Source organism: Rhopilema esculentum, chromosome 7, assembly GCF_057945365.1.
Source record: "Rhopilema esculentum isolate cy_ngs chromosome 7, ASM5794536v1, whole genome shotgun sequence".
NCBI lineage: Eukaryota > Metazoa > Cnidaria > Scyphozoa > Rhizostomeae > Rhizostomatidae > Rhopilema > Rhopilema esculentum.
The window spans coordinates 6,206,859-6,458,968 of NC_142821.1; the positions used below are offsets into that span (position 1 = coordinate 6,206,859).

The window sequence follows — 252,110 nt, forward strand, 5'->3', positions numbered from 1 at the left end:
CAGGTTTCTTTTTGAGAATTAATGGAAAACAATTATCGAACTAAAACGGCCGTTTTAATGTACCCAATCAGGGCGAACTTGGGCCAAGTCAGTCAGCTTTATTTCACTCCTCTTTGTGGCAAAACAAATTGAAACCTGAGCGATTTATGCAAAGATTCTTACACATGTCCTCATGCATGATATGTGCCTAAAATTGCTAAATAAGCAGCTAAAATATGCTCGTTCCTTTAAGAAAATAATTATGAAAAGAAGAGTACCGAAAACATCCTACGCAAAATGGCAAACACATCCTTCTTCGTTTCAGGTGATTCATTTTCTTTTCCAGTTATTTGTTTATCGATCGAGTAATAGAACGCAAAATGTTTTCTTACCTTTAAAAAAGGGCGTATACACATAATTTCGTGCTTTTTTAGTCGCAGCTCAGCCCCAATCTTCCATTTTTTTTCGCAATGGTTGAAGCGATGTAAATGTCACATTTCCAGGTACATACTCAATCAGGGCGACGCAACCCTAGTTTCCACGAAGGTTGATTTGGCGCCAAGCGCAATCTAAAGCATTTGTCAAATAGTAAGCAAATATGAAGCAAAGAGAAGTTGAAGCAAATTTATTCTCAAGGTGATCAGTTTTTTTTATCAACCCTCAACTAACTTATGCGGTCCCTTTTTTCAATCAAAATAAACAGCAGTCAAGGGTAACTTCAGAACTTTGCAAATACAAGTAAGATTAACAAGTAAATAAGATGGAGCAGGAACAGAATATCACATTACAACTACCACGATTCTCCCCTTCAAATCAAACATCTAATACTACACTCTTTCTTTTAAAAACCTGATGCTCAATGGCTATATGGCCGGGGCTCAATGGTCGGTTGTTTTTATCATTATTCTTTTCCAACATGAATTTTTCAACATCTAGATACCATATATTGTTTCCAAGGCCATTGGCAGTCTCACAGTTGACTTCCTGGTTAAGTCTGCTCTTGTCATGAAGGAACTTTGTTTTCCAAAAAACACATTGATTTTTCTTCTGATTTTTTATCTTCGGCTGGGCCTGTTGTTATGATGTTCTTATTTCTGGGCAAATCAAGCCTCGGTGTTCTTATAAAGAAGAAGTACTCCGAGCAAATTGATAAATGACTTTTAATATATTGATATATTGTTGATAGTTCTGTAGACCTTTCTTTTGCAATTTCCGTAAAAAGACTTCAGTTCTTTTTATCATCAATTTTGAAGACACTGCCTTTAAGGCAAGACTTAGTCGAAGTTTAAATCTTATTTCCATTGTTGGAAAGGAGAAGCTCGCCTTTAAGGAAATACTTAATCGAAGTTGAAATCTTGTTTGATCCTTGTTTGACCATCAGCATAGCAATATTACATTTCCATTGTTGGAAAGGAGAAACTCGCGAACAGAATACACTCTACGAAGCAAGTGTCTAGAGAAACTGGAGCTCACAAGACCGATGATTGAAAGGAATATGATAAAAGAGTATAAAATACCATAATCAGCCCGGGCCTATCTTGCACTGCTTGAGGAAGATTTTAAAAGTTTTGGCTTGGAGCCAGATGCACACTTTGCCTCCACCACTACTAAGAGTCTTAAATTGAAACCAATGTCACTTGGACATGTTTCAAAACTGATCATAAGAATCTGGATTTTTGGACTAGAACTCTGAAAGTTCTAATTACTCTTGGGAGAGCGATAAGTTCAACTATTGATAGAGCTCGTCCTTAAGAAATCCCTTTTATGCAAAGTATTCTCAATTACATGTTTCTCGTAGTATTCTTTTAGTGTCATTAATCTTAAGTTTGTACTAGATGTTGCTTTAGATTAATGTTTTGCATGTTTGAATTGTGTTAACAGGATTCGAAATCAAATGAACTGAACTGACTTGGGAAAAAGTTATATTGAAAATATGACATAAAATAAGCTTATTTTAGTTACGCTTACAAAGAAAAGGAACAGGGACAACGGGGTTATAGAAAGTTGAAGACTCCACTGGGTATATACTCAAACAAGCAGAATCACAGAACTACGATCTTCTTCGTAAGAAATCGTACATTACAAAAATTAGAAAACCTGGAAAATTCCCAAGCACATATGTATGTAAACAAACTAGCTTTGTGAGCATTGGAAACTAATAGCTAAGCGGGGGATTAAAATAAAAGGAAAGGGTTAGGAAAATGTTGTAAAAACTAAGTGGAGGATGAGCTTTTGATTTCAAGAGACCCTTTATAATAGGAATTCATATTGAAATTTTTTGCTGTGTTAATTTCAACTATGTGTTAATTCGGAGGCTCTCTTTGAACAAATACAACGAAATCGCCATTTCTTGAATCAGAACTTCAGTTGTGATAACTTCAGTCCTAAATTTCTCACAAATTTGAACGGAGAGAGACTTGGAATAAAACACCATTTGTCATTAGATCATCAAAATATAAGTATATTAATAAATATCATAGAGCGTACGTATCTACAGAAGTTAGTTAATCATATAGATGCAAACATGAGTACTTACAATTGATAAAAATAGTGTAATTTGCTCAAATATTTTCTAAAACAGATATTTAAGAACATTCCAAAAGATTTCTAGCAAAATAACAACGCTTTATGAATAAAATATGTGTCCTCCAGGAAAAAAATCCAGGAAATATTTTTTTGCAACTAATGAATTTAAGGCACCTACAATCTCGCGCCCTCAAAATCAAAATAACAGTCACAAAAAAGAGATAAATTCGAACAGAACAAAATTTAAAATTCATCTGGAAAGGTCTCAACGTAAAAGGATAGTGGTTCTTTATCTCGGATATATTTCATATCCACTCCCTCGAAATAAAAGGGGAAATGTAGGGATATTAAACGGGAAACTATCACAGAGTGATGTCTGTTGCCAGTATGACTGAATCTTGCTGAAGCAACCGTCTGTATCCCCTTTGATTGCAACTGAGGCAGTAATCTCGATGTCGAATACGGCGATTTGTCAGTAGAGCAGACTAACATAAGGAACAGGAAGAGCTTAAAATATGCTAGGAGCAGTTGATTGAAAGGTAAAAGACTTATGACTTCAGCCAGGGATGACTCTCGACCGCAGACTTACTTCGCTCACCGTAATCATATAAAAGTTCTTCGCCAGATTCGATATCTCTCTTTGCAACCAATATCAACCTTGGTTCGTCTTTAATAGGAAATATTCTCGTACAAACATTGTTTTCTGTTTTACTGTGATTGAGGAGTCGGCCAAGGCGTCCTGATTCTTTCGTTGCATCGATGCTGAAAAAACAATTGGGGTTTAGTTTATGAGCTTATTATGTGTAACGGGTAACACAAGCTGTCTAACGGTGAACAGTGTTATTGGCAATAGAGCCAAGTAGAAACCAAAATAATTTCCTTCCAAGACACATACCTCTGAACCAACTTACTAGTGTTGCAAGCGTTCTCACTAAAGCTACCTTGCTTACAGCACACAGAACTTTTGAATAATTATTCCAAAAGTAAACAGATAAGAGTTATCAAAGTTTTGATCAAAATGCTTTAGACAAATACAATTTTAGGATGAATCGGCACAAACTTAGGTATGTGTCAGTTACTTCGATATGCAACCGACACGGAACAGGGACTCAGAGAAAATTAAAATACTACATTGTGTTTATATTTGAAAGTGTCTAGAAGACGGAAAGTGCAATATATGGCAAGTAATGCTCGAAAGAAGCTTGTTAGAATTGCACATCCTTTAAATTGTCAAACAACAAACAATGAAATAGGACTGGATTTAATCTTATCACAATTAACTATATAACAGTAACAAGTAACGTACCAGTACTTCTTGTTTTGGTATTCAAAGAAATAGCTGTAGCATCCCAATTCTGGGTTCAACGAATACTCAGCCTCACGTTGCAGTCCAGCCTCGCAATCAATCAATTCGCCTGCATACTCACAAATGAGCTCTCCTCTCTTGAATGCATTCACGGCAAATACCCCTCGACCTTTTTCAGGTAGAACTCGAACCTAGGGACAAAAAGAATCTTTATGTGAATATTTTCTTCTTTGCTAAGGAAATGAAGACTTTTGCGGATTTCAAATACCGCACACACTCTTTGAAATAAGTCAGATTTCGATTTCAAAAAATTACAATTCTAGCCTCGACTGCAATGCTGAATATGTATTTAATTAAAGACATTTTTTGCACAGAAAACAGAACAAATTTTGAACCGATATCAGCATTAAACCATGTATTGTGATGAATGACAATTGAAATGTTAAACTTATTGTCAATGTTTTTTGCATCAGATAATTTTTTACCTATGTTCTGTCTTCTACAAACTCTAATAGCTAAAAATTTTACATTTCACTAGGGTGCTTAAGCTTCAATGAAAATTTTAATCATATTACCAGGTGTTATACAGATCGGTGCTTATCCAAAACTATTGCTAGAAGTTAATATCATTGTGACAAAAAAAGAAAAGATTGTATGACACTGGACAGGAATGCTAATAAAAACTTTGATTCACAGCTAACCTCCAAGCCACTTTCATCTTCATCAAGCAGTTTTTGCGCTATGGCTTTCTCCTTTTCAACCTGATAAAACAAATACAAGAAACAGAATTATCAACAATGCAGTAAAACACAAAATTTAAAAATTAATCTAGTAGTCAAAATATAGGGGTACATAAAAGAGACAGGTAATAAACTTCTTGGGAAATTCGATTTTCATTCACAAAACTGAACTGTGTAATACACTATATATATATCAGGACACTTATATGCATTTGAAGACTATGCTAAAACAGGTCAGAATGTGGCCTTCGTAGTTGCAGGGCATGAAAACCAACCTGATCAAGAAACTGGGCAATTGTACGAAATTATTCATGCATAAAGTTCTGCAGGATTTTTTGCTAGAATATATAAACTCTTTTACAAGAAACACCTTTGTTTCTTTATGTTCATCAGAGGGGAAAACACAAAGACTGGTGCCTTGAGCAGGTTAAAATGATTTTTTTTGCCCTTGAGAATGTTTTAGAAATTCTTGTTTGGGAAAAACCTTACAGTGTTTCACCTCATTTAAGAATCCTTGTTACAAAATTTGCAGAATTCTTGTAAATTCTTTCAAGGTGATTTTTACTGATCAAAATAAAATTTCTCTCCTCTGGGTTTTTATTTGGTGGTGATTAAAAGTGACTAGTGGCCTAACTTGATAGCTGAAAAATTTTTATGTTGTCTTATTTTGAGTGATGCCCCCATTTTAAAGGTTCAAATAAAAAACAACTGTTAATACAAAAAAGAATCCTCTTGAACCCCCCCCCCCCTGTCTTCCTTACTAATCCACCACTTGGTGGAAGTAGGCATTTATGGCACAAAATATAAAATAAAGAATGTGCTTGCAGGATGTCAATTGTCTGTCTGTTTCAGGAAATTTTGGTACGTTTCTGGAAATTAATGCAATTTTTTTGGAAAAAAGATTTTCAGATTGAAGTTTAATTGAAGTTTAAAGATTGAAGCAATATGGTATGTGAAGAAATGTACCTTCAATGTAGACTTGCTTCTTCTGTTGCTACGTCTGACTTGAAAATGTGATGTTAATACACTTTGCTTCAAGCCATCATTATGCTCACTTCAAAAAAAGAAAAAGATAAATTTTCCACGTTAACTGTAAATACTCCAGCTAACAAAGTTACTGATCTATAAAACTGTTTGCATTATGCAACATAAAGAAATGTATGTAAAGCAGGGAAAGAAAATGCAAAAACTATTTTTTATGCAACAGTAAGAAAAGATGCCTTTCCTCCAGATTCTCTATTTTTAAAACATATTTGAAGAATTGAATTTGATCTCCAAATATGAACAACATGTTGAGATTATGCATTCATCTGGAGAACAATCTCATAATTATGGACTTTTGAAGGTCAATTCAAAATTATCATTTACATATATAACAACATGTGATTGAAATGCTAACCACTTTGTACAGTAAATAACACTTAAACATAAGAATACAAGTATATCTTAAGGGATAAATATGCAATTCTTGAAGACACGTTTATTAACTTTATAACACATAAGATGTTAGTCAAGAACAAAGATCGTCTATAGGTAACCAAAACTTTGGACCCTAAGACAGGGTTGGCACTTTCTTGCATACCTGTTTCCTTTCTTTGTTACTTTTTTGTCTTTAATTGCTTGGGTAGCTGGTTCAGCTTTTTTCTTTCTTGCTGTACTACCTTTTTTCTTTTCCATTTTGGGTGCCTTGGTGGACCTCTCTTCCAAAATTGATATTTCATCGTCTGGCTCTTTGACTGGAGGCTGTTTTTCTTCTGTAGATCTTCTAATTGTTATTATAAGTCTCTTGTTATTGTTTGTTTCTTTGAGATAACAGACCAAAGTCCCAGTAGAACCCAGTGGTGTTGCTACTTTGTTGTTAACTTTTTCCTACAAAGGTAAGATTAAGGTTTCAAGGGCTGATAAAAAACATGCATGCTGAGAAAAGATTAGGACCTCAGAGTTAGTTGCTGATAATGAAAAGACAAGCTAGTAAAATGATTTCATATTGATGTCATTACATGTTTTGTGCATTCTGGATACTGAAGTATAAATGTTAGTCAACAGTGAATTTAAATTTAATTGTATTACAACGATAGTAGAACAGAGACCAATTTGTCATTTTTAGTTTATTTCATTTTGTATTTTGTATATACACTCCCCTCACAAAAGTATTGCACCACCTTGTACTGTGGCACTTTTTGTCAATATTTTTACAATACAAAACATTTGAATGCATGAATTGGGTAAAATAGGCATATTTTATAGCAAATCTTGCTGGTGCCATAGAATACCTAGTTAGAAATATGAATTTTACACAAAAACATTATTGTTTGAAAAATGTAGACCACGCCTAAGGGAGAAAATTTGTCAAATGAGATGCGAGTCCATATAAAACTTTTACAGGAAAGCGGTCTTTAGTTTTTGAAAAATTGTTGACCATCAATAAATCAAAAAAGGTTTCTCGAGAGTGCTTCAGTAGTAATGAACTGAGAAGTGGGTGAACAAAAAAAATTGATGTTAGAGTGGTAGCAATTTGTCGTTTTATCTCACTATGTTTACACCAAGGGACAGTAAGAGACATGAAACTTGATGCTGAGAAATGTTTTGCAGCAAAAATTCTTTTGAACAAAACATAATGAGTGTCTTACACAAATATAAATTAAATTAAAATTCACCTGAGTAAAAGGAAACCATTTTTACAATAAGAATTCAAGTTTTTCCGTGGCTTTGTTCAAGTCCAAATTTGTACATCATTGAAAATGGTTGGCTTCGTATGAAAAACATTACGAGCCATGATTTAAATGGTTCTTGAAGAAGCAAAGAATCGTTAATTAAAAGAATTCTTCAGATTTGGAATGAGATTCCACAATAATACATTGCTCAATTATATGCAACCAATTCAAGAAGGCACAAAGCGGTCTCAAAAGTTCATAGCTCCTGTCAAAATATTAAAATTTGAAACTGTTAAAAGACGCTTTGAAACTATTATTTTTAAAAAAAATGCTCTAAAAAGATTGAAGTTTTGATTAGGGGTTGTTTCACTTCCGACACACTCCCATTTGCCACTTAAAAACAATCAACAATAGCTTTTGATAATTGTTGCGCCATTTTCCCTTCTTTGAGATATGTCAGAAAATCTTTTTTGAAGTGAATGACTCCTTAGACCAAGGGTCGGCAACCCGCGGGCCATATGCAGCCCGCAAGGTACTTTTGTGTGGCCCGGAAGGCCCTTCTTAACCTGTAAATAACTTGGCTTAATGCACGAATGTCAGCTCGGATTCAGTGATCCTAGATTCTTGTCTAGATTAGCATTCCTCGTTAACATTACTAGTCACTCGAACAAGCTGAACAAGAAGCTTCAAGGCCATGGTCAAATTGTGAATGTCATGTATCAGCATGTTGTCACGTTCCTGCTTATGCAACATCTTTGTAAAACTCAGCTGATTCAATGGAACTTGGATCACTTTCCATCTTCAAATGGAGTTGATCTAGCTGCAGGGTACCAGTGAATTGAAACATAAATACAAGGAAACTCATATAATCCAGTTTTATATGGAGTATCTCCATGGTGGATGATGGTTCATATCCAGGTCTGGTGCAGCATGCCAAGAAGATGCGTTACATGTATGAAAGTACTTATCTTTGCGAAAGTCTCTTCTCAAAGATGAATTAGGCGAAGAGTCGACTGCGATCTCGAATGACTATCAACATAAACATTCGGCTGTCTGTCAACATAAACAATTCTGCCAAATGTTGAGAAGTTGGCCAAGGACATGCAGCGCCAAGTTGCGCATTAGCTTCTTGTAGCATAACATACTGAACAGTGAACATGTACTTTACATCTATCTTTGTATTTACAAACTGCTTCCACGTTACAGTACATTTACCGATAAATACAATTTTATTGATAAGATTAGCAGTTAGGTAGAATTGGTATATAATAGAATTTAGAATTATACTGTATTTTGAGTTGCGGCCCTGATATGCATGTCAGAAATCAACTTTGGCCCCCTGTTTTATAAAGGTTGCCGACCCCTGCCTTAGACCAACATACTAGAAACACACCCAGCTGTCTTTATTCTGTATACAAGTTTGAAAAAAGCCACATCAATAAAATAAAACGAAGGATAATAAAGGCACTTAATTTCGCCCTTACATCTGTACATCAATGCAACAATGCATAAAATTCAACTTTGTCTCCCTAATTCTTCCTGGTTCATTTAATCTTAAATGAAATTGACCTATAAATCAAATATGTGCCTAACCTTCCTCATAGTACCCATTTTCTTCACAAACAAATAGAATGCTTTTGACCCAAGAAGAAACCCCTGATGTGAAGCTCCAAGTGATAAGACAAAAGTCTCTTGACAGAGGTCTCATCATCACATACTTTGGCCCTTAAACCTACAGGATCGTTCTGTAATTTTCCTAGTTTTTAGATACATCATTTGACTCTAACTTACATCAGATGAGCTGTTACAAATAACACAAACTGATATTCAAAGAGCTCAAATAAAATAAGAACCTGAGCTTGAAAGATTATGATAACTGGTCGAACAAAATAAATAAACCCTCAAGCAGGGCCTCAATTTATGTGGCCTTTTCTGAAATATTCGATTCGAGGCGATAAATCGTGCACATGCTATAAATAATGTTTTATAATGGCAAAACTTGCATTGGTGAATGACAAATAAACTATTGTTTGTATTCCACCAGCTTTCTTTGCAGTATTAAACAACACAACAGGTTTACAAAACAGTTATCGTTCGGCGCACTTTTTGTAGCCGCTTTCAGCAAACTGTCGTAACTGTTAGCGGTGGTCCTGCTTCATACAATTTATTTTGAAACAGAATTAAATAAAGAGCTTTATCTTACCATTATCAAACGCTGCACTGCAGAAACATTAGGCTATAAAGTTAGGTTTCCTTATTTGTCCGGGACAGCTATCACTAGCAGTATCTTTCATCCGTGTACCTTGTTGTCAGAATTTTGAATTTGCGCCTGGGGCCCAGTCTTTTTCTTCTCCTCTGTTTTGTTTCAAGACGAGGTTTTTGGTAATGGCGGCATTTTTCGTTTAAGGGGTTCTTTCAAAATAGCATCAGTTCTTGATTAATGAAGAAAAATATGATTTAAACATGCAGTTGCCAAGGGTTTAAAATGAAAATCCGATTTTTCCTTTGCATCTAAGCAATGATCAGACGAAAAAACTGAGTGAGGTTGGCAAAATACGACATCGACATTTCCCGAGCAGTCCATCCATCACTTGAACGGATTGGAAAACATCAATGATGGCGGAGAAAGACGTTATTCAAAGGTTCAGAAAGTTGCATATGAGTGATGATGCTAATGATCAGTTTCGGATGAATGCAAACAGCCTTCTAGATCAACTCATATCGCTTGCACACGTATCCTGTGCTGCTGATAACCCACAACGACGAGAGGGATCTCAGCATATGACAGAAGAGGTTATTTTCACTTTGCTTTTGATTTAAAGTTGAGTAAGTTATCATTAACAGTCATCAAAAGCGTGCAAACATGGAGCTTGTATGGTCACCTAGTCCAACTTTTACAATGAAATGCAAAACTATTTCTGTACTTCGATCAATGGTTCATCCTCTGCTTCATCCTCTTGGAAACTGGCCATGATTTTAAAAGACATTTTGCATTTGCATGGCTTGAGCCTTGTGACTGCCCAGATTGTTCACACATATTTCAGTTTTACCCTTTGCCTTCAGAACAGTTATGAGAAAAAAACAGTTTGTGTTGTTCTGTTCTCATGACTGTTCAGGCAAATCTCAGCTGACAACCAGCAGATGCACATTAATTTGCAATTTTGACCATAAATCAAAATGGTAATTTTCAATATTAGGGTTATTCTCCCCAGTGTGAAACAGGCTTATCAGATAAAAAATTTTAGGCTCACTATAAAAAAGGCCAGAAATTTTTGTTGAATAACCAAAATATTGTACTTGCATGCTTTTAAATGCAATGGTAAAATGGCTGCTTACGTAATTTGTCAACTTCTTTGGCTATGCAAGTAACAAAATTAAAAGCTTTTTCAGGAATCAGGTGATTGAACTGAAAATGATTCTTTTGTATATCAATACTTCTCATAGGTTTCTTGAAAAATTGATAGTTGATATTTGAAATTGATTTTACATCCTTTTACCATTTACAAATTTATACTAAATCTTTAGTAAATCTTCAATTGTTTTTTTCCAAACAATGGCAGAAGCAAGATTTCACTGAAAGACTGACAAATCAAGTCTTGAATTTTCTTCCTTTGTTTTTTCTCTTATCAGTCTTTTTTCTTTATATGTTCTGATGATTTGTAAATTTGGCAGGACTTCCTCTCCTTCATTACATATGGATGCAGGATCTTAAAAGAAAAACACCTGTTGCTGAAAAGCAAGTTTGCAGATGCAATGTATCTTATTCTTGTCAAGCAACAAGTAAGTTTCATGTTCAGATTTTGCTCTTTCAAAATCCTCTTTTATTTGCATTATATTTTTACAATTAAGAATATCTTAAGGAGATTTCAAGATTTCCAGAATGTGAAAACACTAAAATATGTTTGGTATTTTGATGTACATGAAGTACCAGATAATGTTTTATGGATGTACTTCAAACAAAATCATATTATCAGAAGGGATCTTGTTGTTCTCAATTAATAAAATATTGCAAACACACAACCTTTAAATACCTTATTATCTAATTTTTATGCAATCAAAGGTAATTGATGTTGTTAGTTTAAATGCAAAGAAGTGGCTATTGAAGATGCATGAGTGATATGTATTGATGGAGAAACGCAACATTTCTATTCAATAAATTCTTCAATTCGATTTTTAGAGGACATTATCTCCAGAAGTTCTCCCCATTGTGTTACGATTTATCTTATCAAGTCTCATGGAATCACCAGCTTCACTGAAAATAAACTTCTTGCAAGCACTGGGGGCAGTGGTATATCAGAATGGGCCATATATTGACTTGGTAAGCTAGTATATTTATTTTGTTGTTGGTCTCATCATACCTTATGTTGATAAGGTTAACTAGGTGTTCGCCAGAGGAATTCACCCAGTAGTCTGAATGAAAGTCTAACAGAACAAGATAATGCCATTCGATTACCAATACCAATACCATTGGAATTTTTCCATGTATGCATACATTCTGATTATATTTACCAGCCTGTCTTGTTCAAAGAGTTGGTATCCAAGACCTAATGGCAGAAGTATTGTTGCAAAATGAATTCAAACAGGACACAATGAAGTGTCTAAATTCGTAGCTTTCACTGTTTTCTTTTTTAAGGAACTACTGGAAGAATTGCTGAATCCATCACACTTTATTTGGTCACTGCTAAAACCTTCAAATGGTGATTTCATCAGTCAGATTGAATGCATACAGTGTTTGGGTAATCTATGTGCAAAGTGAGTACCTTTAATATAGCATAACTTCTTTACTCTCAACTATTGCTAATATAAGTTTGAAATTTGCTCCAATGAATAAGAAAAATAAGGCTTCTGATTATTGCTTTCAGATCATCCTCTGGTTCATACATAGACAAATCATTCTTTAAAGTCTGCTACCAGAATATCATGGATTATTTAAGAGCCTTACTGAATATTGAAGATATGGAAAATCTTGAGTTACATAAGGTGTGTATGAAGTTACTTTGAAACCTTATTGAAAGTGATTAAAGTCCTTCATACCTTATTGCTAGGGGTCTTAAGACTGTACAATCAGGGGCAGATTCAAGCCACAAGGATTGGGGGGGGCTGTCAGATAATAATTATATTTCGGTACCACACACTTAAGGTCACTGGAAAATGATAGAAACACCCTTTTTCAAAATTATATTAAATTATATAACTCTAAGATAAAAAAGATAGAAAGATCAATAAAAAGGAAAATCTTGGTAATATTTGATTACTACTGACCACCAATGATTTTTACCTAATGGAAGCAAAATTTTTCTGAAGGACACAGAAATATTGGAAAGTTTCACACCCCTACACCCCCACCCCTGCTGTATCTGTTCCTTTGTACAATATAAAAATAGAATTGAATTTCTATATCATTTTCATGTCCCTATGTTACATTATTTCCCTTGAACCTAAACTTTACTTAACATGAGATGATATAAGATTAAAAATGTTTCATGTTGAAGTAAAGGTATCAGCTGCTACGTTTCTAGCCACTATAAGCCAATTTTTCCAAAAACCAACTCCTGAAAGACATGGGATATCATCTTAAATTCCTTTTAAGACCCAGCTCTGTCAGAAATAGCAAATATTGTTATACTTTTCCCCGTTGGAGTTTCATCTCATTTTCAATAATAGTGTCTTTTTTATTTGTTATCTAACAATGTCTTTTTAGGACCATTTTCCTAAAAATTCTGCTATTTTTTCAGCTTATTGCCAAGACATTGAAGGTTCTACAACAAGCTGTAACAACAATTGTTCCTCAAGATGGAATAGTGGAACCAGAGTTTGCAATTGCACTTTTAAGGGTTCTGAAATTTTTTCAAAACACCAATATAATAGTTTTGATTTTATGTAATTTTTATCATGTCATTGAAAGCAATAGTCTTATTGATACTATCTCTTATAATCGAATCAGCTGGTTGGATACAAGGGGAAGAAGTATCAGAGTTTTGTCTAAAGATTTATATAACAATTTTCTCAAAAATATAACCCCAAGTGTTTTTGTATAAAGTTCAAGAATGCTACCCCCTCCCTTCCTGCTTGTCTTTTGATTCTTTGCAGTGCTGCTGTTTTTACAAGTACTGCAGAAAAAGATGCCAAAACTTCATGTTTTCGGTATTTAGGCCTACTTAGGTTGATAAATTTGCTTTTACTTGTTGATCTTGTCAAATTTCGATGCCATGGAATTTGAATTTGAATAGCTAACCTCCAAAAGTGACTTTTCAAACATTAACTAATTTAGTCATGTTTATCCAGCCCCATGTATCATATTCACTAATTGAGCTTTGTTCTACCCTAGGTATACCTGGTTTACGGATTACCTGCATCTCAAAGTATCATCGCCCATCTTGTCAAGAACCTCCCTTCTGCTAGAACAGGTTTGATACCACAAGTCGTCATTTGGTTCATGAACCTGCTACTGCAGCCAAATTACAACTTCTTGTTTTTTCTCGTGATAAAGATGACACTAGAGTTGCCTAATGCAATATGCACATAGAATACTAATAAATATTGTGCTAGACCTTATTTTGCAGCAAAAAAGTGAACTTGTAGCAAGCAACAACTATGTCACATTAAATGAGCAAAGGTTTTCAAACTGTCGTTGCATTGATAAGACCTTCTTTCTGGGTTATTCCGAATAATCATTATGTAAATACCATCTGCTTTCAATACAAGTGACACATAAAATGTGTTTGAGCTTTTTAATTGTTTTCTTTCTGTCCTCTCCTTTCCTTATAATTATCTTAAGAAACCGTCTTCTCTTCCGGTATCTAGCACCAGCGTTTGACAGTGGAGTGTTGACCAAGAAAACTAAATGTCCTGTTGCAAAGCAAGTTCTGAAGAAGAAGCGAAAGGGGAAAAGGTCTAGCAGCAGACGGCATGTGAATTCCCAAGAAGATGAAGAATCGGTTGAAAACACTGTATCAGATCTTCAGTCCACTGCAATGAAGGACGACAACATTCTTAATTTTACACAAGAGGGGTATACAGTTTCTAGTCAGTCAAGTTCGGAATCTGACTTTTCTGACCCAGAAACTGGTTTTAGAAGCAGTGTAAGGTAGGTATCAAACGAACCAATACGTAATGCTTGAAAAACGAACCAATAAGGTGATGAGTATTTTTGAGTGACCAAATCTTCCTAAACAACATCCAGTAAAGCCTTCACGGGTAACTCTTATCAAAAAATTAAATTTTCATAGTAGAATCTACTGCATTCAATGTGAAAATACATGAAACAGAATTTGCGGTGCTCGAAAATCCAAACTAATTAATTAATGACAATAAAGTAAATGTTTATTAAAGAACCATATATTTGATTAACCTATATGGAAGCTTTTGCATGGAGGTATCGAGTATGAAATGCTTTTGTTTTTAAAGACTGATATAGAAATTTATGATCAAAGCCGTATTATTTCTTTGGATTTGTCGATCTTCATTTTAGGAGAACTTGCTGTCGGATAAGACAAAATGCAGCAAAATGTATTCAAGATATTCTCAAGGTAAACCAATGGAATTTTTAAAATATTTTTTAGCGAAAATAGTGAAAAGAAAATTGTGTGCTTTTAGGTATTCTTGGCCCTGTTTTTGGCTTCACAACTGAAGCTGTTCAAGTAGTAAGGGAAGAAAGATTTGAAAGTCTTTAGTGCATTTAGCAATATGTGCAAGTTTAAGAAATATAACGATTTGTACATTTCGTTATCGGAAGTTGCTTTTGCATAACATTTGGTTTGCAACGAAATTATCATAAACTGTAGCTTACTAGCTTGGTTGTTCCCCTTTCATGAAAAAAACTTCTTTGACTATTTAAAGATTTCAGACATTAACTTTTCCAATTTCAGGTATCAGATCGACGTGCTAAACTCTCCTCTTGGCTACTGCTTGTTCCAGAAGCTCCTTCCCATCTCGAACCTTCTTTGATGTCAAGTTTTATTAACGATCCCACTGCCAAGGTTTGTTCTATCTCAAAGAGGTCATTCATTTACATATGAGAGCATGATGGCCATTATGTTGCTTATTCTTGGAAGTGGAATGTTTGTTCTCATGCACTGGTAAAGCGTTTTTCTGGAAATTAGTTACTTCAAAATGCATTTTCTTCTTGTTTTATAATGGTCTTCCTTGATTCGTGCTATCACTGCAACATTCGAAAAAACCTAACAAAAGTTCTTTCCAAAGTCCGTTTATTTTCCAAATAAAATGACACCGTATCTAGGAGGACAGCTGTAGGACAATTTGGGATGAATGTCTTCAAAGCTCTAGTTCTTGAAGGAACCTTTGAAGGTAATAGGTTAAAACATGGTGCTTATTGCAATTTGTTTTCTTTTGATAGGTCCGACTTTCTGCGCTATCCACGCTCATTGAGCTTATCAATGATTCCAAGCAATATCTCGAAGCTGCTGTTGACAGGTGAGGTGTCACGTGGTTATGAAATCGTTTCTTGCCTAGCCAGTATTTGAAATAATAGCCTTTTCATTACTTCGGTAAGTTTCATGGCCCTCCGTCTCTTTCCCGGTCTTCTCTACATAAGGTCATTTAGTGTAAATATATAAATATATATATATATGTAATCATCTTGTTTCTTTTCCGTGATCTGTCTGTTAAAATTGAATTTCAGGACCCAAAGTCTGCAGACAATCGCACGCTCATTCGTTCCATTTTCGGTGAAATTAAATCAGTCATTGGTGCTTTTACATGAAGCATTTCTTGAGCATCTGAATGGCAGAAAGTCTGATTTTGCCAAGGAAAAGGCGCTGCAAGTAATTTTTGTTCACATTTGTAGTAATTTGTGTCAATGATAATTTCTCAGTTTGTATGGCAGAAGTAAGCAAATCGGTAGAGAATAATCTGAAGGAATATGGTATGCGCATTCATTCTCGTAATAGTGCTTTCTCTGACCCCGAATAATTTGCTAATGCCATTCAACCAGCTCCTTTTCATGTATGACAATTATTAATTAACAGATTAAATATGAAAATTTGCTAACTTCGCCTTTTTTATATATGAATATTTGCTAAAATTTGACAACTTATTACGGTATGATTCATACGATGTTGAAAATTCATGCGAGAAATTGGGAATTAAAGAAGGGAATAGAAAAAATTATGCAGTATTTTTTGGTATTAATACTTTGATATATTTTTCACCAGTGCTTGTCGATTTTGGTATTGAATACTCCCTATGAAAAGATAGGAGCAGAAAACCTACACAAGATCATTGCATTAATCCCACGATTTCTTTATGTATCTGGTGAGTTTATTTTGTGCCTGATTTTTGGCTGTTCACTTGCTCCTCTGTTTGGTTGTAACAATTGTGACATTCAAAACATCACTGGAAAACACTATTTATGTGCAGAAAATGCAAGAAAAGCTCTCGAAGTTTTGGCTTTTGACTGACTAATGAGTCGAAGCTTTGGCTTTTACGAATTTATAAGTTTTATTTTAACTGCAGCCTGCAGTTGCAATAAAACTGATAAATTCGTAAAAGTGCAGGCACAGAAGTTCCGAGTTATATTTACATCGTATTGAGGAACGGCGCTTTGCTGGATCATGCTATTTTGCATATGCCTCAGAAAATTACTGCCAGATAACTGTTGATCCAATTGACATTTAATTTTATGGCATCCTCCTTTTTAGTGCAGACTTCTTTTTATCTTCTTTAAGGTAGATATTCAATTTTGAATTCTACAAACTTATTGAATTGTACTTTTTGACGACTCGGGTTTTGCTGTAGCCGTCCGTCCGATCAATCAGACGAATAACTTGGTCTTGACCTTGCTAACGGTACCCTTCGGTTCCTTTTCTTCTTCATAATATCAATTATTTTTACTTATAGACCTCAATGTCACTATATCTACACTTACTTGCTTTGCTGCCAGTCTGTCTGTTAAGCCAGATGATGCGGCAATCAAAACGTTAATGCTGAATACCCCAAAGACAATACAAAAAATGCTACCAGAAATTGGGAGTCGTGACGTCACTTTCAGATCTTGGCTCGTTAAGTATTGTTACATTGAGCTTGAGCGTGTCGACAGAGATGGCTCAACGACAGGTTCGTTTTACTCAACTTTCTTCGCTTACTTACTTAACTTAACTTACTTAACGTTCTGAAGAGTACTGATCAGCATTTAAGAACTAAGTCATCTGCTATGCTTTTCATGGACAGTCTTTGTAAATAAACGTGATAATACAATGTGCTTTCTGAGCTATTTTCTTAGCCAGTGCGTTTGTATGATGTGCTTGTAACAGAAGAAAAGACAGTCCGATATATTTGCAGGGTCGCTGTGATGGCAGGTCAGCACCTTTAGACTAAAAGCTCCATGCAAAACGATCAGCAGTTGGTAAAGCTGCAACCTTACTTGCAGTTTTCTCTTTTCAATGATGTCTCTCATCTTTAATATTATGCCTTGGTTCTTGTATCCTATATCTGTAGATACATTTCGGTTTCAAATAAAGCAATGGGGATTGATACATAATTCAACGAATTCCACTTGTTATTTTGCAGACTCAACAAATCAAGAACGAATCAAAAATCAATGTCTACAGTTACTGAAAATTGTGGTCCAGTTCTATCCTTGTCTTGTCTCAAAGTATGAACTTTCCTTCAATGGCTTAAATCAGAAATTTTATGAAAACCTCCTCACGTGTACGCTACAATTCGTAACTTCTCAAAACAGGTTAACTATATTAAAGAATTTCTGACCTTCGAGGGCCAAGCTCGAATCCATAGATTTTAAATGTTTAAATTGTTTTGGTTCTTGTGTATAGTTTAACTCTTCAACAGTGGAACTTTTTGCGTTTGCCTGTCTATGATCTTCCTTGTTCTTTTTCTGCAGCTCAGAGCGTAAGGTGTTGCTCTTTTTGATTTGTAAAAGATACGTCAAAATGATGGAGTGCACGCTGTCTGTTCATGCTATCAAGGTATTAATCAAGCAATAATTACTTATGTTACGTGTTGCCTAATCTACCATTCGAGGATGCTGTGAGGTCTAACCTGCTAGCTAAAGTAAACAATACTTATCGGTCTAGTGCAATTGCAAAACTACTCATTTGTAGGTGTTTTAAAAATGTTTCTGTTTATAACCAGGTGCTTACTTTTGGTGACATAATCATTTTTGCTTTCAGTTATTGGAAGAATTTGGAAAAAGCCTCTCCAAATTAAGAGCGGATGTTAACAGCAATCTAGAAGAGGTAAAAAAAACTTTTTATAGCTTTTAGCACGTTTTCTGATCTTTATGGTGTATTTGTCTTAATTTGAAAACGAAAAGGAATTAAGAAAATTACAGAAGCAATACACCCACTCTTGATTTGAAAGCTAAGCTATTCTTTCATTTTCTTCAGCAAATTCTATTCTGGAAAGAGGTTTTTGATGGTCCATTGATTGGACTCTTTCAGTCAGCAACGCCTGTATCGAAAATCTTATCAGCTGCTTGTGATGTTCTTTCAACGATCAGTGACGATGTTTTTCTTGAATTACACGTATGTCCTTTTGACCACTTTTAGCATTTTGCCCTTACAACTTTATCTTTTACACTACCACTCAAATAACAGTCTTCATTGTGCTTGGACGCAATGTCCTCTGGTTCGACAAATGGAATTTCACCCCCTTGAAGCGTCGCACTTAATAACCGTTTGACTTTGGTCGTTTAATTAATAACTGTAAATGTATAATTGTCCAATACGAATGTCTCTTATAGATGAGGTATCAAATCATGGTAAAAACTCTTTTACTTGGTGCAGCCGATGATAACGACAATCAAATAAAGGTAAGTTTAGAAGAAGATCAGACTTAAAATCCTTACAAATAGTCTTGGAATACTAACTTCAGTTGTCAAAGGCAAATTCAGCCTTCTTCCTCTCGCCCTTGGAACGAGGTCGGTTTACTATAAAACGACGCAGCCTGAAACGTCCAATCTTCAAGATGCATATTCAGAGGGCTAAGGTGTATGCATAACATTCAAAGTGCGAAGAAGGGTAGAAGATAAGGATGAGATTGACTCAATGCTGTAGTGATCGCTCGGTTTTTTATTCTTTTTTTCTGTTCTAGTCTGCTGCCATCAGGGCACTCGGTATACTCGTCACATACAGCTTTGTAAAAGAGGTAAGTAAGGGGTTGTTTTTAACAAACATCTTTCATCGTGTCTTTATTTTCAATTAGTAACTGTATAAAACCTTGCCAAAGCGAGTCGATTTATACTGGCTTTACCGTTAAACACGTTTTTATTTTCCATGAAGAGCTTTTAAAACAAAAAGGCCAATTTTAAGAGCACGTAGACTAATCTTAATTATACCGACAGAAATGAACACTGCAAATGGCTGTCCACCGGACCCTTGCTGCGCCGGATCATAGCATGGGCTATAATCGACGACGAACACTCCAAAATATTAGAAATGATTTAGAAAATGAAAATTTGAAATTAAATTAAACCTTTAAGAATCAATCTTTACTTTGTACAAGCACCATGTGCTGAGGTGAAATATTACTGTATATTATTCTTTGTATTCTTCTACCACTATATTGATTCTAAACCGCCGATTTATTGTTTGTCTTATCATTAAGCATCTCATTTTTGACTTTTTTATGATGTTTGTCTCTTTGTATCTCAGGATCACTCCTTTGTTGTTGATGTTGGTGAAGTAATATTCAGGCAACTCAAGTCCCCCTCTTTGAATGTCAGAATCAAAGCTGGATGGTCGTTTGGGAATTTGACAAATTCGCTCATAACTAACTGGTACTTTTATTACATAAAATCTGTATTTGTACTAGCTCTTGAAATTGCTTAATTCTCGTTTTCTCCTTCCATTGGATTGTAATAAACCTATGAATAACAACAAAGGTATCACCGAAAAGAATAAAATTCCTTTTTTTTAAATTATAGGAAAGATGACGCTAGTTGACATTACGATTTCATGGAGTTGCTTTTTAATGATTTGTCAGATACATTTTTATCTATTTAAACTTTGTACTGTATATCGATGATATAGTTTATGCCCTTTGCTGCTTAACACAGATATTCTTTTTGTCTCTCGCTTTTGTATTGAAAATTGTTGTATGATTTCGTTACCTCGCTTTTTAAACTCCACTGCACCTTTTCGACGGTCAATTTTTTGCTATAAACACGATCAAGAAATCCCCATTTATTATACAGCTTCTTGTATTAACTTCCTCGATACAAACTGTGATTAGGATTTGAACACATGTAAGATTTGACACGAAGGCAATATTGATTGATTTCTCTCGTTAGGTCTTCGACTGAAAGCAATTTGGAATTCTCCAGCTTATTCATTTTAGAACTTCTTGAAGCTTGCAAGAAATCAGCATCAGACCATGACAAGGTAAACTTGGTATTTTAGAAGGTGGATCTGCTATATCTATAATTTGCAATACATTAAAAGATGATCCTCTAGACAAGGAGCGCAATAGGAGATAAAATTCAGGAAAAAGAGATAAATTTTCCGGCAAATATGGTGTTCTAGAGGGATGTGGAGGCTATAGTCGGCTAGCTACCCCCTCCTTCTGTCACTGCTCTCGTACTCCAAACAAATGGTATCTGTATGAGGTGCCTAAAAACATCAAGCATAATTTGTGGCACACTATGTCTTACATTCATTAAGTTTCAATGTTCAACTAGTATTAATCTTTCCTGAAAACTTACATCTGGTTTTCAACAAAGGTGACAATCCTTAAAGTTTTTGTGCTTATAAAATTCATATGTGCTTATAAAAGAGTGACGTTTTTATCAAAGTAATTACAGATATGGTTTCTGCTTGATTTGCTGCTTTCCATTGTATCAAAACCTTATTGCTTCTCCACTTAGATCAAACCAAATGGAGTAAGAGCAATTGGAAATGTGCTTAAGTGGCTCCCGGCAAAAGTTTTTGGTGAGCGATCTTCTCCAGTGTCTAATGATATCAATTTTCGCTTCAGTTATATTTATTTTGAATACGATTCTTACCAACACAAATGTTTATTTTTTAGAGCAACCCAACGTTAAGAAGCTTGTCGAAGAAGTGATTGCAACGTTGATCCAAAATATAGTGTCCGGTCCAATGAAGGTGAAATTTTTTTGGGTTTTATTGAGCAGTGTCCAGTCTAGCTTTGTAGGTTCTGATACCCTTGATAAAATCTTAAATCAGTCTGCTATAAGTATGCCAGGTTGTTCAAACGTCGATACTAGCAATTCTTTTAAAGGAACGCTCGAAGAGCATAGGCGTCAAATCTTGATTGGCTGCGAAAGGAATCGCCAAAGCGGGAATCCTCATCGATTTGAACCAATCAAATTGCGAAAAATGAAAAATTTTAGAATTTTTCTTTTCTCGCAATTTGATTGGTTCATACGATGGGGAATCCTGCTTTGGCGATTCCTTTCGCAGCCAATCAAGATTTGACACCTATGCTCGCTCGAAGTATCAGCAAATTTTTAGTCCTTCAAATGAGGCGTAATTTTCCCGAACAGAACTTGTTTGCTGATACATCAGAACTAGCATGTCTGTTGACATTTATTATTATTCGAATAGTGGTACATATTTTGCAACTAATATTTATGATAGAAATTGCAAAAACATTATAATCTATATATAAACAGGCTTATATATTGAACTATACAATAAATAAGAACTCTTGAAAATGATGTGTTTCTGCAAATTCAAGAGGCTGTTTTATCAATCTTTCAGCTTAGCAGGCAAGACCTCAGAATTTACGACGGCATGACACTTTAAATCATTTTGTTTTCAATGAAATTTCTTCCGGTTTTTAGCTATACAGCTACCACTTGGCTCTGATGCATCAAATCTATCAATCAATGTAACATATCATAATAAAGAGGATATAGCTTGTTCAATACATCAAATAGACATATCAGAAATACTTCCCAGTGTCCATCATAAAGTAATTTAATTACCAATCTTATTTTTCTAATTGCTTGCCATTGTGAGCAGTTGTATTATACCAATAATTTCGTGTTCTCTGTAGGGCCGATGGAATGCTTGTTATGCATGCAGTAACATGTTCCAGGGTAGTTCATTGCCATTTGACCAAGTGCCTTGGATGGTGAGATTATTCGTTTGTATTTCTGCTTATCTAAATAGCCCATCCCTTATCGACAGAACACATACAATAGTTCATAAGAGGATTTCTGATAATTTTTGTAACTCAAACTCATTTTCGTACATTCTATTCTTTTGAGGAAACATTTTTATAATCTACCGGGGTTTAATGGTTATTGACAAACAGTTTTGGCATCAATATCGATAGTTTGTAGACTACACAGTATTCAGCTTTTTCGACGAATTCTTCTTTTGTTTTGAAGGGCTATTTGCCTATCATGACCACAATGCTACGTTCTATCAAGTATTTACAGCCAAAGATCTATCAACATTCCACCGTGTTTCTGTTAGTACAGAGTTACAACTTAGATTACAGCAAAATCAATCAGTTACCCGCCCAACAATCTTTAGCTATCTACAGGGCTGCAAAAAGGATCAAGGAAAATGTTTAAAAGGAGATTTTAGGAGAGTAATCAAATAAATCACCACGAGAAGTTTAATTTAGACTATATCTTGAGCTATGACAGCAAGGGATAATGCACGTTTGAAAAAACTATTGAATCAAGTAAAAAAATATTGGTAAATACTTTGTGTCCGATTTTCGCAAACCTATTTGATATAATATTTTGTCTGGGAAAAAGCTTCTCTCATTTCATAGGTTTCCATAAAGAAAATATTTTTTTGCCGCCACATTAATCTTCCTTGAATATTAGAAAAATTCATTGATTTTTGCAACAACCGTAGTGAGTTAATCATGAAATAAACCTTGTCAATTTTTCCCAAATAAGGAGGAGATATTAAAAGCTTTGGGATCAGCAATGAAAGACTGCAAAAATTTCAAGGTAAATCTATAATAACAAATATATTTAAAATATAAATATAGAAATTTTCAGTTGATTTTCATTTTCTGGTTTTGCTAACTCATTTCTATTTGCTAGCATATTATAAGTATAAATTTAATTTCAATATTTGATTTCGCCTTTACAGATTTACTTTACATACAAAGAACCTTAGGTGTTTAACCTTCGATTCTGTGGCCAAAACTTAGTCAACTTTATTTGCCTTTGAACAAGTATATGTTACCATGGCTGCAGAATCATCTCTCATCATATTGAGCACAGTATTAATGGGTTGTTTAGTTTTTGTTTAAAGTTCTTTGATAAGTTATTGAAGCTTTCAAAGCTCGGTACACATGTACATATTTTCACGCTGATGGCACACATAGTTAGCAAAATATGAGAGTATCGATTTCACCAACAGAAGAATTTTCCCATGAAAATGAACGTGGCTAGCTTTAATCACCTTTTTTCATTTTAAAATGTCAACAATTATGACATTAGATCTGTATAAATGTTTACATGCTTGTTCCCTTGGTCAACAAACTAGGAAGTCGACATACTTTTTAAGTAGAAGCTTTAAGTTTTTCATATATTATTCCATGTTTCTGATTTTGAAATTTAGTATCTGGTTACTCATATCTATTTCCTGAAAAGACTAGCCTTATACGATTTATCAACCTCGGTTTCAAATTAGCCATGTTTTCTTTCCATCGACTCTGTCATTAAGCTTTCATTTTTGTGGCAATTTCACTCCTCGTATTTTCCATCATAAATCTTTTTCGGCAGTTCAGACCAATCTGATATTATATATCTCATTTGGCTATGTTTATGCTTGTTTTTCATTTCTACCCAACTAATGCCATTAATAAATGAATATATTGATTCTTGCATTAGGTTCGCATAAGTGCTGCCATTGCTCTGAGCACTCCAGACATGAGATCAATCTATGGCGATGAACAACACTTTGTCAACATTTGGGTTTATTCTATCGATGCATTAATATCTTCAGAAAATTTGTCAGATTTCACTGAATTTAAGTTCAAGAAACATCTGCAAAACAAGGTAGGCTCTCGACTGATTAGTAAACTTTTGATTTAAAAACATTTTTATAAACTCTACTGATTTTGAAGATGGACTTTGTTGCTAAAAAACTATGCAATTTAATAGTACTTGAGATTTTATCCTTTTCTTACAACATCAAACCAAGTATATATCAGAAAGCAAAACCCAAAAATCTAGCTATTAAAGACATGCCAAACGAGTGCCAAATATGTTGATCTTTTCTTCGATTTACGTCAATTATGTATTCCATTCTCAGACTGATATGTGTTGCATATAAACTGAACTTATATCAGAAACCTTTTGGGGTCTTTATTGAAGTGGAATCATTTGGATCTCGTCCCATGAATGTTAAATGTAAAGTCAAATTAGACTAAAGATGGATGTTTGTTTCTTAGTAGCCCATGGACATAGAAATCATACCATAAACTACGCCAACAGGAATCCATAAAACAGCTTCCAGACTGTAAATAAAGTTCAGTTCAGAGAAGAACTATAATCGTCACCAATTACAAAATTACCAGTTCTCAATTTTAAATTTTTCTAGATTTGCCGCCTAATCTGCCATTTGCTGAGTCTAGCAAGTTCCTCTGACCTGGACAAAATGCAACCAACAATTGATGACAATGTCTCCCTGTTAAATGAACATTTGTGGAGTTTTTTCGATGGATTATCAAAAGAAGAGGTTGGTTTCCATTAATCGTTGTTTAATTCATTATAGGCTTTGTGCTATCATTATTCTGTTCAGCTTGTATTTGTTGGTTTGTACAGCTTGTAGGGATTTAGTAGCTAAAGGATTATATTGAATGGACGCTCGAATACGTTGTTTGGCAGTTAGGGGACGTTGTAGGAAGTTATTCAATATGGGAAATGTTAACACGGTGACATTGCAACATCTGACGGTATTGATAGACCTAAGCATAATCAGTTGCATTTCAATTAGACTGAGAATTGTAACAGAACGCTAAATGCTAAAAGTATTTTAATAAGACTATGATAGAGCACTTTTTGAAAATAGTTTTAGTAAATGATTTTTAGTTATATCATCCCTCATAGGCATATGTGACAGAGTTGAAGATCTTGCAGATATTTTAAGTCCATCGCGTGCATTTTCTCTAAAGAAAGGGAGAATGGGGGTCTTTACGATGAAGCACCCCCTAAAATTTTGTAACCCTCATAACAGAACAAAACAGATTAAGGGAGATCCAAAAGAGACATCTACCATTTCAACTGCAGGACTAATTTGACACTGTGTTTTTATAGCTTTAACTAAAGATAGATAGACGATAGAAACGAAATTTTTGCTGTCAATTTTCTCTATATGTGCTAACAGGAAAATGAAGAAAAGGAAGAAGAAAGTTGCATTTCAAAAGAAGGTAGGCAGCAAGTATAGTGTTTTTTACTTATGATAACTGGAAATTATTGCTGCAAATCCCTGGGGGGGGGGGGGGGGGCGGATACCTTAACATGTTTGAAGGTACGGAGACATGCCATTATTTAGGGGTACCTTTTTTCTGAAAAGTGCGGAATTATCGGTATCAGTTTTTGAAATTTGTGCGGAACTATAGGTACCATTTGAAGAAACTAGCAGAATTATGGGTATCATTTTGGGGAAATGCTGCAAAATTATTAGGAGGGAGATTTAGCATCAACAAAATGATTGTCCAGTTAAAGACAAAAGTTTGAAGTATGTGTAATATTGAGATTTTGGGGCATAGGACATGCAAAATTTGGTTGATGATTTTTTATGTGCTTTAAAAATGTCATTTGCTCTACATTGTATTCGCAAGGACGTTTCAACATATTGTATTTGCCAGAATTTTTTAACATGTTTTCGGGACACTCGTGTGGTCTTTGAATCCCTTACTGTGTTATTCTCAAAGTTTTAAATTAGGTACATCCTTAGAAACATGTAAGGCTTACAGTGCGGCCAAGAAGAAACTAAGCTCCAACAATATATATCAGCAAAAATTGACTAGGAAGTTTTTTATTTGCAGCTATTTTGAAAATGCAATGCACATACATCTCTTTGATAAGCCATTGAAAAAATGCTGCTTTTTCTCTGTAGGAATCGACGTCAAAGCTTTAATACAGAATCTGTCAAAGTTGCAAAAAATTTCCCCAACGTTCGGAAATCTTGAAAAAATTCTGGCAAAAATATCAGCGATCTGACAAAGTTAAACAGATTTTTGAATGATGCACCATGAAGATTCCCAACTTTGATTTGGTGCCATTGGCCATTTAGAAACGAAGTAAGCAGCTTCGTTGATGACATTTTAGAGGACGCTGATCAGTTAATCTTAATTAATTCTTATACAGCCCAAGCTCTATTATTGTTATTTTTTATGTCATATTGGAGAAATGTTATAAATCCCAAAGAGGCTCTTTCAGCGCCGTTTTATGTTCAATTATATTTCAGTATATTTCAGATAAGATGTAGAAAGATTTTATTATCAAAAAAGCTTTAAATTTAAAGCGTATTTCTTTGGGAAATCCCCTTGTTGCGAGTTTGGAAAGATCTGAGAGAAATTGGAGAAAAACTGTTTGGAATCGGATGCCCACAACTTTAAATTGACACGTTAAAAATATACAGGCTACTAATGAGAAACCATTTAGCAAATTGTTTAATTATGCAATTGTGTCAATTGTGGCTCAAGTCTGCGACCTTTACTGCTTAACTGTTAATATGAAGTATTACTTCTGAAATATCAATAGTAATGCAGTTAAGTATCACAGTTATGAAATGCAGCAGTTGGGATATATTCTTTTAAAAATGGCTTTGAAAAAAGCAAACATTAGGCAAGCGGCACTGATTGGTCGACCGCAACGATCATGTGCTCACGTTTCTGATTGGCCTATTTCGCTCCACAACTGGGTATTTATATTTCCTAGCGTAGAGTTTTCGATCTACGTTCTAACTGTGAAGAGTGTCAGACGAAATGCTTTAGTACGACTCAAATGTTTGGTTTTTTCAAAGCCATTTTCAAGTTTTGCACCACCAAAAGATTGTTTTTATATTTAATTTTCGTTTTTCTTCTCCTGTTCTTTTCGTTCTTAATTCTGTTCTAAGTTTGTTGTAAAGAGCCGAAAGTCATTGCGAAATATGAGATAATTCATAAATTTGACACTCACATGGCTAATTAACCTGTCTTCGCTTGCAGTTTCAATGCTGCTAGAAATGGATGTGCTTAGCATACAATCCTGTTGACTCAATGAATTTTGCCCATGCTTTCATTTTACCGTCTTGTTATTCTCATTTTGAATCAAACAGTGTATTTGTAATCTCAACAAATGGCTGTACACAAGTGCATTGTCCTAGATAAATATAGAGAAGGTCCTCAATCAATAGTGGGCTATCCTTCACACTGAAACCCGCTTGATTCAATGCAAACACGCGTACCAGTGCTTTGTATTTTTGCTTACATTTCAAATCGCAAAAACGAGTGTTTGATCAAGTGGCCCTTTTCAAAATCATTTGCGCATGCAAACATTCTTTTATTAGAAGCGCCAGTAAAAACCCATCTCAACTTGCCTCTCTTTTTAAACGCTCTTGCTTCAGAGCTTCAGAATGAATTTCGGAACAAAAATTGAGAGTTAGTGATAACAAATTATGTGGTTTAAATACTGAATGGCCAGTTAGCGTACTAAACTTTTATTTGATATTGTTTTGCGTATATTGGAGATATTGGCAGTCGAACAACGCCGCATTTTTGCCACTCTTTGGGGCTGAAAGGGCTAAATTTTGAGTCAGGCTTTGTGATTTGAAGCAGCTGGTAATGACAATGCAGACCTAGGAAGGACTCACTACCTTCTTGCTACGACAGTACCATCTAAAAACGTCTGTCAACGCAGATGCAACATTTTGAAGTGACTCTTTCAAAGTCCCACTATGCTCTTCATCAAAAACAAAAGCTAATTACTAAAAAAAAATTAGGAATGGTCTTTTCAGACAAGCAACGTCTACAAAAAGTGTCCGGAACGCCAAAGGACTGACCCTCCCTACTTTCCTTCTTCTTCAGTCCTTGCCTAGCTTATTGAAACACCTACATATGATATGTTGCTAAATTTCAACATTTTATGGTTGGTGGCCAAACCCTGTGGTTAGTTGCGTTGATGGTCGGATATATTCGAATCCTGAGTTTTACAACCTTTATGCTGAAATTTAGCGGTATCCAGCTATTATTGACAAGGAATGTAGACCCCTTATATCATTTTATTCTCCCCTAAAAAAGATGTTTCTAAAATTAAAGATAGATTTATAAAGAAAGAAAACTTTTTGGCCTTTGAATAAAATGACCTACGCCATGACCTAAGGAGAGAAAAGACAAAAATAAGTATTAAACAGAGCTCAATTAAATGCTACCAATACACGCGAAAGGACATACCTCTGTTTATCATTAAGCTCTTCTGATTTTCGTGTTTTCTTGCAATATTTTGCCCACTTTCTTCTTATAAAGCAGCCTTGTGGTATTCTAGTTCAAAGCTGGTCCAAAGTGTCCTCAAAGCCCTGAAAAAATATAGCCTGATAAAAGTGCAAAATTGAACATGAAAATGTGAATACTCTTTAACCGTTAGCAGTATTTTTTTTAGCTGCAAATCTGCAAAAACAATGTTAAAAAATATTTAAATCTATTAAAGAGCTTAAAAATAAGTTGGATTACGAATTGAGAAATAAGAATTTCCAGACATGCATAACTTAAAAAAAATTTCAAGAAGGTAACATATAAAAAGTATTTACGTATTTTTGAGCAAAGATTATATTGACAAAGAAGCCGGAATATATTAAGTGGCATAATAGCAGACACCTCAGTACAAATTGAGGTGGAATCAGGGGATACCTGTTGCGAAATCAACCCCAATCTTGAAAATTCTGACAATTTTGCATGCTATGTTCCACTAATTATAAAGGCCTTCCATCACCTGAACTACCTCGGCGTCTTTGTAAGCCTTTCTGCCGTAAACGATCTATTTAAAAGGTAAATCGTTCGCTACAACTTGTAATCGGCCCTTAAATCTTTCCTTTTCTTTACGGGTGGGCTATTCAGTAGCTGAGTTGATAAAAGTACCGAAATAACATAAAGATATTAATTATTCGCTTTGAGTTGACCATACGGCAACTTTGATGGAAATCTTTGAATTTAGAGCCATTGAGCATTATATATTTGAAACCAATTTCAAATTACACGAGTAAAGATATTCATACACCAATCCCTTTCAAATTTCTTTGAACCACATAACTTGTAAATGCAAAAAGCGTATTTAATCTAATTAGACCTCAAAAGCCTGGGCTGTCCATCCAGACTCTGTGAAAGGTTTTAGAGAACTTAAACGTATTTTAAAGAAACTCAGTAGAGATAAGGTCATTACATGGTGTAAACGAATTCTTTTAGCCAATGATTTCCCTATTTATTGTGGTCTTGTATTTAATGATTGTTGGTCAGCTTTGTTTGAGAAAGCGAGTTTTAGATGCTAAATCTCAGAGCCATCCATAGGATATTGTGCGAACAATGACGAATTTACCTAACAGATTTCTAGTTTGCACAGTCAGACGCTGGACAATACAATTGAATATGAGAGTCACCTTGATTGAGGAGAAAGTTAGGTACTTGGTCCTGACTGTTATCAAAATTTAGATCGTATTGTGTCCTTGTGAAGGAACCAGAAGTACTGGCGTTAAAAAAGTAGACCGAACACACACCGATGTGCGAACAACGTAATGGTAACACCAGGAAAGGCGTCATTAGCAGAAATTGTAGTAGCTATAGCAAAATACGAAACGGAAGGTAAGGAATGCGTTTAACTATCCTTGTAATTAGTAGAAAAATCATGTCTAAGAGCGATGAATGCAAACCAGGAGCAAGACTGGTTCTTTGGAGCTTAATTGCGGTTTTGGTACGTGAACAAAATTATTACAAGCTAATCTTACAAGCAAAACTACGTTCACGAACTTATTAGTGTCAAACAGACTTAGGCCCACAGTTATTTGCTTTAGGGCTTCTTAAACTTCAGAGCAACATGAACCTTCTTGACAGAACTTGTCGAAAATCATCGAGCACAGAATTATTCATTAAGGAAAGTTTTAACAAAGTGTAGATCGGGATTAAGATACACTTAAAATAACACGAACGTCGACCGCAATAGCACGAAGTAAGTTTAAGATTATGAAATTACTCCAATCTTTTGATTCCCTTGGTTTTTTTTAATTGTAAGTCCTTCAATGAAACAGGTGGTAACTGATTCTAGAATTCCGCCTTGCATCTTATGTTATTAATTTTTAAACTATTTAGATTCGATCTTTTCATATCCAAGTTGCGAAATCGATTGCAAAGAATCGATTGCACCATATCATTAAACTAATTCTTGCTAGGTAAATCAGATATGATTTTCCTGACCTCTCGTCTTCCCCGTTTACAATCGTGCTAATATCAATAAAAATTTTCACATTGCATTAGAAACTAAGATACATTTGTTTCTTCATTCATGGATAAAAAGTTAAATGAAAAGTTTGTTTTGTTCTTAAAGGTATCTCAAAATTGCTGAAATTGTGAGATTCTTTACAAGCTGTTGATTGAAGGTTGTTTCGAAAAAGAATCGTCGGGGAATCCGCAGAATGCTGAAGTACTTCTTCGAATCACCGGAAATCGCAGCGATCTTTGCAACAAAAGATTCGAATAGTGAGAAAGTAGATACGGGCAAGTGCGTCGGCTGCTCAAGGTTACGGGTTGGCAAACAAACGAGAAAACGCGATCCAGCCGCGAAGAAGACGATACGGAAAACGCGCGCATATCAACAATCGAATGCGATCATGTTCTCAGCACGCAAAGCAAGGGTGGAAGATGCCCAGAAGATCGCTTCGTTTAATGAAGAAAATGTCTATTATGATTACGATGATGAAACAGGGACTGTCATAGCCAAAAAGCACTCGACAGTGATGCCTTTGAGCGTGGAACGAAATTCATTTAGGAACTTGAAGGATCCTCCTGATCAATCGAAGCACGATGTTGACATAGATGCAGAGACGTCTTTACGTGAAATCAGCGAAGATTTTGGTGAAGCTAAAACTATCGAAAGCTATTGTCCCTCTGATTCAGCATATGATACAAACCACGATGAGTATACGGATTCGTTGGAACGGCTAACTATTAAAACTGACGCTGAAAAACTGCAAGGTTCAGAGCACAGAAAAGATAGGTCGGCTAAGAGTAAAACTTCAAAAAGCGAGTCGCCTTACAAGCGTTGCAGGAGTAATAAAGTTTGTGGACGAAATTGTGAACTTTGTCGTGGATTAAATAACAAAATACTTAATGGCGATCATGAGCAAATAAATGAAGAGATGTGGGATTGTGAAAGGCAAGAAATAAACAAGGAATCTCGCAAACAATTAAAATGCAAAGTAAATAACGTTGCAAACAGTGTTTCCAAGCATGGTTTATTTACGTCAAAAAGTCGAAGTGAAAATTATCTTACAGAGCAAAACACCAAAAATAACGAAAAAGTTAATGGCATTGAAAGGGATGTAAATGGAAGTGAAGTTGAGGGGGGTTTTCACGAGTCAATGAGGCAAAAATATATAGATTTAGACAAAAGACTGAAAGATCAAGAAAAGCAAAATCAAGGGAGTGTTTCTCCTAATCCTAGATCAACGACAAAGCAAGATCACCCAATAGATGACTATTATGGGGTTGATGAAGCCATCTCTCCAAGGGCCCACGTTCCATTTGCAGAACGGAATGTAGAACTGTCAGAACATATGGTTGAGGTGTATGACGAAGGGTCCTGGTATAATCACTTGAGTTATCCTACGGTAAACTTAGAATACACTGAGCAAACAGGATATTATGATGCATTTTCAAGTGGACCACATTTGTTGATGTTGTACGATTTCAAAGCGGAGCATGAAGATGATCTCAGCGTTTGCAAAGGTGATGTAGTTCTGTTGCTAGACAACCGCGATAGGGACTGGGTTTGGGTCATGACGCAGATGGATGAAGAGGGCTATGTCCCTAGAAGTTTGACGTCACCATTCCATGACTGTGAAGGTAAGGGGTTTATTTGTGTAATTAAAAGTAATCAGTGATAGCAAAATTTCGTGTCATTTGCCTGTCTCATAGGCCTGTTTTTCGGAAAAATTCAGCAAAATATAATGAAAAGCTATATCTGCTAAAAAGCTATAGAAATTTGGAGATCAAGAGCAGAAATATGAAACCTGAATCAAGTATTCCCTATTTGCAATTCAGCAGGTTAATTCTCTAGTGCGAATATTAAACAACAAGCAATAATCATTATTTCCCAGCTGTTATTTCACTATTAAAACTCTCGCATATTTCTACTTCAGGAAGGTTTATTTAAGGCTTTTAATGAGAAAAATGTTTCATTGCTAACTTCACAGTCAATGCTGTCACAAGTAGGTTTACTTCATCTCTATGGTCTACTTCTATTTGTATTTCGTCCCAAGAAAACATTTATTGAAAAACAAATATTGATCTTCCTGAGCAAGTATTAGGCTTCAAATAACACAGGATCACTTTGTGATGTCAGAATGCCAGCAAAATAAGATTAGCTTTCAATGGCAAGTTTGGAGCGATAAATCTACAATGAAGAAAGAACAATGCTCTCCCTTCTGTTGAAAAAGGCAGTTCGTCAATAGGGTGAAATGCGTAGGCCTAGCCTGGATCAAGGCAGTCTTTGCGATTTAAAGCTTTTGAAAGTGTTAGAAATATACGAATATTTCTTAAAGTATATTCTGCTAACGCGATTAATAGATTTGGGTTTACCAGCCAAAGAGTAATTGATGGTATTTGAGAAGTTCTTAGATTAAAAATTATGGAATTTTATTAATCTTATCGGTTGGTATTTTGAAATAATATTTCTTCTCAATAAGGCAATCCAAAGCGTCACAAGCCGGAACAAACAAGGGGAAGAACAACGATTTATTGCTTGGGCATGATCCTTGCTACTCGTATATTGACCGTAATATTTTCCTTAAGATTTAAGAATGCATCGCTTGTTTAGTATCGCTGATTAAGTGCAAAACTTGAAATGAAGATCCTTACAATTTCAAAAAACCTGCCCTAGGGAAAAGAGGGTGGACACTAACCCGTTTTACACCCCCTTTAGCAGCAAAATATGCAATCTTAATCCGTTCAAGTATAGATAACCATTTCCCTTGTCATTCAATATTCAATCACTAAAATATGAATAGAAATAATCCAAGTTGGTCAGATAGGAAGCAAAATCAAACAGGTAAATCCGTTCAAGATGTATTCGTTGATATTCATAATCACATTGATCTGTACATGTCACGTTTCCAAATGTAACCTCCCACAATTCAAACAAATCAAATGAAACCAGAAAGAGAGTAAAACGCATCATCATGACAAACCCACTGACCAACTCCAAGACATAGAGAATCTGCAAAACAACATCTGATGCATGCTGAAATCATGTCCAGTGTCGTTAAGCCAGTTTTCATTTGGATAATAAGCATTTTGTCGTGAATTTTAATTCATTGCATCTTATTATGAATTATCATAAGTCGACTATTGCAATCCAATCATCTCTATTTACGGGCTAACTTGTATCTTGCTTGTATCCTCATAGGAGCTGAATCTATAGAAACTTTTACTTAAAATATTTGAATATTTAACCATTTACCACTTCCAACAAGCCACTGCGATCGTTCTTTTCATTCATTATCTTCCAACCTGTATTTTCTTGCTACTCTTTTACGTGTAACCAATTTTAAATGATTATTATCATTCAAACACGCCATTGATGGAAAAGTCTCTTCGAAATGGTCGAATAGACAGAGCATAACCAAGTTGGTACTCTAAGGCGGATAAATTATGCAAAATGAGCTCTCTCTCTCTCTCTCTCTCTCTCTCTCTCTCTCTCTCTCTCTCTCTCTCTCTCTCTCTCTCTCTCTCTCTCTCTCTTTCTCAACTTTCCCAAGGTAATTAATAACCGTAGAAAAAATAGCGAAGGATAGAAGGATAGACACTGAATGCTCAACAGAATATTTTTCCATTCGAAATTATTGTTGGCCTTTGATTTGATTGCTGCTTGTCCGCTAACTCGTATTGAATTTGTGTATCAGATAATGTTAGGATAATTGGCAACGTCTTCGTATTGCCATCTGTACGAATATATGCAGAATTGAATAAAGTGGCAGAGTCTTTGATGCCATTTTTGATGGCAAGGATTTCTTATCCTTTTTAAAAAAAAATTCAAAACTACAAACTTTTGTAGAAACCTAATATCTGAGTGAAGATAAAAGCAAAAATATCAGGAAACTTTATTTCATTAGATGATTTCTAAAAAAGAAGACAAAATTGATCAATTGTCCCAAAAATCCTTAATAAAAATTTGGGTTTTGTTATTTCTAGAATGCAGACAAGAAGAAATTCGCCAACAGCAATTAGCCTTGCTTTCAAGGAATTCATCCAATCACAGCACTCCCAGATCATCAAGAACTGGATCACGATCAAGTGCAACAAACCTTGAGTTGAATTTGGTAAGTCCAAGATCGGATCAAATTAGTCCAAGATTGGATCAGAGAAATCCGAGCACGGATCGAAGACATCAAGTATCAAACGCAACAAGCCCAAGGTCAAATTCATCTAATCCCTGGCTTGACCAGATAAGTCCTGTGGTGGAATTGGCGTCAATGAACCTAGATCAAGACCGTAGAAGCATATCTGACGATCAACGTAGCTCAAATACGAGTAGTCCAATTTTACAACGGATCAATACCGCAGCCAGTAGAAATTCTTCTAATTTCAATCGAAAGCTAAGGACATCTAACCGAGCCAATGTTCACTCAAGCTCCAGTAGTTCTATATCTGATGAGCAGGCTCTCTTGTTTGATGGCAAGGTTGTAACACTGAATTCCATAAGTCAAAGTCGGGGCCAGGCTCAGGAATCTGAAATTTCACACGATGTTCTTACTGAAAATTACACAGTAGGAAACGCGATTTTAGGAGAATTTCATGAAACTAATAATAAACCACACAAATCTAGTAGAGACTCCTGTCAGGTAAATACGAGATTGAAAAACGCAAATCATATATTCAGTGAAACTAATACTAAAGACTGTGAAACCAGAGCAGGGCTTAGCCCTTTGAGTCTTGGCTCGCCAAAATTGCAACACAAATTCAGTCAGACATTTCCAAAGGCCAATAAGCCAAATTACAGGTACGACAGAACAATCCAAGAAGTATCAGAAACGTTTTCGCCAGACGGCATATCACACGAGGCAGGGAGAGCACCTAATTCAGCAAGACTCAATTCTGGTAACACGCCTTCTTCATTTTTATCTTCTAACAATTACGAGTTCCAAGGAAGTTTGGTGACTTCGAAAAAAAATGGAAAAATACCATACTGCAGAGACAATTCGCTGTCTTGGGTTTCCGATACAGAGGATACCGAGCTTGGTGCAAACAAAGCTTGGCGAACAAGTTTTAGCGAGTCTGCGGAACTATACGACGAGAACATCCCAGATGGAAGCATTAGATTGATCGCTTTATCGAGTTTTGAAGCAAAAGAGAAAGGCCAATTGTCGGTCACGGCAGGGGATGTGATATATGTGGACATAAAGATTCAGAATATTCCACAATGGTTATGGGCTTACTCGCCTAAATCAAAAAGTTTTGGTTTCATACCGGAAAATATAGTTGACCAACTAAAATCAAGCAGTGTTTGAAGTGGCTGGATGCAAGAAAGAATAAAAAACTTTACAATTTCATTAAATATTGTTCTTGCTATCACTAAGCTTGAAAGAGCGTCAAAAATCACATTCAATTCCTGATTTATAAATAAACTTTACCTAAAATATTGAAAATCATTATTTTTACAGTATTTCTTATTCAACCTTCTGACAGACAAACATTTTTATCAATGGCCATACTTTTGGGTCAATCTTTTTGTCCCAAATCAAGTTACCGAGTCATACTCTAGTATGGTTTTCATGAATAAAACTTGGTAAGACATTTTTTAAAAACACTAATAAAGAATTTTATATGTTTGAAGATGAGCTAATAAAACAACTTTCTAGCTTTCTGTTTGAAAATTCTGATAATTAAACCCAAGTTTCTCGCAATATTCTGTTTTTGTTCGGTAATGTTGCGTCTCACAGAGTATTCATCTCTATGCTCTCCTAGAATTCGATCAACAAGACACCAGTGTTAAGGCTTATATAGTGTGGACACGGCTTCGGCACTAAATTATGTTGTTGTGTTCAGGAAGATCCATAGGTTGAAGTTGTTTTGTTGTTTCTTCCTAAAGCTGGCATTTCTATTTATGCGAAAACTCCTTAGGCCTACCGTTTAACACGTCCATTTAATCAACATGAATTGAAATGCTATGGTGCACGAGTACGACACCGGGAACTTCCATGATTTATATCCGATATAGGTAACCGCAAAAAGTTATGTAGTGGTAATGAGGTAGAGTCTATAACTGTGGAAATTAAAATTGGTGTGCCACAAGGCTCATGTCTTGGCCGCCTGCGATTTTTGGTCTATATCAATGATCTCCCACTAGATACTTAACTTCCCATAGATTAACAATGCACTTACGACGCTATTTTTGCTACCAATTACTCCATACCACTTGACTGAATAAAGTTTTAAACAATGACCATGAATAATTAGAGAATTAGCTGAAAAGGAAGAAACTTTACTTGAATGTTACGAAAACACATTCAACCTTTTTCACTTCAAAGCTCATCAAATCAATGTTCGACAACAATTAAACTAGAGATGCCTAGACAATTTTGTCGATCAACCAGGCTTGTAAAATGTAATGATGATGGTGACACTCAGAGTCGCAAAGATTTCAAAAATTCAAAATGCTTGATATTGTATCAAAGCATCTTGGAATACATATAGAAAATACTCTTGATTGGAAAGAACATATCAAAACAAATTCTGCAAAAGTTTCAGTGCTGCTCAATTTTTTAAATAAACAATACTCTTCATGAATAGTTATTGCAGATATACGTCCAAGAAGAGGTGTATTAATGCAATTTTGATTTTCGTTCAGTTTGTCTTTATATCAATAACGTAACGTAGGTATGATGAGATAACATATTCTTTTTCTAGCTTATCGTTAGTATTCTGATAAATTAGCAAAAACTGAAAAACAATTTAGAAAAAAGGAAACATCTTTAACTTAATGTTATGCTCCATGCTGTCAAAAATCAAGAACTGCAGTAAGGATGGCACCAAGTTACAGAAACTAAACAAAGCATTTTAGAATAGTCTCTGATTTGGATGTCTGGTGGGTCTCGTTTTTATCCCATCCCATTTGGAATTTTTCCAGGCATTGCCATGGGCCCTTGATAGGATCTGTTCCAAATTGGATCAGTCAGCTAGGCATGACATTTGGGTATGGCTAGCAGTTCCATTTGGAACAGCTCTAGCAGGTTCTGTTGAAACGTGATGCATCACCGTACCAACTTTGGGACTCATTCATTTGGAACAGGTCACATGTAAATCCATCCTTAAAGATTGTCACATGACTGAGCAGCTCAGCTGATAGAGCATCAACATAGAAGGCTTAAAATGTTCACTAGATTAGGGGCGGATCCAGCATCGGACTGAGTTCCAGGCCAAGGCTAGGGTCTTTCAGATAATGCATTGATAATTGTGCATTAGACAACATTTTTATCCATATTTATGCATTTTGGTACCAGGGGGAGGGGTAGGTACTATCCACTCACTAAATCTAGATTATATATTTCTTTCCAACAAAAACCAGCGCCTCTGTGAAAAATTCTGCAACCCTATCCCTTTTTGTAAATACCCTCTTGTTTGTCTTGGATGCCACAGCAAAGTTTTCCCTTTTTGTTTTGCTCACAATTTGTTGTTTTGCCTACGTAGAAACCAGCCTACTTTTCAAAATACAGTGTTTTTTCTGAACATTGATCTCCCTTGCCATCAACGACTGCAATTTAAAATAAAGGTAGCTAATGCTCCTGGAAAGTTAACGATACAAGTACTGCTTGGTTTTATCTTAAATAGTCTGCTAGAATGCTGCGAGGGTCGTGAAAATAAGACATCTGCAGTCACCATTTCCAATTAAAAGTTTTGCAGTTCCACAACAGATCAGAAACAATAGGAAGCCATTCAACTACTGGCTATTTTACAGCTCTCTTACAAATATGGTAACATTTCTGAGTTCCAGATGCTGTTTTGACTGAGTTCCATCAGTGTTCCAAATAAAAATTTCATTGTTTCAATTCATTCACTTCCGAGGCCCCAAACGTTTATTGCTGTTGTCTTCCACAGCGTCTGGATAATCGTTTCAAAATCACAACAGAGAATAAGGAAGGAAAAGCGCAAACAAGTTACAACAAACTAGCAATTTTAAGATTTTGAAGAGACTGCGATAAAACTTATAATTTCTAGGTTTCACTTTTTTAGTCTAAATATTACTTATTTCAGGCAACACTATTTTTAGCTAAATGTTGGAAAACTGACTGAGTTCTGTGCACCAAGTAACTTACTCTGGATCCACCTCTGGAGATTTAAGGGATTTATCAAGACCCTGCAGGTATTCCACACTTCTGCAAGCACACGCTGTTGCTAGATTTATCAAAACAGGCTTCTTGGTTAAACATACTGTTAATGTTTGATGTAAGGTTGATGCTGGCAAGTTGAGGCTGGCACATAAATCTAGATGGCTGCTATAGATGGAGAGATGAAACAGTGATAACACTTGAAGCCTGGCTTGATAAAATATATGTTTGAAAAACTACAATAAATTGAATTAATGAACTATATTTCAGATGCACTAAAGAAAGTTGGGTATAAAATTGAATTTCAACCTGAAATTCAGAGTATAATCCTACTGACCCTTCACTTCTTTCAGAATTTCCTGGTAAATGATGGTCCTATCTGTTTTTGGACAATAATGTTTAGCAATCTCATGGGTGAAATTTGAAAGAAATTCAAAGTTGAGAAGATTGCTGTTACCATTTGTGATCACATATGCAAAAGCATCTATGTGCTGCTGGTTGAAATTTGAATCTGTAAGGGCAACTTGTATCTTTTTTCTATCATAGAGCACCCCTTCATCTTCAAGATCATCAAGATCAGCCAGTGTGTGATCACATACTTCATATACCTCACCAAGTATATGCTAGAACGGAAAAGAATATCTGGTGAAAAAATAATTCAGATCATACCAGCTACATTCAGATTTAAAACAAATAGGTTGAGTACCTTTAGTCTGAAACTGTGAAAGTTACTTGCACGGTACCTGTTTTGACCTGTCTCAAAACAACAGACCACTGGCTTTGTCATCTCAAGAGTAATTTAGACAAAAAACATATATAATTTTATTATCAGGACCTTTTTCCACATATTTTTGTAACAAATTATTTACACTGGACTTCCCTATGAAAAAATATGGTAATTTTTGCCAAGATCTGAATTCAAATACAAAGTTCTATAATTTTACTCGAGCGTACATATCCTGTTTTTCTTTAAAATCAATAAAAACTTGATTTTTAATAAATGTGATGAAGGTTGTAGATAGTAGCTCGCCAATAACAACACTGTATATTATTATACAGGTCTTCAGTAAAAACAAAACATAATACAGCCAGTGGCAGACCCAAAGGGGGAATGTGGGGACTAGTCCTCCCCCCATTTTTTCAGAAAGCTGGTCCTTGAGATTCTTGCAAACCTGAGAAAACTTTTGGGGGGGGGGTATGTATGTTATCTAGATCTTCACATTTAAATGACATTTCTTGGGAGAAAAGAGGTGTTACCTCCGGAAGAAAATGCTTCAAACATGGTCCCCGACACACCTTTGTCCCCCCTCACTTATCCCAGTCTAGAGCCGCAACTGAATACAGCCAGCAGGGTAAAACAAACGATAAAGCTGAAAAACAAAGAGAAGTGTTAATCAATTGAACATGAGTGATTATTTCTCAATACGATGAAGGAGGCGAAAAATTATGTAGCTGGGAAATTTGCAGTTATGTTTGGAAGATTGAGAAAATCAAACGACGTTCCAATCAGTAACTGACAGAGATCTTAAGTTGATTTTGTACCCTCACCTTTCCCCTCCCGGCATAATCCAAAAGAAATGGGATGCCAGCTTGCGTTGCAGTTACCAATGGGTATTTCTCCACCGTTTCGGCGTTACTTATAAACTTGACGATCTGGGATTTACTCAGTTTCGATAAAAGCTTATGATTTGGAAAGCCCTGCTTCAGAGTACCGTAGACGAAAACTCGTGTCAGCTCAGCCATGGCTGTGATTTTGATTTGATTTGTTTTTGATGTCGTTGTTGTTGTTGAACAGTCCAGGGATCAAGGGGCGCATGGGCGCAGGGGGACACTCCGACAGGCAAATTCAAAGTTCAACTTGAAATTCAAATATTTCATTTCACAGCCATTCGTTACATGTGATTTAGCATCGTAAAATATAAAGCTACATTTTTTATAAGAACCAGTCAATTAAGTTCAGATTGGCTATTCTTAATTTTTTTCGAAAATCTGTGCCTGGATTGTTCTTAATTTGGTCTTAAATTAAAAGGGTGGTGTTAACAGCCCTATTGCACTCTAGGGAGGGGTTCAGGCCTCATTTGCCAAAAAAGTGAGTGAAACAACCTTTATTCGTGTTTGAATATTCACCGAAAAAAACACCGAAATATTGCTAAAATCCTTGTTTTGAGATGAAACGTTGTTAAAAATTGTGCCAATTTGTTTCCCCTTTTTTACTTGGTTCACATTAGAGAAATGAATTATAAACGTGGCGAAAAAGGCATCAAATTGTTTATGCGTCGATTGGACACTTTCTTTTCTCTTTTGAAAATGATCTTATGCGTTTGCAAAGAATCTGTTAAACTTAATTCTGGATCGGGCTTTTTATGAATGTTAAAAAACTGCGAGTTGATTGCGCAAACTTTCACCATAAACCACAGGCTCGTAGCCAAGGGGTGGCAATGCCACCCTGAAGCAAGAGAATACCAGTTGTTTGTCACCCTGAGAATTTTGTCTCCAATTTTTTAATGGGGTTTTTCGTCATTTTCATTAGATTGCCATGGCAATTTGCAACAGGTTTGGGGTGTTTGCCACCCCTGCTCCACAGGCCTGGCTAGGGGCTTGATAATCACCAAGCAAAACCTAGCCAGGAATAGCACAATGTGTAAACCAGGAATTTCTGAAATTTGACAAATGAGATTGCGTCTGTTTATAGGGTACAATGAGGAGTGCAGGAGAATATTTTAATTTTCAACTAATGCAGTTTTCCACATGCAAATGGGATTTAGACAATCAAAGATGTTTCTTGATCTGTATTTGTTTGGGATGCTGACTTGCGACACCTGAAGTGTTGAGGCTATTGTATTGTACATATTACAACAGAAGAGTTGATCAAACACATTTTACCGTCGTATTTTTCCTCTCATGTTTTACCGTCATATTCTTCCTCTCATGTTACCGTCGATTTACACCTGGATATAATTTTCTGCTTATTTTTGGTAATTATCCAACGATTGCACTCTGAAAAGCATCAGACGAACAGTACTTTGGTAGTGCTTTGCTTTATTAATTCTGGCCATCTTTAAACATTGCAACATTAAGATTACTTAAACCTTTTCATAATTCTTTCTTAATTTCTTTCTTTGCATAAAATGTTAGTATTGCATCATTGAAAAGGATTGTTAATCAGTGCTGTTGGAACGAAATTCATATTGGGGGGCTGCCCATTGAATTCCTTTTCATTCAATACACTGCTATAAAGGAAACATACTACAATTTAAAAATTATTGGGGGGTCCAGCCCCCCCAGCTCTGATGGGCCTGTTAATTATACCATCTTTCTTGCTTTGTTGTACAATTTTTATTGATAAAGGCATTTACAAGATGCTAAAGGTTTTTAATGAGTTTCATTTCTTTCTTTTGCAAATCTATGAGTTACAATAGAAATATATTTTAGAACGTTATTTTTGGTGGGAGCTCACTTTCAGCATTGCGCATTTTTTGGGTATAAAAAATCAAGATCACTTTCAGATTGCGCTAACACTTGGATTACGCCGAACTTTGTGGCAGGTACCTTATCATCAGAAATGATTTTTTCCATCCCATCTTTTAAACAATAATTTCTGAGCAGCTTATAAAAATGATCTATTTCTATGTCACAACAACTCTGCTAATGCAACAATAATAAGAATAAAGCATTTCAATTTCATTCAAGTCAATGAAAAAACCTTAACTTATTTCTAAAAATGTTTACTTCAACAGTTTTAGCTTCAAAGTCTTCTCCATCTATGTGGTACCATGTTACATCATTCATTGAAGGGCAAAGTTTTAACTGATCTGTCTGGATCGTCTTACAATTCTTAGACTCGATAATATTATAGTCATTTTTAATCCATTTTATACCATCAGCTATGAAGTCAGCTCTTGATAAATTATTGTCCCAAATTTGCATTTTGATTGATGGTTCTTTGGTTGCATTATTGATCTGCAATTGCAGACCAGTCATTGTTTGCAAGGGACTATCAATAAAGTTTCCATTTTCTTGAACTGAAGTACCATCCTTTTCACTTATAGAGCTTCTTTGGGTATACGCATTGAGGCTTTCATCCACTTTACTTCTTTCTCCTTCACTTTGTGCAGCTATGTAGACCTGATTTAATCCTGAAGTATTATCATTACTTGTAGTAAGTGATGCAATATAATTGCTAGGCCAGTTTTTAACAGTTCTTAAGATAAATGCCATTTGTTTTTTCCACGGTCCAGCCCACCAATGTTTCTTTGCATCTATCTTCACTTTAACTTCTTGAAAAACCCCCCAACATAAGCCTGATAAGGCATATGTAGGTCGGGCACCTTGTGTTGATATTTCCATTACATCAACCAACTTTGTTTCTCCTTTAATAACAGCCATGGTTGCATTTCCAAGAATTCTTGCATTCTGTGGTCCATTATTGTGAAAACTCTTGAAGAAACCATTTGTTTTTCCCAATGGAATTACCCCCAGTGGGATTTTTGATATTGTTTCCTCGTTTTGCAGGCGAACAAGTCCAGTGACTACCTATAAACATGAATATGTTAATCTATATATGTTTATGTATTCATCTTATATATATTTTTAGGAGGTACAAAATTTGAAAATGGCTTTGAAAAAGCAAACATTTTACAGCACACTGAAAGCTTTTTCGCATGACACTCCTCAGAGTATAAAACGTCAGGAAGAGGTTCCGAAAGAACAACATCTCATATCATAGACAAAGACAAAATGATAGGCCTATTAAAAATTAACAATTTGCAAACATGAATTCGAGATCATATTGGATGTTCAAATGAACAATAACTAAATGGCACAAAAAGAAATTTAAACATTTATATTCATCAATATTTTCTTAACGACAGAAAAAAGCTTATAAAGAATATATATATATAAATATTACCTCCATTAGAGTACCATCTCCCCCAGCCACAATAATGCCATCTATTGTCGGGTCTATGTATCCCATAATACTTTTTGCATGTCCTTCATAATCAGTTTTTATAAGTGTTACATCGATTGCAGCTAAATGCAATATTGGTGCAACATTTCGCTCGTACAACTTCACAGCGTCACCATTACTTGCTTGTGGGTTTAAGAATACGAGCATACGTCGTGGTTTTTGAAGTGCCTCTATGGGCTCCTCTCCAATCTTTCTTGCTTCAGCACAAATCTCCCGCCGAACAAGATACTCCCTAAAACGTCCACATGCGTAATAAGATCCATAAAGTGAAACACACCCAGCAAATATGGATTTTTTCCAGTGCTTCCTGACGGTGTAAAACATGGGTTTAGCCGCCATCTTCAAATTTTGAGCAGCAAACGTGAAAACATGGTTGATCACGAGGCAGGCACAAAAGGGCTGCTCTCAGAAGCTAAAAATGGTGTCAGATCCGTGAAAGCAGAGACCACTAACCACAGAAATTGTTTAAACAGGTTTGACTAAGCCACCAAGCAAAGAAAAGGTAAAGCCTGTTTTTGTTAACTTGTTTAATTTTATCGTGTTTTGATATCAGATTTTATTTGAAGAACATTATGTGAATACTAATGTGCAAGAGGGATGTAGAATATAAAATTAGCCTATACGAAAAAGCTGAAGAACTTCGAATCCGGACCGTATACGGCAGTTTCCAATGAGGTTTCAGATGTGCAATAGCAATATTTCAGAGTTGCAAATATGGACTTTGGTATTATCATAATGTGCACTCCAGCTATGCACATTAGTATTCACAACCATAGCCTATTCCAAGGGAAAATAGCTGCCGGGGCAAATCTTACTCCCTTCATGAAAGTATCTGTTCAGTTTCGAATTTAGTTGCGAATCCGTTGATAGATAAATTTGTTTACAAATTTCTAGATACATTTGTTTACAAATTTCAAAGGTAGTTTTCATGAAAATGTTTTTATCAATTTCCTCAATTTTTCTTGAAGCGTTTTTGGCCTTTAATTCATTTATTCGTCGAAAAAATAATGTTATCTAATGTATATGTAATCAAATTCTGTGAGGGTTTTTCCTAAAGATGGTAGTGTCTGAAACAAACGAGTTGACTTCTGAGCAATGTCTAGAAAAGTTTTTTATCAAAATGATGGAAAAAACTAATATTAAAATACTAGTATCATTGGGTGCACAAAGACTCCTGCTTTCAACTTATGCAAAAAAATTGAAAAATAAGGAGCATAAAAAATTTGTCACAGTCAAAAAGAGCAAGATTGCTTGCAACACAAAAGGCCAAACATTCTGCCCAAACCAAATTTGCATCAAAGCTGGTTTGCGTCATTTCGCAAAACTGTTTGCAAAATGTTCACAAACAAATGAACTTTCAAAAGCTATCGGTAAATATTGCAAAGAAAATGATAAAAAATTATAAATGTGCCCTCGTTCTGATCAATTTCAGAAAGATTTGCAGCGGTCAAGAAACAGTTGGCTATATGGCCTTGCACTGAATGATATGTCTGCTTTGCAAGACAGTTTATGATCCGGTAAAATTTTACAATATGTCTTAGGTGTTTTATAATCGATCAGTGTTTTATAATCCATGCAAATATTTTTCCCTTGGGAAATATTTCAGTTGGAACTGAAAGTAAACACGTTTTATTTCTCTTTATTCGAAAATATTGGTATCTCAAAACCAGTTTGTTAAAAATTACCATGTTTGCTTGGCCCATTTTAACTGAGTCCAAGTCACCTGACTTTGCTGTCCTTTGCTTATTTGACATCAGTTGATTTGCGAAAGGCTTGTAGCTTAAAGGTTTCTCGTTTTAACAAGAAATGATAACAGATAAAAAGTGCAGGGGTTTTGCAACATTTTAATGTCTTGGGTTAATTTGTAAGGGTTTCTCAAAGGGTTTTATCACCAGCCTAAATTTGTTTTTGTAAAGCACAATCAATCTTTGAACTGTCCAGATACTTTCATTAGAGGGGTGTATAAAGATGAGGACAATAGCCTTGGCACAACATCACCAAGCATCCCACAGCATTCCACTTTTGTTGTAGGATTACCTCTCACTAGGGTGTGCAATCTTCAGTTAATTTTAGGTAACATTTTATTGCAAGCAAGGTTTTTTTTATTTTCCTTGTACATTTAGATATAGATAGTTTGTTAGTTTAAGAGGAGATTCAGATAGAAGTTTGGAGACATATTCTGACAGTAGAGACATGAAAGGCTAAACTGTTGTAGGAAGATACCCACTTTGCCCAAGAGGCTTGCGTAAGCTCTTGCAGCACAGTTTACTAGTTTACCTGTTTCATATAAGTTCTTATACAAAAACAAAGTAATTGCAAGAGGGCCTCAAAAACTTATGTTTGATTGTTTTGCTTTCAAGGAAATTCTGAAATTCCATTATCCATTAAAATTATTTGGTTTATAATAGCATCTACTCTAAGGCTATCAGGTCTTCTCTGTTTTATCCATTGCACACCTTAACTTTTCAAGGCATGCGATGATTAGCAAGAAGCTGACTTTAAGATTTAAGCAGAGTGACTATTAGCAGAGTTGATTGTATATTGTTTTTTTTGCAGGCCATCTCACACTTCGTATGATTAAAAAGAGATGAAAATTACTGGGTTTAATGTCTACAAAGTGGATCTTCCTTTGAATGAAGGAGGCTACAAATGGTCTGATGGGAAGTTGGTGACTGTCTTTGACACAACTTTGGTAGAGATACATACTGATGCTGGTTTAACTGGCATTGGTGAAGTTTGTCCACTTGGATCAAGTTATTTGCCATCGTATGCTAATGGTGTCAGAACTGGATTGGCAGAACTTTGCAAAGACTTAATAGGCTATGATCCTACTGAAATTAGCGTCATCAATGATGTCATGGACTATAAATTGAAGGGACATCCCTATGTCAAGTCACCAATAGACATGGCCTGCTGGGACCTCCTTGGTAAAGTATCTAAACTGCCAGTCTGCAAACTTTTAGGTGGTCGTTTCGGAGACAGTGTTCAGTTATATAGAGCAATAAGCAAACAGGCACCACTTGACATGGCAAAAAATGTTTTAGAATACAAAAAACAAGGGTATAGAAAATTCCAATTGAAAGTTGGTGGATGTATTGATGACGACATCGCTCGTATTCGTGAAGTTAGATCAGTACTAGATCCTGGTGACTTCCTTGTTGCTGATGCTAATACTGGCTGGATGTCACATGAAGCTATCAAAATAGTAAATCAGGTCAAAGACCTAGATGTTTACATTGAGCAGCCATGTGCAACATATGAAGAATGTCTTCGAGTGAGGCGGCATTGCAATTTACCATTTATATTAGATGAGGTGGTTCATGATATTGAATCTCTATTGCATGTGCAGAGAGATGGTTCTGCTGATGTTGTCAATCTGAAAATAAGCAAATTTGGTGGGATAACTAAACTCAAACAAGCCAGAGATCTCTGTGTGTCTATGGGCATACCAATGTGTATAGAAGATACATGGGGCAGTGATGTAGTAACCTCTGCAATTATTAGTTTGGCCCATAGCACACCAGAGAAGCTAAGGTTTTCAGCAACAGATTTCAATAGTTATTGCACTATTCATGTTGCAGAAGGTGCCCCTCAACGAATTGATGGGAAGACTGCTGCAACTAACAAGCCTGGTCTAGGTGTTGAACTGAACACAGATGTCATTGGGAAACCTTACCTAAGCATATAATTTTGTCATTAAATAAGATTTCAACAAAAATAAATATATTGAAGAGAAATGTGTATTTCTTTTGATCATTTTTTAGTTTATTATACATGACCAAATAACTTTCGCTGTCCAATAAGCACCTTAGAGTGTTTTTTACTGACATTAAATACTTCACCATGTTTCGTGAAGTATTGCACTATGAACGGGAAAATAATTCCGCCACAGGCATCGCTTTTGTAAAACCTTCCTACATAAGACACACTATTTAAACAGCTTTGCTGACCAAGTATGGCATCACATGCGTTCTATCTTGCTTGTCCTAAACTGAATGTGGTAGCATACTCTTTGAAATTGAGAAGCCGCGAGAAAGTGTGGAATTAACGAAGCAGAGGTTCAAAAGGAAATTTCAAAGTTTTGAAGCCTGTCATTTCTTTTTGATATTAAAAAGGTAATGATGAACATTTTGGGTTTGATCGAATTGTTCTCAACATTCTTTTTATTCCTGAGTTTATTTGATTTTTTCAAGTTATATTTTAAGTTATTGGGAATATTCGGCTAGTTTCTATAAAAATTGCAAGACTGAAATAATATAGTTTCAATGATCTATAAAAAGTCAGTTCTTGTTTATCTGATATTGCGTAGGTAAAGCCTGCAAATTTTAGAATTCGGAATCACCAAGCACCTGATAATTAGATTGAGTTACTGAGCTTGTGTATGATTCCATTGGTGAATGAAACTGCTGGAATGTGGGGAATTATCTACAGTCGCACTTTATATACCTCTCAAAAAGGGGCCAAGCCTTTTGGTACCCTGGGTACCAGAGCCTCTGATGATGATGATGGGGCATGATAGATTGATGAATATATTTTACTGAGACTAGATTCAATCTATTTTGTTGAGAAAAGCCCATTTCCATGACATATCGCCTGACGATGATCCAGCGGACTCATCAGCACCTGCGACCAATGTCATTGATAGCTTTTTCACTAAAAACTCGACATGGGCACCACCACCAGGTCGACACCACGCTCTGGAGCTATACATCGACCAATGCTGATATGAGATTTCAAAAGTCAACTTTAAGAAAAAGTCTAACAGCTTCAACCTTTCTAAAAACGAATGGAATGCACTCAGATCATTCAAATTCAGACATTGTTTCTCATATCGACATTGTTTTCAAGTCTGCTGACAAAGGGAAACGCATCGTCGTCTGGCGTAAAGATCTCTTTTTGCAAGAAGGACATTCTTGGTTAAACTCTTCATCTTATCAGAAATATCGTACTAAGCCTCGTTATGATCATATCATCAAAACCATTAAAGAAGGAATCAATTCTGATAACCTTCAACCTAATGCTAGCAAACTCTTTTCTCAGCATCCGAAAACATCTCTACTCTAAATGCTTGTTTCTGCTATATCATATCCAACATCTCAAATAGCCACTTATCTCGACTATCCTCTTACAACTCTTATCAAGCAACCACCAGCTTGCTTGTTCTTGCTTGCTTGTTCGTACAACAAACACATTCACGTTCAACAATAAAACATACCTCTGGTTTTACTAAGGGAAGCAAATTGGCACCATCGTACGCCTGTCTTTTCGTTGGAAACCAAGAAGAACTCATTGTCCAAACATATCATGACTCTCTACCTTATCTTCTATTGCGCTACATAGACGATATTGTTGGTTACACTTCACTCACTATCGACGAGTTACAGGACTTCAACAAGTTTGTCAATAAAATCCATCCAGCTCTGGATTTCACTTACATACTCTGGTATTTCTTGACAGTCAACTTTCTATTCCTGGCGACAATATTACCAACTCTCGTCATACAAAGAGACCTATTCTAACTGTGCTACTTTTATTAAACTTCACAACACCCAGCCAGATGCAACGATTCTATACCGTATTTGAAGTCTATGTTCGTAGCAGGATGACTTTGAAACCAAGGCTCAGGAAATAGTCAAGTTTCTACACTCGTTTGTTTATGAACAAGTATCATCAATGACACAAGAAACCGTTTTAAACCCAGCCAGTCAACAAAACACCAATGAACGCACTAATAATCACCCTCACCTTCCATCCACTCAAAAGCAGATCAAACATATTTTATAAGATAATTCTCACCTGCTGACTGATGATCATGATATTTCGGACATTTTTAAACACCCACCCTTCATTGCTTATCAACAGTACAATAATGTTTTGGAACACTTATGGAGCACTTTTGGAAAAATGCCTTGCCACCATATAAAGACCCAATTCGCATGCACCTCTTCCTGCCTTGTTTACTGCGGTAGTTGCACGTGTGACCTTCATTACATTACATTACATTACATTGAATGCCCGTTTTGTGAACATCTAAGCAATGTAGATCCATTCATATTAACAAAGATACCCATACACTGGTCAATCACTGGACTTCCTGACGCACATGATAACAACACTCAACAAAGAAACGAAGAACACTCGAAAACGCATTATTTTTAAAAATGGTACTCTTATTTCAAATGGTCTTAACAAACAACTTTCGTATCTTTCCTAATCCAGCTATTATTATTTCATATCTTCTCCATCTATACGCTTTCTATCCCCCCCCCCCCTCCTCACATTTCCACCTCGTCTTGTTTTCTTAATCTTATTCCTGCCACGTTCCAAATAGATAATCTTTTGATTCTACTTTTCTACTCACTTTTAACTGTTACTTCTCCTATTCTTTTTGCTTGATGAAAAGTTATGCTCAAAACGTCGAACTGATATTTCTTTCAAATGTATTTCTTTCATGTCTTTATTGGCCGTTATTTCATTTTATTGATTTTGCTCAATATACTTTTGAGTCTCTAGTCGTTTGGTTGCACTGGAATCAAGCATACTTTTGTTAGAAATGCGATCAAGCCTTCATCAATGACATCCAACACAATACAATGTATCGAACTATCCGAAACCCTACCCGTCAGCTTCGTTTTGTGATTAGAGATAAGAACAGGTAAACCCTACCCGTCAGTGATTAGAACAAGTAAATTCGTTTTGTTGAATGGGATTCCCTGCACATAACTCGTTCCCTGCCTTTATCTTATAACGGATTCATATCGGATTAACTCAGCAAAGTGTAGAAAATCGATTTCTGTCTTCGTTCTAACTGTCTTCGTTCTAACTTGGTAAAAGATATCTGTAGCAAATTTTCACCGGCAATATTTCATGAAATTGTTGCCATATTTAGGCTGATTTTGTGAATTTAAAAGTATTTTTTCTGATGATCTCTTAGGCTATGTGATCCAAATTTAAAAATTCTAAAAGTAGATTTTTGTGACGTCATCACTTTGAACTATATTTGGACCCTGGGAATTTTATCGAAAAACCATTGAATTTTGGGATTTTTTGACCTCGACTTGGGATTTTTGAGGATTTCAATCTGGCAACACCAATGAGGGGCAACACTGCTACCCGTTTTGGAAAAACTAGATTAATCCCCTTATAAAAATCCTATCCAGGAAGTGGGCCTGCGAGTGCACCAGCCCTTGACTGCCTGGAGAATACTTCTCTTTAAGGTCGGTGGCAACAATGGGAAACTGTTTCCCGGCTGATGCACCTGCCCGCAAGACGACTGTCTCCGGGGGAAAGCTGGAAAGCAGAAATTGGAAAGGAAAAAAAATTAGTCAAGATAGAAAGAAAAAAGAGAGGAGTGGGTGGGTGGGGAAGCTTGTAAAGCGTATCTATCTGTCTCGTTCTGCTTGCAGAATGAGAGTGCACTAGCTATCGTGCTATGTGGGCGTACCATCACCACATGGAGAAATTAAGGGAACGGAAGAACTATTGTTAACAGGACAATAGGTAATCAAGTCACGTGTGGTATTTTTTTCTAGTGGATTAACTCTGTTTAAACAAGTCTAAACAACATTTAATCCCCTTATAAAAATCCTATCCAGGAAGTGGGCCTGCGAGTGCACCAGCCCTTGACTGCCTGGAGAATACTTCTCTTTAAAGGGCCACTCCAGCCCAAAATTTTTATTTCAGAACACGATGTAATCAGACCTCCTGAAAACGAATCTGTTATTATTTTTTTCATATCTCTAACCGTTTTGTAGTTATTAGCGTTTGTAAAATGGTCATTGAGTTGAATTGTTTTTCAACCGTGTTATCGGAGATCTCCGGATTGACGTCACAGGCATTTTCGGCCTCGGTAAGTTCGCGGCAAGTATCATCGGCTGTCCAAAGGGTCAACGAGAACCTAGCGAAATGGCAGACAGGGCCTAGCAGCGGCATGTTTGTTAGTAGGCCAGACTTTTATCTGGAATCGATATAAAGAGAGAAGTATCGCTCATCAGTCTTGATTTTCTGATCGAATATGGAAGTTTTTTATCGCACGAATCTTTCTGACAGAGAAGTCAAATTGTCAAAGTAGGCCAGCGAGACAGAGACATGAGGATGTTGACAGACTTTCGTGGAATGTTGCTTTTGAAGCAATTTATATTGGCAGGCCAGTTCCCTGATTTTAAAAAGAAGATTCGCGCTTTTTCATCAGCTCTTCCTTTAGTGCAACAGCTGAAAAAATCATCGCGCAATTAATTCGAGAGGAAAGACCAAAACAAAACCAGTATACCGGGAATGAAAGCTGTATGAATTGATACCACATATTCATTAGGATAAAGAGCTACATATCAACATGACTATGACTTATTAGAAATAAACCAGGACAATCGAGGGCATGGACAAGAAAGTATACAAACTTTCAAGACAAGACTAAAAACCTACCATTAGTCATGAGTCAAACAACTTTTTCAAAAATTATAAATTTGTTTTTATACAAACAAAAAAGGGATTTGAGATTATATTAATAATTCAACTTTTTCAATATACTTGTGTAAATATAATTTTTGTATTTAACCTTTAAGCTATTACAGGGGCCTTGTCAGCTTCTTTAAGCTGTCAGAATTTCAACCTGCTATATTTATGAATAATAAATACATGTTTGATGTATTTAAATACTTGGCTACATTGAATAATATATTCAAATATCTATACAATCAGGCCAGTGAACTATCTAGAAATTTGTAATTTCTATTGCACATGAGAAATGTTCTTATAAAAGTATCATGAAACAATAATCTATTGCAAAATTTCTAGAAAATACCTATAGGTTGTTACTAGTTTTAAATAATAACTGTTGATTCACAAACATTATATAGATATGACCAAATTATATATAAAATTTTGATAATTTTAAAAATAGTCTCCTTTGTAAAAATGTTAATACAAAAACAGAATAATGTGTTGAGGTCTTTGTGGTAACTCTTGCATGGAAGAGAGGGGCAAGTTATCACTCCCACAAAGCCAGTAGCCAGATAACAGAATGCATGTAATCTCCAACCTTCATCTAGCATTTTTTTGCAAGATCCTTTCTGCTGAACCATAAAAGAGTTTGTTACCTTTTTATGCCTAGAATAATAAGGTTGACAGGGATAAATACTAACATACCAGTGAAATTTACTTTTGAGTCATAATAAAACATAAAATGATCAAAGAAACTTGGACACTCAGGGGCATTCAGATTATAGATATTTAAAAGGATCAAAGAGAAATTTAGGGGCTAAAGGGCAACCACTGTTACTATAGCAAATAGCATTAAGGATATTAACTTGAAGTAACACAAAGATGAATTTAAATGATATAGGCCATGCTTATATGAATCAATGCTAGAATAGCAAAGGTAATTTTAACAAATATAAACAATTCTGCCTTTAAAACATTAGAATGAGGATATGACATATCTTTTTTCCAAAACCAAGGGTGTAAATTCCATGTTTTTTCTTTGGGGTAGTAGATCTTTTGCCCTGGATATTGATCTGGCAAAATTTTGAAATTGTGAATCAATTCTATTATGAAATAGGCAGAATTCCAAAATTGAAGGCAGAACATGGTAGAACATGAAGAAAAAGGGTTCAGGGAAACATCAGACAAACCCTGGGAAATTTTACACATCTATACCTCGGGCAAAGGTGTAGTGCACAGATCATTGGCAGGGATGTAGTGCTAGGAGGCTTAGGCCCCCTTATTGGTACAAAAAAGTAGCAAACTTCTACTTTTGGTACTATTTTATGTAACATTTTGCTTGAGAGCCCCTGTTGTACTTTTCATATTACCACATTTCTGACTATTTGGGGGACAGTTCACAAGACTGTTAGAAAACTTGTATTTAGAGTACGAAGTTTTTCTCAAAGCCTGGCAAATTGCTTTGTTTAGGGGGTGCGTGTCACACCATCCCCAAACTCCCTCCAAACCTCTACACCCTGCAGTTTGGCCTAACATTCAACATAGTAAAATGATAATAAGGATGAATTGTGACTTACGGGAAAGTTTCCATCTTGTGAATGGGGTTCTTCTTCTAATGCGGTGAGACATCAATTATTATTCAGCTCCCTGGAAATTCCTGAGATGACACGACGATAAGAAATGCCTTCGGTCAGAAATCCATTCACATCTGAAAATTCGTGAAGCATTCCATATTAAAAAGCTTGCTGCGTTGCCAAGATGAGGATATGCGTTCAGGTTGAAGCTTCCATCTTTGATTTGTCGAATTACTAGTCCATGTTGGCTGGAAGCCTCCGCTGAACATCAATCGCAATGAAGGAAAATAAATAAAACGACAACCGAGATTCCGACATGAATCGTCTCTTCCGAGCCACTACCGAGTCGTGCGAATTTCAGTGCGAACGTATAACAATAGCGCCGAATGTTGAAACAATGGTCCCTTCATACGTCACAAGGTACTTTTTCCGAAAAAAATTTTGTCGTATTTTTACGGTGATTCTCAACTTTGAGCGTCTATATCTGGAAAACGAGTTAAGCTTTTCGAAAAAAAATTTCACGATAGCTTCTTTTTCTCGACTAACTACCAATTTATGCAAAAATCTCAGAAAAAATTTTTGGGCTGGAGTGGCCCTTTAAGGTCGGTGGCAACAATGGGAAACTGTTTCCCGCCCACAAAACACCAAGTGTTGCCTCCAGACACCGACTCCTAATAAACCCTTTCTGCACTAAGGAGGGAAAAGGGAAGGGAGCCAAATCTTTTAACCCCAGATCAGAGCATGGGAGGGCGCGTCACCTATTTGCCGAATAATCCGAATGTAAGGCTATTTGCCGAATAATCCGAATGCCTGAGGGAAATCTATCTGCATCTAAAATATAGCAAATTGGGTTGGGCTACTAGACCTATACCTAGCAAATGGGAAATGACAAATGAGACGCATGCGTAATATTAAATTTGCCATTGAAGTAGATAAGTCGTCGGAAATATTGGGATCTCCGTCCCCCTATATATCACTGCTGGTGTAGACCCTGCCCCAGATGGTGCTATTTACCTAGTGGATATACTACTACAGGGAGAGGAGGGTGAGGGAGACTACATGGAGAGGAGGGTGATGCCGGAAAAAGGTAAGCGGGTAAAGGATAGTGAGGGCAGAAAACACTCTTCCTGTGAAGCCAGAGATAATCTGGTTCAAGCAGGTTCGTGATAAACAATCATGCCAAATTTCAGGCAAATAAAAACACTCACCCCGTTGAGAGCCAGGACCACCCTGGATCAAGCAGGTACATGAGCAACAACCAGCCAACCTTGTGGCGAATAACCATCACTCACACCACGAAAAGCCAGGAATAACCTGGCCCAAGTAGGTTTGTGATAAATAAATGTGCCAAATTTTAGGCAAATAAAAACACTCACCCCGTTGAGAGCCAGGACCACCCTGGATCAAGCAGGTACATGAGCAACAACCAGCCAACCTTGTGGCGAATAACCATCACTCACACCACGAAAAGCCAGGAATAACCTGGCCCAAGTAGGTTTGTGATAAATAAATGTGCCAAATTTTAGGCAAATAAAAACACTCACCCCGTTGAGAGCCAGGACCACCCTGGGTCAAGCAGGTACATGAGCATATAACAAGCCAGCATTGTAGTGAAAAAACACTTCTGCCACGCCCAAGTGGGTTTGTGATAAATAAAATGCCAACTTTGTGGAAAAAATAAAACATTCATCCCTGATTACGAACCAGGACTAACCTAGCTTTTATTGAGTTGAATTAATTAACATGCCCACGTTGTGGTAAATACAAACAGTCCCTCATCCAAAATAAAACCAGGACTAACCTGATTCAAGGTTTGTAATCACTAACATGCCAGCATTATGGCAAATATAAATGATTCTCCCCACTGTAGTCAGGTGTCCCTAGTCAAAAACAGGTTTTTCAATTGAAAGTGAAACATTTTCCTCGCTGTAGCCAAGTGTCCCTGGTCAAAAACACGTTTTCCCAATTGATAGTAAAAACATTCTCTCTTCTGAAGCCAGAACTACGTGGTCCAAAACAAGTTAGCAATTATAGTGAAAACATTCTCCCTGTTGAAGCCAGGACTAACCTGGTCAAAAACAGGTTTGCAATTTATAGTGAAAACATTCTCCCTGCTGAAGCCAAGACTCACCTGGTCCAAACAGGTTCGCAATTTCAAGAAAAAACATTCTCCCTGTTGAACCAAGGTTTAACCTGGTCCAAACAGGTTCGCAATTTTATAGCAAAACATTCTCCCTGCTGAAGCCAGGAATACCTGGTCCAAACAGATTTGCCCTGAATAGGAAAAAAAAATATCCTCCCGGCTGCAGCCAGGAACAACCTTATTCAACCCTTTTTCTATAAAACTGGGATGTTGCCTCATTGTAAAAAACTAATCTTAAGTCCGAACGATTTGTAAAAACTTGCTTAGATAATGAAAATCAGCTGGGCAGTGAAAAATGAAAGACAATGCCAATCAGCTACCCAGTACAAACGAAAGAGAGCAATTGCAAATATATTCCCTGTCAATGACAAAAAGATTGTAATTTTGGTCCAAAAACAGGTTTGCCATTAATAGTAAACATTCCCCCGCTGAAGCCAGGCCTGACCTGGTCCACAACCCAAATAATAGTAAAACATTCACCCCGCTGAAGCCAGGAATACCTGGTCCAAAAACAGGTTTGCAATGAAAAGGAAAAATATCCTCCCTGCTGAAAAAGGGGGGGAGGGTCCAGGTATTTTGGCGTGATTGTGCCATAAGCGTATTTTCGACGCATGAATTTGCGAAACAAAATCCAATCATGCGTAAATGCGCGGGTCGATATTGGAGCGAGACCTGTGAAACAGCACCACTCATGGCGCGACCGCGTGAAAATGATCCTGCAAGCGAATTCCAAAATGGAGCGCTTTCGTTTTTACATGCAGAAAGTCTTGATTTCCGGTACCAGACCAGGTAAATGTCTCAATTATTCCAATGCTCCGCCAACAACAAATAACTACTCTTTTAGACTGGTGTAACGATTTACACAACCTGCTTAGACAATGCAAATCAGCTACCCAATATAAATGAAAGAATGGAATTACAAATATAGTTCCTGAAGGTTGCCAATTTGGCCCTAGTATATACCATATTTGGTATCTGTGGCATATTTTGAAAGCGCATAGCATATAAAGCAGGATTTTTTTTTTATGATTTATTTTCTAAATTTGGCATAATTTTGACATGTTTGGAATAATAAGGAATACCATGCCTTGCCAACTTACCAACAATCTTGGTAAAGAAAAACACATTGTCCTTCTTTACAAAAAGACGGGTATTGGACATTTTTTTTTTTTTTTTTTTTTTTTTTTTTTCATTTCTTTACACAGCTTGAATAATTATCTCCATGTGACAGTAATTGATGATACCCGATTTAACATTAAACATAGGCCCCACAATAACCTCTACCATCCAACAAAAATGGATTGAAGGTAATGCTGACATGCCTGTCACTGATGAATGACCGTTTTCCTACTATTTGATAAATGTTTAACGCTATAAATAGAAGAACACCACTTTTATGGTATTGAGTTTCAAGTGGGAACGACAAATGTCTCCTAAATAACCTTCCCAGCTACACCTAGCGGGGCGTTTTTGTTTTGTTTTGTATTATTTAAACCATGCAATTTGGCCAGTTTCTAGATAAGTAATTGGCAACTGGGATTACAATGACATAAAACACCCTATTAAATTAGTGTGTAAGTGAGCCACCACCCTTGCTTAGGCAAAGCAAAATGCAACCAACCTGACACTTTGCCACAAGAAAAAAAAATAACACGGCAATAAGCCAGTGCGATTTGTACAATATATTGCTAGCGAATAGCAAATTTTTAATGTGTCCATATAAAAGGACTGCCTATACCCAACTTGTCAAGTAACATCAAAATAAAGGCTTGCGATTGGTCAGTATGCCTGCAACACAAAACTGCTCACATGAGAAGCTAACCTTGCAGCAGGGTAGATAAACATAACGACCATAATAGCTGGGCGATGACATGAAAAATCACATGCTTCCGAAAAACCCCCGCAGAGTTGCTTGCTTGGACACATTACCTTAATGTGATTACCATGACAATTGTTGTCAATAGCACATAAAGAAAAACAAAAACAATTTATCCAACAAGCATGTGTAATAAGAGTGCAGAAAAAAAAAGCATGACACTTTAAGATCCACTTAGGCAACGATGCATCTTAAATTCTGTTTTAATAGCCAAATCATTTAATTCCATTAGTGTATGGAGGCAATGACTGTACTTTCGCAGGCAAAGCAAAAAATGAAACCAAAATGACACTTGAAAAAATCTAAGGTAGTGCGAAGGCAACTACAAAGACTTTTTTCATTGGCGCTAAACCCAAAACAAATTCTTCGGTTATCAGTGTATACAGACAGTAACAATCATTGCTTAGGCAAAGCCAAAGGTGTTACAGATATGATACTGTTGAACAAATGAAAACGCGACAAATGAAAATGACTGTAGGTACCAAGACACCTCTTGTAAAAGCAAACAAATCAATCAAATAAATGTGATCCGAAAGTAGCAATGAGCAAGATTCAGGTAACGATTACCCCTTAAAAATGACGTTTGTGAAAATATTTTCTTTGTTTTTTTGTTTTTTTGTTTTTTTTTGTTTTTTACAATTTAGTTTTGCCGAACCCTAGTGAAAGGGGTGTTGTTTAGGAAGTGGGTTGCCTAAAATGGGAGGTTAAAGAGCAAAACATGACTGAGGGGCCCCACCGCATGCATGCAAACAACTACTATTTCCAAAAGGCCTGTCAGCAAGCTAAGCGAAACGAGGGATAGTGGCAAGGGTCGAGGGACCGGCGGACATGAACAATCCGGAGAGCTACCATGTTTTGCTTGATGTCATATTTCTAGGAGAGCGTTCCCTGACCCTAGGCGACCTGTGATCCGTTGATGTAGTCAAAAAAACTCCTTGACGTGTATGACACGAGGTTAATCGGATTATCCGAACCGGATCCTTCACCTTCGCCGAGGGACCAGTCTTAGGTTGTATAGTTACGCCTACTGACATATGTATGACGATGACTAAAAAGATGATAATCGAAGCAGGGAGCTCTTGCTTGTTCTGTACACCCAGGCTGCTTATTTAACGCTTCGAAAGCAAAAACGAAGTCGTTCTATGGCCTAATGGCGGGACACCAAATCACCGGAGCGCCCATTAACGGAAGGTCAAGGCTGATGACCCCGGACCTTTTAAGCTAGGTTAACAGAGGAACACTTTCGTCCAAGCCAGTACCATTACTTCATAATCAGGAAATGTCTTTCAAGAAATAAGTGGTTACAGAAAATTCGAAAAGTAGGGAGCAAACATCAAAATGCACACTGTCAAGAGAAGAAATAAAGAACGCTCTCACCAAGGCTTATTGTGGTCGTAAAAAACATGAGCAAATACACTTCCAATAAGTGCATAGGGTAACCATAGCTCCAACAGAAAAAACTTGAACGTAACGCCTCGGTCTTGGGTGATGCCTCCAGAGAAGAATCCAAAAGCTTGTAAAGCGTATCTATCTGTCTCGTTCTGCTTGCAGAATGAGAGTGCACTAGCTATCGTGCTATGTGGGCGTACCATCACCACATGGAGAAATTAAGGGAACGGAAGAACTATTGTTAACAGGACAATAGGTAATCAAGTCACGTGTGGTATTTTTTTCTAGTGGATTAACTCTGTTTAAACAAGTCTAAACAACATTTAGATTTAGGGAGAGTACGCAAGCTGCCGATGCGATGGCGCATAAAAGTTTATCCATAAAAACATTCCATAGACAACGAAGATGTCGTCCGGCAACTACTGTCAGGCACATATTTGGACAATATTGTAGTAACTAGTAAACCATTCATTTCCTTATTTTGCTGTTCTTATCGAGACTTTAATTTGGAGAGCATTTGCTTTGCTAAAGAAGAATAAATCTGCGTTGTGACTGAGTGTCGTTCGACGGACCTATTTCTAGCCGAAGGGCTGGCCATATCGGCCTAGCCCCGCAAGAAACAAGTTTGCAGTGGATGGTGAAATCTTCCGCTAATATACTGCCTGTTTATACCCGCAAATGACTAAGCCTTTCTTCAAACGTTGGCTCACAGTTGTAGTAACTGTAACTTCCTTTTTGGCCTTGACCGTTTTGGTAATCAGAAAGGTAAGTACATCAGAGTTCCCTCAACTTTATAATGACTACCTTTCAGCGAGATAAGCTCAAGATCAATTTTTTAGCATCAAACCTAGATTCATTTATAAAAGTTATCAAGTAACTTATACAACTATAAAATTAACACAACTAGAATGAGAGGGTTACTTTTGTTGCTACATACCTATCAGCACCATTCAGCTATAATCTGTCTGTGGGAGACTGTCTATGTTTGCAGTGTCATCTAAAAGAGCACAGACACATTTCTTTAACCACCTTTGGTAGCATTTTAAGTTTGTAAGAATCTCAATTATAAACTAGTTAGGGCTAAACTTTATAACATGGCGGGGGGGGGGGGGGGTTTGGGCAGTGATTTTGCATGTCAGGGGTTAAAGTCTGTTAGTCAAGTATCTAGTGTTATGTGCAACAGTGATCCTTTTTCTTTCCATGCAACAGATAGTTAGGACAAGGTTAATTTTCTATTGATTGTGATTTGTCCAATTTTGTCTATTTAATGAACTGTTAAATCTGTGATGTACGAACAAGATACAATTTTTCCCTTTGAACAGTCATGTATACAGACAGTGTCAGTGTCATCCCAAAAGACAGAATTAACTTGCCCCTTGATATAATGGAATTATTAAGGCTGGCTTCAGAAGAACACCAATCCTGTTACTGAGTAGTTTAGCTCAGTGGAATGATAATTGATAATTTGATAATTGGAATGATAATTGGAATGATAATTTTCATTGCACTTAGCTTTGATCCTTATTTGCCTCAAGCAAATTAGAATAAAGTGCAAAAACCATGACTTTCACATTTGATTTCCTGCAATTTTTTTGTCTATAACTAGCACGTATCTGATTCTTTTTATCCGCTGCCCCTTTTGAAGCAATTTGCAATTACTTTTGGTTTCTGTGACAGTTTTTCTTATTGTCTTTCAACATTCTAGGGAGTTTACAATGATGAATCACCAGTTGGAAAATACATTCACTGGAAGAATTTTGAATGGCTTGATCTTGAGAATAGATCAACTTTCAAAAAGTGCAGAAATTCAGTTCAAGGACCAAGTTTTCTTGCTGACGAAAAGGGTAAAAGAGTTTACTTTTCAGTTGGTTAACTAAGATTTATTTGAAGGGATGCAACTTGTAAATTTTGGTATGAGACTTGGCATATACAGCAACCCCTTTTTATGAATTAAATGCTGCAAGGTTAATATCAGCGGACCAACAGTAAGACAAATATTTTGTTCAAAGGGGTGCAACCACTCATAAGCAAGAGAATAGGTTGTAGTGGGAAATTGGCTACAATCTGGGTTTTTTAGTGCTCCTAGGCAGGCTAAGAAAAATTGATTTTCTAAGACATCAAATCTAAGAAAAGATTTCATTGGTAAGGCACTTCTACTGCTTTTGCTGGAAGCAGAGTATTTTCATAATTCTTAAGATAAACCAGTGTTTGATTATGATTGAACAAATAGCCTCACCAATGAGGTAGGAGAATGTTCTTGAGCTAACTTGTTAGTTCTGTTCATGAAAATGGCTGATTGGATCACTGTGGCATCTAAACCACCATAAACTCTTTTGTTTTGCTATTTTCTTTTTCTTTGTGAATCTAATCTTAATTGTAAGTCTGTTGTTGTTTACCATGCCAAAATTTTATGTGGTTGGATTTTTAAATGATACAGAAAGTTTCAACAGTAAGAACCTTTTTGGTCATAAAGACAGTTTTATATCAATAGATATCATGTCAAGAGAAAAAAAGTTTAATTGTATATTATGCTGCTACGTTCATTGAAGTTTGTGCACAAAATTCTTTGATGGATGTTCTCAGTCTTTCTAATATGAGGCGTGGGATCACAGGGGCCCAAATTGCATCCACACATGCCCAAATTGCCTCCACATATGCCATATTCAAAGGCAGTTCTGTCCTTTTCCAAGGTGTTGTTAAAGTATTCCCATACTGGATTTAACAGTGGCACCACAATGTAGTTACGGCAAGATCACTTATAACATTACAGTTATTTAACCAAGTGGGTGCCAAGGGGGAGTAATCTGCAATCAACACGCTTTATCAACTTTCAAAACTCAGTGATTTAATGTTTTGATCCAAGAGTTATCTTCATTGTTCACCTGATTATTCTGTTCTTGGGTGTTCATGGCAATTAAGGAAACAAAGTAGAGCTGGCTAAATTTATTAGTTGGGGAAAGAACAGAATAATCAGAAGACTACAAATTTCATACAGTGTTATGGAGATGCAACTTTGTATTGCAATCAATGATAGATAGTATATGGACTGACGGAGAAAGATAAATTATCTTGAAAAGGGCAACAGTGCTCTCTCTTTCGAAGAGCATAAAGCAAAATCGCAGAAAGCGTCAACTTCCTTAGTTTCAGTTTAGTTTGTAACACAAAAGGTCTTCTTGAAAGCAGCACTCTGTAGTTCTTGACAACAGGAATGAAAAATGATGGATAAAAAGTGGTCCACATCGCAGGCCATAGCACACCTGGCACACGCAAAGTAGTCAAGACATACAAAATACCAAACATGGCCCATTTTCATATTTCAAAAACTGGTATGTTCTGCATATAATTTTGTCCATTGATAAATATCTTCACAATTAAAATCCTTTTTATTTGATTGAATTTCTTTTTGAATTCACTCAGGGTATATTTGCTCACATGGAGACTTATCAGTGAATGGCTGTTGCATCCCTGAGAGAAATTCAACTGAACGGTTTAGCTGCAGCACATGCCAAGAAAACCGATGCTGTAAAATCTATGAGCATTGTGTTTCATGCTGTTTGCAACCAGATAAGGTTCTTATACCTTTTTCTTAACAAGGAAGATATATCAATTGAACTGTTGAAGAGCCATGCTTGAAACATTGAAGCAATCAAAAAATTTGCTTTCAAGAAAGTTTATTCTTATATTCACTGGATCGTTTTATGTATAAATTGTAAGAGTTAACAAATTGGTGTTTATAAACAGGTATAGATTTCTGCTTACCTTTTTACAATTATCAAAAGTCTTATAACATTTCTGATTGTTACTTTAACCACCAACAGACTTGTTCATTAATTGAATTAAAAATACATACAGTATCAGCTTGGCATAATTTTCATTGCTTTTGATAGGTAGGTATTAAATGTACTAAACTGAGATTTTGCATTTTAATTTTCAGCAACACTTGCTAGAAAATGTGCTTGCAAAAGCAAGAAATAGCAGAAGTCCATTGCTAAGAATAGTGAAAGACACTTTCGAACTATGTTTGGCAAAGTGCCGCACTTCTTCATCTGTGAGTTAATTTAGTTAGATTTTTATAAAAAAAGATCTTTAACAGTTTTTGCAAAGTTATATCAAATTTTTGAAGTTTTAGTTAAAATTTTTACTTTTATTGTATTCATTTATAGAATGAACAAAGTTTAGGTAATACAATCTGTGATTTCAAAATTTTTGTCTTGCATCTTAAACATCTTACTTTAAAAGGTTTTCTTTTATCTGTTCCCCTGTAGCTTATTTTAAAAAAGGCCAGAGCAATATAAAGCTTGAGCTATTATGCAATCTGTTTGTTGATGATACCCAATATGATATACTAGTAGTACTAATGTGCAGCAAAATCTATTTTTCAGAGTGTCCAGCAAGAGAATGTCTACAGAGACAATACATACAAATTTTGCTATGGCCTGGACCCTCCAACATTGCAAGTCAGGAGGTAGCAAGCAGTAGGAGAATTATAGATGAGAAATAGGAATTACTTCTCTGGTTACAACCTAGATGAATTTTAGACATGCAGACCTCTGATGAAGAAAGTCTGGACAAGCTTTGAGCACCAGAAGAAAGACTAAATGCCAGTGTTCTCCAGTGCCAGTCTTATAACAGGAGCAGGATATTGCTCAGACCGTCTTCAGCTCCCTTAGGCAAAAAGACTCAAATGAAATTTAGAAGTAACAAAATACTCCCTGTAAATCAGAAAAACTAAGCTTACAAAGATATTGTAAGGCTTTAAAAATTGAAACCTTTCTCTTCTCTCTGTGTGCCGTTTAGCAAGATTCTACTTGTGTTATAAATCTATAATAGATCTTTTTTAGAAGATATGTATTTGAAAAATAATCTTTAATTTTCCAATAATATTTATTTTTGTTATTAGAAGAAAATAATAAGGCTCTTTTATTTCTGTTCTTGCTTCTTAGTTTTAAGAATGGTTGGGGAAATATGGAGGGTGTTTTTATAATTTTCAGATCTAAAAAGGACCACAAAATCTTGGCATTCTTTTGTTGCAAAAGTAGATCCCTTGAGTCAGTTGTTGGATGCTTGTGGACTACATTGGTTAAACCTGCCTTACCCTATTCTGTACTTACCCCTTCTTAGAGAAAAATGATACAGCATTCTTTTCTTAATTTGTTTTGTGCCCCTTGATCTTTTGTTCTGCCTGTTTTACAATGTTGCGCACCCACTTTTACTTGCCTTGAATAGTATAGTGACACAAATCTAACCTCCATTCACTTCCCAAATTTTCAACTTTTTCAAATCATTCAAAACTAATCATTCTCTTGAATGGAATATGTAGGCAAGTCATGAAAATTACTGTCTACCTGTCTGTCACAGAGTCATAGAGAAGATAAAAAATTTTGGGCATAACAATTATTTTTGGTTGAGCCTGTTGCCAAGACAAGTTTTTCCCATCAATAAACTTTTAATTTTTCCAACTTTTCGGCTCTAGAAGTTTTGGCTATACAATTTTGTAATCTTTGGGGCCCTTCCCTCAACACACCCTCGTCTTTGTAATATTGTTCTTGTAAAAAGTACTTTTTAGACTGTGTAAAAAAACACCCCCACAGTTTCCGCCATCGCTGCTGCCCCTAAACAATATAGAAATCCATAATTCAGTACTTGCTTCTCCAGTGGTTAAATAAAACATTTTCAAGGAATTGGTAGATTAAGAATTCATAAACAATTTCAGTTATAAACTACAGTATATTAATTATAAGTAACAATATATCCTATGATAAATTCATCGACAATCAATAAATTACATCTAAAATACTAATTTACGGACAAAATTCTTACTTTTGTTTTCCCGAAGAAAAAATCTCAGAAAAAAACTAGCGAAAATTCTTTGGATAGGCCTCGTTACTGTCATGTTGAAAGGAAGACCTTTTTGGGTAGGGAAATGAATATTGAAAAATATCCTTGCACAGAAATATTTGCACTTATTTGCGTGGTTGTACAAGCATCTTTCAGATTCACCTTTCAGCATGACCGCCACAGGCCCGACGGATTCTTTTACGATTTAAAACCCTTGCGATTTGAAGTACAACTTTATAATTTAATAAACATATTGAATATCATGGAAAATTACATCATCATCTTGCCGACGTTTGATAAAATAGGAATGTTTACATTATCTCCGTCGATAAAATAAAATATAGCTTAGGGAAATATCGCCCGACTGAGATAAAACAAATATTATGTCTAATCGATAAATTGTAAAATTCAAAAAAATATCAGCATGGGCGCTAAGGCATCAACGCACCTCTTGGCACGTGGTCACTCAAACGAAACCATACAAAAGGTTAGGGTTTGGGTAAAGAAATGCGGTAAAGATATACTTTAATACATTAGCACCCCAACTAGGCCTAGAGGCTGCTATAATTTAGTGGAAATGCAGCATAGAAGATTACTAATTCGAAAGATAATAGTTGAAATGGGAGTTAAGGTAATGCAAGACGAGAATGGCATGCAAGTTAAATTGCAACGAATATGATTTAAGACATATAACCGAATTACCTTGTAGTGGGTAGCAAGCTGTATGAAGGCAGGAACGCAAAACTGGGATTATAGCTGACAAACGACTAAGGCCTGGTAGATTTATGAAGATCTATGGAACGCTATCAACTTGCATTGAGGATGAAATCACTTGCTTTTTTGTGGAATGGTATTAAGGTGTAACTCCCAAGAGAAGCATCGTCCTTTAGTTTAAAGGTATTTCAGAGAATGAACCGCTGAGAATTCCGCTGGGAAAAGGGCCTTTAGACCACGTTGTTTTTAAGAAAGCATAAAGAACAAGCTCTCAGAATACCCCCAAAACTACAGGAACAGTGACGAGATTAACGTTTATGAGCCAATCGTGGTATCACCTCAACTTTTGATTATGTTTTCAAATTGCAACCAGCATTCAAAATTCCAACGTGTATCCCATTCTGGCTTACCAAAGAGCTCTTACTTACATAAGACACAAACATTTACAAAACACCGATTGGATCATTCTTCTACATTTTGTATGTTTATAGCAATATCCCTGAAATAGCATATTCATCATTAAATATCAATAAAATACTTATGTTTGCACTTTTGTTTCTTGCAGATCAACTTATGCATCATTCAGCAGAATTAAAAACACGAAGCTAAAAAATTTCATATGCAGCTACAATGAGGGCCTAAAATCTATTAGAAGTGAAAAATACGCCTAAAGATGACACAAGTTGAAAAATAAGCTACCTTCCCTTTCTCAGCCGAGACAAAATGTAATTTTTACTACGAGGATTTACAACATCCTTTTTTCGAAGTCGAAGCTTCGGCTTTTGAAATATTCGCTTTTCCCAGTTCTGAAAATAAATAAGTGAATTTACTGAAAAGTTTTTTACAGCACTTAAAATTTTGGAAAAGGATATAAATTAAGGCGAAGGCATAGGAAAGACAATACGCGTACACGCGTGCTGGATTCAATTTTCAGTGTTAATACTAAACATCTATAAGGGTTAAAATTGAATTTTCGGGCGGATGTGTTTCAGGACGTAAACACAGAAATTCTCCATGAACAAAAAAGATCATTTACCAAACCAGACCTCTGGTCTGTTTGTTGTGTAGAGCAGGATAGTTCTATATTTCTATTACAAATAAAGCAAAACGATATCCATATGTTGCTTGTAACTCACAAATATAAGTGGTTTAATAATCAATTCACAATTTAGATTCTATAATGTGGTTCTAACATGGTGAGTCACGTGAATTTTTGGCCTACAGCTATACAAACCAAGCAAAATACTGTATTCATACTTAAAATTGATCAAGTTTGCTTAATATGCAATGAATAGCTGTATTCACATTGCAAACATCTGTAATGCTCACAAATAAAATATTACAAATTCGAGCCTTTATTTACCTTTGCAAATCTTCGGAATAATCCGATTCCCTACCTATTGTTTGAAAGCCTCCTCCAATTTTTTGCTGCTCTGTTTTCTTCTCTTTCTTCTCCAGCTCTTTTAGCATGGCTTGATCAAAGCAGATGGCAGCCACTCTAAGAAATAACTCCTTGATATTCTTTCCTTAAATAGATAAAAACATTTAGGTGTCGGTCATTTGGTCCCTTTTGAAACAGTAAAAGCTAAAAAACTATTCAAATTATTTTCATTATTTATTATTTCATTATTCAGCTATAAAAGCTATAAACTTAAGTAGCTTTAGGAGTTCCTTTGGTAAGTTAGAAACTCCAGTTCAGTGATCAACGTCGAAGGCATATTCCATTAGTAAATATCCCCAGCCTTTGTCGCTAGATTCTATTTATGTCTGTTCGATATAAAGTCTCTCTTGTCATTAGATTTTATTTATTTCACGGTTTAATGAGGAAAGTTCACTACCAACTTTTTGTACAGGGATTCGCAGCCGAATTCTTCACAATCTGACCCATTCCATTGCTAGTTATATCCCAAAATACACAAAAGATAGGTAGATGTCCAGATCTATAATTTCGTTTCTATGGATAGATGCCTTGGTTACAAAATGACCGTAATAGGCTTGTGTAAAGAAGATTTGGGTGCATTTTGAGCAGCTTATAGTATTGGATTGGTACAGTTTATAAAGAGTTTGGTTCCACGCGCCTGTTGAAACGACCTCTCTGGAGAAAAACTAAAAAGCTTCTGCATCAGAATTAATTTCTTATGATCACCAAACCGTATGCGTATAAATGCATGCCACAAGCATGAAAAGAGCAGTCTAATTGCTCCATAAAACCAAAGTGATCACAGACAAGAGATTCCAGCAACCACGATGTGTCCCTACTCTTTTGATGTGAATCTCACTCAAACTAACCGGATTTTGAAGACACTTCCCAATACTCAGCATTCATTTCTTTTGACATTGCTTTAGCTTCAGAACGAATCTCCTCCAGCTGGCTTGATTTCTGGAAATAAAAGTAGAATCGTCAAAGATGCTGAATCTTAATTTGGCTGCAAGTGACCAGAGATTCAAAATGAGAATTTGTTAAAATAAGGGGCTCGTTAAGTTTTTATGATACATTGATTTGTCATAAGCTTAAGGAAAAGACATAAAAAATCATGTTCATATTTTCATAGATGCTCTTGCCTGCAAAAAATCTTAATATTTGACATAGAAAATGTAGTGCTTTTTTATCTCTTAAAAAGTCTTTTCTGCGTTCAAAAGCTGTTAGGGGTGGTGAGCACCCTCTAAAAATATCCCAGTCACCGCTTAGTTGGAGCCATGGGGAAGCATACCCATATTAAAAATGCAGCACGGCATTGCAACATTGAGGTCCAGGACACTTTAGGAGGGATGGTCAACCGCATTCCCAGAAAGCAGAGAAATGCGGCCAGAGAATGCTGGAAAATTTGAGAAGATAGATACATCTCGAAGTCAGCATTTTGGTGCAAGATTGCGGGTATCATGAAGACTAAATGGAAAGGGGTAAATCCCCAGGACAATTAAAGAGCTGAATGAAATACAAAAATTCAATTCGGAATAGGAACAAAGAGGCTATGGAATAAATTTTCATGCCAATCTTACAAGCTACCTAGATCGGAAGTAATTGGTAAGAGGCAGATACTTACACAGAGGTCCATCTTGCTTCCAACTAGAAATACTTCAGGTACAGTTACTCTGGTATTGTGTAAGGCATCGTCGAGCCAAGACCTGAACAAAGAATAGATCAGAAGAAGAGAGTACAATTTATAATAGTATGTAGGGCTAAATATTCAAGAAATGGAAAAAAATGAAACAGGACCGTAGAGACGAGATTTAGAGAGACAAGCAAGTGACATGACACTGAAATGACCTTTACGATTTTGGGTTCAAAGAAGAGCGGGGACCTGTTTTGTCCATTAAAGGCTCTGTCATGAAGAAAGTTCGATACTGTTAAGAATAGACTCCCGGTTCGAACGAGGTACCAAACAGCATAAAACACCCTGAAAGACGATGCATAGTGACAATGAGCGAAGAGGAGATGAGATTGTAGAGAAGAGCTGCGTGTTCAGTTACCTTGTATGATGCAAAGTTACGATTTCTGTTGTGTCAAATACCACAAGAACAGCTGTGAAATAACGAGAAGCAACGTTGATCTCAAATACAAGTTGTTTTTTTAGCTGTGGAAAAAATTCAGGTTTTATTCTGTTCGCTCCTAAAGCCTCATGAAGATCAAATACCACTCTCCATAACTAAACCAGGACTCAAATGGACCGTTAAAATGCCTCTAGACTGGCTATTAGATCTTAGTCAGTCAGTCCAGTCATTTGTCATGAATCCATTCAGAAGATTTTGCGGCCAACAATGAAGTTAGAGAACTGTGATTGGTAAGAATGAAGCGAATAGGGCACACCTTTTGGCTTGCTTCTATCTACACCTGGGCATACAGCTAGACTAATAACAAGGTCATCACCCAACTCTTTATCTCCAAGATGTTTGCTGGAAAAAGACTTTTCAACTATGTTAACTATGTTTTTTTTTAAAACGCCTCCATAAAAATCTAAGACGTAAATTGCACTAGAAATGCTAAAATGTAAACTCACCATGCGACCCTCTGTAATATGCATTAGTTATAGACTTGAATCTCTCTTCACCTGACGTATCCCATCTGAAAAAAAATAGGGAAAGTCTAACCAGTAACTTCACATGACACTGAAGGAGCATTATAATCTTTTGGAGGGATTTTCGCTTCAAAAAATCCAAAGATTCTCATTCCACAAACTCAGCACTCAAGCTTACTTAACAAATACTCGCGCAGATCTAAATTAATTGACAGTTTCACCTGATTCTAGTCAAAATGTCGAATTTTCGAAGAGGTCAAGCCAATGGTATCGTTGGTACTATAATGAAATCAGCCAAACACACTGATGAAACATTAAACAGCATATCAGAAAACTCAGTACTTACAGTTGTAGATTAACAAGTCGATCTAAAATGCTAAACTTCTTCAATTCATATTCAACTCCAATTGTTGGTTTGTAGTCTTTTTCAAACACGTTATGAGAAAACCTGAAAAACAAATCGATGGAAAACAGATTTTTCTCGCAAGCACGTGTAAGTGCAATATTTTGACTATGTTAACATACAGGCTGGAAACCGGGCACGCAAAAGTGGGGAGGCTTCTGGAGGTTCAAGAACTCGTCTTTTTACAGGTGGGGCAAGGAGACCATAATATTTTTCCATGGAAGTGCCCTTGCCTAGGTTTTCGTAATTATCAAGAAGATGTATAAGACTTTCCGATTATGGTGAACTTTCCAACCAATATTATAATTTTTAAAGAAAACGTTGACCAAAGCGCGTAAAAAATTCAATGTGCCAGAAGCTAGCTGATATTAAAATTTGGTACAGCAGATCGAATTTTGGCTATCAGTTACGAAGAATGGGCAGAAGCTGTGCATCATTATCCCAATGCCTTGGTCCTTAAGCTTGCCCCCTTGCCTAGGGTCGCTCTGGCGACGCTGTACAATACATTTTCAGAGTGTTGGTCTCAATGAGCGAGAAAGATCATTTGTTGCAAAGATCCTAAACTGCTATGAAACCTCCAAATAACAGGCAACTTGACTAGAGTTACTGTCTATTCTAGGGCGTTGTCTGTTGTCTTGAGGCTACTTGTACAAAATTTCAACCGTTAGGGAAAAGGTTTGGGACAATATTGTTTATTCATCGTATCGAAGTGATCATCAACAGGAATTGTCCACTTTCGCTGAGATTTCACTGAACGAATTTCACTGGAAGTAAATTTATCAAAGAACATTCTGACCTATATGAGTTTTTACAGAATATGCACCGTGCTCTTCGCAGAGGATAGAATCTTGACTCCTAAGATTTTTACCTGCGCATTGGAAAGTTTTTTCTGTTAGCAAACCAGGAATTTATGAAAAAACCAAGCAGAAACGAAGAACTCTTCAAAATCCCCCCCCCCCCCACATTAACTAAAAGATCTATGCCTCTGTTTATATGCACTCACCACATACTGTATGAAAAATGAGTACAAGAAGAAATCCCTGTAAATCTAAAAGGGCTTAGTATTAAGAAGTTATCCTGGGGTCACAACTCCCCCCCCCCCCCTGCTCAAGGCAGATTTACCCAAGCCTGGAATGTGCTAAAACTTGCCAAAATGGTAATGCATCTTTGATCAAAAGCTACAGTCAGTGGGAACTAAAATGATTTTGACAGATGTCGCCAACTAAATGGCCAAATAATTTCAAAAATAAGTGTGGCACTGGGCTTTATCTTGCAACATTTGATCCAATGATCAATTGAGCACATATTAAACAATCTGTTAATTGCTAAAATATGTCAGAACACTACACCCAGACAATGGCTGCATATGCTCACCATTGGTTTCACCATTTCAATTCAGGAGATCCTAATATGGATGAAATAATTAACGGAAGCTATATTTTTAAAATTGCTTGGCCACTGTCTTAGCAAAAGACCTTGTGCAATGTTTTAAAGGATGAAAACAATAGAGAAATGTCCTGAGAAAAACTGAGGACTCAATTTTTGTATTTTTGGTTTTATTAAAGGGAGAGGAAAAAAATAAAGGTACAAGGGAACAGCATTTTACAAGGATAATTTCAGTTCCTCTTTTTCAGAATACCAAATTCTATTCAATTTGTGAAACCATTAAACATTATAATATTGTCAATTCCATGAAGAAATACACACTAACTGATTTTTTAAATGGACAAATTGATAAACTGAGCCACAAAAGTCAATATTATCAATCGGCAGCAAACCTGTTGATCATACTGGTTTTTCCAACACCAAGATCGCCGACAATGATTATTTTTGAAGTTACACTGCTGTAAGAAATAGAAAATGAAAGTTAATCATTAATTATTTATGTACATATCTGAAAATTTTGTTATACAAACAAATAGAATTTTTATAAAGAAAAAACAAAAATTATTTAGTACAAGATATTTTCACCCATAATTTGACTATTTTTTATTAAAGCATGAAACAATTTTAAAACAGGAAGGAGTTTACATGGTATAAATTGACTTTTTATAAGCCTGGAGTCATAATTAGGAGGCATTTCCAGGAGAGAAACTAACTATTTTCTACATTCAAAAGGCAATTTTAATACAATCCTGAAATCAGTGGGGCACCCTAGCCTTACATGGCCAAATGGCACGCTAGCCTTACTTTTTCAGGAATTTTTCCACTTTTTTGACAAAGCACAAATTGCACAATTAGGACTTCCCTAAGCTTTTCATTTAAAAAAAGCTGGGAACATAGTATAACCAAACTATAAAACTGATTATGAATTACATAGACAAAAATTACTTCCTCAATAACTAACTTCCAAAAGGGACATGCATTTGATGCCTTTGGTAAACAGAAATATACTCATTGAATTCTTGCTACTCCACTGATCTGGTTATTTTCAACTTCTCACCTCTTCTATAACATTTTTATTAAATGGACCATGGAATGGGCTTAAGCTCCTTCATTCCTAAAAGCTACTTAATATTATGTACTGAATCATCTTGGTTCTTGGTTTTTGATTCTCATCATACTAGTCCATGTCAAACATTACTAAATATGTTACACTTTTGTTAAAAGAATATTGTTTTAAGAATATTTAGGCTTAGAATAATCTAATATTTAAAATTTTTCAGCAGTTGCCTGTCTTGCAAAGTTAACAACAGAGAATTGCATGACCAATATATCTTGAACATTTATAAAACCTGATTGCAATTTGAGGGCAGCCGATGTTCCTCTGAAACCATATAAGAATTGTAAAAAAAATAAGAATACTTTAGAAATAGATCTAGTCTCAAAAAGAAAAATTTCTTAAGAATATCAAAGTTGGACAAAATTTATAGTATTCTTCTAGTGTGTAAAAGCAGAAGGAAATTGCAGCTTTCCCCTTAGCTCTACCATTTTGAGCTGCCATTTCAAGCCACAAAAATAAATAACAAAATTTCATCAGTAACTTTTATCAGTAACTTTTGTCATGTTTATAATCAGAGACACCGAGAGGTTTGGATTTCCTGGCCAAATTGAAAGATAAAGCCCCATGCAAGCAGAGTGAGCATAACATTTCTGCGACTATGCTTTAGTAAAATTAGCTTTAAATGCATTTTAGAATATTTCTTGCAGTTGTTTCTTGCAATCGTTTCAAACATTTTACTTTTTTAGGCATACAGTATAGCCTGCATTCAAAAAATCTCAAACACTCACAACAGTAAGAAGCAATTTGCTACTTTTTGCAAGGGAAGCTGATCTCCTTGAGGTTCCTTAGCACAATATCACTGTGCTAAATAAGTTTTGATCTTTTCCAGTATAATGAAGTAATTTCCTGCTATCATTTTATTCAAAACTGCGCCCAACTTCTTGCAAAAAGTATAAAACAGTTACATTACTTATATCTATGGTAAAAATTTCCTGTGAGAAAATTTTTTAACCATAAATTTCTTTTGCCCAATGGTCAGACGACAGTCACAGGGGAAATAATATCCTGCAAATCAAAGTGCAAGAAATCACCTTGAAAAATCGTCCTGTTTGCTTTTAAAGGCTGCTGTCACAGAAGGACTAAAATTTGTCTGTCCAGATCTTGGGGATGCATCTTTAAATAACGCCTGATAAAAAACAACAAGCACAATTCACTTTGAGAACAATATGAATAATTCGAAATCTAACCATTTGTTTGAGCAATGAGAAAAAACACAGAAGCAGATAAATTTCAGCAAAGTCTCTACAAGGAATTTACGAATTTTTATTCTTGTCTAGGCATATTTACATATGCTAGATGATATTCTTATTAGCTGAATATTGCTGGACTCAACAAGAATCTGTTTTCCTTTAGTTGTAGTGTAACCTCATATAAAGAAAGCATTTAAAATTCTGTTTTAAATATCTGACATATTTAATACCGCACTTTTGCCATTTTCCATCACACCATAAGCGTCATGGCCCCCTGTCCTAAATAAGCTACCAAAAAGGGATAAAGAAATCTCGATAGACTCGTTAGTAAATAACGATGAACAAGATTGACTTTAATAAACCCATATACCTAGGCAAAATATTGGTTTATTACCTAGAAATAGAGCGATTGCCATTTTTGAGGAATAGGGAAATTATTAATCTACTTAGTCTCGTGATTTCAGAATGAGTGTTGTAAAAACCATCGGCTTTGGGGTACTTTGATTTCAGTTATCCCCTCCCAAGATTTAGAAACGCTTCTTAGCTCAAAGCAGCCGTATGTATTGTTCTTCAAGGTAAACTTGCGCTTTTCGCTTGAAGAATTGAAATCGAAAGGTATCAAAGCACAACTGACAGCAGCGAAATCAACTGAATTCCTCCCAAGAAGCCGTTATTTCAGCCCGCAACTTACCTGTGGGAAACGTTGCAGAGTTCCGTCTAGTTCCATACTTGTGAACAAAATAATCTGGGTTCGATTCTTTTTAGAAAAAGTTTACAAAAAAGATCTCAATTCACTTTTATCTTTTTTAACTTCTTTCCTTTCCAACAAGGAAACTTTTACGGATAGCCTCTTCATCAAACTGAGATCACAGAACCTGTAAACTTGTAGTCATGGCTACTGCGAGGAAAATGGAATGAGGTTCTTTCCCTTCAATGCAAACCCAAAGATAAGCAACTGGATTTATAGATATAGACTTACGTGACAAAAGTATTAGGACAATCGCTTTAACGAAAATGTGGTTAACCATATGCTCAAAGAACAAGACACAAAATCGGCGGAACATAACGAGATTGCTGGTTGAGATTTTCGATTGCAATTTTACCCAATTGTAAAGATAAATATAGTCTAAATTAAATAAATTGTAGAGAAATTAACCTTTTAGACAAATACAATTTGCTTTATTTTATATTTTGCCGGATGACCTCCAGGAATTTAGGTAGCCGCCATGTTTGCACTGGAACTCACTGAAATGATTTTGCAAAGAAATATATTCGGATACAGAAGAAAATCTCAAGAAAAATTTAAAAGAGCTCATTTTTGGTCTTAGAAGATTCCATTTTTTTATCATTTTTATGAAAGCCAGTTGTTTTCAATTACATCAAGGCTTTACTTTGACGGGGTTATTGAAAGACCATGATGTTATTGTTTTTGGAAATTTTTGTCACAATTGCAACATTGTCTTGCTTAAAAGAAATGGTATTTGGAAAGCGTCATATGCATGTCAAACTCAGAACTAAATTTCTTGTTCATTTTTGCGGATTTTCTCATTTTTAGAACTACTAAGTTGACATTAGAAATAGTCAAAGGGAAAGAATGAGTGGATGAAAAGCTGTTGTGATTAAACTGGGTAGAACAGTCATTTTGCAAGAGAAATTCCTAAGATTGTTTTTAAAATGATAGCAAAAGGAAAAGGAGAAAAACAGAGAAAGACGATACTCAATTAATTTGTCTAGAAGAAAGAGGAATTAATTTGTGATGCACAAGGTCCTCCAAGCTACTTCAAAAGTTTTTAGTTTAAGCTAAAACAAATTCTATTGATATTCAGAATGCTTAGAAATGAAAAAGTAGCATATGAAATTACATTTTGCTCCTAATGTAAACAGACATTCTGTGATACGCCATTAACTGCCTTCAAATTTGTGGCAATAATTTGTTCATTGTAATGAGACAGTATGAATATCTAGCTATGTATGTAGATTAAAATCCGAGGTTTCTTAAAGACAGTGAATTTCATTCATAGTCCATTTCTACCCTTTTTCTCAAGCCTTTTTAAATCCCTTATAAGATGTTTTTGCTTTTAACCGCAAAGTTAGTTGTTTGCAAAACCCCTCCAGCCAGTGTTCAGCCACTGTTACCAACCCAAAAATTTGAAGTGGCTCTTTCCGGGCAAAGTTTACGTCAAAAGAACAGATGCAGACAATAGCTTCAGTTTAGCCAGAAAAACACGTTGTGTAGAAATACCGGGCATTATGAATGTTTTTATCAATACGATCATTCGTTCTCTAATTCAGCTACCATTCGTACTAGACGCGTTTAATTCCCTCCCTTATATAACGTTTTTAAGTATTACATGTGTCTCTCTATTTATATTCCTTAGCTAGAGCTTCTCTTAGCCGTTTAACCGTACGGATTAGTGCTATCTTCCTTTCATTCAAACCCCTTGCGTCCTTTTCAATTTCCTTCATTGCTCTTCCATCAATCACACCACTGAAATTTTCTTCGTGTTTTTTATTCGATCTTTTTCCCCATACTCCTGGTGGCTGGTTTTCCCTTTTTCGCCAGACACCTGGCGGCTGGCTCTCCTTTTTTCGCCAGACACCGGGTGGCTGGTTATTATCTCTGCGCCAAACGCCTGGTGGCTGATTTTCCTTCTTACGCCAAACGCCTGGTGGCTGATTTTCCTTCTTACGCCAAACGCCTGGTGGCTGATTCTCTTCTTTCGAAACTCTTTTCCCCCATACTCCAGGTGGCTGGTTAGATCTTTTTCCCCATACTCCTGGGGGTTGATTCTCCCGCTTTCCCCATACACCAGGTGGCTGGTTTTCTCGCCTCTCGTGCTCTAGAAAATCATTTTCATCTTCTTCGAAGTCATCTCCTTCCTTCGTAAATAGACTTCGTGGTCCTGGTGGCACCGGCTCTAGTGAAGCGTCATTGCTATCTTCAGCTGTGGTCAGCAAACAATTGGACATGGAAAGTAGCACTACTATGCCAAGCGTGATCAACCTCATCTTGAGTCTGAAACGAATAGAAGAAAGCCTGTTAAGTTGCAGTTTTAAGACAGTGTACGTGGCCGAGATATATAGAATGCAAAGGTCATACATAGTATGGAGAACACCAGATAATCTATGGCAATTTGCAACATAATTTCCAGAATATCGTTTACGGATAGTTTTACAACTAAGCTTATACGATGCATCAATAGATCTAACAGAAAGATAAATTACTTATTTGAGCATCTGTTGCATGAGTAAACTAAGAAACTTCGCTGATATTCTAGCTGACATATTGAATAGCAAGTGATTAGAATCTATTCACTTGCAATCCCCAGAAATGGCAGAAGAGTGAGAATGACAGGTAAGAAAATAGGTTATATATAAATATCGATGACACTTTTTCTAAGAGGCTACAGAGAAGGCAATAGTAGAAGTCACATGGAGATCACTGTCTACGTTTTCGTTAGCCAACATTTGAAGTCCGAAAATGATTGAAAATGACTCAATTTTTTAAGAATACATATAGCTAGTTTTTTAAGGCATACATCAGTGGATTTTCAAAATTCCGAGTGAAAAACCTAACATTAAAACCTGCTTGTTAGCATTAGGCCCCGGTAATGCTTATCTGACGTGTCATCATAAATCAAAGCTTTAATACGTTAATGTCATATATTTTATAAGTTTGTGTAGAACAGGATGGTTCTAAGTTACCACTCATGTTCATGCTAAATGCGTTCATCAGGCAACAGTACAGCTCTTTTTATATGGCATCGAGTACCTTATGACGGGCCGATAAACAGAAAATTCTATTACTATAGCCTATAGACAACTTTCCTTGCCCTTTAGAACTTCACATGATTGTGATATCGCAAAGGAAGGAACATATGGATACAACACAACACCATCTGTTATATTTCAGCATCATTTTTTCTACACGAGCACCCCTTGAAAATCCAGGATCAAACTATATTGCAGAAAGCTGAAACTAATATTGCTCAACTTGTAAAGACTATACTTTAACTCAAAAATCAAATCATCTCCCACTCTAGCATTACAGCTTGTAGTCTAAGAAATGGTCAAAGCTTTATTCTTTGAAGCTACTAAAGATAATTTTGCAATGGGCGCCTCTATTTAAATATTTGATTAAAAATATAAGAAAGCGATGTTAAATATTCACTTGAATAAGAATGAGATATGTCTATGTAAATATTCAGCAAAGATGATGCCGGAAAACGTGGATCTTTAAGAGGCAAGCTCGAACTTTTGATAGTTATTGATGGCGCTGTCTTGCAATGTATCCTATGTCAATTCGATTTAGGTTTTTCTTAAGGAAATCGAGATAGCAAATGGAACTGGATATCGAGAAGAAGCACTCTCCCGTACAAAAGATAGATCATCAAGCCGATTCTATACAGCCTGTCTTAGTCATTAAGGCTAAGACAAGAGACAATTTTCTCAAGAATATTGCATTCAATGCTGTTAGGAATGTTTGCAAAGACTAATTACAGCTATATCTTCATGGGAAAATTGAAATCCGTTCAACGTGTACTGAAGTCTGATAGATAAAGATTTTGAAAGTTTTATAATCAGCTTTAAATTCAATCATCCATTTGTCGCCATAAGACTGGCCAGTAATTTTTGCGTTTGATTTTCAGTTTGAAATAAGTTTACTTTAGGTGGAAGATTATATTGCAAAATTGCAAGACGTGGGTTCTTGTCGTATACATTTTGACGTTCCAAGACGATTCTCTTGAAATTCGTAAATATAAGACTAAAGTCATGCTTAAGCAATGTGAATTGTTCTCAAAATTTGATCTAATGTACTAAGACTTTGACAGGGATTATAGCTTCTAGCAGGGCTTGATGCGAGAAGAAAAATCAAACCTCCCCAACATGTTCAAGAAGAAAACTTTATAAAACTTGACTTAATCTAATTGATTTAAAAGAAAACTGCCTTACTGATTGCTCAATCAAATTCTAATAGTTTTTAAAGCTTTTTCAGGATTACACTAAAGCCATTTAAGTGGTTGTTAGCTTGATTCTAGAGATTTGTTAGTTTAAGTCGAAAATCTGTAAATATTTTTAACCATGCAAAACGCATTTTCTAGTTGGGAATAAAACATGTGATCAAGCTCGTAACATATAATGAAACGAACTTTTTATGAGAGTTAAGAGTTTCCTGCTCTCAAAGTGCGTGCAGGTAGGGTGATAGTAGCAACACCATAAGTGTAAAGGGCTCAGTTTTTGCCATCAAACGTTGGAGATTATAGTTACTTGTCTGATTTACCTTTAACACTCCGCGCAAACTAATCGCTTTCTTGAAACACTTTAAACATTTGAAATACCAGATTGCACTGACAAAGCTTTCGTATGATGTAGCAACATTCCGGACAATTGAGTTGGAAATGTTTTGCACAGAACCTGATTGCAGCTGGCATAGATTTAATCCAAATTATATAGTTTTAAAAAGGACTATGTTTAGGGTAGATGGCATTAGGATACAAACTTGTTCGTATTTGCGGAAGACCTGAAAACTATAAAAGTTAGACTGCAAAACCGCTGTGTATTACGCAAACTAAATTAAAAAAAGAAGGACAGAAACATTATACTGTTAGCAAGACACTCAGGAGATATTTTTGAATGCATTTATGTGAATACATAGTGGCTGCAATAACAAATTTTACAAAGTTTCCATAAAGTTTCTTTGACAAAAGGGAAGAAGATACGTTTTGTGAGGAACTTGTGGTATAAGCTTCTTTCAAAGATAACTTAATTCATTATAGTTTTCTGCTACCAGAGCTCTTCACCAAAATTTGAAATCTTTGCTAGTATAAAATAATTTTCTTTGGAAAACAAAGTAGTTTTTGTCGAAACCAACAATATTCTTTGCATATTTATCAACAATATTCTAATTACACTTGATGTTTAAGCCATCCAATAATTTTAAAACATTGTTTACCAAAAAATGTAGTCAAACAAGCTAAATAAAACATCGTTACCTTGCTTTGCAGTTCATATCTGTCCTTCTCTAAGCTTAGAACCACAGTAACGTTTCAACTTAACGATGGTGACCTTTATACTGTTAAAAATGAATTTCCTGCATGATTGACAGCTGGTCCCACACGTGAGGGTGAGCTGCGTTGCAAATAGCCTTATGAATTTTAAACATATAGTTGAAAGAAATTGTCTTGGGTCAATTCTGAGTCTCTAGCTATAGTTTCCAATCATTCTATCGGTTAGAGTGATGGTGATGTTAATGATTGTTGATAAGTAACAATGTTTATAAAGATCATAGGTTTGACAAAAAGCCTTGAAATTTGAAATGCGGAGTATCAATATAAATATGCCAGAGGATATTATAGCTTTGACCAATGTTCTTTTTTCAAGTAAACGTTATTGTTTATTAGTTTAAAGATAATGGATAATCAGTTGTACCTTACAATACCTCAAGTTAGAAAAATGCACGATAAGCATTTTATATAACAGGTTTCGTCTTACCATGCATATAGACCAGAAAAAATAATCATTGAAATATAATTTGATATAAGTTTTGGGAAATCTGTCACACAGTGCATTAAAATTACACGTTAATTTTGTAGACGTCACAATAATAGGTCTTCATTTACATGGCTAAGAAAGAGGAGGTTGATATAAATGCCTATGTAAGTAAGATTATATCTGAGAACTTACCAGGTATAGGTTCAGCTAATAACCAGTAACTGTAGCTGCCACGAATTGTGTTTCACTTCAATCGATTGCCCGATTTTATAGTCGCTCCTGCTTGTTTTAACACAGTTATGTAAATATGCTATTGTGAAGGAACGTATTCAGATTCGAGTTACTGTTAAAACAAATATTGTATCCGGTGTTCGATGTAGTTATAAGAGAAAAATTTGCATTGACACTAAAATTGATTGTTTCTTTCAAAATTCTACGATTTATTGCTGCTCCTTAATGTAAAGTTGCTGCAACAGTTCTCATCCCACTCTTTCAATCTATTATAGAGGTTTATTTAGCCAGGGCTGTCATTCAAACCAGGTTCCAAGTCAACCAATGGTAGCTCGCTATGCAAAGTAGAAAAATGAACTTGCAGTTGTCAATCGTATTGTAATCCACTGCAGACGATAATCAGGAAGAACCAATGATATCAATGCATCGTCTTTCTTAAAACATTGCACGACAAAATCATTAGCATTTCTTGTTTGCCTCAACACCTGAGCCGTCTCCAATAACGGGGGTTGCATTGAAAAGTAATCAAGTTGTTGCCTGTCCTCTCTAACAGCAAGAAATTTTTGAACAATAACTGAGCTTAAGCCACAACAGGCAAGACTTGAAGCATTGCCCATCACTGACATCATCGAATTTATGATAGCTGTAGAAAAATAACGAAAGTTAATTAAAAAAAACAAGATTTTGGATACAAAATAGGTCTAATTAAAGAATTATATGTTTATATAGATCAAATCAAACGACTTAGCTAACTAAATCATTGCGTAGGTCTTATACCTGTGGTTAATAGGAAAGTTTTTTACGGAAAGTCGCAACTTCAGTATCTCTAACTATGAAATATGTTCTAAGCATCTACATATTCCCTAAATCTTATATCTAGAGAAGTATAGTTAAAATACAGCGCTCAATCTCCTATCTGTCTCTAGTTTCACTTGTATACTTTCATGCTGTTTTTTGCCCTGAAATATTGAACAGATAACCCACAATTTGCTTATAGTCTGTGTGCAAATTTCCAATTTACTAACAGTAGCAGCCTGCCTCGGCTCAGCTGATCATATAAGAGAAAACTTGCAAACGAATTCTTATCGTTTGTGTCACATATCGCTTTACACTCTGCAGAATCTTTCTGCAATTGTTTAGGAAATATTCTTAATCTTTCTAATTTTGCTGTTTATTGATACACATTTCAGCTTGACGTCGTGAAAAACTGGTTTATGTTTTAAGGATAAATTTTGCTACTTTGTTATAAAAAAGAGCGTTGTCAATGTTCATTTGATCAAACTCTGTTCGTAGAACATTCTAGGCAAATAATTTATAGGAATAAAGCTACTTTCTTTAGCATTTTCTTCGGAATTATAGTTTATTAGTTGTGGGCATTTCCAAACAAATATTTTTTTTCCAGAAGTTAAGTGTTTCCTAAACAAGGTTGTTTTTGAAAGGTCTTTAATTTTGCTCATTAATTTGTTGGAAATTGTACAGAAGAGAGCCTGACTAGAACTTTGTTTGGAAGCAGCTTAAAACCGCCTTAAATTGCATTAATTATCATGTTGTGCTGCACAAACTGATTCACATCTCACAGTTTTCTTCATCCAAGCCGCAGCTGCTATGACGCGTAGTAAGCTTTGCCAAATTGTCTTTCTCTGCTCATTCATTAAGCTTGCAGCTTGAAGATGCAAACTCTAAGTGCAAAGATTCACAAGATATTCGTCATTGATTATCTCTCTCATTTCTGAAGCGCTTTTCTACCTTCAAATCGCCACTAAATTAAAATTTCGCGAATCTAAATGAATGGAAATTCGAGCTGTTGTATCATATGGGAGTATAATTCCCGTGAAAACTTGAAGGCTGTCGTGTTATCAAAATGCCAATGAAGGGCGAGTTAGGCACCACGCAGCCTTTGGGCTAACAGGGGATAGCCCCGCCCTTTTTCATTGCAATAATAGGTTAGACAAGTTTTAGACAGTTTTCCCTAACAGGACTTTAGAAAGTTTACTCTAAGGGATCCTTGGTAGAGCAGTTCGTCTTGGCTGGGAACCCCTTTTTTGTAAATTTGTTTGTGTCTGACCTAGTTAAATTTTTACACATAGATCTATCAACTTATAAAGGTTCTCCAAATTTCAATGTTCAGTTAATTTGTTGCAGAAGTTACATATAGCCTTTATTTATATAGGGCTTGTCAGTTATTGACTTTTGGACATTATTCTGTTCAGAGAGATGCAAGAAAGATCTCAGGATCTATTCATGCCATGGAGATAAAGCAACATTTCATTGCATATATTCAAAGATCACCAGATCATGATGATTCGAAGCACGTTTAATATATGTTCCATAATCTTGAATTTACTTATTAGAAAAGAAAACGTTACGATGCAATCTCTACAGATTCTAAAGAACATTCAAAGAGTCAAATGTTTGGCATAAAAGTATCATGATTGTCCTTATGTAGATCAACAATATCACACCCAAACTTCTGTTGGCGATTGTTGCCATAATTTTGCATTCGAGATAACAGCAAATTTTTTCCAAACAAACCTCTCAAGATATAAAGTGTCAAAATAGAAGAAGTTTCTAGACGGGAACAATAGGCCGCTAATCCCGAGAAGGCTTTTTGAAGATTTAATCTGGCTATTTATAATTACTTGAAGGATATTAGCAAAAACACAGTATTGCGGATTGAATTTCAGATGATTTTTAAACTTGTCAATAGGTTTTATTTTCGGTGAATAATTTTGTCGACATCACAACATTTAACAATTAATGAACTATTGTACAGGAAAGGTAGACACCATCCACACGTATTCGTTCACGTTTTTAAAAGTAAAAATTCTATAACACTAATCCTTCTGTCTTAGGTTGTCTAAAACGCATACTCTCGATAACGATCAATACTTGAATATTTGAAAACGCTGTTTTTACGACTTTGTTTGGATGTTCGCAAACGGATACTTCTGGAAACGGTGACAGAAACGGCTAACGTAGCTTAAAGGTTCAAGACAGACTTTGTTGCTTCCTTTTGCTGGGCTAAGTTTCTTCAGTAACTCTCAGCATACGAACAAAAGTTTTCATATAGGGTAAGCGGCACTGGTAGAAAGCCTTAACAGTCATGTGCTCGCGTTTGTGATTGCCATTTTTCGATCCACAAATGGGAATGGTTGTTTTGTGGATCAGAATTTTTGCCTATTATCCTGACATCTTATACTCTGAAAAGTGCTAGCTAAAACGCTTATAGATGTTTAAATCAGTGTGCTGTTTCAATGCCATTTCTAAATTTTGTACCACCAAAAAAGATTAGTCACCTATCTTTCAATTCAACTGTTGCAGCCAGCAGGAACGAAAACATGCAGAAATTGGGCCAAACAATGTTATACCCTCTGAGCTGAAATCTGATCATTTTACTTTGTTGGCTTGTTTGCATTCATTTTAGCGTTTACGTGTGGACAGGCTAAACGTCGAGTAAACGATTAAACGGATTAGTTGTTTGTTTGCAAAGGAAGAATATCGTAAACGTATTCATTTGGACGGGGCCTTAGATGATTTTCATGCAAAAAGACATGTACATTGCCTGATGATCTCATTAATTATGAAACTCAGAGTTGCAGTTTAGAACCGTCCTGTTCTTTGCGTCAAAGCGTTTACCGCTCTGCCTATACGGTATCGAACAATTTATGACAGACCAGTATAACATAAATTTCCTGTGATGTGTACCAAGAAACGCCGTTCGTTGCATCATAAAGGCAATTAAAATGAAGCTAGGTTTCAAAAACGGTTCCCAAGATGATACAATATGAAAGTTAAACACTTATCCCAACAGCTTTAAAACGAAAACCCAAAGATGCCTGAGGGCATTGAGCATCTCTGAAATGTTATCTCCGTCCGATTTTCAGATTACTGTAAGCGCCGTGGGCAAAAAAAGGGTTTAGAAATATAAAAGAGAAATACCTATTAACACTGAACTAACTAATCAAATTCATTTTCGAATCCCTAGTTAACCATACACCGTATCACGACCACCATAGAATATGATGATACTCTTTCAACATTTGTTGCCTACAAGCAATGTATGTTTTTATAGCACACACAGTAAGATACAGAGTAGGGTATTTCAAAGTCCTCTATTACTGTTACAAAAAAGACTTTTGTAGAAGCATGAATATATGTCGATTGACATACAAATATGGCATGCCATAGATTGTCATTATGCCTGTTGCTTTTTGAATACATTAAAGATAGTTATTTTTGCTCTTTTCATATGCTTAGTTTTGGTTCAACTTTGACGTAGGTTTCATTTAAATTCAATGTTAAATACTATGACTATGTCTTTATTGATATAGATGTAACGTAGAATATTTGTATCAATGGGCTTTCCTAAGTTTTTAAGTTGTATCAATTGAGTGATTAAAGCTACTGATGTATCAAGAAAACCATCCTATAGTGAGAAGTCCATTGTTAGAAATCTCCTTCAATCTGTCAACTTTATGGTCTAAACAAAAGATGATTATCAACAATTTTGAAGCTAGACCTTTCTGAAAGTGATAGAAACATTTTATTCTTCTTTGTGCAAAACGAGAATATCAGAGATTTTTGTTGATTATTCCATTAACGTATTCACAATTTTCGTCTGCCGTTCTGCCACTCCTAGCCTTTCTTCGATCATAACCAACAATGCTAACCTATATCTGGGTTATCCGGCATTAATATGACAAAAGAACTTAATTTCAATTGATTTTTCAAGAAAACTGGAAAATTAGTGGTCAACTTACGAAGAAAACGGGTTTTGAACAAGGGCATAGTCACAAATTCGATTTGGTTATCCGAAATTTGATTTAATTTTCGTTGATTTTCTTTTGATTTTATAAGCTTTTAGTGTAAACTTCCACTGATAATGTCTTTAGGACAACCATACTCGGAGATGATAAATTGACGATTGTAATTTCCTAGTGCCCACTCAAGGCATCTCAGACAGCATAAATTTCTTGTTTTATCTACGCCAGACATCGACAAACACTTATTCAAAGTGACTAAATAATTATTTTTATTAATATCTGGGCTGCCTTAGTTTTCAATACGCAATGAACGTAAGTTTTCTGAGAAGACTGATACTTCAAATTGCAATAAATTAAAATGTATAAGCAAAACAAAAGTTTCTCTATCTTTCGTAAGATTATAACATACAGCAGGTAAATATAACTACAGGAATGACTCAACCATTTCTAAAAGCAGTTAATGGTGACTTGGAGCTAAGACCAAATCAATTGAGGATAAAAATATGAATCGCGTTCATGTGTATCTTAGTAAAGCGAGTGAGTTTTCTATCTGTTTCAAATATTCTTTCTTTGCTTTTGAAAACTTTTCTCGCATAAACTTTTTGTAACTGGAGTAATTTTTGAGTCACCTGAGCACATTTTCAAGATTAGGGAAAAGCTAGCTATAATTTATTTTGTTTTTAGGTAACACAGCAGTCCAGCCAGCTGCTTCAGCGCTAGACATCACGATCCAACAGAAGCCAAAGAGAGAAAAGCCCAATGCGTTGGCTCCTAAAAGTATGAATGTTCTTCAGTGGGGATAAAATCAGATAACATTGCTAGAAGCAGGCCATCTTGATTGAAATACAGTGTGGTGCCTGCTGGTTAACCCCCTAAAAAGTGGTTTCTCTTGTTTCTTTGTTAGGTGAATGTACAGTTAATAATTGGCAGAGAATGAATGGTTCTATGCTGAGTTTGATCATTATAGAAGAGCTTAAAAGAAGAGCTTAAAAAACTCTGGGTACAATGCCAATCGGCATAATCAAGAAGCGTCAGCTTTTGATATTGCGTGAAAAATTTTATTCAAACCGTTCGGCTTCTGATTTCATTGCTGATATACAAAGACTGTGCGCAAATAAACTAAAAATCATTCCAGAGCGTTTTGCCTTATCTCTTAGCATCCTTCCACAAAGTTTACTTGAAGCTGCAAACCATCGAGCAACTCAAAGAACTTTTTGACATCTGTGTTTATGTATGCATACTCATTAATTGATATTTTCACTAGAAGTGGAATAAACCCCCCCGCAAAATCACAACACCAGCTGCATTTTGCTTTCCTTTCTTCTTCAACGCAAGGCGTCTGTCTAGCAATTTCTAGAATTGTAATTGCTCTTTGGATACTTTAGGTGTGGGTTTGTCAATATTCTAGAAGAAGCGGTAATTAGTTTTCAAATAGCTTGTTGGAATGGTTCGATTGCTCAGGAAGCAGGCAATGAATAGGAATGATATTCTTGTTTACTTATCCTTTATAATCCTACGCATTTTTGGCATTAGCATTTGCAAATCTCTATTTCTATCCACATAGGCGTCTGTTGTGTGGCAATCAGTCCCTTCCATTTCGGGAGTTAGTGACGTTTCATTTAGAGATCCTGAACCTATTCTTTTTGACGTCGTCATTGTTGAAGGAGATATCTTAATTTTATCGTCTAGCATATCTTAATAGGTCTTATGAAAGCTAGGTCCATCTTATGCTATAAAAGCTTTTTTGGAAAGGAAGTCGTTTAGTATACTAAACCGGTTGACTTAGTGCAATTCTATGTTATGTATTTAATTCTGAAAATGCCACCAAAAACTGGAAATTGCACTCAAACTTGATAAAAATACAGCAATAGAATACTTAAGACAGCAATGAATAAATGCTGAATTCACCATTCCTAGTTACAATTCGTGACTAGCTGATCTAAGGCGGAATTCTCAGCAAATAATTACGAAGAAATGGGAATTTTAAACGATTTTCATGCAAATCTATTCTAGCTAGTTCTAGAGAAACTAATGGCAACAACAGAGTTATCTGGTAAAAGCATCAGTTTGAATCATCAGGACAGCACAGACGTATTATGCATTAAACATTGTAAGGCTAAAAGTATTATTTTTTTTGCTTACACATCTGATAAGATAATGTCTCTGGTTTTGATTCAGACGTAACAAAGCTATATGTCTTCAAAATCTACGAAAAGTATGGGAATAAAGCATTCGGTTAGAAAGGAAACAGTCTTAAAGTAATCATTGAAAATTACGTCATATATTATTTGATTCTCTAAAACCACTGCAAAGTGAAGCCTCCAGGCATCTTTTGCCAAGGTAAGAGGAAAAGTAGCTATAGTTTTGGGGCCTATAGCTTTCCATGAAGCATTAGTTCTGTCCAAAATTAGCTACAGCCTTGAAGTCTAGGCAGAAACTGTCAAGCAAGATTTTGATAGTTTTCAATCTTCAATTAATACCCCTAAACACGGGGGTTTTCCGTGGAAAAATCTGAAGGAAGATCTTACTAATCTGACAAGCTACAAAGCGTTCTTCACTCTGACACAAAGAAAAACATGATCAACGGTAACTATAGCTCCGTTAAAAAAAATTTCAGGAGCAGATTCGAAAAAGTGTCGTTCAATAGTCAAAACCTGCAGAATCTCATTCTTTTTAGCACTCCATTTGATTTATCACAATACTGCTTTTCTTACACTGTTGCAAGAGATTAACCTTTATCACAAAATCGACATGAAACTATACTTTATGTTAAAACGCGATATTGATTCTGTTGCCCAGAGTCGATAAAATTCTCGTTTCTTGAGTCCTATAAAATGTTTTGAGTCTTGAATCCAAGTTTTTTATAAATTCAAGATTTTTTTGTTCTTAAGAGTTGTTTATGAATGATTGGAATTGAACTATATTGAGCCAAAAGCATTTTATATCCAGCCTCCGGACAATGGAAAGTTCTATATAGCAGAAAGCAACTTGAGTTTTAAAGGTTTCCGCAACAATGAGCTTTTACTGTAACCCGATGTTCTATGCTGTTTGCTTGCTAATTTAGTGTTTATCAGAATAACACCAACGCATGCATAATCTCAATCGCATGCATCAGTATATAAAGAGACTTTTGTTATAAATTCGTGTCTTGATATCGTAAAGGAAATATGCTTTCAAATGTAGAAAACTAAGCATTTTCGATACTTGATAACAGATAGAGCCATACGGTATTTCGCGGATAGAATTCTGTAAGATAATGTGCGAGTTACTAAATGAGAGACGTAATTCAGACCAGGTGAGAGAAGAAAATTCATCTCTTTGAAGTTAATCTAGAAGCCCGATAATCAAAACTCAGATAAAAGAATCTTTAAGCACGTTTCGAATAGATCAAGAAACATATTAAAGCATGGATACGATCTAGCAGTACGGTGTCGAGATGGTATATATTTTCCGTAACTTCATTCGGCTAACCAAGGTTGTTATTTTGTTTACAAAATCGTTTCCGAAACAGTAAAAAGCTTCAAGTTTTAAAGTACAGAATTTCCATGCTTCTAAACAATGTTTCATCTCTGTGCAGCCATTAAGAAGACAAAAAGGCATATTTAAAACTGCTTGAAAACAAGGCCGAATGTTTGTACATTTCTGTTCTTTCCAACTTTTGGTAAAATATGTTGAAAGGTCTTCTCTAGAATTCTTGAAAAAATATACCAATTGACGGTGGCTAAAGATGTTTTACACGAGTTTTAATGTTAACTATCAAAATATCAAGAACCAGCCAATAAGGACGCATTCAATATCGATAGGCGCCAGTGTAACGATGGCGTTTGGGTTCGGAAGGAGGGACAAGATTAACAGACTTTACCTAGTTTGAATATAATAACTCTCAGCATATTACCTACGTTAAAACGAAACTAAGAGATTTGATATCGCGTGACTCGTTACACCAGTTCAAAACTTGATGGATACAAAATCAATCTAGAATGTTGGAAAAGTCACAATATATGTGGTTCTTACCATACACTGAATTATATATATGGCCAATTTACACTCATTCTAACACGGAACAAGGGAAGCACAGAAAAGAATGTAAAAGCAATGAGGCATATATCCTGAGATTCAAGTTGAAAAAATTTCCAAATATTGACTCAGAAATCTCCAGATTTTGTTTGATCAAATTTTAGAAGGAATTTATTCCCTCCAATGACTAGTAGAATCAAATAAGAAGTAACTGGAAATGTTTGAAATCTAGAATTTCCAATCACGACAAAGGCCACTCCGCAAAAGACCAAACACCACTCGGGTTTGGCCCCGGTTTTGCTGTTCTGGGCCAATATATCTGCACCATAAACTAAAACGAATATTGGTGCTTTTTTTGTGACACTGTGACACTGCTGAATAATCTTATGGTGTTTTAAATTTTCACTTGTTCTTCTACATTTCCTAGCTGATCATTTTTATTCTTCATTTATTACTTCTTTGTTTGGTGAGTTGATCTTGGCGAAATACTTCATTATATACTAGGAATTTTCAGCAATCATTTCACTGTCATTATTTAGAAAGGGTCAGTTGCTAATGACAATAAATTGCTGTTGAGTACGTGCTAATGAATTTTTTGTTTCATTTCTATATTTTTGGGGCAATAACTTTCGCTTCTGCCCTTATTTTGTCTTCAATGGAGAGAATTTTTCCATTTGATTTCCGTTTGTTCTATTTTTTCTGCCGAGCTATTTCCGTCCGAGCTATTTCCGTCCGAGCTCTTTCCGTCCGAGCCTGATCTCAGGCCATGAGTCATAGCACACGAAAGAAAAGTAAAATTACTCAGCATAAAATATGAAAGTTAGTCATAGCCATACTATATTTGTTTAAAACATGTGGTGCTATAAACATTCAAGAGAACATAATCAAGGACCGTCTTTGTGTATCCGGTAAAAAAGTTTTGAAGAAATTTCTTTGCAATGCTTCAGGTTTGGCACTAGTTTTGCATGCAATGAAACCTGGCAATATTTACTTAGAACACAGCTTGAATCATGTCGCAGATGCGAGTAAAATTTTCACTTAGAAAACCGTAGAGGTCTTTCTCATTCTATGTAAATATTTTGCAAGCGGCAAAAGCAACTAAACCTCTTTATCAACTCTGTTGGCTTTTTCTACTCAGTCGAATGATTCTCTGCAAGAATATTTTTAGAGTTCTGTTTGCTAATCAACATCTTACTTCATGATCACTCTAAATACTCCATTGTTTCCGAATTTCGCAAGGAGTTTATATAAATTTTTGATAGAAATTTTATTTATGGGAAAACGTAGATTTTGATTCTTACTCAAATTTCTAACATTTCTTTGCTGTATTCTAATAGCTTGCTTCACAAACCGTTGTTAATGAGAACAGATTAATCTGTGTCCCTTACTATATTTAGGTGCTTTGGATCTTTTCTAACATTTTGCTTGCGTCCACACGATACCAAAATGGATAGGGTCTATCTGTCCCTTTAGAATTGTATGCCAAGCCATATCGATTTTCAATGTCATATGTCAGTTCAGCCGTCTGTATCAAGAATGAAGTTCTGGAGCTTTTGAAAACTGATATTGATAAAAAAGTTTATTCATCGACTTGAAATCAAAGAACTCTACCAATCATTGAGTGCTTCATGTAGAATAAAACTACAGGAATCAGCATTTCGAGCCAAATGCTGTGTCTGAAAAAGAGCTTATCGCAAGGATAAGAAACACAGCAACGATCATTGAAAGCAAATTTCAAGTCCCACACTTAACCCTCGACTATTCTCAAGCAAGTAAATTATAAGCTAGAAAAAGATTTATAAGCAGCATGAGGATGTTTAATACAGACCCCATATTTGATAACTATAGACCAAACTAAAAAGTCTCCAGACAAACTTATCGTGTGCTTTATTTAGGAACTACCGTCTTAGAAATCGAAACTTTGTTGAACAGACTTCAGAAAATGCAGACTCCAAGATAAAGGCTTCAATGAAAATTTGCCTGGAATGTAACATACAATGCCAAAAAATATTTTTCTGCAGTAGAAATTTCATGACAATCTTTTGTTTGGCTCAATGAAAGAGCTAAAGGTTGCTGTCCTCTGCCGCATTTACAAGTAATTGCATGCTCTCTTTGTGTTTTAATGACTATCTCTGCGACAATAACTTTACAACTTAACACTCCAAGACCTCAAAACTTTGTCATATGATCCGACAAATATTTGCTTCGCACGTTATAAAACCAAATCGATTTGCGATAAAGCCGTAATAATACATATTCTGTGTGAATTAATTTCATCTGTCGTGTCAATAATAGCTTCTTTAAACCGATAGATTGGCGATCATTATGTCTTTAACGTGGTAGTAGTTATTTAGACTTTATTCTTTTTTCTGGCTTTATTGCATTGCTGGCTATAACATCCCATTCAAAAAATTCAGTGTACAAACAGTGGTCAAATGATGCCAGGTATTTTTATGAGCCTAGATAACCTAGAGGAAGGCTAGGATAGGCAAAGCCCCTCCGTTGGAGCTTGCTAGCCCCTCCGATGGAGCTTGCTAGCCCCTAGTCGGAACGTCAAAAGTCAAATTCGTTTCTAAAAGCAACGCATAAAGAAGATATCTTAGCCTTCTGTCTGAAAGTCAAGCCCTGTGTGCTGTGTTAGAGATGTTTTTTCACAACAACTGCTCAACATCAGAAGCTGTGTGCTTTTACAGAATTTTTCCGTTATTTCAAAAAGCATTTTCATGTAGGTGAAAATTTAGGTCTGGTTCGAGCGTCTCCTATCTGAACCAATCAAAACATCTATCAACGTTCTCCTTCTTTCCGTTTTATTAGTTGATATAAAAACACTAAAATGAGACTCCATAAGAAAAAATTAATCGGACTAGATGATTGACGACAAATTTAAGAAGTCAACAAATGTTGAGACAACCAGTACAGATTCAAACGGCACAAACGTTAGCAAATACATATCATATAAAAATATACATGAAGCCATATTATATCAAGGATTAATTTAAGGGTTATGGTTATGGCTTTTGTTCAATTGAAAGGCATTTCGTAAGGCGCTTTGTGTTTTTACCTTGCCCCATTGTGACAACATCCTGTAAAATAATTTTAAACACCCTAACGACATCCAGTCCTTTTTGTGGCAAAAGCACAGACAAAAGCCTAGCCTTCGTATCAACATTTTTTTGTTTTTATTGAACTTATCATGCCTCTTTTGCATCTGTTGCAGGGGCTCCGACGTAAGTTGAAAGTGGGGGGGGGGGGTGTTCAAGGAAAAACTATCTACCCATAACCAAAAACTATGTATAAGCTATATTGTTTTGTAATAGCCCCTGACCCTAGCTTCCGGCCTCCAGCCCCCGATTCCAAGCTTCCAGCCCCCGATTCCTGGCCCTCCGTAATCAGTTATCGTAAACAGACAAGTGTCTCGCTATTGAATACGGATTTTGCCGTCTCTTTGGAATCATTTAGACTCACAACTAATCTCTGCATCAGAAATCGACATTTAAGAAAGCCTGTAGCTTTATCATATTCTAAATGTCTCGATGAGAAGAAATTATTCTTTGAAGTATCAAAATGTTTCGAGGTCTTTCAGAAAAGATAATTCATTGATGTACAAAAACTTAACGGTAAAAGAGCGACGATTTAACATTGCATTGTTCTGGATATATTTATTTAATACTTACGGAAAAAGGAATTAGCTATATTTAACGACACTCCTGTATTTCTTATTTATTCTTGAAACACATAACCAGAATTAGCAGCATATAAATGCATTAGAGTACCTTGTTGAAGCTTTGAGTCACCTTTTTGCTGAAACATGAGAGCCTTGGCCTTGCTTTGAAGGCCTTGCAACTTCAACAAGCCATGTTAGTTCAACGGCTCTGGAGAAAACAGTCGAATCTTTGCGAGTTTTCATACCACAGAGACATGTGGAAACATTATGCTAAGTCATTAGGGACCGAAGTTGGGTTGTCAAATGGACACAGAAGTTAACACTGTTAAAGCCAAACATCTTAGAATATTTGCACGGGGCATATTTTTGTAGATGATTTGTAGGTTGCATGAAGAATAAGGAAATGGTGAGGACCCAGTTACGTAACTTCGAAAAGGTACAGTCTGCACTGCAAGATGGAATAAACTGCAGAAGAGATTAAACAAATCTTGATCAATATCCAATCATGGGCAAATGAACTTTTGCATAATAAAGTTCTCCTCTCTCATTTCAAATGATACTTACGCATTGAAAGACATTTTCGGTTAATTTAGGAAAATCATGTTCGCTCCGAACTTGCTTCGTTATATTAATCACGTCAAACAACAACAAATTAAAGTGATTGTAGACCGTGAGAAATGGCTTGATTTTGAAAAAAATCTCATTCCCTTGATTAACATTAATTTTTTCTATGCCATTAGACATGAACATGAATTAAAGCAAACAAGAAGACAAAAAGTGACTTTTCTCACACTGTTGCAATAAAAAATGGACTGAAATTGCCACTAGCAAAATATCGAAAAGAGAGAAAGAGAGAGAGGAGGGGAGGAGGGTGTTCAACGGCAGAAGAAATCAAGGGTTTTAATAAATCAAGTTTCAGAAGTTGCTGGAAATATGCCTGTAGCTCCAATCGTAGAAATGCAATTTGCTTCAATACCTTCCTTTGGCTGCAATGAATCTTCCCTGAAATTCATTGCTTCCCTTTGTACTACGGATGTATACCATGCCCTGATTGCATCCTGGGAAGCATCCGAGCAGATGCAAAACTTTGGCTTCTAAGAACGTTTTCTCAGCAGTAAACAGGCTACATACAGTATACTGGAGCATAACATTGTTTAGGACGTTCATTAATTTGGAATTTTGCTTCCATGTCTCTGTTCCTCCCTTTTGTAGTTCCTACGTCAGTCAACTCCAACTTGCCGCAGTTCTTGCAGCAGCTGATTCTGATGATATATTCATTAAACGTTTGAGATTCGAGATAACATGCAAACTACATTTTTCCAGCCAAGTGCAACTTCTCATATCAAAAATATAAGAAATGATAGCTCTAAAAATGTCAATTCCAAAATACTTCATTCGATTCCCAGACTTTACAATTGAAAAAGGTGTTGGCTGGTCATGTTCAGTTTTCTTCATAATGTATGCAAACACGTAAACATGTATACACTGTGACCAAATGCATGCTCTTTCCTGAAAACTTGTTTCTGCAGCGATTCTAGATAAAGAACATCCATGAAGGCAAAATTTTGCTTAAAAGCGAAGCAAGAATCCAGTCTCAACTTTTTCTATCTCACTAAAAAGCGATACAATAAACAGTTCAGGCAAAAATGACCTGTTGATTTTGCCATTCAATCCGGCAAAACTTCTTGCATACAATTTTGCTTCTACGGTATCCAAAAATTATGAAATATTGAATTATCCTATTTCTGTAGTTTCTCTCCTGATCCTGATCCGGACCCTGATATAGTCTTTTCAGACCCTGAACCTGACGTAACTTCATCGGATCCGGAACCTGAAGTTTCGTTTTCTGGATAATGTTCCATCTCCATACTTCGGATTACATTCTCAACTGTCTGCGTCCCTTCATGACGGCCCGACTTTCTTAACCCGACGATTCTATTCTGCTTTTTATGTTTGACGAAAAAGCCCATTGGCATTGGCGGATATCTAGTTGAAATTTGCGCTAATCGAGACTGTTGCTGATAGGGTGCTGCTTGCTGAGCTTGTGGTGCAAGAGCCTGTATTTGTGGTGCAAAAGCTTGCGTTTGTGGTGCAAGTGCTTGCGTTTGAGGTGCAGGAGCCTGCGTTTGAGGTGCAGGAGCCTGCGTTTGAGGTGCAGGAGCCTGCATTTGAGGTGCAGGAGCCTGCGTTTGAGGTGCAGCGACGGGCGATGGATAGCTTGAAACTTGGTTTGGCCAAGTATTCATCTGCGGAAGATCACTCTGCTTCTGAAACTGTTGCTGCTGCAGTGGCTGAGGGACACTATTCTGCTGCACTGCACTGCTTGTCTGGGTGCCATACCCTGTTGCATGTTGCTGTTGTGGTAAATAGGCAGATTGTTGAGTCTGCGGTGATGTCGATACTGGACTAGCCACATTTCCTTGAATGAGTTGCTGGTGGTGAGTTTTGTGCCATTGCAGCTTCTGTTTACGGAGCCACTCTTTCCGTCGTATTTCTTTTTCAACCTTGTCAGCCAGTAACTTGGCCGCCTAAAACCCAAAGAATGTGGACAATAATGCAACAAATTCCTTCATATATACTAGTTTGATACGAAACTGCTCTTTTCTTCATGACTTGAAACATGCTACGAAAGACAGAGAAGTGAAATTTTTTTTATTTACGTGTATGCAAAAATCCCCTCCTTCTTCTCCTGACTAGTAATGCAACTTGCTTTTCAAGAAAACATAATAAGAACAAAAGTTTAGAATTGGAAATAGTAACGAAGGGTATACGATTCTCGTACGTGTGCTAGTGGGATTTCTTCTTCCTGGTATGCTTTGCCATCTTCGGCAACTTGGGGATTGCCTTGAGGAAAACGGTTTTCCATATCAGGCGGCTTGGGTGAGTATGGATCATCAACAACTTCTTCCTCGTTTTCTTTATTCTCCTCATCATCAGTCTGTTCCTCTTCCGGTTCGTTCTCCTCTTCCGGCTGCTTTGCAGCTTCTTGCTCAGGGGTATCTTCCGGTTCTTCCTGATCTTCTTCTTCTTCCTGTGGTTGCTCCTGATTGCCTTCTTCCATCTCATCTTCATTACCATATGGATTTTCGTCTGGCGATTCTTCCTGTCCTTCTGTGGGCGTTGGCGGTGGCGTCGGCGGTGGCGTTGGAGGTGGTGTTGGCGGTGGTGCAGGTTCTGATGTCGGAGGCGTTTCAGGTGCTGGTGGCTCGAGAGTTGTCTCAGGAATTGGTGTTGTCGCAAGTGTTATTGGAGTGGTTGCTTCAGTGGCTGGGGGCTCGATTGGCCTCTCTTCTTCCTCATCTTCATCATAGTTTTCTGTGTCTTCCTCTGAAACGTTTTCAATCGTAGCATATAGTCTTTCTGCAAACGTCTTTCCGTATTGTACATTAGTTTGGTCCCAAGAAGAATCCCAAACCATGAAACCACCAAATACATTTTCCTCTCGAAACCTCTGTTTAAACAAATTGGTTTAACCTTATTGCTATTCAAAGGATGGCAATGACCGATTTGTTTACTTCAACATCTTAAAAATGCCAACTATTTATCAGATTTACTCAGATAATAAACTTTTGAATTTTCTTTTTATGCTCATGGCTCTGAAGACAGATTCAGCTATAAAGCCTCAGCTTCAATCTGGAAACAGCATTACCAAATTAATTTCTTAAAAAGTATATGCCATAACTAAATGCTAGAACTTTCATACAAACTTTCAAGATTATGAAAGTTTATTTGATGTAAGAAAGCTACCGCTATTGAAGTATACGAAAACATTATAGAAAAATCACATTGCTTTTAAGAAGTCATGAGAATTGGCCCAGTCACATCCTAATCACGGATAAACTTTCATAAATTATCCATGGTTAGGATCAAGTCGATTAAAAAACAAGGGTTTTCGAATGTGCTAAGCAGGGCCGTCGCTAGAAAATTTTCATAGGGGGGAGGGGGGGTTTCGAAACCAGTGGTTTGCCGACAAAATGGGTGTGGAAATAGATACAGGCGTGGTTCTTAAACGATTATAATTATCATTTTAGCGTTTTTTAGCGTTTATGGCCTAAAATCGCGGATGATTGATACGCGAAACTTCCTGAAATACTAAATTAGCGAAAATTTATTTTTGTGAAATATCCAGAAAATTCTGCTGTTGATCCTCTTGAAAACTTTGACGAAGAATTATTTTGTTGGACAAATTTTGACATCTTTTTCGTTGTTTTGCTGGTATCACGTGGAATAAAAATAGAAGAAAACTTCAATTGAATAGAAATGTTTTTCACGCAAAGTTGATGATTTTAACTAAAACGAGAAAGTTTGTTTTTGCAAAAGTCCTATTTCGCGTCTTTTGCAAAGTTGATTCCAAAAATTTCTCAATTTAAAAAGCTTTCTTCCTTCGCAAGTTTCTTCCCTTAAAGTGATATGACCCTGGGGAACGTTCGATCATGCATGGAAGGTCATTATTAGCTAGAAATTAAACAATTGCGACTCCCGACAACTACCTAAAAACAACAGCTCGAAATTATTTCTCTAGGAAGTAGGACAGATTTGTCTTTGTAAACAATCTTTTGGTGGTACAAAACTTGTAAATGGCTTTGAAAAAAGCAAACATTTAGTAAACTAAAGCTTTTCGTCTGACACTCTTCAGAGTTTAAAACGTCAGAACATAGATCGAAAACTCTACGCTAAGAAATTTCTTAGCGTAGAGTTTTCAATCTATGTTCTGACGTTTTAAACTCTGAAGAGTGTCAGACGAAAAGCTTTAGTTTACTAAATGTTTGCTTTTTTCAAAGCCATTTGTCTTTGTGTGAAATTTGATATAGAATTTCTATATAGTGGTTGTTGGTCATAGCGGGGCCCTTTGGCCTGCGCACAGATTTCATGAAAATTATCTTATCCACTCTAACTTTTGCAGAAAGGGCCCGTAATTTTCTTTACTTTACTTGTCTGAGGGCCCGGTTGGGATCGCCACTTTGCCCCTCGGGCCAGACCGCGCCTGGCCTTTAGCATGAGTGAGTTTGAACGATCATCAATCATTCTTCTTAGGTTTTCAATAGTGAATGGTGCTGTCATCAACAACCGATAATATCTATTTGAAAATGGTAAACTTCTCTGTCTTTCTTCTGTAAATTGGCCAGTTTCCAAGAGATTGCCGATAAAACTTCCATTTTCGAAGATTTGCCAACAAGGTTAGGATCTGGGAGGTGTCACACACCCACACCCCCCACCCCCGTAGCAACGGCCCTGGTGCTAAGTGATCACCAGATGTACAAAAAATATAAAAATTCCTTCTCTTGCCAAGAGAAACCTATCAACATGACTAATCCTGAATGAAACTTTTTGACATGACATATTGTTTGCGAAAATTTATCCCTGTCTAAATGTTAAAGACATCAAGGTAGACACTCTCCCCACGTTTGCTAAAGTACAGGGGTCAATAACTTGCTACCATCGATACAACAAATCTTCTGTGAGAATTTTCAAACTTTTTTTAATATGAATACCTACTCCCTGTCGTGGATTAAGAGTGAAAGAGAAACTATCCTCACCTCACTATTTGATTGCATACAGCTTTTGCATAGCATTTTTTCTAAACCAAAAATTATTTCGATTTACTTATCATTGCGAAATCGATGTTGGTAGTCTATCCAGTCTAGCCAACCCAACGTTAAATTATGCAGTACTCGGGGAAGATAAGAATTTCTATTTCGACATGTGTGATTTCAGCATACCATGGCGTGAAAGGCTTATTTTGGATCAGCAATAGACTTCTTCGTACATAATGAAAATACAGACCTGGTAAAGTTCACGTAGATCTTTTGTAGTTTGATAGCATCCTTGTACTGGCGAGGCTCTCTCTAGTGCAGGGACACCAAAAAACACAAGAGGAGATGTTCCATCTCTTCGGAACATTCTTCGGGCAAAGCTTAGCCATGAGTCGATCGACTCTTCAAATTGGGAGTTCGAGGCTACACCACAATTTGATCCATAGAAACGAACATAGATCTAAGATAAAAAGCTTTCATGAAAGGCTATAATGGAACATATATGATAAATTTTGATATCTTTTGAAGTTAACAAGAACAAAAAACAAGACAAGTTAAATTTTTGAAAAATTAGTTGACAGTAGTGCACCCAGTAATTCAGTGCTTGACATAATACAAGGTACTCAATCCTCGTTTTAGTAAAAATTCAATCCAAGCTCGTAGCTTTCTGGGCAATGTAAAAGATTATAACGTACTTGGTTGATGTACTTGACAGCAATATCAAGTGCTTTGTTGGGTGCAGGGCCAAGAACAGCATCCGGGAAATTGCAAGAAGGTGAAACGGTGATTATGTATCGCCTCGTTCTGTCACGTTTACCCAGGAAGTAAAGATGGCGCACAAAGGCGGCATAGCCTATATATGAACCACCGGGAATGTAAAGGTTCACTCCGTCACAGATAGCACTAGCAAAAAGATAAAAAGACTTCTATTAACAATTGGTCGGATACAACAATTATTAGTCGTGAGAGGAAAGACCTAATAGTGATATCATGAGGGTGTAGACTGGGATAATCAATTAAAGAAATGTAACGATTCTCAGATTATAAATGAATTTGAAAATAAGAAAAGCTGAATGAAAGTTTATGCAGATGTAGGGTCTGTAAAACCTATGTGGCCAATGTTGTTTCTCTTGATTAGTCCTCAAAACACTTTTTATATAGACATTCTTAAACAAAATTTTAAACAATATTTACTTTGATTTTCTTTATCACAAAGGTATCATAATAAAAATTGATTTAAATAAGTCTTTATCTATCGATGTATTTTATCTATTGTAGATAAATGTATAATAATGAGAACATCAAAGCATTAGCATTTTCCGTATGCCTATAACAAGTATTAGCTTTTCTAAAGTTTCTTTTCAGATTATATTCGCAAGAAAGCAGGATAACTTTTCAATATTTGTTATCATATTTCTATTTCATAGCTATATGTTTGAAACATAAACACAATAAAAAAGTTCAGCCGTGTCTAGAAAGGGCTTTTGAAAATCTCATTTTACAAACTTGTGCCTTCTTTGTTGACAAGAAAAAGTTATCAATACCTTTAACCAACCGGTCACTACTGCTGAATGACTCTGGGGGAAAAACCTTTTGAATAAAAAGTTGAAACATAGTTGCTGGAACTTCAACACTAATACCATCCGTTGGACTATCAACTATCAACTGGATAAGGACTATCTACAGCAGCTGAGATAAGGGGGAGTGGGTACGAGTGGAAAGATGATTGCCAGTTAATCACTGAAAACGGCAGAAAAACGAAAGGCAGAGAGGGTCCTGAAACCATACATGCTCCTTAGAGAGTATGCTAATCCTGTTCTTGTAGGATTTAACTTCCCGACTAATGCTACCTGGTAACTGCAACTTTACGAAGGGTGGAGGGAAGAGAGGTTTGGGTGCCTGTAGCAAACTCTCAGCACAGCATCAATGCTCTCTAACCTCTTGAACATTTATTTTCTATAAAGAAGCAAGCCATGTGGATTTTCATTGTTAACAATAAAAACATTGATAACAGAAGCAAACAGCGAAGACTCAGAAACAAACCTGGAGAAAGGTCTCAAATCTGGCATCTCTTGGCCACCTAAGAACAAGTTCCAGATATTTTCAGCAAATTTCTCCGCCTGAGCAACACTGTCAAAATTCCCCTCTTTTCTTGGACCACCAATTGCAATGAGAACCTTTTTTCCGTTTCGCTGGCATTCTCGAATCCCTCTTTCAATTACAGGACAGCTGTAGATTGTCTTGTGATTTTCGTCAATAGGTGTATTACAGTGGCCAGCAAAGTCCATACCAGGCATTTCATCTAAAAGAAACTGCTTGTGTAATATTGAACGTTTTTGATACATCAGAATGTATACAAAACTCTGAAATATTGGATTCAAACAAACCCTTAACACAAATTGCAAAGATCATTGGTGCTTTTGTAAAACGCCATTTCTTGAGCCCGGAAACACAGGAACAGTTGTTATCGAAAGCCCTAAATTTGAATTTGTAAGAGCAAATGAAAGATTAAAAAGGCGGATGGGAAGGTAAAATTTATTTTGGATATAAATGATGTCGAAAGGATAGATGAGAAAAGAGGAAAAGGTAGCGAATAATGATGCGAAAAGGTTGAAGGAAGGATGAGAAAAGGTGGAAGGAAGAATGAGAAATGATGGTAGAGAAAAAGAAGAGGGAAAGACGAGAAAAGCCCGAATGAAGGACGAGAAAGGCAGAAAGAAGGATAAAGAAAGGTGAACATAAGGATCAAAGAAGCGAAAGGAGGTATACGTGAAACTGAAGGAAGGATGAGAAAATACTGGTACTCTTAGTCTATCATTTATGAGAGTAAAAGTTAAATACATTTAATGCTACCAAAAGTCTAAGTAAACAATCCTATTTTAAAGTACAAGCAGATACCTTAATGTACAATTCTAGAGATTTCAAATTCATTAGAATACATGCTGAAGAAAAAAAGTTTTGTCGTCATTATTTTTGGTTTAGAAAGGGAAAGCAAACATCTGACTGCTTGAGAATGAATAATGACAAATTAGATAAATATGGATGGAATTAGGGAACAAAAATAATACTTTTCATGGTTAGTTAAGACGAAATGAATATCATTCAGCTGCACAAGGTTAAGATATTCTGTGGAATTCGCTAGAAAAAGCGTGTACGTGTACGTGTACGTGTTTGAAACAGATCCTTTCCCTTTTAAAAGTATCTTCAGGGCTTCAGAATTAATTTATCCATTCAGCGTTCTTTCATCTGAGATTCGTCAGAAATATTGGGTTTAAAGAAAAGTTCCGTGTAATAGTGAAGATCTGTGCTATGATATGTTGGTTCAGTCAATGTAAGACGACTCAGGATAAAATCGATAGTAAACTCTTTTCCTTGAAGTCAAAATTTTAGAAAATTGTCAACTGGCACTTGTTGTTACTTGATTATCAGTAAGGAAATGCGTTTGAATGAGCCTTGTATCACACGTTGGCTCCACGTGATCTATGGCTCCACGTGATTGAGAGTTACAGTTTTTTTAAATAATTTGAACTCTAAGGTGCTGTATTAACATACAGAGAGAGCATAGGCCAGAATGTGGTACATTGAAACAAGCCTTGTTATGACAAAGATTTCCCCAAATTTTGGGGATGGTTACATTATATACACGATAGACTCGCAACAAACACGTGATCTCACTACAGGCCGTGAGATTCTCAAAATGACATTCTCTTGCCTCTCGAAACCAACGTGGATTATACTATCCTTGATTCTTTATTGCAACCTTAATTGTATTCAGTTGAATCATGGAGATTTCTCACCTGTTAATTCTGCTACGTTTCATGGTTGAGATTTAGTGAATCGTCAAAAAATTGACAATGATAAATCTGTCTTTTGACTGCCACTTTTCCCACGGCATTGCATTTGTGATGTACCAACCAATTAAGATAACGTCACTTTTTTCAGAATGCTGTTTATTACACAGCCACTAATCACATAGCTCTGTTGTAGATACTGAGATTCTCATATTTTCTTAATTATAGTTTAAGTCGTTATTGTAATAAAACATAATTTGACTGACATCAAATCCATTTTTTTGAAAAAAATTATCTTTAGACTTCTCATGCTGAGAAACTTCCAAATGTACTTTGACGCTTTGCGTTGGAACACGAATATTTGCCATGCTGTTGTTTTCGCATGTCAAAAATGCAAAACTTTGAAGCAGGTAAACAAAGGATTAAAAAGTCAGCAAATTTATACTAATAATAATTACCCTTTGTGGTTTATCGAACAAAAATGATTCAAATAGATATGCACAAACAAAGAAAAAAGTTTCCTGAGGACCAAATTGATTAAATCGGAAGGAAGATTTTAATCGATGAAATGCTTAGTTGAAATATTCAAGCTGAGTCTAACGCAGTGAATTTTAAACTAAGCACTAAAAAAGATGATTTTATCAAAGTTAAAAAGGTAAGGTTGGCAAAACACATGGCTTCTGAAACAAATAATCATTTTTTATTATACAAACAATAGAAGCATAGCTTGAGAAACACAAATTTTCCTAGCGAAAATGTCATCACGAAAAGAAAATTAAAGATCACAATATATTCCTATTTTCTGTTTCTAGAAAAGGCAAAATATCAGGTTTTTCACAACCATTAGCAAACTACTTAGTTAGTATTGCTTGTGGGTTTATAAACAACAGAAAAAAGAAGCAAATATTTGGTGTTTTAAACCAAGATTAACCTACTTGAATTCATGGGATCGAAGAACTTGTTTACGAAACCAATGTTTACAATATCATACGGGGAATCTTCACGGCATATGTCGACGAGATCTCGTTCTTCGCGGCTATCCGCTCCATAGGCTGAATTCTGGCCCCAATATGTGATAATCTGAACATCTTTTGAGCATACTATAAACACAAAACACAAATATCTATGGTATATCTGCATTTTCTACGTTAGATCTGAGTGCAAACTTGACTGTCTATTTAGAAGGAATAGGAAGAAGAGCAAATCTTAAATCTTTAGATGTAAAAAATATTCAAATGAAAATTTGAGAACTTTGATGTATTCACATCAATCCTAGGTAGGATTCGCAGTAAATGTTGTACTGTTTGAAAATTAGAGCAGGATAAACATTAATATTCCATATCCATGCTTTGTCCTAGCATTTTTCATTCCCACCCTTTCTATCTCTTCCTCTGAGGGCGCGAGTTTTGGTGGCGATCACGGTTCTCCACAAAACTCTATTGGTCTTACATGCCTCAAGAAACTCAAGTGACTCTGCCGGATTGTGCTCATTAAAGCTCTGTCAAAATTTCTTCATTTGACACATGCTCTGTCCACCAAATCCTAAGTAATCTTTTATGAAATACACATCTCTGCAGCCTGCCAATATTGATTTTAGAAACTGATTTTTTATCAGACATACAAGCTGTTCCCTGTTTGAATTCTACCTGAAAGTGTCAGACCTTTCTCTCATTGGGGATTTAATTTGAAATACATACAAACCTGGAACAATAAGTGCCAGCAACGGCATGACTAATACCCTCCAAAGATGCATAACTCTTTAAATGCTGCTGAAGTTTTTTCTGTTAAGATAAAAAAGCTATGTATGTAACCAAAAATATTCTGTTTCATCATTATTTTAACAGTGATACAGAAGCAAGTATTTATGGTCATTATTGCAGACACAATGATGAAGCTAGATATATCAGACATTGCTATATACAATTGTGGCTTTTCCTTGTGACATCTTTTTTGTGAACAGGCCATGTGACAGCCATTGCGAGACATATTGTATATTTTAATCCGTTCATTATTGTTCTCTTAATACTTTTTTGTTGTAAGAAACGGCAAGACGGTAGAATCTTGTTGCTGAAGTGCATTCACAACATACGATAAAGAACCTGACAATTATCCGTTATCTTTTATGTTTTGATATAAGATCTTCAGAACATTACATTATACCATATTAATTTACTTTTTATAAGCAAATTATTACTTCTAACAGCTATTTCAGGACATCAGCTGCCTAAAGATTCTCTATTCCGTGCCAAGTTTGTAACAAACAATAAGTTTAGATATTTGATTATATCAATCGTGTTGAAAAAACGGGTTTTGGAGGTTTTGTTTTCAAGCTTCCCTTTCACAAACATGATATCTAAAGCAGGTGAATCATTATCTCTTAAAAACAAAAGCTTGAAAGTTTCTCTTTCAGTCGTTGAACTATGCTAGGTTAAAGAAAATAAAGAAGAGGTTTAATGAGCAGAACATATGATTACTTTCAACATAGCTTTCATGTTTCTTGATAAAGTAAGATGACATATGAAGCCAAAGTCTACTTACGACCCTTTCTATGAAGATCTTCTTTTCGCAATTGCATTAAGTTAGACTATTAGCAGTGCCTTGCTGTTGACCACAAGCGGTCTACATAAGGCAATTTGTGTTAATTTGCACTTATTTTAAACATCCAATTTAGGCCACTTCGAAAACAACATTGTTTTTATCTCTACCTCCAAACCTGCTGGCCACTGAACCGTGTAAACATAGGAGGGAGTGCAATAATTATGAGTACCGGTGCATACAGATTTCTTTTAACAGAAATGCAGAACGTCAAATAATTCAGTTACGCATGAAATCAAAACTTTACTAGAAAAGCAACGAGAAAAAGCGAGAACAATAGTGCTATCTCTGTAAAGACATTGATCTCTAACTCTAAAGGCTGGCTCCGAATTTAAATTGCTCGTATCACTAGCAATTCTTACGTCATAAATCAATTCAGACGCGGGCTTTTTTCTACCTTAAATGACTTACGATTAAAAATAAATATATTTCTAGAAAAGAGATATATTTCTATCATTTGCAAAGCGTTAATAATGCATTTTGATCTCAACAATGGAAAAGAAGACGCACCCAAAGGTACTTTTGATAGCGAATCTTGACTGCAAATGGCACCTTTTGGTTTTCTGTTTGTCTTAGATAGAGGGAAATTAACTTTTTGGAGAAAAATCTGTTCTGCATCGAAAAGCCACCTGTAAGGCCTAGCTCTATGTAAAATTTTCACCATGGGAAACTTGAAGGTATCTTTGGTGAAGGAGTGGGGTAGAGAGATCAAGTTCAAACCTTCAAAAGAGCCTGTAGGTGGAATCAAAATACGCGTGCAGTCAATTCTATAATGGTTTTATGCACTAATTTCTAGAACAAGGAACAGTGTCTGCTCAAGTTAGAAATTCCATACATCTTAAATATACCCAGCAATTCAAAATCGTTTGTCAGGTCACTCAGGCAACCAAATGTAAACATTATTGGTATAAAACACGGAGCTCTCGTGTGACATATGCAGCATGTAACTTTTTTTAATGCTAGGTTTGGAAGCAGTACCAACAACGAAAAGTAAGTTTTTGGTGAACATTTTATTGCTTGGAAAGTCAATGATTTGATCTGTTATACATGGTTTTTGCTTGTTTGTTTGACGCCAATAAACCGAACACCAACAAACAAAACAAATGGAGCCACACAAAAGAAACCTCCAAGATTTTTATATGGCTCAAAGACATCAATGATCCTGCCATTAAAAACCCAATTGCTAAGTAAAAACCATTAATTGTTAGCAAACAGAAACGGTATTGACTTTTCATAAAATCATTTTCAACCTTCCCTGCTAACATGGATATCTATTATATCGGAAATATGGCACAGATATTGTGGAATTGTCAGTTAATAGCATGGAGCAAATATCATGAAAAAGAATGCCAGAAACTGAAAGTGTTATTTGTATGACAATATTATATGTAAATATCATTTAGTATTGAATACGTATTATTAGTAATATGTTTAACAACAGTTAAGGGGAACTAAGTTATAGATCTATTCTTCTGACTTTCTAAGTAGCATGCAGAAAACATAATATGTAATTTCACAACCTTAACAAAAAAAGTTGATTGATAACAATTATGGAAATTTTTTTCTCCATTTCGAAGCCATTGGTCAGACTGATGGCTTTGTTCATAGTTTAGGTTAGGATGTTTTGGTTAGGATGGTTTGTTCATAGTTTAGTGAATGAATTGACAAAAATCTCTGTCTTGAATTTTAGCCAATTTTTTTCAACGACTACAATTTCATTCTGACTACTTTCAGTAAAAAAATTTTAAGTTCCCTCTGCAGGAACAAAATCGTGAAAAACAGAGTTCAGAAAATGTCTTAACCTCCCTCCAGATGAAATTTTGTCCTACTCGCCTTTCTCATATTTTCCTTATCCCTTCTGTACAATCGCTTGGTAGTTACGCATTGGTCTTGCTCAAAATTCAAAACTACTGCGCTGTAGGATAACCTCCTTCCAGCTCATAGCCGTGGAACAGTAATATTTTCTGAACTCTGTGTGGAAATTAACTATTTTGAGACTTTCATCACTTTTAATCTAGCATTATTACTTAAAAATTTTCTTCGAATGAAATACGGTTCAATGCAATCAACACAAATTGTAAAGAATTTTTAATAAAACAGGAATGAGCGCAATTTTCAAAAAGGATGTTAATTTTATCAGAAGGACACGCTTACTAAAAATATTAGGGACTTTAGTACTTCAAAGCTCTTTCAAAGATTTTAGACCTTCTGGCTTTCATCTTAGATGTGGTACGTATGAATCTTAATGACATTATGGTCTTGTACAAGAGGCTGTCTATTAATATATGGATAAAGCTATGAAGAAGTTAAAACAGATAAACTGTATTTTCTCAGAAAAATTCAAAGTAATCCTGTTGTGTAATCTTGTAGGTTTTCTGCAAAGGTAAATCGCCCGTTATTTTGCGTTTTGGTACTCAAGCCCCTGTAGACCTAAGTTAACGATTACAAAGAGGCTAATTTATGACAGCTGACTGTTTGAGGTGTCGGTGGCTTTCTTTACTTTATACTAATTTATGACAACTGGGTATTTCACAAGGAAAATATAAATAGATCTTGCCTTGCCTAAATGCACTGTTTTCTGAATTTAATTTTCATTGTTTTAGAGCGCTAATCCTGATCAAGCATTTATATTTAAACAAAATAAATAGATAATATTTAGATAGAAGTAATATATTAATAAATTAAAAAAAATAAAAATACAATCAATATCAATGCTAATGATTTTAAAACAACGTTAATTTCAGAAATTCTAAGTCTAAAATTGCAAAAATAGCAGTTTTCTATTGACAGAATGTGAATTAACTTGCCTAAGAGGAAGAATATTACTAAACAGTTTATTATTTATTTGAATAAACTTTAAATATTTCTGAATTTTGTATTACGATTCTTCAGTTTCCTGTAAAACGATAAATAATGAAATTTATTGAGCATATAATAAATGTAAATTTAAGGTATGAAGTATTTTGTTCGTATTAAAGAGAAGACTTCTGTCTATTTCACATCCATCGATAGACAAAAATAAATCATCAATTTAATACAAGTGACAATATGAAATAAAAATCTAATATGTTAATGTTCTCCTCTCAAATTTTCTTTTCTTTGACATAAATCAACTTTTAATTAATCCTTAAACACCTTAAGGGAAAATTAAAGTAATTAAACATTCATTTGTTGATGTTGTCTTTGCAAAAATATTCGGATCTTCGCTAAGAATCAAGTTTAGTGACGTAGGAGGTTTCGGTACCACGGGCAGTGAAATTTTTGAAACTATACTTTCTAAAAAGGCTAAAAATGCATCTCCCAGATTTAATTTAAAATAGCACTATGCCGTTCAGAATAAAAAATTCAACGTTTTCAGAAAATCACAGAGTATTGTTTATTGAAAACAATTGGGAAATGAAAGTGTCATCCAAAACTCTATTGACAAACGTCGGTGGAAGAAAGAAAGGGTGGGCTTTGACTCAGGGTGCACATCAATTTTAATAATTGGAGGTTGTTTTAATTTTACTTCCTGATCAGACATGTGCTCATACATTTAATTAATATCAAGAACAGTAACCTGATGATCGCATTAAGCATAAAACTCTGAGTTGCAAACATTATTTAACATGCTGTCATGAATACATTCCAACTTACCACAAGCTTTCTTCCTTTGGTTTCAATTGGCAATAGCAAACTGCATATAAATCCAGCTAATGACACACCAACGTACAAACCAATTGTTAAATGAATTGATTTGTGAGCCAAAACCTGAATTTAAAAAAACTTTCCTACTGAAAATGTGCACAAAAATCAACCTAAAACCAACGGGAAAAATACAAAAAGCAATGACAACATTTATATATTATGGAATTAAAACCATGACGTCACAATGACATCACAGCCACGCCCAATCATGTTAGCTTACAATCAACAAATTCTACTTCTTGTAAAGAATCCTATGCTTCTAGAGATGTTCAAATTTCTGCAGACATAAGGTGTAGTGACTCTTTTTTTTTTGGTGCAGAAACAGAGTTCTGTAAGAGATGCTTCAGATCTGAGTCAAAATGAAAATCATCAACCTTCTAAGCAAAACACCATTTGTTCTGAAAGAAGTGATGGTGATGCTAAGGCAAGAGCATTAATATTTCTTTCATTATTTTTTGAGATATATTATTCCCAGAAAAAATGTGACGCCGAAATTCCCAGTTAAGGTTGATCAGGAGAGGGGGGCTAAAATGTCTTATGATCGATAGATCCCACTGTAAAGTACTCTGCATTGTAGGGATTTTTATTTCAACCAGCTAGCATGCTCTGTTTAGGGGGTCCATTAGTTCATCGTGAATGACGAGAAAACGGATATTCTTCTTAGCGACGAAGTTTTCAATTTCAACAATTGAGAAAACATGTTAAAAGTATTTGATACGATGCTTGTTTCTTTGATGTTGTCCAAAAATATTGAAGCTCAAAAGACACAAAGAAAGCATAAAAACATCAAAAATGCAGCTAAATTTCATGGGAGAGTCTTTCCAACCTGTGCAACAAACGGAGTAAGCATACAACCAATACGAGAAATTCCAGAACACGATCCCAAAGCCATGCCTCGTATGTGTGTTGGGTAAACCTGATGATCAGAAACGAGAATACCTTAAAGTTGAGAAATATTGACAGGCCACAAGAGGTACATCAAGTCAAGATCTGATAGTTTTTCAATGAAAGGTTTTAATCTAAGCAGAATTTGTTTCACTTCTCCTAACTTGGCTTGTTAGAAACGGTCAAAATTATCTAAATGGACAGATCAGGTTCTGCTATTATGCTATTATTTTACAGTCTTACAAATGATGATTTTTTAGCACATAGAATTGCCAAAACAATAATTATTCAAAATGATAACAAAATGCAAACCTCTGGTGTGTAGATGTATCCACCCAGATCAGCCACAGCAGCAAAGCATCTTGCACCAAAGAGAAAAAATGTTGTCCACGATTTGCTTAAATGTAGACCAGAAGATTGATAACACCTTTATTCATTGAGGTAGTTTATAAATATTATCTTCAAATGAAAGAGGCAGAATGTTGTCTGAATCCCACTGCTATGACTTTTAACATTGCAATATTTAAAGTTGCAAAAAACACCTTAAATGGTTAAGCAGTTTAGACAAATTTCTAGAATATTTTTAGCCACTTCAACAAGTTAAACAAACAAGAAAACCTATTGATTGATGCAAAAATCTACATATATTTGGCATATATTCAAATCTATACCTTGTTCACAACTGACACAGGAAAATATGCAATTTAGGACAAGAAGATTCTAGTGGACTTTATAATTTAAAGTATTTAGTTTTCGATCTTACATTGTCAGATATTTTTGTATATATTATTCATCATGAATAAAATTCTATGCAAAGTTTTAAAAATAAAACAAATTTCTTGATACAAAAGTAATGATTGAAGTAGTTGAAAAATTCCTATAAATGATTGACTTGTGAAATAAAATTAGAAAACAATCGCAAAGAACAAAACAGATAAGAGCACAATATGAAGAACGTCTAGACAGAACATATTGACTAGATTAATATTACGTCTAGAGGCTATCAAAATTACCTGCGTGTACAGATATACAGCATACTGTAGAACATGCCCATTACTAAGAATCCAACCCCTTGGAGGCGCTTTCTGCCAATTGTATCAGCTAAAGCAGCCACGATAAGCACACCTGAATAATACAGAAAAAAAATTTAGTAGGAAATTTATTCACATCATAATAAATAACGTTAATGTAGCTTTTTGCTATAAAGATTTTTTATTGTTGATTCTAACAAGTAGCTGAACCAAGTACATCACAAAATGCACCAAATGAAGGCTTGATATTGCATAGTAGTGCGTTTGACCAATAGGTATCGCCAATGTGTAATGCAGGAAGGCTCTTAGTTGCTACTGCAACTTTTATCCACCACCAGGAAAAGTGAGATATTCGTAGCAGCAGCTTGGAACCATTCTAGTCTACACATCAAATTCTACTGATCGACTACATGAGATTAAAAGATATAAAACATTTGACATAGATTTAATAGCGTACAAAAGAAGAAAGAGTGATGAACGACTATTTCTCGTGGGTTTATGTTCTAGGCCAATAATGGCTGCGTAATAATATTACCATTTTAACAAAGCTAGAATAACGTGCTACGCTTCCAATTAGAAATGTCTGGCTACTTAATGAAAAGATAAGATTTAATTAAGAAATGGCTGAAGAGATGCATTAAATAAACCTTCTCCAAAAATATCTTTACAGACAGAAGAAACAAGCTAAATTGATGATTAGAAATGACGCAAAAACTTAATTACGGTGGTCAAATTGGTTTTAAAAATAGACGAAACTTTTCTCGAGGTTTTGTTTTTAACACATCATGAATAAGATAGTAACGCAATTCATACTACATGAAGAAAACTTAATAATAGAAGAAAGTTTTAGATGTGTCTATAAAGGTCCTGAAGAGTGAATGACGATATATCAATGCAACAATGCATGGTTTTATCAGAATGTTGATGCTGTGGACAAGAGAAAAAACTGGATGTGGAAATCATGCTATTTATTACTATATAATTATTCTAAACATTATAATTAAGTTCTGTTTACATGCTATCCTGCGTTGATGTACGCATAAAAGAGAAAAGGGCTGTCTGAAAACAGGAGAAGAAACTGAAAGTAGCTGAGATAAAATTGTTCATTTTGTCACAAATCACAACTATCGCTAGGGTACCATGACGTGATTCACAGAATTCCGAAGGAAAACAAAACATCGCGGTGACGACAGTCAATCTCAGTTATAGTTACTCAACGAGTTAAATAAGCAGGTTCCAAGCCATACATTGGTTCCAAGATTTATGCATTGCAAAAGATGTTTACAAAATCGCTTCTACATGCTGTTTATGTCATAATAACTAAAGTTATAGTCATGCTACTAGCAATACTAATTAAACATCTGATCAAATCATACCAACGATTGCCATTACGAGTTGGTAGCGCCTTTTGGGCGAGAAGGCAGATGGGAGCTACCTTACTTTTTGGTAAAAATTAAGTTTTAGCTCCTGCTTCAAATGCACGCTCACGCAAAACGATTCTCAATCAAACCCTACCTAAAACATCCTCCACCATAGTCCCCCTCCCCTAAGGTAGCATTCTCACTTTTCACTTTCAGTCAACATTTCTCAAGCAATAATTTTGATGAATTTAGGCAAAATCAACTGTTATTAATTAGCCCGCTCGAAGAAGATTGAGCCACTAACACTACTCTTCCTGGCTTAAAATTAATTTACGTTTAGTTTAAATTGAATGATACGTATAGCTTTGAATAAAACACAATGGTTAGATATTTTGAAGGTCTGTACGTGCTTGTTAAAGAACTGGGTGACTTTTACATGAAGTTTTGATAAAAAAGAACTGTTTGGTAAGGCAAACGTCATATGTGTATGAAACAAAAAGGTGGGGGAGGGGGGGGGGGGCAAAAGACGGTTATTTTTTGCTCGGAAGTAAAATAAAACGAAGAAAGCAATCAATAAAAGTGATGATGACAATGTTGCTTTATAACAATTCATAATTAGAAGAACAAATGGTGACTTGAAGGTAGCATGGAAAATGTGAATTCAAAGAATGAAGCCTTTTTTCATGAAAAACTGGTTTATGAATATACTGTGAAAGTCATTACCAGAAGGAATGTAATTCAGAAAAGTAAAGTATCTTCAAAAAGGACTTACATAGGAAATCCGCAGTCAGAACCAAAAAGAAGTTTAAGTAGTCTGTCTTTTCAAGGCTTTTACAGTAAACACAGTTTGTGATATCCTCACTTGGAAGTGGTGCATTACCTTTGAATAAAAAAGAGGCAGTTGGTTGAACAAAATCTCAAATCAGAAGATTGGTGCGTAAAAACTTTTATAACAAAATGGAATTGATATAAAATGATTCAAGCTTGCATTGTAAGCCAAGAAACAAATTTCTTAAAAATGTGATGGTAGAAATTATTCAAGAAAGATGGATATACATCTTTAAAACAGGGAATTGAAATTGAAAAGGATATTGAAACAATAGTTGTAATGAATGAAGAGGTTGTTGCTTTTGCAGTTAAAGGCTTTGTTTGCGTCATTTTATATAAAGGCACGTCAATTTATGCTAGGAAAACTTACATTTCTTCTAAAACAGGCATTCGTGTAGAAGCTGTTATACCGTGTCATAAATTCATTTGCTTGGTTTATATAAACAATGAATTCATTAAGTAATAGTTTGGTTCTAAACTGATGGAGAGAATGCAGCAAACGATTGCAAAGGAGAACTTAATTTTTAAGAGAGCTTTTCATGGATCTTGCAAGGAAAAGAAGGTTGCAGGTTCTTCAATAGGCTGTTTAAAAATAACCTGAAATGCCCGTTTCTGGGTCTTTAAGTTCATGGGTCTATTTTTGCAAGGATTTCCTGTATTGAAAATTCAAAATAGGTATTTTAATAGAAATGTTTAAAATCAAGAGTACCGTAACATGCGTATCCACTTGAATACAAAGAGGTGGTCAAAAGTGCAAGGCCATAGATGTTGAAATGTGAACCAAACCTACAAAATGAACGAAACCATCTTTGCACACAGAAAAATACACAACAAACTTTGAAAAAACAGGATATTCTCTTCAATGGCAGTAAATCATTTACCTCACCATGAGAAATTTAATGGAATATTGAACTTTTAGACAGCATAAGCTGAATCCAGTTCGAAAGTCCTTGAAACGTTCAATCGTACCAGAAGAAGCAAAAATCTACACGATTTCAATCGTTTGCAAAAAGAAGACTGTCACCTACCATATTATCCATAACAAAACAGTCGTTTTCCAGGTTCCCCCTTTAAACATCTCAATAATACTTCCGCGATTGCATGTCTACAATAAAAAAGTGCTTGCCATTGGTGCTAGTACAGAAATACACTCTGTCAATTTGAATATAATCTGCTGTTGCATACATTGCAGCTTTTTTGAAACGTTGTTCTAGAGTAAGCTTCATCTTGTGATTACGTGCTAACAGTAGCGGCGCCACGGGGGGGGGGGGGGGGGGGGACTGGGGACACGCCCCCCCAGTTCTCAGCAGAATCGATTTTGTATTTCGTCTAAATTCGATGAGAAAATGTTGGGGGAGGGGTAATATTTTGACACCGTACTTTTTGTGATGTAATCCTATGATTTTCAAACTGCCAATTTTCAAACAAACGTTAATCATAAGCGTTCCCTTCCGATAAAATTTGCGTTCCCTGTTGGTAAAAGGGCGTTTTCTGGTGATTGAAAGGGCGTGGCTTAAAATTTTTTGGTTTGTCCTTCCCAGAGCTTAGTGGCTGGCGCCGCCATTTCGTGCTAACATATACAGGGAGTAATGCTGAATATCTTTGCAAGAATTGCTGCTTGTCGTTATTTTGAAACATTTCATTTTTTTCCCCATTTTTTATTGTTCCTGACTGCTCTTTGTTGCCTTTTCTTAAATTTGCTTGTATACATCTGAGGTCATATCTACAGTGAGAGCTAGGTGACTGCTTGTCTTTTTCTGTTGTGGTTGCGACCAGCATTGAATTTTAGACGTAGTTATAATTTTACTTGATTGAAAAAAAACTCCACAAATCTGGATTTTCTGGTGTAACCTTTTTGTAAAGGATTTGATATATGTTTATTTTTTGAAAAATGCCAGGAATAAATAGAAACTTTCTATCTGACCCTGATATCTGAATTTTCTCCTGGATCCAGAAGTTTGTGGCTCCGCATTGCTTTAATTAAATAGGCAATTTATTTCATAAAACAAAATTGCTGCAAAAGTTGAAGAGGAATTCAAAATTGCCAATTTACGGTTTTTGCAGCTATGAGTTTACCATCAGGAAGATCTTCTTTATTCAACTTTGAAACAAGTTCAAGCATTTCAATGGCTTTTTCTTGCTGTCCACTTGCAACGTAAAACCTTGCAGATTCAGGCAGCATCTAGGGGATCAAATGCATGCCAAATTAAACGTGTGTGGCTTGACGGTGGTCAGGCAAAAAGAAGCTTCAAGGAGCGAATAGGAAATATCATAATAGGCAGATCAAGTCATTTGCAAAGTCTTCATAGTGAATTAAATGCAGCAAAATAGCCCTTCCGATAAACTGCTCAAAGAAACGTTTTCATTTCTGATATGAACAAAAGCTGCCAGGGGCTTAGGGGCTACTGATCCCCTCTGTAGAATGTACAGTGGGGTCGAGCCCCGAACTCCCACATACTCGGCACTTATAATTGCAGGGTCATCATTCAGATTGATACTGAATTACAGACAACATCACTGCAATCGTTGGGTAGGTTTTAAACTGTTTATTTCGAACAGGAACAAAAGTCCCGATTTTTCTTATGAAAATGGCCGACGTATTACATTTATGCACAACTCGAATCTCAACCAAATATTCTTGATGAGCTCCACATTTCAAGGGTTCTCTGCACATCAATCTTATATAATGATAACATTTTTCTAATTCACAGCTTTTCTGCTTATTTCGTGCTTAAAGGAGGGTAAATTTACGCTTAAACTTACCTTTGCTACAGAAAGAAAAAGTAGTGAAGGCAGCGATGAGAAGAAAAGTTGCCATCTCCATCCCAAAGTTGGCATAACAAACATGGCCGTTAATATCTCAATACTTGTCCCAATAGACCAAAAACACTGAAAAAAAGAAGTGAACTTCTAGGCACAAGGAGAAGAGGCTTTATAGATGTTCATGCACTAGTGACAAAATTGAGAGAAAATGATATGAAATAAATTTTCTCTACAGTATAAATGTAGCTGCAGACAAATTTATGAAATTTTTTCAAGAAACATACTTACACTACTAAAACTGATCGTTAGGCCTCGTGCCTTTGTTGGTAAATACTCGGATATAAGAGTTGTCCTGAAAATATATGATTCGAATTACGCTACAATGAGAAAAAATTAAAAATAAAAAATTTCGAAATATAAGCGATGTATAAATTAAAATTCCTAAACATAAGCAAATTATACGTTCTTTACAAGAAAAAATAATAATTTTATTCATGTTGCTGTCACGCTTAATCCATATAAGAGGAACATAACTAATTATACACAAATTGCATATCTTCATTGCTTTTTTCAGTTTTCAATACAATTACACATTGATTTTCTAAATAGACAGCTTTGGCTTTGAAAAATGGCTTTGAAATAAGCATTTCACAACATACTACTAAAAGCTTTTTTATTTGACACTCCTCCCAGTAAAACTCGATAATAAGACGAGTATAAAACTCGAGTATAAAACGTCATAATAAGGGTGCGAAAGAACAAGATGGAAAATATGTACCCAGTTGCGGATACCTACAGATTTGCTTTCCAAAATAAACCTTTTGTCCTCTTTTTGTAGCTGGCCAACCAGCAATAAGTTTTCAGTTTGAGAGTCTGAAGGAGCTTTAATTATCATAACTTTGTGAAATAAGTCTGATATTCAATAATCACTTTGCTTTGCCTTGTTGCAATATGGAACTCACTTAATGTCGCTCTTCATAATCGGGGTTCCAAGTCAAACTCAGGATAATTTTTTACTTGAGCCTATGTTTAATCACAGAGGTGTAAGATAAATATTTCCTAGTTTGTGACATCCAGGTCTAAGAACATCTATGTTGGGTTTATCTGAAAACAGTTTCAAACATCATAGATATGTGAGAAACAAAGATATTTTGTTCTTAGTTTACGTGATTTGTTGAGTATTTAGGCATTGTGGGTCTTACTTGGACATTCTCTTTAAAGGTTGCAACAACAATCTTAGACATCTAGTTCATGGCAAAAGGACCTTACCCTTGTACAACTCCTGACATTGAAAATCCTACCATACCACGAAATATTACAATCCAAATGTATCTTGGTGATATTGAGCTGACAAGTCCATAATAAAAAATACCAAGTGATGCGAATATGACAACCTGAGGAAAAACAAATAATTTACAAACCCTGAATCTTCTAAAATCTAAAAAATATTTGTACAACAAACTCGAACGTTTCTCGAAAAATGGTTAGCACTTTATCAGCAACTACCTTTTAACTCTTTTCTTAAAACAGCTAATTAAAGCTTTGCAATGAAGGCAAAATCTTCGATTCAATAGTACATAAAATTCCTTCCTTGTAATGTTTGGAACAGCGGGCAGAAATCTGTTAATGAAAGGAGTTCCTTTAAGCAAACGTTTATTCAATAATGGAAACTTTTCATTTTGAATTCCTGTTAAAACTACAATTACAAATCTCACTATTACAAGGTAATTTGTAACTGGCTAGCCTGTGTTTACAAAATAAAAACTATTACATCGTAGTAATGAGAAAAAAAAATTGTTAAAAGGGGTGTAGCTCTGGATTAGTCCAAGTTTTGTTTCTACAGCAGAATATATAGTATGTGGTGCGAATGGAGATGCTTGTAAGTTTGGAGATGAGGTAGCGTTTCTGTTGATGATCAATGGACAAAGAGTCACACATGTCGATGAATGAGCTGCAGGAGTCGCCAAAAATACCAAGTGAACTGATGGAAAGATTGACAAACGAGACTGACTTAAACTGACGTTTTAAGTCAGATACGAGGGTGGCATATTTCCCTGACTTTCTGACAGCATTGCAGTTGAGATTTGTTTCAAAGCCTATGGTTAGCTCTAAAACGTACAGACAGTTTTCCTTAGTTTTGAGAAGTAAGTCAGGGCGTAGTTGATCTCCAGTTATGATAGAAGGGGAAAGAAAGCCTGGTAAATCTGCGTAGAGAGAAGACCCATTTATTGCTTGGAAGGAAGTGGCTAGAAAGTTCAATGCAGAATTATGACGCCAAGTATAGCGTCCTTGGTCAAGGTACACTTTGCATCCAGCAACAACGTGTAGAAGTGTTTCTGGAAGAAGACAGAATTCACAGTCAGATGTTTGACTAAGGTTCCATTTCAGCAGATTTTTTCGAGTTGGAAGAGTGTTGTTAAGATACTTGATGGTAAAGTTAAAGATGTTACAAGGCAAATTGCTCTGTGTACTTGACCAAATACCGTTCAGCTTTTCCAGTGAATGTTTCAGTAGGAAGGTAATTGTGGCTCCCTGAGATGTTAAGTTTTGGGAGAGACGTTCTTTGTTGTCTGATTTGACAGCCTTTAATACCTCTTTAGTATTACGATAGATGTCGTACTGTAGGTTCGTGCCATGACTGGTGTTTTTCCATAGGGTTTGAATGTCAATATTAGGAGAAGATTTTAGGGCATTGCGACAGACAGTTTGGCATTGCGTAAATTTGATAGAAGGCAGTTGTAGATTTAGGCCAAACTGATTTTTTGAGAGGATTATTCCACTCAATGTTGCAGAAACAGGAAGATCAAGCCACTGGCGAATGTAATTGGAAACAAGATTGTCTAGGTTTTGGACAACCCAGGTCTTTGGTAGATCTGCAACAGTAAAATGCCATGAAACTTTTGACAGAATATAACGATGGTATAATAGCAGTTTGTTTTTAGGATGGAGAGGTAAGTCGTCAATATCCTTCATTAGAGTAGAGAAAAGAGAAACGAGTTTAGATTTATGATCTTGGTTACTCATTTCAAAATCAAAGAAACGACCAAGATACTTAAAGGAATCGCCATTTTTGACAGCAGGCACTATTTGGTTACAGATGAAAAGTTTCGGTTGAAATTGGAGGGATCGCGTAGAGTGTTTCTTGACACCAAAGGTAACACATTTGTCAACCCTGACAATGAAGTTTGCCCATTGGCACCATCTGGTAAAGCAGTTTAATAAGAGTTGGTTCTCCTTTTCTCCACTGGTAACAACAGCAGCATCATCAGCAAACTGAAACCAGTGTACTGGCTGAAACATGCGGTCATTACCATCATGGGGGGAGAAACCAAGCTGCTTATATTTATCTGATTTGATGTATTGTATGAACGTGTTGAAGCAAAGGTTGAAAAGAAGGGGGCTGAGGCAGTCACCTTGCAATACGCCGCGACGAACGGGAATTGCAGGGGTTTGGAATTTATCAGTTATGATACAGGTCTTAAAATCTAGATATAAGCTTGAGATCAATGATTGAATTTCCGAAGGTATATGATGATAAGCAAGATTAGCTGGTATCAGCTTGTGGTGAACTTCGCCAAAGGCGTTTTTAAGATCCAGCAAAGATACCACTAAAGATCGTTGCTTAATGCGAGCTTTATTTATAAAATGGCTCATCATTGCTGTGTGCTCTAATGTACCTGATACTTTTGAGGTGAAGCCTTTTTGGATTTGGTGCTCGATGAAGCCATTGTGTTTCAGAAAAGTGAAGATGGAGTCACGTAAGCAAGAAGTGAATATTTTTAAGGACACCGATACTAAAGTGATTGGCCTGAAATTTGATGGATCGTCTGTGCTGTCTTTTTTGTGAATCAAGATAGTGGAGGCCTTTTTCCATTCGGATGGTACCTTACCTGAAAGCCAGACAACACGAATTATTTCAGTAAGAAAAGAACGAAGATAGGGGCTTCGTTTGAAACAGATGATGGATATCTTATCAAGTGGACAGGGAGAAGTAGAAGCTTTCATACGCCTTATGATAGAGGTAATGGTTATGTAACTAGGTGGCTCTAGATCAAATGAATAAGATGGTTCATTGAAAGTAGGGATCCATGAAGGAATGGTGAAATGTTTGTTAGGGGCGAAGGCAGAAAATGTTTTGACAAAGTATTCGGTACATCCTGCAGCAGAAAAAGTTGGAAGAGCTGAAGTTTCATATTGAAGAGTGCGTTTGACGTAATTCCAGAAATTTTTGGAGATGTAACGGTCGTGGTTTGTTATATTTGAAGATTTAGAGGAAGAGATGTGTTTTTTGATTTTATTGCGAAGAAGGTTGGAGACAAACTTAATTTCAATTAAAGGAGCATTAGAATGTTTCAAAGTTTTGAGTTCTTTTTTCAAATTCTTGGCAGTGAAATTGGAGTATTTTTCTTTGAGATCTTCGTTGCAGCATTCCATTGTTCCACAGGTTTTTTTAAAGTAATTGTAAATGGTTTCGTTCATTAATTGGATAACACGATCAACCGTTGACGCATCGACAGAAATACTTGAAAAGACAGAGTGGAAATATTGGTTAGCTAACAGCCATTCCTGGTCAGATCTTGGAAGACGAATTCCTGGCTTGATTTCGAAATAATCCTCAAGGGGAATATCGGTGTGACTGTCGTTATTCTCAAGGTCAGCATCGTTCACAACCTCAAACAATTGCTCTTCATCAAATAATAATAATAATAATAATAATAATAATAATAATAATGGAAACATTTCATTTTCAATTCAACTTAAACTACAATTACAAATCTCACTATTACAAGGTAATTTGCAATTGGCTAGCCTGGTTTTACAAGAAAAAACTATAACAATCGTAAGGTAAAAGGAAAAACTGAGAAAAATAAAACAACCAAAATTAAAACGGATGTAATTCCGGATTTGTCCATGGTTTATTTTTGCAACAAAATATGTAGTACGTAGTACGGATGGCAATGTTGGAAAGTTTAGAGATGAGATACCGTTTTTGTTGTTGATCGATGGAGAGAGAGTCACACATTTTGAAGAAGGAGATGCAGGAATTGCCAAAGATGCCAAGAGAGCTCATAGAAAGATTCACAAAAGAGACACATTTGAACTTTCGCTGTAAGTCAGATAGGAGAGGAGCATACTTGCTGTGTTTTCTTGTTGCATTTGTGTCAAGATTGGATTCAAAACCAACAGTAAGCTCTAAGATGTATAGGTAATTGTTGTTAGTCTTCAAGAGAAGATCTGGGCGAAGGTTTTCTCCAGTTATGATTGATGGTGAAAGATAGCCAGGTATATCAGCGTAGATGGTAGATTCATTAACAGCTTTAAGAGACGTAGCTAGAAAGTTTAAGATAGAGTTATGACGCCAGGTGTATCGGCCTTGTTCCAAGTATGTTTTGCAGCCAGCAACAACGTGAAGGAGGGTTTCTGGCAGAAAACAGAAAGAACAATCAGAAGTCTGGCTCAAGTTCCACTTTTTCAAGTTTTTCTGTGTAGCAAGGGTATTGTTCAGGTACCTTATGGTGAAATTGAAAATATTCTGAGGCATGCTACTTTGCACCTTGGACCAAAGTTTGTTTATTTGTGGAAGATCCTGGTTAAAAAGATGTGACAATAAAGATCCTTGGGAAGTTAGAATGTTTTGCAGACGATCTTTATGTTCTTGCTGGACAGCCTTTAATGCTTCTTTCGTGTTCCTATATATATCATATTGTATATTTGTGCTACTGCTGGTATTTTTCCATAAAGAGCGAATGTTATCGTTTGGTGAAGATTTCAATGCGTTGCGTAAAATAGTTTGACACTGTAGGAATTTGGCGGATGGTAAAGTTAGGCTGAGTCCAAACTGGTTTTTAGAAAGAATAATGCTACTCAAGGTAGCACTTATTGGGAGGTCGAGCCACTGGCGGATGTATTTGGATACAAGGTTGTCAAGATTCTCGACAACCCACGTCTTTGAAAGATCTGCTACAGTAAGGTTCCAAGAGATTTTAGAAAGAACAAAGTTGTGATAAAGAAGCAACTTATTTTTTGCATGTAGAGGCTGGGAATCAATTTGTTTGAGCATGTTGGACAGTGATGATAAAAGATCAGATTTATGTTCTTGGTTTGTCATTTCAAAGTCAAAATGACGACCGAGGTACTTAAAAGAATTTCCATTCGAGACAGGTGGGATAGATTCGTTGTTTATGAAAAGCTTAGGTTGATACTGAAGAGAAATAATAATAATAATAATAATAATAATAATAATAATAACAATGTTATGCATGGGTAGAAAGATGATCTTAAGATCGATTTTCATTTAGAATCTAGGAAATAGCTCCCATAAAGATAGCTAGGACGTTGCAATAACAAGCCCTATATCTCACCGTCTTACGGCCGTATGCATCAGCCATATATCCCCAAAAGTATGTGCTTATGAACATCCCAATAAAAACAACCTGTTTAAAATTGAAACAGTCTTACAAAAAATTGACTTTAATAAAAAGAGAACAAATTATAACCCAAATCAGGGTAAAATTTGGCTATTGCACGAAAGTCAAATAGCATAATCTAAAGTAATGAGCTAGCGTAATATATTATAGCAATAAAGTTGTTGCATATAATTTCTAAATGGTACAGATTGCAGTGATTAAGTTATGATCTGCCTTTAAGTTATGATCAAGCCTCGGCTCTCTCCTTTCCTTTTCCGTTCTCCTTGGCAGTTCCTTTCCACGTTCTCATCCTTTGACTCTTTGAGGCTCTGGCACCCAGGATACCAAACACAAAGAAACTTACCTGTACATGGACACTATACAAGTGAATATAAAATATTCGATATTGATATATTCAATCCAAGTTATAGACTGAGGCTCGAATTCATGCTAATTTTCTTCTCAGTTCATTAGGTTTTTTTTTAAATATAAAATATAGGAGAAAAGTATAGTTCGCTAGCTTACAGGATGTAGTTCCTCACACCGAACGTTTCAAAGTCTGACAAATGTTATCACAAAGATGTCTCTTAAAGTTCACAATAAAAACGATTCTGCTTCTCTTTGCTATTCTAAAAGATTTATAAGAAGTTTGAAGAAAGATGTTTAAAAATGAGATCAATGCTTACTGTGGTGAGAAACGCCTCGTGCCAATGGGTAAGATACCACTCACATCGCACTGCAGGACCTAAAATAGCCAAAATCGACATCTCCATTGAATCTGCCATCTGTAATGAAATACTCAAATTGATATACTCAACTTGCACGAGTGACTTTCTTTTTAAAGACAAATTTAAAAACCCTTTCTTTATGCAAATAGGCTCAAATATGCAAATATGACCATCGCATCAGCACTCAAACCCGTTAACTACTAAACCTTTTTAGGTGACATTATGCAGTCTGTATGGGTATTTAAAAGAGCTTCAACAAATACAAGAAACCTATGGATTCATCAAATGGCTCGATCAAAGGTTCTCTCAATTCTATTTAAAAAATTGCAGATTTAGTGCTGGTTCAAATATTTTTAGGTGAAATGAGTGCCCTTACGGACAACACTCTTCTCAGCAAAATTGTGACTTTCCGATAATCTGTCATAAATTTGTCTTGAATTACTAAATGTCATTCATGCAAAGCTGTGCTACATAATGGAACTAGAATGATGTTTGCTATTAACAAGTAGTGCTGCAATATTTATTTAAATTTAATAAGGAGTTCATTGATTAATAATCTAAGTGCTCTGAAAAACCCACCCATGCTACACCACACAAAGCCAGCAATCTTATTTGGAACCAGCCAAATCCCATTTTCTCAATTGCTTCTTCGACAGTGTAACTGCTGCTACCGTGGGCATCTATAACAAACAAATTGAATGATAATAGCATTGTTAGCTGCTGATCAAATGAAATTTTATCAGAGTTAATTTCACGAGGGATGTTATAGAATTTGATTTCACTAGGGGTTCTTATTGTAGCTTATTTATATTATTCTCATTTGGGTGTCAATTGTCATGTTTCAATTTGGTATTTAAGTCCGTACGTGCTCCTTTGATGCCATTGGGAATAATAGAGAAGAAGGAATTCTGTAGTTTGGGCTTCTGCATGAAAGTGTGGGTCTCTTAATACAGATGGGTGTATTTCATTGCTTTGGGTCGGGATTATCTTGCTTACTTTGTATGCTTTTTCCACGCTGTTCTCTTCTCCCGTCCTTCCCTCCCCTTTTGATATCAAGCGTAGTGTGTTTCTCCTAACCCTTATTTATTCTATTGTATCAGGCTAGGGCCTGTTTACATCATGGGATTCTTTTCCAAGTTCTTGTTGTTTTTCGTTTAGGAAAGACTAGGCTTTTAATTCAGTCATGTTTTCTCTTATATCTTAGGTATCTAAGGTAGGACTGGTGCATCGGCATTATCGTGGGGAAAAGTGAACTTTTCTGGTCCATTCCCTGCCCAGAACTTTAAGCTGCTTGTACTTGAGTCTAATAAACTATGTCAAAGATTAGTTTTTTTGTATGGTTGAGGTGAAGCAACTTGTGGTGATGCACCAACGGCCCAACGTTGCTTCATATGATGAAAAAATGTAGCCTCAAGACAAGACCTGATTTGATGAGGGATGTGGCAATGTCTTCTGAGGGAGCTTTTTGATTTCAATTGATGGAATGCATTTGTTGATTGTTTTTCTCCGAGTAAGAAATTAATATCCTTTTTCTTAAAATGCCACTATTCAGTGGCACCAATTAAGAAAGAGGGTATGATCATCACAGAGGAAAAAAGACAGTGAAATAATGCACATTCTCTATCTATGCTGTTCCGCGACATAGTGCTCGATATCTTGTAGGCAGAGATCGTGAAAATAGGCTGTACACAATTTAGGGTGTAGAACAGGACTGTGCACGCTTGGTGTATAGCCATCCGGTTCTATGAATCAAAACACAATGATCTGCAAGTAGTTTTTTGCGCAACGAGGACTTTTATCACGCCTTTAGTATATATCTTAAAAGTGCTTGATGAAATATTTACATCATCAACATCAATGTCAAACATGCACTTACGCCCAAGTCAATTTTAAAGCCACTCCAACCCCTAAACCCCTCAATTCCTCAAACCCCCTTCAATACAACAGAGGTTTCAAGATCTAGCGATTATGGAAGAACTTTATAGATTGTGTCAAATTTTTCCTTGCAATGAAGTTACAGGCGAGATAATTATCGCAATCAATTTCCGCTCTAATTTCATTAACCAACGTTACAATCTTCATACAAATTTCCATTATGTATTGCAGTATTTATATACGCTCTCTGGATTCTCTTTGGTTATATCACAGCATATCTCTTTTTAGCAGTTGCATGCTGCTTCAAAGGAGACATGCAAGAAATAAGGGCCTAAAATGCCGCTATACCGTTGGCGTTCAATCACATAACTGTTTCATATATATCTACTTTTTTTATATAATCTAATGCATTTACTGTTTCTTCACCATAATGACTTTGCCGTAGTACGGATTAATCTAAAACATTATACCCATGTTAAATTGTAAAGTAAAAAATTGGTAAGAAATTGCTAGTTTGGTTCAAAATATCCAAAAAAAGGCGAATACCTTCATCTTCTTCCGTTGCGTCCTTCTTGATAAGTAGCTCTTTGTAACTCTCATCGTCAGACATAGCTTGTCTCATACAACAGATCTTCCACTTGTGCGTATATTTAAAAAATCACTAATATATATGTTCTCCTTTATCAAGTGTAAACTATGGCATAAGGATGACGTATAGTTTCAACGCAGTATTTTCGAGCCGGTTACGTTCCAATTGGCTTATTCATAAAAAAGTCATGTATTGTGCTTTTCAGAGGTCAGCAAAGTTTCTTAAGAAGTTAGATTTATTTACTTTTTTCTTGAAGCTGAATGTTAACTTATTAAAGAACTTATTGAGAGAACAACGAGAATGACCAGATATGGTGGCTGGATTGTTTTGGCTTACAGGTGTAAAGTCTCTTCTAATCACAGCATTGCAAACAGTCAACTATTGCATGTCATACCAGTTTGTTTAGACCGCAATGCAGCAAAGGAAACTTGCAGACAGCTTTGTAGCAGTCACGTCTCTTTGGAAAATTTATCAAATGCTCTTTTATCAGCTGTTTGCCACCGATATTAAACGTATATTCAGTGTCCATGAACAAATCGCAGACTTGAGGTTAAAAGCACTCAAAACTTAAATGCTAAGAGGTATGATTCGTTAAATGGTAGAAAGCTTGTTAAATCATTCGTTGAAGGGGTTTAAGCAACTCAGCAACTTGTTTCTGAGTCCTGACATCAATCTAACCTCTAGCTTTTTGCTTAGTGTTGAAATTCTAATTCGTTATGAACGTTTTTCTGGATAGCTGTTTTCTTTCAAACCCCGCACTTTACATAATCAGACAAACATAATAATTGGTTCGAAAATATCCAAAATCAAACTCATTTAACTTTAAAAGACGGATGACTTCATTTTGAGAAATATTCAGACAGAAGCTACTGTGCTAACGGTACTGAAAGCTCTCTAACACACTGAGTGCTAACGGTATTGAAAGCTCTCTAACACGTTTGAACATAGCCCGAAAAGTAGATAAAGAGGGAAATTAATAGTTAAATGGAGTACTTGGGATTTTCTTTTCAGGCAAGGATGGTTGGTTACACAAATGCCTGTATTTTCGGGGTCTTTCCTGAGATCTGTGTTTTTGATAGGTCAAAGAACCCACGTTCCCAGGGTGGCACTTAAAATTTGCCAACGAGACGGCATAGTAATCGGGGATGAAGGTTGAGTTAAAAACCTTCCTCACCTTAGGCGTGTACAAATGAACTAGAGTAAGTCCCTCATGACATCTTATTTGTCACAAAACATTTGACGAACAGCACCAAGAAGTCACAAGAAATACGCTAATCATATTCTCATTTCAATTTATTTCTGTCTTCTTTCATTCATTCCATACCTTCTTTTAGCACTATTCATATACTATTGTATCTACCCGACTTTGAGTTTCATCGTTCCGTACTTTGGGCTTAGCAGTGAAATCATCGTTTTTGTACAACATGCATAACTGATGACCAGCATCACTCGACTGTTCTTTAGAGAGTGCCTGAAATTTCCACCAGTCAACATCTTTTGATGCTTCAGCCAACTTTTCAGCCTCTCAAGATCCTCCGGGCTCAAGATGTAGTTAGTGACGGCAACGAGAGGTCTTTTCATATCGAAATCACCCACTGCCACTTGCTGATCTGACAAGCGCTTTCCTTGAGACCTGTTTATGGCATCAAGAAGATCTTGCTCGGAGTTGAATGCTCTGTTGAACAGGATCATCGCTCTACCATCAGTGTTAATGCGTCTACAGAAAGCAAAATGACAAGATTCAAAACGCCAAGCAACATTAGAACACGATTATGGAACGTGTGATTAGAAAAGGAGTAACTCTCAATATTTTGCAAAACTAGACGTTGCTTCACAAGGGTTGCAAAAGTGAAATTATAGTTTCATTATTTGAAAAGTCGAATAGCCAATCACATCAATCCGAGGGAATGAGAGGATGCGATTGGTTACTGTAGGGGTCTTAAGGCCGGTTTCCATTTGATTCGCTCTGGTCGCGCGACTTGGCGAAATCGAATCAACAAGTCAGCGAATCGGCGAAGGCGACCAGTCGCCCAGACGTTCTACTGAGTTGAACTACTCAGCGAATGGTCGCGCATTCACAGCAAATAAGGAAGTTCAATTTGCACATGCCCCAATGTGCATTCGCTCAGTCGCGCAAATTGATTTTAGTTCAGGGGTATACGAAGCCTATTTTGTGGCTGCAGAAAACTATAACTTGATATTTTTAATTTCTTTTAGTGCAAAAAAGTAGAAGTACATAATTATTCAACGAGATATCCTTTTACAAAAGAATATGATTAATAAAGATAGATTTCCCAAGAAAAAAGGCGCAGAACACTGAGTCATGTGTAGTTTGAACTGAAAAGTATTGCAATTCAGTCTTCAGATTTGAATCAACTAAACCAAGGAATCATTTTCAATATGTGCATTTTCTTCTTTCTTTCTTTATTTATAATTGGTACAATCTCTAGCTATATCTTCAATCTTCAATCGTTAACTCCTGAAGGCTATACAACCAATCTGGAGCATTTACTCAAGGAGCATTAAAAAAAAAGGAAAATTAAGTCAGGAGTAGGATTAATACCATTTCCACCCAGCGCTCCAGTTTGTTGATTTCTACAAAACGTTGCACTTGGTTTTGGTTCAATTATATCCAAGCAAAGGTTGGCTATTGCCAGAGTGGAAGCGGTATTAATCATAAACAAGGGATAACAAAAGGCTAACAAAAGAGTAAAAATTGTCTCTAATAAGTCTATACTATAATCAAGTTAATTACATTCAAAGACTAATTGATTCCCTTAGCATATAGATAAAATTGGGGGCTTTATTTTAAATGTTTAATGTGGGTTTCAGCGTTGTGCCGCCTCTTATACTTTGAATGAGAGAGTGCCCTCCTAGATAAAAATTCGGAAATGGCAGTTTATTGAAAATTGTTATTTCATCTTTTTCACGCCTCCTTTTACTTCAAAAATCATCCTGAAAGCAGGCTTAGGTCCCCACGCACCACAATGGTGATTTATTGATGATTAATGTTTCAATAATGACATTCTTTGCTTTTCTAAAGTTAACTTACCCATAATAAGAGAATCCTTCCTTACTCAAAACTCCGTTTGGTTTCATCAGTTTGTACATGGCTTGTATCATCAAAATATTGGCAGGAAAGTATTGAATATGGGAATCGAATTTCTGTGACAAACCGTTATTCATCGTTTCCTGGACGGAATAAAATGACCGTTCGAAAACATCATCGAACGTTTCCCGTTTTTCAGCAGTGCTGGCTGACTCGAAAAACTTGAAAAACGGATCATTTTCAAACTTTGCCATCCCTTTTGAAAAGAGAGAGAAGACATCTTATTGAACAATGCACAAACAATTTCAGAAATTCTAATCAGAGGTGACAGATCAGAGCGAAGCAACCAGATTTTTAAAAAACTTGGCTGTGTGGCCTGATAAATTTTTTTCCCAAACAAAAGATGCTGTTTCAGCCATTGTCTCAAAAACATTGAAACAGGCAGCCACCCCAGGGTCTGCAGGGCTTTGGAAATCATGATCCTCAAGATCTGGCCTAAAAGAGACCAATACAGACTGCAAATGTCTGATAAATATTTAAAAGGAAGCGTCCCAACCCAAAGGGAAACTGCTAGAAGAAATAACAAAGGATAGCAACATTTCTTAGTACAGAAGTCCTAACCTGGGGTCGGCAATGTAAATAGCAAATGCAACCTGACAAGCAGATCAAAGTCAAATGCTGATTAAGAAAGACAGAAATTATAAAAGATAGCAACAAATTAGGGTTTGCTGCTGAGATTGAAGTTGGACAAAACTGGCATATACATGCTCATTTGCATTATTGCTGTCGACACAAATGTGGATTTGAAGATAGTGTCGAAGACATGGGACTTTTTAAAACGGTCTAAAATTTTTAACATGATTATCATTGCTGAGGCAAAATAAGAGGCTAAAAAATTCTTACTTGAATTTCATTTCCCCGGACAAAAGAAAGATGCCAAAATTTAGAAAGTGGTTGACGGCAAAGGACATAAAAGCAAGAGAAATACCCTTGCTCAAGTACGTGATAATCTCACTGGTAGAAACGATTTTGGGTCTGCTAAAACTAGCTTCAGACTGTTTTATCTATCGCTAGAAGATTTTCCATCTAAAGCGCAAATCAAAATAACATGTAATTCTAAATTGTTGTTATGATAACAGGTGAAGATACTCACATTTCAGAACTTCGTCTTGATCAAAGTCCAGCAATTCAACATTATCAGCACACACTACTAAAAAAATCCCAACAAAAAATAGCGATATGCTCAAATTGTGTTTCATTACAAAAAAGCAACAATCAATCGCACAGCATCTTAAACACTATACGAATGTGTTGGTTTAACAGTGCTTTTAGTCGATAAAAGTGTGTAAGGACATTTATATACACTTTGTCTGTCTTGGGCTTCTCCTGATACCTGCAGCCAAAAATACTTTGTATAGCAAGATTCGTATCTATGGGAACGACATAACCAGTACTATAAACAGGAAAACACTAAATAGTGTTAATATTGATTTTATGAAATTGAAAATTTACGATCATATAAAGAATTTCCAAAAACATTGTTGATAAAAAAACTGGCAAAATAGTCATATCTGACTAACAATTCGGCGAGCCTTAATATTGCACTCGGTTTTATGACAAGATATTAAATATTGAGCGAAAAATATTCTGGATGGAGGACGGAGAAGGGGTACGGGGGGTCAACCGCCCCTGATGCCTTTTGATAGGAGGGGCAAGGGGGGCCAAAGTTCCCTTATCATAGAAGTTCCATTGACATCGGCCGTTTGTAATTATCAAAAGATTTATATGAAATTCTGACTGTACCGCCCAATGAGGTGAATAGAATACGTATTCTATACACCTCATTGATACGTATTCTATACACCTTATTCCTAACGACATGTCTCAAAACTTGTAAAGATTTTTCTAATGCCAAAAATTAGCCGATTTTCAAGATACCTACAGAAAATCGAAACAAAATGACAATTAAGAAAAGATTGTTAGTAGCTGGGAATTATTTCTCGAATGCCCTTTTACTCAAGCCTGCCCCCCCCCCCCTTGCCCCCTTGGTCGTTCCGGCGTTCCTGAATATAGACAAATGCAATCAAGAAAAAATATGTGAATCAAGGAAGCCTGGCAAATTTATACGTAAGATAGTTTTCTACATAAAAAATAAGTTTCTACATAGGAAAAATTCTTTATGGCTGCGTTGCAATAACAGATCAAATTGACATTGCTGCTCTTTGCTTTATCATCGCTTCACCTTTTCAAATTGTAAATTACCCTGCGGATATTCAGAAGTTGAATTGATTTATTTTAGTCAAGCTTATTCCAATAAATAAATTAGAACTATGAATCAAAAGTATTGTCTGTGTAGCTTTAGATAACAAACTTAGTTCTCCTATTCATTTTGCTGCAGTTCACCATTGAAACTAAAAGGAAAGTGGAAAACTGGAGATTTGATTTCGGTGGAATAATCGAATGTATCCATGGATGAAAGAAGGGACAAGCATATCATACCCCCCCCCCCCTCACAAAAATATATCGTCGGGCACTTTGTTAAGATTACAATATTTCTTTCTAAGATTGCAAGGTGATCAATAACGCTATTGCTGCTCCTACGTTGACAGAACGTATCTTGAGAGCGTCACAAGAAAACGGCAGAATGGTTAACGTAATGCACTCAACTAATTCTGCATAGATTTACACAAATCAGTCTATATAGACGAATCAAAACTGGAAACAAATGTTAGGCTTGGTCATAACATCGTGAACAATATTTATAAACGGTATAATTTCTTCAATGTATGTATCTGAAAACATTTAATTATTAGCTGAATTTGATATAATACGAAGATCAAATTAAGATTCGACGATTTTTTTCCAAATCACATTGGGCGTTGTTTGGTCGAGAAATGTGGGCCGTTCATCAAGATAATGTGATGTGCCAGGTGTCCGATAAACTTAATCTATCCATTCCTTCTTACAGACAGACACACAGACAGAAAAAGATAATACTTCGTATAGCGGTAACAATGTATCCAAAAAGAGCCTTTCAAGCTCTGTTTGAAGAACTTTTTAGCAATATAAAAGCACACAGCGAGTTTATCTTTGAAATCTACTAACACATTCCAAAAAGTTAAAAAAACCAAAATTCTTCAATCAATTTTTTTCAAATCACATTGGGCGTTGTTTGGTTGAGAAATGTGGGCCGTTCATCAAGATAGTGTGATGTGCCAGATGTCCGATCAACTTAATCTATTCATTCCTTCTTACAGACAAAAAAGAAAATATTTCGTATACCTGTAACAATGTATCCAGAAAGAACCTTTCAAGCTTAATCTTAAGAGATTTTCAGCAAAGTGAGCAATTCAAAAACAAGAACGAGTTAGGTTTTGAAATCTACTAGCACTTTCCAAGAATTTAACAAACAAACAACGAAAATTCATTCCATGAATGTGTTGTAAAAGTAGATGTTAAACAACAGTTAAAGGATCTTTATCTTTTTGAGAGACTTCTACCTCAATGTCTCCGTCGAACCACTCGGAGATCTTTGGCGAAATGGTCTTTAAGAATCCTCTTTCAGTGTTTGAATGCTCACATAGTATCACACTTCTACCACTTTCAACTGCATGAAGAACCTCATGGTGTGACATTTCTCCTGTCACATACAGGTCAGCTGAGACTCCTTTCAAAACACTCCCTCCAGATCCAGCACAAACGGCAATGCTTTTCACCTGGAAAATATTTAAAGGCAGTATGTCCCCCATTGTTCTCAGAATCTCTTTCATGGTCACGATATTCATGCATCGTTAGTTTAATGCACAATCAGAATGAATAATCAACATAGCGCACTCTTCCTGAGCGAGTTACTGTGAATTTTGTTTCGGTGTCAAACGTCTAAGTTAGTTTCGATGATCAAAAGATTAGGCATTTTTTCAATTCCAGCGGGGTTGAAATGTGTTCAGGATGAAAAGTTGCAAGAGAAATCAGCATTTGCATCAATAATCCTTCAATTTCCATCGTTGTAGGCCAATGAAAGCAACATTGTAGGCCAATGAAAACAACATCGACATCGAGGATTTTGTTTCTTGATTTTGGCACCATCTCAATTCTTAAACGTTGCTGTTGTTGCAAGTGGGTCAGAAGTTATCCGGGTTCGACGTTTCCATCAACTCGTAGGTGGGTCAAAAGATACCCGGGTTAAAACTAACCCACTCTGAGACCCGTTTTCAAACTTATCCGTTTTCAAGTGGATTAATGGGCACGCGACGCAGAAACTGATAAATCTTAACCCGTTTTTGTTTTAACCTGGGCTAGTGGAAAGGCTGCCTAACCTGTTGCTAGTTTAACAGGCAGTTTAATAAGATAGAAGCAACAAAAAATATAGATATTTATAGGAATGGTGCATGAAATCAAAAGTATTTTAAAGAAAGCTCTTGAAATTTAGCAATTGGAAGTTACAAAAAAATTCCTAGTGCTCACTTTTTTGTCTGTTGATGCTTTCCTGGCCAAGGCCAATCGGACATATGGAATTTCTAGATGCTTCTTTAATTTTTGAACTGCATCTTGTACACTTAGAGGTTCTTTCAACTGAACAGTGCGCCCCATACCGAAACCAGGCAGCGGAGACTACAGATTGAATCATACAAATAAGAATTTTCAAAGAGATACAGAGTAAAGCAGTAGCAATCCTTATAAAATAACCGTCTGATGAAAAACCTGACTTTCGATCTTATTTAAGATAATATGAAGGGCAATTCAATGAAGAAAGCCCTTTTCAATTAACTAAAGGTCATGCCTTTAAAGTGCTCATGAAATGAAATTTCAAATATAGTTTCTTTGATAGAAATTTAAACTTCCAAATGTTATTGCAAAGCAAGTAGTTTTCAAGCTGCAGTAAAAGGGGAAAACGCCTTGGCCCCCTAATTTTGCTTGCTTTGGCCCCCCCCTTTCATATTCACAGTGTAGGCCCTGTTTTTGCAATATTTTTCACTTTTTTCTGTTTTATCAGGCAAAAAAGTCTGTATCTTAAAGAAGTTATAAAGATCCTAGAAAGACTCTAGCATTTTAATAAACAAAGAAATTCAAGGTGATAAAGTATTTCTTAATTGCGTAGAGCAGTTGATGCTTCTTTAATTTTCAGGCTTGACTACCAGACCACTTTAGGGTCATGAAATTTATTGATAAATGTTCTGTAGAAATTGATATACAAAAATAATGACCAAATGCAGGCAATTCTGAACTCACTTTCTCTAACTTTGATATTTCTGAGAATTTAACCACCATCTTACTTTCTGCAACTAAGCAGTACACTTTAGCAAGAGCATGCTCAAATGGAGGAGTGTATACCTCAAGAACCAACCTAAATTGGCATGGAAATATAAAGGTAAAATGGTGTAAAACATTGAAAAGTAGATCCATAAAGGAGAAAGACAAAAAATGAAGTTTAGATTAGCACAACAACAACTCCCAATTATATTTAATGATGAAAAATTACTTTAATGAGAAAAATAAGAAAGTCCATTCCATGTTAGGCTAGGGACAATGAAATCAGGTCAACAGTTAGGGGACAAAATAAAAAGGGCACTTGGACATATCCTTTATAACATCATGCCCATACACAAAGTAACAGAAATAGCTACTAAAATATTCATAAGATTGCAATTCAAGGCATTAAGTATTCCTGCTTTTACTGGAGAGGATCAAAAATGTATTAATTGGTAGCTTTGAGCACCACAAGTGCTATATTTCTTGAATTATGGGAACCTTTGAAAGTAAAGACCCTTCATCATAATCTCATCCCTAAGAGAAATCTACCAAATATACCTATTAGGCCAAGGTAGCCTTTGGCAGACTTTACAAATAAAAGAAATTGTCAATTCTGTGCAACAGAGCTTATTTACTTGTATCCAACAAATTACAGGGAATAATGTTTATTTTCCAATCGTTTTTCTATGGCACAATGGCTTCAATTGAAATTTAATTATATGTATTCAAAGTGCTTGCCTGAATACCAAGTGTACAAAGTTGGGTAATTTGTTTTACATGATCACACATCACACTGATTCAATTGCTGGCATGCAAAGACATTTCATAAGGATTACAAAAAGGCAATTCATTATGACTTGCTCCTTAATATCATGGAAAGACATCGCATTGGTCATAAAGACAAAGTGATTTGAATAAGGCACTGGTCTTGCAAAATAAGTGGATACAAGAAAATCTGGGTTTATGCACAGATTTTTTAATTTCTCCCATTTGCTAAGTATGCATGCAGGCTAGGCCATAGGGGAATCACTTGCACCCATAGACCTCCTTACCTAAACTATTTAATTAATGTTAAAAAAGCTAGCATTTTGTAGGTAACTGAAATTTGCCAAAAAACTTTTTAACACATGTTTGAGGCTTAAAACCATTTTGCGAGAAGTTCAAAATGTTTTCATGATATAAATTATAGATCTGATATTAGGGGTTTTTTTCTCTCTTCCCTGTCATTCAGCCTAAAAAGATTGATAAAGAGGCACTCATCCTTGAAGAAAGGGCACTTTGTTGAAGAATGCTTTAATTTTTCTCACAAGAGGGGTGCTTTTTATCTGACAAAAGGGGCACTTGTTTTAAAGTCATTTGACACAGGTAAAAATGGCTTACAGCCACTTGCCCCCCAGCGGCTGACCAATCAAATTGAGCCAAGAGAAAAACATGTGAACAGTTTCTGCAAATCACCAAAACCCTAGAACAACGCACAGTGGTTTCATGTGAGAAGTTTCAAATTCCTTTAAAAATATGTGTGCTCTAATCAAGTTATTTTTGGATTCGCTGAAATAAAGCATGTCAAATGCCTTTAGATTTGAAATGAGCAGATTACTGATTCAAAATTAGTCCAAAGGATTTGCGTAGAATAGAATGTATTCAAAAACAGCATACCTGTTATCTTGGACTGAAGCATGAATATATACGGTATCCTTCACTTTATTTAGACTATTTATCACCTCTACTCCATGATCACCCACATCATTGAATACAAACTTTATCTTATAGCAACCGTTTGGTTTTTCTGCAGAAATAGAAGGGTTACTTGATGGAATTATTGGCTGTATATCACCAGGACCAAAACAACTGATAAGCCAGTCATTTACACCACCTTTTATGGCATCAAAACTAGTGTGAGGTGAGTAAATCGCGATTCGGTTCTCGGCAGCTTTTACCAAAATCCTTTCTTTCCAATTCCCTTGAATGAGTCTTTTCAGAGGGACAAATATTGGTGGATGGTAAGAAATTATCATGTTAGCCGACCTCTCAATAGCTTCTGCTAGAACTTCTTGTGTAAGATCATTCGTTAAAAGAATTTTTTTAACGACATGACAACCAGAAGGCTCCACAAGTAGACCTACATTGTCCCATTTTTCCGCTAGTTTTGTCGAGGAAAAATCTTCAAGTCGCTTTACAACTTCTTGTAACATTCTTCCCGCTCTAACTGTCGACATGTCTTTACCAAAAATTACTTCTTTTTTATTAAGTATACGTCCTCCCACTCTCCTGTCCACTTCAAACAATTTATTTCTGTTTACCCCAAGCAAAAAGCGCCAGCAAGAACTTCTAATAGCCATCGGCCATAACACAACGGCCTCGCTTTGAAAATTCTCGAAAGTTGTTGGCGGAAGGAGAGCTATTTCGTCGTTGTCCTTGTGTACATCCCCGCCCCTAGTGAGCCTCATTGCAGCCCCTCTAATGTTTTCGCACTTATGTGGACAGTTTCACGTTTCACTAAACATGAAAAGGGGAAGGAAACAAATTTGTATGCAGGGCACAATAGCGGGGCCACGGGGGAGACGGACTGGGGGGAAGACACGTCCGCTAGAGTTTTTGGCAGGATCAATTTTGTATTTCAGTATCCAATCAATCAGGGCCAATAAGTATCAAATCACTGAGAAAATTCTTACCATAACAATCGGATTGGCCCCCTCTATATCAATAGTTCGAGTCACCCTCTGGGCCCCTGGGCGTATGCCTCTTTTAAACCGGGTGTTCTTGAAAATTCTAGAAACGACCCAGCCTCGAATTCAAATTCGCACAACAACAAAAAACGACAGGACGAATAATTTTTGAGATTAGAGAACGAAGAACGAACGATAACGAAGGTTAAATGGCAGCCCTTTGCTGAAAACGACAAGCTCAAGCCAGTGTTAAACAGTTTGATGGATAAAACTGCGGGTGAATGGGCAAGTGCTCGATGCATGGAAAGTGGAGTTTGCTGCGGTCCTTTACTACAATTACAGCCTCCAATGGCGGCGGCAGGAGTTAGGCCTTTTTTATCAATGCAAGATTCAACTTCTCCATATTTTAATGTTTTTGAAAAAAGGAATTTCACCAAAATTGCAGCTGCCCGTCCATCAGATATTATGCATAAAACAACCCTATACTCAAATAAAGACATTGTTTATGTGGGTGATAGTTTTGCAAGTAATGGTTCATTCACTTTCCACGGAGATGTTTGTTACAGGTGAATAGAAGATTTGCTTTTGATTATTTGCTCTATCAGCACTTAAACTTTGAATTGGAAAGATTTCTCTCAAGCTGGAAAACTGGATCTATTCTATCCATGTTAGAAGTCATTGTCTAGTCCATGTATTTTGTTGATGTTCCTTTGCAAACAAACTCAAACTAGGAAACTCAAGCTCAAAATAAGGGCAGGAGAAATAATTCAACTTTTTTCACTGCAAAAAATAATAGAGCATAGGCTTAGTTGCATGTAAAAGAAAGGTTTGCAGTTTACACATCCCTCATCACAAATGTTGATTTTCTTGCACATCCTAATTTTAAGCAAGTCTGAATTTCATGGCAGTTATTGACAAGATCTTTGGAGTACATTACCCCAAGTGCAAGAGTGCATTTGTGATAAGTGTGCACATTTGAGTGTGCACCAAATTTCCCAGTGATTATTAGTACCTCCATATTTTTTCCGGCACTTATCCTGATTACATGTATTCGATGATTGAGAGTTGAACTATGCATACCTTCCACTACCATCAGTGGCTGTTATTAGAATTCCTTAAGATTTGGCAAGTAAAGGAATAGTTTAAGAAATACACATTAACACATGATCATCCTAAAGGGTGATCTCAACCAAGGCCACCAAGAGGGGAACAGGGGGCAAATTTTCAAGGGCCTTGAGATCAAGGAAGCCTCATCGTAAAAGAAGAAATTCTATTTAAGAATTGAATTAATCAAACATAACAGTAGTATGCCAATAAATAGTATAATACTTTAAGTCATTGCAATAAAATGACTGCAAAAAAATTTTTCTTGCTTCTCTTGCAAGGGGCCTCATTTCCATCAGGATCACTCATTTCCAAGAGGATCACCCAATTTAGAATGACACATTTTTTTCTAATCTCAGTAGGGAACAAATTTAGAAAGTCATTTTGCCATTTTTGAAAAACTTTTTCATTTGAATCACACCCAAAACCACATCCAAACCATGCCCATCTTTGGCAAGAGTGTACTCATAATTTTACAAGAATTTCATACTGGCCTAAAAGTAATGATTTCCATAAGTTTTATCCTTTAAAGCTTGAAATGGCCTTTCATTTTATGGGTTGCCCTTGAGCTAGTTTTCAAAGGGCAACCCATAAAACCTCTACCATAAAACCATAAAACCCTCTATGAAAAACTTTGATTAAAATGAAAAGCTCAACATAGATATAGCAAACTAATAACAACTTAAAAAAAACATAATGTATATTAAAAACTTAATTACTAAGTATGAATTTGTAGTTAAAAGAAAAAGACTTCTCTAAAATGATTGCTTAGATATAATATTCAAAAAGCATTTTACTCAACAAATGCACATCTCTTTCTAGGCAGCCAACACACCAGGTATTTTGCAGCATGCTGATGAGGAATTTACTTCCATGTCTTCTATAAACTCATATTTTTATAAGAAACAAATATATCAATGTCTAGCACCCCAGTATTTTGCACTTTTAAGGATTTTCAAGATGCTCATTTTAGTCAATACTCAAGCACTTCTTAATCATGATGTAATTTTTTTAACATGTAGGTTCTTTTTTTAAGTTTTTCATGCACAGAAGCTTCTTAATATTTTAGTACTGAAGTTTCCTAATTTCTTCTGATTGTTGAGTACTATTTCTTATAGCAAGTTTCTTGTAAGTATGAGTCTAAAAAATAATCCTTTTTTCAATTTCTTATATAAATTACACTTCTGTTATTAATTCCTCAGTTTGGAAAAAGTGAAGAAATAAAAAATTTCTCATTAGCCCTTGTTCATTCTGGAGCCTGTGTTACTCTTGGTTGTAAATATGGGACAGCTCAGACTTAACCATCACAGGCCCTGATTTGCTAGGTGAATTTCAAAACTAACTGTGTTATGATTTATATTGCAAGATGGAAAGTCTTGCACTAAACAAAGTTACAAACAAGTTTTGGCTAGTTCCTTCTTGCATGAAAATCTTTTTTGACAAAATATGAATATTAACAATCTTGCAATCTTAACAAAGAATCATGACACCAGCTGCCTGCACAATTCCAGAGTCAAAGTTCAAGCTTCTGTGTAATAAATCTTTTCGTTTTTCTTTCGTTTCTTGTAAAAAATAGCAATGATGAGATGTGAAAATACTTTATTTGTGCCAGAGGCCACCAACTAGTTTTAAAAAATGTATTAGTTCTGCAATAAGATTAAATTCTTTGCCTTTTTTATTTTTTCAGATTCAACCCAGGTAAATGTCTTAAAAGAAAGCCAGAAGAAGATTCCAGGTATATTAATTTTTACATTTTATTTTTGATCTATGTTTAGAAGTTATTTGTTTTTTTAATCTTTATCATGTTCTCTGTTTTATATTGGTCTTTTTCTTTAGAGCTGCCCAGGTCCAAAAAAATCACAAAACCTACTCCTCTAAAAGGACAATATTTTCTAAATTTACAAGTTCTAAGTTCTGAATTAAATGTTTAGTTGGTAGACAGGTATAGGCACTACATTTACAGTTGGGGCCATCCCATTTTTTTTATCAAAATCTTGAAACTTTTCAGATTTTCTGCTGATTTTAGTTCACTAGGTAAACTATTCCAAATCTAGGGTCCAATGGATTTAAAACTTTTTGACCCAAAAGTTGTTTGATTAGGCCTAAAATAGGCCAAGGTGTTTTTTTTTATTTCTCAACGAATAATTTGAAGAGCGTAATTCGATAATGCTCCGCATAAAAGGTGGATTCAGATGATTCAGTGTGTTAAATATTTCTATACAAAATTGTCTTTGGCGAACAATGTGCATCATGCAATTACCCGATCTTAGAAGGAAATCATTATATGAACTTTTGTGATGATTATAGAGAAACCTTATGGCGTGTCCTTGTAATCTTTCTATCTTCTGCAATGATTTGGAAGACGAAGAGTACCTCTTTAATCTTTTGAGAACATTTACTTGTGTTGCAGCTTTTTTGCAAAGAGTCGAAATAAGTGACTCCTAAAAGTTTCACAATCTCTTTGGATTTGATTATTTTACCTCCAATGTTCATCTGTTCTCCACTAGTATTTGTTTGGTTTTTTCTGAGTTAGATACTTGTTCACGATTTTAAATGATAGCTATGATTGTTTTTATATTTGTCCAGAATTAATCAAACAATTTTGGGGCCATCAGAAATTTCAGTATCATTAGCAAGGTTAACAGGCTTCTTTCTGCTGGATTTCTCAACTATGTTTACATAGTAACCATTGAAGATCTCTGTCAGCTTCTGGACATTTGCTATATTAACAGTGGCGTTTTTCACAAGAGAAATATTGCTACTTGTTAGTCCACCTTCATTTGAAAGAGAAGGTTTTACAAGATCCTGCCTCTGTTACACTGCTTTTCAAATTTCCTTCTATTTTCTTGGGTAGGATTTTTTGATCAAGTCTTTTTTTGAGCCTTGATCTAGTGTAAATTGCCTTCTGTCATTGTTGATTCATAAAAGGGCAGTATTCCCTCTCTGAATCTTAGTTTTCAAAGGAGCATCTTTGTCTATAATTTTTCTGAACGCAGATGAAAGATTCCTATAAGACAGATTTTCATAATCCCCAAAGAGAACACCCACCTCGGTCTTGCAGAACTAAAACCTGCGATTCTGCTATCGGGCAGCACAGTATTTACTGGAAAATCCAGATTTTGCAAAAAAACTTTAATGGCCACATGTTTCAGGTTATTGGTATAGCCCGATCATCGTTCAATCTGGCAGTTTTGGAATCTATCTACTTAAGTACGTAATTGCTATTGTCTAGACAAAAGGAGTTTGTTTTCACCTTAGGACCCCATTGGTAACACTCTTAATAGGCAAGCGGCACTGATTGGTCAACCTCAACAGTCATGTGCTCGCATTTCTGATTTGTCTATTTTGATCCACAACGGGGTATATATATTTCCTAGTGTAGAGTTTTTTATCTATGTCCTGACGTTTTAAACTCTGAAGAATGTCAAGCGAAAAGCTTTTAGTTTACTCAAATGTTTGCTTTTTTAAAGCCAAATTCAATCATAGGATTATTTGCGCTTTTAGTTCTCAGATTAAAGATATCCTCAATGTCACTTAAAATATTTTGATGCATGGAGCTATTTAAAAAATCTCATTTAGATAAAATAATTATTTTTAAAGGAGGGACAGCTACAAGCTTTCTTGTTTCTGATTTTTACTCTTATATCAAATCGTGTTGTGATGAGGCTCAAATGAAATAGATATGCATTGAAATATTAGGTATTTTTAAATATTCTCAACCTCACCCTTAAAAATTTTTCTTGAATGAAATTATGCGAAAATTTTTGGAATCTTTCTTTTGTGGTTTAGCCATAGTACCTATAATTTGACTGCCAGTTATTCGTTCCCCTTTTTTTCTAAACTGTATGTTTTCTTTATTCATCCACACAGTTCTCTATCACCAAGTAGAAAGCAACATATTACAGAAGAAAGAATGGCTCAGAGTATGCAGAATCTCAGTCTTGACAATAATCTGAATTTAGGATCAGTTAAACAAATGTGAGTAACATTTTATGTACCTTTGGTTTGGCATGATCATAGGTTAACAGATTGTTGTTTATTTTCTTCTCAAATGATTGCAGTGAATACCAACTCTACAATTTTGACTGTGATTTTTTCATCTTTTATCATTTTTTCAGTCTGTCATTAGGGATATTTCAAAATGCTAAATAAAGTAACAGAAGAAATTTGATAGATGTTTAATGCCATAAAAATGATGTAAAGCAAGGAATAACAACAAAACCTTTTGCTAATGTACATAAGGTGCAAATAAACAAGTGCGCAAATTTTCAAGCAAAATGGTCAATGGCACTTGAATTGGATACAGGCTATTTATTTGGTAACGGAAGGAGGGATAGATTTCCTAGAATAAAATCTCTATGGGAGATTGTGAATTCTATCTCAATGCTGCAGCATAGCTACTGTTAGACTGTTTATGAAAGATGCTACAAGATCCCTCATTTTAAATCACTGGTAAAATTTAAATGTCAGCAACAAAGAAAGTTACCAGCAAAGTGTTTGTAGCATGCATATAAAGTAAGGGAAGGAATAGGAATAAAATAACGGAAGGATGCATGTTAACAGATGTGAAAAACTTTAGAATTATTACTTTTATCTGACAACTATGACAAATACTAAATGATCTGATACTGTGTAAATCAAACTTTATCCGAACAACTTTGATGAGACAAGGGGTAACATCAGATATAAAGGCTAACAAAGGTCAATATGCCTTGCACATCTTCACATACAGCTTTATTGTAGGTAAAAGTTGAACTCACTCAACAGTCTGTGCAAGCCTTAGTTAACAGTACAGTTTTTCAAGGCTGTCAAGAATCTTCAAAAAGCAATTCAAAGATTGGCTAAAAATACTTAAGAACACTTGGAATCATTATAGTGTTAATATTTGCAAGAAATGTACTAAAGCCTTCAAAACAATATCCTGATCAGTTTATCATAATACCATATGAGACAAGTATCCCCCTTTTGGATTTCCCAATTTATTTGCCAGTTCTGAGACATGAAGATTAAGTAATCTTGCTTTTCATGTCAAAATTTTTGGAATATAAATACATTTTAAACTAACTACCTTTGGAAAATCATGCACATAAACTTTAAAAGGCCAGGGCCACATGGTACAGAGCACTGAAATCATTGCGGCATTCCACAGTTTTTGGGAAATGAATACCCTTATATTGTATGACAACATTTTTTATAAATTGAGGAGTGAATAATTCTAAAACAGCTACAAATATTCAAAGATAATAAAGTAACGGAAGGAAAAAGCACAAAAAAGTAACAAATAAAGGTTTTAATATACCCTATAGAGTTGAAAAGACACTTCTATTGAAAAATAGTTTGTGTCAGCAATCTTATTTGGACAGAAAGACATAGTTCAAATATATAGTATTGGTGAGTTGGCTGTAAAGTGCCAAGAAGAAAACATTTTTCATATATATAAAGTAACGGAAGGAATTTTGTTACTCCAAGGCATAAAATGCTTTTCATTTCTAAATAGAGTATGTTATAGTAAATTACAACCAAGCCACCAAAACAACTACTCTAAAAGGTAAATTTTAAAATTATGTGCTTTGAAGAAATTCTAGCTCAAATTCACCTCAAAATTTAAGCTTGGATATAACCAAAAAAATACATTGCACTTCAAATATGAATTATTCCTAAACTTCACTGCCCTGTGGTTCAAAACTAAGTTGAGATAATTCTTGGCTTTAACTTGTTTTATATTGTTTAGATATCATAGAATCATGTAAATGCCATCTATACTCTTGGTTTAAAGGTTAAATTTTTTAAGATCTGTCCCTCATTTTTGGAAATATGCTCCATTATGAGTGTATGGTCTCTTATTTTTCCTTGAACTTACTGTTTAAATCAAAATCTTTTACAGTTTTGGTAAATTCATCAAATAAGGTAACAAACAGCCCCCCCCCCCCCTGCAGATATATTTTTCCCATTAAAATATATATTTTTTGGTTCTCTCTTGCTCTGTCACCACATACTTAAGCTAAAAGCAACTTAACATGTCTTTCCATTGATTAGAAAAGTGGCTATATATACCACTACTTTTGCTATTCTTTTGCAATAACCACTACGAGAAAGAGTTTTTAAGATGTTAAGAAGGAACAAAGGTGAATTTAAACTAAAAATCATGAAAGCCCACCCCTCATTGAATTTCTTGAATTAATGCCCCACAGAAGTATGATTTAAACAATTCCTAGATTCCAAGAAATATCATGGTATCTGTGATCAACATTAACAGTAAAAGTCTACTTAAAATTTATTTTAATTATTTGTAATCATTTACCCTTAGGAATGATGATAGTGACTTTGAAGACGACTCAGATATAGATGACAGTGATATCATAGAACAAAGGTATGACTTAAATATTTTGTGGTTGGAGGCTGATGATGTTTTTATTGAATCTGCTCATAATGTATTAGAAATATAGCTAAATGTATTTGGTTTTGTATAATGACACAGGGTTTTCAAAATTCAGAAGGACTTCTATCCAACCAGGATCAGGGATATTTACAAATTTTGCTTTGATCTGCTTTGATTATGATGCTTTGATCAGTTTAACTGTTTTCTTTCTTCAGAAAATTTTGATTACAGTAAATTTGAATCTTTATGAGCAAGTGGCAATATGCAACATATAACTATTATAGGAAATTAAATTTTGTTTGGTATGGTGCAGGTTTGAATTTCTGCTTTATTGCATCAAGCTTTTTAATTCACACTAAGCCAACATTTTCCATTAAGCCTTTTTTTAACACTTAAGCCTGTTTTTTTTATTAAACAACATTTTTTATCAAAATTAATTTGATGATTATTTGATATTTTCACTTCATTCTTTGCTGGTTGTAGATACCTAGTACATAGAAACATTTCCATATTAGTTTTTAGTCCTGATATCGTTTGAAAATCTTATGTGATTCAAATAAAGTTTTGCTAGTTATAGTGAGGTGGTAGGGGGTCTTGTTAACAATAATGCTATATATTCAAATTTTAAATTCTTAATACAGGTATCACACATATGAAATATAAAAAATTCTTGCACAAGTTCGTCTTTTTATATTGTTTTTTGGCGGAAATTATGGGGGTTAGGGGGGGACTTGGGCTTTTGTCGGATAATTGACAGCCGTTTAACGTGTCGAAATTACTCCAGGAAATCGTTTTACCCCAAGGGCCTTTATAACCTCTATGTGCCCTTTTTGCTAAATTTGAACATAGCATAGCTGATAAAATATTAGCTAGTACTAAATAATCAATCAAACAATATATGACCAAAATCAAAACTGCTTGCGAATTGTATATTTAATTTCAATTCCGTAAAAATTAACCAAAATTTCCATCGGATTCATCCGAATAAAAATTATTTTCAAGCGTATTTCCCACTGACGAAAAAAAAGATAAAATGCATAAAATGACCGTACGACTTGTCAAAAGTGTAATCGGTCGACCTCTTGTATCATCAATTGTCTTAGAATGAAATATCGATCTTGATATCAAAAATCATAAATGGATTGTTCTTTTTGCTACTTAATTATGGTGTGGTCAGAAAAGATTTCTGAAGGGTCCCGTCAAAAATCACCTATTTTTATCAAATGTGCAGTTTCTTTAAAATTAGACATGATCCAAGATGTTATCTTGACGGAAAATTGTAGGCCTGTCCTCCCCAAATGAAAGCCTGAATTTCCGCCACTGGCTGATCATAAGAGTTCTTGCATTGGAATTCGATTTTGTGCTGTCCTTTAAATGAACAAAAGATATCAAGTTATCAAATTTCAGCATCTCTCAAATGACAAAACATATACTTCTCGTGTCAAACATTGTGAAGTAGATTCAAGATCTGTTTGATATATTTTATAACATTTTAAACTAATCACTATCAACTGATCTAAATACACTTATAGCAACAAAAACACAGTCTCGGAAAATGTCATTGATCCTATTCTTGAAATAAATAGCGCCTGTCAGGCAAGAGATGAATCTTTAAATTTATCAAGCAAAGAAAATGTGTGCTTCAAGTTTAGCTGAGTGTAGCCAACGACAAGACAAGCAGTCAATGGAAAATTAGTTTTCTATCAATTATTTAATTTGTTTCTATCTGAAGTTATGCCGTGTCCCTGGTTTCAAGTATTCAAATTTCCCTTATAAATCACAGTTTAATGACTTTTCAGACTTTATCAACATTTAGGTAGACTATATAAACTTATAGCTGCCAAACATTGGGCTTCTTTCTTTTATTTATTCATTTTTTTCCTCCATGTCACAGTACCATTCATATAAAATTTTGTACCTTTTGTTTTGTATCTATTTTTTCAGCCTTGATCCAGTTTTCGAACTGCATGTTGATCTAAAAGAAAACTTCAAGAAGATGACTACAATATTACCAGATAGCATTTTAGATGATATGGTGTAAGTTCAGTTTTATGAAATTCAAAATTTGTTTTTTAAACTCTTCTAAATAAGGCCACAATTTTTTTCAATGTTCACAAGTTAAATTAATTAATTATTCTTTGAAAGTATAAGTAATAAGGAATAATAATTAAGGGTCTATATCTCTAAACAATATGATTTCTAATGCATCTTTTGTTGAAAATGTTTCAATTTTAATGTTTTCGTAATGCGGTTTCAAATATTTCAAAGTTTGCTATTGATAAGCTAAGCATTTAAACTTAAAGTGGCTGTTGATGAATTTTATTTTCCAATTATTTTAAGATTGTTTGCAGAATGCTTGTTACTGTTTCGTTTATGCTATTCTTTTAGAAGGCCTGAAGATTCAAATTTGGCCATCGTTCCTTATATACCACGTGATGCATTATTTCTGAAAACGCTTTCTCCGGGAAAACAAGAGGTTTGTATCAAATCTCTTCCATGTTCGCCATAAATAGTTAGAATCTTATACAAGAATTAATTTTTCCTTTTTCTCAAGGCAAGGGCGGTAATTTTTCCATGAAAGGTATCAAAATTAATCAAGTTGTTTACTGCAACGCATGCACATTTTGTTTTGCTAATTATTGTGCAATAAGCAATGATTTCTCTCGTTTATTTTTTAATTACTTAATAATTCATTCGAAGGTTCTGCCCGGTTTTACTTACCAATCACGCAGTCATTTTCCCGTGCTCTGCTGTCAGCCATCGTCTGGAAATACAGTGACGAAAAGCGTTCTTCTTTTTCTGATGTTTCGTATTCAACAGGAAGGCGGGAGAATAGAGAAACACTCGAAAAAGCCTCCCAACATGTTTAACTCTGTTGATAAAGAGATTTGGATTTGATTTTCGTGCCTTTTTTAATCGCTGACCTTATTGTCGTGGTCAAAACAGTCAAAACGGATATTTGACTCGAAAGTCTTCTTTTGTAATTTATCATTGTATTAATTAGGTTATAGTTTAGGCCATTTTCAAATAATATTCTTAGAAATATACTACACTTGGTAAGTGAATTTTAAATCACACTTTTTGCCGACAAACACACAACGTCTTGGCAGAAGTCAGCTGCTGAAAGAAAGGAAATGTCTTTAACTTTTCAAGACTAATTCGCCTTCTGTGGGTACTCATTTGTTTCCATTTTGAAACTACCCACGTTCCTTGGAGCTTTATAGTAAAACACAGATTCGCTTAGTGTAGTTTGTTGGTCAATTAAAGGAGCAACTCTTCTTAGTGGGGAAGTTTTGTGAACATTGAATTTTAGTTGCTTCCTCTTCATTGATCAAATGAAATATCATTTCCTTTGCTTTACAGATCAGGCAGCCTGAATCTAGGAGATATGACGAAGATTCGAATGACAGTTTCGATCAGGAAGATGAGTACGTATTTCGTTTCATTCATTCTCTAGAGAAAATATTTATAAATCTGTATTCAGAGTATTGAAATTGGACAAACATGTGTAACCATATGGCTTGTTGTCATGACGGTGAAGAACAAGTTAATAACCAAGCTCGTTAGTGGAGCGATGGGCTAGGCCAAAAGGCCTAGGCCCCGAATAAGTGATGCAGAAGAGATACTCCTTCGTTGATGTTATCTCTATTGTCAAAACAGTAAGACAAACAAACGTGTGACATTAACAGGCAACAGAATCAAAGAATCTAGCTTAACATAATAATAATAGTAACTGAAGATTCCAAATCCTAAAACGTTACACATGCTCTACTGGAAGCTACAGTACTGTACAAGAGCTCTGAAAAGCCGCAATGATTATCAAAATTTATCCTTGAAAGCCATACTTGAAAAGAGGTTTTATTTACCATTTCGATGATTTATTTTCAAAATCTATCCATATGTTGATTTCAGACATGTAAGACAGCTGTATAAGATGCGTCATATGTATTTCCCAATGCTTCAGATGTATAACTATTCTTTATTTGGCACTTCTTTTCTTTTTATGTTGTTTTGCCATTATTGACATGACTGTTTTAATGTATTTAAAATGCATGCAACAGGAAAAACGTTTATACAATAATAACGCAATGACGATAGTAATAATGAAAATAGTTATTAAATAATTACATGACAACAGAAATATTGACCTCTTTTGATCTTGCTTGCTCTACACCTTGCTTTTCTTAGGAGGTGTAAAATTAGCGGCTTATCTTACAACTATAAAGATGGCAAAATTAAACGTACAATGACAACACATCAAAGGACACTCAATATTACCTTTTTTTGCAAAGCAATAGAGCTTTTTCAAAATCCTTTTCATGGGTGTTGAATTTCGCTTGCCCCGCGCCCATTTTCCAACCTGTGTCGAAGCCCCTTTGCTTTGTGCAGTTATGTTTTAACTTTGCTGACAGAAATAGCTAGTATACGAGTAAAACGGTGGGTGAGGAAGGGGGTGAGGTGATTGTGTTATTGTTAACCGTTTAAATAGAGTAACCCCAAGGGGACTTTATGCTCGTGCATAGTTGTTTACGACAGTTTATTTTGTCTTCGAAGTTGAGTGTTCTGAAAAGCAGACGCGTTGTTTTTCATGTCTCGTTTCATGTCTCAAGGGTAAGGGACAGTTGTTTTTCTTCTTGGGAGATAAACAATGCCTTCAAAAAGTCTTGGAACACTGACGTCATTTTCAAAGGTCCAAATCATTCATCCCCCTCTCCCCTACAGAACAATGTTTGCTTACTATCAAACGGGTTAGGATTTTAGTATGCACTTTCTTTTGCGCTTCTTTTATAATATTTCTCTAAATTATCAACATTGCTCTAGGGGGAAGGGGGCGGAAGTATTAATTTTTTTGGAAAAGAAATGAAAGATATAAAATGCAATGCAAACTGCTGTCTGTTCCAAGTACTTTTGACAGGAATTGTAGTAACGCTTGATGGTACCAGCCAGAGACGTATGTATGATAAAAATAATGATGATAAAAGCAGTTATTATTATGATATTTGTGTGTTATATTTGTACAGGATAACATTTTTCAGAAAAGGTGTTTCTGTCATCATTAAAACCAATTGATCAGAAATTAGGTAGCTTAAGCCATCTGCCAATCAACAATTGACCAACCAGAAGCATAGAAGTGGTATCACATTTGTTTGTTGGCAAATTATTGATTCTCATATGGCCTAAGCCACTTCAATCTCTGACGTTTGACTTGAAGGGTTTGTTAGGCTCAAGCTAATGCCATCAGGGTAAAAGTACGCCAAATTCCTACTGATTACATGATGTCAAACGATAAGTATGACGCCTAGACGAGGGATAGGATCAGAACATGTTGAGAACCAATATGAAAATAGCAGATTTTTGGTGATTATAGTAAGGCCTCTGCTGTGAAGATGCCGTGAGAAGAAAGCGTTGCGAGAGAAAGTGCTGAGGATTACTTACTGATTGAAGCTATTGCGGAGGCCTTGCCAAAAGAAAAATCAACTGGCATTTTAAGTGAGTCAAGGCTGATAGACACAAGTTGCAGGTGGTCAGTAAGAAAGTAGATACAGTTTTAAATGATGTAAGAAAGGAAATAATAACTGATGGTAATCGATTTTTATTAGCAATTTTTATCTACAGATGATGTGGTATACGAGCAAAATGGCCTAACAAATGAAAGAAGAGACAACTTTTGGAAAAAAAGAGAATGAATCTGTAAATTAGATAGATTAAAAGATAAAAACTTATCAGCTACAAAACATAGCAAGAGCTATAAGACAAAGCGTTACAAACAAAGAGGAAAATGATCCTTATAGATATGACATGGCAAGATGGCAAGATGTTGACGCGGAAGCAAATAAGAAAAGTTGTGTCATTGAAAAACTTGGAAGATGGCAAGGATTAAAAAAAATAAAAACAGTCATGGTCAGATGTCTTGGAGTTGGCATGGAAGAATGGACGTGGCAGTTCAAGTCGCAGGTTCAAGACGAGAAGGAAGTTGAGGATATTTGGAATGAAATGCTTACAATTGCTTTGTTTGAAAGCATCGCAAGAAAAGTAGTCATGGGGCACTTCCAAAGAAATATGAACGCTTCAGTTAAAATTGCACCAAGGAACGTACTACTTTTATGTAGGGGTCAAAGTGTTTTAAAGTCTCAACCATGTATCAAATATAGAAATCGGCTTACACGTTAAAAATAGAAATTTTAGTGGTAAATTAATAACAGCACTTCATTTGCAAAAACGCGTTTATATTCAGCGTTTAAAACTTGGGATGTTGTTAGATCCTAGGTTTTTCAGCCTTTGATTTTGAATGCAGAGTTTTTAAATTTTGACCACATAAACCTTACAGAGATTTTCAATGATGTCACGCTTAGGTATTGTGTTGTGGTACTTTATTGTAACCATTTTTGGCAAGGGTTCTAGCGTTTGTCTCTTTTTTCTGTCAAAAGCCTCATATGATTTTGAGCCAGTGAACATGGGTATTCATAAATCTACTTGTCTGGTTGATGATTGATTTATTACAGCCTTATTACGCAGCTGCCTAATAAACTCAGTTTTAACAGTAACGCTGAAAGTTAAAATTAACAGGATTTTATCCAGAAGCTTTATAAATGCATCGAATAAGTCTTCTCAACGCAAATAGTAATATTCACGATTTCCAGCGTGTCTTGCAGTCATTTCGTTAATCTCCTAAGTGGTTATTGGATATAAGCTGATACGTCTTTTCAGTAACTTAATTATCCTCCTTATCGAAATATCAATTTTTTCAACGTTCAACGAATCAGAAATTCAATCAGTTATGTTGCTTGTGTTTGAAAGTAATCAATGTTTCCGCTTTTTTGTGTATTTTTACCCCATTTTAATGTTTTCTCCCATTTCCTTTGTTTTCAGAATGGATGTTGTTAACATTGAAAGCTAGGTAATGACCTGAAGCTGAAGTGGGTTTTCTGCAGTCCTATTACAGGCTGTTCTATCACATGCTGCTTTGCCACCTTCAGAATATATGACATAACATTGGAAAATGTTGAATGCAGAACTTAGAGTCCGTATATTTGAAATTGTCAAGGTATTTAGATTGTTTACTATTTGCCTCAAAACGAGAACTCTTTAAGGGACTTTTAGTCTGTTTAAAAGGCATATTTTGTACCATACGCTCTTTTATTATAAATAGTCGTGTGACTTTATATGGGACAAAGAGAGATCACCCAAGAAAGACGTTAACATATTTGAACAGTTAGCAAAGATGAATACTCACGTTGCAACTGAAGACACACTTTCATTCGTATTTTAATGTTATTTTGATAACTAGAATAGACCAAACAATTTTAAATGGTCTTTTAATTTCAATGCATATGTATGCTCATTTATGCTGACGCATTTTAATGAAACTTATTTATATGAAATAGTCTTCTATTTGGAGTAGGCAACGCTTTTAATGGGGATTACAATTGTTAAGCTTTCGATGCGATGATAATCTTTCACACTTAATAACAATGATTTGAGCAGTTGACAATTATAAAATCATCTTCTTCTTCTTCCAATGTCATCTATGTGAATTTAAGATACCTTAAATTCAGATTTTGCAGGCATTTAAAGACCGTCAATAGAAGAGTAACGTTACATGTTTTTTATACATGACACACACCCTTTGCAATTATTGTTCGTTGTTTCTAATTTTTTTAGCCATATAAGACAAAAATCTTTCTTTTTTGTTTCTTTACTGCTTTAACTTTTTATGATGCTAGTATAAATAACGGTACTTTTGTTTACATTTTATTCAGCCTGCACACTTTACACATTCAAGCTATTTCACGTTTAATTCTATTTGCTTTGTATTTTATCCCTCTTTATATTTTTCTTCCTTGAATTTTTTTTCTTTATTAACCTATCAGTGTTTCTTAAATTTATTGTCAGTGCTTCAGAAATTTAAACCTCGTGCTTTTTACACACATTTCTTGTATACCAGAATGATTTTTTAACATTCATCCTCATTAGAATTGAAATAGTCATGTTATGAAAAGGAAAAGAGTTGTTTCCAACTTAATATCTTTAACATCAATATTCACCAATTATTTCAAATAGAATTTGATATTTTTCTCAAAGAGGTGGCCTGTGGGGTTTTAATTTTCAAGCCTTTTCATGTAACAGTCCCTCATCTAAGGATGAGCCAGCCAAGTCGCACAGGGTGTAAAAGTTCTATTTTAGATGACATTCGGATATATTTCTAAGACAGGTCGATGCGAATACTCGTTACACTCTATTATATACACAGAATTTGTCTTCGAAAAATCAAGTTGACTATTGAGTGTTTTTTGCGGAACTCTTCTTTTTGCAAAATGAAGAGAATTCCATGCCAGCCAACTGAGATCTTCCTTTTAAAGATGTAGCAATCTCAAGTGGAAGCAGCTTTTCCCTTTACACACAATCTACAGACAAACATTTCGCTAAGCATCTTTGTACTTTGAGGAACTGTTTTTTATATTTTGTAAGTCCGCCTTGGCAAATGAATGAACTTTGGGCTAGATCGTTTGGTCTTTATTTTGTGAATTTTTATAAATTTATGTGAAAAGACTTGATCGGTAGGGCGAATCTTAATTTGACCTCATTGTCGTAACTGCATGAAGAAAATTTAATCAAGCTTCGACGAAAAATTTCGGAAAAACACAAGCCTCTGAGCAGCCTTGAGGGAGGAGCATTTTTAGTGAATTTGTATGGATTTGCTTGATCAAATTTCCGTAAGAAGATCACGAGACAACGAACTTAATTTTGTGTAAGGTTCACGCCTATACCCGGTTAAAAAGACAGCCAGCGTGGGTCATCTAATCTTCTACGAAACTTTAAGCTGACGACGTAAGCCTGTACATCTGCTGTCTGTGAGATACATTTTTGACAGAAATCTATTTTTTCTTACATGTCACGCTTTTTCCACCTGTAATTTGTTTGGTTCGAAATGTTCGGTGATTGTAAACAAACAGCTGAAAGACAAAACTGTATGATAAGGAGTATTGTATATTTTCTCACCTGATCATAGCAATTTGCATCTCTGCCCTATTTTCTAGTTTTCCCAAACAATACCAATTTTATTTGATGATGAATTCATTAATGCCAATATAACCTGATTTGCTTTGAACTGTGATATTCTTGTTTACCCCCGAACAGTGCATTAGGATTCGTGAATCTTCGTGGCGATTTTTCCCCAAATAGTGAAGTAGAATTTTCAAAACAGTAGAACTTTCAAAGTAGTAGAATTTTCAAAACAGTAGAATTTTCAAAGTAGTAGAATTTTTAAAACAGTAGAATTTTCAAAGTAGTAGAATTTTCAAAACAGTAGAATTTTCAAAGTAGTAGAATTTTCAAAACAGTAGAATTTTCAAAGTAGTAGAATTTTCAAAACAGTAGAATTTTCAAAGTAGTAGAATTTTCAAAACAGTAGAATTTTCAAAGTAGTAGAATTTTCAAAACAGTAGAATTTTCAAAACAGTAGAATTTTCAAAACAGTAGAATTTTCAAAACAGTAGAATTTTCAAAACAGTAGAATTTTCAAAGTAGTAGAATTTTCAAAAAAGTAGAATTTTCAAAGTAGTAGAATTTTTAAAACAGTACAATTTTCAAAGTAGTAGAATTTTCAAAAAAGTAGAATTTTCAAAGTAGTAGAATTTTCAAAACAGTAGAATTTTCAAAGTAGTAGAATTTTCAAAACAGTAGAATTTTCAAAGTAGTAGAATTTTCAAAACAGTAGAATTTTCAAAGTAGTAGAATTTTCAAAACAGTAGAATTTTCAAAGTAGTAGAATTTTCAAAACAGTAGAATTTTCAAAGTAGTAGAATTTTCAAAACAGTAGAATTTTCAAAGTAGTAGAATTTTCAAAACAGTAGAATTTTCAAAGTAGTAGAATTTTCAAAACAGTAGAATTTTCAAAGTAGTAGAATTTTCAAAACAGTAGAATTTTCAAAGTAGTAGAATCTTCAAAACAGTAGAATTTTCAAAACAGTAGAATTTTCAAAACAGTAGAATTTTCAAAGTAGTAGAATTTTCAAAACAATTGAATGTGAGATATAGTGCCTTTTTTAGTGGGATTACTATTGCTATCTCTGATAAGGCATCGTTTGATGAGGAAACAGAGAATTATTCACCCTTTCATTGAAAACACTGTTAGCATCGTTTATCAACTGCTTGTTGAAGATCAGTTACAAAAACTTTCTAACTTTGTGGTCGTAGAAAAAGTCATAGCCTCTTTATCTTTCTTTCTCAGAAATTTGCCGTAAAAGATTGGCGGGAAGGTAAATCTATTATTCAATTTCTTCAATAGTTAAATATTTACTAATTTGAGGGGGTAACATGTGCAATGCAATGGACTTTTCGTTGTACGATTTTCATCGCATTTTCACGTTCTATTCATTATGATAATTAGGGTCACAAAATAAGTACAGTACAGTAAAGAGAACAGAATTTTTTTGGAGGCTTGTCAAATATTTTGAAATGCAGTAAGTTTTTGTTAAATGCTCTTATTGCTGGACTTGTGCTGATACTTGAATCCCTCCTTAAATGCAATGATTTTTATAATCTGTACTGATGTAGCTGTGCTATTTTCCTGTTCGAATGACACTCGAAGCCAGGGTGGTAAGATTCGGGGGGGGGGGGAGACGAGTTGAGCGAGGGAAAATGGCACCAACACCCTTAGGACCCCGAAAAACCCGATCAAAACTTTCACATCGAAAAAATCGTCAACATAGTCTTAATCTCAAAATAATGCGAAGAATAGCTGATTGGGGCAGTTTCGTACATTGCTTGGCCAGCAGCGTTGTTCTTGCCATCTGATAGCGCCTCGTTTAATGAGATTGCTTATAGCAACTGTCATTCGCAAGTTTCCTATTGTTTATTCTACAATTACCATCAATGGATGCTCTGTTAGAACAGCTGTTTCTGCCTGCATTTTGTTTATAGTTCAAAATAAACACTTTGCCGTTTTGTTTTCCATCATTGATATAAATTTGTCGACGCCAGCTAAAAGGCACTCAGTATTGATGTTATAAATCAAAGGTTTTTGTTGATAACTTATCACCTTCACACAAATTCTTACAAGAAAAGAGACGGTAAATAGTGTTTTGAAGAGTTAAAGTGCACTTACACCATTTTAAGAGTAATCTCAGGAAAGACGTGGTATAATTGCCGAGACTGAGACTATGTCGCCACGTTTTATAAAGGAAAAGAAATCTTTTAAGAGCTGAACATTTCTGCTCACGTGATTTTCTAAAGAAGCAGTTCAATCAATATTAGATGTACGATATGAAACAGTCATTCACTACATAACAAAAAATTCACGGAGAAGCCAAGACAGAACCTTTAAAGCACGGTCATACAGAAAATGAGTTGATATTTTGTAAACAGTAGGCACCTGACGATGATCAGAATTCACTTTCCCTTTAATTTAACCAGTTTAATTATTTAAATTTGCAAAATCATGAAAGATCCCCCCCCCCCCCCATTTTCAAAATCTTGACGTTTCCTGTTTAATGTCAAATTTTCCTTTTTATTACAAACTATTAAAAAAGCTTAAAAATGGGCTTTTGTTGTTAAGATTTTTCTTGTAGCTGTGAAGCTAGCAGCGAGGCTAGCAGTGTGTGATACAGATTCTTTGTGTATCACACACAATTGCTCTGCTATTGGACTATATTAGTGCCTCTCTTTGACATCTTTTCCACGGCTGTGACATATAATGGAAATCAGTTTCAAGCGTGTTTAATTCCTTTGAAAGAAGTTCAGGAACAAAGCAATACGACAACGAGAATCCAATGTAATATAATAAAATTTTCAAAATAAATTAAATTTAACGAATACTAAGTATTATCATTCATTGCAGAATCGGAGAATCCGGCGGACAGCCTACCCTGCGGTTCTTCCTTCTTAACACATTTAATTCTTTTGCCTAAGGTTTTCAGCCAGCTAGCACTTAGCATACAAAACTATCATTAGTGCGTTAAATAAAACGCAAGCTCTAACAGAACTGTCAACTGTAGATTTCTATTGTTGCTGCTAGTTCAAATATATAGTATAGCATTTGCCAATTGAATTGACCTTTCCTCTTCTAACCCAAAGCAAATAGGGTGCAAAACTGCTAAATTTTGTCAGTCTGTATGTTTTGAACAAATAAAAGTCTGTCGTTTTGTTTGGTCAGAACAGCAGCTGAAGAACGAAGACACATTATAGATTCTTAGGTAGAAATAAATGTTTGTCAAATGGCTCGTCTATGAAAGAGCGATTTTTGTGTTCACAATTGCTCAAGAGCCTTCTTCAAGTCAATCGATTTCTCAAGGGCACGTCAGGTACGTTTACCTTGTTCATTTCTGTACTGCTTTAGCGTTTTCTACTGTACACCTTTTATTGCACTTATTGTAAGGATCCTTGACCCTCTACAGCCAGCTTTTTAGCAGCACTACACGCACAAAAATGGACACTGGTGAAGGCCCTCAATTTATAAGAATGATTATAAGGACACTCTGTCAGTCGTTTTCACTTAGTCCAGACATTATTCTCGACCTATGATAACGGTGGGGTCAGAATGTGTCCGTAACAACAGCACTTTTCAGGGAGATTTTCCTAAGCATCTACAACTGAACCTTGAACAACAGCTCTCATCTTTAAAATATGTTTCTTTATTACTGGGAACTCACAATTATTCGATTCAATCAGCCTCACCGTCTAATTTCCACTTCAGAGGACATCCTCCACAGATGACCAGGCAGGCGTTTTAATGAAATAATTTATCTTCCACTGTACTTGAACAACGACACTGGCTGTTCTACAACTTTTCCCACGCGACTGTAGATAGCAACGAAGCCTTGTTGTATATGTGACGCTATGTCTGCCTTTTGCAGTGTCTAAACGTCTCATATAAAACGATAAGCATTAATTAAATTGCTACACGGTTTTGACTTTAAGACACATTAGTTTTTGTGATATATGTTAGCTGTTTCTGTGACAACAATTATCAAATAAGCGATCCGATAACATGTATCTTAACCGTATAACATCTATTGATACGCTATAAAGGGAGGACACACGACTTCTTTATGTTTTCACGCATGGGCTCTCGAGGTACAAAATTTTAGGATACTGGCCTATTGTGTTTCCAAACTTCTGTATTGACAATCTTTTTGCCAGATTGGGTGTTTCGACGATTTAATCAGCTCTAGACTTTAGCCCCTGACCCCCTCTTTCGAACGTCTGTGTCTAGGTCATTTTGAGTATAGAAACTGAATAAAAAGCTTTGAAATGCTGAAGTTTCATTGTAACTCGATTCGTAATGCTTTGATGCAAAAAGATCAAGTTGCCTTCATGTGACAGATTCTATCCGTATTTTGTTTTACAATTTCCCCCTTATAGTTTTTCAACAGCATTAATGATTTTGTTGCAAAAAGTCAGATCAAAATATAAATGGTGAAAAATGTGTTGTTTATAGAGAGCCTAACAATTTTGGAAATTCCTTGTTCATTTTTATGTTTTAGCGTTTCCTTTTCCCACCTCCAATGTCCTTCGAAAATCCCCTAGCAGTATGACTCAAATCAAACTTTAATTTTGGTAAACACGTAATGTGATCACTCCCATTTTTGATAAATTCGCAGTTAAATTTCGATATGCAGTTTTTTAGCACCACTCTGTCCGAAGTCAAGCACTAGGGGTGTAGTGCTAGAAGGGCTCAGGGGACTGAGCCCCCCTTGCTGATGCTGAAAATTAGCTGCTTTTGCTATTGTTTTTTTACAACATTTTGTGCAAGATCCCCTCTTGATCTTTAGTTAGCACTACACCACTGTCAAGCACTATTTGGAATTTGTTTAAATTTGATTTTAATCACAACAGATTCAAGGGTGAAATTTCAGTGTACTGACACCAGAGATTGAGTATTGTTTGAGCGGAGAAATACTGGGATTGAGGAATTACCCCTTCAAAATGGAAAAGTTTCATACCAGACCCTAATAACTGTACATTTCGCAAGCCTACGCCAAGGCTACTTTTCTTTCAACTGTTACCTCTGTCTTGATAATATTTTTCATACGGTCTTGCTGTCTAGCCATAGGTGCTCTTCTCGTATGAATAGCATACAATGTATTTGTCAACTGTGCTTCTTAAATAATTTACCAGAGCACAGCTGACCATATGGTCTCTTCTCAGCTCTTTCTTGTATGTTTCCCTTCATATCCAGACTTAATCAGATCAAAACAGAGTCGGATATTTTCCTGCTACTTTTGCCGTTATCGTTGCCGTTATCTTTGTCGTTATCGTTGCCGTTGAAATTTATCTTCACTGTTATTGTTGCCCCTATGAAACCGTATATGGCTCATTAAATTAATAAGTCCACCTGTTAAAGCTATTCCGAATTTCTGTGCATTAGCTCAATTTATTTCGATTTTGATGTGAAAGTGCCTTATGTCCAACCAATAGTAAGACTGTCAACAATTCTCATCAACTAAGCCTTAGCTACTAATGTTTTTTAGTTTGAATGTTCAACAGAAAAATAATTAAAGTCAATATAAGTAGCTTCTTTCAATGTACGGAGAGCCTGTTTTCAAGAATCTCTGCTAGGACCGATGCTATTCATTATTTTGCTTTGCTGTACAATATATTTGTTTATATCCTCCTCACTCTTGAACAAATTAAATGTCCAGGTAACATTATTACAGTCTTGTTTGCCTTTCTACAGGCAAATTATTTTCAATGCTCAGAGACTAGTTTTGATCAAAGTGTTGTATTACTTTTCCTTCAAATATCAGAGCCTCGCTATCACTTCACCGGTACTTTTACAAGGGCATGTGTGTATGTGCGGTTTCGCAAAGCTGTTATAGTTGTTACCAATTAATTTTAACCAGTGTTTTCCATCGGTTTTCTAGAATTTAACGATAAAAGCGATAATTTTGAATTTGGGATTTCGAGCAAGCCAGCGTATCTTTGACCCATCTACACTTGATTGTATTTCGCTTATTGTTAATTTGTTAATTGTTCATATCTAAATCAGAGAGTATGTGGATTTGCGCTATCAGAGCGTCAGTCATCATAAACATTTGCGACCTCTTAAGAAACCGAACAATTCATCACTTTTTCTTGTCAGTCTCAAAAAACCTCCACTTGAATGGTTATGAACAGTTCCTCGTTGCATCTAGTCGGAGAGATATTTGCATGCAATCTTCATCAAGAGATGACTTTTGCAATTTGAAGAAACCTGAAATTTGGAATTCATTCTGTGACATAATTTTTGTTGATGAAAAAAGATCTGACATTCGCTGTTGCATTCTCCATGGGCTATAAACTTCCATCTGCTTCTATTGATAAAAATGTAGTGAAATTTCCTCTTAACACAGCATGAAGTCTAAAGGATTTTATATGTCTCCCTCCAAGAAACATCAAATTTTCCAATGATTGCAAAAATTTTCTCTTAAATTACATTAGCACTTTATTCAAACTTTTCAATGGGGATCTCATTTTAACGTATAGTGTCTAAATTTTTTTAATTAAATTTTGTTATACAAATTTCTCAATTTGCGCTCAAAAACGCTTAAATGAAGTGCGGTAACAGAAAATCGTGAATTTTTACAAGAATGCTGATTTACTTAAATTGTTTGCAAAGTATTGCATTTCCTATTGCATGCAATTAGCCTGCAATGCGCAAACTACTTTGCTCAAATTCTAAATACATGCCAGTTTCCTTCCACATTCTATAATATTGGTAGATATCATTGCTGAAATGCCAAAAATGTAGAATAATGCATGCAACTTTAAACCTCGATGTGCAGTCTTAAAGTGTCGAGTACTCGCGACTTTGAAAGTCAATAGGAGATATTTAATGTGTAGAGTTGGATATCAATTTAAATGTTTCATCAGGATTTTCCTTTTCCTTTTCTTAATCATGTTACGGATGATTACTTGAATGCACCGTTGCCTTGTGGTGCGAGCTTTACCAAGTTTATTGAAAGAAGGAAGATTTAGGATTTTTTTACAATGCAACAACTGTAATGTTTTCTACATCTATTATTATAGTTATCATATCTAAATTTATAACCGAATGTAGTATGATAGAACAAGAAAAACAGTGAAGATTTGGAACTGTTACATATGTGGCAAGAATCAAAACTATTTCTCCCAACATTGGATAGATATGCAGAAAATCCCTAACATGGTCGTCTTACATACTAATTTTGCTTAATTTTTCATAATGCTCCAATAATTACATTATCTTCAAGATAAAATTCCTTGCAAGATTCAAGTTCTTGTATGCAGATGTCTGGAAAGAATTTAAATGGTGACATAAATTGAGAAATGTGAATTTTCTCTCCACTTAGCAAAATTTTCGGTTCAAAATTCATTTTCTAAAATTTTCTTTATTCTACGTATTAAGTACAACCTGTCCCTGAAATAGTAAACCTAGTAATAATTTTAAAAGCGGTATAAATACCCAGATTGGATCAGTTGCTATTTTTGTAGCAAATATAAGTTCCATTTCTGAAAGTCTCATGTACGATTTTGAAGATGCGAATATCGTCTTTAGGCATATTCTGATAAGTTATACTACGTTCTAAATAGCCCTTGTGGTAGCTAGCTGTTGAAATTAACCGTGAAAATGGTGAAATTTACGAAATGTTATCTACTTGAACTGTATGACACACAAACACTATAATTTGACTGCAGTAAGCATTCTTCACGGGGCTATCAAAAATCTGCAAAAGTTACTGCATATTCCGAATCAGTCGTGCTTTTCTTAAATTTTGCCATATTCAGGAGATTGAAGAGATTGAATTAAAAATTTATTTTCTCATTTGATTAAGCATTTCATAGCTCCGTAAGGACCATAATGAAATCTTGGTAGGAGGCAAGGTAAATCTGGCATGAAGCTGGCTTTTTCACTGGATGCCTTTTCGAAAATCCAATCCCTTAATCAAAAGCAACGAAATTAGAGAAAGAACAAAAATGATACGAAATGCTCAAACAGGTGTTGCATTTAGAATTAAAAGCATTGGCAACTGGATGTTTTCTTTTCAAGCAAAGAATATTTTATTGGGATTAATTTCTTTGAATTTACGCGTGCTTGGTAAAAATTTCATAATAATCCATGGCAACCTGGTTGCTTCAAATACCATCTACAGTATTTGGGAAAAACTATCCTTGATGTATCCAAGAAGTGCATCCAGCAGGTAGATGACAAACAAGTTTCATAGAAACTTTTGCTACCTTAACCTCGAGTCTATGAGAACTTTCTTTTATATCACCTCCACAAAATAAAAAACCACTTTAGACCAACAATATTTATTCATAATTGTAGCCCTGTCCTTTCTTACTGGTTAAAATATGTCTTTTTCATGTTTTTATAAAGGAGAATATTCTCATAAAAAAAGGAAATCCTTAATTTTGCCCTTAAGAAGAGTATTTCTCCATTATTCGTGCGCAATAGCCAAGCCAATTACAATGAACCCTTTGGATTGCGTTAATTACATCTTTAGAAACGATAGTTGAATGATTGACACCGTTGCATGATAAGTAATAGAAGTTTCCCGTTACCTAGATACATGAAAACGAGAAATAGACTGCAACTTGAGCCTTGAGGAAACCTAAAATTTTTATTTTAAATTCTAAATGAAATGTCATTCATAATCCAAGAATCATTTCTGTGCGAAATGCAACTCGAGCCATCCGTTCTTGCGCAAGTTTGATGTTATCTCGCACTTTTTTGGCCCTTTATCTGCGTTCCAGGTCAAATTGTATCATATGCAAATTGTATTTCTTTTGTTGATGTTTTCAAACAGGTAAAATCATAAATCAAGCTACAAAGAAGTAGTGGCTGCAAAATGTAACACTTTTGTTGGGAGGACATTTTTGATACAAAAACGAAATTTGGATAAAAATTATCCCTGAATATGGAATTTGCAGACATTTTTGATTCTCTAAGATCAGTGTACAATGTAAATTCCATGTCGTTAGGTTCTGTGTTCACAAAGCTCCATGATTTCGTTTCAATTTTTGGTAGCACCAATGTTTATTGCAATCTTACTATGCAACCTGATCAAAGCTTTTTAAAAGCGCAATTTATCTTTTTCTACTACTGTCTCCTATTTACATGGTTTCCACCCATATTACACTTCTCACAAGAGAGGTTTTGAGCATAAGCTTCTTATCAATTACAATCAGTAGAGACTTATGGACTTATTCATAAGTGATCATCTGTTTTCAAAAGTGGTTCGAGAATACAATGGAAATACCTCTATTGAGATTTAAACTAGAGAAAAATAAACATTAACAGAAAGCCTTTTCTTGGCACTATGGAAATTCGCATTTAGAAGCATTAATTCTAGTTTCGCTAAAATGCCACACTCTGTTTTGAAAAATTGAATGCAGACAATAATCCGCAGATTTATTTCGATGCACGGTCTTTGGTTTTGGATTTGTATTGTCTATAAGGTCTGATTCTTATCAGCCAGCTATCAGGTGAATTGTGATTTCTCAGAATGCTGTCTTATTAGATTTCATGTTTCATCGGTCGTAGTCTGTTCTCAAAAGAACTTGCGTCGGAGAGATTTTGCGATGCGATTACTCACTCATATTCGTGGTGAAACTTGTTCATTGTTCATTGTTCTTGAAAAATTGTTCATTATTCTCATTGAAAATGTAAAAATATGATAAAAAGTAGCAATGATGTATTAGCATACTTCTAATAATTAAAAGATCTCAGGATTAATTGTACCTAAATGTGGCGGTATCTCTAATCGAGGGGCAATTTATTTTAGCGTATCAACTAAAACAAAAGGAACGTCTAGGGATTTACCTTTAGAACAATTGGATGTCCATCAAAGGTATACGAGATTTCCATGGAATGATTTGCCCCACGTCTGTTATGGTATCAGAATATATTCCCTGAAATGATGGATTTGGAGCTGGACCATATAGCTCCATGGGTATCTCCTGCACCTTTGGGGACATCCTATTGTCCTATCTGAAAATCCCTAGAAAATCCTTGTTTTTGCTGAAATCTCGTTCGTTACTTGCAAGAGTAAAATTGCCTCTCACTTCTAGGATCTCAGAAGAAATAATACACGCTTTTTGTCCATTGTGAGGCCCCAGAAACCAGACTAAGTATAATAGCTAATTGCACCTCCAACCCGCTCCTTTTCAGCCTGATGAGGCTGTTTATTTCATTGACCAATGATCGCTCTTTTTTGATTATGTTACTTTATGTCATTGGCAAATAATGATTTCACGTGCATATATCTGCTTGATCTTCAGCAAAACGTACGCAAGTTATACGCCTTCTCGTTTTTTGTTGCTTTCTTTACAGTCAACAATACGTCCACTATATTCACAAGCCTACAAAAGATATTCCGTAAGATTGCCAAACAACTGTTTATACGTAAGAGCAATGTTGATCCTGCCCTTTGTTAATTCTATATTCTTAAAGAATACTGCAAAACTTTGGTTTAAACTATAGCCAAATATCCCAAATTTTATTTGTTGAATCTCCCTTCCTCAGAATAAACGCATTTCAGACTATGTTTTTTCAAAGCTAATTTTTAAACAGAGCTAACGGAATTTGTACCAGCAAATTTGACAGATTAGTACACAGTTCGGCAGTCTAGCAATGGATCTTTTTCTAAGCTTCTGCAGATGCCTAGCTAAAGATCCTTGCTTTTGCTGTGTTACACGTTCCAAACATCCAATTTCTTCAAAATAGCAATAAACCAATAAAGCTACCAGCACTAACGCAGAAACAAGCAAAGGTATTACACAGTTTGGCGTGAAAAGCAATGAGATGACGCTCAGTACTTTCGTGATGAAAAGGAACGCTTAGCGCCAAATTCTATTTATCCATCAGTAAAGGCCTAACTGTGGTGGAAATCTCTCACTAAGTTTTTCATAAAGAATACTTAATTGGAATGTAAGCTGTTATTGAGGCAAAAATGTAAGATAACTTGTGCAAATGGTGTTTCCTATTCGCACCCAGTGCTTCTAAAGTAAACTGTTCTTATAGCTATTAGAGGTATGCACAGGTGGTATGCGCAGGTGCATCCTCGTGTATGTGATTTCTTCCCAGGACATGTTCAAAAAGAGATTCATAAGGGGTTTCGGAGCTCTCGACACGACATACTGTACTTTCTGAAAAACAATATACCTAAAGGAGAATATTGATAAACATATAATTCCAAGTTAAGGTAGTGCAGCTTAGCCTGCCAGTGTTGTAGAAGAGGTGGCAGGAGGAGACCGGCCCATTTTTTAATGACATTTTCTTCTGCATTTTGAAATATTCTCTGTAAGAGCCGTTAGTCTTCTATTCTTTACTGCACCCTTAACTTTAAAGAAACGTAGGTAACGGAAAGTTTGACGCATAGACGTAGGTAGCCTTTCAGAAGTAGGAGGGGCACATGTAGGCCAAAAGGGGCACCTCTGTGAGCTGCAACCAGGTATTTTACGTCTATTTTTCTGAAAAGTAGAAAGCACATGCCTCTGGTTCCTACGTCTAGGGTTTGACGCGAATGTTTTCAGTATGAGCCAAACAAACAATTTAAAACGCGACCCATAAAAAGATACTGTAAAATGGCAGTTCTTCTAAGCTTTTTTCATCCTCAGTCTTCAAAGCGCTTGTTCGAATTAGTAAAAGAAAAAAACAAGGATGACAGTGATGCGTCCAAAAGTCTTCTTATTTGGCACCTATTCGACTACCGACAATAAAATATTTTGTATTATATAGAGCTAAAAACCGTAAACGTTGGTCTGCTGACTCATTTAAGAAGGTTAATTTCTGTGCCACAAGCTGCTGAATCCACTAAGCAAAACAAATATGACGGTGCGAAATTCGTTGTGTTCACCTGGAAGTTTTTCGTTTTCTGCAAGTTGCTAGTTTTTCCGGGCTGTGAACAACTGCTATAACTGTACGTTCAGTGCCATAGATAGGGAAAAAAAGGAGGAGTTCAAGCATTAATGACAGGGGCATGAATTACTTCCAAGGGTGTAACTTGAGTGCAGATCACTCAGTTCCAGGAACATAAGGGGCATAAGATTATGAAAAGGCCCGTTTCAAAGATTCTCCCGATGTTTCTTTATAATTATACTAGTCTATTTCAGTGGTGGCGCCAGGGAAGGGCTAGGGGGGCTACAGCCCATCCGTCGGAAGCATCTAGCCCCCCCCTCCCATCGGAGGAAGTTTTAGGTTATTTTCGGAGCAAATTTGACAAAATAACGTACGAAAACTGCTTATTTTAGTCATTTTAGCCCCCCTGTCGGAAGCTCCAACCCCTCTGTCGGAAGATTTCTGGCGTCACCTCTGGTCTATTTATTTACGTATCTTCATCAATGAACTTAGATCACACAACCTTAAAAAGAATCGTTGAATAACTCTTAATATGCATGAAATGTTAAACATGATACGAAATTGCTGAGGTATGGCCACATGTGCACAGGTTTTTTCCCAATCAAATCACAAAAACTAAATAACAGTAATCTGTTAGCAAACAGCAAAATATTAATTGGCCATCTTTCTCCCAATTGTTAACACATTTAAATGAGTTTGCATTTTCAGAAGTATTTTCTGGTGCTTTTACAGAGTGTGCGATCAAAAGTCAAAAATTTGAAAACATATTTTGTGACTCTTAAGAACTCCTCTTTCTCTTTTGTTTAGAGAACTGACTAGGTTTTCATATGAAACATGTTGTTACCCATCAGAATATATTGAATCTAGACAGGTTGACAAACTTTTGTGTTAGTTACCATCATTGTCTTTGATGCCTAAATAGTATACTTTCCCAATGGTTATTTTTTAAACCAGTAAGGCATTCATTCTACTGCGAAGGAGACTGTGATGCGGTCCCGTCATACAGTAGAAACGCGCATCAAAGAACCTAGGTTTTTTTCTGGCAGCCTGAATAGGTTCTTAATTAACAGGCTGCTATTCTAAATTCCAGTCTAAAAGGTTCTTAACAAGGTTCTTATATACGTAAAGACCTTGCACACATTAACAATGTTTTCTACCGCAAGAATTCTAATGGACACATTCAAACCAGCTTGGTTTTGCATGTTAAATTCAACCAATAAAATGGATTTGTGTTGTCAGGTTGTCCAATTAGAATGCAACATAGCTACCATTACCTGATTTACTCTAAGCTGGTTTAGTTTGCCAGTGTGAGTAGGGTGTAAAAATACAATTCTAAAAACCCTTTTTTATATATATAAGAGCTTTTTTATATATATAAGAGCCTGTCAGTCTCTTAGGGGTTCTTAATTATGGGGTTGAAAAGATTAAATATAAGCCTCAAGGTTCTTATAGAAACAGGTTCTTTTATGCGGGTTTCTACTGTAATCGTACACTATGTCACTGTTAGATTGATACACGATCTATCTAAAACGCAGCAAACTTATTTCTTCAATCTTGCAAATGTGGAATCAATGCCTATAGGTTTTTTCAAAGATAAAACGCTGTCCTCGTCCTTGATTCATGAATAAAATGTTTTGCACTATCTTAAGAATCCTAAAAGGATTTTTTTCAACAGTTTTCAAGAGTTTTCCTTAGTTCGAGATCACAGAAGAATTTTCTTAGAGGGCGGGGGGCAGTTTTGTGAACCCCTTCTTGGCCCTAGCTGGCTTTCGACGCCCCTGATTCCAGTCGATATGAAATTTCAACTGTCTCGGAAACTTCTACATGCAGTATTGTTTTTTATACTTAAATTTCTTCTGACTTTGCATTTTATAGAATTTGCACTTGTTTTCTTTATACTTTTGTGCAAAAATAAAAATATCTAATGCAGGGGAATTTTTTACCAATGATAGTTTCGGACGCCTATGCCCTTGAGGCTTATTGTTCTCTCAAATGAGGCGTATTAATTAAGTCAAGACCCTCTCCTCCAATCCTATAGTCTTTACATGCTAGATTGGGCGGCTTCCCTTCTCCATTCGAGTGAAATCAATCGATTGTAGTTCAATTTGGCTGCTGAAATTTAGACAATAACGACCTTCTCTCTGGAGGTTCTACCTCAATATGCGGTAAGCTCTTGTTGCTCTAGTAACATTGTTCCGAAGATTTCACCGAGACAGACTTCTCACACTATTTGGTAGGTCTTTCTACCATAACTTTGTTGTATTTTTACATGGCGCTCGAAGAGATATCCCCTTTTTGTATTGATTTTAGAATATCTCTGGCACCTTACCACTGACCTCAAAAAAGACTGAATTGAGCTTCTCCAGCCCAGCGTTGATTCCACATTGCAGCGTCCATCTTGAGACCTCGCCGTGTTGTATGAGACTATTGTGCAATCATTTTGGTTTTAGTTCAACTTGCTTTTTCATAGCCAAATTCAAAGTAACCGTTAAAACAAAAACTTGCAGCACTTGTAAGTGGCATTAAACATTTTTGCCGTGGTATTAAGCTTAGGTAACGGAGAATCCACTGTTCTCTTTTTTCCTAGGCCTGTTGTCTCTAAGAATATTTAAGAATTTGATGATTAATGCACAATTTAAGGCGCAAAACTGTGTGTGCTACATTTTAACAAGTGGCAGCCCAAAGCTTTAGGCGCGAGAGGTCTCACGAAGGAAAGATTCGATCGCTTCCTCGTGCTGATGTTGGAGAACAATAGGTTGTTCGATCCAGTCTTTTTTTGAGGTCAGTGTACTTTACGACGTTTTCTTCATTATTGTATAACAGGCTAGGAATACCAAGAAATGATTGAAATACCTCTAGAAATTAAATTATAATTTGAGAAGTGCACATTCTTTGAACCCCCCGCGGATCATTCTGCTGTTATAATTCATCCATTTGCTCGTACCTTTGCTCGTCTGCATACAGGCGACACTTTCAGTCGTGTCTTATCCTTTGTTTTTTTTGGGTAGAGGGCTAAGGATATGGTTCTTTTCTACCAAAAGCGCATAATTTTCTTCAGCAGCAGGACGTTTCAAGGATTTTTGGAGATTTTTGCGAGAAATTGTCGTTTATGTGCTTTATAGACGCTTATTAGATCGATTTTGACATCGTTCATTCTGAATCCACGACTCAAGTCCCTATCTAGACGGAATCTCAAATAAATATCAGTTTGATTTAAACTAACCCCAACTTGCCAACCAATGTTTTAAACCCTAACTTACCAATTATAACGTGTGTTCTAATTCAATATACGCTCCTAAACTAGCCAACGCAGTTTCGCAAACTATTGGGTTTGGTATGCAACTGCTCACCCCTAGTATAATACATAGTGTTTTGGAAGAATACCTCACGTTTTTTTTATTCTGAGTCTGAAATTATTCCTAAATCATTCAGCGACACATTTTTATGAATCAAGCAGGATAGTTCCTATCTTTGCTGCTATCATTCTTCGTCATGAATAGGTTAGGTTGTAGGAAATGCAACAGACTAGCACAAAACAAGCTTTAGGAGTGTGCCTTACACATTTTTGCGTAAAAGACACATTTATTTTGTTCATGGGCGTAGCGGAGACTAAAAGTTTAGAGGTGGGGAATTTAGTGTGGGTCTTGCCGGAAAATTGTTGTTTTATTGAAATTAAGTTGCCCAACTAGGCCTGAAATTCGACAAATTATGCCTGATAGAGGGGGAGGGGCTGCAGTCCCCCAGCCGCTATGTGTCCCATGTCTATGATCTTTTTTGCTCAAATAACTCATTGCTCAGTCAGTCAGAATGATGATGAAGTTCAAGCCAGGCAATTTATAAATTTCACCAGTTTCGAGCTTGAATATTTTTATAAAAATTTATTCTTAAAGAAGTATGTAAGGGTCAGAAAAAATATCCCTAATTCTGACCTCTGTCAAGATTGCCTTTTTTCCTTTGAAATACAAAGATATAGCCACTTAAATAAGTAACTTGGACAATTCAGTATGTTTTGTCTGCCACTCAAAAGCTCACCTGCTATTATCAACCTCTAGTGTATTAAAAATTTTTATTATCCAGTTAAGATAGCAACGTTTGATGGCGACCTCAACTCTCCTTTGATAGCCAGGAAAGTCTACCAACAACCTATATTCCAATAAGAGCATTCCTACAATTAGAGTACAGGGCCCAAGCCACGAATTTGAAAGTGAGAGGGCGAAGACTAGCAAAGGTAGGAGGCCAAGGGTTTTACCTCTTTTACTGCAGCTTTAAAACTACTTCCTTCGCAAAATAGTGGGGAACCATGGCCCCTCCGGCCCCTCTTCCGATAGCGTGGGCCCGGGAGTAGTTTTAATTAATTGGATTATTACTCTTAGTTTAGTAGCAATATATTTTTGTGCTTCAACTGTTGATTTATCTGATACATTCTGACTAAAGATAAGACCGTTGAATACGAACACTAAAATGTCTGGCAAGCCAATTTCGTATTTGCATCCGATGCTAAATTGCCTTTCAGCACTACAGATGGTATAATTACCCATATTTATTTTGATTAATTTGAGATCTTGTCTTAATAATGTCCTTATGAATTTTATAAAGAAAGGAAATGCCGCAAAATTTGATAAAAAATGTTTGTACTTGGAAAAAATAGTTTGAATTAACATTTTTGGTTGCTTAACGTAAAAGTAATTGCTGTAGAGATTAATTTTAGATGTAATTAAACGAGGGTTATGTAGAGGTAATTAGACGAGGGTTAATTTTTTATAAGGTCGAATCGTTAGGAAGAATTTCATCTTTCTATAGGCAACTCCTTTAGAAGCATGACATTTTTTTAGCTCATTCAGACGTGACGTAAGTGAATTATATCGTGAGGAGCGAACACAAATGAAAACTCTTTTATAAACAACACAAAAGAACTATTATCAGCAGTATAAAGCATCCCCAGATTGAATAAAATAACATAGTGTTATTCAGAAAGACATTGGCAAGGTGAAGTTCGCTTCTTGAGCCCACTAGAAGACATTGCATTTAACCTTTTTCTTTTAGGAACACTGACAGCACAAAATATCAGTAAAATACATCTTTGATCGTGGTTGCCAGCACTTGCTCTTGCTGCATGCAAATGAAATGGTTGATTTGCATTACCTCGAAAAACGTCTGCTAAGCAGCTAGTGGCCGCGGTTTCAAAAATGATTCTTATGTGCTCCGTTCTGCTGGCAGATGTCGACTTTGTTCCCTGCTGAGACACCTAAAAAGGTCATCCAGCCTCGCATAAAATACTCGAAACGTTAGCTGTCGATTGTATTCGGTGTCAGTGCAACCTGTGCGTTTGACTGTATCAGGAAACGGGGCGCAGATTAGAGAAGAGGTCAAAACAGAAGGTTGCTTCTTCCAAGACGATTAAACTCTACTACCAAAGAACGTTGCTGCTAGGTTGATACAAAACTATGTTAAAAACAATAACTGTATTCTGGTGAATATACTTGATTTCAACTACTACCTGGCGCATTCAGATTTTTCACACATAAGGCTTTATGATGACCGATGTTTGCAGTGGCTGCTCACTGCCAATACTGGACCAATACCTTTCAAAGGTACTTGACAGAACTTGGCACGTAAACTGCGTGAAGTGTTTCGAATGTCAGAAAACAATGGCTGATAAATGCTTTTCCAAGAACGAGCAAATTTATTGCAAGGATGATTTTGACCGGTAAGTACACCATTAGCATGCGTTTGCACATTTTCACTTGTAACTTGACAAAAGCTTTGGTATATCATGTGTCAATAAAAATTGATTTGGCAGTCATTTGTTTACATAAGCTGAAGAAACATGCATTACTAGAAAATTTCTCGTGTGTCAAGAATCATTTCTGCAATTTAATGACCTATTTTCTTATGCAAACGTTTTACTTACTAGCAAAGATTTTTCTGTGTGTTCTACCTAAACTATTATGTGCTTTAAAAAATCTTCAATCTACAATTAATATGGTTACTCATTTTGAATACTTCTACGTACAGCAAGCAATCAAAAGCATGTTACACTAGCCGGGAAAACTACGCTTATCAAGTCTTTGAAATCGCTAATATCTATCATTAACAGATTACGTTCTCGCGATCAAATGTTCTTTTGAGGTATTTTTGCCAAAATTGAGACACTGTGCTTCTTTATATAATTCATTATAGTAAATTGAGACACTGTGCATTAACATAAATTGAAAGAAATAATTACAAGGGCCAATACACCAGCAGTGAGATACAGGGTAAATTATTGATTGGTTTTGAATAATATAATGTTTGTTAATCTTATCAAATATCACATATAGAGAGTGTGCATTCTTTTATGCTTAGAAAATATACTAAGTCTTTATTTTAAATCTACATATAATTAGTCTACAGGAAATCTAGTAATTGGTCCATTGTAAATTTTTATTTGCACATGCATTTATTCTAATTGATCTCTGATTTTAGGAAATGTAATAAGATAAACAAAACATTAAAACAGATATAATATATGAAGTACTTTAAATGAACTAAGGTTTTTATTTGAAATTTCTTGGCCAATTTACTTAAAACTCCTTCGGGAATAAATCATCAGATCACACTTAAGTTAAAGACCAATTGGCTAGCAAGCAATTCTACTACCAAGAAACGAAGATTATCAGCCCCAGAATCATCTCTACGAAATACGAATTTGCTGCTACCACCAAATACAAATCTTCTTACTAGAAAATGTTCTTCAAAGACTAATTTTAATGATCTGTACATTGTTTGAACAGAAGGTTCCAGTAATCGTTCTTAAATCAAAGAAATTACTGATAAATCGAAGCTATTAACACATCTTTGACGTTTAAAACTCTGATATCTAGAAATCTTTGTCATGTATGATTATCTCTTGATAAAATCATTGTTTGTTAATGACTTTCGTAAAAATTACTTAGGTCACCATGCCTTATCTTTGCTAGCATTAGCACCATTTTTCATTTAAAAATTGCTAAATATTGTTTAAAACCTTGTATATATACCAATGCTCGAATCACAATGGAGAAGAAGCCCGATTTCAAACGTAACACTGTATTTCTCATACGTAAGTTCTCTTGCATTATGTCAATTGGACATCGCAGGTGATCAGGCTTTCAAAATCTTTTCAATACATCAAGCTGACTTGAGAAGTACTGCTGGTTTTCTTTTCAATGCATTTATGAACATACAATCCGCAGGTGGTGGGCTGTCAGTACTTTTCATCCTTTTAGAACATTGTGTGCAATAACAAGATATATTTTTTGACAGCTTGAGTCTAGTCCAAAGAGAAAAGTATTTTGCTAAGTTTTAGTAGCTACCTTGCTGCTAGTCTTTTTGAAGTTTGCACGAGGCCAGTGGCAGCTGTTCCGCGTTTTTCTCTTTGATTTTGCTTGGGAATCATTGCACCTTTCCAATTCTTCAGACTTTCTCTCCATTCTCTGCATCACAATAAATCTACAAAAACTGCTGTTTTATTCTAAGGAATACTAGAATATTTCTTGAAAACTTCTTGGGTTTTCATGGCAAGTTTGAACTTTTCATTGATATGTTCAAAATCTTATATCATATCATTTTGTTCATATCTACAATGCCTTCAAATTGCCTCTCGTTTCCGTTTGAATTCGGTTTGCCTAGCTATCAATGTAAGAAGAATTGCTCACTACTTGCTTTTTATCGTAAATACACTAGACACTTAACTCTTACGAAACAGTGCTATACAGCTCAGTGCAGTACAAATAATTTCTTACCCATTGAATTTTCGTAACCTTCAACCATCCAAAAATATGTAACAATTTACGCCCTTGCATTAAGATGAAACAATCAAATCGATATTATTGTTATATCGCACTTTCTCAAGCGTCTATTTTGCAATTTTGATTTTTTGTGAGTTGTTTCTCAACGCTCCTGTCTCGCTCTCTTTTTTTGTTATACCTAGGGTCACACTTTCCCCTATCAGATTTTATTATATCTCTAACATAATAGCAAAAAGGTCTTCATTATTGCCTATATCATCAAAAGTACCTGTACAATTAAAACCCTTTTGCTGTAAAGATGGGCTTCAATTACTTTTATTTTTATAAAAAGACACCAATGAAGATAGCAGCACAGTATAAATATTTTTGCGTCATAACTGCTATTTTTGTGCATTTAGAATGACTAATTAACGTTACCGTACTGTTTATGACAGAGCCTATTCTTCTGCGGTTAGGATGAATTCAGACTTTCTGTCATCTTTTCTGTTAAGATTAACGTACGTTTGAAAAAGCGAAAGAGATCAATAACTGTCCCTTTCTAATAATAAGAAATCCTGAAAAGGTAAAAATACATTTCATGTGTTTGTTTTCTTGGTTGCGGGAAACGCTCTGAGATGGATAGAAAAGCTTGGAAAAGCTTAAGTGAATAATTGTTCGAGACCTGTTATTGTTTGAGACTTGATTTTTTCTTTGGCACAACTGTAGATCAATTTCATTATATCATTAGTGTTATGAGAAATATGCCCTTTATGCATTATACACGAACCTTTTGTCAATTCCACCTAAAGCCGCAGGCCCTTTTAAGCAAGGGACACATGCGATCGCACAATAGCAAGGAACAATAGCAAGAGACACATGCTGTCGCACAAAAAATTCACATGCGTTCTTCTTACGCAATGAACTTCTGTGTAGGTGCACATGTATGGAACTTTAAAAAAACTAGTGCAGCGGTTTCTGTTCACCAAAGTGTAATTCTTTTTTTGAATAAAGTTTAGTTGCTTTGTCAAATCAATATCATTTAGTTTTTTAATACATTTTGGCATACAAGTGGATCTTTTATAATTGGATTTTTATCTTATCTTATAAAAATAAATAATGTGCAGTTTTATTCTATTTTGCATATTAGTTGATTCTTCTGTCTCTTTCGACTCTTTGAGTTTAAATATATATCGAATTTGCTAAAATGATAGCCATTCATGAAAAATAAATCAATGCTAATTCATAATCAACATCGAAAGTCAACAACATCGTGAGGATATACGATAAATATATTTCGGTGTTTGTATGACGACGAACTGGTAGGCGTAAAGTACGTAGGTAGAGATCAGCATTGCAACGCTAAGAACATATCGTGGGCGTATGCACGTGGAAACTTTGCAAAATTCACTCCTGAACGGGCGACGAATTCGTACACATGTGCGGATTCTGTAACAGAATAGTTCCAGCCCAAGGATTAGGGGCTGGAGAACTAAGGATTGTCATATCCACCTGGCTTGTACATATTGTCCTTCAGAAAAAATGTAATCATGTTCAGGTTTCTTTCTTATTAGCCTGCATACTTTTCCATGTAATCTGATCTACTTGTCCTGCTTGCTCTCAGCTTACAGGGACATTTCTACAGGTTGGGCAACCGCGGTCCTTGTTACGTCATTAGAGACGTATCCAGCAAGAAAACAAGGTCATCCAAACAAAGTCATGAAAGTAGTGTACCTTAACTTTCCAAACTAGAAAAGTGAAGAGGTGTTATACATGACAGAGAAATATATAAAGATAATTTTTTTCCTGTTTTACCCATAGCCGGGCGATTTTACCGACAAATTTGTGTTCCATATAACTTCTTGAGATTTTACCAAGCTTGGCGGTATCATACCCCAACACGCCCTAGCAGATGCGCCTTTGATTTAAGAAAGCAAATTAAAAGCGAGGAAGAAAAATTAAAACAACGACTCATTTAAGTATACCAATTATTGCAAAATGTTTGAGTTGAGGCTTCGTCTGCTCCAGATGTCGTTTTGCAAGTCACTGTTTCCTGTTGGAAGACGTTGGTGGTTTGGAGCTGTCCATAGACCAAAATGCTGGCAGAGGGCTTTCATAGCATGTACAAAATATAGTTGGCACAATGCAGATTTTTGAAAAGGGTCTGTTCAGAACCATGTCCGAATTTTAGCCAGAGCTGAGATTGGCCACAGAAGTGTGTCTCTGCTGAGATTGGCTAAGGAATTGTGACTTTGTTGAGATTGGTGCTATTTACCACAAATTAAAGAAGAAACATTGCCAAATCTCAGTACATAGCTAAAATACAGGTCAAGATAAGAAACGTATCTTATTGCCATCATTCCATACAGTAACAGAAGGGTAAAGGGTATAAAACACCATTAAAGTTATTTGTGTATGTAACTAATGAGTAAATTCTTAGTGGCAAAATTCGCTTAAGCGATTTGGCATTTCGATGCAGAGTAACTATGTCTACTTCAAATTTTAGCATGGCAATGAATAGTAACTATGTATTCCTTTTACTTAATATTTATCTTTTGACTTGAACAAAGTTTGGTTAGAGTATTCGGTTTTGGAAAGTAACTTATCCATGTCCTTAATTGACCCTTAATACTGTTAATCTTGATTTTCAAAACGCGATTAGAGATGGTTATGATAATTAGAACAAACGAAAAACCTTGGTGGTTTGACCCTCGGGCGCCATCAAATAAAACGCTTATCGACTCAGGCTTTGAGAGTTACACAATTGGTGAAGTTTGTGTTAAAATAAACTTTGTTTTCAAAAAAGATTCTTTTGCTCAATTTGGCTGCCTAACTACGTTCCGCATGTTAACGTTTCATGCGTACGAAAGTGGTTCGTTTATGCCTGCTAAAATCACCTGGAACCCAGTAGACTTCAAATCATGCTACTTTAAAACGCTTCATAATAACCTCAAATATTCGAGACCTTAACCCAGGCATTGTACCATCTCACCCAATACAATACAACAACCTTCAGTACAAAATTAGTGTGATATCATAGACGATATCATATTGCAAAATATGACCAATGTAGTTGCCTTCATGCAGTCCCAACGAAACATAAGCGAAACAAAATCATAAACAAAAGAAACCCAATGAATTTTATAGCTTCAGTTAGCGCATTACTGGATGTTCATTTTCATTTTATCGTGATACTTTTTCAGTTAATACAGAAAATAGACTTTGAAAAATAGCTAGAAATTATTAAAACAAAGAGGTTAGAAACAACAAAGCAAGTGTATCGATGCTGCTCATTCGGGGGGTCGTGCTTAGGGATAACGCTGCAAATTTTATCACTTTTATAATTTTACTTCGCTTTATTTTATTCCATTCTATGCAGAAAATAAGCACCCGAATGCCACAGCTACAGTGCAACCTACTTTTCAGGAACAAGGATGACGATTAATTGTAGATTCACGTCGGCTGCGAAAAAGTGGACATTTTAATGGATAGAGACTCCTAATCATATCAAAAGAAAATTTTAAACGATGGGGGGAGTAGGATTAACTTTCATTTTTTAAGCAAAAAAGGCCCGACTGAAACACTAGAAAAATCTTGGGTCAAAGTAAGGCATAGTAAAAATGACATAGAAGCCATTTGTTAGTTCCTCTGGTGGCTAAATGAAAGTATTTCACACAAAAATACCTATTGGTTAGTGGGAACATTTTGAATTCATTGTATATTATTTTATTCAGAATGTTCCATGTTGTATTGATTTTTCTTGCCCTTCCCTTTATTTCGAAAAATTATTATGCTGCTGAGCCACATGACGTTATGTAGCTGTATCTGAAATTGAGTTTAAGGCTGGGGATAAATTCGGAAATATTTTTGGAAAAAGAATGTATATCTTAAAGCCGAGACTAAAGAATAATTCATATGGTCGCTGTAAACGGAGAAGTTTCAGACGTAAACTGTTCTCTAGTTTCGATGTACTGTGAGAGTTTTAGAAGAGACAACTAAGATGAATTTGCTGATTATGCTAGGTGCGTCCTGATGCCAGCCAGGCTAGCTATCTTTGAAGCGCGCGTCAGCAACGATTACAAAACATAAGATCGACATTCTTATCGATCGTCATAAAATATTCACGATTTCCTAGGAGACGTTATTGTCCTTTTAAACGAATTTCGAGATGGCAACACATGTTGATTTTGTTAGAGAGAAAACTTCTTTTTTAAACAAAATCAGCTTAATGCTTAAATTGCCTTGTTCTTGACATCCAGAAATTTGCTGATTCTAAAGCCACCAAAATTGTTATCGAAACAGAGAAGAAAGATACTTGACTTTCTGGTATTGTAATCAATCTACCTGAAAACAAAACGACCCAAAGATTTTTATCAAATTGTATAAAGAGGTAGATGATAAGATATATTTTTCATGGTGGCTTCTTGATTTCTGTGTATAAAATTTACTGTAAAGACAAAATAAAGGCAAGCTTTGCAATACGTTCTTAGTTTATCTTGAAACCTTCCAAGCAGTCGGAAGATATAATTGTGTATAATACCAAACCCAGCTTGTTTGATAACACATAAATCCTTGCGAGGTTTTCGGCAACTTGTGGCTTGTTATTGGCAGGCACAAGAATACTCATATAATGGCACCACCGAAACTGGTTTGATGAAGTTTGTAAAATATGAATATATCAAATTAAAATTTATGACATAGAAAACATTTTGTACATTGGTGAACTTGAGGACAGCAAGTCATTAGATAGTTGAAACAGAAAGAGTTATATCCTATAATATGGACCAGCCTTGTGACATCATGGCTCATACTAATCTCAGTTAGATTGAGAACCATTTCTCTCTAAACTTCTACTCTGACGAGACTTGTCATGGATATAGTACATCACGCACGTGAGTGTACACAAAAAACTAACAACATAAATTGATTGCGAGTAAATTTCTTCTCAAACAATTTTCAATCTTCTCTAGGTTATATGGCACCCGTTGCTTTGGTTGCAACACTTTGATAACTGCTACTGACCTAGTTCGGCGTATCAATGATCAAGTCTTCCACAACACGTGTTTAACTTGTTCAAGATGCCAGCGTCAGATCAACACGGGAGAGCAGCTTTTTAAAACGGAGGAAAATCAATTTGTTTGCAAAGATGACTACGATGAAACCAAGAAAAGTTTCTTTTCAGGTAAATAACTTTAGAATGCTATTTTCCATATATGAATTTTTGCATTCTAATATTTTCAGGATCAGTTCGTTGCAATTTTGAGGGCTTTTGACTGATAATCAACAATGCTAAGCGAATGTTCTCTGTCTGGTTACTCCCTGATGCTACATATCAAATGTTTTGCTAACAAATGCGTTTTGTAGGAAAATTCGTGCACCCAGCAATGCCAGGCTGCTTTTCAAAAGCAATGCAGGAAATTAATCCCTTCTTTGGAAATCAAAACCAGACGAATGTGATCGTAGACAAATGAAATGCACATCTAGGATGTCTACTTGGCACAACAGTAGAAAACATGTTTTTGTTACAGGCAAAAATATAATCATGAACAAAATCAACGCCATAATCATCATAATTATCATCATAACCTTCATAATTATCATCATAATCGTCATAATTATTTCATAATTATTATCATAAGCATTATAATTATTATCATAGTCATCACATTTATCACAGTCATCGCCCATCGTCGTTTGTAAGACCCCTGAATGTTGTCAAATAAGCATGGAGTTTTTCTTAATTGAACCCTTTAGAACACCGAAGCTGTGTGGTTGAGGCGTCTGTCGATGCATTACACTTTATTCTTAGTGGGTTTTACAGATGTTTTGCTCTGTGCACTCGCTTCACAGAGTGGTCAGCTCATTGCCTTTGAAAATCACCGTCAGGGCATTCCATATGACACCGCTGTGATTTCGTCGGTGACCACATGCTCAACATATTGCTCTTTTATACTCTCAAATTTAACAGAAGTTTAAGAATCTTAAACGACTTCTTAATGTATAATCCCTATGTTTGGCAAAGTCCTCGCCGATTGAATATGAATATGAAGACATTTTTCTCCGCACAACCGCTTGCAGACCTTAAGCTGAATTTTGTATTGCAGTATACAATTTACCGACTCCTTGCCGAAGGGCAACAGAACGTAGCACAGAGAAAACACCGCCATCAAACCCGTATTCTTACGTAATTGATTTTCTGCGTGCATCGCTACCTAATTTGCGTTGATTGGTATTGCATTATACATTTGGAGAATGAAAATGCCGGCCATTTAGCAAGCTTCGTAATACTTTTGTTTAATGTTCAGTACATGAAGGATAACCAAGCAATCCTTGCCTTTGACAAGGCAACTATCTATCATAAGTATCCCATAGGAGTATTAAAGGAGTACATTTTTCAAAAGCAGATCTCTATATCCATAAGGCCTTGATTCAAGGCTATCTGTTAGATTTGTTATTGATGTTAACGGTTCCTCGGCCTGTGTTGGAATTTTCAATCTCTATCGTCATTCCCCGTTTTCATTTTTACAAACTCTTTTAAGAAACCTTTTTTTAAATTGAAGTTATTATTCATTACTTTCCACGTCTTTGGTTGCTTTCCACAACAGCGAAGTTGATCATCTTTCCATTATCAATAGAATCGTCACCAGTTTCCGATGAAAGTGAAGACAAAACAACAACTTCGAATGGAAGCGATGATGAAGATGGCGCTAACTGCAAGCGTCGAGGGCCTCGGACCACGATTAAGGCGAAGCAGTTGGAGACACTGAAGCAAGCCTTTGCAGCAACACCTAAGCCGTCAAGACACATGCGCGAGAAGCTTGCACAAGAAACGGGCCTAAATATGCGCGTCATCCAAGTCTGGTTCCAGAATCGACGTTCAAAAGAAAGACGGATGAAACAGTTGTCTGTTTTGGGAGGCCGACGGACAACAGGCCGTGGAAATAAACATGAAGCCAGGCAGGAAAGAGATAGGCTGGATGTTTCGTCACCTGAAAGCATTCCAACATCGTATCAGTTGTTCCACCAAGGTAAGTCACTTTCCCTATCTTGTTTCTTCAAAAAGCAGATATTTGGTTTGCATCACATACCATTAATGAATAAAGAAAATTCTCTTTAAGCAAACATAGCTATCTTTGATTATCTTATGTAATCATCCTGCCTGCACGGAGAGTTGAAGATAGCCACCCACTAATATTGATACTTTAGGTACTTCTTAACCTACAGGCAATCAATAGCTTAAATGTCTTGATCTCTAGTTGAGTTCTAAAGTGTGACGTCATTAATTAAGAGCTCTATATGTAACATATGCTGGATCAAGATTCTTCCACGATGTTTTGTTGCATTTAAGACAAGATCCTTCATTTGCTGTAAAATTAATTAATTAAAGTAACAGAGGGATTCGGTTGGCACACTGAGAACAAGCTAAGTTCAGATGTAGGTTTCAAAAGGCTGACCTCATCCAAGAATACTTTTGAATTGCATTTTTAGGATAAGATCCTTTCTTCAGGTAATTTTTTAACACAAATTAAAATCTATACGTTTCGGGACATAAATTAAAACTAGTAATTTATCAAACCGGCCGACTCATTATGGATAAAGATTTGGAAAGTAGAGGGTATTTCTGTCCGACTCATTTTTCTTTGCATCTTCATTTGTTTATCTTCAACCCTATTTTCAACCCTGTCTTATTTAGAGAAATTTGACGGCTCATTTTTGGATAAATTTCCTGATGGTGAAAATCGTTAAGAGCAAGAACATCCCCGACAAGCCCACCCCCCCCCCTCCACCCCCCCTCCACAAAACCACTGGAACTAGACTAAAGGGACATAGACAGCCCTTGCTTTCAAATTTTTCAACGTCGAAAGGAAGGGGCAGGAAAATTTAACTCTTGTTTGCACAGATAGATTTAAGCAGGAAAGCGCACGTGTACCTTGATGTAGAATATTTATGCTAATTTAGTTTGTTTTGGTAACATTGATTGAGCCAAAAAAGCATAAGTACTCATGCGGAATTATGTTGCATTTTGTCTTAATTCCACCATCACCAAAGCATTATAAAAAAGACAATCATTCAACTTCCACGGTACATCTCCCTCTCAATTTTAAGGCTTGTACCTACAAAGAAATAGCAACTACCCTCTCCTCATCGGCCTCGTCAATGAACATGCTGTCCGTGAAACAAATTTCTTCATTAACGGAAGATAGGCAGTCTTCAGACAAAAGTCTGGAGTTTACAAACTCCGCATTGTTTGTGGAGTTGTCGACCCAAAACCGTTTTGAATTTACTGCATATGTAACTGCTATCGTAATCCAAAGGAGATAATAAGAATAGAGGAATATTAATAAGTGATTTATCGCCGTGTTATCTTGTAGTCTTTTGTCATATTTTGATCAGCTTTACTGCAACAAAAATCGCTTCAGATCTGTAAGTCAGCGTAAAATCCTAATTTCATCCATATCTTTCATACTGAGCTCATTAGAATAGCAAAATGTACCCCCTACCTGTGCTTCTTCTTAATCGTCGCCCATATGGGCTTTAATGAGGTTACCTTGCGCCGCCTTAATAGTTTAAAGCGTCCATTAAGATGACCTCAGAAAGCACATACATCATTCTCTAGAAGATGATTCTTCGTGATAAAAAGTCTAATCATTCCTTATCTTGTGTTTTACTACAGATTTTTGCTAGACCCGAAAGCAATGTTGACAATGAACGTATATTTGGATTCCAAACTTTCTTGAAATGACACAAATGAGGGTTCATTTCTCATTGGGGATTTTAAATCCAATTAGAAAGTTTTTCAGAATCAACTTGAAACAGACTGCGCTGTGCATATCAGATGCTCTTAAAGTTAACATCAGTTTTATAATAAAAGCTTAATGTTTATGTCACCAAGTGCAGCTGTTTGGTTAAAAGAGGCATTAAACGTTTATCACAGTAAAAGGAGGCTCTCCATGGCTATCTTGGTTTATGTCCTTTTGTAATGTTTCTTTTGAGTTATCTTAATTGGGATGTTATTATGTTAGGATGTCCGAATCAGTGAAGCCTCAACTTCCAATCTCATCATATGATTATTAAGGTGTCACAGTAGGATATTCCTTTTACAGCTATGTGTAATTCAAGGCTGCATGAACAATTACAAACCCCCAGACCTAAAACTCGCAGCTTTTTGTTAGATTTGAGTCAAAACGTATAAGCAAAGCAGACTTTCAAATCATAAACTGATTAAAATTGATCTACAAATAGATAATCACCTTCTTTGTAGTGAATTATGATGCAGAAAATGAGAGTCTGTTGTTTATGAAAGAATGCTAAGCTGTGAAACAATGTATTGTGCTCCATTGTATAACATTGTACCATACTGTATTGCATTTCACTACATTATGTTATATTATGCTATGCTATGCTATGCTATACTGCGTTATGTTTTGTTTTGCTACGTTACCTTACGCTACGTAACGTTACGTTCCGTTATGCTATGCTATGCTATGCTATGCTATGCTATGCTATGCTATGCTATGCTATGCTATGCTATGCTATGCTATGCTATGCTATGCTATGCTATGCTATGCTATGCTATGCTATGCTATGCTATGCTATGCTATGCTATGCTATGCTATGCTATGCTATGCTATGCTATGCTAAGCTATGCTATGCTATGCTATGCTATGCTATGCTATGCTATGCTATGCTATGCTATGCTATACTATGCTATGCTATGCTATGCTATGCTTTGCTATGCTATGCTATGCTATGCTATGCTATGCTATGCTATGCTATGCTATGCTATGCTATGCTATGCTATGCTATGCTATGCTATGCTATGCTATGCTATGCTATGCTATGCTATGCTATGCTATGCTATGCTATGCTAAGCTAAGCTATGCTATGCTATGCTATGCTATGCTATGCTATGCTATGCTATGCTATGCTATGCTATGCTATGCTATGCTATGCTATGCTATGCTTTGCTTTGCTATGCTATGCTATGCTATGCTATGCTATGCTATGCTATGCTATGCTATGCTATGCTATGCTATGCTATGCTATGCTATGCTATGCTATGCTATGCTATGCTATGCTATGCTATGCTATGGTAATCCTTACGTTAGGTAACGTTGGATGCCATTGTGCTTTGCTTTGCTATATTTTGCTTAGTTACGCTATATAATGTTATGCTATGTTTGTCATGCAATGTTTTTCAATGTTTTGTTTTTTTATTTAATGTTTTGATATGTTATTAAGTATTATGTCATGTCATGTCATGTCATGTCATGTCATGTCATGTCATGTCATGTCATGTCATGTCATGTCATGTCATGTCATGTCATGTCATGTCATGTCATGTCATGTCATGTCATGTCATATCATGTTATGTTATTGTATATTTTGCGTAATAGCTTTTCGGCGAACGTGGTCATTTATTTTGTTTCTGTTTGCTCCATAGTCACTCCAAATCACATGGTTCATTCGCCCATTGAAGACTTCAATGGAAACAGACTAACATTTCAACTTGGCATGATGAATCGTAGCTACTTGGACCAGTCAATGATCAAAGGTGATTTCCCTGCAATGGACATGAGCCACAGTGGCTCTTTTTCCTTTGTCGAGTCTTTGTCGCATGAAGCCAATGGCGCTCTTTCACAGTATAATGCTGGCCAAACTCTTCTTACCACAGCGCAAATGGCTCCAGGTGCCGATGTCTGGTAGCTGTACAAATTTATGGACCTATCCCATCAAGAACATGGGTTAAATTATGTAAATATATGTCATGAATGAAATCGCTGCTGTAGCTGTAATGGTATGCCAATAATACTATTTCCAGGTCTATCCCTTGTAAAATGAAACGTCAGCCTCTTTCAACTTTGGGATTTCAATTTCGGAACCAAATATTTTCTAATGCTGTGCTTATTGGTTACGTCGAATGGTGAAATACATTTTTGAGAGAGTACAGTCAACTTCCAGTAATTCGAGCTTTTAAAAGATTTGATTTATGTTTGAGTTTTCTTAAGTTTAGAGCATCCAAATTTGGTAGAAAAAGAGATGATTTGGAAAAGTATATAATAATATTTTATTTGAATAAGGAAAAATTCGAACCAACATTTGACTAAATTTTCAACAATGCTTTAGTTTTTCGATTTTCTGAAACCAATTGCGTACTAAGGATGATAAGTCTTGAAGTTGGACTTAGAATGACATACGCTAGGGGATGCTACTACCCTGAATTCTCCACTAAAGCCCAACCTTCAGTTAAGCCCCCTTTCGAATCCTTTTGAATTAGCCCCCATAAAAAGATAATTGAATCTATGGAAATATAATTTAAGATATTCCTTTTTTTGAACAATATGCATTCATCCAGAAATCTATTTTTCCAAGTAAGCCCCTGGTGGCCTATTTAAGGATTTACGGTATATGCTCGATACGATTTTTGCTGCCTATCATATATTTAGTAACAATAAGGAAATTTACAACAGCAAATCAAATCTGTTAGCTCGACTTTATTGGCTAGCTGTATTAGACAGGCGTCTTACGTCTTCTACTCTCATCTTCCTCTTAACATGTCCCAGACAGGAATTGAGGGTCCCGATAGAAATGTATTGGCGGTAATCAAGATAGATTTAAAATGTTATCGAATAACAAAAATCTTGATAACTGAAATTAAGCTAATAGCCAAATTTTAACAATATTTTGTTATTTTACTCGAAATTTAAGCTGCATGCTGCTGCTTATGCTTAATTTATTTTGTTAGAAAACATGAAGGTGCTTGTTCTTTTATCTGAAATTTATATCTTTAAGGATTATATAATACTTTAAGGACAACACCTTCTTGTAGCTGTTTGTAAATAAAGGGATTGCCGAAAATGCATTACATTATATACTTATATTGCTTTAATTTGAAGACTGTAGAAATAGAAATTCTTAAAGTTATATCTGAAAGGATTTTTTTGCTTCTTGCTCTTTTCATGCATCGATTGAATTAAGTGGTGTGAAGTGAACATACATTTTCGCTGTGCATATTGCTACCGTAGTTTAGACGTCCCCAGTAGCATGAACTTTATTTGCCAAAGCCGTAAAAAATCAGAAGGTATTAGGTAACTTAGGTTAGATGAGCAGTTTTTCCAGTCTTGAAAGATATGCGGTAAGATATGCAGTTTTTCCAGTCATCCAGCATTCTTGAATTCTTTAAAAGAGACAAAAGTATCTGATTAGAAAAATACCAATATCGTACTTTTTTTATGCAAACGAGAAATGTCCTTATGTTCCTAGAGATTTCTCTACAAACTCGCCGCCATTTTCATTTCATAAGTGATGCTTTGCAAGTATCGCCAAGGGGAGCTTCCCTTTGAATTTATCATCGAAAAACCTCTTCTACGTACAAATAATATCATCTCGTTTTCTTCATTGTTCCATTACAAAATTATTGTCTTGCTTTTACTTGTGAAATTCATATCAAATATTTCACAAGAGAGAGTTTTTAGTACTATTACCTTTGAGGATCTTAAATCTTCTAAGACACCAAATAGGCATGTTTGATCTCAACAGTACGTAACATCATAAAGCCTTCTCCTGACTCCTGCCTATATACATTGGAGTCTGATGTGAGTGTCAATCATATTCAGTACTCGTCAGAGCCTTTATCACAAACGTCAGCAGTAGGCTTCACAGATCTTACTTATTTTTCAAGCCAAAGAGAAAAGACATTTAAATAGCAAATTTACTGTGAGAAGCATGCAACCCGGCTTTTCACATATTAGCTCTTTCTAAATTATAATTTCTGTCTCTACGAAAGAAAAAATCTCAATGGAGTGACAACAAATTCATTGAAAAGCAGGATTAACTAACTGACTAATACACTTGCAAGTGACACCAAAACACCAAATACACCCTTCTAAGAAGCTATTTAAAAATGAAAACGAAGCTGGATGCGAATAAGAGGCCAGTTTAATAAAGTGGCGGGGAAACAGCATTTTCACTTCAAGACCTTATCATTAAACTAAAATGCCTGAAAACCTGCCATTTGAAACATTTTAGAAAAGGTGTCATGGAATCAATATCAAACAGACCAGAAGGTATAGTAATAAAGCACTTTATATTTCATATGCTTTCTGAAAGTATGGACGGGAAGAGCACTGGGCTCGAAAACCTTTTTTGTTTTCTCATTGTCGTCCTGTGCAACTTACTACAAATTGTATTAGATAGAGCATATTGTATCCATTGATCTTTAACTTTGTATCTTTTATTAATATATCTTTGCTTAACTTGTATTCGATAAATGGTAAATTTGTTACTGAATTACATTATTGATTTGATTTGAATTGGAATTTTGAATATATGCATGTATTGCAAGGACAGGACAGCTGGTGTTCATGTGAATTTCTCTCAGTAATTTGAGGATTGAGTTATATTGAGGGTTATTCAATAGGTATGTTTATTTTTTATAATGCAATAATGTGCAAGTTGTATATAACTATAAGGCCCTTATTGAAATGACCCTAAAATCTAAACAGCCCAAGAGACCTTCAAAGCGCAGAAATGCAAATTAACATATGATTATTCTACGAAATTGTTATGATAATAAAGCTCAAGAGTCAATGTCAAAGAATCTTTTATGGGAAAATCAAACTTTCTTCTAGATTGTGTAGATGAAAAGTGTGTATGTTGACAAGGCATCCAGGGTGCATTCCATGTCAACTGTACGCTGAAGGTCCACCGGGGCATTTGTTTAGGTACGCCAAAAATATAAAAGCAGTTAATAAAATTGTAAACATTATTGGGCCAGACAAAAAAACTGATTATTAGAGAAAAATGTGGTGTATGAGTCTTTATTTTACATTAACTACGTACATGGCTTCATGTTTAGCATGTCAACTAACTAAAATTTTAAGTAGGTCAAAAAATGTTTTATTGGTTTGCATGCCAAATGCTGAAAAAAACCTGGGTGTACGCCGAAGATCTTCGGGCCTAAGTACATAGAGTGCACCCTGGCAAGGCATGAGGTAGAAATTGTTGCAGGGTTTTCCTCCAATTTTATGTGGCTTAAAAGATTTCCCACAATAATGTTTTGGAATAGGCGATAGAAGAGAATAGGCTGCCTTAAACAAGAATCCTGAAAAATTTATGTCCTTACTCGAACTTTCAAAAAGATTATTTTTTCCACTTGCACAGCAGGCCTTTTCTGAAAAAATTTTTTGCAAAGGTAACAAAGTGCCCAGCATTATTTATTAAACAAAGTTCTTCAGGACCTGAGGGGGTATTAGGGTGTTATCTACCCACAACTTCCTAACCTTTGATTTTCTAAATGTGCGATTTGATGTAATGATTTATAATGTCAACAATGAGGAAATGATGTTATATTTTAACTGACAACTTGACCCTTTATTCAGGAATACTGTAACTTTTAGGGACGGACAAAAACAATGTGTTAGGGATGGACAAATTCCTCTTCAATGTAAAAATCACATCATATTCCAACTATATTGAAAAATTCTCTTTCTTGTCCTCTCTGATTGCATTATCTATATTTTCCGTTTTTTGGAGCTTCAAGACAAAGTCTCCTACTCCACGAGCCACTTTTCTAAGTTATCAACATTTATGGAACAATGGACTTTGAAGAGAATTTGTCAAGGATTACGGAATTCTGGCAAAATCTGGATGGAATTATGGAATTCTACAAAATGATGCATGGGATACAGAATCTTTATAAAGTTTTAAGGATTTGTAGAATTCTTCACCTGTTGTCTTGTAAGAACGTCTTTAAATGAAGGTCCTATCAGCAATTTTGAGATGTGGAATTGATAGCCCCCGCTTCTATGTTTATCTAAAAGGCCTTGAGGGAAATTCTTGACGAAGCTGCAAAAAAAAAAGAAATTTAGTAACAGGGACAACAACAGTAGTGTCATTTGTTGCTAATTTTTCCCTACATTTCGCTTGTGGCGATGCTTGTTTTTGTGAGGCGGTCAATAGCCTGCTTCAGTTATTTGATGAGGGCAAGGGCGATCGCCTGCATGAAATGAGAAGGCCTGTTGGAGCAGGGCAGATGCAATAATAAATAGGAGCTACACTTGCCTGCAGTAACATTACAATCCAGTATGCCAAGCATGGTCATTGCGCATTAAAGATGCAAAGATGGCAAAACTTCAGGCACACCTAAAATCTATTAAATTGTATACTGGTAGAGATGATATTGCTGATGCACCTTGTTTTTTCAGAAGATTTTTGTGCACCTGCACCTGAGATGTGGGGCTGTTGGTACATCCAAGATCTTGTCAAAATCAGCCATTCCCTGCAAACTGGTTACATTCTGCTCACGTTTTTTAACTTCTGCAAAGGAATGACAGTAATGAACTGGTCCAGGGAATTTTAGATGAATAAATAGATTTTTCACTCTGTGCATGTATGTCAGATGAATCTAGAGCAGGCAGAATCTGGAAAGGTAGAAATCATATCAGCCAGGGTGGAAAACTGTGTGACTTCAACTACACATGTCTCCCAGCAGTTTGAGCTTCTAGGAGTAGGATCCAAATATACAGCAAATTGAAGTCAAGAATTTATCGCTTTGCATTTAAATGACCCACGTTCATGAGGGTGTGACTGAGGTTTATTTCAGATACAAGTAATTGAATGCAAGTTTTCTAACCTGATACATCATCATTCATCCTTCCACTAAAGTAGTGCTGTAGATTCCTTTAGGTTTGGTCTTAAATCGATCCCTCGAAATGTTTCAACAGAAAATTATCTCCAGCAAGTTATGTTATGTCAAACAGGAACCTAGACTACTTATAAGATTGACTGAAATCAAAAAATATTTTTTTGCAATGAAAAATAATGTATTTTTTAGAAGAAGAAAATAAAAGGAGATTTGAAGTTGAGTTGGAATTCATTCAGTGCCTGTCAAATCCACATTATTTGAATTGTGAGTAGATATTTTATTTTTCAATCTTTATTTATTTTGAGAAAGGTCATTTTCTTACATAAAGTATAACCTTAACACATCCTGAACTCATATTTCTGATCCAATTCTAGTTATTTCATATCATAGATTTAAATTAATATAGATAACATGATGAACATAGAAGGTGAGGATTTTTGTTATTAATTAAGGATCTTTTATGATAATTTGAATTTTTTTAACTCATTTTGTAACATTAATTTTTTATTTCAGTTCTGGCACAAAATGGTTACTTTAAGGACCCAGCATTTGTAAATTACCTAAAGTACCTACAGTATTGGAAGGAGCCCCAATATGCTGTTTTTCTCAAGTAAGGATATTTCACTAAATTAGTTGTTCATTTGATGCCCCATAGTTTTAAGTTTTATAGAGAAAGCAGAATTTTTTCAAAATATATGTTTGAATTATTTATTTTCCAAAAATTTGAAAAAGTTAGTTTGGTAGTTTACCTATCAGTCATCTGCTCAGATATGAGCTGTTTGGTTGTTATATATAACATTGCTTAATGACTTCAGACAGCAGAGAAGAAGGTAAACTACAAAACCCTTAAGGATATGAAATAATATAAAGGCAAAGAGAGTTTGAAAACATTGACTTACATCGATTGTCAAAATATTTTGTTATGACTTATAAAGGTTGAAGCATATTTTTTTATCAATTATCTGACTTTGGCTGTATTTTAACTTTGTTATTGAGGTAAAGCACTTAGTAACTGTCAGCAGTCTGCTAGATACACTCTTCTCTAAGGAGTTGCTTTAATGGTTGAGCAAACTTTACAAAGAAAACAAAATAAAACAACTATGTATAAATTATGGCAAAATGATGAAAAGAAAGGGTCAAGAAATAAGTAAAGTAAAAAACAAACATATAAAGATGTTGTTCTGAATAATTTTGCCTGGAAAACTTTTTTCAAAATAAAAGTGCTTGATGGTATTAAAGGTTTAGGCATAGCTGTACATGCAGTTTGTTTTGGTTTGTAACCGGGCAGCTCTAGATTATGATTTTGCGTTCCACTGTCTGGCAACTGTTCCACAAGCCAAATGATTGTAGTAACTTATCAATTCTATCTGCTTGCAAACTATCTGCTTTGAATTTTGTTTTTGCTTGGTGGCTAATGCTACATTGTTTGGCCAACCCCCTTTTCTCTTCACTTTTTGAAACAAGAAGACTAGCTAGCAACTAAACCTTCTCTGTCATCTCCAGTATAAGAAATTAGGTCCTGTCATCCCCGAAGTCTGGCTCTTTCCCTTGCCTACATGTTTGCTTTAATTTTAACTGTCAGTTATGTTCTGATTGAACCAGAAAGCTGAAATTTGAAAATTCATTAGCAGAACAACATAGCCTTTAGTAGATTTTGCTTATAAATTGCACAAAATGGCAAAATTATTGCAATGCCAGGACTGGTTGTCATTGTAAGAACCAAGATTGCAAACACATGGCAACTGGCTATGAAACTCTGGGTCCGATGTCATTGAAAAGTTTCTCATCTGCATAAGCAATGCCTAAGCTGCTTTTGAGAGGTAGTTCACCTTTTTGCAATCATGATTTCAAGCATAAATTACTATCACGATTTCGACTGCTCCCTAGCCTGCTTTTGTACGATCTTCATCTTTCTGTAATTAAAAAAGTTGCCTTTTTCAAAATCGTTAGTAAAAGAAAGTCAATTGCTCTTTTTGCATATTTAAAAAGACCTTCGCAAGCAAGCCACACCCAGCAACTGCAGGTTGCCTAAAACTATTCTAATCAAACTTTCATTCATTCCAGAGCTAATTTTTATAGAGGTTTAGGCACCCTGTTTTGCCAGGGATCTGAAAGTCGTCCGTTAACATCTGCTGGCTTTATTTTTAGTCAAATTCTCGCTATTTAGAGTCAGTGTGAATCAAGCATTCAATCTTCATTCTCGTTTAAGATTCTTTCAGCACGGTCAACAGTCAAGAATACTGTTTTTCATAATTGCGTACCGGGGTATCATTATGCAAATACTACAAGTTGAAACCCAGCATGATAAATGTATGATGAAAGGTTGTGGGATAAAAAAAGGTTTTTCAAGTTTCCTTGAATTTTAACCGAAATATGCGGTGGAAATCATCATACGACCATATTGCGTTTTTCTTGAATATGCCAAGAAATGGTCTTGAATTTACCATTGAATACAACGACAAGATTTCTTTCAACCTTGAATCTTAACAACCCGAATTTCTGAAGATCTTTATATCTTCAATTAAAATCGTAATGAGTAAATTATTTAAAGACATTCTTGCGAAGTGCATCCAGTAGAAAATAATCCATTTTTATTTTAAAAGACATTTTTATTTACCTTAAGGTACCCACAGTGCTTGTTCTTCCTCGAGCTTCTCCAGTATGAAGAATTCCGCAAAGAGCTTATGTACCCAGCATGCGTAAAGTTTATTGATGAGCAAGTGCTACTTCATTGGCAATATTATTCACGAAGAAGAAGAGGATTAACCGTACCGTCTTCAGACGATCAGCAACGATAGGAAAATAAATAGGTACTTTGATTAAGTATTCATTTTTTATTTGTTGGCTAGCGTCGTTTTGAACTAGTTTTCTAAACAACGATACTTGGTGCTAACACAACTTCACATTATGGCGCACACTTGGGAGATTGGGGCTAGGATCGCGATCAAATATGCGAAAAAACGTCTGTTTATGCCATTACCTTAAAATAAGTTTTTCAATAACTCAATCGACGAGAAAAGTGTTGGAGTGGAAAAAGACTCGCCTGAATCAAAGAAGTACGAGTCAACAGTTTGGTGTAAAACATTTTCCGTACTCTTTTCTTCATAGAGTTTTTTAAATAACGAGCTTGTTTCGGCTGCAGATACATAATCTTGAACACAATTCTATTTGTATTCACACCGAATAAAGAGAATGAAGTACTTTGTATAAATCGCACTGTCTTCATCAGATGAAATTGGCTGATTTGGCTAAGATCTTCCCCAGTTCGGTACCCTATGATGATGACTGTCTCAGTTCCTTGAATCTATAACATTATAAATTTTCGGCTGAAATGTTACACTTTATCAATACGGTGAACATGTTCTTTATTTTGATCCCTGCGGAAGGGTTCAAAATACTTATGAATGTAAGCATAGGTTCCAAATCTTTGATTGGCTGAGCGACCAAAATTCTCCATACCCCATTAGCCAATCAGAATTCAAGAATATGACAACAAACGTGCCTAGCAGCTAAATTTAGGCCAATTTTGGACGTTTTTACCACTACCCACAAAAACTAATTGGTAGAATGTGCTGAAAGATAACATAAATTTTTTTTTAAAAAACTGAATCTTTGATGAATTTACGAAAAAACTGCCGTTGTGCTCAGCAAAAATCATTCCACGATCGTTAGTTACGAAGGCTTGATACTGTCCCTTTCAAATCCTTATAATAATTAGGGGGGAGGGAGAGCAGAAAAATTACAGTTTTTAAACCTTAAAAGTTGGTTTATCCACGTAATTAACAAATATGAACTTACCTTTACAAGCCAATGTTAAAATCTTTTCTTGTTGGCATTAATGTTTGTGTTAAGGACAAAATAAATCGCTAAATTCCACTGAGAGAAAACGCAATCCACCTTTCTCTTAAAATAGTTACAATTGTACAATTTCTTTTGCGCTCAGGTACTTTGAATCTTCATTTTAACGGCTTGAAGATCGATGAGAAGCTTTTGTCCACTGATGTTCACTGCTACAGCCCTGTAAAAGCTGACGCAATTCGTCAACGCTGAAAAGGGCGGAGAATTGAAAATGCACCATTTACGAAAAATTATTTTGCTGTGTAAAACATTTCATTTTCTTACATTTTATTTGATCGCGGATCCTTTCGAATCTTTTTCAGACAACCAGATATTTTTTTACCCAGAAAAGGTAATTTTTCGAATATGATGCATATTTCATATGAGTCTTTTAGCACAAACAATCAATCTTTTGTGGCATAATTTGATTTAAGAAACGAATATAGTGGCAATAAAAGTTTTGATTAGTAAAAGTATATTGCTATTGTCAATTTTGACATTGTATTTCTTCGCATATTAGAGCCCTGTGCTCCTCCGATTTTCCCTAAAACAAAAGGATTTCTGGGGATTTTCAGATAAAACAATAGGATTTTCACAAAAGGTGTACGAGATTTTTTCGGAGTGATTTGCCCCTCGGACCAACTTCAGCATCAAACCCTATGATGCAACGCTACCAGTAAAAAACGTAAGCTAAAACCCTGACTGATGATGTAAAAACTTTGTACGTTTCTTAACTTCAATTTAGATATATATTTATGTTATTCAAATTCTATTACTGGATGAACTGGATGAATGGTTTAGACTACCAATTCATATTATACAGCTCGTGTTGTAGCACATCTTTCTTCTCTTGTTCAGAAAACACATGCTTGGTTTGAAGCTACACCAGTCAAAGTCACTCCCAGTCATAACCTTTTTGTTAATGAGTTCGTCACATAATAGAGTTCCCAGAGGTCACAAAAAATATTTTTAAAATTTTCGAATTTTGACCATATAACTTGAAATAACACTATAAAATACTCCCATAAATGCAAAATCAGTCAAAAATGTCTAAAATCGGGTGAGCTATGGCCAATAGAAGATTCGAAGTTTCCTAACTGAGACTAAAGTTATGAACTGAGACCAAATTACAGAGGTTTAATGGGGGCAGCCAATTCTCAGCCAATTTGTAATACCTTTAACTGATTTTGCAGATTTAGAGGTATTTCATGATGCTATTTCAGGTTATGGGGGAAAATTTCAAAAATTCTAAAAGTGGATTTTTGTGGCTCATCACTTGACAACTCTATAATAAAATCAATAAACAAACAAAGAAAATCTTTATTCCTGGCTGTCAATACGCACTGTTTTCCGCCTTTAACTGAAGATAAAATGAAGGCTGTATCGTGTTTCTTTGATACATGATTATCTTCGTGCCAAATAAACAGATGAATCATAAATATAAATGCTTTTGTTGTAAACCAAAACGTGATCTTGGCATGCTTCAGCGATGATGAAGCCTCCGTAACAGAAATTAGTCACAGTGGTAGTGAGAGCGAGACAGGGAGAGAAACAATCATATGAATTGTGAAATGCGTTTGATAGAAAAATACTATTTCTTAAATTGAAACTTACTGAGAACACCATCTGCAAAACAGAGAGCACGTTTCAGTTGTTCTTATAGCAAAAAATTTTAGCAGCTGTTGGTGGAGATTTCAAATTTGTCCTCTTTTTTAAAGGCAAACCTTTCTGGGTCAATTTTTTCAACAACAAAAACAATTGGATGACAGAACTCTCCGAAATTTCGGTTTTTTGGAAGTAAAGGCTTCTCCGTTCATTTCAACTATAGTAACAATTCGGTTTAAAAAAATCCAGGACCCTGAAAATGCTCTCTATTTATCTACTGGCGAGATCTTTCGAGATACGTCTCCTTCTATCTAATAAATAATTAAGTATTTATTCAGAACTAATAGTATCCATATTAGTTTGCTATAGTATTACGAAGAAAATATGCTTTACATACGGTCGTTACTCTTTAAAGCTTAGCCGCAGGGCAAGTCCGATTACTGAGGCATCCCGTGCTGAGACGAGCAATAGAAATCCGAGCCCACGCAAAAGGCAGAACAGCCAACAAACGTCACTTATCTCATCAATAATTAATTAACGGTTCAACCATTGCTACTTTCCATAATGAGACAATATGGAACCAAAGTAGTTGCCACATAAAATTTGATCGTTGATGAACTTACCAGGTTACCTCTAGCAATTTTCAATTCAGTAGCAGCATAATCTTTATTTTGGGATATAGTATCTCTGTAAAATGGTGTGCCACAAAAGATACAATTAGCGCACAACAATATACACATAATTGGTTAGATGAATGACTTCGGATCAGTTGATGGCGAAATAATTTTCATTATTGATCCTCTAAGGATTATGAATATCTTTATGATAATAATTCATTAAAACCTTTATGCTTGTGACAATGTCTTGAAACAGGTATTTTCAAAAAACTTGCAATCTCAATGAATGGAAATGTTTCCTGTGGTTGTTGCTGATATTTACCATCAGTAGATTCGTATTCACTAAATAGTTAAAAATTAAACATAATTGAACATAATTCGCCAAACTAGTAACTTTATAACGAAAATAATACGTCAGAAATTTTCAATCCGGGCGAAAAGCTGTAGCTCCTCTCTCAACTGCTCCCAGCTAAAATTAACAATGTTCTTGATAATACGGATCGTTGCTGGAAAAGTAACTGTATACTTATTATTTATTTACAAAAATCTGAAAATGAATTACTATTTAAATGCATCGCCCATACATATCAACAACTTCAAACAATCATAGAGCCTATAAGTTGTCAGGAGGGTCTTTAATTGCCAATCGCTGCGGCTATATTAGGTCTTGCTACTCGTAAGGCAACATGAAAAACCAAGGTTTACAATTAGAGGGATTTCAGGGGAAATTGCTACTGGTATATTCAAGCAAACACACCCTGACGATCATATCCAGCTCTATATTGACGTAATAAAGTTTAAGGATAATGAAATATGTGGATAAAGAGGAGTGTATCCGGTTCAGTAGGAGCTATGTATTATGCTCGCTCTTGCCACATGTTTGGAAAATCAATTTGATGCATAACAAGAAAACTTCATCTCTGCAGATTAGCAGTCCATGTGCTGGTTGTGTTGTTACAATCAAAATGCTGCCAAATCAAACTCGCTATTTCAATTCATTGATAGAAATTGAAGTAGGTACAATATCATCTGCTGGCCTCGTCGTGATCTGCCATTTAAGATTTGCTTTACTTTTTTAACTTGGTACACATCTGAATTAAAGGAAAATTTTTTAGAGAGTTTACATAGCGTGAATACCATTCCCGGCAGAAAACTGCATATCATGCATGGAAGTGTGACGTCACTCAATCGTAGCTGCATCTTGCAAATCCCAGTGCCCCATTCAGATCTTAGTACTTGAGGAAATATGGCCTCACGTAGCCAATCAGCTATAGAAAAGGACCACCGACGTCCTGATTTCAAATCTCAGATGCTTTTGTAAGTTGTCTTTACAACAAATACCAATCTCTTCACAACCAGCTGGCACCAAATGCTCAAAGGAATGTTATTCGAAATGAACCCCATTGCTGAATACGGAAGTTTCGTGTACCTCCCAAGAATCGTTGTGATTTTTCAAGGAATTTCATTTTGATCTAAATCAGCCGTCCTAAGCTGGTTAACACGTTTTATACAAGGACATATTACCAAAGTATTAAATCAAGTATTCTACGGCATTTTCCATGAGTTTCTCTTGGATTTCGGCAGCCTTTTGATAATCCAAACGCTGCCACAGCTCAAGATCGTCCTCTGGCAATCGTGTTTTATTGGAATTAAGACCAAGGAAAAACCTGAACACACTAACTTGAGACATGACGTCAAGGGCACCAATATCAAAGGTACTCCCGGAACGCAAGTTGTCATGGTTCTTGTCTGCCTCCGGGACTGAAGGCCGCAGCACGGTTGGTCCGAATACGGTCGACAGATTGTTGATACCCATTTTGTTAGTTGATTCCTTTTGACTGACCCTGTCAAAAGAAAAACAAAGGAAAATGAGTTTCTCTTGCAATTTGAGAGAAGTATAATCAAACCCTGAGAAAAAATGGACATCATGAAAAAGGGATACCACAGTCCACACAAAGTCGAAACCCAAAGTTCAACAAGCTACTATAAGACTGAATACTCTAAAAACCTCTTTAGCGGGTCACAAAGTTACTTGCTATTAAAAGCGTATGGAACAGGGAATATTTACGAGACGTAGATACGCAATCGAAAAACATCTACAAGACAACACAATGAAATGAGTTCCATCTCAGCTTCTTTGAGCGCAAATGACTGCTCCTTGTAACACCCAAATCCAAAATTCCTCTCTCAATGCCTCGAGCTACATAACTGGATTAAATTTTCAAAGGAACCAAAAAGTAGTAAGCAGGGTTTCAAAGCATGTCGTACCTTCTAAGGTGTTCAAAGAGGTATAGGGCTGTTAATTTGTTTGGCTTAGGAAGCTGCTGAAATGTATCGATCATGTACAACTCTTTTTCTTCTTTGTCGGATATTTCTGAAAGATACAAAGAAGTATTTTAAAGTAAAATTAAAAAACCTTTTTTCATTGATATGTATAAACAGTTAGCACAATAAATAAAATTCCATGCGAATGAATAAATTGAATGACCAATCATACTTTCGGATTAAAATTTCGAATTAAAATCTTTACACTTGCGCTTGGACGAATTGGCAAAAGATTTTAACTACGTTCTTTTCAAAAAGCTATTCTCAAATCTACATTGATGCTTGCTTGTGAATTCAGTGTGTAAGAACTTCCTATTTCTCTCGATTTACTAATCATAATATTATAAGTAGGCCACAAGAGGCTCTAACACTGCAGTATTATATGAAATAACCCCAGACAAAACAGTTCTGATCTCTTCTTATCTAACAACGTCAATACTGAGCTCCATTCGACTACCGGAATAAGACTTCAAATGGGTTTACAATACTTACGTAATCCACTAACGAATCTCGGGTAAAGAGCATTTGTAAACAACGGCTCTGGTAGCTCTCTCAGGTAAAGTTTCACCAGCCCAGCAACGGCATTGATGTCGGCTTCTGCTAGATTCAGCGCGGCACTCTGAGGATCTATAACAACAAATTGTTCATTTGATTATTTCTTGGGTTTATGCAATCAACTGGCCATTGATTGTTGCAGAATAGGATTTTGTATTAAAATAGAGCCTCTGCTTGTCTAATACCAAATCGTGGCCAATTCATAAGCATTTTCCTACTTTTTGGCCTAAGGCTATCAAATGAAATGTTAAGCAGTACGAGATGATGAAGAAAAAATGGCTGAGAAGGCAAACAACAGTTTCTGTAGGTGCAAGCAATGAAAACGAAATTTAGAAGATGCAAGCAATTTACTTGATGGTTGTTTGTAAACAATCCTTGCTAGTAAGGATTTTCCACAGTTTTTCAGTTTAATAAAAATTCTTACCCTGCAAACCCAATCTCAAGAGGGGCCATTATAGAGTGATAAGACGGTAGCGAAATGGAATTTAACCCCCCTCTCTGATAGACACCGGAGAACCAACAATTTGACACATTTCATTTAGATTTCCGAAACTGTACAATTTTGAGACCGAAATTTAATAAAATAAATCCTGTTACATCAAGATAACATATTTTTACGATTGCCCATTGACAACAGTGTTGCAAAACTGTTGTAAAATGTTTTTGGAACACTGCTCTGGCACTATGAATGGAAGACAAAGGCAATAATCGTGATAACTTTATAACAGCTACCAGAAAGCAAGATTCGAAAGCCTTGTAAATCTTGTAAATTTATTATTTAATTTTATTTTCACTAAAACCCTGTGAAAATACTTTTGAGCCTTCTTAAAAACTACGTCCAAGTCGAAATCGAAATGCGCTTCAGGAATTCATACATAATAAAGACATCAGTAATTATCCAAAAATCCCCACTTACTTTCGTCGAAAACAGTTTTTAATGATTTGACTTCGGAGGCAATTCCCGATAAGCGGTAGATGCCTATTTCATCTAGGCCTACAAAAAATAAACAACAAACATTTGATACTAGTCTAAAATGTTGCAAACTTTGAATAAAGAAAATGCAAATTCCAGGACAGGAACTATCAAAGCAAGATGATCAGGTTGCTTATAGCATGGTCTTGCAGTTTAGAAATTCTCCAGGTCAGTTAATTACAGTAATAGTTGTAATACTCTTTAGTACTTAGTCGTCATAAATTAAGCATTTGACAAGTTAGATATTATGATCCGGTAAAAAGGAAAGCTAAATCTAGTCGTCTTTAAGGTACAAATTATGAAAGCCACTTTGTGAAAATTACAGTCAAATGTAGATAAATAGATTAAAAAAGTCCTTACATCAAATTATCTGGATTTACTGACTTAATAACGAAATCCTATTAAGCAAATAGTAAAATAATTGATCAAAGGTCTTTAGTTTCAAGCACAACAAAAGATATTTGGCTTTGGGTTATCGTGATTTTTTCCTAGCTTGTTTAATGGGTCTGAGAACATAACCAATCAGTGTTACTACCCACCTCTCTTTTCTATCTCTTTAATACACGAAATCACAATCAATGGAATGTCAAACTTCTCTCTCCTGGTAAAAAGAAAAGAAATACTTTCTTCACTGAAAGTCAGACGCTGATGATACAAGCAAAAAAAGAAAGAATTTCTTGACATTTAAGTGTTCATTACAGTTTAAACTTTACACGACATGTTTCTGAAACGATAAAACACGTCCTTTCGATTTTAGCTTGAGCTTCCAAACTCACAACGATGCTTCATTGTCCACAATAACAAACAACCTTCGCCTTAGTCTTGATTACACCATTTTCCCATAATAGAGTTGTTATACTTCATATTTTAATGCATGAATCTAAAATGGCTGCTCAAATTCTTAGATACATACTGTCTGGCCACTCACCTTGTGACAGTCGAAATAGGAACCTTAAACACTTTGGACTCGCTGGCATTGGTTCTCGTTCTCTTGATCCCTTGCCGCGATTGTGAATAGGAAATCGTCAACGTGATTGCTCCTTGTTTATCAAGAATTACAGTGAATGTATGACATCTGTTATCGGCAAGGTTCTCTTTTCCCAACTAAAATTGATAGCATTCATTTGAGTTAAGTAAAAAGACAACACGGTAGATTGTGACAACACGTTTCCATGGACCAGCAAATAATAACCTCCAATGTATATGAAAATAAGCGACTGCAGGAAGTCCGTGGTCAGGGGGCATCAATAACGTACTTATGCCGAAAATTACGATTTGCTGATCCCTTTCTCCCCGCTCCTTAATCTCTCAAGTTGATAAACTACTACCAAGATGACCATATCCCAAGATGACATCCTCCCAAGATGACCACCTCCCAAGATGACCACCTCCAAAGATGACCACCTCCCAAGATGACCACCTCCCAAGATGACCACCTCCCAAGATGACACAAACAACTGGAACTTGGTCATTTCTGACAACTGCAAATTTTACTTCGTCATTCTCAACATCTTTCAATAATAGACCTTTGATAGTCACTACGGTTCTATAGAAGATTAGTGAACGCAAATCTTATTTAGATGACAAATCAAAAGCAAGCTTACATCAATAACAACTTTGCCGCTGATTTCGTCACCAAGAAGACGTCCTCTGTTATTGTAGCAAGTTATGCGAAGGAGCGAGGCCGCCTCGACATCAAATTCAAAATCCTGGAACGAATGACTAACTATAAAAACCAACTTCTAGTTATTTGAAAACGAGAAGAAAAAATATGTTTTCTTCATATAAGAATCTAGCACCTTAAGAACATTTTGACTGATATCTTGGAATTAGGGCCTCTTCAAATAATAACAGGGTCGGCCTTAAAATTGCAAATTTAGGTTCTTATTAACTGCAACAAATTGAAACGTTTTTTTTTCAAAACTATACTATCGTGCACCAAGTACCCTATCAATCAATGCATGCAGCTTTTTTATACTTGCAGCGGTTAAAACCTTCAAATCAAATAAAAAACACTTCAAAAACTGAAAACCTCATTTCCTTTAAATGCCTACTTTTAAAAAAAATTTGGAGGTACAACATTTAAATATTGCTTTGAAAAAAGCAAATATTTTAAGAAAAGCTTAGGCTTTGCGCCAGACACAGAGTATAAGACGTCAGAAGAATGATCGAAAATACCAAATATATAAGAACCCATCAAGACTGATTAATATTAGGCCCAAAATAGGTAATCATAAATGTCGGGTAATATGAGAAATATCTCAGGCAGGCAAAATGGGGAAAATCGTTAGATTTTACATAACCATGCTTGCAATGTACGTTAAAAGCATTGTACAGTTATCAATACAATGAAATATAATTCGCTCCTGAGGCCAAATCCTTAAGGACTAAGTACCCTAGCAGCAATAGTCATTCAAAGCAAATAGGTTAATCAGTTGATCAGTTAATCGAATTTTCCTAACTATTTTTGTATGTATACTGCTCTACGCTATTAAACCTAAAAAATCAACAAAATAAAGGCAAATTTCCTTTTGCATTGCGCTGGTTTTAAAGAGAAGCAATAACTTATATATTTTATTTGTTACGTCATATACCTCGTCCCATTGGGGTTCAGCCCCCTTTGCTGCTTTGGTCTTTCCTTTACGGAAAAAATGGCCGTAACTGTCAACATCGAGAATGCAATAGTTTTCTAGAAAAGAGCAATGTTAAAACATATAGCATTTAAACAGGTAAATGCATGTCATAAATCATAACAATGTAGATGGTTTATTCTTGGATTAAAGAAATCATTAAATAACGGTCGAGATTCCTGTTATAAGAAGTGCTATCGTGGTGCTATGATTTTCAAAGTCGAATTGACTTTGACGAACCAAGGTAGTTTAAAACAAAACTGATTTTTAAAATTTCTTTTGAAAAATGCTACATTTTTGACCAGCTACTTCTTCAATTTTATCACCCTTACCTTTTCAGCAAGCGTATTTTGCCAAATTTAGACACGTCGTTCCAAAAGTCTCATGTTTAAAACGACATCTTACTTGCTTTACCTTGATTTATTTTAACCTTCTAAAAAAGTGACAAACTGGAGTCTTACCGGCTGTCCGCGAAAAGCTTTTCCCATTTTGCACATGAATATAGAGATATCCAGTTAAACCATCTTCGTTATCTGCATAAAAACAGTAAGTAAAAGCAACAGATCCAAAGACGTCTTTAGGCCTACCAACTGATAGTATTCTTCATTCAACAGTTGTTCGTTCCAAGAAAAAAACATTCAGCCGTTTGATGGGTATGACATCATTATAGCTAACATGATAACACACAAGGACATAATAATTATATGATATTACTAGTTGATGAGAAGTAGGACGCATATGACTGGCTTCGTGTTAGCCTCCTGCCATTATTATTGAGCCCAATTTTGAAACAATAATTGAGGGGACAATTTAGGCCATCAATTCATTTAGAAATATCAGAATCAATTTATATCAGAAGAAAAGGTCGAAACTTGAATCCGGAGACAAAGATGACGCTCTCTCTCTAGGGCACACTTTTTTTGAGTAGTTAGCAAGCAGTGATTGGTGAAAGAAAAGGCCTTCTTTCTATCTTGGTAACATATTAAGCTGCCTTTGCTCATTTAATTCGTTAACGGCTTAACGGGTATTAAGATACTATTATTATTTTCATGTTTATTTAGAATTGCAATATTTGCTACATTGTTACTTATCTGTTTAGAATCTGATGCAGAAAAATAGGAATTAGGTGAAAGTAATTTGTAAAAAAACTATTTTTCTAGTATGTGTGCTAAAGGTACTGCGATTCCGTTCATTCGCCTTTTATTGACCACAAGGCCTTTACAAAGTCTGCTTAAAAATTTCATGTTTCGTAAAATCAACTGTAAAGACTAACCTGGTTCTTCGGAATCCTGCCGGAGGCTCGGAAAAAATGGCGAAGTTATTGCTGCTCCAAATCTCATCCCAAGCCTTTGCACCTTGAAAAGATAGTATTCTATGTTACGCCACATTACTCAGTCGTTTCGCAACATGGTTCGTTCACAACGAAAAATGCTGGCTTCGCGTCGGATACAGAAGATCAATAATTAGGAGAAATTACGCCATAAGATTCGATTTCCGAAGCAAGGCTGCTTCGACAAATACCTCACCTTCACCTTCTCTATATTCGAACAGCTGAGATGATTCATATAGAGAAATACTTCCACACAGATACGAACGGTTACAACATGTGGACGTATTCGAACTAAAGATTTCCTTTGAGTATACTTACTCGAAGAGACGTTTCCAGTGCTTGTTGTATCTCAACATTGGAAAGATGAATTGTCCCTTGCTTACGAGATAGCACTACAAAAAATAATGAAAACAATTCTTGGTATAACTGATGAAAAAGCTAGAACAACAATTCACGAACCTTTCTCTGGGGCGTTGCATTAGAATTGTAACTCCCGATAACTCGGACTTCCAAGGGGCCAATGAAATGGTTCTAATAACGTTTGTGTTATTAGAGGCATATTTTTAAGTATGTATTGGGCAAGGGGAATGTATTATATTAGTTCGACTTAGCGAATGTTCGAGTTATCTTGGTTCGACTTATCGGGAGTTGACGGTATTTCTAAACTTGATTCATACTTCTCTTTAAGAAATTTCCTATATAAATAGATATATATATATATACATATACTATCAAAAGCTCTAACTCCAAGCGTAATATTTCATAGTTTTATACACCCTTGGATAGAGTTACGACAAAAAGCAGCATAAACATAAGACAACCCCTGACTTAAAGAATATAACTGATCTTAAACGAACTTCTTTTAATTCTTGGAGCAATCGCTTCTTTCCATAACATTCTATCGTTGTCACTTCCAAGCAGCAATGTGTACGTCTGTTGGGTAAAAATTCGGAAGATCAGACAAAGGTGTAAACTGCCTATGCAAGGCTGGTAAATGATGAAAATAAAGACATTTAATAACATCCGTTTGCTTTTTCTCTTATAAAAATCAACGAATGATTGAAAAGGCAAAACCTATTCTAAAAATCTTGAGAACTAGAGATTTGCCTAATTTTAAAAGCATAAGCTTTCGAATTGAAGGGCGGCGATGCCCTTGTGCCTTGGACTGGATAATTATAAATAACAATCCATTGATATATAGCAACCATCAGATGCTGGTTTCAGAATTTAAAGTTTTCACTATATTGGATTTGTACTAATCTGTACAAACTAACTACCACAAACATTTGCATATTTTTGCGAAATTAATGCTACCCATAGAATGAAACAACCAAGGATTAGTTTGCAAACTCAAACCACCTTGCAAATAGCGGCGAAGAGTGAAACTAAGTTTTACCGGTAACATGAAGTAGTTTTAATTAGTACGTACCTTGCCCGATCTATGATAAATGTTTAAAGGGATACTCGGGGCAATCAGTTGCAGCAGGCGTTCCTGGAGAGAAAATTATGAAAGATGGTTACAGAAGGGTTACACTGATCTAGGCACTTATTTTGTCGATGTGTAGACGAGTATTTGGATGAAGAAACGAGGGACGTGGTTAGAGCCACGGTTGCAGCGGCCATGGGGAGAGAATGGGCAGGTTTCCGATTACTTTGGCCAAGTCAAAAAGTTGTCTTATAATCACATCATTGTCATTGTCGGGAATAAAGCCCTTCTGCATAATTCTGAGAAAGGAAAAGGTGGTATGCACTACTAACAAGCAGGCAAGTTCTAAGATAGAATTAAAACAGATGCAGGAACCTAAGAATCGAAGAGGCTAGAAACAGGTGCAGAAATCTAAACCGAGAAGTTGAAAACAGGCCGAGGAATCTAGGCAAAGAAGAAGTTAGAGCCCACCTGTTCTTGCAATTTCTTTTTCAGTTTCTCGATGGCTCTCGTAGATGCACGTGGACCCGGTATTGTTGCAGTGCTATCACGTTTCCTGATTTTGGGCTGGAATACAAAGCTACGATTTAACAATTTTATTGGTAAAAGCGTTTGATAAATGTATGAAAAAACGTGAATGTGTTTTTGCTTTGCAACATAAAGGCAGGGAAAGAATCAGGAAGTTTTGGCGCATTGTTTGTAGAAAGAAATGTGTTTTAGGAAAATAACCATAATCAAAGAGCTTCTTTCAAAAAATGTTGTGCTCTCTTATTTAAAAACCTTTTACAATATAGCCAAAAAGGAAACAGGATGGGCAAAAAATAAACAACAATACATCTTGAAGTTCTTACTACCTCTTACCTATAACATGGTTTCTTGTATAAGTCATAAAGAAATTCACAGGCAAAGAAACAATGCATTAAGAAGGGACTTTTTCATACCCTGGCAAAAGGGGAACCTCCTTCGAAGCTTGACTGTGGAGTGGACACCATAACATCTCTTCTCATTTCAGACCTAATATTTGCAATAGTCGCCCGTAATCGGTCACAATCGGCTTTTGTCGTCACAGGCACAGTTTGCGAGCCTAAACGGAGAACAAAAATTACAGCATAGTCACATTTAAACCAATGTAGATATAAAAGGGGAACAATGTCTGCTGTTGTGCAGACAGAATGAGTTCGTTACCATCCTTGGACTCCACTGGGCATATAATCTATTGGCAAGGGGCATTAGCTCATAACTTTTCGACCATTATTATGACGTAATATTATCTGAAAAGTGTCAGATGAAAAGCTTAAGTATGTTGTAAAATGTTTGCTTGCCATTTAATCACATTTTAGTTGAAAAACGATATTTTTAAAGAAGCAGCAAATGTGTATTGATAAATATATATCCTTGAGATAAACATTCAATTAAAAACCCTCGATAAAAACCTTCGGACTCTTTGAATGGCTTTAGCTGTATGTCTGATAACGAGATGTACCATTTGCACACGTATGCATCCCTGTGAGTGAAAAATTACAGTTTATTACAATACTGTTAAGTACATAAAATGAGCCATGTTTGGATCAAATTTCGTAATCAGCTAACTTCACATTGGATGAGTTATACAAAAGCCTATTGCTAAAGCTCCAATTGCACCTTCTTTCTCTTTTCTATTTTCTCTATTCTAAATGCTGTATAACTTTGCTGACGTAAAATGTTCACAGACTGGACATATCTATGCCTTTGAAAGCGACAACTGACAGTAAAAAACAGGTGCATCAAATATTGCGTATGGTGGCATCTTCCGATTGCAATGTTTTTCAATAGATAAATAACCCATAAAAAAACATTGAATATGGCTGGCTAATATATTTAAACTTCAAATAAAAATAAAGATTGAAAAATTAATACTCCTGGCATTTCAGTTAATTTCTGAATAATACTTTCTATCCGAGCAAATTAAGCTAGCTGTTAAGGTGTGCATTAAAACTATATCTTACTTGGACGGTTTAAGCTTGGCGCAAATTATGACGTCACTCATCAGAAACAATGTTCTTGCCTTCCGTTGTCCATCTGGAAAAAAGTTTGAGAAACTGAAATACCGTAAATTACCTAATAGGCGCCTAGAAACTTGTTTAAAAATTCGTTCTCTGGGACGCTTGTTAAAATTGATCATTGTTGCATATTAATACAAAAATTGAGGGTGCTAATAAACATTTTGTCATTATTGCGAGTGAATATGAGCATAGATAACGAAAAAATAAAATTCTGTTTAAAATGTGCACCTCTGTTTTGCAAAAGATTGGGATATTTGTTTGAATAAGCGCTATTTTCTTGTTCTACCATAACGCCTTTTCGACGGGGAACGCTTATTTGATCGTTTATGGGTAATTCACACTCTCACAATAGCTACTCTTAGCTTTCACATTTTGACAATTAGCTTAATAATGATATTTTCATAAGGAAATTCCATGTTTTTTGGGGTGTAGAAAAACGTCTCTCTTTGGCAGCTTTCTCCAGATTTCTTACCCATAATTAAGACAAGCAGAAATGAATCGACCAAAAGTGGTGAAACAGTATGCTGGTCAGCATCTAAATGTGATTGCCCAGTAGGCAATGGGAAACGTTTGTTTGTGTGCAGTGAATACCAAAACGACATACCATCTAGCTCTACAACATTGCCTTCTTTCAATAGCTGTCTCTGAGGTGCTTTCTGAAACAGAAATCATGTTTTCAACATCGAAGAAAACATTAATTCTACGACATAAAAACTTTTTACATACGAATATGTACCATTAGCCAGGTATATCTAAAGTTTATTTCATTGTTTTCACTATATATACATAGTAATCCCATCAGTATGTTTTACATGGAGCTGTGTCAAACTTTACAATTAAAGTATACCAAAAGGACTTGCTTGAAAGCTAAGATTTTGTTAACAGCATAAAAACACCAATATACAAAAGTTAATAGGACTAGACGGAGAAGGGCAAATTGAGTTAGCCTACATAAAAAAGTTAAGTGAGAGAGCTAGTTTTTCATTCAACAGCAATCTATTCAAAGTCTTTGCACCCTGCAAAAATATCCTTAGAGAAAGGACATCGGGAATGGAATTGCGCTATGTCGTATTTAAGTCACGGTCAGAATTTTTCTTAAATATGTTTGGGACCTTTGTGTGTAATTATCACTGTCTTACTGTTCATCATATCATAAACTGTAGGTCAATTTAGATTGAGAAGGTTTTTTACGGATGCAACATATTTGATGTTAGTAACAATTCTAGCAGCGCTGTTTTGCAGGTTTGGAAAGTTTGTAATCAAGGTTCGCAGCCTCATAATACCACAAAATTATTTGCGTATGCAGTCCCCAAGCGAGGTTGTGATTACGTTTGACTCCTTACTATTTTAAACTTCTAACGATGCCATTTTTTGCGCCATCAATACCAAATCATAGGTACGTGTGTCCTAATGGCATTCAATTTTCTGTATTCACTGATGTGCAATATTCAGATAAAATATATTTTGCCTAGAATATGAAATTATTGTGTCATCAGCATAGATTTTTACAATGCATTTCTGGAGAAACACTTGGGTAACGTTATTATAATCAGAGAAAGTAGTGGACCAAGACATGAATCCAAATCGATGCCTGGAAAAAAGGCGGTTAAATCCAGCTCTTGTTTTATCATGACTTCTTCAAACTAAGTGCGATAGTGTTTGAAAGCTGGTCCAGAAGATCCAGTATCAGCAATCATCTTGCGGCAATCTAGAATTAGTCTCGCGGATATCTCGAAGCAATCTCGCAGAAATCTCGCGGCAATCTCGCAGCCTTCTCTAATACTACATAATGATCTTAAGACAAATACCTTGTCGTTTCTGTTGACATTAACCTGCTCAAAAAGATCAAACAAATTTGCAGTGGCCTCAGACACAAGAGCATGATCCGGGTGGTCTTCTGGAGTATACTTCAGCAGGTCCTGCAAAGAAAGTCACATAACTTTCTATGTGCGTTTAAACAAATTTATATGTGCGTCAAATAGCTATTACTAAAATCAGTACAAGTAGATACAGATTCAGTTATCAGAGACCTTGAACCACAAACATATTGGCAAATAAATGGGGAAAATTGTTAAGAAGGTTTTATAATTATAACCATGAAAATATCGAGAAGATAGGGAAAGGGAAGTAAAATGTAGGAGAAGGAAAGAAACATAGAAAGGCAAAAAACAAGAATAATATTTATTCTTCTTCTCTGGCTACGAAAAAATAAACAGTTTAAAGGATCAAGCAATTTAACAGTTTTTCAAGGACTCTTGTTTATAAAAGATAATGGATGACCAAACTATGTACCACAATATCGTTTGAAAGTACCCAGGAACGTAAATAACAAATGCCAATGATTTTGACAGACTTAATTCACATTCAAAATGAAGCACTATGAAAATTACTCACGTTGAGGATCAATGAGTACTGCGTCATTCGATCTACTGGTTTGTACAACAACGCTACAAAATAAACAAATGAAAAACACAGTTACACCAAACTGTTTGAAGCCCAGATTCAACTTACTGTATTTCAGTCTCTAATAAACGATAAAAATAGCCTACAAATATTTCCTTTTTAGAGGGATTAAGCATTTTCCACTGAAACCAAGAATCAAAATTTTCAATGAAACATGAGAAAGATGACGAAGCTGGGGGAAAAGATGAATTTTGTTTTGAATAAGCTGGTTTTGGACAGGAAATAAAGTTTTAAGAAGAGTTATACTTTGACTAATACAAAGCTAATAGGTTGCTGATAATATGAAAACAGTTAAACCAAGAAGACAAAAGCAATGTAAAGAAAAAAGTAAATATTACACTCACCATCAAGTTTTATCGGGTCTTTCAGAGACTGGATTTTTATCTCCTGCAAAAAATTTTGACGATTAATGAAGCTGCTCCATAGTTTAGTTACTGATTTTAAAACTATGAAACAAAGCCGAATTTTGAAATATCGACCATTAGAGCTACTAGTTATTTATCTGTAATATCAACTTTAGACATAACTGATGAGTGAGACTGAAAAATCTGGATTTATACGAGGTGACAATCAAAGAAAATGACGTAATAGCCTAGCATCTTAAGCCCTGTGTAACAATGAGCTTCAGGCTTTAACTATAGGCTCTAACTGTTTAGCCAATTAAGCGGTTCAAAATTCTTTTCGGCAAGTACGCTTATCCGTGGAAAGATTGGTATTGAGAGGAACTGAGCATTCAGTGCTGTGTAACAACAAAATATCCCTTTATAGATTCTAACGGATGAAACATCCTAATAGGCAACAAAAGCACAACCGTTAGGGTTTGTTATCGTCCTGACGTAACGAATTTAACGGTCAACTCTATACATCATAACAATAGACCTTTTCTGTAAACACGGCCTCTAAGCCCTTGGCTTAAAACCTTTCGGTCGGCTGAAACCTTCACATCACTTTGACATGGCACAAACAGAGTAAACACGAAAATAAGAAGAAAGACATACTTCTTCGGTGATTATGTATTAGAAGACACATGTAGACCCTAATATCTCAATTTCAGAGATATTAAGTTTCCAAACAACAAAGCGAGAGTGCAACAAGTGTGAATTCGTCACGAAATTTTAAATAGAAAAGACACACACTGTTTTAAACCAAAGACGTGACCCTCTAAATCTTCAGTCAAGCCTTGGTTAAAGTCTTACAACCTTTAAGTAAAAACTTGGTTTTATGAAATTCCTTTTTGAAAGGACCACAATAAGCAATTCACAGTTATGGAAACTCAATACAGGCCCTCTTAAGTTTCAAACACACACAGCCAAACGTTCCTTGCCTCCTAATACAGGCTTTGTCTAACTTGATCACTCTGATGAAGCCCTGTATGCCGGGGCGAAATATTAGTATATTCCTTAAATTTAGTTCATTTTGAAAATTTTATCTCGTGACATTGGATTCTCGTTGTCGTATTGCTTTGTTCCTAAATATCTTTTGTCTAACTTCCATATTACAAAACAATTTCTTTTGAAATAATTCAGTTAAAACCATGTTTTGGATCAACGAGCGAGCGTTGGGTAAATGTCAGAATTGGATCTTGAAGTAGCACTTCCAATTTATAAAAAGCACTTCCAATAATAATTTAAATTGGTTTTCACGAAACTTATGCATTTGATTGCACATTATTAACGACTTTCTAGCTTTAATGACAGCCAAGGAAGATGAATGTGATCTGATGAATGTGCAGGACTGGATGAAAGTTGCCAGCACAGTTACATAACAACCATCGAATTTCCTACCCTAACCCAGAAAAAGTTCTCTGAAGACAGTATCTGCTCTGAAAAGTAAATTGCCCAAGACTAATTGTTAAAATCACATTAGAAAATAGATCAATGGCAAAACGGCCTCGGAATTTGTGGTTACTACACTTTCATATTTCACAACAACAAAACGCCATTCAAACTTTCAGTTCAAAGCAGTTCCTTCCTCAAAGATGATTTACACTTCTGTTAATTATGAAATAGCTAGTTTGAACGACGACAGCCACTTCCAATACTATTTCTTTGAAATACTGTTTGTCACGATGTCGCTGATGTTGTAGCCATGTTTCCAAAGACATGCCCTAAGTACAATATTTCTGCAGGATTTACGATAAAATGATAACAAACGAACAGCGTCTTACCTTCTGCACGATGCCATCAAAGACTGAATTGGCGTTTCGACACTTCAGCAATGTTTCTTGCGACGACTTGTAGTTATTTATGTAAGCTTTGTACACACTGAAGCCATCCATCTACAAGTTATACAGTGAAATCAATATGTGAACAATTATGCGTCATCAATATGATATTAATTCATAAGCTAGTTCCCAGCAGCCCAGTTGAATCACGACAGACGATAACACTCCAGCTGAATTCATTTTGGCAAAAAACATGATATGTATTTTGTCAGCCAAAGCATCTATGTCTTGTATCACCTTGGATATCAGCTATGCCCAGCGGTTACCTTGGCTAATAAAGATATGTCTGAGACAACATTCCTTACGGTCATTGGGGTCATATGAGGCATAGAATAATGTGGGCTCCTTGGGTAGCAGAAAATGTCATAGTTTTGTGGTAAAAAAATGATTTTAAACTTTAGCCAAAGCAATCAAGAAGAAAACAGCGAAATTGAAGAAGATATTTCTCAAAGGTCAGCAAAGATGCAAGTATTTCGCATCTTTACTGACCAGAGGATAGGCAAGCAAAGTTTTCAAAACCTCAAACTGATTGCTAAGCAAAATTTCCAAAAGTGAATTAATTTTTTTGAAAGATTCGTTCTGTCCCCGTATTTTCCATTTTCCACAGCTAATCACTTTTACAGTCAGATATCCTGAGTTAGCTCTAAAAACTTGTAACTTAATGAAAAATGAGAAAAATGTAACTTAATATATGAAATACGGCTATATGAAACTATTTTCCAAAAGAAACAGTACAAAAATCCCCAATAAAAAAACATTACTCCGTAAATAAGCATAAGTATATATATTTATTGCTTTCCTATCCTTTTTTACCCGTCACTGTTATGTCACTTCTAGGTAACAGGAAATATTTTACTTTGATTAGGTTTAAAAACAAAACAAGATATTCAAACAAAGAACCAGAGTGTTCAATAAATAGAAACTAAGGAGTCTTGATATAAAAAATGCTTACCAGTATAGTGAGCAAATCCCCAATGGTCTGATTTGGACCCCAGTTGTCTATTTTTTGTTCTAGCTGCTGCAGCAAGTCCAAGTGCACACTATGTAGGTCCTCAATTCCCAAAAATATCTTGTTAAAATCAAGCATTGTTAAAATTGGTTGCGATGTTTCTGTTGACTTTTGAAGTGGCTTCATGTACTAGAAAGATTAAAGATCCTATCATGAAATCACCAGATTAAAGATGACACAAAAATAACTTTAAATCTAATTTCAACTAATATGCTCATCTATCTATCTTACTTTTAACCTGCATAACATAAGTCCTGTCTACATTCCAAAATATAAACCTAGACTCTGCCTGGTTTAATTAGCCCAGGTTAAGCCTAGCAAAATGTACACTACAAAAAATTAAAGGTAGTGTAATAGCAAAAATTGGTTGAATCTAGGTTGCCCTTTGAATAACTCAATATCCATATGAATGTGTGACAGAAACATATGCAGTTACTGTTTCTCAAGGAGGTGCAGGCCTAAAGGTTGGTTCTGTTCTTTTAGATAATTTCTAACACTCTTAGGAACCTACTAACTAAGATCAATCTTTTTAGTGCAACTGACATTCCTATATAGCAGAAAACATACTGGAAATATTTAGTATAATGAAAGAAATGTTGGCAAGTGGAAATGGATCAGAAATTCTTGGCATATAAAGAAGGAGAGAGAAACAATCAAACAAAATATTTGAAGTAAAAAGACAGTTGACAAAGCTTCTTGGTTTTAATTTTTTGGCATAGTTGTAATTCAAAGAGCCCATTAATATATAAAAGCATCAACTTTTTTATCTACTTCAAATTAAAACTCTTTATGCCATGATTCACATAGCTTATTAATTCTGTTTTTCTCAAAATTATACTACCTCAGTTTAACCACAGATTTTCTTTAAATAAATTCTTAAGTATATTTAAGTAATTTTCATTTTGTTTTTATGCTTATTAAAAAAATGCAATTTAACATGAAATTGAAAAGTCTTTACAGTTAAATTTGAGAGCCCAATGTTTACATTATTTTCCTTATATTCCAGTAAAAATTCACAGAGTTATATAACTATCTGCATAAACTTAAAATAATAGCACAGGAAGCAAAAGACTGCCTTGTGGCCAATGGTTTAAAAACAGAGAAGAAAAAATATTGAAAAATTGCATATTTTGGAGGTTCAAAATCTCAAGAACACCATCTATGTACACAATTATTTGATAGCAGAGGGTCAAAAGCATTAGGAAATAAAACAGGCAAACAAATATATAAATTAACTGATTAAAACTTGCTTTAAAATGGCTATAGTATTATCAAGCGGCAAAATTGAAAATAGCATTATCATTGCTGTCTCTACAATGCCAATATTTATGTAAGGTATCAAGAATATCAAAGCAGTTTTACATACCTGCACAAATAATATAACATAGCAAGTATCATTTTATTGTATGCCTTTGGGTTGTGAATGCAATTTTCTTTTTATATCTACTTATTCTGATTTAAGGTAATTATTTGTGTATATATAGTTTTATTCTAAAAGTTGGGCCATTATAAATCAAGCTTTAAGGCTTATCCTCCTGAAAAACTGAAATAAAGTTGATTGTAAAAACCAAACATGATATATAGCTTTCTTACAAACCTTTTTTATCATGTCAATACAGTCAAAGTAGCAATTTTCACTTTCCAATAAATTCTTGACAAGATATGTCCTCATCTTTAGACTCTTTGATCTTCCTTCCCCCTCTTCCTGGTCAACAGGCGACTCTGACCTTGCCTATATTGATTATAAAATGATCAGTAAAACAATTTTGGAAGGAAACAAACAGAAGCAACTCAACTCCATTTGAAGAGACAGCAATTTTAATGCATAAAATAGAAAAACAATTTAAATACTAAATAACACATACTAAACCATTTTTTAGTAAATTGATGAAAAAATTATTCTTATGAGACTTAATGTAAAATTTTGAAGTAGTTCATTTTCGTTTTAAAACAGAAAGTGATTTGTAGGAAACTATTGTAGAAAGACAAAGACAACATTAAACATAGATATAATAAAACATATATTAGAAAGTCAAAACAGCTTATCTTTATGTTCCACAAATGCTCTCAAACTAGGAAATAGAAATCAGACAATAATTACATCATCTTGAGCATCATCCTCATTTGGGCCTTTGTTCCTATCAGCTTCAAAGTTTCCTTCCACACTTTCTTCATCATTCTGAAGTTTGTTGCCTTGACTTCTCTGGCTGCTACTCCGACCACGGCTTCCGGTTCCTAGACTATCATCTGAATCACATGACCTATCATCTGGAAAATCAGTATAGACATTTAGAAAGAACAAAATACAGAGACAAGGGTGTAAATAGGCAGCTAGCATCAGAACCAAAAGAAAATGTGCATTAGTAAATGCCATTTTACTTAGAACATTCCTGTTGGCAATTATTCTTAGTACTGACTGGCCTAAAAGAACCATTCACTTTAGCTCAACTATATTTGTCTTCTATACAGAAAATGAAAGTTCAACACACACATAAAATTTCCTTCACTTTCATAATCAGAGCAAACACTTAATAAATAATAATAAACAATTAAATTTGTGTCTGACACCATAAAAACTGACTTAAAAGATAAAATTTGTAAAACAGAACTCAAATACATCAAACATGAAAAAATCAAGAACAGCAAAATTTGCAGAGATAGCACAAACAACTTTCCAAGAGATCTTATTTTCTTTCTACTGTGGTTCTTTTCCCAAAATTTTCTTACCAGATTCAAAATTATCTCTAGAATAATAAAATGTTTATCTGTTTTCCTTTTTTTTGACTATATGCTCTAATTTACAAATTACAGAATTAATATGCAATGATACTAGTTTCTCTTTAAAGCAACAAGCTCATATGTCTATTTAGCATTTAATGTGCTGTTATATAAATTTGCCTTGCATTTACCACCTGGCTTAAAATGAGCAACCTGTCAAGGAATTCTCCAAGACCTGCTACTTTTCTCAATGTATTAATTAACACCAGTAAGAAGCTGACAAGATTCTTTACATAGCAATGGACTGGATCTAAGGTAGCTAATGATACCATGGCTTCTATTTGGTATCAGCAAAGAATGCTCCCTGTTGATTCAATATTACAATGAATGGTAATTTACAAAAACAACATCATTAAAGAAGGAATTACTATATGCCTAGAATCATAGCACAAAAGCAATATGAAAATCCTTAAAAAAGTTAATTCAAAAAGCTACTTGAACCTTATCCTGATTTGTATCGTGAATGGGGTGTTGGAATGTTTTTATTAACTATAAATTTACAACAGAATATTTCCTTCATACAATTTACTGATCAATGTTGTTTAAACAAATACCCAAGAGCCTTGTCCATGCTATATCCACATCTGATACACTATGCAAACAAAACAGTCTCCATTTTTAAGTAAAGCAGTATCAGACACATTACCTCATAGAAAAGCTGCATGAACCAATATTTCATTAGATTGGAAATGCTTACCAAAATCTTGAGAGAATTGGCTTAAATCTTCATCACTTCTCCACTTCCTTAGGCTGTTTATTTCATCAACAGTCATATGCCTGTAGTTATGTGTTCTGTCATCTTTTTCCTGTCTGCCAGAATCTGAATCATAATCAGAAGTGTCACTTGCTTCAATTCTAGCAACAGGGGCAATCCTCCCAGAAATACTGAAGTCTCTAACATTGACATAAATGGCTTCATCATCCTCTTTTTCGTCTAACTCAACATTTGCAGGCTGATTCTTGGCTAAAGAAATTGTTGGTGCCTCATATAGCAAGTTGATTGTCACATTATCATCATTAGCAGAACTTTTCTTTTCAACATTATCAACAGAGTCTTCAATTGGCAATTCAATTTCTTCATAGATATTTGCAGATCTCGAGTCTCCACTTCTTTTAATACTTAGTAAATCTTTACTGTTAGTTTTATTCTCATCATCAATGACTGGTCTTATTTCATCATAAATAGTTTCTTCCTTTACTTCCACATCATTTCTTTTTGTTGATTCTTTTTCATCCATGTACAAACTCCAGCTTCCACCAGCACGCCTCTTATCTTTATCCTTACCTTTACGTGTGGGCGATTCGACTTCTGTTGTATGTTCTCCTAACAAATCGAAAACATTGACATATTCATGGTCATCAGCTTCTTCTGAATAGGAATTGAGATCTTGAGCTTTCAAAGGGATGTTTAATTGTCTGTTTTCATGAAACGAACCTTCATTCGTATTTGAACAGTCATCAGCATCGAGATGTTCATTTAACTTTTCGCTGTCTTCATTGATTGTGACAGTTTCCTTAGGACTAACAGGCCTAATTTCTTTCTCCTCTTGTGGCCCATTTTCTGCAATCGCCGGTTGTTGTTCATCTTTCTCGTGTGTATCGGCAATCTCTGGCTCATTGTGCGTTGCAAGAACCTCTTCAACGGGATCAACTGGGTTGATATTACGTGTTTCTTCCTCAAAACTTTTCTGATCGTCAGGCGATGTAACACCCTCGTTCCAGATAGGCGTTGTATCTGATAGGGTAACTGAGTTGTCGCTGACAAAACCAACATTGCCTAATACAGAAATTTCGATCTCCAGTTCAATCAGCCAATTTAAAAGAAATTGTTCCTTCTTCAAAGCAAGTTTAAGGTCTTTGATTCGTGATTCGCTGTCTGATATTTTGCTGCGAATGTTCATAAAGTTAACAGAGCTGATAAGGGAGGCATCTGGAGGCTCTTCCTGGGGGAACTTCACCTTCCACTCAGCAATAAACTTCTCCTTGTCGTTCATTTCTGATACCAAGCTATGAATAAAAATAAAAACTTACAGGTTATGCTTTTCTTGGTATGGATTTGTTTGTTGGTAACCGGATCCCATCTTAATCAAAGATTCTTTTCTACTACTACAGCTACATTCCTCTCACATCAATATCCGAGTCTTGTATGCATTTATGTGTCACGTGATTTTTTTAATGTTTATGCGCGGGTATCTCGCAGAACAAAGCAATAATCACTATCTGAATGCATTCATGAAGTTATGACATCATTTTATTGACGTCATTATTTCTTTTCACTATACCCCACGCGGTATAAAATCTATAGCAAATTCCTGATTGTTAAGTCACGAAATATGAATTGAATTTATTGAGTGATTGAACAAGATGATATCCGGTAAAGTTTTGCAATGCCGATGAAAATACCTGATGATCGTGCAGGAATTAAAGTGTCCATGTTGCGATGCAACATCTGTGCTTTTAAGCAGGCAAACCAAAAAGGATGTCATGCATGTATGCGGATGAACGCAAAAACAATTCCGCTTTGGACGATTTGTTTATCAACTAACTAACGGAATGTCATGCTGACGAAAGTCGTCCACGCCTTACTATGCAAATTTTCAACAGGATTGACTGTTTTGGTTAAAGTGCAAAACTTTGAGAACTTCTTAGTGGAAATCTTGCATTGATTCCGAATTCAAGTATTAACTTTACGTTATTTAAACTTGGGAAGGTCGAAACTTCTAGGAAATTTGTAAGAGGAAATAGAAAGGAAGGCAGATATTCTAGTTGTGCACCAGGAAGCAAATAACTGTGGCTGTTCTTTGAAATTGTTTTCATCACTGTGAAACATATTAACTTCATGGTCCAGAGCATGTGAATGCTCAAATAAAACTTAGTTTTATTTTTGTTGATCAGAAAAATTCATATAGCTTAAAAACACATTGTTTATTCTATACCAGAAGTACACTACTCTTTACGCACACCCTTAAAGTCAACTCATTTTCAAATGCATCTTTATTAGGATTCTTAAAAAATGATGCTTCAGACAGCCTTCTTTTATGATCTTTTATGAACCCGCATTGAAGAACCAATAACTGCCTGTAACAAACTGGAATGAATCCTTTACTTTTACATTGTGTTCTCAATCTGAAATTTCTTTTATGCTGACTTTTATAGCATCCTAACCATTAGTTTACTATATATTTTAGCATCTTGGTTAAATGATAAAATCTATGATTTCTCCTCTCTCATTACATTTATCGCTTTGTTGCAAACTGTGAACTATTGGGTTTGCAAAGTTGTATCAGTGATTAAATTAGCTTTAACGTTGAAAAACCCTTAGAGATCTGTGTGCTTAGAGATTGAGGCAGTATAAAATTTAAGAGATTTCTACTGATGGGGGTTTGATATAAAAGGGAGTTACTTATTTAAGAAGAAAGTTCTTGAAATTAACCCCTCCCCCCCCCACCCCATCTCCCAATATTCTAGCCTCTGATGCCCAGGATAAAATACGAAAAATTTCCTTTGTTCAAATGTCTTTTGGACTTCCCCAAACAGTACAGGGATCGTGACTCTTTTGCATCCAGGAGTAGACTTGCTCCATAAATTGAGCTTGAACAGTTGTTTTGAAAAAAACCCTGAGGTTACTGGTATGCACAGCTAGCAGAAAACGTTCAAACTGGACATGTCATTTTCAGATTCCATTCTAATTACTTGCTAAATACGCTCTAGTGAATTTCCTTTCTTACTTACTTACATGGGCTTACATAGGCGACATCATCATTAAGCCCTTTAAAGTATCGTGACTTCACCCAAATTTTAAATGCTCCTTACGTCAAGCCTTGGCATTTAGAGATTTATCTACATCGACCTTCTTCTCCAAAGATCTTGTTTAAATATCTTTCCCATTACGAAGAATTATCTAAGGAATTAACCTTGATCAAACTACTTTTTTGAAAAAATTATAATTCATTTAGAAGTATAAAATGCAAAGGCTCACAGGGCTCAACGTCTCTCTGCAACACTTTGCCTTATTACTTGACGTCCTTTTTTCCTTCTTCAGTCAAATCTCCAAAATCTTTTGTCCCCCTTTCTCTAATACAAGGAACAGCAAAAGAGCATCACCAAAAATAATGCTCTTGAAATCACAGATTCTTGGCTGGGTTTTTTTCACAGAAATCAATGAAAGGATTGCTCTTGGAAAGATAAAATGATCCGCAGAACAGTGAAGTCATCTGGTATGTCACTTTGAATCTATCTATATCATAAAATCTAGTTGTTTGGGATCATTTACTTTCAATGTGGTTGTATTTGTACACAAGACTGTTTTTGTTTTTAGGAACATCTTTGGCAAAATTTTTTCATCTCCCAATAATTTTACAATGTGCTGTCAACAATTGCCAGTTTATCTTTGAGTGAGTATACCACATGAACTGACTTACTTTTGTCTTTTTGTCTCGAGGGGCCACAAATGCATATTGTTCAACTTTGTCTTGTTCTGTTCTATGTGTGGTAGGCTTACACGCCTTTGTTTGACAAGTTTGGAATCGCTGGTCACGGTACCAGATGTTCTTCAGACGTTCTGTCCGCACTATCAATAAACAGCCACAATCAACCATAAATCAAAGCTACTGAAACTTAGTTAAATACAGATTAGATTATAGCAAAGGCAAACTCCAAAGTACAGCTAAAAACAGATAAAGATTTTAACTGATATGTCCCTTGCGTAATATGGTATATTTGAGACATTTCTTTTCACTATACCCCACGCGGTATAAAATCTATAGCAAATTCCTGATTGTTAAGTCCTTTGCATGCCAGAGGCATTACAAATATATTTTATTACCAACCAACCATAAAGGGTGAGTCTACATATAAGTGGCAAATAGCTATAAAGGATCACCAAACAACGTAGACTGCCAACAAAGGACTCTAGTATGATTAATTTTGAAAAAAAGCACCAAAAAGGATTTTCTCATAAAGAATTTGAAGATGAAATTTAATGAATTCAAAATTGGAGGTAACAACTTTCGAAATAGAACAATATTAAAATAAGCTTGTGGTTCGGCTAATATGAAGATAGTATGGAAAAGCGGAAACATAGCACACTTAAGTACTGTTCGTCTGACATTCGTCAGGTCATAAACGTCGGACAATGTTTGAAGGTAAGCAGAAATTGATATCCAGATGTGGATCATAAGCACCATGAGATGTGAATGACGCATTTGATTGATTCCTCGTTCACCGCTCACCGCTCACTGCTCTCCGCTCTCTCTCTCTCTCTCTCTCTCTCTCTCTCTCTCTCTCTCTCTCTCTCTCTCTCTCTCTCTCTCTCTCTCTCTCTCTCTCTCTCTCTCTCTCTCACGGTTGCTTGGTTCTTTCGAGGGACGCCCACCCAGGGTTGTCATAGGTACCATTGGCTCTGATCTCAAGCCAAGGCAGGCCACTTTGTCGAAATCACTCCTTATTTTTAAAGTCAACTTTTTTATATTCCCACACAATTTTCCAAACACCATACTACAAGTCGACACCACTGGGAGCGTGGAAATACATTACAACTCTTTGACCATTACATAAAACATACTTTATTCAAGTTAAAATTACATTAAATTTTACAAATCACATACTGCAGATTACGCATAACAAGTAACACTTACAATTTTTAACTAAATATTTTACATTAACAAAACAAATATAAGATAAGACAATTAACATTAGAGAGGATATTTCTAAACACTAATTACTGAAACAGTTAGGAGGTCTTAAACAGTTATGAGAAACAGTTATGAGCGATAAAGAATTACTTTCAGTAAATATATTGGGTTGCAATATTGTCTTCACATTGTCGAGAAGATCACGTCTATCTTTATCATAAATATGACTACCCTGGGTACCAGACTCACTATATATGAAATAAAATAGAGAGTCTGGTCTAGTGCGCCCCATTCTCGTTCTGGTGTGCTTATATTAACCAATCAGGAGCGAGTGTACAGATTTCTGTACGTTCAAACTCTGGTGTAAAACATTGAACAGAACACAACATAAATAAATGCTAGCGACTGTAACCAGGGGCGGATCTAGAAAGTATTCTGACTGTCGCACACAAGGGTGTGGTCGGAAATATAATTCTTGACCACACCCATAGTTTTTAAGGATATTCGCCCCCTTCCATTTGAGCAGTCGACACGCACATTAAATTGGCTTTATTTAGAACGTTGTCAAACTGTTGTTTATTCCTTATCTGAGTTTTCAATTGATACTACAGAATCATTTGTGTTGTTTCTTAGCCAAGCGTAAAGCAAGAAACAACTTGAAATTCTTAAACGTATTGACACGGTTTTCCTTTCATAATCAGGCAAACATTCGAGTCGTCTCTCTCGATTTGTTTATGGTATACGATGACAAACCAGGCCACGCAAAAAATGAAAAATATCATTACAATGAATTTTCATAACTAACAAAATAGAACAAATGTACACAAATATTCATAAAAATCTGCACTAATAACTAGTATTTTTTAATAGCTAAACCAAATCAGCGTGTAAACATGTATTTTACCCTGAAGAAACCCCTTCGAATTCAGGGGAATACCCAAGCAAGTAAACTTTACCCGGAAATATCTGAAAGCTGATAAGGAACTGAGAATCCACATTGAAAAGATTCACTTTGAAAGTTTTGTCCAATTAAAAATTTCACTCTGCCAACGTCCTGAACATTATTTATTCGCCAGAGCCAAATCGCAGGTATCACCCCAGTCCAGGGCATTTATTGACATTTGTAGGCCCTTGATCCATGGAGGAGGTAATGAATGTCGAGACTTGAAAACATCCCGTGTCGAATGTTACTCTGAAAATCTAGCGACCTTTGTCTTCCAAATTATCAGGTTTAACGTACTCATTATACATGTAGCCAGTCGACTCCATAACACAAAATTCTTTTTCGCCAGTGAAAAAATTCCCCATGCCAAGCATAAATAAGCTCAAAACTGTACAAAGCAAGCAATGAGGACGGATTAATCTTTGCCCAAAGGTGCGACCTTACTAAAAAAACATACTGTGCACCGAAGTTCACAATACCTAGCAATTTCATTGGTTAAATATTTTAAAACAAAAGCTGTGCGAATCGGTGCGAACGTGCTACTAATCATACTGTGCACCGAAATACCCTAATCTAACTACATTGGTACCCTGTTGTTTTTTAGTCAGGATGCTTTGAGATTTGAATTAGATTGAATGAAGATCGAGATTGAATTAGAGATGATGTTTAAGATTTCGCTTGTGTTTATGGCCAGGTCTGAATCATGCATGATCATGGATCTTCCTGCTCCTGCACGGTGTTCAGTTGCCAAATATAACTAAAGCATAATTCCCAAGCAAATACACTTAAAACACAAATGGGAAATTTGTCAATAAGCGAGAATGTTGTTGTTAAGGAAAAACCTCTTTCGAGACGCATTCTTAGCATAATTTTAAAAGTTTAACTGTCGCATGTGCGAACGGTGCGAACGTCTAGATCCGCCCCTGACTGTAACGATTTAGTTTGAAGATGCTGTTAAAACTGTACTCAAAGAATATTTTCCGCATGTTGTGGAACTTAACACAGAACAACATTGAAAGCCTTGTTTGTAGAGAGAAGAGACACCTTCGCCATATTGCCAACTGACTTTGGAAAGTCTCTGATATTTCAGGCAGTGCCTCTCATTGCAAAGAAATTAGGCCTTGTAGTGAAATGCAGTAAATAAGAAACACCGCAAGGCGCCGAGAACAAACAACAACAAACACAAGTAAATCAGTTATGGCTAATATTTTCCCCGGCATACGGGGCTTCGCTTGTCATATTGGCCATATTTGCTGTGGCGAACTTCCAACGTGATGATTCTAACCGCCGCGGTGTCCAAGCGCGCTGCCTTCACAGTGAGGAAGTAGACTGAAAGTACACTTAATTTATGTGGAAAATTACAAAAGTCTTATTTTAAGTTGTATGCGAAATTTAACAATGATTAACATTTAGTAACTGCATTCGCATATGCTTTTTGCTGCCAAGGCGTTTTACACCTGATTTGATTGGAATCTTGAGGCAGAAAAGTCTGTTATCACTGTATTAATAATGTCAACTTTACAGAACTATATAAAATACATTGGCTTTAAGATTTCCCAAAACTCCTCCGACTACTGAGTATCTTTGTTATTTATCCGACAGTCTTGTTTCACAGGCCTAGTCTGTTAAATAGACTTCAGTTCTTTCAAGTAAGTTCACCCGAACGAGAATGGGGCGCACTAGACCAGACTCTCTATTATTTTATATAGTGAGTCTGGTACCCAGGGTAAAATATGACAGACAAGCAAAGAAAATGTCATCCTCAATACCGTCATTTATCGGGCACAAAGGGTTTAGAGAATCGCTGAAGTATGTTTGAATATGTGAAAATTCAGCTTGCTAAGACCAACACAAAGTTCTGTTAGAATAGATAAAACGTTTTGGTCGTGGATGCTGTAGACTAGTTTTGCGAGTGGACGGATGGATGCTAATAGCAATTACTGGGCAAGCTTGTTTGAACTTCAGGCCAAGTTTTTCCCATTCCGGTGAAAAGATCTCTGCTTGTATGGGATAAATGCTTCACACAAAGAGACTGTATTTGCTTTAAGCTTTATGTCACAGTGTCATCTCTGCTTATACGATAAATGCTGAACAAAGATAAACTATAAATCATGTCAGGTTTATCGCACAATGATTAACTAATTCTATTTTGTGTTAAGGTTACATTTTAGTGCAGGGACGCCGGAGCAAAGTTTTGAGTGGGGGGGGGGGGGGTTTGGCTCTAGACAAATTGGCAACCTTTTATGGTAGTTGTTCCCTCATCATCTTTGATGCTACTACCTGAATATTGAGTGAAAAGTTCAGCAAAAGAGTGAGAGGGCGATACCTCCCTCCCCCCCCCCCCCAGCTCCCTGGCTCCGGCGTGCCTGCAGTGGAGGAGTAACTAGAGGCAGTTGCCACAACAACTTTATAATCGTTTGATGTTCCTCTTGTCCATAACCTGTTCCCTTGATGTAGGAATTTAGTAATGTAGCAACATACCATGCGCAGGAGGCTTCGCCAATGTGACCTATGTAGAAAACATAGAACTTCATTCTATAGTTTCATATTCATGTGTGTAGGCCGTTGGGGTTAAAAATGTAACTATTGTTCCGTTTTTTGCATGTTTCACATCTTAACACTATTTTAAGGGTAACATTTGAACTCGGAGAAAATCGCGGAGTTCAAAAGACTTCCTAAGAAAATGGTGTCGATTTTTTTACTTTTGAAGAAATTACCAATAAAAAATGTAGCTGTAAATTGAGGTAGATATCTTAGGTTAGAATTACTAAGCTTCTCTGTGCTTAGCACAGAAAAAGGACATGTATCTGTTTTTAACCCACTCGCTTCCTAAGCCTGGTCTCCATACATCGTAATTCATCGGCGATGATCCCCAGAAATACGGTATTCATTGAAAAAGCTGATTAATTGATCAGCACGTGACGAAAGGAGGCTTGAAGACTCGCTGTTTTAAGACTTCACTTACCCTTAATACAAATTTCACCCATAATGTTCCAGAGTTCAGAATGCCACGTAACCGCCCAGTTGCATTTAAGATATTCCCTTCAAATCTGAATGCTATTGAAAATTGATAGAAAAGTTTCCATTCAATCAAGTAACAAAACTCAGTAGGGCAATGGTAATGTGATTACCTATCCTCATGCCATCCTCGAGTCACTTCAACCAATCCTTTTTGAATTGTGCTTGTAACAAAAGTTGGTGTAGGAGACGATCATAGAGAGTGTGCAAGGGGGGTGAACATAAAATATCAAAGGTTGCCTGAAATTTGAGCTTAAAACGCTGCTTAATTAGTTGATATAATCGATGAATTGAATTTTCAGTGATTCGAAACGGTTCGAAAATGAATGACACGCATTGCACCAATTTCCCCTTGAACGAAACTGGAAGAGAAGACGCTCCATAATTCTCTCCATTCTTTCCTAAATATAGGAACTATTCCGCTTAACCCAGGGGTGGGCAGTTAATTTTTTAAGGGGCCACATGGGCAACAGGTTAGTTATCATGAACAGAAAGCTAGACCTACGGAGGGAGTAGATTGCAGGAGTCCCAAAGCGGTAGCAGGAAGAGTCTCCGCCAGAAAAGTCGGTTCTTCCTTATAATTTTCAAAATTTACTTTGTTCTTTTCACTTACATTTCGTGGTTCTACTAGCTTCTTGTTTACCAGGATATTTCTAGGGTTCAAAGAGTAACTTTCTCTCCTTAATTCGACATGATTGATTCTGTAAATTTACCTTGCAAACCGAATGGAATGGAAAAGATAAGCCCGTTCCAACAACAAAGAGGGGACATTCTCTTCACTTTGAAAATCCCCATTGCTCAAAAAATTCAATTTTCACCATAACTTTCACCCCTCAGTGCAAAATGCCGCTCGTACGTGACAATGTTTTGCATGTGAGATAGAACTGACTTCGTTGCGCGAAATTCTTTTACCTTTGCCAACAGAAACCTGCCTCAACGTGCTTCTGGCCATTCGGCCTAAATGAATAGTTCGTGTTAAACTGATCAGAAATATAAATTCTAATCCTCCATTTCTTGCATAAATTATAGAAAACAGTTACCTAAAATAACTCATTCTTTACGATTCCGCCTAAAGCCTTTTTCGATTCGAGCTCAACGCATCTAATCTAACGGTAAAAATGTATGGATTAAACTTTAGATCATTGAATTTCTAGGCTAAGTTATCACATGATGGTCGGTTGTTCTCTAAAGATGTCATACAAGCTGCGGTGTTGCCTTGCTTATTCTAAGTAAGAAAAAGTTTGAAAATTTCGAAAAGAATCTCGGGAGAATCGAAGCATTTTCTTTGGAAGATTAACTTGCAAAAGTATCAGGATTTTTCACCACAACAGCAAGAACTTTTGTCATTGCAACAACAGCGACTGAATTTGAGGTCCATTACACTCTTTTTTATAAGAAATTTTTTTTAAAAAACACAAGCTTCAAAATTTGTCAAAAGTTAAGAACAAATTGAGACCACGCTGAGGCTGGGCTACTATAAAATGCAGAGAAAAATCTCAAAAGCGAGGTTTTTAGCAATGTATGGGTGCTTTTTCGGTGAATATTCAAAGTTGTCGGCAAATGAAGATTGTCTTACTCACTTTGTTGGCAAATAAGGCATGAATACGTCCCAGAGCAAAAAAGCTGGCAATCGCACTGCTTACACCCAATTAATGTAAGAACAAATTAAGAACAACCCAGCCTCAGATTTTTTCAAATAATTAAGAACAGTAAGCCTGAACTGAAATTTACTGGTTCTTATTAAAAAAAGAGTGTACTGGCTGTGCGGTGCCCAGAATTTTTTTTAGTCGCGTCATGTGAAGCTCAAGTTTTTAGCCACCCTCTCCCCTTCCCCTTCCAATGGTCAGCCTGGATGACCAAATTAATTGATCTGAATCAACAGACACAGATTATGATGAGGAGGAAATTTGAGGGGGCCATTTTCAAAGCCCCGAAAACATACTGTCAAACAGGGACGTAAATTGATTGATATTTTTGGGAGGGTGAAGGGTACGAAATTTTGTACTCAAGTTGTACTAAACATTGTAATAAACATTTCGTTTCAAGACCTTTACGTCCTTACGACCAGGAGCATTATACGGTTCGTGTTCGGTCATTTTTTCTGAATTTAGAAAACATTCATTTCTCGGCATTAGCATTAGATCGTGTTTTCTAACGCAAATAAGCATTGGAATTGCGACTTAGATTTTCCGATTACTCTCAAATATCCCAATTAATTCTAAGAGTTTTAAAGATGGCTGGAATGGGTGTCACACCTCCACACGCCCCTGGTTTCTAGTGCCTGGCCTCAAATACCACGATGAGTGTCAATGAATGCATCTACGACAAAAGCTAAAAAAAATTGAGAAGATACCCCTAAACCCTACTTTATTTTATTTGTTTTTTACGAAAGTTTCTAAAGTCAATTTAGGTTGTCATTAAGTGCCTTATTTTCAGGATTTAGAAGACAGGAGGTGGCTTCATTTTTCCAAACAGAATTTTAAATCAGCTTCGCATGTTGCCTCGTCTACAGACTTAGGAACATTATTGACAATTATAGTTGCTGCATCACAATTATTCTGCTGCATTTTCAGAAAACAGATCGCAAAGAAAATCAACAACAAATGTAGTGGCATCAAATCGCCTCTTGTTTCTGCAGAATTCAAGCAGCTCCTTTGTGTTTCACTACAATATTTAAAGCAGATTATGAGCTTCAGCAAACATCTGGTTTTACTGTTTTAAGATAGTGTTCTGCCTTTTTCAAACATTCTTTAAGGAGACTTGCTGTAAATACGCCACGACAAGCATGACACGCAAGGTGTCAAGTTCATATGATCCTCGTCTGGAAAAATAGTCAATACACCGCACACAGACTGGAAGTAAAAACATCTTGCTCTGAATAATCTTATAAGCAGTCTGAAAGACGTATGGGAAATGTTTGCTACTGTAAGGCAGGCTTGAATAAAGCCATTGTGGATGGACACGAGAATGCACAAACAGCTGATAGAGTCAAGTAAGCCAACTTTTATTGGCCTCTGTTTGAAAATGTTTGTTGATACGGCTCGGCTTGTGAAAAGCCTCTTCATGCGACAGGATGTGACAAAGGTCGTTTTAAGTTATGAACAACTAGTCATTAGTGAAGTCTCAAAAGGACAATTTTAGAATTTTACAGAATTTGCCTATTTTATTTAAAGATACAAGTGTACTTTATTGAGAGTGACTTTTCGCAAGAAGTTATTCATCAGAATGTTCGATCCTCAAGTTATTTATCATAGAGCCACCTGTCCGGCATCAAATATAATAAACAGTCCGTCACGCTATTTGTATTTGCAGTGCCTGCTTATCGTTTTCAAAGTTTGAAAAAAACTACGAATCCGTAAAAAGTTAACCGAATATTATCATGAACTGAGCCTATATGTCACAAGAAATGTGTGAATGTAACAAATTTTAGGGCAAGCTTCAAGATATAACTATAAGATAAATATCGAGGCCCAAGCATTAAATATCTCTACAAATATGGCACAGGCACACAATAAAAGCTCCTACTCTATGACACAAGGCACAAATCAAGTGCTGAATCAAAAATGTCGTACACTTCTGGTTTTGTGGTTGGTCCAGGGTTAACGTTTCATTTTCAATCCTCCTTAGCAGGATAGAGTTTCATTATAATATGTGGTTAATAGAGAAATTTTTTATTGTAAACTTTTCATTGGCAAATTTTGCCTCTGGGAGTGTATTAGCAGAATCGGAGCAGGGTCAATAATAACTAGGGATATATTGTCTTCCTTTGCGTTATTGGGATGGAGTGAACAATTTTGGAGTACTTAAAGCCGGTCAGAATCAACCAACCTCTTTCAGTCGATTTAATGATCAGTTCGCAGTTGAGGGATAAAGTTTTAGACACAAGTGATCGGAAAAGAATTCGAGTTAATTTCTAAGTAATAAGCGATATCATCGTATTGGCATTTACTAATTGCTGATTTTACCCTTTCTCAGACACTAACATCTCCGCTTCCCTTGTCCCTTCTGCGTTGCCCTGCTACTCGCTTCGATGTACATTAGCGATAAGCAAACTAAGCCTTTCCCGAAACCTTGGTCCCTTGAATACACCAATTCGACTTACGACCTCGTTTTGGAAATTTCTCCAAACAATTATACGACTTTTTTAAGCTCAGATTTGGTTTTATCGTCATAATTTTAGGCGGGATGCCATTTTTCATATTGTTTGAGCTTGTATTTTAGATTTTACCGAGAAATGAAGTTTGAAAACTTGTAAGGCATTTGATCGCAAAAATCGTTCCGGGGGAAACTTTACCCCCCTAGTCGCCAACCACGGTCAAATACTGTTATAAAGTTTTTATCTTTATGTCGTCATAAAATCAATACCGTGAGCAATATCATAATGAAAACTTACAAGTAGACTAAAATCATTGCTGTCAATCCGAATCTGAGGTCAAAAATTTTGTACAAAAGAATTTTTCAAAATGAGGCCGTGAGTCGAAATGGTGTGTTGAAGCTATGACGCTTCTGGCCCTGCCAACTCGCATGTGAGTACGGCAGATGCTATTGGCTAAATCCAATGAGGTCAGGAGGCCTCGTTTTAGAATTAGATGTATGTCGGACTCCAGCAAGGGCGAAAACAAGTGGTTAATTTTTGGGGGTCGTGGAAGGATAAAAATTCCAACTTTACATTCAGGTTAAGCATTCTTCTTTGATCAAATTCTGCTGCTGCAGCCTCTGCAATGGTTTCTGCCTCCTCGACAGCTTTATCATAGCAATTTATGATGCAGAGTTGAGGACGTTTACAAACAACAGGGGGGATTAGCATACACTCGTTTTTCTGATCAACACAGGGCAATATTTTTTTAAAACTGTTGGCTTAATACTGTTGCTAGAGTTTCAAGATAATTTAATTCAACTCCCGTCAAAAGGAAAACAAACGGTGCAATTTGAGATCCAGTGGAGAGGGGCTTCACAACAGAAAACGATTACTGGATGGATTCGCTCCACCCTGTGAGTTTTAATAAAGTTTGAAATTTTTACTTTTAAAATCCATAATTCCCAAAATGTAAATTCAGTTTCTTCTTAAGAAAAAACATCCAAGTAAACAGTTGCGTTTACCGATTGTAATTGGATTTTCCAAACTTTAAAGGGGCGTCGCGCTCCTACGCTCCGCTCCCTATTATTTACGTGCCTGGGCTCCAGCATTGATATGAAAAGGACATTGATTTATGTAGCAACTTTATGTTGGTCATTAAAGAACATGTCATTTGAACACCGAGAAAGGATTTCAAAAAGTTTTATTGAAGGTAATAAAAATGATTGTACAGTCTCTTTAGCAAAACCGTATTCTCGGCAACAAGTACGACTTGTCAGGGCCCGCATCACAGGGGGGCCGGGGTGGCCATGCCCCCCAAAATTTTTGCGAAGGAAGTAATTTTAAAGCTGCAGTAAAAGGGGTAAGAAGCCTTGGCCCCCTACTTTTTCTAGCCTTGCCCCCACTTTCAAATTTATGGCGCGGGCCCTGCTTATTTGGTGTATAAATTGTTTGGCTGTAGTGGTTGTAAATCATGGCTTAAAAGGCATGGTACTTGCCCATGATGAAGCGAAAACGATTTGCCAAAAAGACTCGGTTCTTCAAATGCGTTATGTTAGGAGATTATTTGAAGGCTCACAGCCCCCAAATGCTACGCCAAACATTGAATCATGTTATGTTACAAAATTAATGAGAATTTACGTTTTCTGGGCAAAGCTCCAAAGTCCAAAGGCGAGTGAAGATGGTACGAACATTCTAAGAATTTGACTCGTAAGAAGATAGTTGAATGTACAAACAGGTAGGAAAAATGGAAATCTCATTTGAATTGCATACAATTTATTATCAATAATTGGAATAACAGGATTTTAGGAATAGAACTCTATTTGCTTGGAAGTTAAAATTGCCAAACTACATATACTTCACATTCACAATGCACTGAAAGTCCTGTTTCTGTTCTACTACCTCTCGACGTTTCCTCTTTCTCTCCCCAGACCTGAAAGAAATCACGTGACTAATCAGCCCATATCTCCAAAGAGCAAGAACAGTTATGGCGAATGGAGGCTGGTCTGCATTGAATTAACTTTCGATATTTTATTTCAAGCCCTGAAAATGCCAGATGGTAAGATGTGTCCCGACCAGTTTCGTGGATACTTGTTAAAGTGGACTAACTACATCAAAGGTTACCAAAAGCGATGGTTTGTTCTCTCGAATGGCCTTTTATCATATTACAGGTAGGAGTGGGTCTTTTATATGACTTTTGAAAACATTAGCCTACGGCCTATACATGGAAGAACCTCCTTTCATTAGAAAGCATTTATATTTATGATGTCTTCACTCTAAATGTTATTTACTTATGGTAGCAAATTTGAGTAAAATATGAAACTAAAGCTACGCAAGCATTTTGTTTGCCTGGCTGGGTCAGGTTTCTGCCTTATTGATTGGAAAGGATTAAGGGCTGGATTTGCAAGGAATAAAACACCAAATAATCATGCAGCTTGAAGATAAATCATGATAAAGCAAGACTTTATACCTTATTTTAAATACAACGCTGATTCATTAATTTTAACGATAACAATGAAGGCCACTGCCTACTCATTATTTTGAAAAAGATTTGACTTTCAGGTCAAGCTCCCCTCACCTAAGTAAAACTTAAAGCTCACTCACTGCCTGTGCCAAAATACTTTAAAGGATCGATGACTGGTGTTTCTAGTTATTTTTGAGCATTTTTAATAAAAGTTTACCACACTGCTCACACCCAACATGTTATGTTTGCATTTCGACAGGTTCAAAAAGAGATTTTTTTGGCCTATTTGTCATGATTTGGCCTGGCCCAGATAGAGCAAATACTTTTAAATTGTTCGTTTTTTATGTTTAAGTTATCAACATACACAAAGAAGTTGGTTTGTAGCAGTATCTTGCCTCTCATGTTGATTCAAGTAAGAATAGCCTGATTATGAGGCTGTTGCTGACCCCTGGAGATGCAGAATCACATTTTGAGCCAGACTGGAAACTTTGTCGTGCGCCCACGATATATTGCCTGTGCACTCAAATTTTCCATCCGCACCCTTTTGCATTTTGGCCGTGCAAAGATGCTATTTGAATTCATTTCACATAAATAACAATACAATTTTCTTAAAAGTGCGTGGTTTCAGGCACGCAGTCACGCAGTCAGGCATGTGAACTTGCCCCCGCAAGAAACAAAGTTTCTAGTTTGGATTTTGAGGCCCTTGTAGGCCTAAAATGATTTTATTTCAAAAAAATTTCAATGTCTACAAAAATCAAATAGATTAGATTCAAGCTGGGGCATATTGTTTTTAAAGATACACCCGCAACTCCTGCCGCCCCCCTTGTCTAATGTTTATGTCTGTCTTAAAGTTTAAAGGATACAGAGCTGGCTGACTCCAAGTGTTTGTGATATGAAAATAAGTGGTGTGAAGGAATTTCCATGTCTTGATTACTTTGTGCCTGGGATGACATAGCGTACTGAACAGAAACCAAGGAAATAGATGAACAAACTGTTCTTATTCTTCCATAAAGATGTTAAATTTTATTAGTTAATAAATTTCCAAGAAGTAATTATGAAATTCTTTTGCAATCATTAGAAAAATTTGCAGTTGTTCATCCAACATCACTGACTTGCTTATTAATGATAGTGGATATCATAGCAGATATTAGAAAAAACCTTGCCATTTGATCAGGTATACCCTTCGCAATAACATAGCAACTGCAGAAGACATAGCTTCTTTGTGCCACCTTTGTAAACCCAGTAAAGGATAGCATAGTTTCAAAATCTTTGATTAGCTGGCTGAGCAACCTAAATTCTCCATACCCCATTAGCCAATCAGAATTCAAGAATATGACAACAAATGTGTCTCACAGCTAGATTCAAGCCTGTTTTTGATGTTTTTACCACTACCCACAAAAAACAGTTGGTAGAATGTGCTGAAAGATAACCTAAATTTTTTTTTAAAAAACTGAATCTTTGATAAATTTATAAAAAAACTGCTGTTTTACTCAGTCAAAATTCTTCTGCGATCGTTAGTTACCCGATCAAAGAAAAGGTAAGAAAGTGAAATGTTCATAGGAAAGTAATTTTTCATAAATGATGAGAAAGATGGGCTGCATTTTCTCTCAGTGGAATTTAGCGATTTTTTCCGTCAGTAACACAAGCATTAATGCCGACAAGAAAAGATTTTAATATTGGCTTGTAAAGGTAATTAAGTGGATAAAACAACTTTAAGGACTAAAAACTGTAATTTTTATGTTTTCTCTCCCTCCTAATTACTATAAGGGTTTGAAAGGGACAGTTTCAAGCTTTCTTATTTGTTAATTAAGTGGATAAAACAACTTTTAAGGACTAAAAACTGTAATTTTTATGCTTTCCCTCCCCCCTAATTATTATAAGGGTTTGAAAGGGACAGTTTCAAGCCTTCGTAACTAACGATCGCAGAAGAATTTTTACTGATGGCAGTTTTTTCATACAACATCAGTTTTTTCATAAATTTTTCAAAGATTCAATTTTTTTTAAAAAAAATTAGGTTATCTTTCAACACATTTTAAATGTTTATTTTTTTGTGGGTAGTGGCAAGAACGTCCAAAATAGGCCCGAATCTAGCTTCAAGACCCGTTTGTTGTCATATTCTTGAATTCTGATTGGCTAATGGGGTATGCAGAATTTTGGTCTCTCAGCCAATCAAAGATTTGGAACCTATGCTGTATAGGATTACTTATTAAACACCTTGGAGAATAATGTCTTTAAATTTGACCAATTCGACTTCCCACTGCTTTAGAAATATATTTCAGGCCCTGGACAATTCTAGCATGTGTTCAGCCTTGCATGTGCATTTGCACGCCCCATATTATAAAGACTACTTTGTGGTCAGTAATTCAAAAAAAATTATATCTTCAGATACAGCTCAAGTCTCATTCAAACTGAATGGAAATGGGAATTTTTTTTAAAATGCAAGGATTCAGGTTTCCTTTTTGAGCTGCCAAACGCCAATGGCTGGCACAGAACTTACTTGAAAGACATTTTTTTAATTCCAAAACAAACAGTCATAATCTGATATCAGATTAAAGAAGCATTTGATCAAATATTAAAAGGTAGAAGCTAATTATATTTGAGCTGCTTTGGAACATTTAATGAAATCTATTGCATCACAGATTCGGCAAAAGTTAATAGAATATAAGATGGGATCTTTCAAGTTGGCCTTAAGATTCATTCTTCTTTGAGTATTAGCAAAATGCTCCCATAGAAAGCAAGTCTTTTTAAAAAATAAAGAAGGCTTTCATTTAGACTGCTACGTGATCATGTTCATGCTTTTTAAAAATCACTATTAAGCAATGGAAAAATTATTAAATTGCATATGACTTTCATTTTTAACGACCAAATGAATGTTGTTTTGCATTGGCTATAATATCATAAGCCTTAGCAAATCCTAAAAATTAGCTTTCTCCATTGTATGAAGCAAGCTGTTTATATTGAAATGTTTGAGTTATGCCATGTGGAACAAGCCATTGCTCTCAGTGTTTTGTAAATTAGATCTATGTTTGAATTAGCTATTGTCTGCTTCACAGCTGTCTGCTGGTAATTTATGCTACAAGTAGATTACTTGCTGCCAGCTACATTAATACTGAATTTTCTATGTAATTTCTGTGATTGGCTGCTGTATAAGCTAATGTGTGTGGACTCTTTTGAAAATTTTCATAGAGGTGTGGTCAACATTGAATTTCTGTTGAAAATGGGATAAAACTGTGGTTTTGTCTGTTGCTCTGATTCATTGATTCATTCATTTGTAGAACCAAATTTTTTTTCAACTTATCCAAATGCTTTCCTTAAACAGTCACCATGCAAATGTCTGTAAGTTTGTTTTCAAAAGATTTCCCAAAAAATTTCAGTCATTTTCGTTTTCTGCAAACAGGCTGTGTAACTTCTAAGGAGCTAGTAATCAATTTAATGGGATAGCCATCACTTAATCATTAACCCACTTATCTGAAGTTTGATTCAGTTTCACTTTGTTACATACTAGGAGCCCTGTGGAGATGAATCATGCATGCAGAGGGACCATAAACCTTGCAGGTGCTATTATAGATACCATTGACTCCTGCAGTTTTGTTATCTCTAATGCTGGAAGTCAGGTCTACCATCTAAGAGCTGGCTCAGAAGTTGAGCGTCAAAGATGGGTAACTGCACTGGAGCTCGCAAAGCATAAAGCTATAAAGATGCTACAGTCAGGTATGTAAATCTCTATGCCATGTTGTGATCAAAGGTTGTAATTTTTTACAAAATTTTTACAATCTCAGAAAGTCAAAATTTAGTCAAGAGGGCTCTTGTCAGCCTACTTACCATCTTCAAAAATAATACCTGACCACTGGACAAAGAGTGTTGATATTTTCTTTGATCAACAAGCTGCTCTCAAGCAGCACATCTAATCATTTGAAATCTAACCATTTTTTTCATTTCTTGTTATTTCTCAAGTTCATTTAAGTTTTTAATGAGCCAGGGAAAATGACTGTTGGTGTTACATTTACAACTAGATGAAGTAGGCTTTTAGGCATAAACTGTGATATTGAAACAAATAAATCATTCCTTGTGCAAGAGTTGGTCAATTAATTTATTCTGCCCATGGCAGATCATATATGAGCTCTTAGGTTTAAATTACTCTACTCTGACGATGGATGAGAGAAAGATGGTTAATTTTAAGCAGGAATTAGGTCTCATTTTATTGGTCAACTGCTGCTTGTCTCAACATGATGCATCAGTGCACCACTTCAATTATCCTTTTTGTTTGAAAGATACCTAAAAACTTTTTTACTTTCAATTTTGATTAAGGATCAGAGTTTTGGTCTACATGTAAATTTTCTGTCATCATATTTTTCGGTGCTACAGTAACTGACATTTGTCTTATGAAACAGTGAGATCTGGATGTCATTTATTAGCAATAAAACCGCCACCAACCGTTGTTATCTATCTATCTATGTATTATTTACTTCTTGTTTTCACTCCTGCTTCACTTTTACAGCTGTTCCTATTTTGCTTGTGATAGCATAATCAATCGCTTCCTACTTCTTTATAACTAGAAGAAAAACAGAGCACTTTTCTTGTAGATACAACAAACTTGTTGTTAAATTATAGTTTAAGTCGCCAAAATCAATTTGACAATTTATATGCAGTCTTCTTCTTGATATGCAGTTCTTCTTGTTAACGGACAGTTTAAGCCTGTCTTGAAACATGCTAAAAGGTTTTTGGTACCGCAAGATATTTGAAGGTGGCAAGATATTGCGTTAACATAGCGTACAGAAGCACTTTTCGGATTATTCAATAGAATAAAACCACATTTTCCGCGAGCCACGGCGTATTGAATTAACCAAAACGCCCAGGTTAAATGTGAATTGACAATTTGTCAACTTTTGCTCACAAATCCAGAGTGTGCCAAAACATATAGTGACGACGATTTCAGAATCATTGGGCAGGCAAGGTCATCTTTTCATCTAGAAGTTTTGGAATCTGTTTACATCAATAAAAAGGATCCCGACCTATGTAGACAGAAAGAGTTCGTTTTCTCTCTTGGACTCTTGAACTAGGTGAGATGTTAGCGGTCGATGATTGGTACAAAAACAGAAAACCAATCAAACGCACCTTTCTTCATCTCATGTTACTTTCGATCCACACCTGGAGATTTATAATTTTCCTGTTTACTTTCTGTCATTATCCGACGTGTTTACTTTGAATTGTCGGACGAAAAGTGCTTCATTGTGCTGTGTTTCTGCTATTTCGTTCCATCTTCAAACACTGATAGGGTGGTATCGCCAGTAGCAATCCACATACAAGCATTTACAAGCATGTTATGTATTGCGAGTGTTCAGTGCATGGCTGATTGATTTTCCAAATGCTTGATCAGGAACACAACGTGTCTACCCAATATCGTTCAATACGCATCACCTGTCGTCAACACTGGCCGTTACAGCGCTAGCTTGCATGTAAGACTTTGCTATTTTGTTTAGAACGGGTAACTTAATAATCCAGATCGTTGCAGCATAATATGTTTACTTGGTTCCCGACTCAGTAAACAGCAGACCAGTGACTTTAGCTAGTCATGGTTAAAGAGTTTCTTACCGTTGGGATGCTATTTTTTGCCAATTTAGAAGTATTGGAATAATGCATCGTGCTCGCAAATGTTACATGTGTTGCATGATGTTCACAGTTGATGTTCATAAGCAGCCGGTTACGATACGCGACAAACAGGAATTCTGTTACAGTCGATTCAGCAGAAGGATCATTCATATTCGCTTCGAAATTGCTGCAAGTTTTTTGACAGTGTTGAATCGCTGATCTCAGGCCAGTTTTACGTAACCAAGAGACCCTTTAATCAGGTCATCGGATTGCTTTCTTTCATATCGATCTCAGCGTCCAAGATTTTTTAGCAGTCGACTGGCGAGCAAATTCTCTTCATGGTGATGACCTTTGAGAACTAAACGACTGGAGTTCAAATACCAAACTGAAAATGCGCATAAAATTCAAACGATTAACGCGTTTGCTGGTGCGCCGATCTCTAAAGATCTTGGGTAAGAGGAAAATTGATCCACGTTTTTTGCAGCTTTTGAAATTGTTAACATGGAAATTCCTGCTTGTTTGCCGCTGTGTAGCGTATTTGATCATGATTTGGGAAGTGATCAAGTACAAGCCAGGACGAATAGAGCTAGGTCAAACCAAATGAGGTCACAGTACAGAGTCTGATGATTCGAACTTTCATAAGACGTCAAATTTTCCTTCCAGTATCGAATATTTGACAATCAAATGTTAGCCTAATGATATACAAAAAGCCCAATTTAAAATTTTATCGAACAATTGAACTTTGTTTGTTTTTAATCGTTAGGATATTCTCAAAAAAGCAACAGCAAGTATCTTATTGAAGTGCTTGCAAATTCAATTGAAATTTTTTAGCATGAAAAGCTTATTGGCAAGTTTTCATGCCGCCAGTTAGTTAACTAACCCCATGTGAACTTGAATTTGCTGAAATTTCTCTTTAGCATCTAACAAAGCACAAAGTTTCTCAAAATCCTAAAAATATTCTAAATTTTTCTGGTCTAAAATGATATTAGCTGCCAACACAGAAAAGTAATTCTGATGTTAAAACATTTTTAGACCTAGATTGTTTTGTCTAGTTGGAACTGTTTGGTCTTACGGAAAATCTCTCTCGGCAACGCAGCTGTTTAATCGTTGTGCATGCGGCAGACAACTCTTTAAACATTATAAATGCTGTTTCAGGTCATTTATTTTCCAGAGTAGATTTTCGATGTAAAATGAAGTGTAAGAAGTGTGTTATAAGTAATTGTTTATTTTTAACAGTTTAGTAGAGACTATGTCTAAGTTAACTGTTACAAACTTTCGCCACCTATAAACTCTAAAGCGAAGTTACAGATTTTGCTCTTGCTGTGACCTTTGTGGAGCAGAACTAACATCCGGTGACTTACCCAGACTCATAAAGGCGAGGCGTAAAAATAGGTTCTTGATCTTATACAATAGCAATTATAATCATTTAAAAGAAAGTTTCAAAAACAGTAAGAAAGGTTTTTGCAAACCGTCGAAAAGCTGCGTGAACAGGCGAATCTATAATCTTTGCATAGGTGAATTTTGGAAGGGGATAGTCCAGGGGACCTTTCCCAACAGTTCAATATGGATGGATGATATCCACATAAAAGAGTTATCAACACTGGACTGGTAGGAGCAGAGTTGCAAGTTTTCTGCGCTGTTTTTAGCTAAAAGTAGTTACACCAGCTGCAAAATATGTTAATTTGCACATATGACTGTTTTGTCGTGCAAACTTTGCTCACTGGAACTTGATGTTTTCCGCCATTTTCGTCTGCGTAATCTTGACAATGAAATTGCTATACTGTCGTTTATTCTTAGAACTTTAATTTTTCAGCAAACGACGACAGCGATAGTGAGACTGACAATGAAGATGACCTGACGGCGAAGTCGCTTTCGAGCAAGCTGGAGGACCTAATAACATGTAATAACCTTGTTAACAATCATGGCGCATCATTACAGAGATCGGTCGGTGATTTAGTGGACAAGGAAACTCGCTCGTCCACCGAATCGGTAGATAGCAGAAGTGGTAAGGATATGCAAGACGTTAGCGGCAAATTGAAGAATATTAATGAGAAATCACAGCTGTTCAGAATTACCTCGAATGCTATGATAAATGTGAGTACTAATGCCTGGCTTCAAATAATGCCTCACATGGTTTTCTTTTGCTATATCTAAACCTTTGAGAATGTTGATGTTTACAATTCAGGCAGGGCTTCCATTTTCCGCAGGTAATGCCTAACCCTTAAACAATCCCCTTGTATCGTAAAACATGAAGGACTGGATGTACTTGGTTATTCAGATGTATGCTTTTTTTATTTTCATACCTCATGACCAAATAATAAACTCGTGGCATTGCACGGCTTGGCAAGTCCCACAGATAGCCACCCATGAAACTGAAAGCGGGGAAAGATTATTTTCAGCAATTTAAGCTGTAGGCACTTGTTACGACATTGAATCGTAGTTTTAGTGATGAAGTTCAGGTATCTATTTTTATATGAGGGGCGATACCTTTGGTAGCCCTTTACCGTGCTTTCTTTGTTAGGCCTGTTCAGCTGCTAGATACATATTTGGTCATACTAGAGTAGTTATGTACTAGGTTTTGAATAGAGGTGGTTTTCAACATGAAACTTGGCTTAAATTTAGATGCATCATTTTATGGTAAATTTCTCCACAAGTTTTTGAGGCATTGTTTCTTGCTCAAATCTTTTTTAAAGCAATCTATTTGCTATTTTCTGAAGTATATAGAAAGACGATCCCTTCATCAGTTTGTATAAATCGTCTCCTTTGTTAACTTTTGCTTTGCGCGGTAGTCTTTTATCGAGGGAAAAGATAATGTTTTTGCGACGAACTGTTTCATCGCTTTTAGTGACGAAAAAAGCCGTCAAATTTGTTTTATCGTGTTACTGCCAAAGTTCTTGAAACTCTGTTTGGTGAGTAAACAAAAAGCTAATCAATACTATACTGTATAACTACAGTACGCGGTTTCGCCTTTGTGTGCGATTAAGTCACAAGAAATACAGATTGATATATAAACCCATTGTTCGGTTAAAACTTGAGCTTAGTCTAGCCTTCCCGTTCTAAACGATGGCTTTTGAACTGATTTACAGGCTTGCAGTGATTTTCTGGCCCTTGCACAGGCCTATGAAAAGAAGTTCCAGAAACTGTTAAATCTAGAGCGACAAAGAAGACAACGGCTAGAGGAAACAGTCGAGACCCTGGCAAAGCAACATAACAAGCTGGAGCTAGTTTGCAAGAATGTGGACATCCGCAGCAAATCGTTATCAGTCGTAAACTTACATCCAAACAACTCGGCAGTGTCCCGAAGCCCCGGTGGGACGATCGAGTATGACGAAGAAGATGAAGACGACCACGATGAGTTTTTTGATGCAATGTCCGAGCATCCGGAGGCGTTTGGCATGGATCGTGGTGAAAAGGCAAGGAAAGACTCGTACGAAGAACAAGGGGGTAACGATCCGTACTCGGATATTGACGATTCCAGTGACACTTTATCAATTAACTCAGCTGTAGCCTTTCCCAGCGAAAATGCAGAGGAGTTTAAGAAGCCTACTGAAAATAAATCACAGATTAGACGATCGATTTCTGAGAGAAATTTGGAGGGGGTTGATCATCAAGAACTTGGACACAGAAGGGCAATTTCATACGACCTTAGAGGCCAAATGCCGGTAAGTGGACACTTTTCTGGTATTTGTTGATAATTCTGCTAAAAATAAACAGTATATAATTTCAATTAAGTCAGTGTAGCCGGAAAGATCTTAACTTGCCGACGAATTCTTTTGTAGAATATTTTCTCAGTTGTTTTGAAAATAAATTTGTTCGATATGTAAAGTTAACTCAAAAGAAGTCCGTTCGTGCTCCACTTTTTTATTTTTGACGATATTTCATGGAGTTTTTCGAATCATATTTCAATCAGTATCGTTTATTTTTGTGCACTGTTTGTTGATGTCAAAGTTTTTCACGTTTGTTTTGAAAATATTATTATACCGATCCAGTTTCAGTTTAGGCTCGACGCTTTGAAAACAACAAACCACCGCACTTCTTTTCTACATTATCGAGCTTATCCTGCAAGTTCTTAGTTACAAATAAGTTCATGGCCTGATTGTCTTCATGATTTATTAGAGGTAGAAGGCTTCGGTTGATTTTTGTCTGATCTTCATTGGCGGTCTGATGAATTAGTCTAGTGGGATGTATTTTTGAAGATGCCACGTTGGGACCTTTTTACACACCAAAATTTCATTATCTTCGTTTAATCCTTATCCATAATGCTTAGTTTTCTGGTTCTTATGATTAATAATCTTTGACTCGAATCTTTAACTGAACTGTCGCACATTTGACACCAAGCATCAAGAAATATATAATGGCAGATTGGCTGGCTAGCAGGTTTTTTTGCTAGAGTCACCCGTCCTTTTTCTGGCTTAGTTTTTAGGTTTCTTAGGTATCCTTATCGTCTCATAATTAATCATCTCTTAACTGAATTAACCGCCGATTCTTAAAGAATATGTCGAAAGGCCTCTTTGAGATACAGGATTAGCGCATTAATCACTAGAGATAATAAACTAGTCGAAATTCAGACTGTCATTAACTAAAATATACCCCTACATCTGCTTTGCTTTGCCCTTGGCAAACAAGTCTCACAAATTACAAATTGGTTTAACATTTTTCAATCATATTTGAGAGTGTAGCACTTCTGCTTCTTGTGAAAGGTGCCATCCAGGATGGGGGATTTGTATGCCATCCATTTTTTCCGTTTTAACACGTTTAAGATATTTTTGGTCTTAACGATGTGATGGGTGACCTAAAGAACAACAATTCAAGCAAAAGAGGGACTGGCATGATGTGTGCCAAGTGCCATTGAGGGACATACAAGTCATCCTGCTCCAACATATCGTAGCGTAAGAATTTCGCAGGACCCATAAACAGATATTACTGTCGATCTTTATTTGTGGGTGCAGATGTTGCAATGATAATTAGAGAAAGAGTTTTTAAGAGAAAAAGGCTTTCGGCTTTTATGTCCATGGCAGATGGAGCGTTTGGGTCCGGACACGCCTCTCTGATAAAGATATGAATTTTTTATGAAGCGGTTTATTGAGACAGGGTCAAAGACAGTTTGTTTTTGAAGTTATTTTTCTTTCAGTGATAAATAGGTTTTGTGTATGATACTACCTATAAAGCAACGGGTCCTATGGAGGCTCTCTGAATCCCTATATCATTTCTATACATCCCTATAGCAACTTTCTTGCTACTTCCTGACAGGTGAACCATCGTAGTAGAAACAAGAATTCCGTTTACGCCATTGATATAGAGACTCTTTCATTACTTGTTGATGCAACCTCGGTCAGTAACCTTCAAATCATGAAATGCATTTTGATGATAATATAATTCTGGATTTTTGATTTGTGTATTTGGTTTCTAGTTATGAATAGATTCTCTGGATATTTCCAAATTCAGAGTCAAGCTATAACTCCAGTCATTTGATAACTGTCTTGAATTCCAAGATCCACTTTATAAGCCACGTCTACGTTACTCTGATTTTTTTTCTTGGATAATGAGGTCTTTAATGGAGAAGAGGCAATAATACATTTCTCGATCTGTAGACATCATTAAATTCCTTCCTTCTTTATTCATTATCAGGTTGCAAACTTTTCAATACATCCTTTGATTTTTCTGTTTCAGCAATTTTCTGTATATTGACATGCAAAGGCACTTTCTAACATTTAAGGCAAGACTTTCAATATTAAGCACGTTCATTCTATTCGAAAATCAAATATTTTTAAAGCGTTACTGGTTTATTTCGAAGAATGAAATAGAATGAGTTGGTATCTATTAATGAAGTGTTCAAACTTTTTTTGAATTTGACTTTGTCTGTAGCAGGTGGTTAACTAAATACGCTGTTCTGAAAAAAGGAGGGGCAAGGGGTTAATCTGGGGCCTATGATGAATATAGGTCCACGAGGGTTCGGTCTACGAAACCCTGTAGTTAGTTAGTATCGTTCGCAGAGAGTGAGTGGTCCATGTATCTCGGTTTTCTTTTGGCCCATAATATCTTTTGGCGGGTTTCTGGGCGGTTCAATATCAAGGCCTTTTTGTGTGTAAAAAGTTGTTCCTGTGTGCAACTGGGGAGCATCTCATTTTACGAATTGCTCTTCTTTTGTCAGTTAACACGATGCTTTTTTTGTTTTGATTTTTATGGATGGAATATGTGTTTAGATTTTTTATTCTTTATTTTGATTCAATTTGTTTAAAAACTACATTTAACAAGTATCTCAGGTTTTTTGTTTAGTTTGATCAAATTTTATGGAACAGATCTTCAAATAATAGGTATCCTATTCTATCTTGTTGTCTTCTTTCCGTCATGCTCCCATGAAATGACGTCACACAAAGCGGCTCATCATATAGAATAGCCCGACTGAACGTTTCTTAGCTCGTTATTTCCAGTGTATAACGAAAAGGATTAGGTTTTATTACTGTACTCTGTGACGAAAATCTTGAACGTTTGGATAAATAACTATTAAACTGTCTTAACTCGTAAACTGGTTGAATGCTTACCTGCTTGCTAATCCATATTAACCTTTTGCAACGATAATCCATAACTTGAGTCATTGCTTGCAGCATTGAATTCTCTTGGTAATTTTCTGACGGTTTCTTGCCAGCCTTGTGTTTTTACAAAATCTATTAATTTACATTATTCATAACGTTTAACGATTCTCACAAAATGACGTCTATTCTTCCAGCTTGGTTACCTGTTGTAAGATTTGTTGCAATAACCCTCCTGTTAATCGGTGAATGGACCACCTAACGAGATCTATTCTATTATCCACCACGACTTAATAGTTCGTATCCTAGCTATAGAACTATAGAGTCATCCAAGTACAATTTTAGAAGAGCGTTGGACGGTTTTCCTATCCACGGTAAAAGTAGAAGCTTCACAGTGTTTGGTCATGGAACAAACATTTGTGTTAGTTGATGTTTAAGTATCGTCTCATAAAGGCTTTTTTACAGGAAGAATTTTGTTTTTCAAGAGGTAAATCAGGGATGATTCAAATTGTGAGTATGACCTTGGACTTTGCTGTCAGATTGGGTCAGTTTATGGTCACGATGATCCAGTATAAAACAAAACTTATCATATCGTTATTATTTGCACTTGTATTTGTACTTGTATTCGTGTTTGTGTTGGTATTTGTTTCTACCTAGCATCCGAAGGTTGCTTTAAGGACACTGAGAAGCAATACCTATCAAGCAGTATCCTGGTCCTTCCTCTCGATATGACCAAAACGTGATTCCTACGCCTGGGAATACAGCGGCGATTCCCCTAGCTTTGAGTGAAAGTTTGGTTATGTGAGGGACTCGAGTCCCAGACCCTTGGATCTGTAGTCCTCGACCTTAACCACTGAGCCATCCTTGCACCATCGTTATTATGTTTATATTGTCCACGATGTGTCATAATCTCTGTCTTAAGGAGGTTTAAGAAACTATAGTTATTGTGTATAGGAAGATATCACAGATATTTTGAATGGAGTCAAATGAAATGGAGATTGTTAAAATAAGCAATAAAATTATGTTTAAACCTTCACGTTTGCCTAGCTCTATTCTAGAAAAGATTCCCTGTAACACGCGAAAGATGTTTTTGAATAGCCTCCTATATGTGACGAATTGTTCCAAGGTAAAAGCACGTTTTTAATAAACATCACAAGCATTTTTCATTAGCAAAATTTCTTGAATTCTGCCACTAACAAATCATTTCTGAAATCTTTGGATAATATTGTGATAATTTTCTCTGGAGTAAGTTTGTTCATCTGTAGATGACTAAGGATCGTTTGGTCAAAGTCACCTCTGGATCACATGATTTGCTTAAACGCTGCTGATCATTCACATATCTTTTTGTCATAACGTTATTTTATTAAAAACACTTCATACGTTAGGCAAATCTGGGTATCCTAACTCTGTAATGTACCACGTGATCAAAGACTGAACTCTCCGGTGCAAAATGGACAGAGTATGCCAATTATTTTTTCTAAAATATTGTGATTCAAAAGCGTTAGACTTGAAAGTTGATGGTTAAGTTAAGCTTTTCTGAGTATGGTAGATAGAAGAACAAGTGAGTCTAGAAATTTAGCTCAATGGATTTGATTTGATGGAGCTGGGTTTGCTGATAGTTGCTAAAATGCAATAATGAAATTTTTAATACTCCGGAATATGATGAGTTGTGTTTCATCATCAAGAAAATTCTCTCTTTTGCAGATTGACCCATTAGCATATATGGAGCGGCGTTTTTATAGATTTGTCTCATGAAAAATTCATAAGGCCCGCAACAAGTTCACATTTGCAATTAAAATATTATCCATTATCCCAAAGAAAGTAGCAACTATTATGAACACCTGTTGTTTTTTTACCAGTAAATAGGGCGATAAAAATCATTATTTTAACGTTTCAATAGACTGCATTTTCTACTGTTATTGTGCCACGATGCTTTTATCTTTAGAGAATCTGCAGACGAGCACTTGTATAATTGATGTACCCGTGCGCGAAGTTTCCGGGCTGTTATTGATAAAACTTGGTACTCTCTCTACTATATGTAGCCTTTCTTCATTGAAAATCCTTCTGTTCAATTGCCCTTGCATTTTTATGGTGTTGGAGTGTTGGCGAGTTTGCAACCTGCAAGTTTATGAATTTTACAGAAATGAAGTGGATGAAAGTCTGCAACAAAGTCTTCCTTTTGAGATGAAGATCTGCAGTCAGTGACTAAATGCCGCTATGATTGGCAGAAATGTTGTTGTTGTATCATTTGTGGCCGATAAATGTCACTCCTAACTTGATTTTAGTTGCTTACCAAACTGTTGGTCAGTGGTGCAACGTGTTTTATCAAGCGACTCCTGAAATGCATTGTTGATGAGAAATATTTGCTATTTGAGTGGTGGATATGTTTTGCAGAACGCGATGAGAGATTTTTTCATCGTTTGATCGCAGCTTATATTCATGGCCGTTTCGGGCGATGTCCACATTTGTTGTATCAGACGATAGCTTGATGACGTAGTCTGGGATACGAGGAACGTAAAAGACATGACTTTTGCATCGAAGAAAGATCTTATTGCTTGCAAAGACGTATAGTTTAGACATTAGTAAATTGTTGCTGATAAACCTGAATATGATTTGCTGGCTAAAGTCGTTACAGTTTTCCACTCACTTCAAAGAATGGTGAGATTGTTTTCTTAGAATAAAATGAAACTTTCTTTAAGTACACTGAGCCACAAATACACTGAAACAGAAACCAATTTACTGCACACTGTTACTGCTTTACAATACACAGGTAGGGGCAAGAATCTTTAGAGTAATCTCAACTGAATAGTCTCAATATTTTTGCAGAACCTTGTACCGTCAGCGACTGACATGTCAAAGAAAGTCAAACGTGTCTACCGGACTAGAATTTTGGAGAAGCCTGATGTTAGTATTAACTTGTGGAGCATTATGAAAAATTGTATTGGGAAAGAGCTTACGAAAATACCGATGCCAGTAAGTTTCATTTTTATCTTATATCCATTTTCTTCCTGTCTTTGCTCGATCCTTAAACGGGTGTTAAAATTCAAACCTGATCAGTTATACTGCGATCACTTGGCTCGAACCTTTTTTACCTAGTAATGCAATTGCTAATTTTTCTCAGCTGATTTTTCATACATTTTTTTCAAAAAGACTTGTTTTACTCAAAACATTTGCTCCAAAAGATCACCGCTCGTTGTATTCAAGTTTTTTGTCTTTAATCAGTAAATGAACGCATTAGACGATGACAGAGAACCTACAGCCAAGTCTTATTTCGCACCTTATATACTTTTGATGCCTGAAAAAACTCTTTGTTTGTAAATATTTGTAATGTGGATGCTGTACTTTTGCTAGATACTTTTAGATACTTTTATTGTCGATTTTGTCACAAAGCAGTTTGTCCTTTCAGTGATGTAGAAAGCATTTAGTGAACTTGAAAAATAAAGGCAATACTTCAGTTAATAATTGATAACAGGAATGGCATGTAGCAATCCAGAAAGCTTATTGTTTTGTTTGACAAAGAAATCTGAAGCTTAGCAAGCCTTGTGGTCTTACTACGTCATTTAAATATCTTTAGTTGACTGTTAATACTTTTTCTCGTTTACAGGTTAATTTTAACGAACCACTTTCAATGACACAAAGGTTAACTGAGGAATTAGAATATTCGGATATACTGGACCGGGCAGCTTCGTGTGAATCGTCACTTGAGCAGATCTGTAATCTGGCTGCATTTACTATTTCTTGTTATGCTTCAACAGCAGATAGAACTGGCAAACCGTTCAATCCACTATTAGGCGAAACCTACGAGTCAGATAGATCTGAAGATATGGGATGGAGGTCATTGGCAGAACAGGTCAGTGATTACCCTGCTGGGTCATTCTGTGTCGGGACAGAGGGCGTAAGCTGATTGTGCACTGAGCTAAGGGGCACTAGCAGTCAGAAGCCCTTCCGAATTTGCTTAAGAAGCTCGCCATATTAGAGAATCGTGCTTCTGCTCATAATTATCCATACCAAATCTTCCTTTTCTTCCTACTTCTGTGCTTGTACATCGTTATTAAAAGTCTCTTTCACCTCAAAGTTCATCTTATCTTGTCTTCAACTACAGGAAAACCCTTGATGACCATTTTACTTGAAGTAATGCAATAGGTTTTAAGCATCTTACTTAGTTTTTTCCAAGCTTGAGAAGCAGAAAGTCAGTGAGGTGTTTTTTTATTTCAAAGTTATTTGTGAACGAGGTACTGCTAAAATGAGAGCATCAGCTCCAGCTATACTTTTTAAAACAAATCTACTGTTAATACAGCGTCACTTCGATTGGAAATTTTTCTGGCCTTTTTTACATTGTGTACATAGCTATGTCATCCTTTATCTAGATAATTGTCTAAAATAGATTATATTCGTCAGCGATTGCTCTCAGAGATTGCTCTTAAGTAACTCACAGCTCCTAGGTCAACGCTTCGTCTGCATGACAAATACTAATACTGTGTTCTGACAGTGGCTTTGATTGTGTAACTCGCGTTTGAATCATGCTATAACTGAAGCAGATGGTCTGTTAATTATCGTTCAAGTAAAGCAAATCTTGTTACGAATATGCGGTCCTCACAGCATAGCGAATAATGGGCGCGAGTTAGTTGGTTGTAGAGACAATATGGCGATATGGTTGTGTATTCTCGATATGTCACTAATTGCTTCCGAACTTTCCCTCATCCGCCAGTTCAATGTTGATTTCCATTCTATCAAATTCACGCATCTTTGGAGTATGTCATTGTTGTATCTTTGTTAACAAATCTCAGAATTTTGTATCTTTGGCCATAAATAAAATTTTTACATATTTTTTAAAGGGAAACAGGAAAAAATTTTTCAATTAGATGTTACACTCTGGTTCCCACGCATAAATTCCTGAGAACTAATGACCAAGCTCGATCTTAGTGAATTTGCCAATTCTGAGATGCGAAATTCGTCTGGTATTATTTTGCTTGTTCTTCGAGCCTGCTTACATGTTTAGGCTCTGGACGATATTAGAAACATCTTATTTGTTATGAGCACTCTGTTCAATAAAGCAAAATGCTCTTGAATTTTCACTTGACTAGGCCAGACACTTCTCGAGCGGTGTCGAGAGGTTTTCACATTAAGTCAAGTGATTGTGAAAGACGCTTTTGCTCGTTTGATAATCAAGCTACTCGATTTTCATGTTACTGTGTTTTTACGCAAAGCCTATAAAAGGCAATCTCAGAATTTCTATGACAGCTAGAAAACATAGTTTCATTTTGCGCCAAAAGTTGAACTGGCAAAATTGCCTGATGAAATACAGACTCTTTTCATCAAACGCGCAAAGTAGTTCTCATTTTATGGGTGTGGGAGATTGTAGAAGGGCGGTGCAAAAATAAATCTAAGAGAGCAGCTTGATTTTGCTTTGATTTTGGTGGTACGCATGCGCTCGGTCTTAGCAAACAGAACCGAAACGGTGAATTTCAAGTTGAATTGAACTGATCAATTATTCTTATTTTGCTCTCTCAGGTCAGCCATCACCCCCCGTCAATAGCTCATCATGCAGAAGGAAGAGGATGGACTTTGTGGCAGAATTTCACAATGAGTAGCAAGTTCAGGGGGAAATACCTACTTGTTTCTCCGCTCGGTACAGCTCATTGTAAATTTACCAATTCTGGAAATCATTATACTTGGAAAAAGGTTACGACTACTGTAAACAATATAATTGTTGGCAAACTGTGGATAGATCAGTCAGGAGAAATGGATATTACAAATCATACGACTGGCGAAAAATGTCATCTAAAATACCACGCATACAGTTACTTTTCAAAGGAGAAGCCGAAAAGGGTCAGTGTTATCATCTTTACGGATTAAAATTTAAACATGAATGGTTTACTTCAATAATAACTGTCTTAATTTGCAGTGTCAATGTTGAGTTAGAAAACGGTTAACCTTTATGGTGAAAAACAAGGTTTTTTGTGGTGTGAATGAAATTTAGATTTTTCAAGGATCTCCTCAGAAAAAGAAACAAATATTCAGCGGTGTTTCTTATTGGGGCCTTGGAGAACAGATTTACTTTGACTTATATCTGCTACTTGCTCTTTTAGATTTGCTTTTGAAGCTTACGAGCCAGTTTCCAACCATTGTTTCGCCTAACCTATAATCTCTTCTTTTCATCGTTGTTGCTTTGTTTTTGTTTAATAAGTTCTCCAATTCTAACCTAGGTTACGGGTTACGTTGTTGACAGTCAGAAAGTAACTCGTTACGTAATTTCTGGAATCTGGGATCAGAAAGCAGAATGCGCAAAAGTCGTCTATAGAGACCCGATGTTAAAGCCTGGAGCCAAAATATCACAGGGAAACCCTGTTAGCAAAGCTGGCAACCCCCAGACCCTTCCACCAACTATGCTCTGGGTCAAGAAACCTCTCAAGTATGTTCCCCTTTTTTAATTATTACTGTCATGTGCTTATATTATATACCTTATGTCACGCTAGGTATTTTTAAAAATTTAGGGGCTTGGAATCGTATACCCCATTAGGATAGGAGCTGGGAAGCATCAGTTCCCGATTTGTCTAAGCGCCAATATAAGGCAAGTTTCGGATGTGTATCAGTTTCCTGTTTTTGCCAACTTGCCACTTTCATTTTAACTTGCCGTTTCAGTTATGCAGAGGCCTGTTACTCCATGGCATTGGTTGTTATATGTTATATATGAAAGTGTAATGTCTTGATATTAGGATATTCACATATAAAGGCATATTGTTGGCACTGTTGTTATCATTCATTACTTAGCACAAGAAATAGCAGCAAATAAATTCTGGGTTTCCTGAAAGGAGGCGGTAATTCCACTAAAAATGTAGGCATCATTTTTCAAACTTACGAGACTTGAAACAGAAGTAACTGGAGAAGCGAAATAGATGTCTGCGAAACGAGATGCACAACAAATATTCCCTGTGCTGTTACAGTTGCTCATAAAACAAGTTGTCTGATTTGCCTAGATTCGTTTTGGTGTTTGCATTTTTTAAATATGTTCAATTGGTTTACAATTTGCTTCGTTTTTTAGAGGTATTGGGACTAGCTTTTAACAATTGGATTTGTATCGTTTATTGAGTAATCAACAATTGAAATATAAGTTGATGAATTATTGCTCTATACTCAACATGCAGATTCTAAGAAATTATTTGCTATTTAATACATCTTCTTTTCTATTGTAGGCCTGAGGCTTCCTTGATGTATAACTTCTCAGGATTTACTTGTTCGTTGAATGAAATGGAAGATGGAATTGCACCAACGGATTCTCGTTTGCGACCGGATGAAAGGATGATGGAGGATGGAAATTTTGACAAAGCCAATCAACTTAAATTGCAATTAGAAGAAAAACAAAGAGTAAGGAGACGGAAAAGAGAGGCCGAAGCAGAGGCAGCTAGACGTGCAGGTAAAGTTTATGAGGAATACACTCCTACCTGGTTTGAAAATACAAGAGACGATTTTTCAGATAGTGAAATTTTTGTTTATAAAGGAGGGTATTGGGAAGCAAAGGAGAAAAAAGATTGGGATGTGTGTCCGGTCATCTACGAACTTTGAAATTCTAATGGTATTTTTGTAGGCTGTTAGTAGGCCCTTTCGTTCCTTCACATCTAATTCAAGTATCCTTCGTCCTGCTTCGTTGTTAATCACTACTTAGTCAACTTAAATTCTTTACTTAGGTAAAAACGATATCACCTTCTCATTGCCTTAGATTCTGAATTGCAGAGCATATTACTTTAATTAGCGTTCTTGTACAGAGAGAAATAAGGGTTACCTGATGTTGTGAGAAAATGTCATTGGCCAGTTTTGTGTACATCATATCTGTGTACACCTAGCAATGGGTTTAATCCTGATGAAATGCCGTGATAAAATGTATTGGTCTTGCGATCTTTAGGAACTGTATATCTAAACTGCATTTAATTTTTAAGAATACATAGGCATTTTCATATTTTGCACACATGCAAAAGCCATATGCAAAGTATATATTACTGTTTGAAAATTGCTTCGACAGTCTCCATGATTTTTACAAAAAGTTAAATAAGTTATAATGGAAAGGAAGAATATTTGTAAAAACAGTTGGTTTGTCTTCTTCCGTATAGGCAACTTATGAAAGGTGAGGAAGGAGAAATTTGTAGAGTTCTTTTAAACATTTTCTAATTGTTCCAACTTGAAAAGGAATTTGTTTTTATCTTGTTGATTAGGTTTCAAATGTTAATTACATTTGACAATAGCATGTGTGAGGGATCTTGATGTAGAATCAATATTAAAGTTGTTGTGGTCTCGTTGTAAACAAATTGATTTAATGCCTTTTAACCTTGTGTGCAACCGAAAGAAGATGATAACATGCCTGCATGTGGAAAAACACTCATCAAAAGATACATTTGTCACTACCTTCGTAGCAGGGGTTAGATTTGCAACACCCCTACATGTTTTGGAGACCGACAGCTGCACTGGTGCTCTTGTACTTGGACGGGATTCCAGGAATAGAGCCATAGTAGACGAAGCATTTCCAGACAAGTTAGTTAATGGTGTTTTATTATGGTATTTTTTTCTGCGCAAACTATACATAGAAGAAAATTACATCATCATCATCAGAAATGAATCTAACCTATTTATTCCTCGCAGTGGGTAGGGCTATGGCCTCAGGGGGTCAGAACGGGATCTAATTGCCAATAGTGACATTCCTAAAAATTTTATAAACTCAAACATCACAGGCGTGCAACAAGTTTAAATTATCTGCTTGTGGAAAAGCAATTCACATACAAGGGCGTATGTTCAAATTGTGCTACCAGTTACCGAGAAACATTCAGGCATCCATAATGAAACCTTTTCACAGACTGGCCAACTATAGGCGTGTTACTAATCATCTTTTTTCTCTAGTATGCTTATACTCAGTTTACGATGGTATCTGAATTCAACAAAATATTATTTCCATCAATAGTGGCAATCACTCGACTGCTTCTAAATGATAATAATGTTATGCTTCTGTTTAATAACGTAGTAATTATTATTGTATGTACTGAATGTAATGATTTGCATGCAATTCCATCCAATGGCTTGGTTTTCACTGTTTTCTCCCAGTCTTCTTCAGGTATTTATCAGGTAGTATTATTTGTCTGAAGCTGCTCTTCTCCGTCGACGAAATTTTTGCAATATGAGCGTCTCTTCACAGGTTGATTTTAGAACAATTAAGAAATGTTCTTCAACAAGATTTCATAGAAAATTTATTATCTAAACGCCAAGCATTACCTAAAATACTTGTCCCATAACAAAGAGAGGAGAAGCTTGTCCCATAACAAAGAGAGGAGAAGCTTGTCCCATAACAAAGAGAGGAGAAGCTTGTCCCATAACAAAGGTGTCAAAGCTTGTTGAATCAAAGAGACGAATATTAGCAAAACCATGGCTCTCTATCAACCAAAATCATTTGTGCCATTATAGGAACCAAAGTCGCTTTGGATAAAGAGGTTTTAGTTTGTGGCTTTTGAACTTTAGTTTTGTGGCTTTTGAACTTTTGAACTCGGGACCTGTTCCTTGGCTGCCTTCCTTTTTTCAGTGTCCTGTATATACAGTGTACTGTTTATCGGCGGAGTCATAAAGTGCTCGAGATAGTATAGGCAGAGCTGTACATGGTAGTTGCCTGATGGTCGCATTAAGCGTGAGACTCGGAGTAGCAACTTAGAACCGTCCTATTCTATACACCAAATAGCGTACTATGTTCTTTAAATGGGCTAAAAAAGCAAGGAAGTAAACAAGAAATAAACACATTTTTCAAACATGGCCTATTGATATGAAGTAGTGTTCCCAATTGCAATTCGTTCGTATATTCACCTTATTCAGAATAACAAAATGGCAACACTTACTTCTCATTCTAATTCTATTTCACACTCTTCTAAGCCTCTGATTGTAATTCTAAGCCTCTGATTTTCCATGTTGGGGAGAAAAAACACTACAAATTGACGCAGCAAGAAAACACAAATGAATTATCTCCGCCTTCCAAATGGCAGTGATGGCTTTCACGTCTGCAGACGGCCAAACGCTAACTTGGAAGCCATTCCTCATGACATCTCTATCACTCTTTTACTGCGCCATTTTTAAGGTTAGCAATTGATGTTCCTGACGAAAAGTTAGTTGATCTGGCTTTGCATAAAGTGCAATACGTACACCGGTGTTTTTGCTTCTTATAAATTAAAGGGAGTTCTTATCTGCAAATAAGGTTGTTCATTGAAACTTATGTCAAGAAGAAAGGAATCATTTCCTTAGAAATTAAATAACAGGAGTTAAGATTATTCAAGTACAAGGTAACTATGTTTAGTAACCACACATGTATACAGGGTAGTAAAGTTTTTGAGAATGGAGGGGAGCACTTACTTTGTTACTTCTTTCATTTCAAACTT

At 35.7% G+C, this 252,110-nt stretch overlaps 16 protein-coding genes across 27 annotated transcripts; 8 read left to right on the plus strand and 8 right to left on the minus strand.

Annotated features, from left to right (window-relative positions):
- Positions 1-2,166: 2,166 nt before the first annotated feature.
- Positions 2,167-9,547, minus strand: LOC135683223 (N-lysine methyltransferase KMT5A-A). Of its 2 annotated transcripts, XM_065198426.2 has the most exons (7): positions 9,409-9,525; positions 7,209-7,340; positions 6,134-6,420; positions 5,518-5,605; positions 4,513-4,572; positions 3,812-4,002; positions 2,167-3,267 (listed from the first exon to the last, which is right to left on the minus strand). In XM_065198426.2, exons 3-7 carry the CDS (start codon positions 6,226-6,228, stop codon positions 3,054-3,056), a joined length of 648 nt encoding a protein of 215 aa, XP_065054498.2. In that variant the 5' UTR covers positions 6,229-6,420; positions 7,209-7,340; positions 9,409-9,525; the 3' UTR covers positions 2,167-3,053. The 2 variants fall into 2 exon arrangements, with proteins under 2 accessions (XP_065054498.2, XP_065054497.2); XM_065198425.2 differs by lacking the exon at positions 7,209-7,340 and having other exon boundaries at positions 2,175-3,267; positions 9,409-9,547.
- A 60-nt stretch (positions 9,548-9,607) lies between these two features.
- On the plus strand, positions 9,608-26,646 carry LOC135683216 (HEAT repeat-containing protein 6). The gene is made up of 30 exons (XM_065198417.2): positions 9,608-9,998; positions 10,878-10,985; positions 11,383-11,523; positions 11,839-11,957; positions 12,068-12,185; positions 12,941-13,039; positions 13,534-13,612; positions 14,010-14,292; positions 14,677-14,734; positions 15,074-15,184; positions 15,562-15,638; positions 15,847-15,988; positions 16,379-16,478; positions 17,064-17,279; positions 17,733-17,817; positions 18,064-18,148; positions 18,353-18,418; positions 18,569-18,706; positions 18,925-18,993; positions 19,275-19,328; positions 19,835-19,959; positions 20,473-20,563; positions 21,046-21,109; positions 21,207-21,283; positions 22,200-22,277; positions 23,062-23,115; positions 24,007-24,174; positions 24,719-24,856; positions 25,505-25,547; positions 26,240-26,646. Exons 1-30 carry the CDS (start codon positions 9,819-9,821, stop codon positions 26,341-26,343), a joined length of 3,270 nt encoding a protein of 1,089 aa, XP_065054489.2. The 5' UTR covers positions 9,608-9,818; the 3' UTR covers positions 26,344-26,646.
- A 2,545-nt stretch (positions 26,647-29,191) lies between these two features.
- On the plus strand, positions 29,192-38,391 carry LOC135683218 (uncharacterized). The gene is made up of 3 exons (XM_065198418.2): positions 29,192-29,954; positions 30,694-32,210; positions 34,557-38,391. Exons 2-3 carry the CDS (start codon positions 30,782-30,784, stop codon positions 35,870-35,872), a joined length of 2,745 nt encoding a protein of 914 aa, XP_065054490.2. The 5' UTR covers positions 29,192-29,954; positions 30,694-30,781; the 3' UTR covers positions 35,873-38,391.
- Positions 38,392-38,895: 504 nt separating this feature from the next.
- Positions 38,896-40,460, minus strand: LOC135683229 (putative gamma-glutamylcyclotransferase CG2811). The gene is made up of 2 exons (XM_065198434.2): positions 40,238-40,460; positions 38,896-39,312 (listed from the first exon to the last, which is right to left on the minus strand). Exons 1-2 carry the CDS (start codon positions 40,430-40,432, stop codon positions 39,019-39,021), a joined length of 489 nt encoding a protein of 162 aa, XP_065054506.2. The 5' UTR covers positions 40,433-40,460; the 3' UTR covers positions 38,896-39,018.
- A 108-nt stretch (positions 40,461-40,568) lies between these two features.
- LOC135683221 (acylglycerol kinase, mitochondrial) lies at positions 40,569-44,134 on the minus strand. Its single transcript, XM_065198423.2, has 2 exons — positions 43,599-44,134; positions 40,569-43,222 (listed from the first exon to the last, which is right to left on the minus strand). The coding sequence occupies exons 1-2, from the start codon at positions 43,995-43,997 to the stop codon at positions 42,380-42,382; spliced, it is 1,242 nt and encodes a 413-aa protein (XP_065054495.2). The 5' UTR covers positions 43,998-44,134; the 3' UTR covers positions 40,569-42,379.
- On the plus strand, positions 44,030-48,801 carry LOC135683222 (uncharacterized). Its single transcript, XM_065198424.2, has 2 exons — positions 44,030-44,160; positions 46,215-48,801. Exon 2 carries the CDS (start codon positions 46,246-46,248, stop codon positions 47,344-47,346), a length of 1,101 nt encoding a protein of 366 aa, XP_065054496.2. The 5' UTR covers positions 44,030-44,160; positions 46,215-46,245; the 3' UTR covers positions 47,347-48,801.
- A 10,639-nt stretch (positions 48,802-59,440) lies between these two features.
- Positions 59,441-63,989, plus strand: LOC135683228 (SREBP regulating gene protein). Its single transcript, XM_065198432.2, has 5 exons — positions 59,441-59,844; positions 60,785-60,923; positions 62,497-62,648; positions 63,014-63,127; positions 63,462-63,989. The coding sequence occupies exons 1-5, from the start codon at positions 59,758-59,760 to the stop codon at positions 63,546-63,548; spliced, it is 579 nt and encodes a 192-aa protein (XP_065054504.2). The 5' UTR covers positions 59,441-59,757; the 3' UTR covers positions 63,549-63,989.
- An 803-nt stretch (positions 63,990-64,792) lies between these two features.
- Positions 64,793-74,605, minus strand: LOC135683225 (ras-related protein Rab-36). 2 transcript variants are annotated; one of them, XM_065198429.2, is made up of 10 exons: positions 74,435-74,605; positions 73,585-73,679; positions 71,829-71,891; positions 69,994-70,095; positions 69,630-69,694; positions 69,103-69,154; positions 68,676-68,757; positions 67,921-68,011; positions 67,029-67,157; positions 64,793-66,437 (listed from the first exon to the last, which is right to left on the minus strand). In XM_065198429.2, the coding sequence occupies exons 1-10, from the start codon at positions 74,468-74,470 to the stop codon at positions 66,367-66,369; spliced, it is 786 nt and encodes a 261-aa protein (XP_065054501.1). In that variant the 5' UTR covers positions 74,471-74,605; the 3' UTR covers positions 64,793-66,366. The 2 variants fall into 2 exon arrangements, with proteins under 2 accessions (XP_065054501.1, XP_065054500.1); XM_065198428.2 differs by having other exon boundaries at positions 71,829-71,894; positions 74,435-74,603.
- A 1,366-nt stretch (positions 74,606-75,971) lies between these two features.
- LOC135683227 (uncharacterized) lies at positions 75,972-80,681 on the minus strand. Of its 2 annotated transcripts, none has more exons than XM_065198431.2 (2): positions 80,428-80,681; positions 75,972-76,759 (listed from the first exon to the last, which is right to left on the minus strand). In XM_065198431.2, exon 2 carries the CDS (start codon positions 76,750-76,752, stop codon positions 76,105-76,107), a length of 648 nt encoding a protein of 215 aa, XP_065054503.1. In that variant the 5' UTR covers positions 76,753-76,759; positions 80,428-80,681; the 3' UTR covers positions 75,972-76,104. The 2 variants fall into 2 exon arrangements, with proteins under 2 accessions (XP_065054503.1, XP_065054502.1); XM_065198430.2 differs by lacking the exon at positions 80,428-80,681 and adding an exon at positions 79,737-79,886.
- Positions 80,682-80,979: 298 nt separating this feature from the next.
- LOC135683219 (uncharacterized) lies at positions 80,980-105,183 on the minus strand. 2 transcript variants are annotated; one of them, XR_010515762.2, is made up of 9 exons: positions 104,774-105,183; positions 103,937-104,016; positions 103,171-103,335; positions 100,488-100,746; positions 99,140-99,347; positions 98,695-98,904; positions 95,693-96,361; positions 93,020-95,438; positions 80,980-81,109 (listed from the first exon to the last, which is right to left on the minus strand). XR_010515762.2 is itself a non-coding variant. In XM_065198419.2 (8 exons), the coding sequence occupies exons 2-8, from the start codon at positions 103,986-103,988 to the stop codon at positions 94,650-94,652; spliced, it is 2,352 nt and encodes a 783-aa protein (XP_065054491.2). In that variant the 5' UTR covers positions 103,989-104,016; positions 104,774-105,183; the 3' UTR covers positions 92,769-94,649. The 2 variants fall into 2 exon arrangements, 1 of the variants encoding a protein (XP_065054491.2); XM_065198419.2 differs by lacking the exon at positions 80,980-81,109 and having other exon boundaries at positions 92,769-95,438.
- Positions 105,184-106,195: 1,012 nt separating this feature from the next.
- LOC135683220 (synaptic vesicle 2-related protein) lies at positions 106,196-135,649 on the minus strand. Of its 3 annotated transcripts, XM_065198422.2 has the most exons (18): positions 129,187-131,492; positions 128,037-128,289; positions 124,942-126,701; positions 123,100-123,200; positions 122,479-122,577; positions 121,748-121,819; positions 116,655-116,779; positions 115,674-115,737; positions 115,386-115,511; positions 114,676-114,804; positions 113,651-113,727; positions 113,332-113,408; positions 112,567-112,674; positions 110,416-110,527; positions 109,715-109,799; positions 109,344-109,433; positions 108,467-108,580; positions 106,196-107,726 (listed from the first exon to the last, which is right to left on the minus strand). In XM_065198422.2, the coding sequence occupies exons 3-18, from the start codon at positions 125,015-125,017 to the stop codon at positions 107,709-107,711; spliced, it is 1,473 nt and encodes a 490-aa protein (XP_065054494.1). In that variant the 5' UTR covers positions 125,018-126,701; positions 128,037-128,289; positions 129,187-131,492; the 3' UTR covers positions 106,196-107,708. The 3 variants fall into 3 exon arrangements, 2 of the variants coding, with proteins under 2 accessions (XP_065054494.1, XP_065054492.1); XM_065198420.2 differs by lacking the exon at positions 106,196-107,726 and having other exon boundaries at positions 107,738-108,580; XR_010515763.2 differs by lacking the exons at positions 106,196-107,726; positions 108,467-108,580; positions 109,344-109,433; ... (10 more) ...; positions 122,479-122,577; positions 123,100-123,200 and adding exons at positions 132,498-132,644; positions 133,263-133,377; positions 134,940-135,649 and having other exon boundaries at positions 126,263-126,701; positions 129,187-131,749.
- Positions 135,650-136,074: 425 nt separating this feature from the next.
- LOC135683224 (uncharacterized) lies at positions 136,075-152,631 on the plus strand. Of its 2 annotated transcripts, none has more exons than XM_089109464.1 (8): positions 136,075-136,515; positions 138,741-138,788; positions 140,924-141,031; positions 143,361-143,423; positions 145,377-145,469; positions 145,821-145,908; positions 146,796-146,860; positions 149,049-150,291. In XM_089109464.1, exons 1-8 carry the CDS (start codon positions 136,211-136,213, stop codon positions 149,050-149,052), a joined length of 774 nt encoding a protein of 257 aa, XP_088965590.1. In that variant the 5' UTR covers positions 136,075-136,210; the 3' UTR covers positions 149,053-150,291. The 2 variants fall into 2 exon arrangements, with proteins under 2 accessions (XP_088965590.1, XP_065054499.2); XM_065198427.2 differs by lacking the exon at positions 149,049-150,291 and adding an exon at positions 150,303-152,631 and having other exon boundaries at positions 136,078-136,515.
- Positions 152,632-153,393: 762 nt separating this feature from the next.
- LOC135683231 (LIM/homeobox protein Lhx1) lies at positions 153,394-183,923 on the plus strand. 3 transcript variants are annotated; one of them, XM_065198437.2, is made up of 5 exons: positions 153,394-153,691; positions 169,297-169,960; positions 176,969-177,180; positions 178,634-179,026; positions 182,443-183,923. In XM_065198437.2, the coding sequence occupies exons 2-5, from the start codon at positions 169,785-169,787 to the stop codon at positions 182,703-182,705; spliced, it is 1,044 nt and encodes a 347-aa protein (XP_065054509.2). In that variant the 5' UTR covers positions 153,394-153,691; positions 169,297-169,784; the 3' UTR covers positions 182,706-183,923. The 3 variants fall into 3 exon arrangements, with proteins under 3 accessions (XP_065054509.2, XP_065054508.2, XP_088965591.1); XM_065198436.2 differs by lacking the exon at positions 153,394-153,691 and adding an exon at positions 154,911-155,734; XM_089109465.1 differs by lacking the exon at positions 153,394-153,691 and having other exon boundaries at positions 167,277-169,960.
- A 989-nt stretch (positions 183,924-184,912) lies between these two features.
- On the plus strand, positions 184,913-192,791 carry LOC135683232 (mediator of RNA polymerase II transcription subunit 31). Its single transcript, XM_065198438.2, has 4 exons — positions 184,913-185,065; positions 187,834-187,908; positions 188,158-188,254; positions 190,268-192,791. Exons 1-4 carry the CDS (start codon positions 185,038-185,040, stop codon positions 190,440-190,442), a joined length of 375 nt encoding a protein of 124 aa, XP_065054510.2. The 5' UTR covers positions 184,913-185,037; the 3' UTR covers positions 190,443-192,791.
- Positions 192,792-193,041: 250 nt separating this feature from the next.
- LOC135683230 (active breakpoint cluster region-related protein) lies at positions 193,042-215,618 on the minus strand. The gene is made up of 26 exons (XM_065198435.2): positions 214,156-215,618; positions 212,782-212,948; positions 212,278-212,412; positions 210,624-210,809; positions 209,615-209,725; positions 207,792-207,834; positions 207,379-207,431; positions 206,793-206,903; positions 205,589-205,640; positions 204,928-205,000; positions 204,376-204,446; positions 203,884-204,026; positions 203,414-203,509; positions 202,946-203,008; positions 202,374-202,449; positions 201,835-201,908; positions 201,460-201,541; positions 200,648-200,719; positions 200,151-200,245; positions 199,161-199,265; positions 198,485-198,660; positions 198,096-198,157; positions 197,500-197,577; positions 196,521-196,655; positions 195,972-196,077; positions 193,042-195,547 (listed from the first exon to the last, which is right to left on the minus strand). Exons 1-26 carry the CDS (start codon positions 215,450-215,452, stop codon positions 195,235-195,237), a joined length of 3,975 nt encoding a protein of 1,324 aa, XP_065054507.2. The 5' UTR covers positions 215,453-215,618; the 3' UTR covers positions 193,042-195,234.
- Positions 215,619-225,831: 10,213 nt separating this feature from the next.
- On the plus strand, positions 225,832-250,084 carry LOC135683117 (oxysterol-binding protein 1). 3 transcript variants are annotated; one of them, XM_065198287.2, is made up of 10 exons: positions 225,832-226,044; positions 229,059-229,298; positions 233,097-233,302; positions 236,994-237,274; positions 238,267-238,842; positions 244,537-244,683; positions 245,315-245,560; positions 247,222-247,539; positions 247,917-248,122; positions 248,904-250,084. In XM_065198287.2, the coding sequence occupies exons 1-10, from the start codon at positions 225,959-225,961 to the stop codon at positions 249,271-249,273; spliced, it is 2,676 nt and encodes an 891-aa protein (XP_065054359.2). In that variant the 5' UTR covers positions 225,832-225,958; the 3' UTR covers positions 249,274-250,084. The 3 variants fall into 3 exon arrangements, with proteins under 3 accessions (XP_065054359.2, XP_088965245.1, XP_065054360.2); XM_089109119.1 differs by lacking the exon at positions 225,832-226,044 and adding an exon at positions 228,024-228,044; XM_065198288.2 differs by lacking the exons at positions 225,832-226,044; positions 229,059-229,298; positions 233,097-233,302 and adding an exon at positions 233,341-235,632.
- Positions 250,085-252,110: the final 2,026 nt, after the last annotated feature.

Coding starts and splice junctions, on each gene's coding strand:
- LOC135683223 (XM_065198425.2), bottom strand. Junction 4,573..5,517: donor GAAGCAAGTCTACATTGAAG/GTACATTTCTTC, acceptor TTGTTTTATCAG/GTTGAAAAGGAGAAAGCCAT. Junction 4,003..4,512: donor AAGATGAAAGTGGCTTGGAG/GTTAGCTGTGAA, acceptor TTTTGTCCCTAG/GTTCGAGTTCTACCTGAAAA.
- LOC135683216 (XM_065198417.2), top strand. CDS start 9,819: ATGATGGCGGAGAAAGACGTTATTCAAAGGTTCAGAAAGTTGCATATG. Junction 12,186..12,940: donor AAAATCTTGAGTTACATAAG/GTGTGTATGAAG, acceptor CTATTTTTTCAG/CTTATTGCCAAGACATTGAA. Junction 15,989..16,378: donor CCAAGGAAAAGGCGCTGCAA/GTAATTTTTGTT, acceptor ATTTTTCACCAG/TGCTTGTCGATTTTGGTATT.
- LOC135683218 (XM_065198418.2), top strand. CDS start 30,782: ATGCTGAAGTACTTCTTCGAATCACCGGAAATCGCAGCGATCTTTGCA. Junction 32,211..34,556: donor ACCATTCCATGACTGTGAAG/GTAAGGGGTTTA, acceptor TGTTATTTCTAG/AATGCAGACAAGAAGAAATT.
- LOC135683229 (XM_065198434.2), bottom strand. CDS start 40,432: ATGGCTGAGCTGACACGAGTTTTCGTCTACGGTACTCTGAAGCAGGGC. Junction 39,313..40,237: donor ATTATGCCGGGAGGGGAAAG/GTGAGGGTACAA, acceptor TTTCCGTTCTAG/CATATACTTGGTGAGGTATA.
- LOC135683221 (XM_065198423.2), bottom strand. CDS start 43,997: ATGGCGGCTAAACCCATGTTTTACACCGTCAGGAAGCACTGGAAAAAA. Junction 43,223..43,598: donor GAGATGGTACTCTAATGGAG/GTAATATTTATA, acceptor TCATGTTTATAG/GTAGTCACTGGACTTGTTCG.
- LOC135683222 (XM_065198424.2), top strand. CDS start 46,246: ATGAAAATTACTGGGTTTAATGTCTACAAAGTGGATCTTCCTTTGAAT.
- LOC135683228 (XM_065198432.2), top strand. CDS start 59,758: ATGACTAAGCCTTTCTTCAAACGTTGGCTCACAGTTGTAGTAACTGTA. Junction 59,845..60,784: donor CCGTTTTGGTAATCAGAAAG/GTAAGTACATCA, acceptor TCAACATTCTAG/GGAGTTTACAATGATGAATC. Junction 60,924..62,496: donor TTTTCTTGCTGACGAAAAGG/GTAAAAGAGTTT, acceptor GAATTCACTCAG/GGTATATTTGCTCACATGGA.
- LOC135683225 (XM_065198428.2), bottom strand. CDS start 74,470: ATGGAACTAGACGGAACTCTGCAACGTTTCCCACAG. Junction 68,758..69,102: donor GTAACTTTGCATCATACAAG/GTAACTGAACAC, acceptor TTCTTTGTTCAG/GTCTTGGCTCGACGATGCCT. Junction 67,158..67,920: donor GGAAGTGTCTTCAAAATCCG/GTTAGTTTGAGT, acceptor TATCTATTTAAG/GAAAGAATATCAAGGAGTTA.
- LOC135683219 (XM_065198419.2), bottom strand. CDS start 103,988: ATGCATCTTTGGAGGGTATTAGTCATGCCGTTGCTGGCACTTATTGTT. Junction 103,336..103,936: donor GCTGGCACTTATTGTTCCAG/GTTTGTATGTAT, acceptor TTGTGTTTATAG/TATGCTCAAAAGATGTTCAG. Junction 95,439..95,692: donor AAGAAATCCCACTAGCACAC/GTACGAGAATCG, acceptor TTTGGGTTTTAG/GCGGCCAAGTTACTGGCTGA.
- LOC135683220 (XM_065198420.2), bottom strand. CDS start 125,017: ATGAGACAAGCTATGTCTGACGATGAGAGTTACAAAGAGCTACTTATC. Junction 113,728..114,675: donor AACTCATAGCTGCAAAAACC/GTAAATTGGCAA, acceptor TTTTTATTGTAG/ACATGCAATCGCGGAAGTAT. Junction 108,581..109,343: donor TTACTCCGTTTGTTGCACAG/GTTGGAAAGACT, acceptor TTTTAAATTCAG/GTTTTGGCTCACAAATCAAT.
- LOC135683224 (XM_065198427.2), top strand. CDS start 136,211: ATGGATAAAACTGCGGGTGAATGGGCAAGTGCTCGATGCATGGAAAGT. Junction 141,032..143,360: donor TTAGGATCAGTTAAACAAAT/GTGAGTAACATT, acceptor ATTTACCCTTAG/GAATGATGATAGTGACTTTG. Junction 145,470..145,820: donor AGCATTTTAGATGATATGGT/GTAAGTTCAGTT, acceptor CTATTCTTTTAG/AAGGCCTGAAGATTCAAATT.
- LOC135683231 (XM_065198437.2), top strand. CDS start 169,785: ATGATGACCGATGTTTGCAGTGGCTGCTCACTGCCAATACTGGACCAA. Junction 169,961..176,968: donor TGCAAGGATGATTTTGACCG/GTAAGTACACCA, acceptor AATCTTCTCTAG/GTTATATGGCACCCGTTGCT. Junction 179,027..182,442: donor GTATCAGTTGTTCCACCAAG/GTAAGTCACTTT, acceptor TTTGCTCCATAG/TCACTCCAAATCACATGGTT.
- LOC135683232 (XM_065198438.2), top strand. CDS start 185,038: ATGGAATCAATATCAAACAGACCAGAAG. Junction 185,066..187,833: donor AATATCAAACAGACCAGAAG/GTATAGTAATAA, acceptor TGTATTTTTTAG/AAGAAGAAAATAAAAGGAGA. Junction 187,909..188,157: donor AAATCCACATTATTTGAATT/GTGAGTAGATAT, acceptor TTTTTATTTCAG/TTCTGGCACAAAATGGTTAC.
- LOC135683230 (XM_065198435.2), bottom strand. CDS start 215,452: ATGAACGACAAGGAGAAGTTTATTGCTGAGTGGAAGGTGAAGTTCCCC. Junction 212,949..214,155: donor CCAATTCTCTCAAGATTTTG/GTAAGCATTTCC, acceptor CTGATTTTCCAG/ATGATAGGTCATGTGATTCA. Junction 204,027..204,375: donor GCCATTCAAAGAGTCCGAAG/GTTTTTATCGAG, acceptor TTCTCCGTTTAG/GCTCGCAAACTGTGCCTGTG.
- LOC135683117 (XM_065198287.2), top strand. CDS start 225,959: ATGGGAAATGTTTGCTACTGTAAGGCAGGCTTGAATAAAGCCATTGTG. Junction 238,843..244,536: donor ACCTTAGAGGCCAAATGCCG/GTAAGTGGACAC, acceptor ATATTTTTGCAG/AACCTTGTACCGTCAGCGAC. Junction 247,540..247,916: donor CAAAGGAGAAGCCGAAAAGG/GTCAGTGTTATC, acceptor ATTCTAACCTAG/GTTACGGGTTACGTTGTTGA.